Here is a 258,996-nt window from a genome sequence, read left to right as displayed (position 1 = left end):
GGGAGAAGACCCCTAACCCCAAGAGTGGGCACTCTCATTAGAGGCAGGAGACCCCAGGTTGCCAAGAGCCCAGTCTGCCCAGGACTGAGGGTTCCAGAACACAGAACCACCAGATTTAAATCCAGGGCAAGTGGAGACCCTATCCCAGCCCTCAGGGGAGGAGATAGGGAGACCCCAGGACAGCCCCTATCTCCCTTTTCACCCCAGCACAGAAGTCTCTGAGCTGGGATCACTATGCCCCCCTTACCACCAGGAAAGACAGAGTCTCTTGGTCTCTGTCCCTTGGAAATAACACCTTCATAATCCCCTGGATGTCCGTCTATATGCTCCTCAACTGGGTGTTGAGGCCCTTTCCAAGGAGGCCCTCACCTTCCTTTCCTCCTCCAGCCCCTGAGCTCCCTCCTGGACTTGACCCTCTGGGGCCACGTGTTTCCCACCCTCCTGTCTGAAGGACCTCCTTCCCAAGCTCACCCACCAGCTCTGGGCCCTCTGTGGCCTTTATCTCTTCTCACCTTGACTTAGGCGAGAGGAGTTGTCCTATCTCTCCTGGCAGACCCTTAGGTTCCCAGAAAGCTGCATCTGGCCAGAAGGATATTTTGATTCTCTCACTGGAGGCTGTCCAGGACTTATCACCAAACCAAACAGATAAAGCTACTCATCAGCCCGAATTGACAAAGTGCTACATCCAAGCACTGGGCTGGGAGGACAGGGAGAGCAAAGCTGGACACTGTCCCACAGAACTAAGGACAGTGGTACAGGCTGGATGGTAGCCCCTACGACAGAGAAGTCCAGCCTTCTTCTGGAACCTGTGAATGGGGCCTTATTTGGAAAAAGGGTCTTTGCAGATGCAATTAAGGATCCCAGGATGAGCTCACCCTAGATTTAGGGTGGGCCCTAGTCCAATGCCTTGTATCCTCGTAGGGAAAGAAGAAGCTGTGTGAAGACAGGCAGAGGCTGGAACAGTGCTGCCAGCAGCTGGTGGGGGTGGGGGGCAGGAGGACCCTTCCCTAGAGGGGTCCTCTGGGGACCTGCCAACACCTTCACTGCAGATTTCTGGCCTCCACCTGCCAGGGGACCGCACCTGTTGAGGTGATTTGTTTTAACAATTCAATGGCCCACAAGGGGAAGGCTATGCAAGAAAGTGAGGGGCTGGGAGCAGGAGACCCCTCAGGGAGCCCTGCGGGTAAAGAGATGTTACTCCCCGTAGCCGAGTTACCCAGGAGCACCTGGCAGACCCAGCTACTCCAGAGGTCAGGGCAGGAGGATTGTGTGAGCCCAGGAGTTGGAGAGCAGCCTGGGAAACATAGGAAGACCCAGTCCCTTCCAAAAAGGAAAACACCATTCTGCTTTAGTAATGGTTTCTTTTCAGAAATGAGAGCATTGGTGTAAGTTGAGCGCGTGTCTTATTTGGTCGCCACCATGTGGCCCTCGCTGGAAAACCTTGCAGAGGTCACATCAGGGGCAGAACCCCGTGCTGCCTGGGACAAGGGCCAACCCAAAAGGCTATTTCTGAAACCATCAAGTAACAGAAGAAAGCCCTGTGTTACAATTAATAAATATCATTGTTAATAGACGTGAACAAAGCCGGCCTTCATTTCTGTATGTGGTGGCCCATTTGGTGAAGCACTTAAGAAGGGCCCAGGCCAACATACACACATAATGGTTTTAATTACATCCTGCGAATTTATTTTTCCAGAGAGAAATATTTCTCAGGGAAATGTCCATAAAAGCAACTTTAGCAGAGTGTGATTGTGTGTGTGTGTTTCCTATAGGAAATCTGTTTAGTTTAAGTCCCAGCTTTGAGCTCAACCTTTTACAAAGACAGACAACCCAGAGCAGAGAGGGACCCTGAGGGCAGCTGTGCCCTCATCTCTCTGGGAACTCGCCTCTCCCTTAGAAGCCCTAAAGGACTGGGCTTTTCTATCTTTAAACTCTAGATGCTTGTCACTTCCCCGGCTGAGAGCCCTTCTGTGTGCTGGCATTTCTTGGTACTGTGAAAAGAATGTTTTTGAAAATGGAATCCTATTTTCACTGTTCTGGGGAAAGTCACCGCTTCAAATTCTTTTCCAGTGATTCTTATTGTCAACTGACACGTTTGTTTGAGAGCTAGGCCTCCTCTCCCAAATTGCTGCATTTTTATCTTAAGTTGCCAATTGATTTTTAAGGCATATAAGCCTTATGCCAGTATTATATTACCAAACTTTATTGTAGGCTACTTCTCATTTTTTACGTAATTGATATCACAAGAAAAATGACTGTCAACTGAATTCTTTCCAATTTCTTTTTCTTTCTTTTTTTTTTTTTTTTTTGCAGTTTTTGGCCAGGGCTGGGTTTGAACCCACCACCTCAGGCATATGGGACCGGTGCCCTACTCCGTTGAGCACTGCACTCTTTTTTTTTTTTTTTTGAGGCAGGATCTCACTCTGTCTCCCAGGCTCTAGCCATGGCCTCAGCCTAGCTCACAGCAACCTCAAATTCCTGGCCTCAAGTGATCCTCCTTTGTAAGCCTCCCACGTAGCTGGGACTACTGGTGCCTGTCCCTACACCCAGCTAGTTTTTCTATTTTTAATAGAAATGGAGTCTCACTTTGCTCAGGCTGGTCTCCAACTCCTAAGCTCAAGTTCTGGGATTGCACGTGTGAGCCACCGTACCCAGCCAGCTGACTGATGGAGGGATGAACTCAGGCCTCTCAGAGTGCTGGGATTGCAGGTATGAGCCAACGCGCCTGGCCAGCTGACTAACGGAGGGATGAACTCAGGCCTCTCAGAGTGCTGGGATTGCACGTGTGAGCCACCGTACCCAGCCAGCTGACTAATGGAGGGATGAGCTCAGGCCTCTCAGAGTGCTGGGATTGCACGTGTGAGCCACCGTACCCAGCCAGCTGACTAACGGAGGGATGAACTCAGGCCTCTCAGAGTGCTGGGATTGCAGGTGTGAGCCACCACACCTGGCCAGCTGACTGACGGAGGGATGAGCTCAGGCCCCCCGGAGTGCGGGGATTGCAGGTGTGAGCCACCACACCTGGCCAGCTGACTGATGGAGGGATGAGCTCTAACCAGCACATTCCCCCTGTCACACCAACCCTAAGTCACTTACTTTTCTTTTCTCCACTTGCCCTTTGTGTCCTTATTAGAAAGCACATAAAATTATAAAATCATGGTCATGCTATAGACACACATTGATACTCTGCTTTCCCTTATATCATGAACTTAACCCTACCTTTACCCATACACAATTTCTCTGGCTCTTTCAGGCTTAAGTAAATACCTCTGATGGCAGAGAAGAGAATCAAGACATGGCAAAAAAAAAAAAAAAAGAAAAATGTCCAGGAACTTGGGTTCTGCGATATGGTAGATTTGATGCTTAACTGGCCTTCTGGTGGAAACAACCAAAATGCCAGATAAAATGTAAAAAGTGCCTTGTTAAATGCATCCCCAGGCTGCCACAGAGGTCAAGGGCAAAGAGAAGGCAGAAACCCCAGCAGGTGAGTGGCCTGAGCCAGCCCTGTCCCAGGCTGCCTGCAGAGACTCCTGCTGAGAGCTGGAACTTCTTCTCCGATGGCTGCGTGGGGCACAGAAACCAGCGCAGGGCAGGAGTCTAAGACAACTTACTCACATAGAGCTGGCACCTCGCAGAATGCCATCCTCAGTGTAAGGAGTAATGAGGACAAAAACAACAAAACCCACAGATAACCTGGTTAAAAAATAGGCAAAATAGGCATTTGTCCAAAACGATACCCTGGTTACCAGTAAGCATTGGAAAAGATACCAAACATCGTTAATCTTTAGGGTAACTCAGATCACAAACACAATGGAATACCGTTTCACACCCATTAGGATGGCTACTATTGAAAAAGGAAAACCGGAAAATATGTGTGGAGAAATTGAGAAAATGGAACCTTTGTGCACTGCGGGCAGGGACTTAGAATGGTGCAGCCACTGTGAAAACAGTACATAGAATTCTCCTGTGACCCAGCAATAAGAAGAGACAATGACATCTCAGAATGCTATTTGTTAATGCCAATGAAGTGACAAGTAATGAAAAAAATTATATGAAAATGACTACCCAGGAGGCTGTGAAGGGGCATCCACGTGGTTCAGAGGATTGGTCTGAGGCAGTCACATTTCTCTCAGTCAGATGCTCTAACTGGAAATCAGTAGTAAAATGATAACCCAGGATGAAAAACGTATTTGGCAATGTGCCAGAAAAGAAGTAGCTGCACAAATGGGAAAACATTTGCAACAGAACCAGACGTGCTGCCCCCTCAGGTGACAGCATGCAACCATTAAAACTAGAGTTAAAGAACACAGTAACATGGGGAAAATGTAGTGCGTTGTTTACTGAAAATAAAAAAAAGTCGACATTAAGTAACATGGTGAGCTCCATAATCCCTACGGTGTAAACTTGAGCATGTGTGTGCACGGGAGGGCTGTGTCTGTGCTGTGTAACAACAAGAGAAAAAGAGATGAGATTTGTTTAAAAAAAAAAAAAAAGAAAGAAAGAGAAACAATGAGAAAGCAGATACACCAGTAATGAGCATGTAAACTGGTTAATTTTGGAAGGTAGGATTTACAGTGATGTTTATTTATTTCTTTGTGCTGTTTTCTAAATGAATTAAAATTAAATAATCAGAAGATAAAACAATAAAGATAAAAGCAGCAGAAGATGGAGAACCCTGAGCCTTTGACACCCACTTTTTGGTCCACTAGGTGCTGCCAGAGGCCTGATGCCCATAACGTGAACATGGTCAACCAAAGGACACTGAGTGGCCAGGGGAGGACACCAGATACCCCCACCCTGCCTTCTGGGTGAGGAATGCCACCTGGCAGGACTGTGGGTAAGGGCAGCAGGGATCTGTCCCTGGATTTGCTCAGACCAGCTCTGATGTGTCTCCTGCACCCGCCACTGGCCTGCTCCCTTCCCTAACACCCACCAGTCTTCAGGCTCCTCTCTGGCTCTGGGGCCCCCAGCTGACGGTGGCGCCCCAGAGTACCTCAGTACCCAATACTCCGGGGCCCCTTGAACAGAGGGGAGGAAGGGCACATTCAAAGCCCCTAATGCAGTTCACAAAAACAGAGCCCAAAGGAATTGTGGCCTCCACAGGCTGTTCAGGGGAGCAGGGCAGGTGTGGCCATTTGGAAAGCAGCCAGCACGCCTCCCTTTCTCACCCCACATCAGGGAGCTGGCCCTTTACAGGGGCTGGAGGACTCAGGAGAGACATAACTTGAAGAACCTGCTATGGAAGGAGATGATCTTGAAGCAGGGCAAACCCCCAGCCACCCAGCAGGGATTTTCAGGGGCTGCTCTGGTGAGGGAGGAACTCTAAGACTTTTGCAGGTGCCTGAACTCTGCCTCCCGCCGGTGGACCCACAGAGGGGCTCTCCTGTCCCAGCTCCCCCGCCCGGAAAAACAGAGAGGACTGAAACCAGAGACGGTGTCCTTCCCTACTCAGAGGACATCAGGAACACTAATATAATAAATATATTTAAAAATTTTACTGATATGAAGATGCATGGCACCAACTTTACAAATACATCACACATCGCTGGTGGTGGGGATGTTTGGACAGATGTGCTGTGAGGAGATTCCTTGTTGTGTGAACATCAGGGTTACCTACACAAACTTAAAAGGAACCACATCTTTTTATTTCCATCCATTTTTTCAGATGGAAAACCAAATATCCCAGCGCCATTCCTGAATACAGGGCCATTTTCCCTACCCAATGTGCAGCGCTACCGTAACGTGCCCTGTGTCAGGTCTATATAACCTGAGGGGCCACCATCACGTACATGGTCCTCTGCGACCAAAATGTTGTTATTCGGGGCATGCCTATAATAACATGCAATGCAACACTCTTTATCATGAATTCCACGCAGCCATCTGGTTCCTGCAGAGTGCTTTGGTGATACTCTGCTGAACTTTTGAATCTACATCCCTGGACAGTTCCCAGTGACTGACAAAAATGGGTGTGATGTGAATGTTAGTTTATATTTTTATGTCTTTTAACAAGAGTCAAGTGAAACAACAAAGGCACATGTAGGAACTGCACTTGTCGGGCAGTGACATGAGTGACTCCTCTGCCGATTGCAGGGCAGCTTCTAAAACCAGAAAAGCGTGTCCTCGGGGCTGCAGATGCGACCCCCGAGGGTGTCATGGGCAGCCAGTGGCCCACAAATATAAAACACCTGAAATAATTAACTGATGCCTTTTCAGTATTTATTAACTGTTTCTCAATATAATGGATCACAAAATTCCCCAAAGCTTAGCCCAGCCCACAATGACACCCTGCTCTGGTCTGCAGCCCTCGGTGTGTGTCAAGGACAGCTCTGCATGTATCGGGGGTGCCCCCGGCTGGGCCCTGCAGGGTGACCAGGGGCCCTTAACACAGCCCAACTCACTGCAGAGGCCACTTTGCTTCATACACTGTGAACTTTTTCATTCCATTGCTAAGAACTCCAAGTATTTTAACACTACAAATGGATGTTTTGGCAGGGAAAATAGAGAAATAGGTGTGTGGTTTCACAGACGGGGAGCGGGGAAAGAGCCCTCATGGAGGACTGACGGCCACTTCTCAAGCCTGGCCTGTGGCTTGGGCAGGGAGCAAGAGCAGCTCCCAGTGCCTAAGAGGACAGCTTCCCTCTGCTGCCCCGGTGTAAGGTCCAAGCCAACGTGCTGACGGAAGGTTTTGATTTTGCAACTATTGAACAAGTTTAATGCTTAAAACCCGTGGTTTAAGAGATTTTATTTGAAAGTTCTATTTTTAAAAGCATCCTGGTGTTTGCATTGAAACTGCCCCAAAGACGCTTTCCTTTAGAGCCATAATCCCTGGAAATGGAAAACCTGCCAGGAGAACCTGGGCTCGCTCCCCTCCCTGGGTGAGGGCCGGGTTGGAGGGTAGAGTGAGGTCGGCTTCGAGGTGGGTCTGAGCCACACTGGGGAAGAACCAGTGTGAGTCTAAGTGACCTGCCAATGCTCAGGGCTGCATTATGACTTTCCAGGGCTCTTCCTCCATAAAAATGTATTAAAATTCTATTTTACAATCGCACTGATATAAAGGCAAATATATTAATATTATATATAACGTTTAGTTTGATCTAAAAATTCATTTTTCCTCTTATTATAAAAGAAATTAAAAATACTTTCATGGGCTCTGAAAAGCACCATGGGTGCTGGCACCATGCCTGCAGGGCTTAATGGGTCTGTGGGCTCTGCTGTCACTTTCAGATTTAGTGCTGGCTCTTGGGACAGGACGTGCCAAGCAGCAAGGTTATGGTCCAGGTGCTTGGTTTGGGGAGAGAAGGGTGGCCATGCAGCCAGATGGAGGCATTCAGACCAGGACCACCCGTCTGATTCTGCCCCTTAAGTGTCCTCACTCACCTACCACCCTTGCTGTGGCCAAAACGAGTAGTCCCGTTGACCTTGAATCACTGACTTACCTTCTCTCAGCTGTGTGCTCCTCCAGATAACAAAAGAGGGCAGGAAGCCCCCAGGGACGGGGTAGGGGGAGGAGCACAACCCCCTGAACTGCTTCACGGACCAGGCCCATTTGTCCCAGAGCCGAGCCGGCAGAGGCCTGGAACTTGGTCTCTGAGCCTCAGCTTCTCCATCTGTAGACGGGTTGGTTGAAGCCTGACTCCCAGCCCTGGGGGAGGCGCATGTGAAGAGAGGAGTCAAAGGTCTTCACCCACAACTACAGGAGTGTTTCCTTTCCCTGCAGCTCCAACAGATCAGCAGGGGACTCCGTGACGGGGAAGCGCAAGCCCTAGACGTCATGGGGCAGCTTCGGCCAGCACAGGTGGCCGGCACCAGGCAGGCAGGTGATCACAGAGGACAACTTTGCCCAGGGTTTGAATGAAAATTCTGGAAAACCTCCAACCCTGAAGGAGCCTCAAATGGCCTTCTTCAAAATCAAGGAGGAAAACTGGCAAGTGCAGTTTCCCCAGAATCTGTCCCTGCGGCCGGTCCTTTCCTCAGGTGATGGAGAAGCCCCAAAGGTGGTCTCTAGTCAAGACAGATGAGGAAAGTCAAACCCCAGCTTGAGGAAGGGCCAGCTGAGGGCTACACGGGCCTTCTCAGGCAGACCTTGAGCAGTGAGAGGGGACCGGAGGCTGCAGGTGCCTTTGAGAGGGCGGGAACTACAGCACAGCTCAGCCTGCCTGAGGTCTCCAGAGACCATGTGTGCTGAGGGCTGGGCACAAGCTTTTCCTGTATGAGCAGCTGACAAGTGGATGCAGTTAGCAGGTGGCATAGTGAGTGGGGCAGAGAGCAGTGTACTTGTACGCCTCCTGTGACAAGAGGCTCACCATCCGCCTGGGCCAGCCAGAGAAAATGTCTTTGAACCACTCTGTCTGTGTGGAGACTGATTCTGCCCCTTAAGCAGAATCACCTACGAGTCCCAGGGCCACAGAGAACAGGCTCAACCCTTCTTCCATCCCAGACCTGTTTGAGGATCAGGTCATGCCCCTGCACCAGCTTTTTCTTCTGTCAGCAAAACATTCCTGTTTTTAATAATAATTATTATTTTTTTGAGACAGAGTCTCACTATGTCACCCTCAGTAGAGTGCCGTGGCATCACATCTCACAGGAACCTCAAACTCTTGGGCTTAAGCAATTCTCTTGCCTCTGCCTCCCAAGTAACTGGGACTACAAGGCGCCCAACACAATACCTGGCTATTTTTTTGTTGTAGCTGCCGCTTGTTTGGCAGGCCCAGGCTGGGCTGGAACCCGCCAGCCCCCGTGTATGTGGCCAGCACCCTGGCAGCTGAGCTACAGGCGCTGAGCCAGCTTGTTTTTCATTTTGAGAAGTACTTCCAATATGCTCTCCAACAGTCTTGACCAACTTATACCACTACATCCTCAACCACACCAAGTATTATCAATCTTTTTACTTTAGACAATTGAAAAATGCATGCCGCTGTCATAGGCACATTAACCTGCCTTCCACTGATCGTGGCACCCAGTATCTGAGGGCACAGGGTGCCCAGCGCTGACTCAGTACTTGATACCAGGAGATGGGTTTATCCTCCAACATGCGACGATGGAGCTGATGGTACCTGGATCAGCCCAAAGAGATGGGAAAGTGAGGCAAAAAGTTTAGGCAACTTGCCCACAAACAGCTAGAAAATGAACCCTGCAAAGGCCATGGGAACAGCAGGTCCTGTCCCGGGAGATCTCCTTCCTGCCCGGACCCCAACCTGCTGCCGTCATCTTGTCTGGTCAGGTTAAACCTGGCTTCCTATACTTTTTGTCCATTTACATCTTTCTCCCAGAGTCCAGTTGGGCAGTGTTTTCCTTATTAATTGAAAAGTCAATTATGAATATAACCTATTATGACTTTAACCTTTGTTAAAGGTATTGCAATTATTGCTCTATGTTGCTTTTTTACTTTTCATTGGCTACATGGACATTTTTAATGGAGCCAAGTATCAAATTTTTCTTTGCATTGTCTGTGGCTTCTGGAAATCACGTCTCTTTAAGGAAGTTCTTCTTCACCCCAAAATTGACTTGGCACTCAATATACGCTCTGCTAAGTGCTTTAATCCTATACATTAGGGGGCTACTCCTAAACAGAACTACTATAATAACATCAAAGTGTAAATAATGTAATAATATAACCTGATGAGCATTGCAAGTTACTTTCTTTTTTTTTTTTATTGTTGGGGATTCATTGAGGGTACAATAAGCCAGTTACACTGACTGCAATTGTTAGGTAAAGTCCCTCTTGCAATCATGTCTTGCCCCCATAAAGTGTGACACACACTAAGGCCCCACCCCGCCCTCCATCCCTCTTTCTGCTTCCCCCCCCATAACCTTAATTGTCATTAATTGTCCTTATATCAAGATTGAATACATAGGATTCATGCTTCTCCATTCTTGTGATGCTTTACTAAGAATAATGTCTTCCACTTCCATCCAGGTTAATACAAAGGATGTAAAGTCTCCATTTTTTTTAATGGCTGAATAGTATTCCATGGTATACATATACCACAGCTTGTTAATCCATTCCTGGGTTGGTGGGCATTTAGGCTGTTTCCACATTTTGGCGATTGTAAATTGAGCTGCAATAAACAGTCTAGTACAAGTGTCCTTATGATAAAAGGATTTTTTTCCTTCTGGGTAGATGCCCAGTAATGGGATTGCAGGATCGAATGGGAGGTCTAGGTTGAGTGCTTTGAGGTTTCTCCATACTTCCTTCCAGAAAGGTTGTACTAGTTTGCAGTCCCACCAGCAGTGTAAAAGTGTTCCCTTCTCTCCACATCCACGCCAGCATCTGCAGTTTTGAGATTTTGTGATGTGGGCCATTCTCACTGGGGTTAGATGATATCTCAGGGATGTTTTGATTTGCATTTCTCTAATATATAGAGATGATGAACATTTTTTCATGTGTTTGTTAGCCATTCGTCTGTCGTCTTTAGAGAAAGTTCTATTCATGTCTCTTGCCCATTGATATACGGGATTGTTGGCTTTTTTCATGTGGATTAATTTGAGTTCTCTAAAGATCCTTGTTATCAAGCTTTTGTCTGATTGAAAATATGCAAATATCCTTTCCCATTGTGTGGGTTGTCTCTTTGCTTTGGTTATTGTCTCCTTAGCTGTACAGAAGATTTTCAGTTTAATGAAGTCCCATTTGTTTACTTTTGTTATTGTTGCAATTGCCATGGCAGTCTTCTTCATGAAGTCTTCCCCCAGGCCAATATCTTCCAGTGTTTTTCCTATGCTTTCTTTGAGGATTTTTATTGTTTCATGCCTTAAATTTAAGTCCTTTATCCATCTTGAGTCAATTTTTGTGAGTGGAGAAAGGTGTGGGTCCAGTTTCAGTCTTTTACGTGTAGACATCCAGTTCTCCCAACACCATTTATTGAATAGGGAGTCTTTCCCCCAAGGTAAGTTCTTGTTTGGTTTATCGAAGATTAGGTGGTTGTAAGATGTTAGTTTCATTTCTTGGTGTTCAATTCGATTCCAAGTGTCTATGTCTCTGTTTTTGTGCCAGTACCATGCTGTCTTGAGCACTATGGCTTTGTAGTACAGACTAAAATCTGGTATGCTGATGCCCCCAGCTTTATTTTTGTTACTAAGAACTGCCTTAGCTATACGGGGTTTTTTCCGGTTCCATACAAAACACAGAATCATTTTTTCCAAATCTTGAAAGTACGATGTAGGTACTTTGATAGGAATGGCATTGAATAGGTAGATTGCTTTGGGAAGTATAGACATTTTAACAATGTTGATTCTTCCCATCCATGAGCATGGTATGTTCTTCCATTTGTTAATATCCTCTGCTATTTCCTTTCTGAGGAGTTCATAGTTTTCTTTATAGAGGTCCTTCACCTCCTTCGTTAGGTATATTCCTAGGTATTTCATTTTCTTTGAAACTATGGTGAAGGGAGTTGTGTCCTTAATTAGCTTCTCATCTTGACTGTTATTGGTGTATACAAAGGCTACTGACTTGTGGACATTGATTTTATATCCTGAAATATTACTGTATTTTTTGATGACTTCCAGGAGTCTTGTGGTTGAGTCCTTGGGGTTCTCTAAGTATAAGATCATGTCGTCAGCAAAGAGGGAGAGTTTGACCTCCTCTGCTCCCATTTGGATTCCCTTTATTTCCTTGTCTTGCCTAATTGTATCGGCTAGAACTTCCAGCACTATGTTGAATAGTAAAGGTGACAGAGGACAACCTTGTCTGGTTCCAGTTCTAAGAGGAAAAGCTTTCAGTTTTACTCCATTCAGTAAAATATTGGCTGTGGGTTTGTCATAGATAGCTTCAATCAGTTTTAGAAATGTGCCACCTATGCCTATACTCTTCAGTGTTCTAATTAGAAAAGGATGCTGGATTTTATCAAATGCTTTTTCTGCATCTATTGAGAGGATCATGTGATCTTTATTTTTGCCTCTGTTAATATGGTGGATAACGTTTATGGACTTGCGTATGTTAAACCAGCCTTGCATCCCTGGGATGAAGCCTACTTGATCACGATGAATGACTTTTTTGATGATAAGCTGTAATCTATTGGCTAGGATTTTGTTGAGAATTTTTCCGTCTATATTCATGAGTGAGATTGGTCTGAAATTGTCCTTTTTGTTTGGGTCTTTTCCTGGTTTTGGTATCAGGGTGATGTTTGCTTCATAGAATGTGTTGGGGAAGATTCCTTCTTCCTCAGTTTTTTGGAATAATTTCTGCAGTACAGGAATAAGCTCTTCCTTGAAGGTTTGATAGAATTCTGGAGTGAAGCCATCTGGACCAGGGCATTTTTTAGTTGGAAGCTTTTTTATTGTTTCTTTGATCTCAGTGCTTGAAATTGGTCTGTTCAGGAGGTCTATTTCTTCCTGGCTAAGTCTAGGGAGAGGGTGTGATTCCAAATATTGATCCATTTCCTTCACATTGTCAAATTTCTGGGCATAGAGTTTCTGGTAGTATTCAGAGATGATCTCTTGTATCTCTGTGGGATCAGTTGTTATTTCCCCTTTATCGTTTCTGATTGAGGTTACTAGAGATTTTACTTTTCTATTTCTAGTTAGTCTGGCCAATGGTTTATCTATTTTATTTATTTTTTCAAAAAACCAACTCCTTGTTTCATTAATTTTCTGAATGATTCTTTTGTTTTCAATTTCTTTGATCTCTGATTTGATTTTGGATATTTCTTTTCTTCTACTGAGTTTAGGCTTAGATTGTTCTTCCTTTTCCAATTCCAGAAGATTTCTTGTGAGATTGTTGATGTGCTCTCTTTCTGTTTTTCGAATGTAGGCATCTAAAGCGATGAATTTTCCTCTCAAAACTGCTTTTGCAGTATCCCACAGGTTTTGGTAGCTTGTGTCTTCATTGTTGTTATGCTCAAGGAAGTTAATGATTTCCTGTTTTATTTCTTCCTGCACCCATCTGTTATTTAACAGAAGATTGTTTAATTTCCATGCCTTTGGGTGGGGTCGAGCATTTTTGTTAGAGTTGAGTTCCACCTTTAGTGCCTTATGGTCTGAGAAGATACAAGGTAAAATTTCAATTCTTTTGATTCTGTTGATATTTGTTTTGTGTCCCAGGATATGATCAATTTTGGAGAATGTTCCATGGGGTGATGAGAAGAATGTATATTCTTTGTCTTTGGGGTGGAGTGTTCTCTATGCGTCTATCAAGCATAGTTGGTCTAAGGTCTCATTTAAATCTCTTATATCTTTGTTTAATTTCTGTTTAGAGGATCTGTCCAGCTCTGTGAGAGGTGTGTTAAAGTCCCCTGTTATGATAGTATTATCAGATATCATATTGCTCAGACTGAGTAAGGTCTGCTTCAAGAATCTGGGAGCATTTAAATTGGGTGCATAAATATTTAGAATTGAAATGTCTTCTTGTTGTATTTTTCCCGTGACCAATATAAAGTGACCATCTTTGTCTTTTTTGACTTTAGTTGCTTTAAATCCACATGTATCTGAAAATAAGATTGCAACTCCTCTTTTCTTCTGAATTCCATTTGCCTGAAAAATTGTCTTCCAACCCTTGACTCGGAGCTTTAATTTGTCTGTTGAAGCCAGGTGTGTTTCTTGCAGACAGCAAATAGATGGCTTGTTTTTTTTAATCCAGTCAGCCAATCTATGTCTCTTCAGTGGGGAATTCAAGCCATTAACATTTATTGAGATAATTGATAAGTGTGGTAGTATTCTATTCGTCTTATTTGGTGAGAGTCCATTGCTTACTTTTATCTTTTGCATCAGTGTGGAGGTTAGGTTCTGTCCTTTGATTTCTGAGTTCTTACTTTGCTGCTGATCCATTGTGGTGGTCAGTGTGCAGAACAGGTTGAAGTATTTCCTGTAGAGCTGGTCTTGTTGTGGCAAATTTCCTCAATGTTTGTATATCCGTAAATGATTTGATTTCTCCGTCAATTTTGAAGCTTAGCTTAGCAGGGTACAGAATTCTGGGCTGAAAATTGTTCTGTTTAAGTAGATTAAAGGTAGATGACCATTGTCTTCTTGCTTGGAAAGTTTCATTAGAGAAGTCTGCGGTCACTCTGATGGATTTGCCCCTGTAGGTCAACTGGCGCTTACTCCTGGCAGCTTGCAGAATCTTTTCTTTTGTCTTGACTTTGGACAGGTTCATCACAATGTGTCTTGGAGAAGCTCGGTTAGAGTTGAGGCGACCTGGGGTCCGATGTCCCTCTGAAAGCAGTGTGTCAGAATCTTTGGTGATGTTTGGGAAATTTTCATTTATAATATTCTCTAGTATGGCTTCCATTCCTCTGGGGCATTCTTCTTCCCCTTCTGGAATTCCTATAACTCGTATGTTGGAACGCTTCATAAAGTCCCATAATTCTGACAGTGAACGTTCTGCTTTCTCTCTCTTCTTTTCTGCCTCTTTTACTATCTGAGTTATCTCAAAAACTTTGTCTTCTACCTCTGAAATTCTTTCTTCTGCATGGTCTAACCTATTGCTGATACTTTCCATTGCATCTTTAAGTTCCCTGATTGACTGTTTCATTTCCTTCAGCTCTGCTATATCGTTTTTATATTCTTCATATCGTTCATCTCTGATTTGATTCTGTTTTTGGATTTCCTTTTGGTTATTTTCCACTTTATTAGCAGTTTCCTTCATTGTTTCCATCATTTCTTTCATTGCTTTCAACATGTGTATTCTAAATTCCCTTTCTGTCATTCCTAACATTTCTGTATAGGTGGAATCCTCTGCAGTAGCTACCTCATGGTCCCTTGGCGGGGTTGTTCTGGACTGGTTCTTCATGTTGTCTGGAGTTTTCTGCTGATTCTTCCTCATGAGTGATTTCTTTTATCTGTTTCCTTGCCCTAATTTTCCTTTCACTTCCTCTTGCTCTTTAAGTTCTTGTGCCTGTGGACTAAGGGTTACAGGACCAGAAGGGTGAGAAGGTTGAGGAGCAAAAAAGGGATGAAAGAAAGGAGGACCGAGTGATAAGAAAAAAAAGAAAGATAGAGAAAGGAGAGGGGGTGGGGATAAGGAATATTGACAAAAAGAAGAGAGGTACAGAAAGAGGGAGACAGGGCAATATAGGTGTACAGTAGGGTACTTTGACACAACCTTAAAAAACCCCACCTTCTGGGAGTGCCCAGTTGGGTGGTTCCCTTGAGGTCAGCAGCTCTTTGCTAATCTGATCAGACACAGTACCCCACCTCCACCAAGTAGAGAGGAAAGACAAAAATGCTATAAATCAAACCAAAACAAGCAAACAGAAAACTTTACGGGGATACAATTGGGTGAAAAACCAAATGATAGCGGTAGAAACACTAGCAAAAATGAAGTTGTAGTTATTAAAAAAGGCAGCAATGGGAAATTATAATTAAACTAGAAAAGTTGGGAAAGAAAAAGGGATCTGTATGGAAAAGATTGAAATTAAAAAACAAAAGAACATCAACAACGTCAAAATAAACAAACAAACAAAAAAAAACAACCAAACAAAAAAAAAAAGAAAAAAATACACAACCAAAAACAAAGCAGTTTGTATATGTTATTGAATATTGTCTGGGCAACACGTGGTCTTCTGGGGTATGAGATGTTAGTCACAGTTCTGATATGACTGGAGGCTGCTGATTTCTCAAACCCCAGCAGGTAGACACCCTAAATCTCTCTTCAGCCCACTTAAAAGGCACTTTGAACTTGTAAACTTGCTGAGCAGAAGCTTTCCCAGCTTTCTCGCTGGAATCACTGCTGAAGTGGCTATCTGCTTACCCAGTGTGCCAAAACCGGTCTCACTCTGCCCCTGAGGGTCAGGGCTGCAAGGCGGCTCAGACCCCACCCTTAGGCTACTTGGTTGCTGGGTTACAAGCTCCCACCCGTTTCTAGCTCTGCGACCCTGAGGGCGGAGCTTGCCGGGGCAGATCACTGACAATGGTTCCGTGTGACCCACCGCCAAACCCTATTAGCTCCGTCTGGCTCAGCGGCTCAGACTGGGGCCCTAGACAACGGCCAAAGTTCTCCGCACTCTCCGCACTCCCGCTCAGGCCTTCCCCAGGGCAGTTCAACTCAGTGCCAAGCCCAAGGACATCAAAACAGTTCACAGGTAAAGCCTTTCTGGTTTGCAGTCTCGCTGCTACTGAACTTACAGCTGTGGGCGGGTTTAGACGGATTGAACACACGCGACCACTTGCCGGTTTTCCACTGTTTTAGTCCTCCTCTTGGGGTCCAGAAGTCTCTCGCTGACTCCCTGTATCCTCATAGGAGTGATGATAGGCAGTTCCCACCAGCCAGAGATGCCTGGAATCCTATCTCCCCAGACTCACGGTGCCCAGATGCAAGGAAGCTGTTACTTGGGTGCCATCTTGCTCCGCCTCCTTGCTAAAGCTGATTCTTTCTTGAGTATCTTCTTTGCCTTAAGCATTCAGACACCAAGATGCTGGATGCTGCTTTCTGACAGAGGCTGAGGAACAACCACTCACAGTGACACACCTCGCGGACTGCACCGTGGAGCTCCCGCAACCAGCGGGCCGGGACCACGTAGCGGAGAGCGTTCTGTGCAGAGCCACCGGCCGCCTCTGCGCTCCCCATTGCAAGTTATTTTCTTCTAGCATTCTCCAATTTCCTCTTGTATTTCATACATGATGGACCTCAATCCTTGGAATTTCTTTTACATGTGATACAAGGCAAGAACTTTAGGCTCGGTGCCTGTAGCACAGTGAGGCTGGCAGGTTTGAACCCAGCCCGGGCCAGCTCAACAACAACTGCAACAAAAAATAGCCGGGTGTTGTGGCGGGCGCCTGTACTCCCAGCTACTTGGGAGGCTGAGGCAAGAGAATCACTTAAGCCCAAGAGTCTAAGTTTGCTGTGAGCTGTGATGCAACGGCACTCTACCGAGGGCGACAAAATGAGACTCTGTCTCAAAAAAAAAGAATATAACTTTATTTTTGTCATATGGATAACTATTTGTCCTAATACCATTTGTTTGGACAACAATCTGAAAATACTTCTGCCTTAAAATACTTCATCCATCAGAAACTAAAACCCCAGCTTTAGGCCTCTGCCCTGTTCCACTGACTAATGTATGCTAGCCTGCACTAGCACCACTTTCATTACTGTAGCTTTACAGTGTATTTTTATATCTGAAAAGACAAGCTAATCCTCTTTCTTCTAATTTTTCCAAGTAAACTGTAAATCAGCTTAAATGTCTCTGATAATCTCACTTTTAAAATGCTGCATTCAGTTTTCAGATTAAGCTGGGGAAATAGGGCTGGAGCCACCCTGTGGGCACTGTGCTTTGTGGGTGGGGTGGGGCCACTCTCCCCACAAGTACCCACCTGCTGCCTCTTCCCCCCAAGATGTGGTCTAGAAATGCCCCCTGAGGGCTTGGGGGCAGGCCCCGAATCTTGGGTCTGAGTCTTGTGTCTCCAGCTGGGTTGTAGGGGGCCACCCGGCAGGGAGAGCTAAGGGCCCTGAGCGGTTTTGTCAAGTGTGCCCCCGCTTTGGGGTCTCCACACCAGAATCGGACACAGGGACCACACAGGGTCCTCTCGGGAGTCCAGGCCTTTGCCACTGTCCTTCACTGTCTCATCCCCAGCCGCCTCCCCAGGCTCTAGGCATCTCCCTCCACCATGGGCCCAGGGGGTGCGCTATCCCTAAAGTCACTGGCCCTGTCTGTCCCCTTGGTTGGTCTGGCAGGTGGGTGAGCGGGCAGCCTCTCTGCCCAGGGGATCATCTGCAACAGCATTGCTGGCTTCTCAACTGCTCAAGTCAGAAGGATTTTGTGCACTTTATGAAAACAAAACGCACACTTCCCAGGACTGTCAGGCCCCATTAGCTCTAAGGGGTCACATGCCTGGCTTTGAAACCACAACTTCTGGCAAGCGCCTCCCTCATCCCAAATACCTACCGAGGAGGCCCAAGGCCCTACCCACAGGCGAGACACCACCTGGAGGACAGAGGCCAAGGCCAACACGCTTCCAGCCCCCTGTTGTTTATCTCCAGGGATGAGGCCTGGGTTGGCTTTGTGAGACTTCAGCTCAGACTCACAGGAACATGTGAGGAGCAAGCTGTCCAAGCGTGGAAGAAACATTTCTGGACTTTACTACACCTCTGTGGCACATTTCAATCATCAGCTTCTCTCAGGAGGAGACGTGAGACCCTCCACCAAATAGGGCTGTGAGCACCTGCTCCTGGAGAGTCCAGACGAGCAGCAGCCCCAGGGAGCCCATGAGCCGTATGACACCAGCGTGTTCACACATCCAGGCCTTACCAGGCACCCCGCGAGCCAGACGTTCCCCTACATTGTTAGCCCTCCAGGTCCCAAAGGAGCCATGATGACACCTGTTGGACATCTGAGGCTCAAAAGTGGGAAGGAGCCTCCCAAATTGCACAGCCACACTGACATAAAGGGCGTCCTGACTCCAACCCTGTGTTCTTTCCACACTGCCTTAAGTAAGCAGAAAAAGTGGCCGGGTGCAGTGGCTCATGCCTGTAATCCCAGCACTCTAGGAGGCTGAGGCACGTGGATGGCTTGAGCTCATGAGTTCAAGACCGGCCTGAGCGAGAGCAAGACCCCACCTCTACTAAAAATAGAAAAACTGCAGGATTGATTGCTTGAGCCCGAGAGTTGGAGGTTGCTGTCAGCTATGATGATGCCACAGCACTCTACCCAGGCTGACAACTTGAGATTGTCCCAAAAAACAAACAAAAAGGGTAAAAGTTACCCTGGAGAGGTAAGGTTTGCCACGGGAGAGGGAAGCAGTTGCAGGCCACCCAAAGCAGAGGGTGGCCTGCAGCTATGTCCACCAAGCCCTGGGGACTGTCGGGGTCGGACAGTCCTGGCTATAACCCCACCCCCACCCCACCAGTGGTAGGAGAGGCCACCTGGCTGCCTGGGCTTGTGCCACGTGAACCTAAAACTCCTATAGATGGAAGGCCTCTGGTAAGGTCTTTCCACCAGTGGCGGACCCAAGACACATCACAGCCTGTCCACAGGGGAGCAGGAGACGTGTTCTACACTTTCCTGGGAGAATCGGAGTCCGGCCATGCCTGTCACAGCCACGAGCCACCACTCAGCACAGTTCTCATCTGGCAGTGGGTCCCATCAGTTATGTCCAAACCAGGGCACTTCTGGATGTGGGTGGGGATGCTGCCATAAAAGGCCTAGCCGCACCTGGTTTGAGCAACCCAGGACTGCAACCCTCCACTGGCAGGGACTGAACACGCGCTGGTGGGGGACACAGCAACCCCAGACTGGCACTCCAGTGCCTGTGGAGAAGGAAGCCAGGCGGGGAATTTAACATGTGCAGAATACTGGCTGACTGCAATTTTAAATGGCAAAATTTAAGTGTTTTATGATGTTACATCATATTGATGACTCATGTAAAAAGCTTCTTCATAGAATGTGAGGGTGTAACGAACAACCAAATGAACGCCGTGATTTACGGAGTGCAGGCAGAGCACTGCTGGCTGGGCGAGCAGGAGACCTGGGGGCTCGCCCTCCTGTCCTCTGCACAGCAGCGGAACCTTGGAACAGGAATGCGAATTTCAATCACCTTCACTTACAAGGCCATGATTCTTCCCTGGCTGACCAGAGCGTGACCTTCTCATAACATACGCAGTTCAACTTTCTTTTGAAATCCATTTTCTTACCAGAAAAACAAATTTGCTTCATTTAAAAAATTGATAATCAGTTTGGAACTCAGCTCTGAATATGATCCTAAAAGCAAGTTTAAGTTTAAAAAGCCATTTAAAATTTTCCTCTTGCTGAAATTTAAAAAAGCCCTCCCAATCTTTCTTTATAAAAATACACATAACAAGCAATAAGGATTCACTTCTTTCTTAATGTAAAGCTAGTATAAACTATACTTACTAAAATAGCTTTTAAAAAATATAAAAGCTTTTTATATTTAAAATAAAATATTTATTTTATATTTAAAATATAAGAGCTTATTAATAGAGTGTATCAAAGGATAGAGTTAACTCAGAGCCCACATGCAACGAGCAGCTGGTCTCAGCAGCCTGGTCACAGCTGTCCTGCCCCCCGGCTCCATGGACACGTGTGTTTTTCTTGCTTCTACTTCGCTACGTAACTTTGCTGAGGAGACCCTCAGAAGCAGCTGAGGCAAACCCCTTAGAAGGTACCATGAAGACGTGGATCTACTCTCTGCACTTCCAGATGTGGACAGAAGATTAGAGACTCAGAAGCTGAGTCCAGGGTCTGTGTGTTTATTCCTAAGAAGCGACATGCCTGAGCACGTAATCTTTGTGCAGTTTTGGTTTTTTGAGACAGTCTCACTCTGACGCCCTGGCTAGAGGGCCATGGTGTCATAGTTCACTGCAACCTCAAACTCTTGGGCTCAAGCAATCCTCCTGCCTCAACCTCCCAAGTAGCTGGGACTATAGGTGCCCACCATAACGCCCAGCTAGTTTTCCTATTTTTAGTAGAGACGGGGTCTCACTCTTGTTCAGGTTGGTCTCGACCTTCTGAGCTCAAGGGAGCCTCCTGCCCCGCCTCCCAGAGTGCTGGGATCATAGGTGTGAGCCACTGTGCCAGGCTCCACAGCCTTGTTTTGAAGCAGATTCTCAGGTAGACGGGTTGTCTTAAGTCTGCTGTGTGATATCAGCTCTTTATTCAAAAACTGGGAAAAGGTCCCGACCATCTCTTACTCATGAGCCATGACCCTGTGTACATCAACAAACAGAAGAGAAACTCAGCTCACTGTAGCTTAGAAGTCCAGGAGCATCTCGGGGGCACCTGTCAATATACTGAACAGAATTTCAAACCACCCCAAATCCTAAATTGCAACTCTTGTCACCAAATGACACAATTTTTCAGTTTTTTAAAAGTTGATTGTAAAGAAACATAAGTATGAATATCAGAGTAAAAAGCTCAACTTTTTCAATTTCCTCAAGTATGACTCTAATATTCCCTGAAAATTTATAAACCAAAGTAGGGTTAGGATAGAATTTGTCTATGAGAAGATACTGTAATAATCACTTGTAGAGATCTTCTAAAATTTTACAAACGATCTTAAAGTTTCTGGCAAATGCATACCTGTCTTATAAAATTTCAATTCATACAGAAAAGGGATAAGTGTCACAATATGAATGAAAAGATAATTTCCCTGAACTTTCTTCATGAGAAAAACAAAATGCATACATTTGAAAATAAAAAATCCAAATGCTTATTTTTTCACGTGAGAACTGAATTGCACAATGCATAGACTTATAGAAAAAATATGTGATTACTTTTAATGATTTATGTATAAAAGAAAAATAAATTTTATGATACAATTTGATAGACTACTTCATACAAAATTTCACTCATACAATGTATGCAATATTTTGCAATGCAAAAAATTCTATTCATATATACAAGTTCAGAAAAGGCAGACAACTTGAAGCAAAACAGATCCATGTAGGGTATGGCTAAGTCACTGAAGTTGGTACAAAAGAAGATTATAAATATAGAAAGGACCAATTAACTGACACCCTTCACTGAGAGAAGCCGGGGCATCCAAACGCATCTGACAGCTCCGCACAACACAGGGAAAGGCTGACGCCGCAGAATGCCAGATCTTACTAACCTCCTGCCAAACTTGTTTATCTTAGAAAATTAGAACTGCCTCAGTAAAGAATTCATTTTGGAAAAACTGAATCGTGCCATTTGTGTTCATCCTTAAAGAAATACAACTACCTCAGGCAATTGTCATACTTTAAATGGCACTCCTTAGTTTACATAATAAACTCGGTGTCTGGAAAAAAAAGCGTTAGGACCCAGACTTAAGACCCTAAGCATGTCTCCAAACACAGTGAAATCCTTTATACAATAGCTTAAGATTTTACTATTTACAGTAGTACATGTAGTGAAAAACTATAAACTGGTTTAAAAAAAAAAACAAAAAACTTTGCTTAAAAACAATTTCCCCCAAAATGGTTAACATCAAAATAGTACATCTTCCGAAGTCTTCCTTAAGTATCAGGTGCACAGGCACACACACCTGTGCCAAGGGCAAGGCATAATGTCAGCACTTCGTAGAGCAAGACCCTCTTTTCAACGTGAAATGAACGAGGACTCAGAGGACGCACTAGCATCCGAGTGAGGAAACCCAGGGAAAAGGCTGTGACAATGTCATGTCCAGATGAGCTTTTTAAAGGGCTAGAAACACAAACAAAATAGGAACCAACAAGAAAATTACATAAAGAAGTATATACAAGGAGGTAAAACAAATTTTTTTAAACCAGTTGATATGTAACTTAGAAAGATACAGACTGAAATTAACCCTTTTCAAATGGAAATTAACTAAAAATACAATTTATTCATTTTCTGCCTCACTCTATTTACAAAGTGCCTGTCAGAAAGCATATCATCATCCTGCATTCAGTGTTAACCCCTGGGGACATGCTCCCACTAAACTGAAGTAAAGGACTGCTGTCCCTGGGACCGACACCACTCACCCACTGGAGAACCCAGAAACGCACGGGCTGCGGGGGCTGACACAAAGGACGAGCTTGCGAAAAGACTCACAGAGGCGTTTGGAAGAGCTGTTTATAACTAGCAAACACTCCAGCTGGAAGGAGGTAAGAAAACATGGTCTTTTTAGACACAATATGCTCAAAGCTTTAAAGCTCTGAAAATTAGTCGGATGTTAACATTGTAAACTGTTCACTTTCTCAACAAACTAGAACTCAATGAGCAATGATTTTCTTCTTCCTTTGAAAACTGATGGGTGACTTTTCATCTCCAACTTCTGAGTGTTCACCTTCTCGAAGTCAAATTGATACTATACACCATTTTCTGGATTTTCCCTTCGTTCTTCAGGATGTTGGCCTTCACAGCGCAGATCTTGTCCTGCTGGTCTTTGATCAGCTGCTCCAGTTCCACCAGCTCAACCTTTAAGGGCTCCACGGCACAGTCTGTGATACTGATGGGGAACAAAACCAGCAGCTGGTAAACACCTTGTCTCATCTCATACTTGCTTCTTAAATTAAAACGCCAAAAGACAAAAGTAAATTATTCATTTCATCCAAAGAATAAGATGTAAATGCACCTCAATGACAGAGAGACAAAACACTCACACCTGGTAAAAATTTCTTATTTTCACAACTCCTGCCACCACTAAGAGCGAAGTCAAACATGAGATTACAAAATAAAAATAAAAAAAGGCAGCAGCAGCTAATATTTCTTCAATAGTGGACTTCAAGTCCTTAAATTATACACATAACAAAGAGCCTGAGGGGACAGCAGGAGGTGTACAGGAGAGTCCCCATCAACACTGAGGGGGCGGCCACCTGGACCTGGCCCAGCCCCTTCTCACCAGGGACACCACCCTGGGGACAGGCTAGGAGGGCGCCTTCGCCCAGGTGTCTCTGGCTCACTTGTCTGTAACACTAACAGGAGAACTTTTACTTGTTGAGTAATAGGAAAGGCTACAATAAACGGGAAAGCTGAAGTCAAAGTTAACCTTTTAGGTTTCTTAAAGCATATAAATACTGTACAAACTAAAAGACAAAACAAACAAACCAAAAACAGCAACAGTTTCCAAACATCCTACCATCAAGCCAAACCTGGTTTTGTAAGGAAGAAATGTCTAGGGGGAAGATTTATTTATTTTTGAGACAGAATCTTGTTCTGTCAGCCTGGGTAGAGTGCAGTGGCATCATCACAGCTCACTGCAACCAAAATTTCAAACTCCTGGGCTGAAGCAATCCTCTTGCCTCAGCCTCCCAGGGCAGCCAGAACTAGAACAGTATCATGGCTCACACCTGTAGTCCTAGCACTCTGGGAGGTCTATGCAGGGGGACTGCTTGAGCTCACCAGCTGGAGACCAGCCTGAGCAAGAGTGAGACCCCCATCTCTACTAAAAATAGAACAAAACTGAGTCAAGAAGATCATTTGAGCCCAGGAGTTTGAGGTTGCTGTGAGCTATGATGATGCCACAGCACTCTCCCAGGGGAACCAGTTGAGACTCTGTCTCAAACAAACATACACAAAACCCCCCACAAAACAGAGTAGAACTACAGGTGCCACCACAACACCAGGCTACTTTTTCTACCCTTAGTTTGGAACTCCTGAACTCAAGCAATCCTGTCTCAGCCTCCCAGAGTGCTGGGATTACAAGGTAGGAACTATGGCTCCCGGCCTGGAATGATACCCTTTTAATACCTTAAATCAAAATGTTAAGATGTGCTGAGTGAGTATCACGCCAGAATAGCACCAAAACATTCTTGGTGATTGTCCAACTCCCTTCATGCTATACATTTTAAATTGTAAAAGACTTTTTGAAAATAAACAGACTACTAACAATGAATAGAACTTCATTACAATATACTCTTTATTACATGGACTTACATTGAGTCAAGTCATATTTTCTGGAAAAAAATATTTAACAATTGATATAGTTATGTGCATATAAACAGAGCATATCAAATACTTCCCTAAAATAAATCTCACTTTTTAGTAATATATTTCTTTTATAGTCATACTTTAAATAGGTTTACCAGTATTTCTTTTAGACTAACAAAATACCTTTAAAAATTGTAAACATTTCCAAAACATTAGGAATTTTGATAAGACACATGAAAAAATTGGTAATCAAACTGCAGAGTGCTCTAGACTCTAATGTCTAAATCTATTTGTGTATGAACATGAACTCCAAATCTTTTCTTAAGTGCTACAAAGAAATGCTTGCTCAGGTATGAATTAAGAAACACCAGTTCTCCTTGTGAGGTGATCATAAAGGGCTGAGAGGCACTGACTTCTTGGGAGACTTCAGTGCGGGGGCAGACCTAGGGGTGTCCCACACTGCTTCTGTCCCACTATGGCCATCTCCCTGTTTGCTCCCTCCTTCTGTGGGGCTCCCTTCCCTGTCGCCCCCACCTCTGCTCCTTCCGCAGGTCCCCGCCCCCCAGCTCTGCTCAGGTCCCCGCCCCACCTCTGCTCCTTCCGCAGGTCCTCTGCATGCTGCTTGTTCTCGCTGTGCCACAGCTGCAGCTCGTTCTGCATGGCGTCCACGTCCTCCTGGATGTAGTCCATGATCTTCCCCAAGGGAAGTGCGCTCTTGCACAAGGTCTGGATGGACACGCGGAGCTTCTCTATCTCCTTGGAAACAATGTCCTTCTCCTTCTTCCAAGCTGACTCAAAGACCAGCGATCTCTCCTACAGTCAGGAAACACAGGACAGGGAAGCAGCATCCTCAGCCCCTGGGTCAGCACGTGCCAAGCCCAGCGCCACAGGAGGAGCACAGGCTCGGGTGGGGACACCCACTCACTTTCTTGACAAGGGGAGCGCAATGCCCCTGGGCAGGGTAGATACCAGGTGCACAGCAGTGCTGGGGAGGGGCTGACCTTCCCTTTCCCAAGGGCACAGGGGTCTGTCTTCACCTGGAAATCTGAGGGGCAAATTTCTAGCAGTGAGACTGTAGTTCGTTCCCACTAGCCAGTAACTATTTGTTCCAAGAGTTTAGTAACATAGATGATTTTCCCAAATGGACTGGCAGAAACAGGCTGACCATAACTACTCAAATGGACCATATTTCCATCCAAATCACTCCAAAATCCAGCTGGCCACCAGGAAGGGGGAAAGAAACACAGGAGGGGAGGAAACTGGTGAGGTGAAAATGAAGGGATGAAGAGTTGGCAGGAGGGCCAGGTGGACACAGGCTGGAAGGAGCTGCTGGGCAGTACAGAGGGAGGGGATGGGCCACAGACAGCAGTGCCAGGTGGACACAGGCTGGAAGGAGCTGCTGGGCAGTACAGAGGGAGGGGATGGGCCACAGACAGCAGTGCCAGGTGGACACAGGCTGGAAGGAGCTGCTGGGCAGTACAGAGGGAGGGGATGGGCCACAGACAGCAGTGCCAGGTGGACACAGGCTGGAAGGAGCTGCTGGGCCTGGTGCAGGGGGAAGGGATGGGCCACAGACAGCAGGGCCAGGTGGACACAGGCTGGAAGGAGCTGCTGGGCCTGGTACAGGGGGAGGGGATGGGCCACAGACAGCAGGGCCAGGTGGACACAGGCTGAAAGGAGCTGCTGGGTCTGGTGCAGGGGGAAGGGATGGGCCACAGACAGCAGTGCCAGGTGGACACAGGCTGGAAGGAGCTGCTGGGCAGTACAGAGGGAGGGGATGGGCCACAGACAGCAGTGCCAGGTGGACACAGGCTGGAAGGAGCTGCTGGGCAGTACAGAGGGAGGGGATGGGCCACAGACAGCAGTGCCAGGTGGACACAGGCTGGAAGGAGCTGCTGGGCCTGGTGCAGGGGGAAGGGATGGGCCACAGACAGCAGGGCCAGGTGGACACAGGCTGGAAGGAGCTGCTGGGCCTGGTACAGGGGGAGGGGATGGGCCACAGACAGCAGTGCCAGGTGGACACAGGCTGGAAGGAGCTGCTGGGCCTGGTACAGGGGGAAGGGATGGGCCACAGACAGCAGTGCCAGGTGGACACAGGCTGGAAGGAGCTGCTGGGCCTGGTACAGGGGGAAGGGATGGGCCACAGACAGCAGTGCCAGGTGGACACAGGCTGGAAGGAGCTGCTGGGCCTGGTGCAGGGGGAGGGGATGGGCAACAGACAGCAGGGCCAGGTGGGCACAGGCTGGAAGGAGCTGCTGGGCCTGGTGCAGGGGAGGGGATGGGCCACAGACAGCAGGGCCAGGTGGACACAGGCTGGAAGGAGCTGCTGGGCCTGGTGCAGGGGGAAGGGATGGGCCACAGACAGCAGGGCCAGGTGGACACAGGCTGGAAGGAGCTGCTGGGCCTGGTGCAGGGGGAGGGGATGGGCCACAGACAGCAGGGCCAGGTGGACACAGGCTGGAAGGAGCTGCTGGGTCTGGTGCAGGGGGAAGGGATGGGCCACAGACAGCAGGGCCAGGTGGACACAGGCTGGAAGGAGCTGCTGGGCAGTACAGAGGGAGGGGATGGGCCACAGACAGCAGTGCCAGGTGGACACAGGCTGGAAGGAGCTGCTGGGCAGTACAGAGGGAGGGGATGGGCCACAGACAGCAGTGCCAGGTGGACACAGGCTGGAAGGAGCTGCTGGGCAGTACAGAGGGAGGGGATGGGCCACAGACAGCAGTGCCAGGTGGACACAGGCTGGAAGGAGCTGCTGGGCCTGGTGCAGGGGGAGGGGATGGGCAACAGACAGCAGGGCCAGGTGGGCACAGGCTGGAAGGAGCTGCTGGGCCTGGTGCAGGGGAGGGATGGGCCACAGACAGCAGGGCCAGGTGGACACAGGCTGGAAGGAGCTGCTGGGCCTGGTACAGGGGGAGGGGATGGGCCACAGACAGCAGTGCCAGGTGGACACAGGCTGGAAGGAGCTGCTGGGCCTGGTACAGGGGGAAGGGATGGGCCACAGACAGCAGTGCCAGGTGGACACAGGCTGGAAGGAGGTGCTGGGCCTGGTGCAGGAGGAGGGGATGGGCAACAGACAGCAGGGCCAGGTGGGCACAGTCTGGAAGGAGCTGCTGGGCCTGGTGCAGGGGAGGGATGGGCCACAGACAGCATGGCCAGGTGGACACAGGCTGGAAGGAGCTGCTGGGCCTGGTGCAGGGGGAGGGATGGGCCACAGACAGCAGTGCCAGGTGGACACAGGCTGGAAGGAGCTGCTGGGCCTGGTGCAGGGGGAGGGATGGGCCACAAACAGCAGTGCCAGGTGGACACAGGCTGGAAGGAGCTGCTGGGCCTGGTGCAGGGGGAGGGGATGGGCCACAAACGGCAGGGCCAGGTGGACACAGGCTGGAAGGAGCTTCTGGGCCTGGTGCAGGGGGAGGGATGGGCCACAGACAGCAGGGCCAGGTGGACACAGGCTGGAAGGAGCTGCTGGGCCTGGTGCAGGGGGGAGGGGATGGGCCATAGGCAGCAGGTCCAGGTGGACACAGGCTGGAAGGAGCTGCTGGGCCTGGAGCAAGGGGAGGGGATGGTCCACAGACAGCAGGGCCAGGTGGACACAGGCTGGAAGGAGCTGCTGGGCCTGGTGCAGGGGGAGGGGATGGTCCACAGACAGCAGGGCCAGGTGGACACAGGCTGGAAGGAGCTGCTGGGCCTGGTACAGGGGGAGGGGATGGGCCACAGACAGCAGTGCCAGGTGGACACAGGCTGGAAGGAGCTGCTGGGCCTGGTGCAGGGGGAGGGGATGGGCCACAGACAGCAGGGCCAGGTGGACACAGGCTGGAAGGAGCTGCTGGTCCTAGAGCAGGGGGAGGGGATGGGCCACAGACAGCAGTGCCAGGTGGACACAGGCTGGAAGGAGCTGCTGGGCCTGGTGCAGGGGGAGGGGATGGGCCACAGACAGCAGTGCCAGGTGGACACAGGCTGGAAGGAGCTGCTGGGCCTGGTGCAGGGGGAGGGGATGGGCCACAGACATCAGGGCCAGGTGGGCACAGGCTGGAAGGAGCTGCTGGGCCTGGTGCAGGGGGAGGGGATGGGCCACAGACAGCAGGGCCAGGTGGACACAGGCTGGAAGGAGCTGCTGGTCCTAGAGCAGGGGGAGGGGATGGGCCACAGACAGCAGCAGCTGAAAGAAGTGAGGACACAGAGAGGAGGTGAGTAGAAAACTGTATTCAGTTCTGGCCAGGGTTCCTCGAGCTCTCTAACAAGCAATGTTTAGAATTCTCATCATATGAGCTTTTATCACACATGCCTCTCAGTTTCAAAACCTGGAAGTTGATAAGAATCGATAAGCTTGGTAAACCTTTCCTGTTCTTTAGAAAGCCCTCCCTGGACCCCCTTACCCCTCATCCCCCACCACACTCCAGACTGGCTAAGATACCCTTACCCCACCCACTCACAGAATGAGCTAAATGCGCTAAAATAATAATTCACTTTTTCTTTTAGTTTTGAACTTATCATAGCTGTATAACCACTTATACAACCCAATGCTGGATCTGCTGTGGTCCACATAACTGCTCCGTAAGTATTTGAGACATGAATGAAATGTATAAATAATTTAAGTATCAGGATCCTAGCTCCACCATTTAATTGACTTGGACCAGCATATGGAAAGCCTTAGCATAATAAAGCCTGGCATACAGAGTGTTAAATAATTGGGACTAGAAATAAAAGGTAAAACCCAAAGAACTACTAAGTGAGTTCAGCAAGGTTGTGAGAAACAAGATAAACATACAAAAATCCACTGTGTTTCTATATACTAGCAGTGGACACTGAAATTTAAACTACAGTGTCATTTATAATTGCTCAATAAAAGAAATTCTTGGGCGGCGCCTGTGGCTCAGTCGGTAAGGCGCCGGCCCCATATACCGAGGGTGGCGGGTTCAAACCCGGCCTCGGCCGAACTGCAACCAAAAAATAGCCGGGCGTTGTGGCGGGCGCCTGTAGTCCCAGCTACTCGGGAGGCTGAGGCAAGAGAATCGCTTAAGCCCAGGAGTTGGAGGTTGCTGTGAGCTGTGTGAGGCCACGGCCCTCTACCGAGGGCCATAAAGTGAGACTCTGTCTCTACAAAAAAAAAAAAAAAAAAGAAATTCTTAGTTGTAAAGCTAACAAAACACGTACAAGACTTGTATATTAAAATACTACACAATGCAGATAAAAGAAATCAAAGGAACTCTACAATGAACAGACATGCTGTGTTTGTGGACTGAGAGACTCAGTAAAGACACCAATTTTCTCCAAGATAATATGTATATTTAACGCAAATCCTACTGGACAAATGTTTAGTAGATAGAGACAAGATTACCCTAAAATTTAAATGGGAAAAGCAAAGGAACTAAAATAGCTAAAACATTTTCAAAAAGAAAGACAATAACAGGGGAAACAGCTTACGGAATTCAAAGCTTTTTATAAAGCTACAGGAATCAAGACAGTGCAATATTGGCAAAGGGACAGACATTGATCAAAGGAACACAGCAGAGAATCCAGAAATAGATCCACACAAAAATACCCAACCTCTGACCAAAGTGCAAAAACAGTACAGTGGAGAAAGGAGGGCCTGTCACCATTTGGCACCAAAGCAAGTGGACATCCATAGAGACAAAAAAAAAAAAATTTAAAAACCTTGACCTTAAAATCTAACTCACAGTGGACTAAGGTCTTAGATATAAAACATAAAACTATAAAATTTTTAGCAAAATACAGGAAGAATCTCTGCCAGTCCCCTGGAATGAAAAACAAACCAGGAGGAGAAAGTCTTTAGGATGCAGAGCAAGGCACAGAGTTCTTAGAACTGACAAAAGCATGACCCACAAAAGGAAATCTGACACACTGGACTGTTTCAAAAAATGTAAAAGCTCTGCCAAAGACCCTGGTAAAAGGCCAAAAAGCTGCAAAGTGAGAGAAAATACTTGCAAATCATACATCACATAAAGGATTCTACAATAAGTAAAGAACTCTCAAAATTCAACAGCAAAAACCAGATAGCTCACTTGGAAAATAGGCAGAAGACACGAGGAGACATTTCACGGAAGAGGAAGTACAGGTGACAACAAGCACATGAAAAGATGTTCAAAATCATCAACTTTAGGAAAATGCAAACTCAGACCACACTGCAATCTCGCCACACAGCTGTCAGTACAGCTAAATTAAAACACAGACACCTGAGGCCAGGGAGGGGCAACTGGACCGCTCATGCACTGCTGGTGGGAACGTAAAAAGAGACAGCCACTCTGGAGATCTGCCGGTTTCTTAAATACGACCCAGCAGTTGTACTCACAGTGTACATCCAGAGAAATGAAGACATATTCACACAAAAATCTGCACACAATTGTTTATAGAGGCTTTACTCAACGTAGCCACAACCTGGAAACAACCCAGGATGCCTTCAATGGAGAGACAGTTAAATAAGCTGTGATACCCCAACAGCGTGGAAAACCACCCATCAGTAAAAAGGAACGAACGTACAAACACAAAACCATCTCGTGACTCTGAGAATTACGCTGAGTGAGAAAAGCAAATGCGGAGAGGTGCCGTGCTGTAGAGCACTCTGGAAAAGACAAAGGCCATAGAAATGGGGGCAGGGAGTGGGGGGCTGGTGTGGGAGGGAGAGGGGTGGGTATGGAGTGTTCTGGATCCCGACCACACTGATGTGGGCACCCTGGCAGTGGCGCTGTGCCCTGGCTCGGCAGGATATGATCACTGGGGACGGAGGCACATGGCATGCATCTATCACTCCTCATAACTGCATGTGAGTCTACCTCAAAATAAAGGGCTTACTGTTAAAAAGGCTATGTAAATGCCTTTATATTAAAATGCTAAGTGACTAAAATGAATTCCATACAATAAGCTATTTCCCAAAAGGAAAGGTGCATTACCTTCATTACACACAAATTAGTAAAGCTCTCACTGAATTTGGGAAGTTTAAATCCCACTCATAAAGATTATTAAGTAATACCTGTGCATTTGACATTGTGTTGACTCTAATAAATGCATAAAATTGTTTAGGCTACGAACTTAGGTAGGAGACAAACACAAGTAAATGTCTCATAAATCGGGAGTTAGAATGCAGAAAAAGACACTATGGAAACCTCGCTGTGCTCTACAGGCGTTTGGGCACTGTGTCAAACTCCTCCGCAGTTCTTTATCGTGGGACCAAGCAAAATTTAGAACAATCTTAAAGTCTGTTAAACCTTAAACCTTAATCTTAAAGTTTGTAATTTTATTTTTTTATTTTATTTTGTTGCTTATTTTTTATTTCTTTGCTTTTTTTCTTTTTCTTTTCTTTCCTTTTTTTGAGACAGAGTCCCACCCTCAGTCCCTAAGCAGAGTGCAGTGGGCATGGTAGCTCACTTCAACCTCAGAATCGGGCTGTGGGCATCCCGCTGCCTCAGCCTCTGGAAGCCACTGGGATTACAGGAGCTCGCCGAGCTGGGTTTTTCCATTTTTTTCATGAGTCGGGGGTCTCACTGTGGTTCAGGCAAGTCTCGAACTCCTGAGCTCAAGCAATTCTCCCTCCTCAGCCTCCCACAGTGCTGGGATTACAGGCGTGAGCCACTGTGCCCAGCTGTAATTTTATTTTTAAGAGGTTAGGAATTTAGGGGGGCTAAGATAGGCAGGACAGACATCATCCTAAAGACATGAGAACTTGCTGCAAAACACCAAAATGTGGGCGAACTTGAAGCTTTCATTTAAATTAACATGGCAGGGTGGGGGGTAGATAGGTTGAGCAATGATTATTTGCTTTAAAAAGCACACTCCTCTCACAATAGGCTTTGATGTACACTCAGCTCATACAGACACAACCTTTCCTTAAAGACTGTTAATAAAACAGCAGAATTGGAGGACGCACTGCCACGCTCATTCACCACACAGGAATCGGTCATTGTAAAATACACTTGATTTTTGGAAACAGCAAAAAATAGTGAAAATATCTCATTACACAAAATATGACCTACGACCATCTAGAACCTGGGACGACGCAGGGCCACAGGACTGACAGCCCCTACCCTGCAGTTCCAAGCCTGGTGCTCCCGGGTAGAGCCCGGCTTTGACACCTCCTAACTTTACAGCCATGGGAGCTTGGCTCAACCTTTCTGGACCTCAGCTTCCTCACATTATGATGGAAATAATATTTACCCTGCAGGTAGGATTAAGTAGGATAATGTAAAATAAGCAGCTCAGTGCCTCACACATAGTAAACCCTCAAATAGATGTTAACTATTATAGTAAATTTGTCCCCAGAAAGAACACGGTTATAGCCCTGCAGGACAATGCTCTTTTGCCAGTGAACCGACACAGCTGTTTCATCTCACGCTGACTTACGGGCTAGAAAAGATTCTTAGGCATGTTTGGAATACTTCGGAGCATACTGAAAAAAATATTTATTTATATGCATTGTTCGTACCTACTAACAAGCTGCATGTCCAGCTTGAGGTAGACAAGTAACTCATATTTACCTTCTGACACATTTGTAAGTATAAATAACCCACACCTATGAAATTAACTTTAAAACTCTCTACTGAAAGATCTGCGATTCTGAGCTCAGAAAATCTGTGAACACTGCAGAACCCACACCACCTTTTGTGACACCCTGGCTGCAGATCAGTGTGTAAAGGCAGCTTCTACAGGTTATACAAACAGCAGTGGCAGCCCATGTGTTTCATGGGGACACAAGCCCACCCCTTTCCCCTCCCGCCTGCTACCTGGCTGGCCCTCCTTTCCTGTGTGCAGGAGACTATTTACTCAGCTGCTTGCTGGCAGGAAGGCCTCTCTGGCAAAGGGTTTCAGCATTTGGCGGCCACTTCGTACATACTCAAGTGCATGCACCCACACACAAACACTTCTTAGAAAATGCTTCCCAGATTTTTCAGGTGAACAGTTACTTCTAGGATTTAATGTTATTTACATTTTACCACACGCGCACATGTCCCCAGAAATGTAGGCATTTGCATTTACAGAGATTTTAAGGTTTATAATTATTTATCATAAGTCATACAAATAAAATTATTAACCTTAGAGATTTTCTTTAAATTTTAACTGCAATGTTCCAAGAAAGCACTATTTTAAAAATAGTGTTTTAAAGGCCTAGCCCTTGTGTATTGCTGGCAGTCCCTCTCAGAAGCAGGGTCTGGGCTATTGGGGGCCTGACCCTCATATACTGCTGGCAGGCCCTCTCAGAAGCGGGGTCTGGGGTTTGGGGGGCCTGACCCTCGCATATTGCCGGTAGGCTCTCTCAGAAGCGGGATCTGGGTGACCCTCATATACTGCCGGCAGGCCTTCTCAGAAGCAGGGTCTGGGGTACGGGGTGGGGGGCCTGACCCTCATATACTGTTGGCAGGCCTTCTCAGAAGCAGGATCTGGGCTATAGGGGCTGGCAGCACCTGCCCACTGTCCCCCTCTGCTGCAGGGTCACAACACTCCTGGGCAGAGCTCTCCCTCCATTAAGCAAACCCAATAAACAAAAGCCTGATTAATTGAGGGGTGGTGAGGGAGGCAATAAATCAAAGAGTAAGTATTTGCTTTAAACAACATACTCTTCCATGACCTCAGGAGGTGATTTATATGCAACTTGTCCAAAGTTCATTTTCTTCATAAACAGAGGAAGACCTGCATTCAAGTCACAAAGAGGCCCAAACTCAGAACAGCACCCCGAGTGTCCTGCTCACCCTCAAACACTCCACCAGCAAACTCTTCACAAGCCACACAGTCATCTCTGATGGGGTCAAGTTGAACCACTTGAACACAAAAGCAAAACAGCTGGCAAACAAATATTTAAGCTTTTAATACAGAAAAGCGCAAACACAAATGTACAATTTAGCAAAAGGACGGAGTAGAGGCCTGCAGCTACCACTGAGTCATGAAAGCTCACTGCAACATCTCCGAGGCCCTCGAGTGCCCATCCTGAGGTCAGCGCCATCGCCTTCCATCACTGCACCATCTCCGAGGCCCTCAAGTGCCCCTCCTGAGGTCAGCGCCATCGCCTTCCATCACTGCAGGATCTCCGAGGCCCTCGAGTGCCCCTCCTGAGGTCAGCGCCATCGCCTTCCATCACTGCAGGATCTCCGAGGCCCTCGAGTGCCCCTCCTGAGGTCAGCGCCATCGCCTTCCATCACTGCACCATCTCCGAGGCCCTCAAGTGCCCCTCCTGAGGTCAGCGCCATCGCCTTCCATCACTGCAGGATCTCCGAGGCCCTCGAGTGCCCCTCCTGAGGTCAGCGCCATCGCCTTCCATCACTGCAGCATCTCCGAGGCCCTCGAGTGCCCCTCCTGAGGTCAGCGCCATCGCCTTCCATCACTGCAGCATCTCCGAGGCCCTCGAGTGCCCCTCCTGAGGTCAGCGCCATCGCCTTCCATCACTGCAGCATCTCCGAGGCCCTCGAGTGCCCCTCCTGAGGTCAGCGCCATCGCCTTCCATCACTGCAGGATCTCCGAGGCCCTCGAGTGCCCCTCCTGAGGTCAGCGCCATCGCCTTCCATCACTGCAGGATCTCCGAGGCCCTCGAGTGCCCCTCCTGAGGTCAGCGCCATCGCCTTCCATCACTGCAGCATCTCCGAGGTCCTCGAGTGCCCCTCCTGAGGTCAGCGCCATCGCCTTCCATCACTGCAGCATCTCCGAGGCCCTCGAGTGCCCCTCCTGAGGTCAGCGCCATCGCCTTCCATCACTGCACCATCTCCGAGGCCCTCGAGTGCCCCTCCTGAGGTCAGCGCCATCGCCTTCCATCACTGCAGGATCTCCGAGGCCCTCGAGTGCCCCTCCTGAGGTCAGCGCCATCGCCTTCCATCACTGCACCATCTCCGAGGCCCTCGAGTGCCCCTCCTGAGGTCAGCGCCATCGCCTTCCATTACTGCACCATCTCCGAGGCCCTCGAGTGCCCCTCCTGAGGTCAGCGCCATCGCCTTCCATCACTGCAAGATCTCCGAGGCCCTCGAGTGCCCCTCCTGAGGTCAGCGCCATCGCCTTCCATCACTGCAGCATCTCCGAGGCCCTCGAGTGCCCCTCCTGAGGTCAGCGCCATTGCCTTCCATGCGTCCAAGCCCTGGATCTCTGCACACCTGTCTCATTCACTTTTGTGCTTGTTCCACTTGGCACAGCACTGAGTCGTGAGGTGTTTGTCTGTGTCTGCTACCTTCACTCAACTTTATGTTTAAGAATTGACCATGTCACATGTATTTTGTTCATTTGCGTTGCTGAATACTGTTTCATTACATGAATGAAATATCATGATTTATTTATCCATTCTACTGCTGATGGACATTTGGATTATTTTTCTTCTGAGGCTATTACAAAAAATTCTGAATCGGCCAGGGGCCTAGGATATATGGCTCACCCTATATCCTAGGACTATGGGAGGCTGAGATGGAAGGATTGCTTGAACACATGAATTTGAGACTTGTCTGAATAAGAGTGAGACCCCCACTTGACCAAAAATTAAAAAAAAAAAAAAAAAACCGAGCCAGGCATAGTGGCAAGTGCCTGTAACCCCAGTGACTCAGGAAGCTGAGGCAGCAGGATGCCCATGGCCTGAGTCTGAGGTTGCAGTGAGCTACAATGACACCAATGGACTCTGCTCAGGGCACAGGGTGAGACTGTCTCAACAACAACAACAACAACAAATTCTGAATAATCTTACATATGTTCCAGTACCCACAGGTCATGGCATGGTTCTTAGGGTATGTGACAAGTGGCATTGCTGAGTCAAAGGGAATGCACCTTTTCAACCTTGAGGACATAATAACTGTTTTCCAAAATGCTTTTAGAAATTTACATCAAACCTTTCTCATGAACCAATGTTCTATTTCTAGGCATATAGAAGAACCATCAGCTCTATTCCTATGACATTTCTACCATCTGTCAACTGTGGGTAACACTTACTCAACTATTTCACACACAGCAACTGAGGAACTGCTGCTGCCAATCAGGAACATGCTGCTAAAGGAACCTTCTAGACAACAGCGCTGCTCCTGCCGGCAGCTACGGGGGAGGAGCAAGCACAAGTGCGGAGCTCTCGGCGTGGACGAAGGGGAGCGGGACAGGCTGAGGGGTAACTCCCAGACGGGGGCCAGACGGATCTGGGCAGCTCCTGTCTCAGTGACTCACTGTCTACATAATCCTGGACAAGTTAACTTTTGTGCCTCAGCTTCCTAACCTAGGAAATAAGGAAAGGATAACACCTTCCTCATAGGTTACCGTATTAAATAAAGTATGTGGTTCATCACAGTAAGGGTACTATCAATATTAGCTGTCATTAGAATCGTTCTGTTGTCTACAAGTCAGAATTGATGGTAAGCTTCTATACGAGGAGAATGCGTACAGAACAAAATATCATTAGCTGCTAGCTACTGTTACAAACATTAATGTCCTTGAAAGATGAATGAGAAACTTTCTTAGAATTATGTGTAAAGTAAATGTAAGCTTGGCAGGAGATCCGAGGGGGTCACTGTAGATGAAACAAAAAGCTCAGAACACAAAACAGAAAAGCTAACTCTTCAGACTGGCCTTTCTAACAGATGTGTAAATGGTATAAAAGTGGAATATGTGACTGTGTTATTCTGTCATACCCAACCAAACCAGGGTCAAGGGGCTGGGAGAAAAAGCACTCAGAACACATGGCACCTGCTGCAAGAATGAAGCTTTCCATGAGCCTTGCTGCTGAAATGCCTTCCGTGACCCTGACACCAGATTCCCCTAGCAGCGGCTGAAGCGACCTGCTGCGACTCTAAGACTAGGTTTACCAATCACCACTTCCCAGTGCCCAAAAGCTTCTCTAGAACCAATGAACTTTCTTTTAAAATAACATAGAACATTTCTCTAATAAAATTCCAAACCTTCTCTTTGTTCTTCAAACATACCAAAGACCACCTGATCTCTATGTCCCAAATTGCAATTCTTTTTTTAACATCTAGTTCTTTTGAGATAGTTTACTCTCGCCTCAGCCTAGCTCATGGCAACCTCAAACTCATGGGCTCAAGTGGGCCTCCTGAGTAGCTGGGATTACAGCTGCCTGCCAGCAGGTCTAGCTACTTTCTCTATTTTTAGTGGAAATGGGACGGGGGGGGGGGGTCTTGCTTTGAGGCTGGTCTCAAACTCCTGACCTAAAATAATCCTCCCACTGTGGAGGTATGAGCCACCATGCCCAACCCCAAGTTATAATTTTTGCTTCCCAAATAAAACATTTTATATTTGGAGATTCATCTCTATATTTCATTTGACTTCAACAATGGAAATATTTGTTAAAACTATCTTATCACTGAAAGGCGGCAGTTCGTCCCACCCTAAATGCCACTTTAGCATAAGGATTATTTTCAGCTAAAGACACAAGAAACAGCAGGTGCAAGGACTCCCTGATCTCTCCTTTTCTTCCTGAAAGTGAGAGATGAAATCTGTACCTGGAAGATGCCCGTTCTGTACCAAAAGGAAAGACAGTTTCTTATCCCCAGGGTGAGAAATTGAAGCCAAGAGAGACCTGCAGTGCAGACCTGGCGGCCCGGCCCCCTTGGGTCTCCACGTACACACTGGCCACTCCCTCACACTCGCCCTCCTTGGTTCACTGTAAGTTTATAAGTACGTGGCTCCAACTGCCTCTTTGGGGCTTCGTCTTCCTAGGGGGGCTCCCCAGTACGTGTAAAAAATCTGGATGTTTTTCTCTTCTTAATCTGTTTTATGTCAATTTCATTCTTGGGCCCAGCCACAGACCCTAAGAAAGCAGAGGAACATGTGTCCCCCCACCACAGAGAATTAATCACATTGACGCCAGATACGCAGGCAGCGAGGAAAAGTAAAACTCATTCTCGGCTAAAAGGAGCATCTCTACTTAAAGCAAGTTAAGAATATGAAATTATCGGAAGCAGAAAGAGAGAGGGAGGGAGTGGGGTGGGGCCTTAGTGTGTGTCACACTTTATGGGGGCAAGACATGATTGCAAGAGGGACTTTACCTAACAATTGCAATCAGTGTAACTGGCTTATTGTACCCTCAATGAATCCCCAACAATAAAAAAAAAAAGAAAAAAAAAAAAAAAAAAAGAATATGAAATTATCAGCCTAAAACCTGCTCCTTTCAAACATTTTAATGAAAGATTATTCTCATGTATTTATCCATTCGGATGAACTTTCAAATGTTCTTTACCAAGTTCCAAAATGTCCCCTAAATATTTACTAGAATTGCATTAAGTTTGTAAATTAGCAAATAATGACTTTTCTTTTAATATTGACTTTCTCTTCAAGGAACAGCATCTTTTTTGACTTTTCCAGATCTTTTTATATTTCTTGGTAAAATTCTGTCACTTCTCAATATAGTTACTATAAACTTCTTGATAAAAGCAGGGATGGTGAGTTACACTTTGTTTCCAGCTCTGGAGAGGAACCTTACATGCACTGGACACATTATTGTTTCCAACTGGTTATTGCCCACTCATAGAAAAATACTGACCTTTGTATATTGGTCACTGGCTATCTTAAGTTTTTTCTAATAGTTAATTTTTTAGTTGATTTACTTGGTAGACAGTTACTATCTTCAAACAATGAGAATCCTAACTGCTTCTTTCCAGAATTAAGCTTGCATTTCTTTTTGTACTGGCTAGAAGCTTCAGAATACCTACACGGGGTTCCGGTACTCACACCTGCTCCGTGGTTAGGGTGCTGGAAGTATCTGCAGCCGCTCACCATTACCTACAATGCAGACAGCCAGACACGGGAGAACCGGCCTCTCTCTTCCATTCTTAGTCCTCTCCAAGTTTTCAGTCATGATGGATGAATTTTATGAGTCATTTTTTGCAATAGAAAGTACACTGACTAGTGATTTTATTTGGTTTAGAAATAATTTCTTGGTTAAATGTAAGAAATAATCCATGTTTAAAAAAATACTACAACTGACTTAAATTTTTAAGACTGAAATGACAGTCTTTCCTGGACATGGAGGCTGAATAAAGAACAACACAAAGAAACAACTAAATGAGATAGACACAATGTACTAACAGGAGACAGTTTTCAATCCTAGAACACATTTTTTTTTTTAATTTTTGAGAAGAAAATAAAGGAACAGCCTTGCCCTGTTGCCCATCACAGCCTTGAGCTGGTGGTCCTCCCGGCTCGGTTTCCCCAAACATCCTAATCACACGGGTGAGCTACTGCGTCCCCTGTTCAACTCCAGCACATATTTTATTTCACTATTGGTTATGTAAGAAAATGCATGCTTTAGAGAAAAATTACCTAACTTTTGTTTGTTCTTAAATGAAATCTCTAAGGCCACTCTACCTATAGATTGTTAGGATTCTATAATCCTCTAAATATATATATTATGTTGATTCTGGCCAAAAAAAGGTTGGCCAGAACCAAAAAAAGGAAACCAAGTGTTTCCTGTTGGGGACATTGTATACCTTGTGTCAATCTCATTTAGTTGTTTCTTTGGCATTTCTTCTTTATTCAGCTGCCATGTCCAGGAAAGATTCAGTGATTGAGTTGTAAAAATTCAACTCAGTTCTAGCATCTTCTAAACATAGATTATTTATTTTGTATAAAACAGAACAAAATATTAGAGGCAACTGCACCTCCTTCACGTTCCGGGGTGTGGACGTAGGCCTCCCTGGCCCACCCCCATCCCTATGTTCTATTAGTTTCACTGGGAGTCTGAGAGGGAGGAAGTTAAACTCCTGGGCTCAAGCTACTGCAGCTGACCCAGAAGTTCTAGAGAAACAGAATTTTAAAAACACATCAAGCATCCTACTGAGTCCTGACAGTATGGCAAGAAAAATGGTTGCCACTCTGCAAATATGACAGATTCCTTTTGAGAGTGTCCTAAAAATCAAAATAGATGAGTCAGATTCAACAGAGCTTTGATAAAACTGGTATCCAGCATTCAAAAGAATTTAAGTCATTATAGAAGATATTGCCAGCAAGGACTGGTGTTTTCCACCCTGGTTTTATGGACACAGCATTCAACGTTTAAACAGCAACTAACACATGTGCATGGAAGCCAAAGTTATTTTAACATGCTTCTATCTCATTTCTTTACACCCTTCATTCCCCTCTAATATCTTTACAATAATCCATTTATTATTTTGATTTTTCAGAAGATCAAAGACTACAAGGTATGTGCAGGTATTTCTTTTAAAATATTGTCAGGATCATCTCTTCTTGTGGGGAGGGATGGGGGTGACTAATGGAGTTGGCTCAGGAAGGAGCTGGGCTCAGAGAGGAGCTGGAAGGCATCACCCACTCCTAGCTTCACATGAACACCCCCCGGGGAGCATTTTCTACAAAACCAACACCATCACTGTGCCCAAAGATCAACCTGATGGATCGGGCACGGGACCAGGCAATAGTATTTCATAAAAAATTCTCTGTATGGTTCTAATACACAGACAATTCTAGAAGATATACTTTAAGCCAATTTCAAAGGACACAAGTTTCCAAAGTTCACTTGGTCTACATTTTATAACCCTTTCCATACCATGGGCAATGGCAGCAAAACAATCTAAGTTTAAAAATATGCTTTAAAAGTGCTTTTCTCTTTTCACATCATCTCTGGAAATGACCATTAGGATTTTAAAATTATTTTGTTTTTTATTTCTACCCTCCATTAACTAAATGGATTTGGTACTATAAATACCATTTTCTATTGAACCTACTGCTATAATTTTTCCCTATCACTGTGGCTCTAGCTTAACTTTTAAATATTTAGCCTTCTAAATTCTTACCATATTTAATAGCTCTGAAAATACCAGATGAAGTAATCACACCTAAAATTAGCCATTGATCCTCAAGGGCAGTGACTGGGTGACACAAGCCCCACTGAGCTGAACAGCTGGCCTGTGAACAGATATGCAAACCCATACCAAGAAGCAGCCAAGAGATCAGATGTCCTCAGCAGAAAATAAATTTCACAAAATTATGAATACAAGTTGAGTCCAAGGACTAGATGAACAACACAGGAAAATTAAAATAATGGACCATCAGGCCCCAAACACCCACGGGTAGCAACACCATAAACAGTGATGGCAGCAACATGCCGTCCCCTGCACAGGAGATGGCCCGGAGCTGCAGCAGAACGAGGCAGCTTTGCTTAAGCTCCTCACCCCTCCAGCACTCAAACAGGCAGCCCCCAAATAAGTTGCATGGTCTCAGTTCATGACTAATGTCATGGAGAAAATAAAGCCAGAGTAGATGGCTCAGCACCCGTAGCTCAGTGGTTAGGGCGCCAGCCACATGCACCGGGGCTAGTGGATTTGAATCCAGCCCAGGCCTGCCAAACAACAATGAAAACAATAACAAAAAAATAGCCAGGCATTGTGGTGAGCACCTGCAGACCCCGCTACTTGGGAGTCTGAGGCAAGAGAATCACTTAAGCCCAAGAGTTAGAGGTTGCTGAGAGCTGTGACGCCACAGCACTCTGCCGAGGGTGACAAAGTGAGACTCTGTCTCAAAAAAAAAAAAAAAAAAGAAGAAAGAAAAGAAAGCCAGGGTGGAGACAGTGAGTGAGCAGCTGCAGGACTAACACAGCTGAGTGGACAGGGAAGGCCTCTGTGAAGAATAAACACATGAGCGGAGACTGGAGTGGAATAGGGGATGTTCCAGGACAGGTCCTGATGTGGTCGCCCAGCCAGCGTGCCCAGAAGCCAGCCTCTAGAAAACTGACTGCAGCACAAGCTTGGCCTGCAGAAAATCATGTGTGGACAACTGCTATTTCTCATGGGCAAGCAAAGAATGATTCGACTGAAAACAAACAGGAACAAGTCCGGGATTCTGACTAGCCCCTGGTGAGAGTCCCAGGCTTCCCAAGGAGTCACACAGCCAAAGACAAGCTCTCTTGGGGCCTCTCTGCTCCACACCTATGTGCTCCCAAAGCAGGACGTAAATGCAACTAGTACTAGTCAGCAGTTACTGACTGCAAGACCTCATGAGCTCAGCGTGGTTCTGGGTTTGCAAGTTTCTGGCAAGGTAAGACGTTCTAATGCAGCAGCCTTGGAAGAAACAAGCCATGGGAAGGTTCTGACTTCTGCCCAGGCTAGAGAGTAGGTATGCAGCCTCCAGATTCCATAACTCAGAGAGCCACTCCTTGGATTTAAACTGTTCTTGGGCCCAGAAAAAAATACAGGGTCCCAAATTAATTTGTAAAACAGAACCTTGATCGAAAACCTAACTACAACAATATACACACAAACATGAAAATTCCAGGCCAACGTCACTTGAGTATAAAGTTCTATTTTTAAAATATGAGCAAATTAAATATAGTTTCACATTGGATAAGTAATAGACTGTGACCAAGCAAAGGTTACTTTTAGGAATGTGAGAACTGCTCAAACTTAGGGATTCCATTAATACACAATAATCTCAACAGTTGCCAAACAGTTGCCAACATTAACATTCCTTTCTGATTGAATAACTAGAACAGAACCTAACACAGGGCAGGTGACGAGAGGTAGTGGATGGATAATGCTCACTTCTAAAACATAATCACCTGGGTTTAGGCATGACAGCTCCAGCCTGTAATCTCAGCACTTTGGGAGGCCAAGGTGGAAGGATCACTTGTGGCCAGGAGTTCAACACCAGTCTATGCAATATAGACCTTTTCTCTAGACAATTTTTTTTAATTATCCAGGCCTGTGCCCGCTTCAGCACCACGTGTACTAAACAACACAGAGGAGATTAGCACGGCCCCTGAGCAAGGACTACACACAAACTCGTGAAGCATTTCTTTTTTTTTTCAGCCCAGGATTCTGTATCCTACTAAACTAATCTTTAAATTCAATGGAGAAATCAAATCTTTTACTCACATGTGACTGATAGGCAAACATTGAGGAAATTCGCCACGAGCCTAACTCTGCAAGAAACACTCAGACCTGTTCTCCACCCTGCCCATCACAATGACCTCCAGCAAAGCAGAAACTGGAATCCAGCACCCAGAAACTAAAGAACAAAACCTAGCTTCACAGAGGCACAAGGGATAAAACCAAGCAATGAACCTTCACAAAATAAGGCAAGCAGAACTCCACCCCACTTATCAATTCTCTCAATAAATGTGAATGGCTTGAATTCCCCCTGAACAGGCACAGGCTGGGTGACTGGATAAAAGAATACAAGCCATCTTTATGCAGTGTCTTCAAGAAAACACACCCACTCTCCAAGCACAAAATAAACCTGGGGAGAAGGATTGGAAAACAGTCTTTCAGGCAAACGGACATCAGAAGAAAGGAGGGATCACAATTTCATTTTCAGATACAAGTGAATTTAAAGCAACAAAAGTTAAGACATAGATTGTCACTATATCCTGGTCAAGGGAATTATACATCAAGAGGACATTTCAATTCTAAATATCTATATCTATATATATATCTATATGCATCCAACTTAAATGTTCCCAGATTTATGAAACAAACTTTAACTGGTCTGAGCAATATAATATCCTACAACACCACAAAGGCTGAGGACTTTAACACCCCAGTGACAGAACTGGACACATCTTCTAAACAGAAACTAAACAAAAATACAAGGGCCTTAAATGCAATCCTAGAACAACTGGGCTTATTAGACATATACAGAACATACCATCCCAAAAGTAATGAGTATATGTTCTTCTCCCCATGAGCCTACAGATCATAATCCAAAATAGATCACATCCTAGGACACAAACCAAATCTCAACAAAATTAAAAGAACTAAAATTACACCTTGTACCTTTTCAGACCACAAGGGAATAAAGGTAAAACTCAGCTCCAATAAAAACCTTCATCCCCACACGAAGGCATAGAAACTAAACAACCTTATGCTGAATGACAGTAGAGGAGAAAAAGAAGGAAATTATTAGATTCCCTGAACACAACGACCATGAAGCCACATGCTACCGAAACCTCTGTGATACTGCAAAAGCAGTCCTAAGAGGGAACTTTACCTCCTTAGTTGCCCACATCCAAAAAACAGAAAGAGAGCACATCAACAACCTAAAGAATCATCTCAAGGGAACAGAAAAGAAAGAGCAACCCAATCCCAAACGTATCAGAATAACCAAAATTAATCAGAGATAAATGAAATTGAAAACAAAAGAATCATTCAGAAAATTAATGAAATAAAAAAGTTGGTTCTTTGAAAAGAAACAAAATCCATAAATCTTTGGCCACATTAATGAGAAACAGAAAAGTAAGATATCTAATAACCTCAATCAGAAACAAAAAAGGGAAACAGATACCACAGAGATACAAGAGATTATCACTGATTAATCACACAACCTCCTGAGACTTAACCGGGAAGATATACATCTCTTGAACAGACCAATATCAAGCACCAAAATCGAAGAAATAATAAAAAAGTTCCCAACAAATGAAAGCCCTGGACCAGACAGCTTCACTTCACAATTCTATCAAACCTTCAAAATGAGCTTGTACCTACATTGCAGAACTATTCCAAAACATTGAGAAGAAAGGAACCTTCCCCAACACATTCTATGAAGCAAACATCACCCTTGATACCAAAACCAGGAGAGGACCCAACTAAAAAGGAGAACTGCAGATCAATTTCACTGATGAATATTGATGCAAAAATATTCAGTAAAATCATAGCAAATAGAATAGTAGGCTTCAACCCAGGGATTCAAGGATGGTTTAACAATGTAAATAAAAAAATATCAATAGAAGAAAAACAAAGACTATATGACCCTCTCAATAGATGCAGAAAAATCATTTGACAAAATCCAGCATCCTTTTCTAATAAGAACACCTAAGAAAAGAGGCATAGACGGCACATTTCTTAAACTGATAGAAGCCATCTATGAAAAACCCACAGCCAATATCATACTAAATGGAGTAAAATTTAAAGAACTGAAGCCAGACAAGGAGGTCCTCTATCACCACTACTATTCAACATAGTCCTGGAAGTTCCAGCCAATATAATCAGGCAAGAGAAGGACCTTAAGGGCATGCAGATGGCAGAGGAGGTCGAACTCTGCTCTTTGCCAATGATATCATTTCATACTTAGAAACCCCCAGAGACTCAACCACAAGACTCCTAGAAGTGATCGAGAAATACAGTAATGTCTCAGGATATAAAATCAACGTCCACAGGCTCAGTGCCCATAGCACAGTGGTTATGGCACCAGCAACATATACCGAGGCTGGTGGGTTTGAACCTGAGCCGGGCCAGCTAAGCGACAATGACAACTGCAACAAAAACTAGCCAGGTGTTGTGGTGGGTGCCTGTAGTCCCAGCTACTTGGAAGGCTGAGGCAAGAAAACTGCTTAAGCCCAGAAGTTTGAGGTTGCCGTGAGCTGTGATGCCATAGCACTCGACCGAGGGCAACATAGTGAGACTCTGTTCTCAAAAAAAGAAATCAATGTCCACAAATCACTAGCCTTTGTATATGCCAATAACAGCCAAGATGAGAAGCAAATCAAGGACATAATTCCCTTCACAGCACCTTCAAAGAAAATGAAATATCTAGGAATATACCTAACAAAAGAGGTGAAGGACCTCTAGAAAGAGAACTATGAAACCCTAAGAAAAGAAATAGCAGACAATATTAACACATGGAAGAGCATACCATGCTCCTGGCTGGAAGAATCAACATTGTTAAAATGTCTATTTTACCCAAAGCAATCTACAGATTTAATTTAATCCCCATTAAAATACCAACAGCATACTCTGAAGAACTACAAAAAAGATAGTTCTCTGTTTTGTATGGAACCAGAAAAAAAACTATACAGCTAAGACAATACTTAGTAATAAATACAAAGCTGGAGGCATCACCCTACCAGACTTCAGGTTATATTACAAGTCCACAGTGATCAAAATAGCATCATGGTATTGGCACAAAAATAGAGACATAGACATATGGAACAGAACAGAAAACCCAGAAAGGAATCCAGCCTCTTATCGTCATCTGATCTTTGATAAACCCAACAAAAACATACACTGGAGAAAAGAATCCCTATTCAATAAATGGTGCTGGGAGAACTGGATGATCACATATAAGAGACTGAAACTGGACCCACACCTTTCACCACTCACAAAAATTGACTCAAGATGGATAAAAGATTTAAATCTAAGACCTGAAATGACAGAAATCCCAGAAGAAAAAGTATGGGAAAAACTCCTGGCAATACTGGCCTGGGAAAAATCTTAGAAGACTTCATTGGCAATCACAAAAATAACAAAAATAAACAAAAGGGATTTAATTAAGCTGAAAACCTTCTACAAAGCTAAGGATACAACAACTAAGGCAAATAGACAATGTTCCGAATGGGAGAAGATATTTGCATGTTATTAATCTGACAAAGGGTTGCTAAGTAGAATCTACAGAGAACTTAGTCAACAGCAACAACAACAACAACAACAACAACAAACAATCCCATTCACCAGGGGGCAAGAGACATGAACAGAACCTTCTCTGAAGAGGACAGACGAATGGCCAAGGAATATGAAGAAATACTCATCATTCCTAATCGGAGAAATGCAAATCAAAACCACCCTGAGATACCACCTAACCCCAGAGAGAATGGCCCACATCGCAAAGTCTCAAAGCTGCAGATGCTGGCATGGATGTGGAGAGAAGGGAGCACTTTTACATTGCTGGTGGGACTGCAAACTAAAACAGCCTCTTTGGAAAGAAGTATGGCGAACCCTCGAAGAATTCAAGCTAGACCTCCCATTTGATCCTGTAATCCCATTACCAGGCATCTACCCAGAAGTAAAAAAAATCATTTTATCCTAAGGACATTTGCACTAGACTCTTTATCACAGCTCAATTTACAATCACCAAAATGCGGAAGCAACCTAAGAGCCCATCAACCCATGAATGAATTAACAAGCTGTGGTACATGTGTCCCATAGAACACTATTCAGCAATAAAAAGGAGACTTTACATCTTTTGTATTAACCTAGCATCACAAAAATGGTAAAGTATCCATTGTACTAAATATGAAACCAGTAAACAAATACACAGCCACACAAGAGAAAAACTCAATTTCATTCCAGTTGGAAGGAAGGGGGAGAGGGGTTGGTGAGCTCCCACCTAATGGGCACAATGTGAGGGCACACGGCACATGTCCTGGGTGCAGGACACAACTACAAAAGGGATCCCACCTAACAAACGCAAACATTGTAACTTAATCAATATACCCGCATATTAATCTGAAATTAGAAAAACAATTATCCAGCCTTGATGGTATCGACCTGTAGTCTCAGATACTCGGGAGGCTGAGGTGGGCAAAGTGCTTGAGCCCTGAAGTTGGAGGTTACAGTGAACTATGATGATGACACTGCACTCCAGCCCGGGCAAGACAGTGACACCCTGTCTCTGAAAAACTAAATAGAAATAAACAATACGAGAGCTGTACAGTCACAACTGTAGGTTTATATCAGGAAGGGAAAAAACCTAAATAAACACTAATAACTTAAGTGCCCAACTTAAGAAATTAAGAAAATTAGAGAAAGAAGGAAATGAAAGAAAATTAGAGATATTAATGAAAAGAAACAAAAAGAGAGCTGACAAAGCCAAAAGCCAGTGGTTTGGAAAGACTAAAAGGAAAATTTCTGGAAAAACAGATGTTTAAAAAAAAAAAAAAGCAAAAATAATATTAGTAAGAGGACCAAGCTAAATTACTTACAGGGCAAATATTAAAGAGTTCTGTCAAGAGCTCTTTTCCAATAAGCTTGAAAATTAAAAATTGATAGTCAAAACTGACCTGAGAACAGAAAGCCTGCACATTCCCACAATACAGAAATGAGAACAGTAGTGAGTTTCACCCACACAGAGAACACCAAGTTAGAGGGTTTTACAGGTGAGACCACCAAGCTGTCAAGGAATTATTCCAATCATACCATGTCTTCCAGAAAAGATAAAAGACACTCCTCAATTCATTCTACACATTGGCACAAAAACAGTAAAGAGTGTACAAGGAAAAGAAAATTATGGGCCCATTTCAGTCACAAATAAAAAAATGACACTATAACAATACTGGCTTATCCCAGGAATAATATTAAGTCATATTAGTTAATATTAATAAAGCTACAAATGTTACTTAATTAATTAAAGAAGAAACATAACAGAACCATCTCAATCAATGCAGAAAAAGTACAGCAACAAAATCCAACACCACACATAATAAAGCCCCATAGTGGGGGAGAAACAGAACTTTCCCAATATGTTAAGTTACCAGATGCTACAGCAGTATCAGAGAACGGTAAATCTAGAGGCAGTCCATTCCCATAAAAAACCAGGAAGGAGACACAAGCCTGCCCATTGTCATCGTCACTACCCCACAGTAAAGACTGTAAAGGAGCCAAGGAAGCCATCAGGACTCCCACCTGACACACACAGTGTATGTATTCAGCTGGGCTGAATCCCAGCTCGGCCATCACCACTCTGCACGTGGTGGCGGACAGGTCCTCCTGATGCCCCAGTTTCTCACCTCACTGTCTCCTGTATTTTGTCTACGTAAGGCTTTTAGCACTGAGTACCAGGACCTGTTCTATTATGCTTATTGCTGCTACAGCATAGAAAACACAAAAGAATCAATATTTAATATAATAAGTGTATCAAGGAAGCTGGTCAGAAGTCAACAGCGTTTCCTTCTATCAGCAACGAAAAAATTAGAAAGCAACTTTAAAACATACAGTATTTACAAAAGCAGAATAATCTATATAGTAAAATCTATACAGAAAAACCTAACAAAAGGTGTAAACAACCTTACAAAGAAAATTATAAACATTCACTGAAAGACATTGAAGAAGGCCTAAATAAATGGGAAGAGGATTGTTCACGAGCACACCAACTAAGATCCCAGGAGGGGTTTCCATGGCACTCAATAAGCTGGTTATAATATTTATAAGAAGGTGGAAAGGACTGATGATTGCCACATTACAGCTGTGGAAGAGGACTAAGCAGGTGGGTGCACCTGTAGTCCCAACTACACAGAAGGCTAAGGCAGGATGATTGCTTGAGCCAGAAGTTCAAAGCCAGCCTGAGCAAAATAGCAAGACCCTGTCTCTATATAAAAAAAGTAAAAAAAAAAATGTTTTTTAAAGAAAGGGGGATGGTTTGCTACCAGATATAAGGCTTAATTATGACGCTACAGTAGTTAAAGCAGGGCGGCATTAGTGCAGGGCCAGTGTGGAACAGTGTAAGCTACAGCCTGTGGCCTGGCCCACCGCCTACATTTTATACAGCCTATAAGCTAAGAATGATTTTTACAAATAGTTGAAAATGTTTTAAGAATATTTTGTAACATTTGAAAGTTATACAGAATTCACATTTCGGTGTTCATAAATAAAGCTTTATTGGAGTCCACCACACCCCTTCACTTACACCCTGCCCACGGGTGCTTTTGCACTGTGACAGCTAAGCTCAGTAGTGCACAGCCGAATGTTCACCACCTGACTCTGTACTGGAAAGTTCTGCTAGCCTGTGGGGTAGAGAACACCAAAAGAGCCTGGCGCACATATACAACTTTCATACACAGCAGAAACAGCAGATCAATGTGGAAAAAAGGAAAAATGGTTATCCATATGGAAAAAAAAAGATTGCACTTCTCTCATAGAATACAGGAAAATCAACTCCAGGTGGATTGAGTACTTAAGTGTTAAAACTGAGCTTTAATTTTTAAAGAAGAATGAATATCTTTCTGACCTTGGACTAGAGAAGGATTTCTTAACAAGGACAGAAAGCCTTAACTACATGAAAAAAAGATGGAGAAATCTGAAAATTAAGGACTCAGTCATTAGAAGATACCATAAAGAAAGTGAAGAAAGAACCTTTTAAATAAATTTAAATTAAAAAAATTAAAAAAAGATCAATTTAAATGTCATTTCATCTCCTTTAATCCCCCCTCCCTACCGTTTATTAATAGTATGTTATCTTTACACAAAACTCACTGAGAACATGTTTAGCATTTTGCATTCAACTCTGTAGTGAAAGTTACTTTCAATTCTATTTGCTTACTAGTTACTCTCAACTTTAATTCACTTCATTTAAACCAATGATGCCCAATAGAAATATGCAAGTCACTGGCTAAGCACCTGTAGCTCAGCAGCTAGAGCACCAGCTACATGTACCAGCCCGGGCCTGCCAAACAACAATGACAGCTACAGCCAAAAAATAGCTGGGTGTTGTGGTGGGTGCCTGTAGTCCCAGCTACTTGGGGACTAAGAGTTTGAGGTTGTTGTGAGCTGTAACGCCATGGGACGCTACCAAGGGCGACACAGAGAGATTCTGTCTCAAAAAAAAAAAAAGAAATACACAACTCACAACTGTATTTAGTATTTCCTACTACCCTGTTTCCCTGAAAATAAGACATCCTCCGAAAATAAGACCTACTTACAGGAAAGATAAGACGTCCCCTGAAAATAAGACCTAGCGCATCTTTGGGAGCACACCTTAAAATAAGACACTGTCTTATTTTCAGGGAAACAGGGTAGTTTAATCTAAAGTAAAAAGAAAAAGATGAAATTCATTTCAACAAATTTTATTTAGTACAATATATCCAAAGTCATTTCAACATCTAATCAATATAAAAATTACTAAGACATTTTATATGCTTCCTTTCCTACACACTCTTGGAAATCTGGTGTGTATCTACACTTACAGACATTTCATCTGGGACCCAACACCTTTCCAGTGCCCACACCAACACAGGACGAGTGGCTACTACACTGGTGAGCCCAGGCCTATTCTCTGTCTTTGCCAAGGTGCAGGTCTGGGTCTTCTTTTTTTAATGTGTTTTTTGATTTCTTAGGAATCTAGACTATATCTTCTAAAGAACTTTTTTTCCTTGAGAAAATCCCATAACAATTTTGAGCTAATCTGGGCATGTCCTCCCTTATTTTTCTACACAGGAAATGACAACCCAGGTCAATGAGACTCAGGTCAGTATGTGTCTCTGAGTGCTGCAGCCACTGTTCTATTTTCTTTTAGCACTTAAGGCTGTAGAAAGTCTAGAGAAAATCTGACTTTGGTTATTTTGAAAAGAACCTATTTTTTCTTGCTATGGTATACTAGTAAGATTTTTTTTTTTGAGACAGTCTCATTATGTCACCCTTGGTAGAGTTCCCTGGCATCACAGCTCACAGCAACCTCAAACTCTTGAGCTCAGCAATTCTCTTGCCTCAGCCTCCCAAGTAGCTGGGACTGCAGGCACCCACCACAATGCCCGGCTATTTGTTGTTGTTGTCATAGTTGTTTAGCGGGCCAGGGCTGGGCTCGAATCTGCCAGACTCAGTGTATGTGGCCAGCACCCTACTCAGTGAGCTATGGGTGCTGAGCTGGATTGTTTTTGTTTTAAAAAAGAAAACCCTTGATTTCAACAATGTTGCCACTACTGTCAATTCCCTTTTTACCTGGAACACAAAGTCTCTTTTAAGTGAAGATTCATAGAAAGTTACACTTCTCACTGTTCATGAGAAGGACCAAAGCACTTCTAAAGAAACATACTTTTTGGCGGCGCCTGTGGCTCAGTCGGTAAGGCGCCGGCCCCATATACCGAGGGTGGCGGGTTCAAACCCGGCCCCCGCCAAATTGCAACCAAAAAATAGCCGGGCGTTGTGGAGGGCGCCTGTGGTCCCAGCTACTCAGGAGGCTGAGGCAAGAAAATCGCTTAAGCCCAGGAATTGGAGGTTGCTGTGAGCTGTGTGAGGCCACGGCACTCTACCGAGGGCCATAAAGTGAGACTCTGTCTCTAAAAAAAAAAAAAAAAAGAAACATACTTTTATTCTTAATGCCACATTAACGTAGGTCAGAAAGCTATTAAGCTTCATCTTTATCACCCTCTCCTCAGAATCTGCAGTGGTGGGAACCACACAGTGAGAGCTCTGTGCTGCTCTCCGCTCAGTGGCCCGTGCTGCAGCTGCACCAGGACCAGCTCAAGGTCTCGCCAGAGGCCACAAACCTGCGCAGGCCCACCCCTTTTCCTCTTTGAAGCACATGGCTTCATTTTTTTCTCTCTGCCATTTTTTTCTCTCTTCCTTGCATTTTATCATTCCTTCCCTTCCATTTCCCCTTCCTCCTCTACCTTCTGTTCAATTAGCTATGGAGTTCACCTTGCTAGCCATGAAAGGGAAAGACACCTGTCTTCACCTTAACAAGACCCCTGTTCCAGGAGAAAGTTAGTAAATGGTTTTCCCTCTCCAGCTTCCCTCCTATACTATTCACTCCTAAAGCCTTGAGGTGGGCAATGCAAGGCAACGTCTGAATGGGGGGAGCCCACAGGGGAGGATGTCTATGGGGGGCAGGGGGGCCCAGAGGGGAGGATGTCCATAAGGAGGAGAGCACAGAGGGCAGGATGTCCATGGGGGGGAGGCCAGAGGGGAGGACGTCCATGTGAGGGAGGCCAGAGGGGAGGATGGCCATGAGGGGGAGCCCAGAGGGGAGGATGTCCATGGGGAGGAGAGCACAGAAGAGAGGATGTCCATTGGGGGGGGGGGCCCAGAGGGCAGAATGTCTATTGGAGGGGAGAGCCTGGAGGGGAGGAAGTCCATGGAGGTGAACCCAGAGGGGAGGATGTCCATGTGGGGGAGAGCCCAGAGGGGAGGATTTCCATGGGGAGAGAAGCCCAGAGGGGAGGATGTCCATAGGGGAGGAAAGCCCAGAGGGGATTATGTCCATGGGTAGGGGGACAGCCCAGAGGGGAGGATGTCCATGGGGGTGGGATCCCAGATGGGAGGATGTCTTTGGGGGGTGGGGGGTAAGCCCACCGGGGAGGATGTCAGTGGGGGGAGCCCAGAGGGGAGAATGTCCATGGCCAAGGAGAGCCCAGAGGGGAGGATGTCCGTTGGGGGAGGGGGACCCAGAGGGGAGGATGTCGATGGCTGGAGAGCGCCCAGAGGGGAGATGTCCATGGGGGGGGGAAGCCCAGAGGACAGGATGTCCATTGAGGGGGAGAAGCTGGAAAGGAAGCACCAGCCCAGCTCAGGGCAGAGAGGGCATCCATGGGGCCACGGGGACAAGGTCAGGAAGACATCTACACAGGGAAACAGTGGCCCAAGATCCCTCCAGACGACAGGATTGGGAATGGAGCGGGTGAGGGGAGCACAGGTGGGAGACTGCCTACACACACAAGAGGGCGGGGGTAAGGATGACACCAGATTGTCAAGAAGCATGTTAAGGAGCAGTGAGAGCCACTTTTGTTTGTTTTCATTGTTAGAGATGGGAATTACAAGTACAGCAAGGGAGAGAAGCAGCATGAGCCCTGTGCACCGCACGACACTGGAGATGTGTGTCAGCGCGAGCTCACAGTCATCAACACAGTGCATGCAGAAACAGATGCAGACGATCACACGTGCACAGACGTGCACCCTTCCCCCACTCCAGTTCTGCTCCCTGAGGACCTGAGAGCTGAAACACTCCAAGGGCAGAATTCCATTCTCCACCAAAAGGAAACAGGAGGAATGGCTGACTCGGGGCAGGGAAGGCCAAGGTGACCAGGAAAGCACGGCAGAGATGGAGAGTGAGAGGCAGGGTGAGAGGACTCAGCGCCAGCTGCAAGGAGCTCTCGGAGGCAATCTGAACATGAAAATCTTGACAGTAAGAGCTTATAACCCACTGAATGAAACTGACAACCATGAACTGATATAAATGAATAAAATCAGTGATGATGTCTAAGAAATTCCCCACAAAATACCAGTCATAACTGGGAGATAAGGAGTGACTAGACAACAGAGAGGCTGGTAGGGAGCACCTGCATGGATTAAGGTGCACACTGGCAGTTATGGACACAAACCTGCACCACCCGGCAGGATGCAGGACAGGGGCTCGGTCTCATTTCTGGAAGACTCCTACCCAAGTGCAAAACCTGACTCTGATCACAAGCTAACCTCAAACTCAGACTGAGGGATATTCTGCAAAATAACCAGCTCACAGTCTTCAAAATTGCTAAGACCAGGAAAGTTAAGAGCAACAAACTATTTCAGACTAAAAGAGACTAACCAAGTACGGTAACTGAATGTCCATGCAATTCTGGACTTGGTGCTTCTGTGCCAAAGAGCAGCAGGCTAGAAAGACCCTCTGTTAAGGAGAATGAAATATGCTCCATTTTTAAGTTAAATTTGACATAAAATAATACTATCATTAATCTCAGAAGTGCCTGAAAGTTCCAAAAGTGTCTTTCACAACTTTAAATTGCCTGCTTCTAAATCTACTTTTTTAAAAAGTTGCCTTTAGGCTGGGCGTGGGGGCTCATGTTTGTAACCCTACCACTCTGTGAAGCAGAGGTGGGTGGATTACTGGAGCTCAGAAGTTCCAGACCAGCCTAAGCAAGAGTGAGACTCTGTCTCAAAAAAGAAAAAAAAAAAACTAGCCAGGTATTGTGGCAGGTGCCTGTAGTCCCAGCTACTTGGGAGGCTGAGGCAAGAGAATAGCTTGAGCCCAAAAGTTTGAGGTTGCTGTGAGCTGTGACACCACAGCACTCTATAGTGACAGAGTGAGACTCCTATAGATCCCTATAGTGACAGAGTGAGAATAGCTTGAGCTCAAAAGTTTGAGGTTGCTGTGAGCTGTGACACCACTGCACTCTATAGAGGGTGACAGAGTGAGACTCCTTCTCAAAAAAAAAAAAAAAATTGCCTTTAAAATTGTTAAAAGTATTTGCTTTGGTTCTCACTACTACAGCGTTACTTCCCATCATTTTCTACTGCAGATGAACTCGACCTGTAGTATAGTAAGAGTGTTAAGCTACCTAGAAACCTGCTGAGGACCTGAGAGCACCAAAATATAGTTATATGTGTATTAACACCAATATTAATATACAGAAATTATTGCTGAGTTTTAAAAACAAAATTTTTAAACTATATCATGTTGATAACATAGAGTATTAAGATATAGAGTATTTTATTTATAAATTATTAATTACTTAATGTATAAAATAAACACATTTCCACTTTAATATCTTTTAATTCTTTTTTTTTTTTTTATTGTTGGGGATTCATTGAGGGTACAATAAGCCAGGTTACACTGATTGCAATTGTTAGGTAAAGTCCCTCTTGCAATCATGTCTTGCCCCCATAAAGTGTGACACACACCAAGGCCCCACCCCCCTCCCTCCGTCCCTCTTTCTGCTTCCCCCCCCATAACCTTAATATATCTTTTAATTCTTTAAGGGATTTAAGAATATTCCTGAAAAAAAAAAATTTTTGTATCTTTTTTTGTTTGTTTGTTTTCATTGTTGGGGATTCATTGAGGGTATAAGAAACCAGGTCACAATGATTGCATTTGTTAGGTAAAATCCCTCTGAATATTCCTGAAAATTTAAACCTTACAAAGAGTAAACCCTGATAAAACAAGCTCTCCAGTAAGTGGGTGTCAATCCTGGATTCTGCAACAAGTACTATGAGTATTTTCAAGTCTTCAAGTGTCTCCTGGGGGGAGGGGTGGTATCCACTGTTTGTAGGAAACTGGAGATTTCAATCAGAAAAACCTTGATAATATTCCAATATGAAAAATTACACATTCATTCCTATAAATAGGATATCAAAGCATTTTAGTGCCAAGAATTTTAGTGTTTCTTTACAATATCCCTTTCTAATCCATACCCTGGAGGAAAGTAATAAAGTTATACCATTATTTTGACCATCTCAGCCCTCCTGAGCCTGTTTTACCTACACTAAATTAAAAATCCAATAAAAGCTAATTCATTCAGCCACGTCCTGTTCCTCTAGCAATAGCTCTTTCCTGGAAGCTGCTTTTCAAGGCAGAAACAGAGGAATAATAAAGAGATGGGAACTAGAAAAATAAACATCCTTCTCACTTAAGACACTGGGGCAGGATGACTATGTTTTAGAAAGGATGAAAATAACTAAGAATTTGCTTAAAGTTACCATGAATAAATTTCCAAAGAAATGTGGATTTCAGGAAAACAATTCTGGAAACAAGCTGTTCCAACGTAAGGCAGGAAGTCCACTGTGCTGCCCAGGCTGAGACAGCTGGTCACACAGTGCTGAGGGCTGCGGCGGTTCCAGCCCCGTATGCTGCGCCCTCCTACGGCCAGAGCCTGTGCTCGGAGCCCAGGTTAAGTGTTGTGTTTAGTTAGATCTGGGCTCTGGAGGGCGAGTCCTCGGGCACCATATTAGAAGCTCCTAACCCTCAATTTCCTCAGCTGTGAGTTGTGTCAAAGGTGAAGGGGACCAGGAGTGTGAAGCCTGGCACCAAGAGGGCTCAGAGCAGACTCTCAGTGTCCCACCACCTCAGCCACAGCCTGTGGTCCCTCTGGGAAAGCACAAGGGCAGAGGAGACCCAGGCCCAAGCCAACCTTGTCCCAAAGGCCCAGGCTCACGTGCTCAGCCAGGCAACTTCTAAGCCATCCCTTTTAAATCCTGATTTCTAACATATGAACTACTCTTGAAGGAGGGACAACACATCCTTAGTCTTCCATCACCGGGTGGCTGAAGCTTCTGTAACTCATGAAGTGCCTTTTCTTTCATTACTTACAGCTTCCGGACACCCTCCTGCACTTTCCTCCACTGAACTTTACCATTTATTATAGGAATTTGATTAAATTCAGTTTGAATTCTATTCCTTAAAACTAATTTCATCCTGTGGCTAATTAATATAAAATCACCCTCAACTCTTAACAGCTGCTGCAGTGTTTAAAAATCAGGGTCTAGGCCAGGTGAGGTGGCCTATAAGCCCAGCACTCTGAAAGGCCAAAGCGGGAGGATCACCTGAGCTCACAGGTTTGAGAGCAGCCTGAGCAAGAGCAAGACCCCGTCTCTTAAAACAATAGCCAGCGTTGGGCGGCGCCTATGGCTCAAAGGAGTGTGGGACGCCGGCCCCATATATTGGAGGTAGCGGGTTCAAACCTGGCCCCGGCCAAAAACTCCAAAAAAATAAATAAATAAAAAAATAATAGCCGGGGTTGTAGCGTGTGCTTATAGTCCCAGCTACTCAGGAGGCTGAGGCAAGAGGATCGCTTGAGCCAAAGAGTTTGAGGTTGCTGTGACCTATGATGCCAGGGCACTTTACCGGGGGCAAGAAAGTGAGACTCTATCTCAAAAAAAAAAAAAAAAATAAATAAATAAATAATAAATAAAATTAAAACCAGGGTCGCCACAACTTAGTAACTGAGCTGACATCCACACAGGCCATCAAGATCAGATTAAAGATATTTCGATGCAAAGCACAGAATATTGATGGGATTAAGCCCAGAAATGACCTTATTAGGCCACAACTAAAACTTACAAAACTGATGAATTTAGTCTGATATGAATTTCAATCTGTTGAGTAAAACTGAGTAAAAACTTCAACAGTTTTGAGTAAAACTTAAATGTTTATTCATCTCATTATCATTCACTGAGTAATCACAACATGACTATTCAATTTGGAAATATTTGTGACAATATAGCTAATCACATTTTTATGATCAAATTTTCTTCTCATATATATGTATACAGATTTTTTATTTTGGCAAGGTAAAGTAACCTGATATTTTATCTATATCATGAACTTTATAGAGAGAAGGCCTACATCCTTATAATTATGTGAATAATGTTCATTACATGTATATTTTAATGACTTACCATTTTTGTAGTTTAATATACCCATGGCATATATCTATAAATATTTTTAAGTGATACTGTTAGTGTCTGATTTTTACAAGATAATGTGGTAGTGACAATTTTATATCTAAGATTTAAAATCCTTACGCTGCATATTGGAAAACAGTACATTCAGAGATTTGATTTTGGAATATAAAACCACTACCTTATTTCCTCAAAAACAAAAACAAAACTCCCAAGAAACAAACAAAAACCCACCATAGCGCATCATGTTTAGAATCAATTTCAGTGGTTCCAACCTAACTTTATGTTGAAGTTTTACCTTTAGAGATAAATATCATAGTATATGTCCTCTTTTATTTCTTTCACAGCATTTTCAATGAAAACAATATTCCTAGCAAAGGAAACATCTAATCATACTAGAACCACAAATAGTCAATCTAAGAACACTTCTGTCAGGTGTACAATGTCAGTTAAGGAGAGATTCTGAATGGTTTCCTAAGAAGGTTAGAACATTTGTTATGAAATTGCATCACCTACCGACCAAAACATTAATTGCAAGATCTTTTCAGATCACCAAAGACTGAAACCCCATACAATTTAGCTAAATATTATTGGCTATGTATTTAATTAAGATATAACACGTTCATGATAAGGTTATTTTATCCATTAAGAGACATTTCTTTTTTTGTTTTCTGAAACAAGGTCTCATTTCTTTTGTCCCCGGTAGAGTGCCCTGCCATCACAGCTCACAGCAACCTCCAACTTTTGGGCTCAAGCGACCCTCTTGCCTTAGCTTCCAGAGTAGCTGGGACTACAGGTGCCTGCCACAATGCCCAGCTAGTTTTCTTTTAAGAAATGGGGTCTTGCTCAGGTTGGTCTCAAACTCCTGAGGCAATCCACCAGTCTCGGCCTCCCAGAGTACTAGGATTACAGGCATGAGCCACTGCACCCAGCCTTCTTTAAGAGGCATTTCAGGGTACAAGCTCTTATATTCCCAAATGTTTAATAAAGTTACCCATAGTCTCTATCAACATTTGCCTGCTATGACTTGTCAGGACACTGAAAACACGCATGTAGGTCAGATTCACTGTGCACCCACACCCTCATCAGGACACGCCGCCTGCACACCTCCAGAACTCCCAGAACAGGCTCCGCACCTGTGGCTCAAGTGGCTAGGGCGCCAGCCACAGACACCAAGGCTGGCAAGTTCAAATCCAGCCTGGGCCTGCCAAACAACAATGACAACTACAACCAAAAAAAAAAAAAATTGCTTGGGGGTGTAGCAGGCGCCTGTAGTCCCAGCTACTTGGAAGGCTGAGGCAAGAGAATCACTTAAGCCCAAGAGTCTGAGGTTGTTGTGAGCTGTGACACCACAGCACTCTACCAAGGGCGACATAGTAAGACTGTCTCAAAAAAAAGAAAAAAAAAACAGAACTCCCAGAACGAGGCACAGCTCACATGGCCAAGAAAGTGGAAAAGAGTAGAAAAACAGAAACTTTAAATCAGGCGTCCTCAAACTTTTTAAACAGGGGTCCAATTCACTGTCCCTCAGACCGTTGGAGGGCTGGACTATAGTTTAAAAAAAACTATGAACAAATTCCTATGCACACTGCACATATCTTATTTTGAAGCAAAAAAACAAAACGGGAACAAATACAATCACACCGCCTCATGTGGCCCGCGGGCCGCAGTTTGAGGACCCCTGCTTTAAATGAACTAAGAGAAACCGGAAAAAGCGGTACTCCAAGAGAATCTCTTACAAAATGAAGAATTTACATGAAAAGGAAAAGCCCCTGAAAATTGTGTTCAATTAAAACAGATGTAAATGAAAAAGAGAAACAGAAGGAAAGACTATGAAAAAGGAGACTGAAAAATTAGGAGTGAGAAATATTTATCAATGATTCAAAGTAAATGAACGAAGTTTGAAGAATCTTCTTGGATAGCAAGTCTTTTGAAAGCATTAAGAAACTGTAATAAAACTGCATTGATGGTGTCTTTCAAAACCTTCATAACCCTGATAAAAGGGTAAAAATGCTGGCAGGACCTAAACCTTACTATTAACAAAGTTTATATTTCCTCGTGAAAGAACAGAAAATAAGTCAGGATAATAAAAAACACTGAGAGCAATCTGATTCCCATGTTTGTTCCAGCGTGTATTCTCTGAGTCCATTACAATCTGACTCCCACATTCATTCTAGAATGTATCGTCTGAGTACATTATAATCTGACTCCCACGTCATTCTAGAGCGTATTGTCCGAGTCCATTACATTCTGACTCCCATGTTCCTTCTAGAATGTATCCTCTGAGTCCATTACAATCTGACTCCCATGTTCCTTCTTGAATGTATCGTCTGAGTCCATTACAATCTGACTCCCATGTTCCTTCTTGAATGTATCGTCTGAGTCCATTACAATCTGACTCCCATGTCATTCTAGGATGTATCCTCTGAGTCCATTACAATCTGACTCCCATGTTCTTTCTAGAATGTATCCTCTGAGTCCATTACAATCTGACTCCCATGTTCCTTCTTGAATGTATCGTCTGAGTCCATTACAATCTGACTCCCATGTCATTCTAGAGTGTATCGTCTGAGTCCATTACAATCTGACTCCCATGTTCCTTCTAGAATGTATGGTCTGAGTCCATTACAATCTGACTCCCATGTTCCTTCTAGAATGTATGGTCTGAGTCCATTACAATCTGACTCCCATGTCATTCTAGAGTGTATCGTCTGAGTCCATTACAATCTGACTCCCATGTTCCTTCTAGAATGTATCCTCTGAGTCCATTACAATCTGACTCCCATGTTCCTTCTTGAATGTATCGTCTGAGTCCATTACAATCTGACACCCATGTTCCTTCTAGAATGTATCATCTGAGTCCATTACAATCTGACTCCCATGTTCCTTCTAGAATGTATCGTCTGAGTCCATTACAATCTGACTCCCATGTTCCTTCTAGAATGTATCGTCTGAGTCCATTACAATCTGACTCCCATGTTCCTTCTTGAATGTATCGTCTGAATCCATTACAATCTGACTCCCATGTTCCTTCTTGAATGTATGGTCTGAATCCATTACAATCTGACTCCCATGTTCCTTCTAGAGTGTACCGTCTGAGTCCATTACAATGACTCCCACGTTCATTCTAGAGCATATTGTCCGAGTCCATTACAATCTGACTCCCACGTTCATTCTAGAATGTATCGTCTGAGTCCGTTACAATCTGACTCCCACGTCATTCTAGAGCCTATTGTCCGAGTCCATTACAATCTGACTCCCACGTTCATTCTAGAATGTATCGTCTGAGTCCATTACAATCTGACTCCCATGTTCCTTCTACAATGTATCATCTGAGTCCATTACAATATGACTCCCATGTTCCTTCTTGAATGTATCGTCTGAATCCATTACAATCTGACTCCCATGTTCCTTCTACAGTGTATCGTCTGAGTCCATTACAATCTGACTCCCATGTCATTCTAGAGTGTATTGTCTGAGTACATTACAATCTGACTCCCATGTCATTCTAGAGGGTATCGTCTGAGTCCATTACAATCTGACTCCCATGTTCCTTCTACAATGTATCGTCTGAGTCCATTACAATCTGACTCCCATGTTCCTTCTAGAATGTATCGCCTGAGTCCATTACAATCTGACTCCCATGTTCCTTCTTGAATGTATCATCTGAATCCATTACAATCTGACTCCCATGTTCCTTCTTGAATGTATGGTCTGAATCCATTACAATCTGACTCCCATGTTCCTTCTAGAGTGTACCGTCTGAGTCCATTACAATGACTCCCACGTTCATTCTAGAGCATATTGTCCGAGTCCATTACAATCTGACTCCCACGTTCATTCTAAATGTATCGTCTGAGTCCGTTACAATCTGACTCCCACGTCATTCTAGAGCCTATTGTCCGAGTCCATTACAATCTGACTCCCACGTTCATTCTAGAATGTATCGTCTGAGTCCATTACAATCTGACTCTCATGTTCCTTCTACAATGTATCATCTGAGTCCATTACAATCTGACTCCCATGTTCCTTCTTGAATGTATCGTCTGAATCCATTACAATCTGACTCCCATGTTCCTTCTACAGTGTATCGTCTGAGTCCATTACAATCTGACTCCCATGTCATTCTAGAGTGTACTGTCTGAGTACATTACAATCTGACTCCCATGTCATTCTAGAGGGTATCGTCTGAGTCCATTACAATCTGACTCCCATGTTCCTTCTAGAATGTATCGTCTGAGTCCATTACAATCTGACTCCCATGTTCCTTCTTGAATGTATGGTCTGAATCCATTACAATCTGACTCCCATGTTCCTTCTTGAATGTATGGTCTGAATCCATTACAATCTGACTCCCATGTTCCTTCTAGAGTGTACAGTCTGAGTCCATTACAATGACTCCCACGTTCATTCTAGAGCATATTGTCCGAGTCCATTACAATCTGACTCCCACGTTCATTCTAGAATGTATCGTCTGAGTCCGTTACAATCTGACTCCCACGTCATTCTAGAGCCTATTGTCCGAGTCCATTACAATCTGACTCCCATGTTCATTCTAGAATGTATCGTCTGAGTCCATTACAATCTGACTCCCATGTTCCTTCTACAATGTATCATCTGAGTCCATTACAATCTGACTCCCATGTTCCTTCTTGAATGTATCGTCTGAATCCATTACAATCTGACTCCCATGTTCCTTCTAGAGTGTATCGTCTGAGTCCATTACAATCTGACTCCCATGTCATTCTAGAGTGTATTGTCTGAGTACATTACAATCTGACTCCCATGTCATTCTAGAGGGTATCGTCTGAGTCCATTACAATCTGACTCCCATGTTCCTTCTTGAATGTATCGTCTGAGTCCATTACAATCTGATTCCCATGTTCGTTCTAGAGCGTATCGTCTGAGTTCATTACAATCTGACTCCCATGTCATTCTAGAATGTATCCTCTGAGTCCATTACAATCTGACTCCCATGTTCCTTCTAGAATGTATCCTCTGAGTCCATTACAATCTGACTCCCATGTTCCTTCTTGAATGTATCGTCTGAGTCCATTACAATCTGACACCCATGTTCCTTCTAGAATGTATGGTCTGAGTCCATTACAATCTGACTCCCATGTTCCTTCTTGAATGTATCGTCTGAGTCCATTACAATCTGACTCCCATGTTCCTTCTAGAATGTATCGTCTGAGTCCATTACAATCTGACTCCCATGTCATTCTAGAGCGTATCGTCTGAGTCCATTACAATCTGACTGCCATGTTCCTTCTTGAATGTATCATCTGAGTCCATTACAATCTGACTCCCATGTCATTCTAGAGCATATCGTCTGAGTCCATTACAATCTGATTCCCATATTTATTCTAGAAAGTATCACCTGAGACCATTACAATCTGATTCCCATATTTATTCTAGAGTGTACTGTCTGAGTCCATTACAATCTGACTCCCATATTCATTCCAGAACTTATTATCTGAGTCCATTACAATCTGATTCCCATATTTATTCTAGATTGTATCGTTTGAGTCCATTAGTATAATAAGAAACAGCTTTTCTTTCAATGCAACTTCAAAGACAGTCTGGAGAGGTGGTCAAAGTTCAAATACGTATTTCCTTAGCATTGAAAAAAATGCCCCCTCCAAAAAAAATGAAGAGCACCTAAGGAAAGTACTCCACAACTTACGTAATAAGCAGAGAAAACAACTATTTGAATTTTTAAAAGATAAAGGCCAGGCACAGTGGATCATACCTGTAACCCTAGCACTCTAGGAGGCTGGGGAGAGAAACTGCTTGAGGTTAGGAGTCAAGACCAGCCTGAGCAAGAACAAGACCCCATCTCTACAAAAATAAAAAAACTAGCAGGGTGTGGTGGCAGGCACCTGTAGCCCTCACTACTCAGGAGGCCAAGACAGGAGGATTGCTTGAGCCCAGGAGTTTGAGGTTGCTCTAAACTGAGCTGACACCAAGGCATTCTAGCCTGGGGCAACAGAGTGAGACTCTGTCTCAAAACACAGAGAGACAGAGAAGACAAGCAATTAATGTGATTAACACGTGTAAACCAATCATGACGACAAACAACACACATGATTTAGGGCCGGCATCTGCCTCTGTGAAATCAAAAAGTGTACTTTAAAGCCTGGATCCAAAGTATATGTAGAAAGAAGACATGTTTTCCCAACACTTTGAAATATTTATAAAACCTGATCATAAACTAGGCCACAACAAAATTCAATACCCAATAATCAATACCATTAGCTATTTAAAAGATTTAAAAAAAAAAAAAATCTTCATGCTGGTGGTGCCAGTAGCTCAGTAGGTAGGGCGCCAGCCACAAACACCAAGGCTGGCAGGTTTGAACCCAGCCTGGGCCAGCTAAACAACGATGACAACTGCAATAAAAAATAGCCAGGCTTTGTGGCGGGCCCCTGCAATCCCGTCTACTAGGGAGGCTGAGACAAGAGAATCACTTAAGCCCAAGAGTTTGAGCTTGCTGTGAATTGTGACACCACAGCACTCTACTGAGGTGACATAGTGAGACTCTGTCTAAAAAAAAAAAAAAAAAAAAATCTTTGTGCTAAACAAATTGTGGTATATGTCTACCATGGAATACTATGCAGCCATAAAAAAAATGGAGACTTCACATCTTTTATGTTTACCTGAATGAAGCTGGAACATATTCTTCTTAGTAAAGGATCTCAAGAATGGAAGAAAAAGGATCCAGTGTACTCAATACTATTAGGAAACCAATATACAATCACCTACACATTCATATGAATGATAAAACACAACTATAGTCCAGAAAGAAGGAAGGAAGAGGAGGAAGAGGGGACAGGAAGGGGGAGGCCAGGAGGAGGGAGGGTATTTGGTGGGACCTCACCTAATGTGCAAAATGCAATGGTACATTTCAAAACTATTAAGAGTAGAACATAAATATCTTACCACAACACATAAATGAGTTATATGATAGTTATGTTAATCAGTTTGATGTAAGCTTTCCACATTGTATATCAAATCAGCACATTGTACCCTATAAATGCATTAATTTATAGTTATGATTTAATTTAAAAAATTAGTTGGGGCTCAGCACCTGTAGCACAGTGGTTACGGTGCCAGCCACATACACTGAGGGTGGCAGGTTTGCACCCATCCCAGGCCAACTAAGCAACAATGACAACTGCAACAGAAAAATATCCAGGCATTGTGGTGGGCATCTGTAGTCCCAGCTACTTAGGAGGCTGAGGCAAGAGAATCGCTTGAACCCAAGAGTTTGAGGTTGCTGTGAGTTGTGACACCATGGCATTCTACTGAGGGCAACATAGTAAGACTCTGTCTCAAAAAAAAAAAAAACAATTGGGTAAACCTTTAAAAAAAAACTTTGTGCTAAAAGGCTAAAAAGAAAAAAGATCCTAATAAACCACGTGGTAAAGAAAAAATCATGCCAAAGTATTTTACATTCAAATTCAAAGAATTTTTAATATTCAATATCAATTTAATATTCAAGGAATTCAGAAGTCAAGGAAAAAGCATGCTTACAAAAAGATGTATAGTCTTAGATATACTTAGGTTTAAAATGATAAAGACTAAAAAACAAGTGTTTTACTCAAGAGGTGACAAAAAGTAAACACCCAACGAAATTCAATGGGAAAACAGAGTAGAAATAAAACAAAAGTAAACATCTACAAAACCAAAAGTGAATTATTTTCTAAAGAGTATCTATTTTAATGGTTTTTCAAAGTCTCATCAATGAATAAAAAAAATAAAAATTTTTCAAGAAAAGGGGAACTATAACTATAGATATATTTTTTAAGTCATAAAAGTAAACTTCAAACATCTTTATACCCATGACTATAAAATGTGAATGAAATAACTTCCTAAAGAAACACTGTGGTAGAGACAGCTGGTCAACTCCGTTTCTGATCTCCACTTGGGCAAAGCTTCCTGCCACCTGTGCAGACCACATGTGAGATGTGCAGGTCCAGAAACCCTCAACCCCTCGTCAGGCAGGCAGCCTCCTCCATTTACATACGTGCCTTGCAAATATTACCATTTTCTGAGCATATCAGGCACGGAGAAAATTTGGCAAATTCTAGGGTGTGGTAATGAAACCCCTGATTAGCTAAGCAAACGGTCGTCCGAAATAAAGATTTCACTTTATGGTCTCCTTTGTGACAAAGTTCTGGCCAACCTAGGAAGGAGAGGCATTCCCTCTCCTTGGTTTTTCCCTTCCTTGCTGCTGTCTGGAAGACAGTCTTGGAGGCTGCAGCTGGGACAGCCATCATGGCCCTTGAGGTGCCCAGAGCACGAGAGGTCACACTGGGGGAGGGGGGAGGCAGAAGGTGCCTGGCACTGCCACCTGGAAGCTGCCTCCAGACTCTGACCCCTGAGATAAAACACCCTCTACCTAATTTATGCCACTATTGTTTTAGATCTTTCTTTGGTCACAGGTAAATCTAAACCCTACTGCTTCAAATATTACCAAAATAAACTCAAGAATAGAAAAATGTGCAGCCAAGTTCTCTGAGGTTAAAAAAATTGAACAGAAAAATGGAATATAACCATTAAAGAAGTTAACAGTTAAAAAAATTAGTTTGAGAGAAGAGAAATGCTAACAACATTAAGACTCTAAGACTGAAGATAATGAGAAGAGTAGGAACCAGCAGGGCACAGGGGGGCCTGGCAGGGCACGGGGAGGGGGGTGCCTGGCGCGGCAGAAGCTGCCGCAGCAGCACCTGATCCTGGAAGCCATACGGAAGCAGCTCAGCAAGGGGACAGGACCAGCTGCACCAAACACAGCTGTTCATCCCAGTAAGATGAGGACCCGGACTGAACACTGCGTGTAACCTGGTCAGTGACTGTGACAAGGGCCCTGATGGGCAAACTGCAGACAGCAAGACACTCATCCTTCTGAGGCATTCTGCTACAAAGATAGGCAAGGCAATGGAGCGAGAATTAGGGGCAAAGGTCAAGAGAAAGGGAAGATTAATACAAGTCCATTCAAAATCACAACAGGGTTTCTCATGGGACTACACAAACTGATTCTAAATTTTCGTGGAACCATGGAGATGTAACGTAACAGCCAGGAGAACCTGGAGAGTAGGGACGAGTGGAGGGGACACTCAAAGTTTCTCCTGGACGTGACAATACAGCCCCTCCCAATACAACGGAGAACCCAGAAATATACCCACAAAGGACATGTGGGCTTACTAAGGGTGGTGTTACGAAGGCAGGGGGAAGGAAGGGTCAAATATCTACCACATAACATTAAGTATAAATTCCAGACTGATTAGAGACCTAAATGTGAAAAAGACATTATTAAAATAAAACTATTAAGACTACCTTCATGGCCAGGCACAGTGGCTCACGCCTGTAATCCTAGCACTCTGGGAAGCCGAGGTGGGTGGATTGCTTGAGTGCATGAGTTCCAGACCAACCTTAGCACAATAGAAAAACTGAGGCAAGGGCGGCGCCTGTGGCTTAGTCAGTAGGGCGCTGGCCCCATATACCGAGGGTGATGGGTTCAAACCCGGCCCCGGCCAAACTGCAACCAAAAAATAGCCGGGCGTTGTGGCAGGCGCCTGTAGTCCCAGCTACTTGGGAGGCTGAGGCAAGAGAATCACTGAAGCCCAGGAGTTGGAGGTTGCTGTGAGCTGTGTGAGGCCATGGCACTCTACCAAGGGCCATAAAGTGAGACTGTCTCTACAAAAAAAAAAGAAAGAAAAACTGAGGCAAGAGGATCGCTTGAGCCCAAGAGTTGGCAGTTGCCGTGAGCTATGACACCACAGCACTCTACCCACAGGGACAGCTTGAGACTGTCTCAAAAAAAACAAAAACAAAAAAACTACCTACATAACCAGGAGAGAACAGATTTCAAATAAGATTAAAAACAACATATAAAGAAAAAAGCCGTTTAATTTTTATATCAAAATAGAAAAGTTTTTAAATAAAAAGATATAGTCAGACCCTTAGGAAAGACTGGGAAGACTTACAACCTGAGACATAAGGGATTAGGCTCCTCGCGTGTATTATACAACCATAGTACACAGGGAGCCAAAGACATGTGCACAGAACTTTTTTTTTTTTTTTTTCAGACAGAGTCACACCCTGTTGCCCTGGTTAGAGTGCTGTGGCATAACTCACAGCAACCTCAAAATCCTGGTTCTAGTGATCCTCTTGCCTCAGCCTCCCAAGTAGCTAGGGCTATTACAGGTGACTGCCATGACACCAAGCTAATATTTCTATTTTTAGTAGAGACATCGTCTTACTGCTACTTAGGCTGGTCTCAAACTCCTGAGTTCAGGCAATCCACCTGTCTTGACCTCCTAGAGTGCTGGGATTACAGGTAGGAGCCACCATGCCCAGCCTTATCTTAAGCAAGGAAAAAACTGATATTAAATTTGTAATATTCAAGTCACCTTTGACTTCTCTAATTAAAAGAGGTTCTCAACATGACTTGATTCATTTTTGTCATTGGCATACACTGAGTATTACAATTCTAATCGTTTTTTCCTTCCTTAAAACGTGCATGCTTTTTCTGGCACCCTGTGTATATACACATTATGTGTACAACATGCACATCACACCTGCACGCAGGCCTCACAACAGCAGGAATACATTCTGAGAAGTGCATCACTAGGTGATCTTGAGCACCTGCACCATGAGAGGGCGCAGCGCACTGCACACCTGGGCTGCAGGTACAGCCTGCTGCTCCGGGGCCACACTCCTGCACAGTGCATTACTGGCTGAACAGTGAGCAAGGGAAACATAATGGTAAGTGTTAGTGTAATTAATAATCTCTAAACATAGAAAAGGTACAGTGAAAATAAGGCGTAAAAGATAAAAATGGTGCATCTGTACCACGGCTGGAGCTTGCAGGACTGGAAGCTGCTCGGGGTGAGTCAGTGAGAGACGGGGAATGAACGCGAAGGCCTGGGACAGCCGTGCACTGCTGTGGACTTAAACTGTACGTTAGGCTGCACTAAATTCATTCTAAAAACTCTTTATTAATAAACTGACCTTAGCTTATTATAACTTTACTTCATAAACTTAATTTTACCTTTTTGACTCCTGTAGTAACACTCAGCTCTATACACAAACATATTGCACAAAAAAATACTTCTTTCCCCACATCCTTATTCTATAGGCAGGGGGACAGCTTGAGCTCACGAGTTCAAGACCAGCCTGAGCAAAAGTGAGACCTTGTCTCTACTAAAAATAGAAAAACTGAGGCAGGAGGATTGCTTGAGCCCAAGAGGTGGGGGTTGCTGTGAACTATGACGCCCCAGCACTCTACCCAGAGTGACAGCTGGGGACTCCGTCAAAAAAAAAAAAAAAGACCTGCCTGAGGGTATTTTAATTACTATTTTAATGTAAGTAAGAGTATACTCTAAAATAATAAAAAGTATGGTAAATACACAAAAGGGTAACAGTCACTTGTCAAGTATTATGTAGTGTTCATAACTGTACATGCTACATTTTTATACAACTGGCAAGACAGGTCTGCCCACACCATCACCACCACAAACCCGTGAGTAACACATTGTGCTACGACCTCATGATGGCTACAATGCCACGAGGCCACAGGAATTTCTTGGCTCCATTATAAATCGTATGAGGTCACCATCCTACATGCAGCCTGTCGACAAGTATTTGGCAGGAGACTGTGTATTAGAGACACAAAACACAGTAACACCAAAGACAAGCAACTAAAAGAAAACTGGCAAAAAATGAACACACAGCACAAACAAAAACAAGGGTTAATTCCAAAAGCTCAAGGGCTCTGAAAATGCAAAGCTTGTTCATAAACTTAGAATTAAAATTCATTTGAGGCCATTTTTAGCATTTTCTCCACCCACTTTGTGTGACTCAATCCATCTTGTTGTACAAATGTTAATGTGTCGGTCACCTCCTCAGCTCCCTATGATCCAGATGACAGCCAGCATATGCAGGATGACATCCAGACTTCCCTAAAGTCTACCTGAAAGGCAAGAGTTTTGTGTAGAGGGTTGAGACTCAATTCCGACGTCATATGGAATTGTTAGGACAGAGGCAGTAAACACAAGGCACTTATTTAGCAAAGGAAGCCGGAAACAAATGCAAGTTCTCAGGTCAACAAGGAGGCACAGTCTCAACCATCAAACTGGCAGGAACGGCACCTCAGCACACGATGCTGCAAACATCTGAATACCATGTGCAAAAATAAGCTTCAAACCATATCCTACACGCTACCCAAAAATTAACTGAAAATGTAAAACCTAAAACTAAAAACTTCTAGAAGAAAACATGAGAAAACCTTTGTGACTAACAGTTCAGCAAAGATTTCTTAGATATAACACTAAAAGTGCAACCCATAACCCATTAAATTGATCAATTAAAATTTAAAACTTCTCTTTGACACTGTTAAGAAAAAAGTCAAGGTATATGGGCAGTGCCTGTGGCTCAAGGAGTAGGGCGCCGGTCCCATATGCCGGAGGTGGCGGGTTCAAACCCAGCCCCGGCCAAAAAACCACAAAAAAAAAAAAAAAAAAGAAATGAAAAAAAGAAAAAAGTCAAGCTATAGACTAGAAGAAAATATTTGTGAATCAAATCTGATATAGGACTTACATCTGGGATATATAGAGAATTCTTAGAACTCAGTAAGAAATAAGACCACCTTATTTTTAAAATGGGCAAAAACTTGGATACTTTACAAAAAAAGATACAAGGATGACAAATGAGCTCATGAAAAGATTTCAACATCATTAACCATTAAGGAAATGGAAACCAGACTACGAAACATTAAAAAGTTGATATGTAGCAGCCCGTATAGCCTATGGCTAGGAGGAGTGAGAGTTCTAAGAAATACCTACATAGCTCAATAATGGAACACCTTGGTGGAAAGGGCATGGAGAGGGATTTAGCTCTCCTAACAAGCATGAGAGCTTGCGAGATGAGAGCCCTGGTGAATTGGCAGTCTCTACACCTGTGGTGTTGAGAGGCACGAGATCAGCCTTGTATTAGGCTAGAGGAGCAGGCAGTCGGAAGCATGCGCATTCTATCACGGACCCGCTGACTCTGACTCTGTCTCCTCTCCTGCCTGCAGAATGCCAGCACGGCGTCTCTCTGCTGAAGATTGCCAAGCTCTACTAAAGACTAAGATCTATCTTTCTAAGGAGACTGCTTTACTCTCTCTAAGACACACTCTCTCTGTCCAGCTAAAGTAGATAGCCCTCAGGCACCTAACAGACCTGAGCAAGGTAACTTAGCAGTCCACGTCCGGAACCTAGTTAAGCCGGGCCTGGCCAGTCCTGGGCCCTGACAAGTGGTGTCAGGAATGAGATGTGACAATACTTAATGTTGATGAGGGTGTGGAGGAACCAGAATGCTTATGCACTGCTGGGAGCAATATAAAAATGGGAATATACACACACTTTGGAATATAGATGATCAGTTTCATAAAAAGTTAGACACTGACCATATTATTCAACAACCCCACTCTAAGGTACAGTGATTCCCTTATCTGTAGCTTCACCTCAGTTACTTACACTCTGAAAATATCAAAAAGGAAAGTTTCAGAGATAAACAATTCAGAGGCTGGACGTGGGGGTTCACACTTATAATCCTAGCACTTAGGTGGGTGGACTGCCTGAGCCTATGGGTTCGAGACCACCCTGAGCCAGAGTAAGACCTTGTCTCTAAAAATAGCTGAGCACTGTGGCGGGCACCTGTAGTCCCAGCTACATGGGAGGCTGAGGCAAGACAATCACTTGAGCCCAAGAGCTGGAGGTTGCTGTGAGCTGTGATGCCACAGCACTCTACCGAGGGCGACAAAATGAGATTCTATCTCAAAACAAACAAACAAACAAATCTTGGGCTGTCCCTCCCAGACATGAATCATCCCTTCGTCCAGGGTACCCAAGCCTCGCCCACATCCTGCCTGTCAGTCACTCAGCAGCCCTCTCAGTTATCAGATGGACGGCAGCAGTATCCCAGGGCTGCATTCGCCCTTACCTTAATTATGGCCCCAAAGCTCAAGAGTAAGGATGCTGACCAATTATCAAAACTGTTGTATTTTATTAATTATTATTAATGTCCTACTGTGCCTAATTTATAAATTAAACTTTATCATAGGTGTGTATATACAGGAAAAAACACAGTATATATATAGTTACTAGCCTTGGTTTTAGGTGTCCACTGGGAATGTTGGGCAAGGAGGGGAGACTGCTGTGTTTACACAACAGAAAATACACCAATATCTGCAAATCTGACACCACAGATAAGCAAAACAGTCCTCAGATGATCTGCGTTTGTCCATAACGAAGACTTTATATGCATGTTCACAACAGCTTCATTGTAATAGTTCAAGCTAAAAACAACCTAAGTGCTCATTAACCAATAAACAGATAAACATGTTAGTGTACCCATACAATAGAATATTACTCAGCAATAAAAAGGAATTAAACTTTTGATACAGGCTGCAGCATGGATTAATCACAAAGTGATTATGCTGCATAAAAGCAGCCCGATACTCCCCCAAAGAGAGTACACACTGTACAAGTCCATTCATATACAATTCTAAGAAATGCAAACTAAAGCACAGTGTCAAAAACAAATGAGTGGTGGCCAGGAGACGGCACGTGGGGGAGCATGCAGAGAGGAGGGAGGATGGAATTACCAAGGGCACAGGCACTTTTGAGGGTGACGGGTATGTTCAGCATCTTGACTGTGGCTGGTACGAATGTGTGGACGTGCAAATGTCTGTTCCACTGGAAGACTAACTGGAATAGCCACGTTGAGGGATAAAAGTGCAGTATCTGCTGAAACTAAAGACCTGTGTACACCCTTCCACATGGGCACAGCTTCTAAAGCCAGGGCTGGCAATCTACAGCCTACAGGCCAGACACTGTTTATGTAATAAAGTTTTATTGACTACAGATGTGCACATTCATTTACAATGTCTCCAACCTAGAGGTCTCCAACTATTTTCTTTTCTGCCATGTGTTGGAATAATAATAGTTGTCTTGGGTCGCACAGTAAATACACAAACACTGATAAGCAAAAGAAAAGGCCCATGCTGGGCTGTGCCTGTAGCTCAAAGGAGTAGGGCACGGGTCCCATATACCGCAGGTGCAAGGTTCAAACCCAGCCCCGGCCAAAAACTGCCAAAAAAAAAGAAAGAAAAAGCCCATGCATACTTCTTGCAATATCTGACACCACAGATAAGCAAAACAGTTCTCAGATGATCTGCATGCAGCCCACAGGTGGGACACCTCCAGATGCTGCGGCTGCTTTCATGCTGATTCAGCAGAGTTCATTAGTTGTAAGAGACCATACGGCGCAAAAGGCCTAAAATATTTACTATCTGGCCCTTTACAGAAAGTTTGCTGATTGTTGCTTCAAGAGACACTGGCTCCTGCATGCCAGGAGATAAGGAAAGGAGCCCGGGGAAACATTGTTTAGAGTAGCACATGGCTGAAAAAAACTAAATGTCCATTGGTAAAGAAATTAAATAATGGACTACAAGTTTTCAATGGAAGTGAGTAAACTAGACCTGCAAGTATCAAAACAGGGAGAGTCTGGAGCAAGCAGACTGCATGACACAGCTACCTGTCACAAAACCCAAAGCAGCAGCACACACAGGGACACGCTCGGAACTTGTCTTAGTGGCCATCCTCAGGGAATGGGATTAGGGCAGCAACGAAAAAATACTTTGACTTTTCCAGTGCATTTTTATTTACTTAAGATAAAATCTAATTAAATTATTGTAGGAAGATCAAGTTAAATTTAAATCTAATGTTTATCGGTATCCTAAAGCCAGCCATAAAGACACTTGGTGAGTTTTCCCCGCCCAACGATACTACACGTCACCCCTGACTTTGACATACTAACTATACTTTTTCAAAGCAGTAAAGGTTCAAATGAGAACATTTTTTTCTTTTTATCTTCTGAAGTCAAAAGATATCCCAGTTTGAAATTTATTCTTTAAAGGGAACTATGAGACACAGTCCTAGTATGCTTCACCTAAAAAACATAGCTATGAAATTTACACCAATCAATGCTTCCAAGGTTACCTACACTAACAGCCTGTAGGGACACGCTCAAGGTTTTCAACCGGGACTCAGAAACATCGCCAGGGACACCAGCACAACGCCACACACACTTAGAAGGACTATGACTGTCAAACTTCTGTAAGTTTATGTCTAAGTGCCACACGCACTTAGAAGGACTATGACAGTCAAACTTCTGTATCAAGAGCACTGAAAAGCACTTCCCCTTTCAGAGGAGCGAACAGTGGTACTGTAGGAAAAGCCTCGGGCACCCGCAGTCTGCGGTTACTCGTGCTGGAAGGGCTCCCTCTGATGTTAGTCTCAACTGTACGGTTCTTGGCTATTTCAGGCCATATCTTCATGAGAATAGGGCATTTTAAGCAGAATTATCTAAAACAACCTTCATTCAACTGGGGGAAAATGTGTGTGTTCGTGTGTGTACATACTCCCATATATTAACTTTTTGGAATTGTCGACTAATTAAGCTGACTATTCAAGGAACTTGTAAAATATGTGTATCTTTAATACTTAGACTGTAAGAAATCTAGCCGTGGCATTTGAGGCACACCACCTAGCCTGCAGGTACTCACCCAATGGCTGTGTACGCAAGGAAAGGGCAGGGGCTGGTGGGAGGCCAGAGGTCCCAACAAAACCGTATTATGTGTCTGCAGGGAGGACCACTAGGATTCGGGTATAACATATTTAAAACCCAGACTTGAAAATTTCTCCAGCTAATTTTGCCATCAGCTGGGCCAAGTGGCCAGCCTCCCCACTTTGCAAACAGGACTGGAGGAAGGGACAGGGGAGGCCAGAAAGGGAGCGCCATAGAGTTTGAGCAGACAAATCTTCAGGTCTCGGCTCCTGTGCTCCCCACGCAAGCTGCTGCCCCACAGGGCAGGGCTGGATGCAGGTGCAGAGAAGCCGGCTCCACAGAGAAAGGCCCACACTCTCTATCCTCTGAAGGGCTGAGTAGGAATGGCACTCAAACACGTAAGCAGATGTTACTGATAGTCACAATATTTAAAAGGTGCTTCTAACTTTTTAAAGTGAATGTGTGAAACAGATTACCAAAATACCTACGTCTATAGCAATCATTCCCTTACCTTCTCTCCCGGTCTGGATGATTGCTGCATTTTCTCATAATCTTTCTTAGTCTCCAAAATTTTTTTCACAAGTCCACCTGTTGAAAATCAGCGGTTTTATGTTAAAAGTCTACTTAGATGAACTACACATCCCACATGAGAGAAAACTACAATCACACTCAAGTCAGGGGAGGGACGAGAGGAAGGGCTCTCACCTGCTGGGTGCGCAGCACACCTCCCCTCCCGGGTGAAGGGTGAAGGCGCAGCTACAACTTGGACTTTAACAAATGCAAAACAACGTAACCTAATTGTTTGTCCCTCATATTAATCTGAATACATTTTTTTTAAAACTTTATATTCTACCCCACGAAACTATTCCTAAATGAACAGGAAGGTAGAAAAGATGCTAAGCTCTCACCCTCTCTTTTTTCTTTCTTTTTTTTTTTTTTTACTAGTATTAGATCATAGCTGTGTACAGTAATGCGATCATGGGGCACCATACACTGGTTTTATAAACAGTTCGACACATTTTCATCACACTGGTTAACATAGCATTCCTGGCATTTTCTTATTGTGTTAAGACAATCATATTCTGCATTCACTAAGTTTCACATGTACCCTTGTAAGATGCTCTTTCTATATTGAAGAAGCTTAATCTTTATTTGTTAGTAGACAGTCGCAATACAGCAATACAATAGCTGGTGGTGAAAATCACAAAATTTCTAAGTGTTTCAAGGAAATCAGCTTCTTGAAAAATAAAAAACTTTAGAATTAAAATTTATTTTCTGGCTGGGCCTGGTGGCTCATGCCTGTAATCCCAGCACTTTGGGAAGCTAAGGTAAGAGGATTGGCTGAGGCCTGTAGTTCAAGACCAGCCTGGATAACATAACTAGCTTTACAAAAGACCCCATCTCTTCAAAAAATAAAATATTTTCTTTTCTATTTTCAAACATTAAAGAGGCATGTAGATTACTTATCATCCAAAAATATAAGTAACTACTACAAATGGTATTTAGAAGCAATTCATATCAAGTACTTTTTACATAAGGACACAAGTATTCGATTTTTTTCATATGGGTAAATATATGAAAAGGTCTTTAAATATTGTTTTACCCAACCATGCATCAGTAGGAGACTGACTGAATGAATTACAGCACATCCACGTAGTGGAGGACCACGCAGCTGTGGAGAGTGAGGACTCCTCTACACTGCTGTGGTGTGAATGCAGAGCGCACCGTCAGGCTGGAGAAAGCAAGTGAGACGAAGACAAGTGTGGGCACTGGGAAGTACGCGCACACACGTACACACACAAGCACACACACACTGTTCACTGTTCCCTACGGGGGAGGGAGAGCAGAGGGTGGCAACAAGAATCAAAGCTTCACATCTGCTTATACCTTGTTTTGTACATTTGACCTTAAAATCGTGTATCTTACATAAAAAAATTTAAAACCTTAATGCCTAAAAATTTAAAGCAAATTGGCATAAACTTAATATTGAATTTGCAACCAAATTTAATAGAGATTTCATGACTTTGGCATGAATAATTGAGTATACATATACTCGAACAATAAAAAGACAAACAGACCTACCAAAACAAAATTCTGAAATACTTTCGGCGACCCCATTGTTGAGGCCTAGTGGTGGCGCTCTAAACCCGCGGCGTGTGCATGTGGCAGGGTAAAGCACACAGACAGCCGGTGTCGCTGACAGATGGATTTTGGCATGAGCTAGAGATGCGTGCGAAAGATCTAAGAACACAGGCAAAGCCCTGCAATCCTGACTCCAAACTGGAAATATTAGTGTGAACTCAGGATATAGTCTCCCGTTTACAAAGTGTGCAGTGCACTTACCTAGACACAAGGACTAACCCAGAAGCCACAGAAGCCAAGCTTCTTGGAGAAATGCGCAGACCTGGGTCAGGACATGTAAAACAAGCCTAAACCATCTTGTCCTTTCAGAAAATGAGGAGGCTACAAAGTCTACTGGGATGTGTCAAACAGCTCCCAGAAGGGGACTAGAACAGGTTCCCACTACCTAAATACTGGGAACTTTAAACCAGAAAAAAAAACAAACAAACTGAGATGCAATGAAATGAATCATCCATGTTAGAAATCCATTCCACAAGGCTGGGCACAGTGGCCACGCCTGTGATCCCAGCACTTGGGAGGCCGAGATGGGTGGACTGCCTGAGCTCATGGGTTCGAGACCAGCCTGAGCAAGAGTGAGACCCCTGTCTCTAAAAATACAGCAAGGCATAGTGGCAGGTGCCTGTAATCCCAGCTACTGAGGAGGCTGAGGCAAGAGGATCGCTTGAGCCAAGAGTTTGAGGTTGCTGTGAGCTGTGACGCCCTGGCACTCTATCAAGGGCAACAAAGTGAGACTCTGTCTCAAAAAAAAAGAAAAAAAATCCATCTTGCAACCCTCAGTGAAAAAACTAACCCAGTCTAACATCACAAACCCTGTCAACCAGACATTATAAACAGCCAACACCACCTATAAGGTATTCTTGCTAAGAAAACTCCTGAATCTGATCAAGCCTCCTAAAATAGTTTGCAGCACTCCACAGGGTGCTGCGAGACTCTGAAAGACAACACAGCCAGCTTCTTCCCCTACATATCACAAGAGGACAGGGTGACAGATTACAGGACACTTCAGAGATCAATAAATTGCTACACCGGGACCTCACGTGGATCCTGACTCAAACTAGAAAAAATATACAAGACAACTGGAAAAACCAGGCACTTTATGATATTAAGAAATGAAGTTCTTCTCTGTACAACAATGGAATTGTAGGATTTTTTTTTTTTAAAAGGAATCCTCATGTTTTAGAGACACACATGTACATATACAACATATTTCCAGATCAAACGTCATCCACAGGGATTTGAAAGTAGTCTGGGGTTAGGGGTCACACAGGGCAGGCTCAGTAGGGCAAGAAGAGCTGCGTGGGGGGCACGGAGAGCGCATCAGGCTCTTAACTTGGCCAGTGTTGGAGAGAACAGAAAACCCTAGGCCTGGGAAAGAACAGATAGAACCACAGAGTGCAAGTGGACAGGGAAGGATCTTATCTAAGGTCACCTACGTCTGCTGTGTGATCATATGGTTAGGAAAAGTCATGTGCATGACAGCTAACAGCGAATTTCCAGCGTCCCAGGTGCCCTCCCAGTCCTGAGGACGAGCAGGAGGAACCCCTGCCTGCAGGGTGCTGTGTGGTGCCTGCTGCTCCTGTGACCTGGGACGCTGCCCACGACGGCCGCTCGCGCTGGGGAGCTGCGCACACATGAGCACACTCACGCCCGGCACTCACCGTGCTTCTCCTCCTCCTCTAATTCCACCGCAGGTGCCTGCGCAGGGGGGAGAAAAGGAACATTAGCTTGTTAATGCCCCCAAATCAGGCTTTCATACATCTCAAAAAAGGAACCACAAAATTAAAGGTAGGAAACAAACTGAAAAATTAGAGGGAATTTTTGTCTACATAAACCCAAAAGCTAGAGTCTTCCTTCCAGTGTAAGTAAAATATAATTAAACATCCTGCCTCAGTTACTAACCATTTCAATTTCTGACATTTCGGAGAGCTGGGGGTCAGCTTCCACCACAAACTGATCATCCTCTTCGTTGTCAGAATTCTGTGACTCGATAATCACGTTTGAGACGGTTTTACCACTTCCTGTCCTAAATAAAAAGAAATTAGATTACGTTAGAAACGTTCCATCAGTAGGAAGTTTTCATCAGCCCTGTGCATCTGGAACTGTGGAGCACAAGAGGGACGTTCCCACTATCCACCTCCAGAACAGCATCGCCAAACATAAGCTGCACGGAGAGGGCCTGTGAGGAAACCACCTGGGCAAAGCCCTTGCCCTGAGTCCCGTGAGCCTGGCCTGCACCCAACCTCTCTGTGCCACCTGGATCTCTTGCTCCAACCGCAGCCCCCACCCCACCCTGCTGTGCCCTGGTTAACAGAGGCCTCGGGCCAGTTCTCTGTGAGGTCAGCCCTTTGCCTGCCACCCTCCACCTGGAGGGGCCTTCTCTCCCAAGTCACAAACCTCAGAGCAGGGGTACACACAGCCAGCTGGAGGCCCCCTCATTTGACTCCTAGTCTCAGCTGCTGCCTGAGCCCTGCCTGGCACCCCACATATGCTCCCACTGCACCCAGGATCTGCCATCACACTGGGCGAGTCGACATCTGACAGGCTGGCTCCTCAGCCCCAAGCTGTCCTCCCTGGCGACTGCCCTCATCTCAGGGCTCCCTTGTGCCCTCCAGAGGCCCCTGCTGGGACTGTCCCATCTACGGCCTCCCGACCCAGACTGCCATCAGTTCCCTAGGACTCAATTTCTACCACACTGGGCCTCAGCCACAGCCCCAGATCCAACACTCTTAAGGACTTCCTGTCAGCTACTCCTGCCCTTGTCCCTCCCCTACACAACTTACACAATCGTGCTTCAACTCAATTGACCTCTGCCCCCCACCAATCACACTACAGCACATATGCACGCACATCCATACACACCAAACCTTTCCCTTACTCCAGTACAACAGGTTCAGAGGGAATCCATACACTCGGAACAAACTCTTGAAGTAAGGTCCCCTCCCTGCTCATCCTCAGCCATCTGTCCAGCTCACCAGGACTGACCTCACCTCATCCCTACTCCCAGCTTCATCAGTACCACAGGAAGCTCTAGACTCCAGTCCCCTCAGCTCTTCAACACTCTGACAGCTCCCCACCATACGCTCCACCTTCAACCTGCTGTTGAACCAGGTGGCTGTTCCTGCAGCCTTCAGCTGCCGCTGGCCCCACCTCCACCCCCACCCCCACTGGCCTCCAGTCACAGGCCCAGCATTCCCTTGTGCGGACCGACGGTGGCTTCTACATCAGTCTCCCTGCAAACTGCCAACGCTGTCACATTGCCACGCTCCTGCCCTTGACCCTGTCCTGCTGCCACGAGCTGACAAGCCCTGCCATTGATCTCACCAAGGCTGCTCCTACCTTAAGTCATGGCTTCCAGTACCAAGTGGTCCTTCCCAAACCCAGGCCTCAGGTCCTTGAGCTCTCCAGCAGCAACTCCACCTCCACCACCTGCCACCCACTCCTGGGGTCCCTAACTGCAAACTCCTGAACTCAAATCCAAGCACACACCCCGACTCTGACCACCAGCCCCGTATTTCCAGCCCATGACCCTAGGACCTGACTCCAGTGATCCTTTGACCTCAGCAGTACCTCCAGCCTCTTAATCCATGAGCTTTTCATGTCCCCTAACCGCATAAATCCCACTATCGGTCATGTCCATGGCTCTTCTGCACATTCCAACTCTCCTCCTCTGAGGACACCTGCTTGGCACAACCACGGCCCTGTTGAACCCAACTTTGCACCAGCCGTGCCTGCACATGTATGGCTTACCATAGTGGCAGGACAAAGGCTATAGGCACTGCGATGTCCCCTCTTTAGGCCTACATGTGCCTCATGCTGCCCCACAGTCAAGCTCTACTTCCCTCAGCCAGGTCCTGCACCCTGGCTCTGTGGCTATGGGGTCCCCTCATCCTTGGTGGGGTGGTGTTCCGTGCACTGCACTGGAAACCCTGGACCCAATCCAACTAGATGTCAAAACCTTCTTTTCCCCCCTGCCCCCCATGTTTTCACACTAAAAAAATGTTTCCAGACATGGCCCTCTATTCCCAGGGTAGGGGGGTGTCACCAGTAGATGAAAACCTCCACCCCAGGTATTCACTGGCCCACTCTGGTGCAGACCAGCTCCACGCGTCTTCTCTCCTGACCTCCTGCTCCTCCCCAGACCCACGGTCAGCTCACAAGGGAAGCACTGTAGGAACCTGAACCGTACTCAACTCTGAGCAGCCCCCAACCCCCCCACACACACACAGCACTCCACTCCACCATCCACGTCTTACATCAATCACCCCCTCTCCATAAGTCATTCCTAGCATCAGAAAAAAGGTGTGGTTTCTTCTACCTTAAAAACAAAAAGTAATAACTTCTACAGACACCACCTTTCCCATTGGCTAGTGTCTCATCCCTTTGTTTCTCTTTGCAACAAAATCCCTACGGTCTACTCTGGCTCTTCCGTTCCCACCTCTTCTCTGAAACTCGCTGAGCCTGCTTATCTTTATATTACTTGTAACTTAACAACCTTTCATTAATTTGGGGGCAATTAAGCATTCAAACCTGTTTTTCATTGTTTTTATGCTTAGAAAGGCTTCTATCTAGAGATTAGATAAAAATAGCCCAACATGGTCCCATATATTTTAAGATTTAGTTTTATACATATATAAATGTCTCTTTCGTTCATCCTATATGTTTATTGGTCTATGGTTTGGAGGGAGGCCCTACCCTCACCTGTGTCCTCAACAGCAAATTCTCCCAGCACTGTAAGTTGCATCCCCGACCTCATCTCCCAGCAGAGGCACTAGTGCTCCCTTGTCCCACTGGCCCCACACACTCCAGAGCACACTGTGGCCAGAGCCAGCCTTACCTATCCACTGGCAATGCTTCCATGCTTTCTTGTCGTTTGACCCGAGGAGGAGCTGGTCTGGCACTCCCAGGCCGGGGTATTCTTCTAAACCCAAATATTGGAAGAACAAACGAGACATGGAACACTTACACATTTCAAAGTGGGGAAAGAAAACCCAGGTTAAAGTTAACACTAATTCCCAGGCCATGACAGTGTTAGCAGGACATGTGCAAACTACTCTGCAGAACAGAAGGAACATCCATCAACCTGCATCTCTGATGCTCATATGTTCAGCAACTTCGAGGTGCCAAAAAATAGTGTAACTATCATTAATCAAAACATGACATAATTGAGCCATAATTACAGATTTCCCTAAATCTCTAAAATAGTCTACATAGAGTTATAGAACTTGGGTAGGGAAAAGTCATATAAATAGCTTGTACTTTCTTCGTACAAGTCACTCCTCACACACAAGCTCGAGCCCTAAGTGAACAGAGAAGTGTCCCAGCAGCGTCCTGGTCAGACGCACACGGACCTCACGCTGGACGAAAGCTCACTGGGGATTTCTGAATCCTCTGACACCTCAGGCTTCTCGCGACCAGGAGGTCCAACTTCTCCTTCTAAATGAGGACGACAATCTGATCAGCAATTCACAAAGAGGAAACACAAACAAGCATTTGAAAAGACAATAATCAAATAACTGCAAATACAGATGAGCTATTTTTCATCTATCATTTTGATGAATAGAAGATATCATTTTGATATCTTGACTTGAGGAAATACAAACTGGTTCAACTACTTCAGAAAATCAAAAGACAGGTCAATCAACTCAGCATGTAACTTAAAGGAAACAAAGTGCACATGTCAAGATGCTGACCCATCCCACTGATGACAGTGACAAGCAACTGCTAACTATGGGATGGGCACATGCTAGGCCCTTTTGTGCAAAACAGTATCACTTTAACACATCATCAGTCACCCAGTATAGTAACCTGTCAAAAGGCACACAGACATACGTAGTAAAGAACACTCACGTTGTGACCAGTGGAACTACCAGGGCTTTTTTTACTGTCTTCGTATTTTTTGCATTTAAAATTTTTTCTACCTTGGGGCAGCGCCTGTGGCTCAGTCGGTAGGGCACCGGCCTCATATACCGAGGGTGGCGGGTTCAAACCCAGCCCCGGCCAAACTGCAACCAAAAAAAAAATAGCCGGGCGTTGTGGCGGGCGCCTGTAGTCCCAGCTACTCGGGAGGCTGAGGCAAGAGAATCGCTTAAGCCCAGGAGTTGGAGGTTGCTGTGAGCTGTGTGAGGCCACGGCACTCTACCGAGGGCCATAAGGTGAGACTCTGTCTCTACAAAAAAAAAAAAATTTTTTCTACCTTAGGGATGTACACTATTTTTATTATCTGAATAAGGTTTTCTTCATTTTGAGAAAAAATTTAATCAGTAAATAAGCCCAGGTTGAAACAATTAAATTTACTCCCCTGTTTAAAGTAAAAGAAAGTGAGTGACACTTCAGAAAAAAGTGAAAATAAATCAAAATTTGAATATTGGAAGTGTCATTTAATACTCTGGAAAAAATACTGGAATGTATTCATTTGAAATTTAAAACAAATTAAATCTCAAATTAAACTGGGATAGTCAAAATTCATTTCCCTCATGGAATTTGTAAGAGTACATGCTTATATTTATATACACGTACACGATTTATACCAAATGTTCACTAAAAGCCATTCCTTACCTGCATCACTGGTGGAGTCACCTAAAAAAGTTTCAAAAAAGCACATGAGACAAATAAATTCTTGTTTAAGTAACCTTCAGTACACTAAATGATCAGAACAGCATTAGAGAAAATCATAAATAATTTTGGGTGTCTATGTCGCTTCCTCATAGCCTTTTTCCAATTTCCTACTAGCACTTTGTTTTATTTTCAAAAACTGTAAAACAAGGAACAAATAAAACCATGAATCATGAAATGTTATTGTATAAAAAAGGAAACAGGGACGTGAGGTAAGTGTATCAGAGATGAATTAAACACAAGACAAAAAGTGATGAGGCCAGGAAACCAGGGAAAGACCCTTCCGAATGTGAGAGCACCTGCCAGTCTGTGCCTGGCACACCAAACGTCTGGGCCGTTTTCAGACTTCAGGTGAAACCACACTCGAGCCCATCTTGTAGAAGTAATCAGTGTTCTTCTATCAGCTCCTCAAAGCAGAAGAAAACCTCCCAGCTCAACACAGGAACACCTCTACACTTACACCCAGGATCCTTCAAGTGCTGTGTTTTGAGGACAAACATGACCTAAGCAGTCACAAGTAAATAAGCAGTGGCACCGTAAGAGTTGGGTGGACTCAACCATGAGTGGATAATCTTTGTTTCACACTTTCCTGATGTGTGAAACCATCTGCAGAAAAGCCAAGGACGCTACAGGGGGCGAGGTTGCTGGCCACAGCCCCACCCAGACAAGGATGGTCCTACTGCCTAGGCTGTGAGGATCCACACAGTAAAAAGCACCCTCAGAGCTTCCGGCTGTCTACGCACAGGGGAGTTTCTGTGAGCCCCCAGAGCGCCGCGTAAGTGCTGTTCTAAGGTGGGCAGCTCTGGGGGCAGGGCCTGCTGCCTCCAGAGATCACACCCCACAAAGTGACACAGCAGAGGATGGGCCTGAAGGGGAGAGCAATTTGGAGGGGCCTAGAGAACAGTTCCAGACAGCACCACTGGTAGGCGCATGAGAAGCAGCAGCAGGCCGGCCGTGGCCTGAGGCTACACGCAGCAGTCAGAGACCCAGGACACCGCTTTGGGGCAACTGCAGGGTGGGGACCTGGCTCCATCCTGGCAGGGGCAAGGCTGTCAGGGACCAAGAGCAGGCAGCAGCAGACCCTCTCGAGTTGGTACAGCCTAGACAGTGCTTAGAGAGCGACCTGACCCAGGCCCTTAACTTCAAACCCCAGATTTTTCTTCAAAACACATGCCTCTGGGGCTTCCTTGGGGTGTCAGGGACAGATCTGAAAGGTTGCTGAGGTAGGGTCATTAAATCATGAGGCCAAAACCCGGAGGATAAGTGAGCACAGTAACTGCACATTTTCATGGGATCCCCAAGGGACCCTCCCTGCGGCTGACTCCATCCTCCCCTGCTTCCCCAGTATCAAGGCTCCGCCTTCAGCAATCACAGGGCTGCTGCCCAGGCGACCTCACCCCCATCAGGCTCTACCATCATCCACACACCTCCCTGACCCAACTTTTCTCTCTGGTCCAGGCCTGTCCCCTAAGCTCTCAGCCTGGTCCCTGGGCACATATAATAGCCCTAGAATCCCTCTGTCCCTCGCCCCACCACAGCCCAAGCCACGCTCCCCTCTTCTCTAGACTGTTCTTCAAGCCTCCTTAATTAGCCTGGCTGCTCTCTTCAAAATCCGTACGTGACCACACCACTCCTCTCAAAAATATCATTAGACTCCTTCTGCTCTCACAATAAAGGCCAAACTCCCTAATGGGCCATAGGAGGCCTAGCAAGAAAGGTTCTGGACACTTCCACTCTGCCAAGCCAGCTGGTCTTTTGGACAAGTCCCAACTAGGGTCATGGTTTATACGGTTCCTCTGCCCAGCAAGCTCTCCCTAGCCACCCTCACCACTCCCAGGCCACCCAAGATCCCGTCCCCCCAACCACCCACAGCACCTCTTGTCAAACGGTCTCATTTTATCTTTGCAGCCTCATCTCGGCTATGCGCAAATAGTGGGACGCACTCTGGCCGGCGCACTCCCTGCCTTGCCTGACCATGCCGCATCCCAGCCCAGCTGCACAGCCTACATGAGCCCTGGTTCCCTGAAGCACATGCCGCCTGCAGGCCCAGAATGAGCCCAGCACCCTAAGTGCTGAATGCATACTTCCCCAGAATTTGAGTGCTGAGAAAAATCATGCTGAAAGCACAATCTCAGAGGTACAACTTAACACTCCATATAGAAAGAACCACAGTAGCAACAGCATTTGGGGCTGTTCAAAAGTCCTCCCTGAACATGAGGTCTAGGGGGTGCGCTGCTTGGCTTGTGAGCTCTACAAGCAGTGACCCTGACATTTGTTTCAGGGATCACTCATGACAGCCTCAGCATCATGAATGATGCCACTTTAATCTTGCTCAGGAAGCACGCTGGGCACACAGTGGGGAGTCTCATGCGGTCAAGCGAGCCTCTGCTCAATTTTAGTCCCCGCAGGAAGGTAGCAGTTGAGTCACTTGCCACATTCAGACCTAAGGGGAAACTCTTGGGCTCTGGGCTGTATGCCTCTGAGAAGAAAGATGCAGGACACAGAGCCACTCTGGGGTGCTCAAGGTCCTCCGGAGGAGAGGGGTGAAAGGGATCATTCTTACCTTTCTGCTTCACTGCTGGGTCTGGCTCAATATTCTCACGCCACAGGCTAGTTGAATTATCATCTGAAATACTAGCTGAGTTAGTGTTAGCTTCTTTTGTTCCTGACATAAAACAGTTTAAAATTGGTCATTAGGACTGTGCACTGAAGGGCTGGTGATCAACGGTGTCACTCACAGCGCACACTTACACTTTTCTCTTTCCCTACGCTGCACATTTACCAGGGACTGGCCAAAGGCAACTTTCAGAAAACATGTCTAGGAAGTCCTCTCCCCACAGTGGCTCTGGGATTAGGTGAGAGGAAGGGGCTGCCCCAGACTGAGAGCAGGAGTGGGGAGTCTCAGCCCCGGAGGAAGCATGGGGCCTCCTCACCACCAGTTTCTGGAACCACCCTCACACTGCCAGTCTACACCCACTGCCCACTACAGCCAGGCCAGGACTTAAGAGGCAATTAAGGGGCTATTTAAAGCAAAAGGCAAAGAAAAATATTTCTGACACAGTGCAGTTTGAGACATTGAAAACTCCCAGTAGTGCCAAAGGGTGAGGCCAAGGAGGTTCACGTGGGATTTGGACAGACAAGAGAAAAGCTGAGGAGCCAAGGCCAGTGACGTTGCAGGTGAGGCAGCATTAGCAGCTTCCCCATAGGAAGTCCTCCACTCCAGAAGTCCACCCACACAGGCGGAAAGCCAGAACCACCTTGGCTCCAAATTCAGCACTAATGACCACTACTTAAGATAACATGGGCACCTTTACACTAAACAATTTGGTACCTCACGGCCTTCATCTTCCCCACTTTACCCCTTTCGTGTTTTTCGCCTCCGGGAACCTGTGCAAGCAGTGTGCAGCAACGTATCCATATACCACAACAACACACACCACACCACAGCAAGGCTTGTGGGCCATACATTTCTGTCCAGCATGCGGGAGACAGAAAAGTAGCCACTGTCAATGTCCCCCAGACAGTCTCTCGCCACCAGGGAGTCTGCTCCATCACTGCCTGGATGGGCAAGTGGTGCATCACCTCACCAGGCATGCTCCCTCACCCGTTTCTGCTGTCCAGCTCCCACAGCTCTGGCCACATGGCCTGGCCCCACACTGGCCTGTGCATAACCACCAGTGGTTTAGGTGCCACATGGCTATCCACAGGGTCAACTCTGAAAGACAGCCCACCAGTCTGTACAAATCATTGGTGGCCACTAGCCACACTGCTCGGAACTCAGCCCACTGCTGCTTTGTCCTGTCCCCGCATCACACCAAACAGCTCCTGTTGGCGGGTGGAAGGCCACTGCCATCCACCTTGCAGGCTGCCCCAATCGGGTGGGACATGACCTCAGGAACAGGGCACGCGCCTTGACAGGACTAGCTTCTAGTTCACCTTCAGTGGCCTGAGTGCTCTGAGCCCCAGCATTCTTGCAAGTCATGGGACCATACTTCCTATAACTCAGCCCATGAGAGGTTGTTCTGCTGTATATATGCCCTCCCCCCACACCCCGCTCCACCAGGGTCAGCATCTGTGCTGGGCCACTGCGTAGTTCAGTGATCCAGTCCCATACCCAACCCAAAACAGGGCACATGGTATGGACAATCACAGGGGCTGTGGCAGTGAAACTTTCCACTGCCAGGAGGCCATTGAGAGCTGTGGGAGAAGAGTAAGCAGGGTCTCTCTGGTCTGTGCCTTGGTCAGACAGCTGCTTCCCTGACTCCTCTGTGGCTCAGGGGCAGTTTCTCCTTGCCTGCAGGCTCAGCAGCGGCCAGCACCTCCACAGCCTTCCAGTGCTCTTGGAGGTCACTGTTCTCCACTTTCCTCTGCTCCATGGCCTTCTGGAGCTCGGTGGCTTCTTTCTCCAGACGTGACAAGCTGGGACTCCAGTTCCTCGAGGAGGGTCTGCTGCTGGTCAACCCCTGCTTGGCTGGCCTGGGTGTTCGAGGCCCACCTGCCTCCAGCAGGGCCTTGATGGATCGGAGTCTCTCCCTGAGCTGGGAGTTCCCCATCCTGCCGCTGTGAGCTGCTGGGGAGACCTCTCAGCCCCTCATGTTTACTAACTTCCACTTTGGAAGACTGTGACTTGCTGCGCAGCTCAGCCACCTGCTGCTGCTGCTACCCCTGGGCCCTACACCCAGAGGCTGGCACAACAGTCTTTGTGCGGCAGGGATCCCGGCTGACCACATCCAAGGCTTCCACAGGGCCTCCCACTCTCCTTGGGAGCAAGCTGCAGCTGCAGGACATGCTTCTCTAAGGCTGCCTTGGCTTCCAGACCTTCTGCTGCTCCCCCTCCTACCGTGCAGCCTCAGACTTCACCAGCTCCTTGCTGGCCTTGCTGAGTTCTTGCCAGAGCCTGGCCAACTCTGCATTCTGCCCACTCTCCACCTGCCTGGTGGCCTGACTCCGGGCAGACGCACCAGCTGAGTATCTGGGCCGTTCTCCACCTGCTCCTAAAGAGTTCGGATCTTGCCCTGGTTGGGAGACCCTTCTGCCTTTCCGCCCTGGTTTGGTGTTCCCTCTGCTCTTTCCTCTTCTAGCAGAAAATCTTGTGGACGAATGGCTCACACACCGGGCCTCTTAGCCTTCCTTGATTCTGCCACTGTCATTTCAGGGGCTGGAACCACTGCTCTCGATTGAGCTGTTGCCACAATTCTAACAACAGAGTGTTGGGTTTCCCATCAGTTTTCTCTCAGTCAGGCTACCCATGCCTGGGTGCGTGTGACCACCACTGGGTCCATGGCTTCCCCACCACATCACGTTGTCTCACTAGCAGCCCGACGTCCCTTCTCTTGTGTATGGGCCCTGCCTCCCCTAGGTCAGGTATGCTGTTAGTTACTTCATTTACTGGTTGCCCAACCAGAATGCCAATATTGCCACCTCCGACAGGGCAGAGGGCACGTTCTGCAGCGAGGTGTCCCCCATACCAGCTGTAAAGCCTTCGTCATCGGCCCTCAGACCTCCAACTTAAACACGGCATCATTCCACATGTGCAGTTCCCAACAGCATTAGTGCACATGGCACAGACTGGCCAGGACCCCGTCCAGCAGGAGTGGGCACCATGGCCAGAGCTGTGACATTCTGCAAGCACTGTCCCCGGGACAGGTGCATCATGACAGAGGCACCCAGGACAACGCCCTCCACCTCTAGAGCCCATAAACATCATCCCAGCAGCCTAAACTGTTTCCCAGTTCCACCAGCTTCATCTGGGCATGTGGACAGAAGGTGGGGTATTCAGTCATTTGTGGGGTGCAGCTGCCTGCCCTCCTGGGGCTCTTGGTTGCTACCTTTTTACCTTTTCTGTTACCATCAGCTGTGCCCTAGGCAGGGGTCACTCTCTTCCAAGGAGCCTACTGCCACTGCCACACGAGAGTCCAACTGATCCAGGGTCACATTGCCACGCCTCCTCCAGGAACCCTTTCATTTCCCCCAATGCCCTGCGCCAGGAGTCACGCTGCCACCCCTCCAGGGGCCATTTTGTCTCCTCCAAGACCCTACACTGCTGCACTCTGCCTCCAGCTGGTCCAGGAGCTCCCAGACACAAGCTGCCTCGCCATAAGAAACAGCCAGCCCCCAGCCCCCACAGATGTGCACACATTTTTCTTCTCAAAGGCCTCTCCCATGGCCTGGGGGCCCTTTCAACTGTCTCCACATGGGGCCACTCCTGGGGGGACAACAGGTGAGCCACCAAGCACCACATACTGGTGGCAGCCACCCCTCCATTACCCTCCAGGGTACAGAAGGCTCTGCATAGGCCTGTGACAAAGCCTGTTCATGATGCAACTGTAGTGTTAGTGGCTGAAGCTGAGGAGGTTCACAAAGGATTCAGATTGACCAGAGAAAAACCAAGGAGCCTAAAGTTGCTGTGACATGCCCTTTATTCAGCTTGTGGTGGCCAGAGAGAAGGCCTGGGAACATCCATTGCCTTCACCAGCTGGCACAAGCAGCTTTCTCCAGTAGGAAGTCCTCCCCTGAGAAGTCCATTCAGGCAGAAAGCCTCGAGGACTTATGCAGCATCCAGAACAATACTGGCTCGGAATTAAGCATCTTAATTAAGCCATCTTATGGAATTGGAAAAAGAAAAACAATCTAAGCCTAAACCCAGTAGAAGAAAAGAAATATCCAAAATCAAATCAGAGATCAATGAAATTAAAAACAAAAGAATCATTCAGAAAATTAATGAAACAAGTATTAAAATTAATGAATCAGGGTTACTCAAAACAACAGTGAGAGGACTTCCTACTCAGAGGACTCCCAAGCCTGGTGGCCTTCAGGCAAGAAAGCCTAATTAACTCACTTCCCCACACTCCCAAATACTCATCCACTGATTCTAGCTGACTTCCAAAGATCATAAAAATAGGGGAAAAAATCAAATATCTGAGAAATAAAATAGTTTCCCTATACTCTTCAGTGTTCTAATTAGAAAAGGATGCTGGATTTTATTGAATGCTTTTTCTGCATCTATTGAGAGGATCATATGATCTTTACTTTTGCCTCTGTTAATACGGTGGATAATGTTTATGGACTTGCCTATGTTAAACCAGCCTTGCATCCCTACTTGATCATGATGTACGACTTTTTTGATGATAAGCTGTAATCTATTGGCTGGTTTGTTGAGAATTTTTGCATCTATATTCATGAGTGAAATTGGTCTGAAATTCTCCTTTTTGGTTGGGTCTTTTCCTGATTTTGGTATCAGGGTGATGTTTGCTTCATAGAATGTGTTGGGGAAGATCCCTTCCTCCTCAATTTTTTGGAATAATTTCTGCAGTACAGGAATAAGCTCTTCCTTGAAGGTTTGATAGAATTCTGGAGTGAAGCCATCTGGACCAGGGCATTTTTTGGTTGGAAGCTTTTTTACTGTTTCTTTAATCTCAGTGCTTGAAATTGGTCTGTTCAGGAGCTCTATTTCTTCCTGGCTGAGTCTAGGGAGAGGGTGTGATTCCAAATATTTATCCATTTTCTTCACATTGTGAAATTTCTGGGCATAGAGCTTCTGGTAGTATTCAGAGATGATCTCTTGTATCTATGTGGGATCAGTTGTTATTTCCCCTTTATCATTTCTGATTGAGGTTATTAGAGATTTTACTTTTCTATTCCTCGTTAGTCTGGCCAATGGTTTATCTATTTTATTAATTTTTTCAAAAAACCAACTCCTTGTTTCATTAATTTTCTGAATGATTTTTTTGTTTTCAATTTCCTTGATCTCTGATTTGATTTTGGATATTTCTTTTTTTTTTTGTAGAGACAGAGTCTCACTTTACTGCCCTAGGTAGAGTGCCGTGGCATCACACGGCTCACAGCAACCTCCAGCTCTTGGGCTTACGTGATTCTCTTGCCTCAGCCTCCCGAGTAGCTGGGTGATTTTGGATATTTCTTTTCTTCTACTGGGTTTAGGCTTAGATTGTTCTTCTTTTTCCAAATCCATAAGATGGCTTGTGAGTTTGTTGATGCGCTCTCTTTCTGTTTTTCGAATGTAGGCATCTAAAGAGATAAATTTTCCTCTCAAAACTGCTTTTGCAGTATCCCACAGGTTTTGGTAGCTTGTGTCTTCATTGTTGTTATGCTCAAGGAAGTTAATGATTTCCTGTTTTATTTCTTCCTTCACCCATCTGTTATTCAACAGAAGGTTGTTTAATTTCCATGCCTTTGTGTAGGGTCGAACGTTTTTGTTAGAGTTTATTTCCACCTTTAGTGCCTTATGGTCTGAGAAGATACAAGGTAAAATTTCAATTCTTTTGATTCTGTTGATATTTGTTTTGTGTCCCAGGATATGATCAATTTTGGAGAATGTTCCATGAGGTGATGAGAAGAATGTATATTCTTTATCTTTGGGATGTAGTGTTCTATATGTGTCTATCAAGCACAGTTGTTCTAGGGTCTCATTTAAATCTCTTATATCTTTGTTTAATTTCTGTTTAGAGGATCTGTCCAGTGGTGTAAGAGGAGTGTTTATTAAGTGTTAATAAAGTCCCCTGTTATTATGGTATTATTGGATATCATATTGCTCAGACTGAGTAAGGTCTGTGTGAAGAATCTGGGAGCACTTAAATTGGGTGCATAAATATTTAGAATTGAAATGTCTTCTTCTTGTATTTTTCCCTTGACCAATATAAAGTGACCATCTTTGTCGTTTTTGACTTTAGTTGCTTTAAATCCACATGTATCTAAAAATAAGATCGCAACTCCTCTTTTCTTCTGCATTCCATTTGCCTGAAAAATTGTCTTCCAACCCTTGACTCAGAGTTTTAATTTGTCTTTTGAAGCCAGGTGTGTTTCTTGCAGACAGCAAATGGATGGATGGCTTGTGTTTTTTAATCCAGTCAGCCAATCTATGTCTCTTCAGTGGGGAATTCAAGCCATTAATAGTTACTGAGATAATTAATAAGTGTGGTAGTATTCTGTTCATCTTGTTTGGTGAGAGTCCATTGCTTAGTTTTATCTTTTGCATCAGTGTGAAGGTTAGGTTCTGTCCTTTAATTTCTGAGTTCTCACTTTGCTGCTGATCCATTGTGATGGTCAGTGTGTAGAACAGGTTGAAGTATTTCCTGTAGAGCTGGTCTTGTGGCGAATTTCCTCAATGTTTGTATATCCGTAAATGATTTGATTTCTCTGTCAATTTTGAAGCTTAACTTAGCAGGATGTAGAATTCTGGGCTGGAAATTGTTCTGTTTAAGTAGATTAAAGGTAGACGACCATTGTCTTCTTGCTTGGAAAGTTTCATTAGAGAAGTCTGCAGTCACCCTGATGGATTTGCCCCTGTAGGTCAACTGGCACTTACTCCTGGCAGCTTGCAGAATCTTTTCTTTTGTCTTGACTTTGGACAGGTTCATCACAATGTGTCTTGGAGAAGCTCAGTTAGAGTTGAGGCGACCTGGAGTCCAATATCCCTCTGAAAGCAGTGTGTCAGAATCTTTGGTGATATTTGGGAAATTTTCATTTATAATATTCTCTAGTATGGCTTCCATTCCTCTGGGGCATTCTTCTTCCCCTTCTGGGATTCCTATAACTTGTATGTTGGAACACTTCATAAAGTCCCACAATTCTGACAGTGAACGTTCTGCTTTCTCTCTCTTCTTTTCTGCCTCTTTTACTATCTGAGTTATCTCAAGAACTTGGTCCTCTACCTCCAAAATTCTTTCTTCTGCATGGTCTAACCTGTTGCTGATACTTTCCATTGCATCTTTAAGTTCCCTAATTGACTGTTTCGGTTCCTTCAGCTCTGCTATATCCTTTCTATATTCTTCGTATCGTTCATCTCTTATTTGATTCTGTTTTTGGATTTCCTTTTGGTTATTTTTCACTTTATTAGCAGTTTCCTTCATTGTTTCCATCATTTCTTTCATTGTTTTCAACATGTGTATTCTAAATTCCCTTTCTGTCATTCCTAACATTTCTTTATAGGTGGAATCCTCTGCAGTAGCTACCTCATGGTCCCTTGGAGGGGTTGCTCGGGACTGGTTCTTCATGCTGCCAGGAGTTTTCTGCTGATTCTTCCTCATGAGTGATTTCTTTTATCTGTTTCCTTGCCCTAATTTTCCTTTCACTTCCTCTTGCTCTTTAAGTTCTCGTGCCTCTGGAAGCTGCCAGTGGGATTAGACCAATCGAACACACGCAACCACTTGCCAGTTTTCCACTGTTTTTGTCCTCCTCTTGGGGTCCAGAAGTCTCTCGTTGACTCCCTGTATCCTCAAAGAGATGATTATAGGCAGATCCCACCAGCCAGAGATGCCTGGAGTCTTATCTCCCCAGACTCACAGTGCCTACTTGCAGGGAAGCTGTTACTCGGCCGCCATCTTGCTCTCACTCCCCGAAATACCTTATTTCTTAATCTATCATTAGCAATCAAATAACTGCTTTATTTTTGTAACAGAACTACATAAAATAGACGACATAGTTTTGTAAGGAAATTTTTTCAATCTATAAAAATGATACTGACTTAGTACGATGTAAATGGTTATTTATGTCTTGGATTTTTTTTGTTTGTTTGTTTGTTTTGAGATAGAGTCAAGCTGTCACCCTGGGTAGAGTGCCATGGCATCACAGCTCACAGCAACCTCCAACTCTTATGCTTTAGCGATTCTCTTGCCTCAGCCTCCCAAGTAGCTGGGACTACAGGCACCCACCACAATGCCTAGCTATTTTTTCGCTGCCGTTGTCATTGTTGTTTAGTTGGCCTGGGCGGAGTTCCATCCCACCATCCTGGGTGTATGTGGCTGGTACCCTACCCACTCAACTATGGGCACCAAACTGAAATATTAAGTTCTTTTTTAAAAAAAATCTAAAAACAAATGTAAGCATGGCAATTACAGATTCTTGACTTTTGAAGAAAACTACCTAATAATTTCAGGATTTTATACTCAATTTGAAAGTGTCAAACATTTTCTATACCTACCAAAGCCTACCATCACAATAAGTAAATTGCAATTGCGATATCTTCTTCCTGCAGTTCAAGAAGACCAATGATGTTTGCACACTTCTATCTTTTCAAACTTCCAGTGGTATTCTTAAGTAGGCTATACTAAACCCCAAGTTCACACAAATAGAACATAAAAGCAAACTACGTATTCACAACACGACACTGTACAATCAATTCTTAATCACAGAGGACAGATTAACCAGCTTGTCAAACAAGTCTTTAAAAAAATAAGGTACTTACAAAAAAACTAAAATTACTTTGAACTGGCAAAAAAATCAAATCATTGTGCAATCAGTTCTCTGGAACTATCTGGCACCCAGTGAACCTTGTAGGTCAGAATGTGACCCCTGGCTCAAAACTTTTCAAGGTCAAACACTAACCCTTCTGCTCACCACCCCATACGCTTGGAGTAGGTTCCCTGCCCTTCCTGAGCTACAAGCTGCAGAACCTCACGGATCTGCCATCAGAGTCAAATGCGATCATGTGTCTAAAGCCAAGAGTGCTGCCGTGGCTGGGAGGACAGTTCGCAGTCAGTTATTAGCAGGAAGCTCACTCATCAGACGTGTAGCCCAGACACCACTGCAGCAGCCCATCATTCTCCCATGCTCTATACAAATTTCAGCTACAGAGTTGGTAAATGTTTAACGTGATCCAATAACCAGTGTTTTCCTTTTTTTAAATAAAAAACATTTTGGGGTGTGGTGCCTGTGGCTCAATGGGTGAGGTGCCAGCCCCATATACCAAGAGTGGCGGGTTCAAACCCATCCCTGGCCAAACTGCAACAAAAAAATAGCCAGGCGTTGTGGTGGGCGCCTGTAGTCCCAGCTACATGGGAGGCTGAGGCAAGAGAATCGCCTAAACCCAAGAGCTGGAGGTTGCTGTGAGCTGTGTTGACGCCACAGCACTCTACCAAGGGCGACAAAGTGAGACTCTGTCTCTTAAAAAAAAAGAAAAATTGGGAGACAATCAAAATACAACATGGGTTTTACACGCTATTAGGAAATTATAATTCAGCTTTAGTTCAGTCATTATTTTGTGATTAGGTAGGAGAATGTCTTCTTTTCTTAAGCTGTATGCTGAAGTATAAGTATTTAGAGAGAAAGTGTTAGGAGGTTTTTAACATTCTTTGAAGTAGATGAAGCAAATATGACAAAAAGTTAAAACTGCTGAAACGGAGTGGTATATGGATATTAATTGTACTATTCTTTCTACTTTTCTGTTATTTTTCATAATAAAAATGTTTAAATAACAAAGCAAAAATGAAATGAGAGAAACTAAACAAAATAAAGAAATGGTTAAATGTTCCAGAAAAAGTTGGAATTGTCAAGCAATTAATTGTAAACAATGGAATGTGGAAAGATATACTTTCATGTTTTAAAAAAGAAATGGACAAATGGCTTGTTGAACTCTTCAATCCACACAAACCCTACAGATTTTCTGATGACGACCCTGAGAGGGCAATGCCGATGGGGCCAGGGCAGTGCCAATGGGCCCAGTTGTCTTTGCAAACGTGGGTTTTGTTTGAAGCACTAAGAATGAAAGGTATTGTGAGGAGCAGCTCATCAACTAGACCCAAGGCCAGCGGCTATGGAAATCACACTCACCAGAGTAAAGGAACTATAAACAACCAATAACAAATGCTGAGTTCCGGTGCAAGAAAACGTGTGACTGTGATAGCCAGGACTTACAGCTTGCGCAGTGGCAGGACTCAAAGAAAGGAGGCCTTGGTGGAGGGGAAAGAGGGAAAGGGTCACTCCTGAGCCCTGATCTACTCCAGTCACGGTTTCTAACCAGAACCCAGGGATGGTGCTTGCTGGAGACTCACACAGGTGGCATTTGGCTTCAAAAAGCTCAGCTGAGAAACAATGTTTATAGTTTACACTTAACAACTGAACTCCTATTACTTTCACACTTATACACAGTATCAACAAAGTGCTCAATATATCTAAAGAATGGTTTCAATTTATTTCAAATCCATTGTACTAAGCCAGAGTTGGGACGGTCATTTACACTGGCCTGACCTATAACAAAGCACATTGTGTATGCACAGCACCCCTGTGACAAGCAGCCACTCTGCAGACATCATCCCATCCACTTGGAACGCAGGGAGGAAACTGTGGTTCAGAAACCACCCAGGCAGCTTGCTCGAGGCCACAGGGGATCCCACTGGTCTCACACCTGGCGCCCTCACTGTACAGTGGGGCCCAACAGCAGTCTGCAAGCTTCACCACTGCCCACTGCGCTTTCCTGCAGTACAGGATGCAGAGTCCTGGAAACCCACAGATGAGACTATCCCCTGCAGATATGAAATATACTACCACAAGCCAGGCGCGGTGGCTCACGCCTGTAATCCCAGCACTGTGGGAGACTGAGGAGGGAGAATTGCTTCAGCTCAGGAGTTCAAGACTAACCTGAGCGACAGTGAGACCCCGACTCATGAAAAAAATGGAAAAACCCAGCCAGGTGCCGCAGCGAGCACCTGTAATCCCAGTGGCTTCCGGAGGCTGAGGCAGCGGGGTGCCCGCAGCCCGAGTCTGAGGTTGCAGTGAGCTACCACGCCCACTGCCCTCTGCTCAGGGGCATAGGGTGGGACCCTGTCTCAATAACAACAACAAAAAAAAGTAAAGAAATAAAAAATAAGCAACGAAATAAAATAAAAAGCCAAAAAATAAAATGAAATGAAATGAAATATACTACCACAAGATGTGGCTGGATTGTAACATGCATGCCCACGGTGAAAAGAGATCATTCTGCTCTAGTTAGTAGCTTTTATCTAGTCATCCCGTAGTGCTGACGACCTAGATAAACCCCATGCAGTTGAAGGAAATCACCACAGACCACTTTCCACACCGCACCTGCTGTGCCAGTGATGGGGTGGAATACTGCAAACACACCCCTCCTAGAAATGCAAGTCCTAAAGGGGAAAGAAACACACGCACACAAATGGATGCACTTATCATTATTCCAGCTACAGCTTCGGAATTTTCAAAAGTCAGACAGATATGAGGCAAGTCGAGCCCAGACAAAAATGTTCTTTCCCTAGAGTCAAAATTTATACTATTTTTCACCAAATGCAACTCAAGAATGCTAAAATTTCTTTCTTTTTTTTTTTTTTTTTAATTGAGACAGGGTCTCACTTTGTCACCTTTGGTAGAGTGCTGTGACATCACAGCTCACAGCAACCTCAAACACGGGCTCGAGCGATTCTCTTGCCTCAGCCTCCCTACTAACTGAGACTACAGGCACCTACCACAATGCCCGGCTATTTTTGTTTAGCAGGCCCAGGCCAGGTTTGAACCCACCAGCCTGGCGTCCTAACCACTGAGCTACAGGCGCCCAGCCATAACATTTCTGAATTTAGCCTTAAGTCACAGATATTTAACTGAGGATTACCCCATCATATCAGAAGAACAACAACTGCACTACACCACAGCAGGCTGGCAAGAAACACAACAACCTGCCAAAAATGGGTTACCCTTTTTCTTAATAGAATAAAACAGAGCAGGATGAAGATGTAAAAAATAGTTTCTCTATATAATCAACCACATTATTTTGTAAAATTCCAATTGCAAAATTAACATAGCATTTTGATTTAAATGTAAAAATAAGTTATATATTAAAAGGCATGTAAAAGGGTAACTTAAAGCTGAGTTAATAAAGTTATACAACTTAGCAAATTAAAGAAAATAAAACATTGAGTCATTTCTAATCTTCGGTAAACTGTGAAAAAATCTGATGAATATTTAAGTGCTTAGACTAATAAACAATACTAACTACACTGAGATTTAAATAACTATTTCATATTAAAGTGGAGAGGAACTTAAACTAAAGAAAATATTTTTCTTACCTATTTCTGAAGTTGTAGTTTCCTGATCTGGTTCGTTATTTAATCCAGATACTATGGGGTATAAAATTTTAGCTGAAATATTATCCTCCTTCCTTCCTGACATAAAATAGTTAACAACAGATTAAAATATTGTACAGGTTTTTGTGTTTGGTTGCTTTAGGTGAGTTTTACAGGGCTTTATGCCAGGGTGCCCAACAAACTGCCTTGTCGACAAAATGTCAACTCTCAGCCTCTGTGTGCCTGCCCCTCTGAAGAGCCTGGCAAGGAGCCTGTCTCCCGCCCAGCACTTCCCTCTTCCTCTGAGCCTCCCGCTCTCCCAGGTTCCCTCCAACCTGCTGCACTTCTTGCTTTGCCCAGATCCTCCTCCTCCTCTCTCCACTTGTGGAGTTCACCGTGCCCTCTTTACCTGCACACACCCCTGGATTTTCACAGAGGGTCCTTAGCTGTAAGCAATGCCTGTCTGCTAACAGTTTCTCCAACTTTCTCCTTCATCTCTAGGTCTACACATCCAGCTGTCCACTTCACACTTCTACTTGGCTGTTTCACAGACATCTCAAACTCAAAGTGTCCAGCCAAGTAGAGGTGTCAAGTGGACAGAACTCCTAACCCTGCCCCAACCCCACTGTCCCGTTCCACCAACCAGTTTCTCCCCAAGCCCTTTCTTTCAGTAAGGCACCACCTGGGCTCCAAGGCCCCTCTCAGAATGGATCGTATCTTTGGTTCCTCTCCTTTCTAACAAATGACACCCAATCCATCAGCACAATTAACTCGATCTGCTCTCACTACTAGTATTTTGGACAGAGCCACCATTGTCTAGTATCTAGATGCCATGACAACCTCCTCGCTGCTCTCTGGCCTCCATTCTTTTCCTATAAAACGTAAGTCAGACCTTGCCTCTGTCATGCTTAAAACCGTCCAAGGTGTCCTGCTCACACTGATTGTAAGACACACACTAACGTGGCCCAGCAGCCCTGAGCCCTGCCTACAGTCACTGCCCCTCTCTCTCACCCCAGCCTCGCCCCTCACACAGGCAAGTCTTCCCCCAGCTCAAGGGCTCTGCTCAGAGGTTCTGGACACCTGCGTGTCCTCCCTCACCCTCATCAGCCCACTAGCCACATGTCTCCATCAGAGAGGTCCCCCCTGCCCACGCCCTCACCCTGCTTCCTTTATCAGCCTCATCACTAGCACACACACAAATGCTTCTGTGTGCCCTTTAGTACACGTGTCTACACAATAAGGAAAGGAAGGCTCAGCTGGGCACAGTGGCTCACAGTGGCTTCACCAAGGTGGAAGGATAGCTTCTGCCCAGGAGTTCAAGACCACCCTGAGCAAGATAGCAAGCCCCTGTTTCTATTAAAAATAAAAAAAAAATCACCCAGGGGTGGTAGCACACACTTATAGTCCCAGCCATTTAGAAGGCTGAGGCAAGAGGATACTTGAGTCCAAGAGTCTGAGGCTACGGTGAGCTAACTGCACCACTACACTCCAGCCTGGGAGATAAAGCAAGACCCTGTCTCAAAAAAAAAAAAAAAAAAGGAAGGCTCAAATGGACCATTTCTGCCCGTAACTGATATAGAGTAGAAACATCTGTGGCTGGCAGGGGGCAGCCAACCAGGCCCTGACTGGGGGTGCCCACATGTGCTTCTTCCTCTCTCTGCTCTGGCCAGGAAGTGCCCCGGCCGCAGGGCAAGCAGAGCCACCTGTGCTGACCACCCCACAGAGAGCCAACCCTTCAGTGATCAAGGAAGAAGGCAGGAAAGACTTCAATTCGCAAACACTCACACACAGCATCGCTGGGGCTCGCTCAATCTTACCGAGCTGTTTCACGGTATGTTCTTTCTTAGTTTTACAGTAGGAAGAGTTATGTTCTTTTTCAGAGGAAAGAATATGTTCACTCGTTCTAGAGTCCCTTCTTCCTGACGTGAAATTGCACAATGAAAATATGAATTAAACTTAACTTATAATGCTGCCTAGTTAACAAACAAATGAAATTAAAATGTACTCACTCCAAGTGATCAACTCTGCTATACATACGCTACTTAGAAATAAGCAAAACTATATTCTTATACAGAATTTCTTTTTCATTCTATAGAGATTCTAGATTGATTTTAAAAGTAGAAGTATGTTTAACAAACCTGATACCCTCACGTGTCCCTTGAACAGAACACAGAGGTCCTGTGTCTCACACACCCCTGGGTACTGGACATTTGCCCAAATGCCAACCCACTTAAGCAAGGCAGATGTCCAGGCAGAGTGCCAGCTTTGCCAGGGAACCCACGGTAAGGTCAGCACCCGGCTTGCAGGCAGAGAGACAAAGTCCACCGAGTTGCTGACAGCTCGGTAAAGCTAATGTCACAAAGTCTGCAAATCTCTGATAATAAATCTCTTGAAGATCACACAAAAAGAAACCCGTAACACAAGCTCACCAGTCAACACAGATGCAACTATCCTGAGTGATTAACAAAGAACAGACGGTACAACTGCTGCTTAGAAAACCCAGAAGAATCGATGGAAGAACCACTGAATTCAAGAGCAAAGCTAGATTTAAGATACAGTTAACGAAAATCAATAAATCACCCACATAACAATGACCGTAAAAAGACAACCATTTCCAAAAAATCACCCTAAAACAGTGGTTTTCAACCTTCCTAATGCAGCGAGCCTTTAATACAGTTGGCTGAGAACCGCTGCCCTAAAAACAAAACACATGACTGAGCAAGCACCTTGACTAAGTGACGCACCCAACCACATCACACACACCTTCTCAGAAGGGGGTGACCAGTTTACTAACTTGGAATTAGAAGTATCCAATCTTCCCAAACTAATGAATTCATAAACTTAATGCAAGTCCAATTAAATCCTAGGACATTAGTTCTATGGAAGGTGAGATTCTTTGAGTCATGAAGTAATTTTAAAATTCATCTGGAAGAATAAGCAAATAAAATGGCTTAAAACTCCGTGAAAAGAACAATGATAGGAAAACAGTAGTAAAACAGAAAGGTGAAAATAAAACACACAGAGAGAGAGAACTCAGATTGCAAAGGGCAACAGCAGGAGGGAAGGGTGCAAGTAATTATTAAGTGCTCCTAGAACAGTTGGTGAATTATTCTGAAAAAATAAATTCAGAGCCTCACTTTATACCATAAATTAAAAGAGGTAACTAAACAGATTAAGTGTGAAAATGTAGGATAAGATACAAATCTTCATCTCTCCAATCTCTAAACCAATTACCAAAAAAGATTAGTGGCTTCAAGTACATAAAATTTTAACACTCAGGCAAATAAGAAACCAAAGCAAACATAATCAGTGGGAAAAAAATACAAGCAGCCCTTCTGTAAAGCGAGCCATCCTGAGTGCAGGCAGCACACACTGGTGAGAATGTGACGCTGCAGGCAGAGGAGACAGCGGAAACCAACACACCTGGGAAGAGCGTGCAGTCCCACTGGTAATTAAATGTTTGTTTGTCATCCATCAACATCAACACATCTTTAAAACCCTGGAGAAGGTACAGAAGAGGGCACCAGTAGAGGCGCTGGGGCAGCTGAGACCTCACAGCACCTGTGCCCCTGCCTGCCAGTGACCACACTTCTGGGGACCCATCCCACAGCGACCACCCGCAAGAGAGAAAAGGCTTCCGGCACACAGACGTTCACTGAAGCTCTGCTAACTATCGTGAAAGACGGCAACTTACTACCCAGGTTTCATTTCCAAAGGAAAAATTCCAACCACCTCACAATTTAAGAAAGGTACCATTCTTCAGAAACTACTGCTCATTCACAGTAACTTCACACTTCCAGTAAAAGTGGCCTCCAGCAGCACCTTCCCTGCATTTGCCTGATTGTACTTGCTCCGTTTGCTGGTCTGTCTGGAGGAACCGTCCGTGACTCACAGCCATGTCCACTGGTTTTAAATGCACAAACATTATCCGCCTATATGCTCTTCACATCCAGCCTGCCTCAACCTTAAACTCAGCCTCCCCCAATGTGAAGGACAGAGCCAATGAAACACAAATGAAGCATAAGTATTTCTGGAAAATGAAAATTCAGTCACACCCTTTAGATTTCAACACAGTTTTCCAGCAAAGAGGGGCTACTCTGCCCCTGGTGTTGTGAACTCACACACATGCACACACGTGTGGCAGCCCCAAGTCTTCATTATTTCCACACAGTCACTGTTCGTTCCTAGACACAGCAGGTCTGTTTTCCAGCCACATGAGTTCTTTCCTACTAGATATTGTGATGAAAGCAAAAAAAAAAAAAAAATACCCATATTCTCAGCCACATATATGTTCATCGTACCTTCCACCGAATTTCTGGAACGCCGTTTTGAAGTTTTCGTTGTCAATGACCTGGATAATCTACTGGAAATCTCAGTCTTAAAGAAAAGAGAACAAAAAAAAATTAAGTGCCTCATCACACAGCAGCACGATTAGCACATTTATTTTCCAAGCTCTGCTGGAGGAAGAGTATGAACCCACAGCAGCATCTGCGTGCGGTGAAAGAAGCTGATGTCAGCTCAAAACAAAGCACTCCTGGCCCCACAGCGTGAGTTGGGACAAGGCAGAGTCTTGCACACTAAACTGAGGATTCCATCTTTTTGTACGGCCTTAAAAAGGTTAGGTGCTGCTGAAAAAATTATCAAAAAAAGATTAGTGGCTTCAAGTACATAGAAATGTACTGCTAGCCACACTTTGAGAGTCACTTTCATACCAGCTGTGCTAATGAGGTCTCATCTCTATTGCTATACACTTATTACAAGCATTGTAATTAACTCCGAAGGTAAAAACTTCCACATTGTGTTGAAACAGAAAACGAAGTAGAGACTTACAGCACGCCCTGTACCTGCTCCCTGGCACAGATCCAGCCTCACGTGGTCTCCTAACTGGCCTCCCAGCCTCTCCTCCAGGACCAGCCATCTCCCCAGCACTTCTGAGATGCAAACTGGGTTGTGAAAGTTGACCTGGACCTCAGCGGACCCTGCTGCTTGGGAGGACTCTCACCTCCACAGGAGGCCTGGTGGACATGTGGGCCTCCACTGTGAAACGTGGGATCCCAAACGGGCCAAGATGAGCTTAGAGGGGTCCCTTCAGCCAGCCCTCCCTTTCCCGGTCTGCCTGGTGACCTAATCTTTAATCATCTCCAAGACTCATCCTGAGTGCCACCTCCACCCTCTCCCCCAAATGACTACCCCATCCCTTTATAAATCACACATCACACTTATCAAAGTCTAAATAGACCCAGGAGTGCCCACAGAAAAGCAGAGAATAAATATACCCCATCCATTTTCCCAGGAGGTAAACCACTTAAATGATTGCTTTTACAACAAAATAAACATGGGCCTATTACGTGCTCTGCTCCCAGGCCTCAGTGGACCAGAAAAGGACACAGCATTTACTATTGCAACACAAGCATTATGTCTCTTATAGTCATTTTTTAAAGTTTACCTCTGTTTCAGCTTTGGAGTCTTTAAAAGATCCATCTGACAACTTTTTAGACATTTCTCCTGAGCTTGCCGACTATAAAAAAAAATTTACAAACTTAGAATTACTCAAATATGTAACATGTAAAACTACATTGATATTTTACGTAACACTACCAACAGCAAGGTAATCCATCCCACAAGAACACTGCATTGCCACCCCGGGTATGCTTATTTGTTGTTCTTATTTCTACTCAGATTTCCAGAATCTTCCAAGCCAACAGCAGGGAGATCTTTTCCCATAAAGGGCAGAGTAGGTGGCAAGGACTTAAAACAATCCCACCTCTCAGGAAACTACTTGGAATACCAAATCCCTCGGCCATGCCACACATCTCGGAAACATACCCAGTGAAACACAGGATCTGGAAACGAGGGTTGGAGTGAACAACCTAAACCACCAATGTCCACAGAAAAGCTGCCCTATTCCTAGTTTCTCATAAGGAGGTGACTTTAGAATGGAGTGATTCTTTTTAAGAAAAGCCTTCGATCTTTAGGTCAGGAAAGCACTTTCACAAGACAAACTATATGAAAACTGTAAATACCATCTCACACCTTAAACCAGTTCTTTCAAACATATAACTCAATGTTAGCAGAGCAGATTATCATCGAGACTTTTCTCCATGCTGATGAAAAGCAAAGGATGCTTATTCAGGATTTCAAGAATTCAATGTCCTAATAAGTTAATTATAGCTGCATCAGATTATATCAGCAGTAATTACCCCACATGCTGCTCACCCATCCTCACCACCCTCAGCTGCTGCCAGGGGCTCGGGGTTAGAAGAGGGGCCCAGGATCCCCAGCTGACTGGTCTAACCCAGCACCTGGGCTGCCACCACCTCACTATAACACACTCCTGACTGTCCAGTGTGTTTTCACAGCTACTATTTCACCTTTTCTTCCCAAAAGCCCACAAGGCAGGTTGAGAGCATCTCATCATCCTCTCTTCTACATTAAGAACAGGAGTGTATGATGCCCCATGATCATATCAGTGTATACAGTTATGATTTAATAAAAAAAATAAATAAATAAATAAAATAAAACAATAAATCACCTTTCAAAAAAAAAAAAAGAACAGGAATTTGACCAGAAGGTAAAGAGTGACTGCAGCAGCTGCATGAGAACTTGAATCTAACGTGGGGACAGGCATTCCCAGAGGTGACAAAAGGCCAGGATACGAGGGCTCCTGGGGAGCCATCTCATCTGCTTGACACTTTTTACCAGAAGACAATGCTACCACCTCCCAGATCCATGGCTAGATAAAGAAAACCCCAGATTCTGACAAAAGAGCCAGGTGAACAAAATCACCATGCTAAGATCTGCCCAAATATGACCTCAGCCACAAGAGTACCATCCTGAGTAGGAAAACAGTCACTTCACCATGCTAAGATCCCCCCAAATCTGACCTCAGCCAGAGAGTACCACCCTCAGTAGGAAAACCATCACTTCGCCATGCTAAGAACTCTCCAAATCTGACCTCAGCCAGAGAGCATCATCCTTAGTAGGAAAACAGTCACTTCACCATGCTAAGATCCCCCCAAATCTGACCTCAGCCAGAGAGTACCACCCTGAGTAGGAAAACTTCGCCATGTTCTCAGACACCTTTAATCAAAGCCATTGTTCCGCCTTGGTTCTGACGTGTTTCCAAATATTGGCCTATAAAATTTCTCTTTGAATTATCTTTCTCTCTGTCTGTAAAGACCAGTCACGTCATTAGGAGTTTGAAGAACATAACGTTGGAACACTGGATCTGAAGACCTTAAGAGCCAAGGAAATTTATCCCATTCCCAGGCTGCCTCACACAGTAAAATACAGCTCAGAAAATTCAGGTTGGTGAAAAATACTTTTTCTAAGACCTCTAAAAAGAGGCAAAAGTTGAGAAATGTTTTTTTGATTTCTAAAACTCATAAAGTAATCCAGCTTCAGACACATATCATAGGTTACACTACACCAGATGTGCACAGAGGTGGGTGAAGGGTGACATCTAAATAAATAGTCAAATGCCAAAGTTCCCAGTAGAACACTACGTGCAATTACTAACAAACCACAACAGTCTTTTTGGATACACACCCTCTTTCTCACTGTCACGCACAGATCTCAAGATGGGCTTATGCTGACTTCCACAGAAAAGACTGGTCTGCGGGACTCCTGCAGGGTCAGTCCTGCATAGCCCAATCCCCTCCCGGATAGTCACCCCGAGATGCAATGTACAAATCAACATGGCTGGGGGCCGGCTCAGGCCTTGCCCCTCACTGCCTGCTGCAGGGCTTGAGCCTTACAGACCTCTGCTTCCTCCTTTTGAGCAGGTGGAGGCCACATGATTCCCACCATTCTCCCAGGACGCTACCATCTGCTATACCCACAAGAATGGGCATCTGGAAAAACAGCCTGGACGTAAACGGAGTCCAAAAGAGAACACAGTTTGAAACCAAAAGATTGCCCGGCCAAACCTAAGTTTATCTGAAAGTTTAATTAAACAAGAACTACTATAAATGAAGGTTTCATTATACTTATCCGCTAACGCCTAAAAGACTTCGAAAGTAGCCCAGGACTATCATGCTCCAAAAGACACCACATAGGCAGCCCAGACTGCTTGTGAACGCTCCGTGCAATGCTGAGACACAGCCACCCTACTTTTCAGAAAATAGAAAAGTACCCAAATGCAAACAAACATACACATGGCAGAGAGAGGAAAAACGATGAATCTGAAGACGGCTGGCAAGATGAAGACAAGGGCAACGTGGGCAGCTCAGCTCGAACCCTGAGAATGCCGCCGTCTCTACATGCCTAGTGGGAAGCACTAACAGTGCCTCTAAAAAGAGAAACCATTTAAGGAGAAAACCTCTAAAAAGAAAAAATATTTCATGCATTTTCCTGACTTCTTCAACCAAATTATCTTCCAATATCCCAAGATCCACATCGTAAAAAAGAGATCTCATAAGCCACTCTCTATTGATCGATTCCACCCAGTGTTTCATGATCTGAAAAGTCTGTCATCGCCTCCCTGGACTCTCAATTCATTCCTCCACCAAATATTTATTGTGAATCTACCATGTGTCAGACACTCTGCTAGGTTGAGAATGCAACAGTGAACGTATGAGTAAAAAATCCAACTTACACTCTCATAGCACTTATGTTTCAGCAGAATTCTTCCTGGATACAAAGTAGGAACTGGTTGAAATCTTACTGCATAATGCCTTAATAAATGATTGAACAATAAACTGCTATTAAGGGACAAAAGAAAAAAAAAAAAAAAAACACCTGGCAGGAAACTCAAATCTCTTTGGGTTTCTACTAAATACCAAGATTGTTATTAATTTTAAATTGGTATAAAAGAAAACCAGTTTCCAGCTGGGTGCCCTAGCTCAGGCTTATAATCCGAGCATTCTGGGAGGTCAAGGCAGAGAATGGCTTGAACTCAGGAAGGAGTTGGGAGGTTGCGGTGAGCTATTACAATGCCACTGCACTTCAGCCAGGGTGACACAAAAGACTCTCACAAAAAAAAAAAAAAAAAAGGAAAAGAAAACCAGTTTCCTAATCACATTAAAAGACAAACCCATTTCAGAGAGCCGACAGACACTTGGTAAGGTAAGGCAGAAGCTTCCGGCGAGGTTTTACCTTCCTCTCCACCTTGTCGTGCTCTTTGCTCTGCTCCCTGTCAAGGTCCCGGGAGTGCTCCCCATTTCTCACTCTCCGTCTGTCCCTGTCCCTCCCTTTGTCTCGGTCCTTGTCCCGCAATCTCTCTTTCTCTTTCCCTCCCTCACTCCTCTTCTCTCTCTCCTTCTCACGGTCCGACTCTTTGCCTCTGTCTCTGTCTCGCTCCGGCCTGGCCCGAGACTTGGTTTTCTCTCGCTCCCCTTCCCTGTGTCTGTCTCTGTCGTTCTCCTTGGCCTTCTCCTTGTCTTTTTCCTTCTCTCTTGGTTTGCTTTCTTCTTTCAATTCTTCTTTCTGTTTTCGCTCTCTGCTTGTACTTCTCTCTTTTATTTCTGAGTTTTTTCTATCCTAAAAAAAAACAGTATCATTTATAAATGTTTTTACCTAAACCACAAAAAGGCTATTTCCAATATGTGCAACTTGCAATTCACCTCTTTATCTTTATGAACTCTGGACTCCTCCTCTTTCACATTCTTATTGTCCAGTTCTTGAGACTGTGAAGTCACTGAGGGCTTTCCTTTCACAGCCCCCTTCTCTCCAGCTAAGACTCTCTTCACCGCATCGTCACTGGAGAGCTTGTTATCCAAAGGTAAGGAAAGAAACACAAGGTAAAAATGAGTAGTCAGCACTCAAAGGCAGCTCATTAAACAGATCCTTTTTCTACCAATGAAATTCAAATAAAATATTAGAAGGTAATAGTTACCACACAGAAAGCACAGCATCCCTTCATAACTATTGCTCTTTGCACTTCATTCGTTAACAGCAGATCAACCAAACTAAATGAACCCATTCTAATTCTACCCAAGCTGCCAAGCACAATTGTGCATTGTTCAGGAACAGAACTGACCCACCCTCCACAAATACCTTACACTTCTAATGGGAATCCCAGAATCCCAGCTGAAAGGCCTTTAAGGGTTGATCTAACCACCTCACACTCATTAGGAGGGCAGCAGCTAAATAAACAGAAAATAATAAGTGTTGACAAGAATGTGCACAGCTGGTGGGAATATCAAGTGATGCATCTATTACAGCAAACAGTATGGCAGGTCCTCAAAAAAATTAAGCATAGAATTACTATATGATTCAGCATTTCCCCTCCTGGGTAGTATATACCCAAAAGAGCTGAAAACAGGGTCGTGAAGAGATACCTGTGCACCCATGTCCCATGTCACAACAGCTAAAATGTGGAAGCAACCCAAAGGTTTATGTGGAAGCAACCCACATAAACAAAATGTGGTATAATTAATATTATTCAACCCAGGCTTGGTGCCTGCAGCTCAGAGGCTAGGGCACCACCCACATATACCAGAGTTGGTGGGTTCAAATCTAGCCCAGGCCTGCCAAACGACAACTGTAACCAAAAAATAGCCAGGCGTGTGGTGGGTGCCTGTAGTCCCAGCTACTTGGCAGGCTGAGGCAAGAGAATCACTTAAGCCCAAGAGTTTGAGGTTGCTGTGTGTGACGCCACACACTCTACCCAGGGCAACAGCTTGGGAGAGTCAGTCTCAAAAAATAATAATAATAATAATAATATATTATTCAACCCTAAAAAGGGAGGGACTTCTGACACATGCTAGAACTTGGATGAACCTCGAGGACATTATGCTAAGTGAAATAAGCCAGTCACAAGAGGACAGATATTCTAAGACCTCACTTCCAGGAGGTGCAGAGAGTAGTCAGATTCGTGGAGAAAGCAGAACGCGGGTGCCAGGGTCTGGGGGAGGGGGATGGGATTAGAGTTTAATGGGGACAGAATTTCAGTTCTGCAAGATGAAAAGAGTCCTGGAAATGGGTGGTGGTGATAGTTTCACATTATGAATATATTTACAACCACTAAACTGTACACCTATTGGTTTTCAACCAACATCCTAAATGGTTAGGATGATAACTGTATGTTAGGTGGCCATTAACACAATTTTTAAAACCTGGGGAAAAAAGATATGATCTAATTCAAGCCCTACCAAGTGCAAAAATTCCTTCTCCAGTGACCCTGACAGCCACTCAGGGTCTGACACCTGCACTTAGACATCCTGCTCACACATGCTCCCTCCACCAGCGAGCACTGAGACTGCTGCACACCCGGCTCTACGGGCCTGGGACACACCAAGGATCGGCTCACACACGCTCCCTCACCAGCGAGCACTGAGACTGCTGCACACCCGGCTCTATGGGCTTGGGACACACTAAGGATCGGCTCACACACGCTCCCTCCACCAGCGAGCACTGAGACTGCTGCACACCCAGCTCTATGGGCTTGGGACACACTAAGGATCAGCTCACACACGCTCCCTCCACCAGCGAGCACTGAGACTGCTGCACGCCTGGCTCTACGGGCTTGGGACACACTAAGGATCGGCTCACACACGCTCCCTCCACCAGCGAGCACTGAGACTGCTGCACGCCTGGCTCTACGGGCTTGGGACACACTAAGGATCGGCTCACACACGCTCCCTCCACCAGCGAGCACTGAGACTGCTGCACACCCGGCTCTATGGGCTTGGGACACACTAAGGATCGGCTCACACACGCTCCCTCCACCAGCGAGCACTGAGACTGCTGCACGCCTGGCTCTACGGGCTTGGGACACACTAAGGATCGGCTCACACACGCTCCCTCCACCAGCGAGCACTGAGACTGCTGCACGCCTGCACATGGCCCAGGACACACCAAGGATCGGGCAGACAAATGCAACAGTTAAATGTCAACAGGCTGCAGGGACCTCATGGGGACACCTAAGTCAGTGTTGGGGAAGGAAAGTCCAGGTGTCAGGGAAGAGCTTGCAGACCCCCTGCTGCTGCCAGGAGAGGCTGGAGGAGGCAACTCAGGCTGAGACACAAGCCAGACCAAGGTAAAAGGCACAGCGAAGGAGCCTGGCCAGTGCCGACATCAGGGGCCCACAGTGGCTAGAATGGAGCACAGGGGTGGGGATGAGAAAACGGCCTGAAGGGAAAGAAGCAACAGCAGGTTTCCAGGGGCCTCATGAACCGCAAGGGACTGGCCATGCTCCAAGGCAACCAGAATACAGCAAAAGATGCAGGGGGAAGAGGGAAGTCAGAAAGATGAGCAACATGAAGGCTGTGGAAGAGGGGAGCAAGGAACCTGGGGACAGAAGCCAAGGACCAGCAAAGTCAACTTCAGGTCTCTCAGCCCAAGTGCCAGGGTCTCTTGGGGCCTCCCAGGAGACAGCCTAACTCCACTGTGCACCCCCCACCCCACTGCTGTGCCATGCACCAAACCCACCTGCTCCCATTTTGGTAACATGTCAGGTTAGCCCCCAGCCAACCATCCACTGGGTACAGGCAACTCCACTCCCCCGTTGGGGGCTACTTGGCCTGCACAAAGAAGGCAGGCCCTGGGGTGACCTCCTCCAACAACCAGGAGAACACAGCCCAGGCTCAATCCAACCAGACAGGCCTGACACCCAAGTTTCCAGCTCATAGTGAGAACCTCAGGAAGGAACAAATCTACTCCTATATAACTGATGCAGGATTCCTCGGAAGACATGGCTCTTCAAACAACAGCCAGGAGACAGAGGAGGGTGGGAGAGGGGAAGGAGGAGAAGGGAAAGAGGGAGAAAGGGACAGAAGGAAGGAAGGAGGGATGGAAGGAAGAAGGGAGGGAGGCAGACACCAAAGCTGGAAACGCAGGAAGAGAACAGAGACTCCCATAAGCCCCAGGGAAGAAGAAAAGCAGCTCCTTGGCCCTGGCTGGGCCTCCTATCCTCAAAGAAGGCCCCTAAGGAGAAGGAATGAGGGCTTGGAACCCTGGGCATGCAACCTCCAGCCACCAGGCCTGAAGCAAAGTGCCTGAAAAGTCCCCTGTTCCACACTTAAAGCTTGGAGGGCTTTATGTGTTCTATGTACGTAACATATCCTTCCTTGTTTTATTATTTGTTTTTAAATTACTCTGTAACTCTGGGGCTCCAGGATAGATGGGATCAGATTCAAAGCACAGCATTCATTAAATTTAAGACACTCACCCACCCTTCGTTGTTACTCATCAAGTTCAAAATGCCCATACCTTGTTGAGACAGCATTTTCCAATTATCTGGAGCAGCTCATTTGTTTTTTCAGGCTCATGCCCGGCCACAATTCGGGCTGGTTTTGCTGATAATGACTCTCCTGAAACCATTACAACCACATCTATGGCCTTCTGCAGGAAGCTAATTTTTGCATCTTTATCCTGAAAAATTTCCATTTAAAATATAAATATTATCTCATCGGAGTCTTGTGTGTGAAAAAAGTTTTTTAAGATACAAATATTAAAATACTTCTAAGAGTTAGTATTATCTTCAGTTTTTTCAACAAGCACAACATAGAACCTGCTTACGTAAAAAACTAGTTAAATATGTATGACAAATTTTAAAATACTGACCTTTTATAACAAAACAAAACAATTCATTAAAGCTTTTAATTTAGTGATAGGCTAGTATTAACCTTTGAAGTGTTAATTCTATTTTTCAGTGAATAAAATTAACATGACATGTAGGTGCTACAAATGAGAAAGTTACATACATCAATTCACCAGTTAATAGACTTTGTATTCCAACCATACTCCAGCAAATAAATGATACACGCTACAGTACACAGCCTAGGAAAAGTCCCCACACATCAAGGCCAGGGGTGGGGAGAGGAGGAGGAACCCCAGGCAAACCCACCTTCACATTATCAGACTTCATCTCGGTGTCTGTGTAGAGGCCCTTCATGAAACCAGTCATTCTAATCACCTTCAAAAGATAAAAGGAAGCCATCAGAAACCCGTCACAAGATAACCTCCTCTTCAGCCTCAGCCACTGTACCCCACGCTGTCAGAACCCACTGGCAGCCCCGACTCAGATCACCCACTTACTCAACAAGTCCCTAAGGGGGTGGGGGAGGGTGTCAGGCAGGTGAACATTACAAACACCCTGAGGGTGCTAAGGAAGCCTGAGGGTAGGCAGTCCTTCCCCAGAAGGAGTCAAAGACAAAGCCCAGAAGGCTTACAGAAGAGTAGGGGAGGGTGCACTTAGGAAGCACATGCCAGACAGACAAATACAAGGTTCAGGGCTCCATGGATCCTGCTTAAGGGAAAGCAGGAGACTGAAGCCCGAGATACACAAGGGGCCTAGCCTGGAAGCCCTTCATGGCCACTTAGGAATGTGAACTTAGCCTAATGACCAAGAGGAGGCCTGGGACAGTTCCAAGGCAGGGAAGGATCTAGCTGCACTTCCCTCAGGTGCAGTGGAGGGAACAGATTCCAGAAAGAAAAGGAACTTTTCAGCCTAGCTTTCTAAAACTGGGCATTCTGGAGGGTCTTTCCGCACACTGCCTGCTGTTATGCACGTTTTAGAAGAATGGGGTACTCTGTACAAGTCAGTTTTGTTTCCTGCCTCACACTCCCTAAATCTGCCCTCAGGTAACCTGTACCTCCTAATTACCCCTAAAATCAGCTTTTAGGCAGTGATTTTCTCTGTTCCTTTCCACCCTAAGCCCTGGGTTCTCTCAGGCTAAAGTTTTCTCGAAATGTGGTAGATTATGGTAAAGCCAATATAATGGGTAGCAACAAGCATTTTTTAAAAAATGAAACAGAGCAGCTGGTTCCCTTCCCCAACAGGCTGCATGGCACACAGTAAGGACAGGCAGGCCCAAACGTGCACATTGCCAGGTCATGTGTTCATTTTGCAAGATATATTTCAAAGACAACAACAAAATAGTCCCACCTAAATGCAATCTCCTTCTCTGAAATAAAACTACAACTACTTAATTTGCATCAAGTTAGCTATTAATTAAGCTAGAAGTTTTCATTCCACATCAAACTACTTCAGAGCCAGACTATTGTTTTTCTTCTGAAGACAGGTGGAACATTAAAAGCATCCTTTATTTAATATTCCCATAAGTTTTTGAGGTCTTCTCAGGATGCTGGCAGTTGTAAGCAATAATTCTGAGTGACAAGAGACATTAATGTCACAGGATCAATGCCTGGCTTAATGAAAGAATAGTCAGTTTAACTTCAGTTAAAATATAAATGGGCTATTTGAATACAATATTCAGGGACAGTAAAGAATTTTCTAGGGCTACAGCTCACACCTGTAATCCTAGCACTTTGAGAGGCCAGGGTGGGAGGATCACTAGAGCCAGGAGTTCAAGACCAGCCTCGGAAATAGCAAGACCACATCTCCACAAAACATAGAAAAATTAGCTGGTAGTGGCATATGCCTGTGCTCCCAGCTACTGAGGAGGCTGAGGCAGGAGGATCACTTGAGCCCAGGAGGTTGCAGTTGCAGAAAGCTATGACAACACCACTGCATTTCAGCCCAGGTGACAAAGTGAGACCCTGTTTCAAAAAAATTTTTTTGAAAAAAAAAAAATTCATTATGTCACTTTATGATACACGCTACAGTACACAGCCAAGGACATAATGACAGTCTCATTATGTCACCCTCAGTAGAGTGTCACGGTGTCACAGCTCACAGCAACCTCAAACTCTTGGGCTTAAGCGATTCTCTTGCCTCAGTCTCCCAAGTAGCTGGGACTACAGGCACCCGCCCACAAGGCCTAGCTATTTTTTTGCTGCAGTTGTCATTGTTGGTCAGCTGGCCCAGGCTTAGGCTTGAACCCGCCAACCTTGATGCATGTGGCTGGCACCGTAACCACTGTGCTATGAGTGCTGAGCCAAAATTTTTTTTTTCATAGAAAGCTTTCCACCTATTATCTGAAAATGCTTTCCATTACATGAGTCCTTCCAATATTTTCATCAAGTAGGTGGCAATTCAAAGTATTTACCTTTAGACAGGGAGAGAAATTAATTTTGGCATTAGATAAGAAAAAGTCTGTGGAAGAAAAGCATTCCACACGATGTGGGTACCTGACCAAGAGAGTCAATTCCCACTTCAGTGTTCCTCCTTTCCCTGACGTCACCCTCCAACCAGCTACCAGGTAGTCACCAAGCTGCCAACACGAGCTGAGTGTCACCTTAAGGTCTACAGAATGAGACGCATGTCCCACACCTCCCTCCTACAGCTCAGCACTTGTGAGGCAGACAGGACAAATACAGAAGATGAAAGGTTTTGGCAGCTACAGCTGTAGTGGACGGGGCTCACATCTGGGCTCCCAAGGTCAGAGGATGAAACCTACTTCACAGGGTGTGGGTGACACAGCACACTGTCCTGGGCCCTCCACACAGCCAGGACAGACTGTGAGTGCTGTACTGGCTGAAGGAGAAGCCCAATTCAAAAGCCCTCAGGATGTCAGTGGATTTGAAACCAAAAGTAGGGTTTGGAATTTTTGTTTGTTTTTTCAGACAGACTCTTGCTATGTCACTCCAAGTATAGGGGTAGAGTCCAGTGCCATCATCATAGCTCACTGCAACCTCCAACTCGGGGCTCAATCCACCCTCCTGCCTTAGCCTCCCCCCTTAGTAAGACTACAGAATGCGAGCCTGCCAGAACATGTGGCTAATTTTTCTCCTTTTAGTAGAGATGACGTTTCACTCTTCCTCAGGGTGGGCCTCCCAGAGTCCTAGGCTTATAAGAAGAAAAGTTTTAAACACAGAGACTCATATTCCAGGTGAGTACACACTATAACATCTTGAAGGTAAGAGGGCCAAAATGAGCAAAGCAAAGTCTATAGAACAATAAAGTGCCCTACATATGGGGAAAGTGAGGGAGTTGGAAGGCCACATTGTGCCTACCTATGAGGAAAGTGAGGGAGTTGGAAGGCCACCACTGTGCCCCCCTGTGAGGAAAGTGAGGGAGTTGGAAGGCCACACTGTGCCTACCTGTGAGGAAAGTGAGGGAGTTGGAAGGCCACCACTGTGCCCCCCTGTGAGGAAAGTGAGGGAGTTGGAAGGCCACCACTGTGCCCCCCTGTGAGGAAAGTGAGGGAGTTAGAAGGCCACCACTGTGCCCTACCTGTGAGGAAAGTGAGGGAGTTAGAAGGCCACCACTGTGCCTACCTGTGAGGAAAGTGAGGGAGTTGGAAGGCCACCACTGTGCCCTACCTGTGAGGAAAGTGAGGGAGTTGGAAGGCCACCACTGTGCCCCCCTGTGAGGAAAGTGAGGGAGTTGGAAGGCCACCACTGTGCCCTACCTGTGAGGAAAGTGAGGGAGTTGGAAGGCCACCACTGTGCCCTACCTGTGGGGAAAGTGAGGGAGTTGGAAGGCCACCACTGTGCCCCCCTGTGAGGAAAGTGAGGGAGTTGGAAGGCCACCACTGTGCCCTACCTGTGGGGAAAGTGAGGGAGTTGGAAGGCCACCACTGTGCCCTACCTGTGAGGAAAGTGAGGGAGTTGGAAGGCCACCACTGTGCCCTACCTGTGAGGAAAGTGAGGGAGTTGGAAGGCCACCACTGTGCCCTACCTGTGAGGAAAGTGAGGGAGTTGGAAGGCCACCACTGTGCCCTACCTGTGAGGAAAGTGAGGGAGTTGGAAGGCCACCACTGTGCCCTACCTGTGAGGAAAGTGAGGGAGTTGGAAGGCCACCACTGTGCCCTACCTGTGAGGAAAGTGAGGGAGTTAGAAGGCCACCACTGTGCCCCCCTGTGAGGAAAGTGAGGGAGTTGGAAGGCCACCACTGTGCCCTACCTGTGGGGAAAGTGAGGGAGTTGGAAGGCCACCACTGTGCCCTACCTGTGAGGAAAGTGAGGGAGTTGGAAGGCCACCACTGTGCCCTACCTGTGAGGAAAGTGAGGGAGTTGGAAGGCCACCACTGTGCCCTACCTGTGAGGAAAGTGAGGGAGTTAGAAGGCCACCACTGTGCCCCCCTGTGAGGAAAGTGAGGGAGTTGGAAGGCCACCACTGTGCCCTACCTGTGGGGAAAGTGAGGGAGTTGGAAGGCCACCACTGTGCCCTACCTGTGGGGAAAGTGAGGGAGTTGGAAGGCCACCACTGTGCCCTACCTGTGAGGAAAGTGAGGGAGTTGGAAGGCCACCACTGTGCCCTACCTGTGAGGAAAGTGAGGGAGTTGGAAGGCCACCACTGTGCCCCCCTGTGAGGAAAGTGAGGGAGTTGGAAGGCCACCACTGTGCCCTACCTGTGGGGAAAGTGAGGGAGTTGGAAGGCCACATTGTGCCCTATCTGTGGGGAAAGTGAGGGAGTTGGAAGGCCACCACTGTGCCCCCCTGTGAGGAAAGTGAGGGAGTTGGAAGGCCACCACTGTGCCCTATCTGTGGGGAAAGTGAGGGAGTTGGAAGGCCACCACTGTGCCCTATCTGTGGGGAAAGTGAGGGAGTTGGAAGGCCACCACTGTGCCCTATCTGTGGGGAAAGTGAGGGAGTTGGAAGGCCACCACTGTGCCCTACCTATGAGGAAAGTGAGGGAGTTGGAAGGCCACCACTGTGCCCCCCTGTGAGGAAAGTGAGGGAGTTGGAAGGCCACCACTGTGCCCTACCTGTGGGGAAAGTGAGGGAGTTGGAAGGCCACATTGTGCCCTATCTGTGGGGAAAGTGAGGGAGTTGGAAGGCCACCACTGTGCCCCCCTGTGAGGAAAGTGAGGGAGTTGGAAGGCCACCACTGTGCCCTATCTGTGGGGAAAGTGAGGGAGTTGGAAGGCCACCACTGTGCCCTATCTGTGGGGAAAGTGAGGGAGTTGGAAGGCCACCACTGTGCCCTATCTGTGGGGAAAGTGAGGGAGTTGGAAGGCCACCACTGTGCCCTATCTGTGGGGAAAGTGAGGGAGTTGGAAGGCCACCACTGTGCCCTACCTATGAGGAAAGTGAGGGAGTTGGAAGGCCACCACTGTGCCTACCTGTGAGGAAAGTGAGGGAGTTGGAAGGCCACCACTGTGCCCCCCTGTGAGGAAAGTGAGGGAGTTGGAAGGCCACCACTGTGCCCCCCTGTGAGGAAAGTGAGGGAGTTAGAAGGCCACCACTGTGCCTACCTGTGAGGAAAGTGAGGGAGTTAGAAGGCCACCACTGTGCCTACCTGTGAGGAAAGTGAGGGAGTTAGAAGGCCACCACTGTGCCTACCTGTGAGGAAAGTGAGGGAGTTGGAAGGCCACCACTGTGCCTACCTGTGAGGAAAGTGAGGGAGTTGGAAGGCCACCACTGTGCCCTATCTGTGGGGAAAGTGAGGGAGTTGGAAGGCCACCACTGTGCCCACCTGTGAGGAAAGTGAGGGAGTTGGAAGGCCACCACTGTGCCTACCTGTGAGGAAAGTGAGGGAGTTGGAAGGCCACCACTGTGCCCTACCTGTGAGGAAAGTGAGGGAGTTGGAAGGCCACCACTGTGCCTACCTGTGAGGAAAGTGAGGGAGTTGGAAGGCCACCACTGTGCCCACCTGTGAGGAAAGTGAGGGAGTTGGAAGGCCACCACTGTGCCCTACCTGTGAGGAAAGTGAGGGAGTTGGAAGGCCACCACTGTGCCCACCTGTGAGGAAAGTGAGGGAGTTGGAAGGCCACCACTGTGCCCTACCTGTGAGGAAAGTGAGGGAGTTGGAAGGCCACCACTGTGCCTACCTGTGAGGAAAGTGAGGGAGTTGGAAGGCCACCACTGTGCCCACCTGTGAGGAAAGTGAGGGAGTTGGAAGGCCACCACTGTGCCCACCTGTGAGGAAAGTGAGGGAGTTGGAAGGCCACCACTGTGCCCTACCTGTGAGGAAAGTGAGGGAGTTGGAAGGCCACCACTGTGCCTACCTGTGAGGAAAGTGAGGGAGTTGGAAGGCCACCACTGTGCCCACCTGTGAGGAAAGTGAGGGAGTTGGAAGGCCACCACTGTGCCCTACCTGTGAGGAAAGTGAGGGAGTTGGAAGGCCACCACTGTGCCCTACCTGTGAGGAAAGTGAGGGAGTTGGAAGGCCACCACTGTGCCCACCTGTGAGGAAAGTGAGGGAGTTGGAAGGCCACCACTGTGCCCTACCTGTGAGGAAAGTGAGGGAGTTGGAAGGCCACCACTGTGCCCTACCTGTGAGGAAAGTGAGGGAGTTGGAAGGCCACCACTGTGCCCTACCTGTGAGGAAAGTGAGGGAGTTGGAAGGCCACCACTGTGCCCACCTGTGAGGAAAGTGAGGGAGTTGGAAGGCCACCACTGTGCCCTACCTGTGAGGAAAGTGAGGGAGTTGGAAGGCCACCACTGTGCCCTACCTGTGAGGAAAGTGAGGGAGTTGGAAGGCCACCACTGTGCCCCCCTGTGAGGAAAGTGAGGGAGTTGGAAGGCCACCACTGTGCCCTACCTTGGGGGAAAGAAAGCCACAAGGCCACCACTGCTGAAAGCATGAGCCACTAGAAACCTGCAAGTTCCACCTCACTCCTCCAACTCTAAGAGCGCCCCTGCTGTTCCCCAGTGCTCCCCAGCTCACCATGGAAATGGGTACTGGCACCCCCTGTGGAACACACCTGAGAGTTACCAGGAGCCCTGACAGGTTCCATTCATCAGAGAATGTTTGTTGTGTCATTTCTATGTACCCTACCAGTGCCATTCACCTGAGACTCACTGGAGAATTCACCCACGTCACGTGGTGAGAAGTGGCACAAGCAATCGCAAATTACGCATGTGTAAAGTTTATCAGCAACTACTAACTTGCTCCCTTACGGTTCTTCCTGTCTTGTACCCCCACAACCGTCTCCAATAAACTCATCCAATGCTGTTCATTAATGCGGTGAGGAGGGAAATTCAGGGCTGAGGGGGCATACGGAGAAACCTAATTCCATTCTCCCAAGATTTATGGAGCACCCTCTATGCGCTGCACGCTGCAGGGTAACCGAGAGGAATGTAATGGGGTGGTGGGAGTGGGGACAGAAACAGCTCTGCAGGCAGAATGGAAGGTGTGCTCTAGAGATAAGCGGACAGGCGGGAAAGAAAGAAGAATGCTTCTTCGGGGACCTGGAGCCTCCCTGCAAGAGCCAGCCTAGGGGGCTAGTGAGAACGAGGACCTCCACGCCCAGGGCACCGAGGAACTGGGCCTACTGGTCTCCCCTCGGACTGCAGGCCGGGCTCCCGGCGCAGAGGCCGCACACAGCTCGATCCGACCCCTGCTTCTGGCCTTGACTCCGTCTCTGACCCCGACCCTGGACCGACCAGCACCCCGGCCCAGTCCCGTCCCCCTGACCCGGCCCCCGCACCCCGAGCGCGGGGACAGCCTAGCCCCGGACCTCGGACCCGCGCCGGCACCTCGGCCCGCACCCAGCCCCTTACGCGGCCCGCACCCGACCCCGACCCGACGCCCACCTCGGTGATGATGTCGTGCAGGTAGCGGAACGGGGGCTTGCTCAGCAGCTTCTCCGTCAGCGGCGGCCTCCGGATCACCTTCCCCAGCGCCTCCTGCGTCCGCCTCACCACCGCCGCGTTCATGGCGGCGTCCGCCTCCCGTCTGGCCGGCCGAGCCTAAGACCGGGTCCCTGGCCGCCGCCGGCCCGGCCGCCGCCGCCCGGTCCCGCCTTGACGCGCTGCTCGGGTTTCCATCCCACAGTGCACCGGAGCCCCGAAACAGCGCCTGCGCGGCGGCCGCAGGGCGTTCGGTCGCTAGGGCTGCGCGGCCTTAGCAACGGACGCTCTGGGCGCCCCGCCCACTGCTGGCAGGCCCCGCGCGGTGCAGGCGGGCAGGAGGTCTGGTCTGCGCAGAGGCCGCCTCCCACCCTGCGGCGCGAAAGCGGGTGTTCGCCCTGGCTCCAGGAGCGTGGGTTACCACCTGCGTGACGTCCAACCTTCCCGCTGCCTGCCTCGGGAATTTCGAGGGCTGTCGTAGGCACTGGTTCATTAGAGGGGCTGGACCGTGTTATCCCCAAAGACACGGAACAGAAAATACTGTCCTGTCTGGTACTTGATGTGGCTTCTTGGGCAAATAACTTGTTTGTTCTGAGATTCCCTTTCTTTTCCTATAAAGCACAGATAATAATGTGCCGGCCTGTCCTGTCTACTTCCCAGGAAGGCAATGATGACTGAATGACGTCTCAGGCCTTGAAACCAGGACAGAACCCTGCCCTCGCTGTCCTAGGAGGTGTCTGCGATTCTGTCCCTGCCTTCTACCTGTCATGCGCAGGTCCACTGCAGAAATCCTTCCAATAATTTGAGAGCTTTGTGGTCTGCAGTTCTTCTAAAGAATACCTTTCTAACTTTTAATTTACATTCATTTTTTACCATTTTCAATGCTTTTTAAGTGTGGGTCTCAGTCTCCATTTAGTATCAAACATGTCTTGTCTGAAGAACTTCTTTTACTATTTCTTTTACCACAGTTCAGCTGGCAATGGAAAAGTTATGCAGACAACTGATCTCAGGCCAGGCTGTGAGGTTCATCAAATACTAAATTACATTTTTTTTTTCACGGACTCTCTCGCTCATCACTCATCATAGAGTCTCATCACTATGTCACCCTGGGTAGAGTGATGTGGCGTCACAGTTCACAGCAACCTCTAGCTCTTGGACTTAAGCGATTCTCGCCTCAGGATCCTAAGTACCTGGGGCTACAGGTGTGCACCCACAATGGCCAGCTGTTTTTTTGTTGTAATTGTGTTTGTTGCTTAGTCAGCCTTGGTGTATGTGGCCGGCACCCTAACCACTGAGCGACTGGCGCTGAGTGCTAAATTGCATTTTTATAGTTTTCCTCTCATGGCCCCCTACAACCTGCTCCAATAAATTTACTCACAAGTATTTATTAGGCATAAAAGAACAGAATTCTGAGTGACTTTGCTTTTTCTTTCAGCACTTTAAGGATGTTACTCCATTGACTTCCGTTCTGCCCTGTTTCCTGGTAAAAGTCTTCTGTAATTCTTTGTTCTGCAGTCTATGATGTTTCTGGCTGTCTTCAAAATTAGTTAGAAGTTTGCACATGATCTATCTAGATGTGGGGGTCTTTTTCATCTGAAGTTTGTATTTGGTTATTATTTAATACAATAAAATCCACACATTTTAAGTGTACAGTTGGTGCATTTTGGTTAACTATATACAATTATGTTACCACTAGCACAACAAGGATACAGAACAGTCCCTGCCACCCCTGTGCCATGCTGGCCCCAGTGAGACTCTGTCCTAAAAAAAGCAATTTAGTGTTTGATGAACCTCAAAACATTCTTCCTGCTCATTTGCAGTTCTCCCTACCCCCAGACCAAAACAGCCATTTATCTGGTTTCTGAAATTATAATTTTGCCTTTTCTAGAGTTTCAGATAAATGGAATCATACGCTTAATAGCGTTGCATATTTTATTCTTTCTCTTACAATGTTTTTGAGATTTATTCATGTCATTACCTATATTAATATGACATTCCTTCTTGTGGCTGAGTGGTATTCCATAGCATAATGTGTTTATTCACTAGTTGATGGACTTTTGAGTCAGTTTAATTTTTTGATTATTTTCTCTTTTTTTTTTTTTTTTGAGATGGTGTAGCAGCCCATATAGCATATGGCAAGGAGTGAGAGTTATAAGAAACACCTGAATTAGCTTGGTAATGTAACACCTTGGTGAAAAGGGCATGGGGAGGGATTTGGCTCTCCTAACAAACATGAGAGTTGGCAAGATGAGAGCATCAGTGATTGGCAGTCTCTACACCTGTGTGTTAAGAGCCACGAGAGTGTGTCTATAAGAGGCTAGCGGAGAAGGCAGTAGAGAGCACACATTCCATCACGGACCCTCTCGCTCTGCCTCTGTGGCTTCTCCGGCCTACAGAACACGTCTCTCTCTACAAAAGACAGTTAGATGTATTCTTCTTACTAAGACTGCTTTACTCCCTCAAGTACTGTCTTTCTCTCTCCCTTCTGCTAAAGCAAATAGTCCTCAGGCACCTAACAGCAATTGTTCCTGAGAAAGTAGCCTAGCAGTCCAAGTCTGGAATCTAGATAAGTTGGGGACCAGCAACCTGGCCAGTCCTGGGCCCCAACAACAGAGTCTCACTTTGTTAGACTCTTTGTTAGGTAGAGTGCTATGGCGTCACAGCTCACAGCAACCTCAAACTCCTGGGCTCAAGAGATTCTCTTGCCTCAGACTCCCGAGTAGCTGGGACTACAGGCGCCCACAACACCTGGCAATTTTTAGAGGTGGGGTCTCACTCTTGCTCAGGCTGGTCTCGAACCTGTGAGCTCAGGCAATCCACCCTCCTCAGCCTCCCAGAGTGCCAGGATTACAGGCATGAGCCACCACACTGGATCTTTTTTGATAGTTTGTGAATAATGCAGCTATGACTGACTTTTCACATGCAAGTCTTTGTGTAAGCATAACTTTCCATTTCTCTTCAGTTAGAATTGCTGGAACATATTCTTCTTAGCAAAGTATCTCAAGAATGGAAGAAAAAGTATCCAATGTACTCAGCCCTACTATGAAACTATAGCTTTCATATGAAAGCTATAACCCAATTATAACCTAAGAATATGGGGAAAGGGGAAAGAGAGGGGAGGGGAGAGAATGGGTGGAGGGAGGGTGATTGGTGGGATTACATCTACTATGCATCTTACAAGGGTACATGTGAAACTTAATAAATGTAGAATATAAATGTTTTAACACAATAACTAAGAAAATGCCAGGAAGGCTATGTTAACCAGTTTGATGAAAATATTTCAAATTGTATATAAAACCAGTGCATGGTGCCCCATGATCGCATTAATGTACACAGTTATGATTTAATAGAAAAAAAAAAAAGTCTGCTGGAAAGACTGGCAGAATACCGCACCAATAACATTTCCGGGTCAGATCCAGGAATCAAAATGTGCTTGGGGACCTCAAGAGAAGAGGAATTTACCCAATGCATACAGGTATTTAATGGCACAGATAAAACCTGGGCTCATGAAAGGCTTTCAAGTCTAACCTGAGATTCCTTATAAAAGGTTCCAGCAAATCCTGTTTTAAAAGGAAGAAAAGCCTAGATAGCTAATAATTATTTTTTTTCTATAATTATTCTTTTTACTCTTCTCGTTCTGAGAATGTTCTTTTTCATGAAACAACAGCTAGCTGGTAAAACTTATGCTTGTAATATTCCCCTACATATGACTTCTATCATCTACATTTGACATTTATCTTCTTAAGACTTAAATGGGCTTATTTTAAATATTTTAAACACTTGTAATAAACTACAGAGATAACTCGGATTTGAGGTACACTGGTTAATGATCAAAATGGTGTGCCCAAAATAAAAGCAAGCGTTATTAAATATAAATGCAATCCTTACCAACACAAACGAACCATTTTTCCTCAATAAAAAATATAGTCCAAAAAAAAGTCTCATTCTAGAAAGATTTACCACTTCCAAATCATAGTGAAAGGAACTTGAGTAATTTGCCATTTTCTTTTCTACTGTGTCTTAGAGATACCTCGTTTACAACTGGTGTCTGAAAAACAGAATGACATGTGCAGAATGTAATTGTGTAGTGACAGGACAGAGGTTAATTGTTACAGATCACTGAACTCTCCAAGTATTAAATGCTTGCATCTTAATTATTTATATAGAACATTGGTCCAGTAACACAAAAATAGAGAACAGCATCTGGAGATTTATCTCATTCCATGTCTGGGGATAAAGGATTAACTGTTCTTTCCATTATTTTCTGCAGGTGTGATCACTGAGATTCTGGCATTTTTCCAAGCTACTGTATGACGAGGATGCTGAAGGCCACCCCATACAGCACACTGCAACATAAGGACCTTTCCATTCACCAATTCTGGCACACTTCCAAAATATACCCCACAGTCCAGTTTTATTTCTGTCCAGGAGGCTGGGTGCCAAGGATCAGATATAAACACAAGTACATATAACCAGCAAGATTACAGTCAACAGAAAATTGAAAATGGCAGACATCGTGAGACTAGCAGTACCCCACCCACCATGGCTAATAATTATTATTGCTGCACTTTATGCAAATAATCAGACCCAGTATACTGAAAATACAGTTTATTGTGGCAATTAAATTAGTTCTGCTATAATTTATTTTAGCAAAGTGATAAAAGAGAGAAAAATAGTTCAAAAGGAAAAAACTGTGTCCCACCTGTATTAGATTCCAGCCTTGTCTAAAATTCCAGTTCATAAAATGAGACAAAGATGTTTAACTACACTGATCTGTTAAACAGGACTAAGAGACTGGCCAAAGAATATAGAATTATATACAGTAGTCATATTTGCTCTGAAGCCTTAAGGTTCAACAAGGGTCACCTGCTGGCTACACTGGAAAAAACGTGTGCAGTATTAAATGCTATCTGCTGTGTCTATATAGATACCTCAGGAAAAATTGGAACCTAAATGAGAATTTCCCAGTAAATGGTGTGGCTGCAACATGGCCTCATAAGTGGCCCCATACCCAACCGATGTTCAGGAATATTCACTTGAATTGCCCAGAACTTTGGATCAGTTCTGTAGGGACTCATAAAGTTAGGTATTATCTTAAGAACTGTGCTAAGTCAGTAAATAAGAATACTAATGTTCTCATTGTGCAAACCTTAGCCTCGAAATCTAGTAGTTGTAGATACTTGTAGATGACTGCTAACTGGTTTCCTTCTCTTACCCTGGACCCAATCTCAGCTCCGTCCCTGTCATTGTAGGAAAGCCAGAAAGCCACAAACGTATGCAAGGTGACTGAGGTCATGCATAAGCCAGATGAAAACCCTGGAGATTTCTATGAAAGACTGTGTAAAACATACAGACTGGCCAAACCATTGTATGAAGCCAAAAGGGGGGAGAAAAGGAGCCAACTGTGTAGAAATCTGACCAACCAAAAGCCTTCAAGAGGCCAAAGGAAAAACTGCAGGCAGGACCTGGTGCCAGGCCTCCCTGACCTGGCCAAGCCTTTTGAATTATACGTATCAGAAAGAAATAGAGCAGCTGAAGGAATGCTCACCCAGAATGTAGCATCCCCTGGGTAAGACCAGTTGCTTATCTCTCTAAGCAACTGGACAGGGTCTCAAAATGATGGCTGGCCCACATGCCTAAGAACGCTTGCAGACACTGCCATGCTGGTGCAAGAGGCTGATAAGTTGACTTTGGGACAAAACTCAAGCGTCTGGGTACCATACACAGTGGTCACTCTGTGAGCACCAAAGGGCACCATTGGTCGACCAACTCATACCTCACCAGATATCAAAGCTTACTGTGTAAAAATCTAAGGTTGGTTATAGAAGTTGTATGCATGAGGCCATGCACTTGGAATAGAACAAAAAAGAAAATTAAGAAGCTTCTGGGGAGATAATTCTACATTCCCCTGTTGGCCACCCTTGCCAAGAAAGTCAGCCAGCATTGTGTGACATGCAACCAACACAAAGCTAAACAGAGACCATTCCTGCTGCCTGAAATTCAGTCCTACAGGGAAGCCCCTTTTGAAGATATGCAAATGGACTAGACTGAGTTATCCAGATATGGAGGAAACCAGTACTTACTAGTTCTGGTCTGCACATATTCAGGTAAATGGAAGTCTTCCCCCACCAGGATAAAGAGGGCTCATGTTGCCCAGAGAAATCATCCCATGGTTTAGGTTGCCAGTCCACATTGGATCTGATAATAGACTGGCCTTCACAACAGAGATTAGTGCAAATGACGGCCAAAGTCTTGAATATCACCTGGAAACTGGTGGCATATAGGCCTCAAAGCTCAGGAAGAGTAGAGCACATGAACAAAACCATAAAAGCAGGAATGGGTAAACTCTGCCAGGAAGCAAAGCTTAATTTGGCACTGGCCTTGCCACTGGTCTTGTTAAATGTTAAATGTACCCCTTCTAAGGGCTCAGGGTACTCCCCTTATGAGATAAGGTATAACAGGCCTCCATTGGCAGGTAGAAGCCCTGGGAAGAGCAGCAAAGAAGATCTCCACTTGGGGAATTAACTGTGTTCTGTTTAGTCTTTCATGTCTGTACACCCTCTCTCTCCAAGGAATCAAGTCTAGGTCAAGGATCAGAACCTGGTCCCCCTCAAATCAAGGTAGAAGGGACCCTACGCCGACATCCTCACCACACCCACAGCAGTGAAGGTGAAAGGGATCCTCACCTGGATCCATCACAGCAGGTTGAAGAGAGCTTCACTGCCCCTGTGGGAAGCAAAAACAGTAACTTAAGATGGTCAACGTGCCCTACTCCAGTCACATACTGGGAGCGGGCTAGTCAACACACTGCTGAAGCCTGAGGAAATTCCTAGTGTGACTTGTCTTAATTGGTCTTTGGATTAGGAAAGAGGAAAGGAAGAATGTGATCTGTGCACCCCCACCATTAAGATAGGACAAAAGCTGACTCTTTTATACCTTTTATGAATGCGAAGATACCAACAAGGGACCCTTCGCTCATAATCAGATACAAGACTCAATATGTGACACAGAGAAAGGTGAAAACCCCATATGTATACCGCCATCCCACAGTAGATTAAGGTCTGGATAGGGGACCTGAGAGAAGTCACAGTCCCTGAAATTCGAGTGCTGGTCCAGACCAGGGAAATAGGAAAGCCCAGCCAGGTGACTGGAAGTTTAATACTTGCAGCGCCACACGAGGATGCTGCATCAGAGGGAACTGGGAAGAAAACTATAGGACAGATCAGAAATACTTCTGTGCCTTAGATTTCATAGAAAAGTGGTGTGAGATGGAATGTGAAAGGTGAAAATGTACGATAGAAGGTACCTGAGACAGTGAGGACTGCAGCAAAAGAAATATCGTGCTCAAAAAAGAGCAGTGGAGACAGATTGCTCCATGGGTCAGTGTTACCCCTGGAGCTAGTCTTGCAAATTAATAACCAAATGAAAGTCATATGAGGCATAGTAAGGAAAAACCCAGACATTGACCATGTCCTGCTATAGACTTGGAATGGATAAAGCCCTCAAAACCTGTAGAGGGACTGGTTTTCAACCCTTAGAGAATTTAAAAATCTTACTAGAAGGAGTACTAGTCATCATCAGAGTTAGCTTAATTATTCCCTGTCTCCTCCCACTAGTAGTCAGGGCTATATGCTGTATAATTGAGACAGATGTCAATCAGGAAAAAAGAAAAAAACTATCACACTGTTCTATATGAAACATTACTGGCTCCTGCAGCAGCAAGCTAATATTTGAGACCTCAAATTAAAATATATATGGAGTCTTTTGGCCAGGGCTGGGCTTGAACCCACCACCTCCAGCATATAGGCCCAGTGCCCTACTCCTTTGAGCCACAGATGCCACCCAAAATATATATGGAGTCTTAAAAGGGGGGAATGAGAGAGAATACACAGAAAAAGTAAGATCTAAGAGAACAGAGGTGTTCTGAAGGAGACCCCAAGGATATACCTGCGAGGTCCTCCCCATGGTGACTCAGCTCTTAGGAATCCGTAGAAACCTAACTTCCTGGGACCTGGAAACTAATGCTTGCTTCTGCTTCTGCAAAACCAGTGTTCTGTAAAAGCCAGAGCCAGCTTCTCCAGCTTGATGCAAACTGACCAGAAAGGTATCCGTGGGCCAGAACTTTTCCACTGGAGATAAAAAGAAGACTGAGCCATTTGGGGAGTGTGGCCATTTTGAATTCTTCTGTGCCATTGCTCTGCAGCCTGAAATAAAGCCCTTACTCTTTTTTTGTTTGTTTGTTTTTGTTTTTTTGAGACAGAGTCTCACTATGTCACCCTCAATAGAGTGCTGTAGCATCACAGCTCACAGCAACCTCAAACTCTTGGGCTTCAGCAATTCTCTTGCCTCAGCCTCCCAGTAGCTGGGACTACAGGTCCTGCCACAATGCCCAGCTATTTTTTTGTTATCGTTATCATTGTTTAGCAGGCCCTGGCCAGGTTTGAACCCACCAGCCCCCAGGCATGTGGCCAGTGCCCTAACCACTGAGATATGGGTCCCAAGCCAGAGCCCTTTGTCTTTTAAACACGGTATTTGGGTGCTCTTCTCACTATTGGGCCTCATCTTCCTGCAACACTGACACGGAGAGCCCTGTGCCTCCGAGGTTCTACCAAAGACCCTGAGCCAGTGACACGCAAGGAGGAAGCCAATTCCTGTTTTTCCCACTGCCTTGGAGAAAAGGGGGCCACATGGGCCAAGGAGGCACAGGGCCTGACCACTCTCTTTGGGACTACAGGCCACTGGAGATCCACGTGACTATCAGAGTTTCTGAGAGGATCTGGGACAAGGGAGCAGAGTTACCCAACCCCACCGAAAGCCTGACTCAGGAGGTGGCAGTGGAGTGGACACAAATCCTTGTACATTGCAGCCTTTGGGAAACATGAATTCTCCACTAAGCCACTGTGTCCTGAGGCCTCAACACGCAGAAAGAGGCCTGAGGATATGCAGCTAAGGATTGCTGACTGTAGGAAAGAGACCTGGAACAAGGGGCTCCGGGTGAGGGTGGGGTCAGGATGCAGTGCAGAGGCTGCCTGGAGACTGTAGTTCTGAAGGCTCCAGGCTGAGAGGGGCCCTGCAGCCTAAATTACCCCTCAGCTGCACAGTCATGAAAGTACTAGGGCGAAAGATAGAAACATAAAAAAGAGACATTCATTAAAAAAAAAAAAAAAGATAATTGATTAAACTACTGTAGAAAATCACAACAAAGAAAGTGTTTGAAACGTAAAAGACTGCCAAGAGCGGCTTTTGAAATAGCCATTTCTGAATGAATGTTAACCAGGGCGGTGACTCACTCCAGGAGAGAGAGTGTCACACAGCAGTGTGCCTTCCAGGCCCTCCCTCCCCTCACCAGGAGGCATACATTCCCAGAGACAAAGGCCCAGGAGGCTGACTTGACCCTGCCTCATGAGCGCCACATCTGCTAGGGCCTGGATGTGGGTCAGGATGGAGAAGGGCTGGTGGGGAGGGAGGGAGGCAGAAGTTGTGCAGAGCTGGGGATGGGCTCACCAGACTTGGACCCACAAGGGCATTGAGAATCAAGGCTGGAACTATCAGATAAAATATAAGATGTCCCTTCTTTTTTCTTTTTAATTTTTTTGAGACAGAGCCTCAAGCCTTTGCCCTGGGTACAGTGCCGTGGCATCACAGCTCACAGCAACCTCCAACTCCTGGCTTAAGTGATTCTCTTGCCTCAGCCTCCCAAGTAGCTGGAACTACAGGCACCCACAACACCCAGCTATTTTTTGGTTGTAGTTGTCATTGTTGTTTGGCAGGCACGGGCTGGATTCGAACCCGCCAGCTCTGGTGTATGTGGCTGGGACCTTAGGCGCTTGAGCTACAGGCTCGGAGCCGAGGATGTCCACTTCTATTTAACTTTCAGATAGACAATAATTTTTATACTGTATGACTAGCAAGCATACAGTATAAAAATTTTAGTATGCAAGCAATATTTACAAAATTTTACAAGCAATATTTGTGATATCCTCATACTAAAATATTTTTCAGTTTTTATTTGAAATTCAAATTTAGCTAACCATCTTGCATTTTTATTTGCAATGTCTGGCAACCATAGCCTGGCAGCAAATGTCTGCCCACTGGGCAGAAGGTAGACAAACTGGGCCTGGGAAGGCCCACGAAACAGACATCACACACCGGTGGGAAAACCTCCCTGTGATTATGTTGATGGAATTTCTTTCTGCAAGGGGCCCTGGGACCACAAAGATCAGTGATAGAATAGGATCTATTAGATAGAAAGGAAAGCGGAAGGAATGAAAGGAACCAGAACCTCTAGCAGAGGGGGGAGATCTGAGTGGAAAATCGCTGGGGGGTCTTTTGTTGAAGGGGTTATATACTATTTTTAAATTGGGAGGTCTTGAGAATTACACTTGGCCAGGACTTGACAGACCAAAGACACCTTTTCTCTTTTTTTTTTTTTTTGCAGTTTTTGGCCGGGGCCAGGTTTGAACCCACCACCTCCAGTATATGGGGCCAGCACCCTACTCCTCTGAGCCACAGGTGCTGCCCCCAAAGACACCTTTTCAATGTTGATTAGCAAAGAGTGTATTAACAAATAAATGCAGTCTTTCTAGCTCTGGGCAAAAGCGGCTGGAAGTCTACTCCAGAAGAGGCCTGGTTGATAGGAAATGCTGTCAAAACTGCTTTTCTCCTCTCTTGCTTGTATCCAGAGAGTGCAGTTTGGAGAAAAAAAGTCTGTTTGCCCAGGCCTAGAAAACAGAGGTCCCCGTGCAGCCCCAAATGGGGGAACCCTGTATCAATTTCTGCTCTGTTTCCCCAGTTTAGGGTACAAAAGTAGGTCACCCACCTTTCCAAAATTCAGCTAATATGTTCTTACCCCATCACTGAGTCTTCATTTCTGTCTTGTGCAAGCTGGAGGGCACTGGGGTGCCACAAAGAATGTGGAGGGACATACACAGTGAGTAGATAGACCACAATACCAGGAGCTCTCCCCACTGCTGCATTCCTGGAGTGGGGGTCCACCAGGCCCTCCCAGGAGGCTCTTGGGATTTTGGAGAGGCCGGGGTCTGCACCCCATCACCCTGCAAAGTCCTCAGTGCCTCCTGCCAATTTTCACAACTATCTTTCAGCCCTGCTGGTCGGTAGTGTCTCTCGGGTGAGGGGTGTAAGATCTGCCTCTTCGGGCAGCCTGGGATATACTTCCTTTGCCCAAGTCAAAGTAAAGATGACACCAGGAGAGGAGAGCTGAGGGATCCTGCGTGTCATAGACCCTGCCTGCATAGGAAAACCGCGGAGCGGAGGAGGTTTTCAGATGTCTTTAGGGAGCTTCTAATGGTAACTCTTACTGGACACTCTCCATTCAGATCAGGTTACACAGAGCAAATTTTATAGTATTTATAACTTAGGTTTAGCTTTTATTTCTTTATATATTTGGAGACAGGATCTCATTCTGTCACCCAAGCTAGAGCACAGTGACACAATCGTAGCTCTTTGTTACCTCAAATTCTTGAGCACAAGTGATCCTCTTGCCTCAGTCTCCACAGTAGCTGCCTAATTTTTCTCAGTTTTTGTAGAGATAGGGTCTCACTATATTGCCCAGCCTGGTCTTAAACTCCTAGGCTCAAGCAGTCTTTCTACCTTGGCCTCCCCAAAAGCAGGGAAGGTGAGAGCCACACAGCCTAGTTCTATGTTTTTTTACCATGTTACTTATTTATTTTTCTTAGTCCCCCCCAGCGTTATTAATAATTGACAAATAAAAATTGTAGATATTGGCGCCTGTGGCTCAAGGAGTGGAGCTCCGGTCCTGTGTGCCGGAGGTGGCGGGTTCGGACCTAGCCCTGGCCAAAAACCACAAAAAAAAAAAAAAAAAAAAAAAAATTGTAGATATTTACAGCGTACAAGGTGATATTTTGATTTATGTATGTATTGTGAAATGATGAAGATCAGCTCATCAACGTAACCACTGCCTTTCATTCTTACCATCTTTCCGAAGTGGGATAATTTAAGATCTACTCTTTTAGCAAAGTTCAAGTATGTAACACAGTATTATTGACGATAGTCGCATGCGTATAAAAGCTTTCCAGAATTTACTCATCCCGGCCAAGTGAAATGTTGTGGCCCTTGACAAACTCTCCTCATTTCACTTAGGCTCCCTTCAGCCAGCTCCTGGCAACCACTATTCTATTCTCTGCTTCTGGGTTCAACTTGTTGAGATTTCAATATTTGTCTCTCTGTGCCTGGCTTATTTCACTTTAGCATCATGTCGTCCAGGTTCACCCTTATTGTCAGAAATGACGGGATTTTCTTCTTTTGTGAGGATGAATGGTATTCTGTTGTGTACATACCCCACATTTTCTTTATCCATTCATCCACCAATAGTTGCTTAAGTTCTTTCTGTATCTTGGCTATTGTTAATATTGCTGCAATGAACATGGAGTGTAGAAATCTCTTCAACATACTGATTTCACAGACTTTGGGGAGCCTGTATCTGGTTTCCCAAATGGCCGTACTCATTTACATTCCCACCAATCCGGACAAGCTTCCCTCCCTGCAACACTTGCTATCTTTTGTCTTTTTTTCCCCCAAAGATTAATATAAGGGTACATACAATTAGGTTACATTATTTTTATTTGTTAGAAAAAGTCTATTATCAAAAACACAAAAGATAGGAGTTCAGTAAACCCCACCTTTTGTCTCTCTGATAATAGCCATTCTATAGGTGTGAGTAAGATCTCACTGTGATTTTGATTTACATTTTCCTGATGATTAGTGATATTGAACATTTTTCACATGCCTATTGACCATTTTTGTATGTCTTCTTCTGAGAAATGTCCAGTCAGGCCATTTGCCTTTTTTTTGAGACAGAGTCTCAAGCTGTCATCCTGGGTAGAGGGCCATGGCGTCATCACAGCTCCTAGCAACCTCCAACTGTTGGGCTCAAACTATCCTCTTGCCTCAGTTTTTCTATTTATAGTAGAAATGGGATCTTGCTCTTGCTCAGGCTGGTCTTGAACTCGTGAGCTCAAGTAATCCACCTGCCTCGACCTCCCAGAGTGCTAGGATTATAGGCGTCAACCACCTCTCCCATTTGCCCATTTTTGAATTGGCTTATTTGTTTTTTTGCTGTTGAGTGGTTTAAGTCCATTATATATTCTCAATGTTCACTCCTTGTCAGATGTATAGTGTGCAAAGTTTTCTCCCATTCTGTAGGTTGTCTCATCACTGCTTATTGTTTCCTCTGCTGTGCAAAACCTTCTTAGTTTGATGTAATCCTGTTCGTCTACTTGTGCTTTTATAACTTGTACTTTTTGAGTCATTGCCCACACCAGTGTCAAGAAGATCTTTCCCTGTTTTCTTCTATTTTCTTTTAGTAGTTTTACAGGTTGTGGTTTTACATTAAAACTCAATCTGGAGGTGCCCATACTCAGTGGATAGGGTGCTGACCATGTACACCAAGGCTGGCAGGTTCTAACCAGCCGGGGACAGCTAAAATAACAATGACAACTACAAAAAAAAACAACAAAAAAATAGCCAAGCATTGTGGCGGGCGTCTGTAGTCGCATCTACTTTGGGAGGCTGAGGCAAGATAATCGCATAAGCCTGAGAGTTTGAGGTTGCTGTGAGCTGTAATGCCACAGCACTCTACCCAAGGCAACAGCTTAAGACTCTGTCTCAAAAAAAAAAAAAAAAAAAAGACTTGAATCTATTTTGAGTTGGTTTTTGTATATGGTATGAGATAAGGGCCAAATTTTACTGTTCTGCCTGTGAATATCCAGGACTCCCAACACCATTTACTGAGGAGACTGTCCTTTCCCCATTGTGTGATCTTGGCACCTTGAAGATCAGTTGACTGAGTTCTCCTACCTGGAACATCCCAGCCCTCACCCCTGAAATCCTGCAGGTGTCTTCCACTGGCCATTTGGGGCCCTCCTCAGATGCTCCCGTGATGCCGTGGGGCTTCCTCTGGGCTGAGGCTTCTACTGTGTCTCTTCCCGCTGGAACACAAGGTCCAGGAAGGCAGGGGCTCATTCCGGATGTCTCCTCAGAGCACTCATGAGTATTGGCGGGATGAACATGTGGGTACTTGAAGAAGAGTGGCCTTCTCAACCAGTGTGCCTTGGCCATCATAGGGGACGCTGTGGCGGGCCACGCAGATGCCCCACTCAGAACCAAGGCACTCTGCCCCAGCTGCCAGGAGTGTCAGTCTTCATGGGCTCACGGCCAAGTTCCTCTCTGGGTGACTTAGCCAAAGGGGTCTACCTCACTCACAGCTCCCTAGGGGCAGCCCACATTCAAAAACTGATTATGTACACAAACCCAATTTCCCAGGGCACTCTAATGAAGAGAGCTGCTATCAAGAAAGATCTGAAGAAGTGAAGGCTAAATTGAGATTTTGGAGCTGAATCCCCACTAACCAGAAATCCCCCATGATTGGCGTAAAAGGGAGAACTGAAAGCCACTCCCAACCACTTGCAGTCCTGGGACAACTCTGAGAAGTTTTATCAGTGGCTGCCAGCAGGGGGCGCGGTCTCAGACATCTGAAAGGACAGCGAAACCTGATGGTGGTGGTTGGGGTTACAGAGACAGTGGATAACGGCCCTTAAAGGCTGGGGCTGAGAGTCAGAGGACCGCCTTGGCACCACATAATGTCACCTGCAGCCAAAGAGCAGAAATCACCAAGGACCAGAAATCACCAAGGACCATACTCAAAATCAATTATGAGGGTAGTGGAGCTCCAGAGAAGATTTAACGCTCATCTCTGGGTAGACAGCCAAGACTCCTGATTGACAAATGGGACCAGGAGATTGGGAGGAGAACATCTGGACTGATGCACTCAAAAATCTAGAATTTCAGGCGGCGCCTGTGGCTCAAATGGGGTAGGGCGCCGGTCCCATATGCTGGAGGTGGCGGGTTCAAACCCAGCCCTGGCCTCCCCCCCCCAAAAAAAATTTAGAATTTCCATATTCCCCTGGAACACCCACCTACAAAAGAGACCCACTCTGGAGCCAGGCCTGTAAATCCCAGCTGCTAGAGTGGGAGGATGGCTTGAGCCCAGGAATTCCAGGCTGCAGTGAGCTAATGACAGAGCAAAACGCTAACTCTAAAAATAAAACATATGGCCAGGCACAGTGGCTCACACCTATAATCCCAGCACTTGGGGGGCCAAGGCTGGAAGATTGCTTGAGTGTAGGAGTTTGAGACCAGCCTGGAGAACATAGAGAGACTCTGTCTCTACAAAAAATTAAAAATTAATTGGGTGTGGCAGTGCATATGTGTAGTCCCAGCTATTCAGGAAGCTGAAGCAGGAGGATCCCTTGAGCCCAAGGAGTTTGAGGTTGCTGAGAGCTATATGACACCAGTACACTTTAGCCTGGGTGGCGGAAGGAGACCTTGTCTTCAAAAAATAATAACAAAAATTTTTAATTTAGAAGTGAATAAAGGCTCGGTGACTATAGCTCGAGTGGCTAAGGCACCAACCACATATACCAGAGCTGGCAGGTTAGAATCCAGCCTGGGCCTGCCAAACAATAATGGTAATTACAACCAAAAAAAAAAAAAAGCCAGGTGTTGTGGCGGGTGCCTGTAGTCCCAGCTACTTGAGAGGCTGAGGCAAAAAAATCACTTAAGCCCAGGAGTTGGAGTTGGAGGTTGCTGTGAGCTGTGACACTATGGCACTCCACCCAGGGTGACAGCTTGAGGCTCTGTCTCAAAAAAAAAAAAAAAGAGTGAATAAAAATTTACACTAGCCCTTGTCCCTTTCCCAAAGACCATATAGAGGCCTCCATTTTACAAGACAGCACTTGCTTCTTTCAAGACCCCAATAAGTACCTCCTGACACCAGATGAATTACAAGAGTCAAGTCATATCGTAACCTGTTTGGGACATGCTGTCCTGTTAAGAAAGGAAGGGACTGCTCTGCAAAGGACCTGTAGGATGTACCTGGCACAGACCAGCAGAACCCAGGGGAGTGCACACAGGACTGCATCTTGAGGGTGCTGGAGCCAGCACAGGATGAACATAATCTGGAGAAGAGAGAATTGATCAGTGTGGGAAGACAATCCCTGATCCAAGCCAGGACCCAAGGAGACAGAGCTTGTGTGCCGTTAGAGGGGCTCCTGGAAGCCTGCAGAAAGCCATGGACTTCACTATGTGAAGGGGCTGCAGCCCTGCCATGGAAGAAGGTCAGGGAAAGCAGGCCTGCCAGACTGGAGACATTATGTCAGGCCGGCCCTGCCAGCTGACCAGGTCCCACTGGAGGACCCAGAGGGCACTTCTTTTACCAAAGTAATAAGCTGGCGAGAAGCTTATCCACGCTGCTGAGCAACTCGGGGGTGGCTGTTCTCTGCAGGCCATGGCTCGCAGGAGATGCTGCTATAGGCCTGGGCTCCCTGATAACAACAGGGATGATATGCTGCCAAAATCAGAGAGGCTGGCAGTGCCTATGGCTCAGTGGGTAGGGCGCCAGCCCCATATATACCGAGGGTGGTGGGTTCATACTCAGCCCCAGCCGAATTGCAACAACAACAAAAAAATAGCTGGGTGTTGTGGCGGGCACCTGTAGTCCCAGCTACTCAGGAGGCTGAGGCAAGAGAATCGCCTAAGCCCAGGAGTTGGAGGTTGCTATGAGCTGTGATGCCACAGCACTCTACTGAGGGCAATAAAGTAGGACTCTGTCTCTACAAAAAAAAAAAAAATCAAAGAGGTTGACCAAGGATGCCTCAAGACCAGAAGCAGAACAAGTGCAATTATGGGAAAGACTGGTAAAGTCAGCCTGGGAGCCAGGAAGACCTGACATGTAGAGAGGTAAGTAGACGGTTAATAGAGCTATAGGGGCCAGATGGATGGGCAGTCAGTAAGGGGCCTGCCTGATTCCTACAACTCAAAGAAATCAAAGATGGGTGTGCAGGAGGCTCACCAAGTAGCTGCCCCAACATGCCGGCATGCTCTCTCACCTGCTCTCAGACCTAAGCCCAGTGACTGAAGGAAGGGCCAGGCTCTGAGCATCCCAGTCAAAATCCTCCTAGTCCTTCCCCAAAGGGACCTCAGATCACTTATTCAGGTAACTGCTAACAGAGGGGGGACATATTCAAACATTTCAAGAACTGTTGAGCACAGAAACCTGGAGATACAAAACATCTTCTCAAGCCCGGAAGAGAGAGGCAAATGAGGTCAGGTGATGAAGAGAGTCTTGGCCAAGATTTAGATTTGGAAAGGTCCACTGGGCCCATGGATCTGCCACTCAGTGGTCATTTCCCAAGTCCTCAAATACATAATTGAAATGGATGTTTGGCAGGTGGGGGGACCCCATGTTGGCCAGATACCTTGGACTGTGGAGTCAGAGCTGCGGTTATGGGGACAGCTGAGTGGGGGTCCCTGACACTGCCAAGATAGTAAAGAAAAAGCACTACTGCAGGCTGGAGAGAGCGACAGCAACTGTGGTGGACTACATCCCAGTCTTAAAGCCTGAAGAGTGCAGGTATACTTTCCCCCATCATCTAGCCATTTACTTAGTCAGTCAAACCCCTAAAAAAACCAAGTAGATCCTGAAAATTAACAGCAGATCACTGCAAACCACAGTAAGTGGTAGTATCAATCGTGGTAGCTTTGCTTGAGCAGATCAGCAGTCTCAAGTCCACAGCATGAAGCCAATACTTTCATTTCCCAAAGAAGCGCATCACAGGCAGTTCACATTCATTTGGGATGGTCAGGGTGCACACCAGTGGTCCTGCCCCAGGGCTATGCTAACTCTTCCCTCTGCTTTAACGTAGTCCAGCTGGACCGAACACTGCACAGCGCCACACTGGCCCGGGGTACTGGGATCATATTAATTCAACTGGGTGCACAGTTTAAAGGGGAAGACTATCGGTGGCCTTGGTGAGGTACATGTGTTACTGAGAGTGTGAGAGAAACCCTAGGAAGATTTGAGGGCTGTTGCATCAGTGAAGTTTTTAGGGGTCCAGTGGTTTGGGGCATGGCAGATAATCTCCAAATCAAAGGCTGAGGACTGCAGCCTGTGCTTCCTTCCACTAAATGCCCTTCCTGCCACTTTACCACAGTAGCTCTTGGTAGCCTGTTTGGGTTCTGGAGGCAGCATGAGCCACGCATGGGGATACTTCTCTGTCACAGCTGCCAGGTGGTGTGAAGGCTGCCAGCTCCGAGTGAGGCCAGAGCAAGAAGGACCTCAGGGGCAGGTGCAGGCCATGGTGCTAGCAGCCCAACCACTTAGGCCATATGATCTGAAAGGCTCTATGGTTCCAGAGGTATCTATGGGGGGGAAAGATGCCACGTTGCTTTGAACCACTAAGTTTGTGGTAACTTTATGGCAGGTCCCAGTAGGAGAATCACAAAATAGATCCCTAGGGTCCTAGAGCAAGGTCATGGTGTCTCCTGCTAAGGAAAATGGCTGTGGCCTGCCTCTGCACCTGAGACGAGTGGGAGTGCCTGATCACAAGACTCCATGTGACAATGATGCCCTGCAAGCTGCCCATCTTGAGCTGCGTTCCACCAGTCCCTCCAAGTCATAGATTGAGAATACCCAACAGAATCCAGTACAAGAGGCGAAGGGCACAGCCAGGACTGAGCATGAGCAGGGCCAGAGCCACGAGCAAACCGCACCAGCCCTCCTATCATCCACCCCACTACACCACGGCCTGTGGTTCCCTCCCCATGGCTGAGTAGGGAGGTGTCACTTATGAACAGCTGATGGAGAAGGAAATGGGCCGAGCTTGATTCATGGATGTGTGGGCTCAGTGTGGGCTGAACCTGTGCCTGGAAACAAGTGCAGCACGACTGCCCTTCACAGAGGTCTGCCACCCTGCTGGTGAGAGGATGCCTCTCCCAGCCTCTGCTGAAACAAAGTTCTGTAAACTTAGGAAGTTAAAATGACACAAATTTACTATGTTACAATTCTCAAAGTTGGAAGTCTAAAATGGGTCTCACTGGGCTAAAGCCGAAGTGTTGTCAGGGCTGTGTTCCTTCTGGAGATTCCAGAGGAGAATTTGTTTTCTTGCCTTTTCCTGATTCTAGAAACTGCCCGTGTCCCTTGCCTCTGGGGTCCTTTCTAGCAATCATATCATTTCAACATCTGCTTCCAGCATCATACCTCCTTCCCTGACTCTGGGCATTCTGCCTCCCTCTTTCACTTGTAAGGACATTTCTGGTTACATTGGGCCACCCAAACAACCCAGGGTGATCTTCCTATCTGAAGATCCTCTATGTATTTATTTATTTTAATTTTTTATTTCTTTAGAAATATAGTCTTGCCCTGTTGCCCAGGCTGGAGTACAGTGGCATCATCATAGCTCACTGTAGACTTGAACTCCTGGGCTCAAGTGATCTTCCTAAGTCAAGCTCCCAAGTAGCTGGGACTACATGCTTGCAATGCCACACCTACTTTGTTTTTTGCAGAGACAGGGGTCTCTGTATGTTGCCCAGGCTCATCTTAAACTGCTGGTCTCAAACAATCCTTCCACCTCAACCTCCCAAAGTGCTGGGATCAAAATCTTCAATTTTAGTCCCAGCTACTTGGGAGGCTGAGGCAAGAGAATCACTTAAGCCCAGCAGTTTGAGGATGCTGTGAGCTATGATGCCACAGCACTCTACTGAGGTCGACATAGTGAGACTCTGTCTCAAAAAAAAAATTTTTTTTTTCAATGTATTGACATCTGCAAAGTCCCTTTTGCCACGTACCATAACATGTTCATGAGCTCTGGGGTTGAGGACATGGCACCTTTGGGAAGGCCTTTATTCTGCCCACCACACATAGGCACACACTTGGCTATCTATTTTATGTAGAAAGAGAAGTGGTTAGAGGTAAGAATATATTCTTGGCCACTACTGGTCTTGGCCAGTACTTGGCCACTACTGGTCTGGGCCTGGGAAATTCAATGGTTGGCGGCAGGAAGTTTTGTGGGACAGTCATGCATGCAGATAGACCCAAGGGGTGGGCAAGTGTGAAGGTGTTTGTACCCCACACTAGTATCACCAGAGAGCACCCCACAGAAAAGGCACTAATGGCCAAGTAGGCTGGTGGTTTGACCAGTTGAAATTAGCCTAGCTCTGTCACTGGCCAGTCAGCGGGTAGCAGTGGCAGGAGGGATGCAGGACGGCCCGGGCTCCTCCTCACCAAGGCTGATCTACTAGAGCAACAGAAAGCAAAGCTGCGCTACCCGTGTGGAGCCATGCTCCGAGGAGCCCACCCCGCCGCTGGGCAAAAGTTGATCACATTGGACTTTTTCCATCCTAAGGGGGGCAATGCTTCATCACTGGCCCCAGTACATTTTCCAGATACGGGTTTGTCTTTCCTGCCTTTGTGGACGCTATCTGGAGGCTCATAGAATGTCTGATCTACAGATATGGGACACCACTTCACATTGCTTTGGACCAAAACACTCACTTCATAGCAGAAGAGATGGGCGTTGGGCACCCAACCATGGGATCCACTAGGTCTATTACATACCACCCCATTCAGAAGCTGCCAAAGTGAGTGATGGAGGGGGCTCCTGCAGGCTCCGCTGGGTAAGGACATATCTTAAGACAGTGACCACCACAAGTCACCATCCCTATCGGATGAAATGCACAGGTCTGGGAACCAAGGGGTAGAAGCAGGACTAGCCCCTGACCTTCCCTTCCAGGGACCCATTTGGACTTCTCATCCCTTCCATGCTGGGGCTTTGAAGTTCTAGAGGCCTGGTCCCCGTGGGGGTACATTTCTACCAGGGGACACAGAAAGGGATCCGTTGAACTGTAAGCTGTGGCTATCACTGGTCATTTGGGCTGTTTGTGCCAAAGGACCAGCAGGCAAGGAAAGGAGTTGGTGTCCTGCAGGGTAGTTGCCTCCAGCCAGCAGGAGCCCATGGGGCTCTAGAATAGGGGTGAGCAAAATAAAGATGGCACCTTGAGGCATCTCCCGGTACTGTCCTGACAAGCTTTGGTAGAAAATTGGAAAGTACCATAGTTAAGCCTGAGGAGGGTGGGGCAGCCAGGATGAGGGTCTGCGACCTCCCACCAGGTAAGTGGCCAGGGCCGGCTGAGGTATTCACAGAGGGAGTGAGGAATCTCCATTGCAAAATAGGTGGTGAGAATTATTGAGACTTCAATGCCAGCTGCCACAGCAGGCCCTGGTCCATCCCACAGGCTGTTTATGCCAAAGGACTAGAAGGATATTCTGTGACCCCACTTGGGTGACACACAGACACAAGACCAGAAAGGGATGAACCAGAATCCCAGAGGAGATGCTTCCAGATGGGAGCCTGAAAATTTTCCAGAAAGAAAGGAGGTGAGATTTCGCTGGAGAACCATGGCCGAACCGCCTTCCCACCTGCTAAGATTAAATCTGGCTGGACCGGAGACTCTTTCAGACAGCTATACAAACCAAACAAAGGCGTTGTCTGCCACACAAAGGTTGTTACTGAAAGTGGGTCAGTCTTTTGATGCCAGTGAAAGATGCCAGTCCTTGATGAGAGGCACACAACATATACACACACACCGGGCCATGCAGCTGGGGGCCCGCAGCCACCAAGGACGGACACAGCTCTCCGAGATGTCACTCGGCCATGGCCTGAGCACCCTCCCGATCTCTGGGGGAGGCCTGGGAAGCAGAGGTGCAGGGTGCACTGAAGGCAAATTTACCTCCAAGGTCACGTAAACACTGCCTGAAAACCTGATGTCCTGTATACAACAAAGAGAAGTTGGGAGAAAAGAGTAAAATACAAAACAAAACAAAACCTGGAAAAAGGAGAAATAATGCTTATTTGGGGTGAGTTCTGAACTGATTTGGAGAACGTTCCTCAACCTATATCCCAAAGTGACAAGAACTTAATTCCCAGAACAAAAAGCCTCCAATGCCCCAGGCACAGGATGTCGTCACAAGTTGCCTAAAAGGGCAGTGGCACGGTGAGTTTTGAGTTTCAGAAAAACTCACAAGTCCCAGGCGGGCAGATGGGGAGGACAAGAAAGAATAGAAACTGGAAAACCAGAGTGGGAGGCCTCGTGAGACCCAAGCTGCTGTTCTCAAGCCTGAATAGAAAGCGAAGCAGGCGCAGGGCCAGGCAAGTCCTTGCACCCTGTGCTGGCGGCCTCTCATCAGCCCCAGCCCCGCCCTCATTTCTGTGTCCACACCTGGGTGGCCCACCCTAACTGTCACACATGGGGGATCATGAGCTCTGGTGAGGGACAGGCCCATGCTCACACCTGGGCGCCTCTGGACATCAGAGGGAGAGGGCCCTGCAGAGCCTCTGGAGCACCCACTCCCCCAAGGGCACTAGGTGGGGCCCAGAGCCCTGAGCAGGAGCAGGGCCACCTCGTCACTGCCATGGCTCCCCCAGGAAGGGACTCAGAGATGCTCGGCCTTCCAGCAAACACCCTAAGAAGGTTTAACAAAACCCCAAGTGAGAAAGAGAGCACCGGAGTTGGCAACGCCCGACTGCTTGCACAAGTGAAGCAGAAAGACCACCCCAGAGCTTGGAGACCCCCACCCAGCCTGCAGGAGCACATGCTTTCCCGTGATCCCTGCAGGTGGCTCCCATCCCCTCCCGCGCTTGCTTGGCTGTGCAGTTAAGACGCAGACCAAGAAAAGCACAAATTTTGCTTTGTCTTTTGGCAATACTGTCACCTCAGCTTTCTTCTTGTTTCACAGATATGTCCATGTCCCTTGTTTTATTTTTTACCTTGCAGTAGCATTTTTACCCCCAAACACTGCACAGATCCCCTGCCATCTGAGCTGGAACCGCCTTCACCCTGTTTGTTACCCTCACAGTTGCACTGGGTCTGGGTCAAGTTGTTTTCTGTGATTTATTTCCTTGTTGGGATCATCAGGCTTTTGCTCTCCAGACACCTTATTTGTTTATAGTTTCTGCAAAGGTTTGGATGATAAATACAGTCTCGGTAAATCTCCAGCAGCAGTTGTTCAAAATAGCATTGAACGTTGGGTTTTTGTTCACAGGCCCCTCACAATATGAAGAACTCGAGGCTTTTGCTTTTTACTTCTCTGACTCTGATTCTCCACCTCTGTTCACAAAGCCTTTGAACTGATGCTAACATCCTATTCAAAATACACTTTCAAAATGCACTTTTAATCTTATATTTAATAGGTGATAACATTTAAAACCATGTTAACGTTTTCTAATTATAAAATGCTTATTGTAATATATAAATGTATACCAAGGAATTTGTAACTTATTTATATAACATATAAAAATGTTCATTATAGAATACATGAGGGATATCAAAAAAATATAAAGAAGAAAATTAATGTCACTTGTATCCCACCACCCAGAGGACAGCCCCAGGAAAGTAGGGACATTCCTTTTAGCTTTTCTTCTACAAATGCATTTACTCCAACGCACTCCTGTGAAGACACAACTATTAACTTGTGCACCTCATCTATAAGGTAAGTCCATAGATATTTTTAAAAATAAATTGCAATTTTGGGTTTCGCAGGCTAACATGCAGCCTGAAGAGCAACAGGGACTCAGGCCAGCTCAGCTGCAATGCCGACCCTCCCACACCTGTGAAATCATCCAGAAGGTGCAAATCTTGGGGATATTCCATGACCTCCTCATGGCCTTTGACCCTGAGGGCTGGAATGGGTTTAGGATTAAAATGCCGAGATCAGCTCAGACTTTGTCTCTCCACACTCTGACAGAACCTACATCATAAAGGCAGGATGTAGGGACTGGAGAAAACACCCCAGATACTGTTTCTGGAGTATGGAGGGGGCGTCTGGCAGCCCTCCCTCCCTGGCCAGAGCCCTTAGGGCTGGCATCAGCACTAGGCCCTCGCTCAGCAGCCTCTTGTATGTCAACAGGAGATTGCACGGCCAGAAAGAGGAGGAGTGGCTTGACCCAGAAAGGCCAGTTCCTGCCACAGACAGCGTCTCAAGAGCAGCTATTACAGATCTAAAATTATCATTTTGGGCATGGGCCTGAACACGAACTGACTTACAGCAAATGTACTGTATAAGAAGCAGAGGTATCAATCAATAACCTTGAGAAATATCTTACAACGAATACTTGATGGAGATTATCTGGTAACAACAGCCCCTTCTAAAATCTTCTAAACAAAGAGTTTGGAGTCTTCCAGAGGTTGAACTTTGGGACACCCATTTCTCCTCGTGACTGGCAGCTCCAAACTCTATTTTCTAAGGAAACATTTAAGTTGACCAAGCTGACTTGACCTTGGGGTGAGGACAGTGAACTTCTTCTCTTTGGGCATGTGGCCTTGGTGGCATCACCACTTTCCTAAAGGGTCATTGTGGTAGCTTAAATTGGCCACTTGGGTACTTACAACTACAAAAAACCCAAATGCCAAAAACTTTTTTTTTTCCCCAAGGAGCCAGTTGTTAAACATTTACTACAAACCACTGGAGTCAGCCCAACAGACCAATGAATCAGTTCCTGGTGTCCTTGACAAAACACTGGTGCCCCCAAGCTGCCAACAGCCTCTGAGGCCCCTCCCCCACCACCCTCTGAGACCCACCACCAGTTCCTGCTGCTCTGTCTTAGCCAGCTCTGAATATGCTTTGATGAACAGGCTGGCTCTCACCGGAGCAGACTTTATCCTCCTCCTCTGCCCCAGCTGTGCTGAGACTTGGCCCTGCTGTAGGCCTGGGAGCAGGGACGGGTAGTGAGGGCAGGTCTTGAGGAGAACAAAGAACATCTTGCAGGGAGCCCGCCCCAGGTGAAGTGTCACACAGGGACAATCAGTTCTCTGGCAAGCGGGAAGGGAGTGCCTTTGCTGCCTTGGAGGCTCCCAGGGAATTTGGGGGTTGAGACTCTCAGCTCACCTACCCAGTTGTCCACACCCAGTCTTAGGGCCATTCCCTATCTGGCTCTGGACTTTGACATGGCTGTGGTTTTGGTCTCCTCCACAGCTCCGCGACTCTGTCATGTGCTAGGCCTGATTTCCAACAGTGATTTCTCCTACCTGGTGACACAGAGACCTGACTCTGCAGACCTCCCAGTCTGGCCCTCAGGCTTTCAGACCTGTCCAAAGTTGTCATCAAACTGTCCTAAGCCCACCACTTTCTTTCTTCAAAGTGTCCAGCTCCAACTAGGGAGCCACCCTTCTCCATAATCATGATCATTGTCACCTACTCATGAAACACCCCGTGGGCTGCACCTTGTCACAGCTGACCACAGCTGGAAATTCCTTTCTGTACAAGACCAGATAGTAAGTGATTTTTGCTTTGTGGGCCTTTGTAATCTCCACGGCATATTCTTTTGACTTTGCCTCCCTCCCTGTCCCTCTATCCCATAGACCACAGGCCAGATTTGGCTTGAAGGCCATAGCATGCTGGCCTCTGATCATTACAATCCCTCGTATCTCTAGGAATGGGGACCCTGTGGCTTTGAGACAAGTGAGCAGTTCAATTCTAAAGTGAAATCCTGTGTGAGGGTCCACTTTCAAGAACTATTTCCAGTACCCAATATCTTAGTTTAGGTTCCCTAGAAACAGAGCCAGGTGTAGACTTAAGAACAAAACCTGTAGGGGATAGGGGATATAGGCAATCCCAGGACAGTAAAGTGGAGAAGAAAGAAAAAAATGCACATGAATTCTCTTGCTGGCCACACTCAGCAGGTGCACATCCTCAGCCCCATGGACTTCTCAGGACCTGCCAAGTGAAAAACCATGCCTTGGATCTTTGCCCAACCAAGGGCAAAGGGCAGGGAAGTGGCCAGCTGGCTCTCTCCTGCCCCTGCCCCCCACACTGAGGGACTTTGGGAAGAACCCCAAAAGCACCTACAATGGTGACCTTCTTGGGCTCTAAGTGACAGCCACCTGGGCTCCCATGCCTGGCAAACCCAGGACTATCTAGGACCCAGCCCCTCTCCAGGTGTGTGCACTGGAGCACAGTCTGCCACCTGCTGAAGGAGAGCTCAGGGACAGGGCTCCATTCTCATCTGCTTGTGATCTGAAAGACTCAAACAGTGAGTCTTGATCAAGACTCAGTGAGAGCTCAGATCAAGATGAGCCTCCCAGAGTGGACGCCCAGCCACCAGAGTCGTCTTCCGGAATCCTGTTTTAATATCATCTTCATCTTCACTGCATGAGTCCTTCCCAGCAGATTCACAGCACGGACTGCAGAGGTGAGAATGGAAGGCTCTATCCTCAAAGCTCCCTTGCTAGGGACCTCCTGGTTCCAGTCCTCCCCTACCCCCTCCTCCTTATGACTCCTGGGTGTCTCCCTATTCTTCCTGCCCCACATCCCCACCGCCCACACAACCACTCCCCAGCACTCCCTCACCTACAGCTGTCATGGGCCCCTTTGCCCGTCCTGGGTCCACCAGCCTGCCATCACACCCCGTTCACACACACACAGCCAGCATGTGGGTGTACGTGGGGGTCTGCATGGGAAGTACAGTCTCTGAGTGTCCCCAAGACCTGGACCACCTTCTGTAGCTCTTTATTTCTGGCTCTTCCCTTAAGGCTAGGGACACTCTAGCCTGGAAAATCTGCTCCAGCCCTGGATGGAAAAGCCAAGGATGCTGCCTACTCAGAGGGCCCAACCTTCAGTAGATCACTCAGCATCCAGAGCCCAGAGCATTGCTGGGGATTCTCCCTGGACTTTCATACAAGCTAATCCAACAAGCTCTCTCAGCGTGGCCACAGTCTTGATGGGGATACCCAGGTTTGTACCCAAGGTTGGGCCTCCCCTGGGATGGCTGTGCCATATCCTTCTGAGCACCTGCTCTGAGAGGTGGGCGGGACGTCCGCCCATCGGTGTCAGTCATCCCAGACTATTGCTCCACAGCTGGGTCCTGTGTTGATCTCCCATGCCGGCCATTGGCTTCATTCAGCAGCATCAATATCACCCTTGTGCAAACAGGCCATCCGCACTTTTGAAGAGTCCCCTGGTGCTGGTGGCAGCAGGCCAGAAGGATCCCATTTGTCCTTCTGTGCACAGAATGGTCCCACCCACCCATGATCTCCTCCCTGTAACAAGGCCTGGAGCAGGTGGGCATCTCCCATTTCCCATTCCTCCTCTTCATAGGGCTCCATCTGCTGAGGAGGAGCAGAAGGATGGGGACACCGTCTCTCATGATGGAACCTCCGCAGGCCTCAAGGCTGCTGCTGCCACAGCTGTAAGTTACCTGGGCCTTTGCCCTCAACCAGTTGACCCATCACCACCCCAGAGGGGATGCCTCCACCCTTAGGGTAGCCCAATCATACCCCTTCGTTGCTTCCAACAAGCCTTGGTCCAGGAAAAGTGGTGCTTTTTCCTCATTGGGCACCAGGAAGAAGCCAGCAGGAGAGAATAGCCAAACACCACAAGTGATACACAGCGAGGCACAGAGCAGCACTCACTGCCGGGCAGGTGTACAGTGGAGAAGCAGGCAGGGTGCACAGGTACCCCCGAGCTCTCCTCTCACAGGGAGAGTGCTGTGGTCCAGGCACAGCGAGTGGACAGTGGTCCACAAAGGGGCCTGCAGCCCAGCCATCTCCCCTTGTGAGCCTTCATGGATTTGGAGGGGAGTTAGGAGAGGGTAGGAAGCACGTGACCAACCAAGTCACACAGGAGCTTTTGGGTGGGGAGAATGTTATGGGAAACAAGAGGGACACTGGAACTTGGACTTTGGTTGTTCATGACCCCATGGCCTCCTCTGCTGAGCCAGCTCATTCCCAGGCTCTGCAGGGGTGGGGTGGATTCAGTGGCCATGAGATCATTCTGAAGACAAAGGTTGTCTCTCCTTGATGATGTAGGACGCAGACCCACATGATTCCTATTGCGTCTTAATATTGAGGGTGCCTGTTGTAAAGGGATGATAGGGACACAGGCATCTGCCTTGTGAAGTTGTGAGGATTAACTAAGAGAATGTGTGCCAGATGCTAAGTGTGACACCTACCCACAGTGAGCACGAGCTCAATGGCAGTGTGTTTGCATGGCCTCTGAGGGCCTCACCCATCTGTGAATGTGAAATCTCCTGCATTCTTATCAGTGTCACCCCAGGATCAGGGACTTTGTTGCAATTTGGCTGGGGTTGGGTTCGAACCCACCACCCTTGGTATATGGGGCCAGCACCCTACTCACTGAGCCATAGGCACCACCCAGGATCAGGGACTTTGATGGTGCCAGGCCTGTTGGTCCCCAGGGCATGCAGGCCCCTTTGTGGACCACTGCCCACCCACTGTGCCTGGCCCACAGCGCTCTCCCTGTGAGAGGAGAGCTCGGGGATCCCTGTGCACCCTGCCTGCTTCTCCACTGGATGCCTGCCCCATTTTCTGACCCTGCTCCAGGATATCCATGTTTGATTGGGTGCCAGCTGGGCTACCCCTAAATGACACCACCAGCAATGTTGGAAGAACAAGGCTGAGGTGACAGCCATGGGGGGCACATGGTAGGCAAAGAGGGATGTGGTAAGAGAGCCTGGTACAGGGGCCAGGAGACCAGCGAGACAGCAGCCTTCCATCCTGTGAAGGAAGAGGACTCCTGGACACAGGGGTCACCTTGGACATGAAGGATCACCTTGGATGGAGAGGGAGGCCTTGCTGGCAACCTGCCTTTCCTTGGGCCCCTCCAGGACAGTAAAGAATATTGGCCAGAAATCCCGAGAAAGGACTCAAGCTACCAACAACCAGAAAACCTGATCTACAAATTAGCCTACAAGTCCTCAAGGCAAAGACCAGACTTGCAACTCAGAACGGGAATGGCCTACAGCATCACTGCATACTGGCTCCCCTCCACCAAAGGCACAGCTGTCCTCTCTGTTAAATCCTTGGTTTTTCTTTTAATGGTCTCATGACCAGAACGTTTGACATTTTAATCCTTTCTCAAGTGACACAGTAGCATATAGACTTTGACTTTGGTTAAAACCATGCTTTTTACTTTCAAAACCAGTAAGGAGGAGTCAGATAGATATATATTTTTAATCTTTAGATTCCTATACCAATGAAAAGGAGATGGACAACACAAAAAAGGTAGAATCTTGGAGGCACTGATTTATTCATTTATATTTTTAAGACACAATAATGAAGTAAACAATCCCATACAGAATGTTGTACAGCACAGACAAAGCTACAGCTATTTAAATTATTTTCAATTCTGCCAGAAAATAGATTTATTTGGGACAGGTATTTTTAAAGCAATAATAATTGCTGTAGGTTAAAAGCCCACTGTGCCTATGTATGATTTTTTTTTAAAGCACAACAAGCAAACAAAAAAATTTAGCAAATTATAATAGAAGGAAACTTTATAGAACAATGTGCACCTATGAAAAAGCAAAACACCTAAAGCCCATCCTATCTGATGGTGAAATATCCAATGCTTTCTTCCTTAGGTTGGAGCAAGACAAGGATGTCCACTCTGACCACTTCTATTGACACTGGATAGTGCTCCTAGTCCTAAGACTTGCTAACCAAGTCCTCAGTTGCCCCAGATGTCCTTCGCAAAGGGGTCATGAAGACATGGACACTGACATTCCAGACCAGGTAGTTCTGAGCAAAGGTGTGCCCAGGTCCCTTTCACCCACTGTCCTCCACGGTGAGGCTGCCCATCGACACCCGTTGTCAATGGCTCAATCTTATGACTTTCTGGGGTAAGGCTGATGATCACATGCACACACAACACCCACATGTGTCTCCCCCAAACACAGGATATCCTCTTTGGATATGTATTTGGAGCCTGCATGACGAAGATGCATTCCTGGGCTCTCACCTGTAATCCCAGCACGCTGGGAGGCCCAGGTGGGTGGATTGCTTGAGCTCAGGAGTTTGGACCAGCCTAAGCAAAAGCAAGACCCTGTCTCTACTAAAAATAGAAAAACTAGCCAGGTGTGGTGGTGGGCACATGTAGTCCCAGCTACCTGGGAAGCTGAGGCAGGAGGGTCGCTTCAGTCCACAGGTTTGAGGTTGCTATGAGCTATGATTATGTCACAGCACTCTACCAGGGTGACAGAGTGAGACTCTGTCTCAAAAAGAAGTAAAAATTAAAGTATACATTTTTTTGTATTTGTCCACAAACTACCTCATGTCCACTGCCAGGTACCTGACCTCAGTCACCCACCTGGCTCACAGCCTCCCCAATCACTAGAAGCAGGTGGGCCTCACTTGCCCTGTGTAAGACACCGGGCAGCTGCCCATGCCCTTGAGCTCACCTCTGGGAGCTGGCTGAGGGTGTCCCTGTGAGGAGCTGGCAACATGCCCACCTGGGGTCACACAGAAAGCTGGGGTTAGCCGTGGGTTGGTGCGGGGTACAGGGAAGCTGAAGAGTAGGAGTCAGGCATTGCCGCCTCTACTGTCCTAGACCTAGAAGGGGGCTGTGGGGCTGGAAAGCCAGAAATGTTGATATAGTGTCCTCTCTATCTCCTTGGAGGGGACTCTCCTGGCCACACAAGCCCCACTTACAGAGACAATTCTCCTCCTGGCCCTGTCCTTTGCCTTCACAGACCATGAGATCCACAGGAAGAAAAAGCAGCAGCTGGCACGGGGCCTGGAGTGTCCTGGTTGCTCAATGAGTGAACTGGCAAGGGTGTGGGGGCCTGCCAGGTCCAGGTGGGCAGGGACAACTTGAGCCAGGCTCGGTGGTGGACACAGACTGGTAGATGGGTGGGTGGTGGCATAGCAGCCTTCAGACAGACATGGGATGGATGAAGGTTGAGACCAGACTCCATCTTCCTTCACTGACATCACCCCCGGCGGGCCTGGGGATGCTAGCTTACCACTGGACCCCAACTGAAGGGCTGTCCAGTCTCTCTCTCCCAGCGCCAAGAGTAATTTGCCTGTCCAAGAGCTCTGTACTGGAGGTGACAGCTAATCAGTGTGGGCTGGCTAGGAAAGGATTCATCCGCCCTCCTTCTCTAAACTGAACACCCCAACTCTCACTCCCCCGGCCCCCATCTTGGCTCAGTGAGCATGACAGCTGATCCTAGGAGTTCACGCCCTACAGCTCTCCCCTCTGCTGGAGCTGGGGTGGAGGCTTCTGTCCAGGTCTGCCCTTGCAGAACTTGCACCCCATCTTAAACAACATTGCCTCTGAACCTGCCTCAGCCCCTACTATATGGCCCCACAAGCAGGCCACCAATGAGGAGTATCTTTCCATGTCCCTCAGTAGTTGGGTGTTAGCGAGTATTTGTGAAATGAATGAAAATTGACAGTAACAGGAAAGAAGAAACTACCGGCAAAGCACTGAAAAAACAGATTTGGGAGAGTTCTAGAGGTTCACAGCCATGGATAATTGCTAGAAGAATTGATTTCAATATTTCTTTCTTTTTTTTTTTTTTTTTTACCAGATTTATTGGTGGAAATAGAGGACTAAATTTAGACAGGAAATGTGACAGGGGGCTGCAGATTGAATATGGACCCAGGAAAACTTGAGCATGAAGGGAGAATCTCCGTGAGGTGGAGATGAGCTGTCTGTTTACTCTTGTTTCCAGAACAGTGAAGCTCCCCATTGACGTCAATGCAAGTGAAGAAACAAAAGGAGCTTGGGTGTGTGCAGGGTGCAGCTGGATTTGCTTGGCATTTGTGTGTGTTAAGGAAAGGAGGCGGAGAGAACGCCAAGGTGTCAGTGTCAGAGACACAGAAGGAGGGGCCACCTGACTGTGAAGTGTGAGCCACCAGGCCTCCCAGGGCTTACTCCAGAGGACTGCCCTGATGAACTTGATGTTTGTCCTGGTTTGCATCGGAGAAGCTGCACACACACCTTGTCAAGTAGAGGGAAAGAAGTGGCTTACACACAGAAATTTTGGCATGTGGGTTAGCTGGCTTTGGGAGGAAACAGCTTGGCTGACTTACAGGCTACCGGTTCCCAATTTTTCCTACTGACCCATCTCTGGAAGACTGAAGGGAGAGGCTACCGGCCCGAGTTCCTTAGGAAACACAAGTGTCTCTTCAGCCCTCAGACCCTGGACAACTTTACCTTCTCCGTCAGACCCTGCACTTCCACAGCACCAGTGTCATGGCAGCCTGCAAGCTGTTCTGTGTCCTGAAAGTAAGTTTCGGGCTCCTACCCAGTCTGAGGAGAGTTGTACTCCCCCAGACACTTTATTTTTTATTTTTTTATTAATATAAATCATAGCTGTGTACGTTAATGAGATCATGAGGCACCATACACTGGTTTTATAAACAGTTTGACACATTTTCATCACACTGGTTAATATAGCCTTCCTGGCATTTTCTTAGTTATTGTGTTAAGACAATTATATTCTACATTTACTAAGTTTCACATGTACCCTTGTAAGATGCACCACAGGTGTAATCCCACCAATCACCCTCCCTCTGCCCATCCTCCCCCCTCCCTCCCAACCTCGTTCATGTTTCCATGGATGGAGCTGGAACATATTCTTCTTAGTAAAGTATCTCAAAAATGGAAGAAAAAGTATCCAATGTACTCAGCCCTAATATGAAACTAATTTTTGGCTTTCATATGAAAGCTATGAACCAGTTATAATCCCAGACACTTTAGATAGAAGTCTGGGGGCTTGACTTGCTCAAAAAAATGCTTACTGAAAGAAAAAAAAATCCCTGACAAGGCCAGGCACATGGCTCACCTGGCACAGTGGCTCACCACCTGTAATGCTAGCACTCTGGGAGGCCGAGGAGGGTGATCACCTGAGCTCAGGAGTTCAAGACCAGCCCTAGCAAGAGCTAGACCCCATCTCTACTAAAATTAGAAAAACTACTGGGGTGTTGTGGCCACCTGGGAGGCTGAGGCAAGAGGGTTGTTCAAGCTCAAGAGTTTGAGGTTGCTGTGAGCTATGAAGATGCCTCAGCACTCTACCCAAGGTGACAGAGTGCGACTCAAAACAAAAAACAACAACTAACACTCGACCAGGTGCTGCAGGGTCAAGCGCTCCCTCTGTGGCTTGCAAGCTCCGAAAGCCCTCCTTCTCCAAATGCCTGCCCCTGGAGTGCTGCCTTCACAGAGCCTACAGGGGTAACTCTGGCCCTAGTTAATTTATAACTCACACCACTCAATTTAGTATTTGCTTAAGTTCCCTTTTTTGTGGATGATCCTTTCTCACTAATGATGTGCTTAGGGGGCAGGGACACAATTTTATTTCTTTTGTCCCCCTTTGTAGTAACAATGACTCTATCTCCTGAACCGAAAATTGCAACACATGGTCTCAAAAATAAGAAAGGCCATTCGCAAGCTGATGGTGACAGGGCATCTCGGTGGCTGGTGGCCGCGCACCAAGCACTACAGAGGGAGCGTTCCGGTCTCCTCCTGGGCAGCTCCAGCGCCCAGCTATGAATGAATGAGTAAATGAACGAATGTGAATGAGTGAATGAAGGACGCCTTCAGGATGTTCATGGCGGCACTGGACGCTGCGAACGCGCCTCCGGCGGGTCGCTGAAGGTGGAAGTCCTCCGGGACCAGGGACCTGGTCTTCCGAACGCCAGGCCGCAGGTGCGGGCTCTCCCGCCCCGCAGTGGTACGCGCCACTCCGCGCAGCCCGAGCCGGCGGGTGCGAGCGGTCTTGAATGGAAGGCGCTGACGCCGGAAGTGGGAGAGACCACTTGGGAGCACGAGGGGGGGACACGAATGCGTCGCGTCTTCATTGAGGAACCGATGCGGTGAACATGGAGTTCCATGTGCGTCTTATGTAAAGAGAACGACGGGCTCCACCACCAATGGGAGCGCGGTGCTCGCAGGCCCCGCCCAGCATGTATGCAGATGAGGAGGCGCCGAGGCCAATGCGGGGCGCCCGGGGCGGGCGCGGCGCGCGCGGTCACGTTTTCCACTATGTGACAGCGGCGGGGTGGCGGCGGCGGCGCTGGGGGCTACGAGCTGCTGTGAGCCGCGGCGGGCGCGGGGCAGAGCGGACGCACCGACTGGCCGACCGAGGGACGCACCGGCCGACAGACGAGGACGCAGCTGGCGGTGAGTGGCGCGGCCGCCGGGCGGGAGCGCGGACCGGGGCCGCCCCGCTCTCGGCTTACGTAACCACTGGCGGCCTCGGGCGGCGGGGCTGGGGTCCCCGCGCGCCTGCCACTCCGGCGGGGTTGGGGGCTCAACTTAAGAGTTTTCCGGGCCACTGCACTCCCCGACTGGAAAACGGCTGGGATGGGGCGTGTTGGGAGATCGTCAGCCTTACTCTGAATGTAAACGGTGCTGTCAGGCGCTCTCGGTGTGTTAGCTCACAGGAGCCGCTCTGAAACCATTAGCCCCATTTTGTAGATCAAGAAACTGAGGTCCCTAGAACTTACGCGACTTTTGTAAGATCGCCGAGCTATTGAGTGACTACCACAGCGGACTGTCGTTCGTTCAACGATTTTCTTTTAATTTCTTTTACGAACACTCCCTCCCCTTCAAGGGAAAGGCCAAAGGAACTAGGGGTCAATGCAGCTGTCCCTGGCACACGGAAGGCCCTTTGAAGAGCCGGATTCCCTCTCTGAGGCCAGAGAGCCAAGTGTCAGGCAGCGGAAGGGCCGTGGATGGGTGCTGGTCCAGGAGCTTTTCTGGAGCCCCATGGGGCCTGGGATGGGTGAGCAAAGAAAGGAAAGTCCCAGTGCCAAGCGAGGCCTGGAAACGCACCCTGGACCATCTTGTTTTTCCCTGTTGCCAAGATGGATAAAGGGGGAGGGGGGAATCCACTTTGTGGTAGCAATCACACCATCCTCCTGGGGTGTTCCTTGGCTACCAAATTCAGATGTGGACTGGGGGGTCAGTGACGTCCTGCTTCCCCCTCCAGATGGCCAAACTAAGGGATGACAAATTGATTACCAGAGTTTCTTTAACATACACAGAAGGAATCAGTTCGGAAAGCTGATTCACACCCACAGAATGGAGCCAGAAGGAACCCTGGAAATCATCCAGGATAACCCCTGGGCTTGACAGATAAGGAAACTGAGGCCCAGATACAGGCTGGGCACAAGCATGACAGGGCCAGGCCCAGGGTATGAGCAGGGTCTTTATATCACCTGGGTCAGTGTACCTTCAGAGGTTCAACGAAGGCCTGAAATTGGGTGCTAAATCCTGAGTGGGCTAGAGATCAGAGGGAGGCGCCTCAGGTCCCCCAGATGTTAAGAATCCCAGCACTGTGGCAGAGGCCCTCCTTGGACACCTCTAACCTCCTGTATATGGCACAGCAGGCCACTGGCCTTCTGCTTGGATTTCAAGCAAGGGGAGATGCCCACCCTCTACCCCCACCTGGGGTTTCTGGTCTCAAGCTGGGTTTGACTGAGAAAAAGACAGGACTTTACCTCAAAGCTTTCATTGCAAATTGAGATTATAAATATAAGGCCAATTGTTTTTTGTAAGGTAGGTAAGTATAATGAATTGAGGGACTCTTTTTTTAAAGTGGGAACTACGTGATATGCCAGTGTAGGGATGGATCGTGGGTGTTCGCAGTTATCTGTCACTGACATCTTGGTGTGATTCATGGGTACAGAACTCACACAACCCTTGCTTTCTGTGGAATTCTAGGCAGGAAGGGGGTGCCGTGCACCAGCCAGGTGGCCCCTGCTCTGGGCCTCAGGTTCCTTTAGAGAGAAGCTGAGGCTGTGTAGAGGGGCTCTCTGAGGTCTGTGTTAGTTCCTGGGTGTTTAGACACCTAGGCAGGAAATGAGAGGTTTCTGGCATGCTCTTGCCTTGGAGTCGCATATGACCCTGTGAGTCGGGTCTGCCGTGCTTAGAGAAGGAAATAGGAATGGTGCTTCTTGTGTGCATGGGGCTTTCTGAAAGACACTGGTAGGCATGCCTCTGGCTTTAAACAGTGATGCAGCTTCACCAGGGCTCAGCAAACCACAGGCTCCATAAGGCCATTGAACAGCTGGCAGGACCACTAGCATTTAGTGAGGAGAAAGACTGACACTCTGGATGTTGCTTTTATCTTTTGAAAACTACGATATTTGGCGGGACTAACTGGAAACATATAACTCTGAGTTTTGCAGATGCTCTGTGTGCCCCCACCCTTGTGCAGAGGTAGATGGGGCCTCACTGGGCCCTGCCCCTAAGCCTGTGCTCTTCTCTGCAGAGTTAGGCTTGTTTCCACTCTGTGTGCTCATTGTCTGCACAGTTAGAACAAGTCTGTCACTGTATTTCCAAGGAGATTAGAAGCAGTAAATGAACAGTAGTGACTGGTGACAAGGTCTGGCCCCTTAGTTTTCAGAGGCTGGAAGCCTCACTCTCCTGGAACTCAGAGTAGCTGGGTCCCTGAACACTGAAGTCAGAAGGCTGACACTTTTGAATGTGTTACTGTTTTAAAATCTCATACTTCCACATATTCAAGGATTTAAAAAGCTGAGTTGAGAGCATTTGAACGTTTCCCAGGGAGGCCAGACAATGCCTCTGCCCGGCGCCTCCTTCCCCTCCTTATTTGGAAGGCTGTGGTCATATTTTCCTCAGTTACCCAACTGTTGCCATGGTGAGCATGGCTGTTTATTTAGCAGGAAAAACATTTTCTCAGGATTGCAGCAGGCCGGCCTCAGGGAGTAGGCTTCTACCAGGAAGTAGAAAACATGTTATAATGTTTGGGGCTGTAAAATCCTGCCAGGCTTGCAGAGACAGAGTACAGGCTTTATGATCCTGTTACGTAAACTTCGAAAACAGGTAGAATTAACCAGGCTGTAAGAAGCTGAGCTACTGGGGACCCCAGGGGTAGGCAGTGGCAGGGAGGGCCCCCAGCAGCCTTCAGGGGGCTGGCAGCATCTTGCCTCCAGATCCAGGAGCTTATCAGTGCTGTGCATGGACATGGTCAGTGTGTGAACACATGTCAAGTCATGACCTGCTGATGCAGGATTTTTCTGCATGTCACTGTACTTCTGTTTCAGAAAAATGACCACTTTAAGTGGTCAATCCCTATGCTGACTTCTCATTTTCACAAAGAAATGTATTTCTGCCTTAGGTGTGAGGGTACTGAGCGCTAGAATGCTTCACCTGGTGGTGGCAGTGGAAGCTGGAACTGGGACCCAGGGTGTGCTTTTGTTCCTGCTTTTAACCATTTATTATGGAAAGGATGAGTATATGTGCAAGCAGAGGCTAGTGTCACAAGCCCCTGTGAACCCATCAGCTAGGTTCAAGCACTCAGCTCCTGGCACCCTGTCCTCTCTCCCCATCCCAGACTCCATGATCTCATCCCAGACTACACTTTCTGAATGTTCCTCTGTCTGGTCAAGGTGACCTTTCCTACCAAAGATGTGACGTGGTCAGGGGTCTGAACTTAACACCTTGCCTCTGACTGTTCTCTGAGGCAGAGCCAGCGGGTGGACACATGAAGGGGGGAGAAGGGGCCCTCGAGGGCAGGCTCACCCAGCTCCCGCAGTCCCTTTCAGCCAGATGTCATTTTCCCGACTGCGCCCCAGTCCTCTGTGCTCAGGAGCACACTCCAACCCCCCCTTGGGATAAAAACAGTTTTCCTAGGACCTCTCCAGGGGGCCTGGCAGAGCTGGCATGAGCTGGAGCTGGGCAAACTTTTGTGGAAGGAAGAGGTGAAGTCTTCTTCGACGGGCACGTCAGTTTCACCAACTTGGCAAAATGAGATTGGTCCATTAGGGCCGCTGGTGCTGAGAGATACACTTTCTGGAATGATGAAGTTTCTGATGATTTGGCTTGGTTTGTCATTTCACACTGCCAAGCTTGCCTGACCCTCTGCAAAAATACTCATGATCGCATGACACCCCCAGATCACACCCAGCCAGGTTCCCGGGGCCGGACCCATCAGTTCCCCCGAGCACACTCAGACTCCACCTATGTGGTGCTCTTCCACGGACGTCCTTGTTGCCTGGGCTGGGGGTGGTGCTGGTTCTTAGTCCTTTTGATATAAGTCAGAGGTAGCACCCCTGACAGTGAAATGTCCTTCCTTTAATTGCTTTTGTTACTCCTGTCTGTTTTCCTGTGATAATAAAAGCTAAAACTACATTTCAGATATTTTGCACAGGTTATGTCGTTTAGTCCTCCAACAACCAATAGGAGGCAAGAATTGTTGTTACCCTATCTTATGGTGAGGACACAAGGCACAGGGAGCTTAAAGAGCTTGTCCAAGAGCCGACAGAAAGCAGCGAGACCCAACTGAAACCCTGGCTTTCCAGGGCCTTTTCACTTATGCACTCTGCCGCTGCCTCTGATTGCCTTAATAAGTCACCCATGGCAGAAGGGACCAGCTGCTAGTCTGGGAGAGGTGTGGGGAGGTCGGGAGTGAGAGAACGCCCTCCACACCCTGGGCAGCCCCACGGAGCTCTACTAACCCATAGCAGGAGCCCCCTAAGAGGTCTTGTTTCTTCCTTGCCCCCACCCTGCGATCCCAGTAAGGTATATAAGTCAGATTGGTTGCATAGAGCCTCCCCCACCCCCGCCCAGCTCCCTGTCTCAAGTGCTGACCCTGCCCCCGTACTACTCTGTCCTATCACCTTCATCTCCCCAAACGCGTCAGACCCTCACCCACTTCAGGGTCTTTGCTCCTGCCACCCCTGCCTGGAACTTCCATCCTCCAGTAGCCCACGCTCTCCCTCCCTTCAGGTCTGCCTGTGTTCAAGTTCTCTTGAGAGCAGAGTCCAGAGCAAGTGCTTCCGTGGGTGATATAATCCAGGTAGCAAGAGGGAAGAATGCAAGCTGACACCTTCCTGAGATGGCCCCTGCCTGGCAAAGACGCTGCCAGTCGCTGGGCCCCATAGGCCCTCATCCTAAAGGCCGTCCTAATGGGGGGGCGGCAGGTAGGAAGGCACACAGCTTCAGGACTGTCCTTTCCAGGGACATGTGGAGGGCTTTTCTGCCAGCTCCTTCTTGTCTCCTATCCCCTGTGGTCAAACTTCATGCCAGAGAGTGAGCTCCCCCTGTGTCCAGGGTCCTCGCCGGGACCTTTGGCAGCAGCTGGGATGCAAGGCCCACACTGTGGTATGGTGCTTTACCCAAGTTTTCAGGAGGCAGTGGAGCCAGAGACTGGACAGCCTCAGGTGTGAAGTGGTTGCATGCCCAGCAGTGGTGGGAAGCAGTGAGAGGCTGCAGGCCTGGGAGGTGGGGAGGCCGAGGGACTCTTGAGTGAGCACGTGTGAGGGCTTGTGCGCAAGATCCTTGTCAAATGCCCCCCACGTGTGGTCCCTCCCTCACACTTCACGCCCCCCACCTCACGTCCTGGTCTCCTGCTCTGCTTCTTATTCCTTGTTGCTTGTCTATTTTCCCAGAGAATGAAAGTTCCCTGAGGGCAGAAAAGGTGGCTGTCCCCTCCTCCACCCTCACGCCAGCCCTAGTGTGGCAGCGTCAGGGCAGGTCAACCCGTGGAAGCTGCTGGCATGTGGCCAGCCCTGTAAATGCCACTTAGCCCTTCTTACTGTTGCAGTTGGCCGTTCTGCAGCTTGTTTGTCTCTGGCCAGGAAGCCCCCGCATTGGTCCATCTGGTCCCTCCTTTTAGTGGGTGCCTAGCATTCTGTAGCACAAAGGTGTGTGCTTGGCCCTGGGGTCCCAGCAGTGGGCAGCTCACAGCCCCTACCCTGTAGAGCTGTGTCCTAGAAAGGGTAAACTGCGCAACATGTGGGCGCAAGACGGGAGAAGCAGGCAGCAAGGAGACAGTGTTGTTCCTGCAGGCAGCTCGGGGCTGAGGCACAGTCAGAGCAAAGTCCCTGAGGTCATGGACTGGACCAAGGGTAGACAGGTTACAGGACATGCCCAGGAGGTTGCAGGGACTGGACCTCGCAGAGCCCCCAGCCCCTCAAGGCAGAGCATGGGCTGGCGTGGGCTTCCTTCACAGGGATCCCTCTTGCTGCTGTGTGGACATTATGGGGCAGTGGTTCTCAATCTTCCTAATGCTGCAGAGTATTTTCATTGTTACAAAGGGGTCATGACCCACAGGTTGAGAACTGCTGTAATGGGGCCAAGTGCAGGAAGGATCCAGTTCGGAAGCTGAAGCTGGTGCCCGGGCAGGATGGTCAGCAGACAAAGTCTGTGCCCCGGAGAGGATGCAGTTAGCCTCCTGCTCACGGTTCTATCCGTGTTTCTATTACTCCGCACAAGCATTTCTGTGCAGTGCCTTCCTAGGAGTGGGAAGTGTAAGAGCGTACAGATTGTGTGTTGCTGGGCACCCAGATTTTCCTCCAGAAAAACTTTCACATTACACCGCCATGCACAAGCGCCCGCCCCCTCCACCGACCAGCACCAGATGCAGTCGGTCTGCTAATTTGGGTGACCTGATGGGCAAAGTGCCTCGTCCTTTGCATTCTCCTGATACTGATGAGGTCGAGCTTCTTTCCACCAGTTCACAGATCTTTGGTATTTCTCTTGGTCACAGACTTTGTGTTTAGTCTCTCTCTTCCCAAAAGTTACCTTTCATTTTTTCATTGAGTTAGCTAGAACTTCCATAAAGTGTTTTGAAAGCCTGAAAGCAGATTTGCCATTTTGTTCCTGACTTTAATTGGAAGGGCAGTGGCATTTTAGGTTTTGTGACTTAGGGCATCAATCCATCTGGCTGTCTAGCCCATAATAAGCAAGTATCCTCTAATTGAGATTTCTCCCCTTTGACTATAAACTTTTCCTCTCATGGCTACATGTAGACATTGGCTTCTGAAAATCTAATATTGTGGAAGAGATGTCCAAGACTAGCACGATTTTCCTCGCTTCGTAGGCAGCCTGCTTGTTTTACCCCTGGGTGTTGGTAGGATTTTCTTTATCCGTGGGAATGTCACTCTGCTCAGGATGTCCTGAGCCACTGTACTGGTCCTTTGATTGGCAGATTCAGATCGGTCTTCAGCTCAGGATGGTTTTCTTCACATGTATCTTTCTTTATGGTTTCTGTCATTGTTCTGGTGTCTTTTTCAGAAAGAAGTGTTATCTATAGGTAAAACTCTGTGTAGGGTGGGGCTCAGTGGCTCAGGCCTGTAATCCCAGCACTCAGGGAGGCAGAGGTAGGAGGATTGCTTGAGCTCAGGAGTTTGAGACCAGCCTGAAGGAGAGCGAGACCCCATCTCTACTAAACATAGAAAACTAGCCAGTTATTGTGATGGGCGCCTATAGTCCCAGCTACTCAGGAGGCTGAGGCAGGAGGCAGGAGCATGGCTTGAGCCCAGGAGTTTGAGGTTGCTGTGACTGTGATGCCACAGCACTCTACCCAGGGTGACAGAGTGAAACTCCATCTCAAAAAAAAAAAAAAATCAGCCAGGTGCAAACCTGTGCACCATAGTCCGGCTGCTCTGCTCAGGAGGCTGAGGTGGGAGGATCATTTGAGCCCAGGAGTTGGAGGTTGCTGTGAGCTATGACACCACAACACTCTATTCAGGGCTTGGCCTCGGACAAAACCCCAAACTTGGCTTCCCTCCCTCTCCCTCCCCTTCTTGTGTGTGTGCTGGTCCTTGCCCTTCTCATTTGGTAAGTTTCTCCTGCCTCTTCTCCATTCACTGAAAAGTCATTTCTTTGTTATTAACTCTGAACTTTGTCCTTTCTGATTTTCTGTTCTAATGTGGCATTTTCCTCCCATCTATGGCTTTATCTCATTCTTCGTTACTTGTTTCATTGAATCCATCTTCTCTGGAATGTTCAGGGTGCTGCCCTGAATCTGCTTGTTTCCTCTGTGCCGTGAGGGTTGTGTGTTCTCTTGTCTTTGCCATGTTACTTTTCTAAAGCCCGACGTTGGTGTTTCTGTTTATGAGCTTGTGAACAGAACAGGTAGATGAGCTCTGCTGTTTGACCCTGCATTGGTCCCACCTCTCACCTGGATGCCCCGGAGCAGTTCCCTCCTGATGGGCTGGATCTGAGGGTGAAGGGTTGTTGTAGAGCTCAGCAACCCACTGTCAGAATCTGGTTCTTGCAGTGTGGCCTTCACAGCATTGCCTGGGTGGTTTTGGCCCCTCTCTCAGAGCTGTTGGGTAGAGATGGGACCTGGCTGTTCAGGGGGAGGCATGTCCAGGAGCAGCTTCCCGCAGGCTCTCTGTTCTGTGGCCCTCCTTCCCCTGCAGCTTCCTCCTGTTCATTTTCCTGCCCACAGAGCTCCCTTGGCTCCAGCCACCTCCTTCCGCATCCAAGGATAGCAAGAGGAGACAGACTCTAGAACCTTCTTGGCTCTCCTTCCATCTGAGCTGCAACTAGAAGGAGGTGCCTTCACTTTGTGGCAGACACTTCCCAGCAGTTCTCAACCTGTGGGTTGCGACCCCTTTGTAACAATGAAAATACATCGTGGCATTAGGAAGGTTGAGAACCACTGCTTCAGACCCTTTGGGATTTCCAGGGTTGCTGACAATGGTCCCTTGCCCACCAATTTTATAACCCTTGGTGGTTTCACGTGGGTTCAAGTGAGGAGATGATGGAGGGGGATAGTGATTTATAAAATGCCGACTCCCGGGGCTGCCACCCTTTCGGTCGGCCTCCATTTTCACAAGAGCTCCCTGTGCAGGGTAGTGATTAGTGATGCTTTTGTCTGCCTTCTGGTGAGGCCCTTAGCAACCCAGCTGTCTGCCAAATCCATGGCAGGTAGGAGCTCCATAAATAAGAACACCAGTGACATGATGAAGTGACACAAGTGTGACTGATCTTGACTAGTATAGTTTGTTCAGTAAACTGCGTGGAAAGATTCAAACGGCTGGTCCATGTGGTGGGTCTGTGGTCACTTGTGTGTGCTTTTTTCAACACTTGACCACATTCTCTCATTTCTAGCTTCATTCTGAAGCCCGACATGAACAGATATGCAGAGTTTCCCTCCAGCTCCAGTAACCCCACCGAGGAGCCCATGGAGCCCAAGCCCAGCCAGGCCCCCCCACTCCAGGACGACGTGGACATGAGTGGGGGCTCCAGTGGAAATGAGGCCACTGAGAACTGCTCCACAGGGCGGGACTCCCAGGGCAGTGACTATGACGACAGCAGGAAGGAGCTGGGGATGCTGGTGGAGCCGCCGGACGTCCACCAGAGGTAGGCCCCACCTCCGGCTGGGCGAGCAGGACAGTTGGTTTGCTCAGAGCGCTCCGTCCACTTCTGCTTCAGCTTCTTCCACGGTCCTTAAATGGGCATCACTGAGTTGTTCAGAAGTTTGAAAATCTTATTAACTGAGAAAAACTAAAATTTACTTAGGGCAGTTTATAGGAAATGAACTTGTGCCTTTGTCTTGTGTTGTACCTGCCAACTCCCCTTTTCTTGTCATCTGAAGGTCCCATTTGCATCTTATCTTGTATTATTTTTTTAATTATCCTACTATGATATTATCTATTCTATTATCACTGGTGGGATGGGGCAGGAAGTGGGTGGAACAAACAATTGCTCAATGATGTTTTTATTTCTTGTTCTTACAGTCCGAATGCCTTTAGCCTGATGATGGCCACTTCTGAACACAACCCCTCTACGAGTGGGTGCAGGTGAGGCTGCCGAGTACGCCGTAGTGTCTTCTGGGAAATAGAAAGACGTTTTATTGGAGATCAGTTTTTTAGAAGTGACATGATTTCTAAGTCCTGCTGAAACTCCTTAGTGTACATGGCTGTGTTGGTGTGACCTGGCACCTCCTGGCCTCTCATTCACTGGCTGTGTCCCTGTGGCTTTTCAGAGCCCCAATGTTGCACAGAACCTGCAGCTCCACCCAGCCCTACTCTAAGCAAACCTCACCTGAGTCTTGGGCATGTTCATTTGGACCGTTCCTCACCCTTTTTAGAGTAATTTGTGACATCCTTATGTCCTCTGTCCATTTTCATGTCATCTCTGGAGCAAAATCCCCCTCCTAATTCTGGGCAGGTGGGCGCTTTGCCCTCACCTCAGAATCCTGATCCCACCATCCCTCCTGCACCATCTGCTCTAAGCAGCTCCATCTTCATCAGCCGGGGCCACTGTCCTACCTCCCTCCATCTTTGTATCCTTGGATTTGAAGATCCTTCTCAAAAATCCCCATTCCTCTTTTCACAGAAAAGCCCAGCTCATGGTTCACATTTATGTCCCAAGAAGTCACTTTGATGTCCTCTGTAATTCCATCACTCAGTCCTTTTCTGCCTGGGACAGGGGAGGCACAGCTCAGTGCACAGCCTGTTCCACCAGACTGCGGGTTGACCAGCAGCCCTTCCTAGGCCAGGCCCAGTGCTAACCCTAGGGAAAAGAGGCCAAGTGGAAGGACTTCTCCCTCATTCACTTGAGTTAAAGCTGTGATTCATTTTTTTTTTTTTTTTTTTGCAGTTTTTTTGGCCAGGGCTGGGTTTGAACCGACCACCTCTGGCATATGGGACCAGCGCCCTACTCCTTTGAGCCACAGGCGCCACCCTAAAGCTGTGATTCTTAACTGGAAACAGTTTCTGTCCTGGCAAGAGACATTTGGAAATGTCTACAGACATTTAACATTTTTGGTTGCCATAACTGGCAAGGGTGAGCCTGGGGATGGTGCTAAACATTCTGAAGAGCCCACAAAGAACTCCCCAGACCAAAATGTCTGTGTGCCCCGGGGTTGAGAAACTGGGGACTAACATGTAATTGCTTCTTTCTTTAATTCTGCAGTAGTGACCAGTCTGCCAAAGCAAACACACACAAAGAACTGATAAAAACACTGAAGGAGCTGAAGGTCCACCTCCCTGCAGATAAGAAGGCCAAGGGGAAGGCCAGCACACTGGCAACTCTGAAGTATGCCCTGAAGAGTGTGAAGCAAGTGAAAGGTACGTCTGCCCCACACCTGCTCCAAACCTATAAAAATAAATTTAAATTCTCCCAAACTGCATCTTGGATTGTGTTGTTTCTAGAACTCATTCCCAAAATGGCAGAAGGAAATGCTAAAAATCTGATGACACTGGCCTTGATTGGAAAACTCAATACACTGGAAGTTTTCTATTATAGCACTTGACTTTTAAAGGAAAAAGGAACTTTTTCTGCTCTGGGCTGGGTTACGTCATGATCAGGGAGTCCAGCATTGTTTAGGCTCTAGCAAAAACATTGGTGTTTGAGACGATGACCCCAAGTCCAGGAAGGTCATTGCACACTGCTCATATCCTGCAGCAGTGGCCTGATGGTGTGAGCAGCTCAGAGTGGAGTTAAAGGAAGGAAAACATCCTCAGCATCTAACTGGAGTCTTGTCCTGCCTTTAAAATACAACGTGAAGAGGTACAAGAGGGGAGACATTGTCAGATCTCATCCTCAGGAGACCATCGCTGTGGACCTCGTGGTTCAGGGCCTCCGGCAGCTCGTGGCGTGTGTGTCTGGAGCTTGAGTCTCTGTCCTGCCGGTCACTTTGCCTGGAAAGGAGGCGGTGAGCAGACTCCACCTTCCACCACACGTGGGCGACAGGGGGGCCTCCAAATGGTAGATCCTGCTTCCGTTTAGATATTTGGACTTTACTATTAGATGGCAGAATAGGCAAGAACTTTTAGAGCCAGTCCATGATATATAAGACTGAGGCTTTTATGTGAGAAAGTACACATGCACCTCTTCAAAGATGCCGTGTTTGGTCACAGATTCCAAAAACAATCCACAACCTCAGGCCCATTAAATATGTTCCAGTAGAATTAGTCCTCCTCTGACTGCTGCTGCAGCTAGCCCACCCCTACAGGTACCCTATCTCTGGGTCTCAGGTGGTTTCAGGGACAGGCAGGAACGCCCCCCTGTGAAGTCAGCCCCGCACTGCCCAGTGGACCTAGAGCCTGGCTTTCCGCACCCTGTCCCTAGAGTTGAGGCCAACTCCCCTGTATTGGGGTCATCAAGGATGGTCCCAAAGGCCTGAGAGGCCTGGCCTTTAGTCCAGGAGCGTTCAGAGGGACGGCAGAAATCTTGGGGGTGGTGTTTGCGTCTGCATTGCTACCCCTACAGCACTGAGAGTGTGAGCACGTCCTTTTTCTTGACAGCGGAAACCACCAGCCCCTAAACCTGAGGAATTCCTTAGTTGTCGAGAAGCCCAGAGACTGTCAGTAGCAGCCAGGGCACAGGAGGGAGGTGCCCTGTGTAGCAGCTGTCCTCCCCTACTAGTTGGGGGGGCGCTCCCTCCCCACCCTGTAAGCGTGTGCATTGGTTCACGTACTGCACAAGTGCCCTGAGATGCTGGTGGGTCCTGCACATGAAAAACACACATTAAAAAAAAAAGAAAACTCTGGCTCAGCACCCATAGCTCAGTGGTTAGGGCACCAGCCAAATACACTGGGGTTGGCAGGTTCGAACCCAGCCTGAGCCTGCAACTACAACAAACAAATAGGTGGGCATTATGGTGGGCACCTGTAGTCCCAGCTACCTTGGGAGGGTGAGGCAAGAGAATCACTTAAGCCCAGGAATTTGGGGTTGCTGTGAGCTGTGACACCACGGCACTCTACTGGGGCGACATAGTGAGACTCTGTCTTGGAAAAAAAAAAAAAAAAACAACTCTGGAAGGCTGGATCAAGGCAGCTTTGCTCCATCATCACTGGCCATTGCCCCAAGACACAACAACCAAAGAGGGCAAGGCTCATACTAGCAACGTAATGCACACAGTCATATTTTTTAATGTCTGGGCAACTTTTTATTGGTAGAGAGCAGGTCATTGGCACTCATGCCGGGGTCCCTTGAGCCAGAGGTAAAACAGCTGCTGCTCTGCTGTGTGCTGGGTCGTACCAAGGTTTGGGGTGTCCTCTTCAGCTCCAAAGCCTCTGTAGGCTCTTCCAACTAAGCCTGCTGTCCATTAGGTGAGGGTCATTGTGGTCAGAGCAGAGCACTGCTGCAGCTGGTCAGCACTGGTCAGGCCCAGAGGTGCCCAGCTGGAGTCTGGTGCCTGTGGAGGGCACCGTGCTAGAGTGTGTGCCAGGTGAGGGCCCTGCTCTGGAAGGAGGAGCTGGAGGGGAAAGGTCACTGCCTCTAGCTGCTCGGCTTTCAGGTGACTGTGTTGGTTTAGGAGTTTCATTTTTGCGTCTTCAGTAACTTCAGAACTATAAACAGCTACCATTGGAGACACTTTCTGTGCTTTCCAGCAGTTTATATCTTGATTTTAGAGCATGCTCAGAAATTTACTCATGTCCGAGGCTTTGGAAGGTGGAGAAACACAGCTCAGACAAGACACAGCTGTGGGTGCAGAGGCTCCGTGTTGGGCTGCAGGGGCCCAGGTCAGAGCCTGGAATGCAACTTGGGTTTCACGTGTCCGTGGCCTGAAAACAGGCAGCAGCCTGGAGCCAGAGTGTTTGCTCCTTTTTGGAGTGGGGGCTGCTGCAGCCTGTGCGTTTGATCACCCCCAAATCCTGCCAGATGCAGCCAGGATGATGTGTGGACTCAGATCAAGTGGCCCTCCACTTCATTTTCTAGTCTGAACAATTTCTTTCAAATGACTTTTCTTGTGCTATTTGTGTAAGCAGTGATTCTGCCTGGATGGGGGTGTCTAACAGGGCCCCCCATGCAGTCAGACGCAGGGCTGTCGCCCAAAGTCCTGTGCAAACAAATGGAAGCTGAATCATAGCTTACAACCCTGTGGAGAAGGTCAGGTCAGGCAGAACTCCATAGCCATATCCTTTAAAATAATGAGTTTATCATTTTAAAAAAATTGTAATCATCCTAACACAGATTTCCAGGTTAAAAAGAGAGAGAGAGAGAGAAATTCTGTAATCAAAGGCTGCCTGATTTTCGGGGGGAGGGGGGGAGAGTCAGATTTCTGTTCATAAGTTCGTCTTGCCTTCATATTCCGGGGTGTTCTGTGTCCTGGGAAGGCGGTGTCTGCGTTCCTCACTTTCATTTGGGAAGTACAGCCCCCAATACGCAAGAGTTGGTGACAGTTTCCAGCCACTGCCTGGGAGTCTCCCACGGAGTGTAAACGTGGTTTCTCCTGCAGCTAATGAAGAGTATTACCAGCTGCTGATGTCCAGTGAGAGCCAGCCCTGCGGAGTGGATGTGCCCTCCTACACCATGGGGGAGATGGAGAGTGTGACCTCCGAGTACATCGGGAAGAATGTGGTGAGTGGCTCAAGTGGCTTTCATGTGGCTCGAGCCCCACCTCCCCCAGAGCGCTGGCAGGGCTGCTGTGTCCAATGGCGTCACTGCAGCAGGTGGGGTTCAGGAGAGGAGTGTATACCCTTAAAGAAAAAATGTGAAGTCAGTGGTTCTGGGAGCAGAGGTCATGTTCTGGGCCTCTGTCTCATTTCCATGAGATTGTCCTTCCCATCCTGACCAACTTCACCCGACAGCTCCTGGGAGCTGGAGCGAGCCCAGCATATCCCAGCTGGGGGATATGGGTGAGGGACAGACATGGTGATAGCTCACATGTCCAGGGTTCACTGTCCACAGGGGGAGCAGATTTGAGACTCCAAAACTCAGGCATTTTTAAGTTCCCCATAAAGGTGGGCCCCTTTATGGGGGCATGGGCCACACACAGCCTTAGTGTCCCAAGTTAGTGTAAGGGCCCTCTGAGCCCAGAGGGCCAACAGCAGGGAGAGAGCCTGAGGTGAGACCTCTAGCTCCCCAGGTGGCCCCCAGATCCCTGGGAGAGGTAGGGCTGACAGAAGTGGGTGTGATAGGCCAGGTAGGTGGAGCGTTTCCCCCTTCCACCTGCCAATCACCCCAGCCTGGACGGTGTGTCCAAGACAGTGGGGTGAGTGGCACCTGCCAGGGAGTGGGAATATCTGACGTTTCTTCTGGCACTGGAACCCTGATGTGTTGTTTTGGGTAGTATCGTGCTGGACTGATGTGCATAACAGGAAGCTAGAGCTGATCCAGCCGGGCCCAAGCAAAGGGCTCAAAGTTCCCCGGGCCCTCCAGGTGGCTGGCTCCCTGCAGCCTGCCCACCCAAGTCCCATGCCCTGCCCAGACACATCCTACCACCATCACTGTAGTTATATTTTTCCTTCCAGGATATGTTTGCAGTGGCCGTGTCCCTGGTGACTGGGAAAATCCTATACATTTCTGACCAAGTCAGTTCCATATTTCACTGTAAAAGAGAAGCCTTCAGTGATGCCAAGTTTGTGGAGTTCCTGGCGCCTCACGATGTCAGTGTGTTCCACAGCTTCACCACACCTTGCAAGCTGCCCTTGTGGAGCCTGTGTGGCAGGGCAGGTGAGGTCCCTGTGGCAGCACCTTGTCCCTCCCGGGTAGACCAGGACTTCAGTGGAGGGCGGGGGCTGGGAGCTGGGCCTGACACCAGGTCACCTCTGCCAGGCTGGGGCTACTGCCCACACTGTCAGAGGTAAAAGGTAAGCAGTTGTCCCTCTCTTCAGAATAAATTCAGAGAGAAAAAGAAAGTGTTTTCATAAATCTCAGAGAAGAAAAAGCATTTTGGAAGATTTCAAGAAATACTAGGCATTTTGGAAATGAAGTTCTGAAGATCTGGAATCTTGGCACGACTGCGGAACATGGGAAGGCTGGGGGGATCTGGGTGCTCCTCTCACTGCCTGAGCAGCTGTGGTGAGCTGTGTGGCACATTCTGGGGCAGCTTACGGGGCTCTTCCCCTGGGCCAGAGGTGGCTCTGGGAAGGCAGACCCTGAGACTCCTGGGCAGACACCACCAGCCTGCCAGGCAGTGCAGGTTCAGTCTGTCCACAGGTGGGTGCGGCTCCCCCCGGCCGACTGGCCTGCCAGAGTGTCCACTGTCTGCTCTGCCTAGGTCTGGGCCTCTCACCTGGCCCTGCCCTCCTGTTCTCAGCAACCAGACAATGTCCTCCAGTCCCTGGAGCCAGCTGTGGGCATGCCTGCCTCTGGGTCTCCCATGCTGTCCAAGTGGAGGGTTAATGCTTTGGCCATCACACTCATGGCCCCTCTCCTGCCCTCTAGACACAGCTCTCTGCACTGAGCCCTGTGCATCCTTGTCCTACTTCTGCCACTTGAGAGTAGACTTTGATTCTGGGAGGGTTTGAAGGCCCCTGCCAGTCACTAGCCCCTCTCAGGGCCCTGAGTACCCAGAGCTGACAATGGCCTCAGAAGCCAGGAGAGATGAAAAGGGAAGGGCCAGGAACTGCCCAAGACAAACTTGGCCTCACTCAGCATCTTGACTAGCACCCAGCCTGGCCACATCACCTAGCGTTGTCTACAAATTTGTCTTTGGCTGCAGGTCAGCAATGTTTGCTCTTGTCGGAGGCTCCTCAGCCCTGGTTCCCCCTCTTTTCCGGGGGCTCAGAACCCCTGATTTGCAAGTTCTCACAGGCTTGAGTACCCCTGCAATTGGCCCACTCCCCACTTGCCCTGTCCCCTGTCAGTCTGCAGAGAATGTCATCATCACATCACCCCTGCTGGCTCCACAGATGTACCCTCTGCCCCAGGCAGTCTGGGGACATGTGTGCAGTTGGTTATGTTGCTCAGAAAGGGGGTGCTCGTACTCGGGTTCTCATGCAGTGCTCCCAAGGACTGTCCGGTCAGATCATCCAAGTTTTCAGGACAAGTTGTAAGGGCCAGGTCAGGATTGGGCCACCATATGAAAGGCAAGTTGTTCATGTTGAGACTTACAGCATGAGCGGCTAGCGCCATCTCCCCAGGGTAGTGCCAGCCAGACTTTTGTCTGAGTTAAAAAGGGCCAGGTAAATTCTCAGAGGCCTTTCTAAGCTGATCATTTTATATCATTTTCTGTAACATAATTTTTTCTTATTTCTTTTGAGTAAACTTTATATGAAAAATCTAAGATTTCTTTTATAAAAAAATATTTTTTGAAAATTTTCTTTTAAAAAAATTTGTTCATTCCCTCTTTTTATGAGGTTGCCCAACTGATTTCATGTTTTTACTAGACATTTAAAAAAAATTTAAGTTAATATTTCACCAAAATACTGATGTAAGCTTTGAAATGCCCTATTCAATTATTTCTATTGGAACTGATTATCCCCCAAATGTGTAACTATAACTATTAATAGGGCCAATACGTAAATATTTTGCATGTCAGCCAGTGAGATTTACAGAGTTAAAATGTTAGTGTGCCTATAGCAGCATTATATACCATGCAAAAAATAAAACTCCTGGCCCTAAAATTTCAGCACTGTATAATTTGGTCTGCATTACACTTAGAAAATGTATTTAATTTTCACCAGATATGTAATAAAAGAGTTCTAGTAACTGAGGGCCGGGCACAGTGCCTCATGCCTATAAACCTAGCACTCCGGGGACTGAGGCAAGAGGATCGCTTGAGCCCAAGAGTGTGAGGTTGCTGTGAGCTAGGACACCATAGCACTCTACCTAGATGACAAAGTGAGACTCTGTCTCAAACAAACAAAAAAAAAGATTCTGAAGGATTCACGTGGTGTGTGGGTGGATTTGGCTCTATATTTTATTGCCTCTCTAGCCTGAGAGCTGTAAGGAGCACTTCGTATTTAGCCATTAACTGGATGAACGACTTTGAGCTTTTTCTTTTAGATTCTTTTACTCAAGAATGCATGGAGGAGAAATCTTTCTTCTGCCGTGTCAGGTAAGCTCAGTTCCTAGTTTTCCTACATTAGAAAACAGCACATTGGGCCATGCACAGTGGCTCATACCTATAACCCAGCACTTTGGGAGGCTGAGACCAGAGGATTGCTTGAGGCTAAGGGTTGGAGACCAGCCTAGGCAACATAGCAAGATCGCATCTGTACAAAAGATTAAAAAACTACCCAGGCATGGGTGTGCACACCCATGGTCCCAGCTACTGGGGAGACTCAGGCGTGAAAATTACTTGAGGAGCCAGGAGTTCAAGGCTGCAGTGAACTACGATGAAGCCACTGCACTCGGGCCTAGGTAACAGAGTAAGACCCTGTCTCAAAAAAAAAGGTGGGGGGGCAGCACCTGTGGCTCAGTGAGTAGGGCACCAACCCCATATACCGAGGGTGGTGGGTTTGAACCCGGCCCTGGCCAAACTGCAACAAAAAAATAGCCAGGTGTTGTGGCGGGCACCTGTAGTCCCAGCTACTAGGGAGGCTGAGGCAGGAGAATCACCTAAACCCAAGAGCTGGAGGTTGCTGTGAGCTCTGACACCATGGCACTCTCCCGAGGGTGACAAAGTAAGACTCTGTCTCTAAAAACAAACAAAAAGCATAGCACACGCATTTCCTCCCCAGTGCCTTTTGTAGGGTTTAGGGTGCCTGCACTCCCACCCATCCTCACTATGCTCAAGGCTGAGGGGTGTGGGCCTCGTCTGCTTCCCATTCTTCAGGGGCAGAAGCTCTGCCCATGTGGACACAGCGCGTGTGTTCCTGAAAAGTGTAGATGAAAACACATTTGAGTAAGTTACATTTTAAATGTGTGTGAGGTGCTCAGACAGTGTGACCGCAGAGGGGTGCTTTAGCCCGCTCATGGAAAATGTTGGCCAAAGGACCCTGTACTTGCTGTCTGTCACCCCAGAAGGCACACTCCCCGCTCCCCAAGGTCCTTAAGGCCCTGGAAAGCACATGCACCCTTCATTTTGTGTATGCGTGGTCTGGGGAGAGTCCTACAGTTTTCCCAACAGGCTCTTGGCCTGAAAGAGAGAGACTATGATTGAGTGTCCAGTTGTGGTGTCAGGTCTCAGGGCCTAGGACCCCACAGTGGGGGAAGTATACCTTTCCTGTCCACTTTGTCCTGCTTGGAATGCAAAGTGCCCTAGAGAAGGGCTGGAAAGGCCCCTGTCCTCCAGTCAGGGTGTCCACTTTTGGATTTGGCCTTCATTGTGACGGGACTGAGGGAAAAGGCTGAAGAGAGCGGGTGGCAAGCCCAGCTCCTCCAGCAGGCACCCCGTTCCCTCCAGTGTGGCCTGGGTCCCAGGAGGACATACCTAGCAAATGAGGGACAGTTCCTGGGGCTCAGTCCCACACCTTTGGTGCTGCTCTTCTCTGCAGTGTCGGGAAGAACCACGAGAACGAGATTCGCTACCACCCGTTCCGCATGACGCCCTACCTGGCTAAGGTGTGGGACCAGCAGGGTGGGGAGAGACAGTTCTGCTGCCTCCTGCTGGCAGAGCGCGTGCACTCAGGCTATGAAGGTAACAGCCCAGCCAGACAGGGAGGGGTAACTCCCACAGTGCCAACACAATGCCTGTGAGACTGGCTGGCACTAGTTCTCCAGCCTTGGCCTCTGCCCCATCCGTGGGCACAATCTCCATCTTTGTTGGGACTCAGCACATCCCTGCTCTGACATCTGGCCCTCCAGTGGAAGTTCAGGGTTCCAGACCATTGCTGCAATCCCTTCTCTCTCTTGCCTTTCATTGGCAAGTGAGAACAGCCCTGACAGGCCTAGAGCCCCAGTCCCTCCCATCCTTGTCCCCTCCCCCACCAATGCCTCAGCCTCTTGGGCCCCTCCAAGGGTGAAGGGCAGTGATATCACTGCCTGCTCCACAACCCCAAACACCCTCACATCCAAAAATAAACTGCCAGGCACTCCTCCCTCCCTACCTTGGCCCATCCTAACTTCTTCCCTTCTTTCCACATGTGCGCTGGCTTCCCTGGATGAGTCAACTGATAAGCCATGGCCCCTGAGTACCCAGCATCTTCTCCACCCCCAGTCTTTGCTCCACTGTCTCCTTTGCCTGGCTCTGTTCCCACCAACTTCCCTTGTAGAAACCCAGTCACCGTGCAGCGCACCTGGCCAGGGACTCCTGGTCCCACTAGCCCCACAGCCTCTCACCGTCTCCAAAACAAAATCTGGAGCCAAAGGATCCCAGGCGCTGTGCCACCATGATCATGTCCTTCTTGTAATCCCCCTGAGACTGCTTTGTGACACCTCGGTCCTTGTACTAGCCACAATCCCTGGCCGGGAATCGTGGGCACTACTGAGCAAGTCACATGATTTCAGAATGATGTCTTTTTTTTTTTTAAAGCACTTCTTAAAAGTGAAGTTTTAAGTATGTGACTTCCTGTAAGATGTTTGATGGGTCCTCACGTCCAGAGTATCTGCAAATATCCAATAAGGATTTAGAAAATTATCAGTCTCCTTGAAGCATGAAATGTTTTGGAATTTCAAATGTTTTATCCATGAATTTGATAATAGAGGAACATTTGAGGCATGTGACTTCCTTTATGCAAATTACTACTTTTGCCCACTTTAAAAACTGTGAAGTTGGGCAGCACCTGTGGCTCAGTGAGTAGGGTGCCGGCCCCATATACTGAGGGTGGTGGGTTCAAACCCAGCCCCGGCCAAACTGCAACAAAAAAAATAGCCGGGCGTTGTGGCAGGCGCCTGTAGTCCCAGCTACTTGGGAGGCTGAGGCAAAAGAATTGCCTAAAACCCAGGAGTTAGAGGTTGCTGTGAGCTGTGATGCCATGGCACTCTACTGAGGGCGATAAATGAGACTCTGTCTCTTAAAAAAAAAAAAAAAACTGTGAAGTTCTTCAACACAGTGACATTTGCTGAGCATTTTGAGTATGTGACTCGTTTTTCTAAAAGTAATTTGTTCAGATTGTTCTTGTTTCATCTTAAAAATTATGAAATAGCCTTCCAGCAGGATTTTGCTAAGAGAAGTCTGTTTAGTCCTAGTTTACTAAATTAAAACTAGTCCACATGGGGGCGGCACCTGTGGCTCAGTGAGTAGGACGCCGGCCCCATATACCAAGGATGGTGGGTTCAAACCCGGCCCCGGCCAAATTGCAACCAAAAAATAGCTGGGCGTTGTGGCGGGCGCCTGTAGTCCCAGATATTCGGGAGGCTGAGGCAAGAGAATCGCTTAAGCCCAGGAGCTGGAGGTTGCTGTGAGCTGTGTGACGCCACAGCACTCTACTGAGGGCCATAAAGTGAGACTCTGTCTCTACAAAAAAAAAAACTAGTCCACACGGAAGTAGGGAGGGCTGGCTGGTGGTTACCAGTGTAGGGGCCACCTGCTCTCTATGGGTTCTTCAAAGTCCATGTTTTAATTTTTAAAAATTTTCTTCAGCTACCCATTACTCTGAATCTATATGGTGTTTTCTAGAAGTTTTAATATAATGACACTAAATATGTATTTCTTAGAATCAGAAATGTGTGCAATATTCTGTTCTTTCAGCTCCTAGAATTCCTCCTGAAAAGAGAATTTTTACAACCACCCACACACCAAATTGTTTGTTCCAGGACATAGACGAAAGGTAGGTTCTGCTGGCCGGTCCCCTCTGCCTACACGGCCTCTCTGCTGTCCCTTGTCTTGGAATCAGTTTTACATTCTTCCTATCATCAGATTCCCTTTCAAGATAATTTGATATTTTATTATCTTGGTAATTACTTCATAATAACTAAACAAAGCTCAAGCAGTTTTCATGTTTTAACATGAAAGCTATTTAGCTAAAGTCAAGGCTTCATATTGGTTTTATAATTACATGATAATGGACAAAAATGTTTAACTATTTATAAGCAATGAAATAATTATGAAGTTATGCTAAAAACTTGCTAAGACATGATCACAGTGTAATTGGGGCCTTTTGGAGGGTGGTGATTGTTCTGATTGAGTCCATTTAACTCCTTTTGAGTAAATGATGGTACAGGCAGGGGTAATGAGCCTGGGGCCAGGTTAGGATTGAAGCTGCAGGTGCCATTGACAGGACCCCAGCAGAGCTCATCTTCCAGCCTGTGGGCCAGAAGCTACTCCAGGGGACAAGGGCCTGTCTGTACCTCTGCTCAGAGCCCCACTCAGGTCCCTCTCCCTGAGTTCTCCCACCCTGAATGTCGTAGCAGTTGCGAATGACCCAGACTCAGCAGCACCAGGTCCTGAGGGTGCCCCAACTGACGTGCCTTCTCCCAGTCCCTGCACAGAGGCATGAAGACATAGGGAGTGCTGTGGGCCACTGGCAGTGGGGAGGAGGCAAGAAGCACTGGCATGCTGGGCTTCCTGAAATGGACCAGGTTGCCTCCCCACTGTCTGTACCTGGTCCGGGGACACAAGCTCCCCACCCCTGTAGTCAGGCCATGCAGCCTCCTAGGGAAATTCTGCTCTAGATAGATGGGAATCCGTCACCTCCAGGTTGCTGTGGTGTGTTCCCAGACACTTGTGGCACAATTACCAGAGAGACAGTTTCCAGATGCAAGTTCCTGCACCCTACCCTGCCCACTCAGGACCATGATGTGGGGCCTGAGAGTTGCATCTGTGAAGGTCTAAGAACTGTCTACAAACCCCTCGGGCGTCTAGCTCAGTCTGTACAGGGAGGTTGGGGGCAGGTGCACATGGCCCTGGGGGTGACGCGGTCTGTAGAGCTTTCCATGGTAAAGCCCTGCAGGCAGCTGGGCTCAGCCCCAGTGTGGCCAGGGCTCCTCCCCCACCCTCCTCTTCCTCTTCCTCCTCCTCCTCCTCCGGCCAAGCCTTGATGGGGAGAATGCCAGGAACATTCTGTACATTCTGTCTAAAGGCAAGCATGGAGCCTGGAGAAAGAGTGCCTCAGACAAGGAGAAAATCAAAGAATGAGGCCCAGCCAGTGAGAAAGGTCCGGACCACAGGGAGCAGGGGCATATTGATCTAGACCCAGAGGGAGCGTCCTACCACAGGAGCAGCAGAGTCTGAGAAAGCTTCTGTGTGGGTGTGAGGAGGAGGAGGATGGCTTTGGCTAAGGCAGGGAGTGGGCTATGCAGGGGGCCAGCAAGACCACTCGTGGGAACACAGTAACAGTTCTGCAAGCAGGCATGGGCCAGAGGGCAGAGGCCCCGCCAGTCACCACAACTCCTGGAGAAGCCACAGTAAACTGACTCCACACAGTGGCTAAAGAAATAAGTGAAGGAAAATGGCCCCAGCTGGAAAAGAGGCTCACAGCAAGAGTTTTCAAGGGCCTAGGCAAAGCTTATTAAACAGAAATCCATCCAGGCCACCTGTGGCCAAACGAATTAATGACACAAAAAAAGAAGATCTTAGAAGAAAAACAAAAACATTGTCACAATTTATTCTTTTAGGCAATAGGCACAAAGCTAAGCACTTACAGCCCTAAGGAATGGAGCTTCACTGGGTGTCTTGGACTCATGAGGACACTGGAATCTGCATTTGCTAATAAACTGAAAGACAAGCCGGTCTCTGTTAGCCCAACTCCCAGATTTTTGAACTTGGGGTCTAGCTCCTTTTTCCAATGAATAAGAAGGTTCTTAGAGGTGACTTGCTTGCTGTTTGGAAGCTGTGCCCAGCATGTGTCTGCTTGCCTTGCAGGGCAGTCCCCCTGCTGGGCTACCTACCTCAGGACCTGATCGAGACCCCTGTGCTCCTGCAGCTTCACCCCAGCGACAGGCCCTTGATGCTGGCTGTCCACAAAAAGAGTAAGTCCCCTGCTCCTGGAAACCCTCCAGCATTTGGAGGGGCTGGTGTGCAGTAGGGCCTCTTCTTGAGACCAGCCCAGCCCTGAAGGTCATGTCAGCTAAGGACAAGCGTGTGGGGTGCCCCCCTCCCATCTGGGTCCTAGCATCATCAGCACCAGGTGGAGTAAACTCCTGGGAGCCCCTTCATGGCCAGTAGTCCCTCAGCTGTGGCCTGAGTCCTTGGAGTCTCATTTTTATTGTTGGCTTCAATGGCAGAAGGAAAGGGGGAGACCTATTCACCTGTGTCTCAGAAGGTGCTAACCAGGCCACGGGAGGGACTTCATATGTCCTCAGCAGGCCCAGCCATCACGCTAGCAGACAGGAAACAACCCCTGTGGGAAGCAACCTCTTTGTTTTAATTTAAAGCAAAAATGGGGGTTTGAAAGCAGTGGCTCTGAAGAGGTATTTGCAAGTGAACCCAGACCTGAGTGTCCTGACTTGTCTTTTCTCTCTTGTGAACGCCATTTGCTCCTGTCCACACTCTGAACACTGTTGTCACCCCCCTAGTCCTGCAGTCCGGTGGGCAGCCTTTTGATTATTCCCCCATCCGCTTCCGGGCCCAGAATGGAGAGTACATCACACTGGACACCAGCTGGTCCAGCTTCATCAACCCGTGGAGCAGGAAAATCTCCTTCATCATTGGGAGGCACAAGGTCAGGGTGTAAGTACTCTGGCTCTCCTGTGGGGTCCTGGGCCATCCTCGCTTCACCCACAGATGGTGTGGGGAGGGGCTGAGAGACCAGGACCAAAGTCACCTCCTGCCACCTCCGGGTGGGGAGCCCTGGGCAGACAGGCAAGGGGTGACCTGCCCTCTGCCCCAGTGGGAGGGACCTCCTTCAGGCAGAGTGGGCAGGTGACAGCCTGGGAGCTGCAGGTGGGAGGTGGGGGGGCCTGACACACAGCACAGGGCTCATCTTAAGAAGATGAGTTGTAACCTCACAGGGGCCCTTTGAATGAGGACGTGTTCACGGCACACCCATGCACAGAGGAGAAGACCCCAAGCCCCAGCATTCAGGAGCTCACGGAGCAGATCCACCGGCTGCTGCTGCAGGTGGGTGCAGGGCCTGACGCCCTGCTTGTGACCCCCACCCCTAGGCCCCGACATATCTACTCAGCTCCATCTGTCCCTCTCTGAACATCCAAGGGCCAGTTTGGGCATGGTCTGTGCAACCCAAGACTGTCCGATGTACCCTCGGCTTTTCCCAGCCTCATATGTAGACCTCGTGTCTGAACCACAGCTACAAGGATGCACCCAGGCCCACACCCACACCCCATGCTCTGACAGGGGCTCTTCCTGTCACCCCCAAGTGACCTCCTGCTAGTGTAGAGCTTTTTCCAGTCCAGTGTGACCATAGTCAGCTCCAGGGAGCAGGTTTCTGCTTTTCAGTTGCCATAGGCTGTGGTGGGAAACTATTTGCATCAGTCTTTGTTTCTGAAACCCCTCGATGGACTGGTGAGTGTTAACAGCTATGCCTTGATGAGAGGGTTGAACCAATTCCTCTGGAGTGGAGTCTCCTCAGTGACTGCATATCTGGGGACAGGGCACTGGGGTGGAGGCCAGAAGTCCACCTCTGGAGACTTTGACCTCAGGGCTCAACCCTAAGCCCCCTTTGTTCTTGCCATGTGACCTTGGACAGGTTGGTGGCCCCTCTGTGGGGCAGGGATTGGGAGGATTACCATAAGCTGTGGCTCTATGAGAGCTTGGTGGCCCTGGCCAAGTCCACAGCACTGTCTGCTGTCTCCCCAGCCTGTCCCCCACAGCGGTTCCAGTGGCTACGGGAGTCTGGGCAGCAACGGGTCCCACGAGCACCTCATGAGCCAGACATCCTCCAGCGACAGCAACGGCCACGAGGACTCTCACCAGAGAGCCGTATGTCCCCTCCTTCTCTTCCCTGAGGAAATGAGTCTGCTAACGTGAGTTAGCAGAGACCTTGGCAGATACTGAAGCCATTACAACCTCTGCTATTCCTGCCTACTCTATAAACTTTGTCCACTTGGGCCTCATTTTAAAATCTCTTTAAGAGTCAAAGCAGCTAGAAACTAGGTGAAGATTTGCGTGAAACATATGTAAAGCAGGCAAAACAAGCAAAAGTGAAGATTAACAGTGGGTTAGAAGGGAGAAAATGTGGCGTGACATTTTACCTTGCTTTTGTTATCGCTCTTGGGAGTTGTCAGGTCAGTTTTACAGATCTGTGCATCTCTCAGACTCCTCATTCGGAATTCACTGGGGATCTGGAATTATTCCTGCCACCTTCTGCTCTCACTGTGGGGACAGACTTAAGGTGCCTCCTGGAGTAACGTGTTCATTTTGTTTTTCTTCAAGGAAACTTGTAAAAGTAGTAACAGGACCAAAACCAAAAGTCATTATTCTCATGAACCTGGAGAACAAAAGAAAAAGTCCAGTTCAGGTAAAATGTTGAATACACACACACACATATGTATATATTCATTTCCTTAACAGAGCTTACTTAGTATGGCCGTGTGAACAGAGGGGCTGGATTCGTGCTACTCTGGTGGCAGGGAATGCACCCCCGAGTGTGATCCAGTCCCTCCTGATTCGGCACAGTTCACCCTATTCAGACCCCCATGATGAGGCCAGGGAAGCATGGGCCTCACTCAGCAAATGCTGCTGCCCATAGCACCTGGCCTGGCCAGGTGCGGCCAGGTGTGGCCATGTGCTAACACTCAGCCACACATGGAGTCTGCCTGGTGTCTGGCACACCTCAGAGCAGTGTGGTGGGGCTGTCAGCCCCACTGTGCGGGGACGGCCCACCCGTGCTGCACCGTGCCCTCGGCCCTGCATGCTTTCCTCATGTGGGCAGTCCTTGGGGGGGGTGCTCTTGCTCTACCTTGCCTCCTACGGGAAGCCTCCCATGGGGACTGGGGGCCCAGAGCATACTCTGGCCTGCCCTGTGTGTGTGCTGTGTGCTGGACTTTGTGCTGGATGTTGGGACACACTAATGAGCTGGACGTGGCTGTGCATTCGAGGGCCTCTGGGGAGGAGCATGTGCTGTACGGTATGTGGTGAGGACAAGAGTCAAACCCTCATCACAGTGCACTGAACTCACTGGTGACACTGGCTCTGCCCAGGAGGAACATAAAGCACTCAGGTCTCACTGGCCCCTCGGGCTTAGGCGTCCATGCAAGAACTAACCTCTGCCACTGCTGAGTGCCTGACCTGGGGGACAGCCTGGACCCCAGTGAGAAGCAGGCCCAGGCCTGGGTCACAGCTCCCTACAATGTCCCTCCACAGATGGTACCATAGCACTCACATCAGCTGGTTGCCAGGTACTAGGCTGTCACTGAGTTTCTATGCCTGTGAAGCATATTGGTCCCCAGCCTTACCTTTAGGTAGAATTAAAGTGCTTTACAGAGTATGTCGTCTTTGGGGGAAAGTACTAAGTGAAAGAACTATTTGGTTTTTTTTTAGAAGTGCCAAGTAGTCCCTCAGCTCAGATGAAAGCTGTACCTGCTGCAGAGAAGGACAGCTCAGGAGCCAGCGTCTCCAAGGCCAGTGTGCCGGAGGACCTGGCCTGCAGGACCCAGCCCGCCTGCTCCTACCAGCAGATCAGCTGCTTGGACAGTGTCATCAGGTACCCCAGCGGTTGTGACACCCCCGTCTCACGCACCCGCTGCCTCTTGCGTTGGTGAGATGGCACTGCTCACGCCCTTCACACAGGTACTTGGAGAGCTGCAGCGAGGCCACCACTCTGAAGCGGAAGTGCGAGTTCCCAGCCAACATCCCCACGCTGAGGTCCAGCGACAAGCGGAAGGCCACAGTCAGCCCCATGCCTGCTGGAGGTATCTGTTCTTTCCTGAGCTGTTCAATGTATGATAACTGAAATCCTCCACCATGGAATGAGATGCCGTCTCCAACCCTGATGGCCTTTCTTCCCTCCCATGTCGATTCTGAGTGGCTTCTGTAGATCTAGTATGAGGGTGTAGGCTGTTTATGTCCAAAGTCAGCAACCTCCTTACAAGCTGCAGGGGATGACCATTCATCTAGGAGCCTGGGCTATGAGAACAGAAGCCCGGTGGGGCTGTCCTGAGTTACCACTTTAGGGCTTCCTTTGCCCTGAATCTCAGAGGAACCCTGGCATATAAATGGAAATGCCCCGTTAGCCTCAGGCTGCTTAGAGATTACACATGCTGTTAGAGGTCCTTCCCGGCATCAGAAATAGAGTATTGCATTGTGGAAAGGAGCACAGGAGACGGACTAGCCATGCTGAGCTCTGACAGTCCCTGCCCCGGCCCACAGGGAAGGAGAGCAGGCGGCTGGCTGACACTGCCTGGGTCACTGTTGGTCCTTCAGCGCTCTGACAGAGGCCCCTCCCCCGGGCCTCAGGGTTTACGTGTGTAACTATTCCCACCTGGAATTTCCTCTTCTCCGCTTTTCTCCTTTGAATAGACACTGAGAACAAATCATGCCCGGCCTGAGCATTTATGGGACGGGTGTGAGCAGCCTGGGAGGGACAGGTTGCAGTCACTGGGGAGTGGGGCACTGTCGGGACAGGTGGCCTTCCTTACCTGAGCGTTCGTTTTAACTGCTTTTGTGTGTGTTTCTTGTCTTATGAAGAGGCAGTGTTGCCCTCCAAAGCGAACGGCCACACGGAGGTCAGAACTCGTCTCACCTCGCTGGCTCTGCCCAGCAAGGCTGAGAGCGTGGTGTCCCTCACCAGCCAGTGCAGCTACAGCAGCACCATCGTCCACGTGGGGGACAAAAAGCCCCAGCCGGAGTTAGGTATGACTGTGGGCCCTTCCATCACAAAGCAATTTGATTTCAAAAATAGAAAGGAGACATTGGGCTGCCATCTTAAGTTTGTCTTTAAGTTATCTAAGTGCAGAAGAACCCTGCCTTCGCCCAATGAGCGGGTTCCAGGAAATGCAGTTTCGGGAAGTGCAGACAGAGGCAGGGTGCAGCCGCGGGGCCAAGCGCCTCCCGGGGCTGTCCCGCAGTGCTATGGCACCACCTGGTGGCAGCCAGCTGCTCTGCCATCGATCTGGAAGGCTGAGGGCAGGGCTGAGCCCCCTGGGTGGGCGCTGCCGGACAGCCGGCTTCTCTGGTTGAGGCTGGGGGGCCTCTCCTCTGCCCAGACTCGGTAGCCTGGGAAAAGGTGGGACCATTAGCCCTCTCTGTTTACATACAGAACCTGGAACAAGTCTTGCAGCTTAGTGGCTGAGTCGTCTTGTTCTTCAGAATTGTGTGATTAAAATGAATCCAGAATTCATTTCATTTTAGGGAGATGATGAGGAAAAAAGTGCATGTACCCAAATCCTGCCTTGAAAGATGGTCAGTGGGCCCCACTTGGCCCCTGTCCTATCTGCCCCACAGTCCCACAGGATGTGCACTGCCACTGTGCATGGTCCTGAGCCCAGAAGGACAAATAGATGTGGCCTTTGTTGTGTTCTAAGAGCTGAGGACAGCCTAGGAATGAGCCTTCAGGTTCCCTGCACTGCAGCCCGCTCAGCCGCTGGGCTTTGTGCCCGCCTGCAACAGGCCTTTCATCTGCTGTTTTTACCTTTTACTGTGAACTTTCTCAGAAAGCTAAACAGAGATATCGTGAATTTCATCCTCATGCCTTGAGCATCATTAAGTGATTTTACATGTGAGTGATTTGTCTTGTTCATAAGTAGTGGGTACATGTAGTCCCAGCTACTTGGGAGGCTGAGGTTGGGAGGATCACTTGAGCCCAGGAGTTTGAGGCTGCAGTGAGCTGTGATGGTGCCATTGCATTCCAGCCTAGACAACAGACCCGGACAGAGTGATAAGACCCATTTTCAAAAAAGGGAATAATAATTTTTTTTTTTTTTTGAGACAGAGCCTCAAGCTGTCACCCTAGGTAGAGTGCTGTGGCGTCACAGCTCACAGCAACCTCCAACTCTTGGGTTTAGCGATTCTCTTGCCTTAGCCTCCCAAGTAGCTGGGACTACAGGCGCCCGCCACAACGCCCAACTATGTTTTGGTTGTAGTTGTCGTTGTTTGGCAGGCCCAGGCTAGATTCGAACCCACCAGCTCTGGTGTATGCAGCTGACACCCTAGCCTCTTGAGATACAGGCGCCAAGGCAGGGAATAATAATTTTAAAGCAAAGGGCATGCAGCTCAGAGGCCTGTTTTGTATTACAGAGATGGTGGAAGATTCTGTGAGCGGGCCTGAGTCCCTGGACTGCCTGGTGAGCCCTGCCCTGCCTTGTGGCCTCAGCCAGGAAAAGGAGCCCTTCAAGAAGCTTGGCCTCACCAAGGAAGTGCTCGCTGCGCACACCCAGAAGGAGGAGCAGAGCTTCCTGCAAAAGTTCAAGGAAATAAGGAAACTCAATATTTTCCAATCTCACTGCCATTATTACTTACAAGAAAGATCCAAGGGGCAGTTGAGTGAACAAAGTAAGTAATGATACCTGAATTAAAGATGGGCTTTTAAAAACTTTATTCCTAATGGTACTGAATCCAGGGGGTTTTGAAATGTGAAATGTTGGGATTTTGAAGGCATTAATTTGTAAGACAGCTATTAGATCTTCACTAGCACTGCAATCTGCTGCTGTAACCTCATAGCCTGGTGAGGGCTCTCAGGATGTAACCTCATGTCCCATGGGTTATAGTAGTGTAGACACCGGCTGCTGGCCCAGGCTGGCCCCTGTGGAGTGCAGGGTCTGGGCTAGCGGCCATTGCTGCTGTGGGTCCTACATCTGCTGCCTATAGAATTGTGTTAGGCAGGGTCCCACTGCCATCTGCCCACATTGACAAGACCCTCAGAGGATAGGCACTTGGTGTTGGGCTCCTTAGGGCTGGGCTGCCAACTCCAAAATGGAGCAGAGTTCATAGCATGTGAAGCTGCTCTTTAAGCCAAGAGCATCTGGGGGGACGAAGTAGAGTAAACTAGCTTCTTCTCTCCTCTTCTGGTCCACGATCCTGGCTCCTGTGCTCTAGTACCTTCCCATACCCCACAGACCAGGCCTGTGTCGGTCAGATGGGCTATACCTTCCTTAGCTCCCTGAGTCACTGGGGCAGGGATTGGAGCTAGTGAGCCATAAGGACCCAGCTCCCCGGGTCTCTGGGCAGACACTGAAGAGAATGCCTAAGAAATTAAAGAATCCTACAACCTTATTAAGGATTAGTCTTTTCCACTCTTTTCTTTCTTTCCATCTTCTACGGACTCAGGATTACTGCCAACCTGCAGGGAATTTCCATAGAAATTAGAAAAATGTGCTCTCTCCAGCCCTGCCAGGCCTGGATGTGTTATCCCAGGAGTCAGTGCTTTAGCCACTCGTCCCAGTGGGGGACTTCTTATAGGAAGAACACCAGGTAGAGAGGCTGAATTGCGAAACTTCCAGTCACATAGCAGTTTGCCTTCAGCATGTCACAAAGGCAGGGGACTCCTTGGCACAGTTGACAGATGACCCTGCACACCTGCTACAGAGCCCCAAGTTACTCTGTGAGATGCGAGAGGAACTAAGGCTCCCTGGACCCCCCACCTTGGGAGACACCCAGAGTCCCTTATATCCTCCTGAAGAAAGAACTGAGTTACCAGTTGAGTCCCTATATGCTCCTGAAGAAAGTCTGTCGTCCCCAGCAGCACTTGTCACTGAGAGGAGAATGTGGTTCCGGAAGCAGGTGTCCCCCTGCTGCTGCACTTAGACTTGATTTGACAGGAGGGAGAGGAAGCATCTCTTCTTAGGGAGCAGTAGTGACAAAGCCTATAAAAAGAAAAATGGGGACGTTAGACCAGGCCAGTGGGTCTGCCCGACAGATTTCATAAACCAGCAGTTATTTACTCAAATATTGGTTAACTGTGGGGACTGGCCTGCTTATTCATTTATTTATGAAAGTAGAACCTTTTTATTTATGTATTTATTTATTTTTGAGACAGCTCACTCTGTCACCCTGGGTAGAGTGCCCTGGTGTCATTATAGCTCCACAGCAACCTCAAACTCTTCAGTTCAAGCAGTCCTCCTGCCTCAGCCTCCTATGTAGCTGGGACAACAGGTGCTGATCACCATGCCCAACTAGTTTTTCTATTTTTAGTAGAGATGTGTCTCATTCCTAAGCTCAGGCAATCCACCCACCTTGCCCTCCCAGAGTGCTGGGATTACAGGCATGAGCCACCATGCCTGGCCCTTTTTACCTTTTTAATACTACTTCTTATGTTAGCATTTCATAAAAGAAAAGAAATTTTAATACCAGAAGAAAAGAAAGAGTGTGATCCTATGATTAAGGGCTGTCCTTCAATTGGCTCAGTTTAGTTCCGTGGAAAGCCTAACATTTTCCCTGATTTTTCTCACTTTACCAAGGATCAGGGAAGACCATCAGGTAGACCCCTGGGCTGGCATTTGAGAACACAGGACTGTTGAACTAAGAGGTGGCTTTAGGGTTTTGAGATTTGTGTCTCTAAGATTTTAAGTCAGGTGGTTTTTCCATCTTTTAGCTGCCTCTGGACTAAGAAACACTTCCGGAATAGATTCATCTTGGAAAAAAACTGGAAAAAACAGAAAACTGAAGTCCAAACGGGTCAAGCCTCGAGACTCCTCTGACAGCACCGGGTCTGGGGGTCCCGTGCTCCCCCGGCCCCCACTCTTAGGCCTGAATGCCACTGCCTGGTCACCTTCGGACACATCCCAGGCCAGCTGCCCTGCCGTGCCCTGTCCTGCTCCAGTGCCCACTTTCTCCCTGCCTGTGTTTCCAGCAGCAGGGACGCTGGCAGCCCCACCTGCAGCTCCTCACTCCAGCTTCACGGTGCCCACTGTGCCCATGGACGCCCAGAACCAGTTTGCAGTCCAGTCCCCACCCTTCCCTGCACCCTTGGCCCCTGTTGTGGCTTTTGTGCTACCCAGCTACTCCTTCCCCCCGGGGCCCTCAAGCCTGCCACAGGCCTTCTTCCCTGGCCACCCTCACTTCCCCGGCCATCCCACGCTTGTGACCGAGATGAGCCCTCCCTCACAGCCCAAGTTCCCAGGCCAGACCTCTACTCTCAGACAACCATGCACTTGTCCAGCCACCCCAGCCACCCCACCATTGGCTGTAGGCCGGGCCTCCCCACCACTCTTCCAGTCCCGTGGCAGCTCGCCCCTGCAGCTCAACCTGCTGCAGCTAGAGGAGACTCCTGAGAGTGGCACTGGGACTGTGGGGACAGTGGGAGCCACAGGGATAGCAGCTGCGGGGCCGGACTGCAAACCTGGCACCTCTCAGAACCGACAGCCAAAGGCTTCTCTGCCTGTAAGGATTTCCTGATGCTCTTTCCCCAAAGTAGGCTGCAAATAGCACACATGACAGGCTGCATGCTCCCGTACACAGCCACGGGCTTTTATGCTGAGGTCCCCGTGACCATGTGATCTGCTTGGCCCTGTGTGTTATGTCAGGACTGAACACCTTGAAGTTTGGAGTTATATGTGCCAGAAAGTAGTGTTTCCTAGTTAAAATGATCCCATCAGATTTTTCGGAGCTTTTTACCGTCTTGCGGTAGGAATGAAAGATGACAGATGTAGATAAATGTAGAATTCTAAAAAGTGACGTGTTAAAGTACTTATGGACCTCAATTTTTTTTATTTTTGAGATGAGGGTCTTGCTATGTTGCCCAGCTGGTCTTGAACTGGTCTCAAGTGGTCCTCCTGCCTTAGCCTCCCCTGTAGCTAGGACTACAGGCACAGACCACTGCACTCACCTATGGGCCTCAACTTTTTAAATGACTCTTTAAAGATAAACCACAACCAGTTAAATGAAGGAACTAAGACTCTCCAGAGGGCAGTGCCAGCTGGCTCAGGTGCTCAGGGAATGGGTATGCTTCCATAGTCCTGAACCGGTTACCCTGGTTTCCACCCCCTGAAGCCTTAGGGACACAGGTGTGGGGTTCTTAATCAGATTATGAAATTGTAATTTCTTTTTCAATCAAGCACCTGTGTGTTTCCAAATGCGTTTGGATGTGTAGCAGCATTATCCAAAGTGCAACCCATAGGCCCTTGTGGGGGGGGTGCTGTCTGGAAGGGTCCCCTCCTTTGTCTGAGGGTTGAGGGCCCCTTGGGAAACATATTGGTTCTCCCAGCGCACCCCCCTAGCTCCTGATTCCTGTTGCTGGGGTCCTAGACCCACAGGATCAGGGATGCTCTCTAGGCCAAACCTACCCTCAGTCACAAGGCAGCCCCCATTGGGAGTACAGAGCCCCCCTCCCAAGGGGAAGGCCTGGGGTGCTATGTGAGGCACTCTCCCAATCCCACACTGCTGTGCAGGAGGAAGGCACCAAGGACGACAGGCTCCAGGGTGCCTCCTGAGATCAGACGTGACTAGATTCTATTCACAGCGCACGGCAGAGTGCTCACTGTGCAGTCTGCTCTCCTGGCCCCGTGTGCTGTGTTGTGACCGAGCACCCTGAACAGCCGTATCTTCTCCTCCCTGTCCCTGAAGCAGCACGAGTCCTCAGAGGCCCAGAACAGCGATGCCCTCTCCACGTCCAGCGACCTGCTGAACCTCCTATTGAACGAAGACCTCTGCTCAGCCTCAGGCTCAGCCCTGTCTGGAAGCGCAGCCTCAGCCACCTCCGACTCACTGGGCTCCAGCTCGCTGGGGGGCAATGCTTCCCGCAGCGCGGCAGGTATGTGGATCCCGGGGGAAGTGGGCATGTGTCTTCTCTGGGAGGAGCACTGAGCTCCCGGAACAGCCCAGAGCCCGTGAGGTCCACACACACACACTCCCGAGCAAGCTGGGAGTCCATAGCCCACCTGTTTGCTTCTGATTTCCATGTCACTGCAGGCCACACCTGCAGCCCCTTGTGGGACTGTCCCTCGGACTCTCTAGGGGGTGGTTTATCTTCCTGAGCTAGTTCCACTTGTAGGAACATAGGCTGTGGCCACCTGCAACCCGTCACTGACTGGGATCTCCCAAGTGGGGTCTGGAGCCACAGTGAGAACCAGAAATGCACACGCTGTCCAAAATCTAAGCTCCCTCCTTTCCTGGAGCAAGGCTTCCTTCCACCCACCCTCGCTGGCAGGCATCTCTGCTCAAGCAAGGCTGGCTGCAGAGTGCTCCAGGCTATCACTCTTCTCTGCTCTGAGTCTGCAGACACAGAGCTTGGGAGAGAGGGACCCAGGTTTCCAGGGCACAGCTTCACCTGAGCTTCTCGAGGCCTATGCAGGAAAGAACCACCTCTGTGATACTAACGGATATTCCGTTTTCTGATACCCAGACCACTGCAGAATTGGGAAGAGAAGGGGAAAACCCACCAACACAAGATGCTCATTACCTATTAAAGTTCTTCAGTCCTAAAATTGTCATGTTCTTTTTAAAGGCAGTAGTGACACAAGTCACACCAGCAAATATTTTGGAAGCATTGACTCTTCAGAGAATAATCACAGAGCAAAGCTGAACTCAGGTGTGGAAGGCAGCGAGCACCTCCTCAAGTGTGTCCTGCAGGATCCCATCTGGCTGCTGATGGCAGACACGGACGACAGCGTCATGATGACGTACCAGCTGCCAGCCCGGTATCCACTTGGCCTCTTCCTAGGAACCAGGGAGGATGGGCTTAGGAGCTCCCCAGAACAACAGGATAGGGTAGGACACTGCTGTGAAAGACGCAGTTGGAGCTGCATGCAGCAGAGAGAGGCAGGCTTCCATCAGGGCGACGCTAAGGTCCTGGGAGCCCAGTGGAGTGGCGTGCTGCGGCCTGCGAGGAGGGAGGGCTCAGCTCTGGTGGAGCATTTGTGCCAGAGTCATCTCTTTTGCTCCCTGGCCAGTAACCTTTTGGGGTAAATGAGGTCTCCAACTGTGTGTTGTAGAGTTGAATAAGTCAAAGGTCAAGGTAGATGACCAGCCCAAGGCTGGTGGCTGCTTGGTAGTGACCCTGGATCTGTGTCCAGGCTCTGATTCCAGGTCAGGCTGCTCTGTGGAACTAGATGTGAGCTCAGCTTGAGTGCTTGAGCAGCACTGCCTTGGAAGGGGAAGCTGGGAGAGAGGAAGGGAGGTCAGGAGGGAAGGAAGAAGAGAGGGAAGGAAGGATTAACTCCTGAGGCCTCTGGTTGGCTACGGGAGGCTGGGTCTCCATCTCTGAGGCAGCTTCAGCCCAGCCTGGTGTTGGCTGGTGGCAGAGGAAGATTGCTTTGCCTGCCCTCTGAGTGGTAAGAATTTCTCAGATCAACCACACTTGTGTAGAACCAGGGTATTCGTCCCTGCAGGTACCCAGCCCCACGTCTAAGTTAAAAGATAGTAAAATTAAGTCCAGACCCAGATTGTCATTTTAATGGAAAGACTACAGATTACTTACCAGGGAGATTAAGTTACTGTAAACAGGGTAATTGATCCTAAATGAACAAAATCATCTAAAACTACATGATTAATACTGAAAGAGTTGGTAGAAAATGAGTGTGTCTTTTAAAAAAAGAAACCCTTAAAACATTCTGAAGCTTACCTGTTTCTAAATATTTTTTGAAGGAATTTAGAAACAGTTTTGAAGGAGGACAGAGAGAAGCTGAAACTAGTGCAGAAGTTCCAGCCCCGGTTCACAGAGAGTCAGAAGCAGGAGCTGGGTGAGGTCCACCCATGGATGCGTGTGGGCGGCCTGCCCACAGCCCTCGACGTGGCGGTAAGCTCAGTGCGCTATCCTTGTGTGGCCCTGGGAGGCCCTGTGATGGGGACTCCCTGTACTATCTTTGCAACTTTTCTGTAAATCTAAAACTTCTAACATCAAAAGTTTATTTTAGAAAAAGGTACTGCAAGGCCAGGAAGTCTGCCTGGAAAAAGCCTTACTCCAATGGCTTCACACTGTTTCTGCAGAGGGTGGAAAATCTAATCTCAATCCCCTGCTGAAACCTGAATGTTTTTTCCTTTGCTCAATTCTGTTTTCTATTTTCAAAAAACTACAAGACCTCGCCTGTCATAATCTCTCAGTATGCATAGAGACCATTAAGCAATAGTGGTGACACCACATTTCTGCCATCACACTCATGGGGCTGTCCCTCTAGCTGCCCTGCAGGTCCCCAGATGGGTGCATGCCAGGCCTCCTCTCCCACTCACTTCCAGGCGGTTTTACCCTGCCACACTATGGAAGCTGTTCTTGTCAAGGTCCTCCGACAGCTGCACTGTCATTTCTCTGTCCTGTCCTGGGGGACATTTAGTAGCACACATTTAGTGGCTCACTCTTTGGAGTTCTGTCTCCCCTTGGCCTCGGGCTGCTCTCTGGGCTCTCTGCTCTGACCCCCTGGTTCCCTCCTTGGTCTGTACCTCTGTTCTGTATGCACTCCCTCCAGTTACCACCTCTTGCCTGTAGACTCGAAATGTAATAGCATCCGTGTGTGGAGATTCCCTAGCATCCACCTGCTGGCCAGCCTTCTGTCCAGCTTATTGTGTTCAGAACCGAGCTCCTCACTATCTTCAGAGAGAACCAGCTCCTCCACCTCTTGTCCACCTCACTCAAGAGTAACTGCATCCTTCTTGCTCAGGCCACAGACGCTGGAATTGTCCTGGACCCTCCTTGTCGCAGTCCCCTCCCATGCATTAATAAACTTCAGGCTCGACCTTTTAGGTGCACAGAGCAGCCACTTCTCACCTCTAGCACCACCACCCATGTCCAAATCACGAGGATGCTGGCCCAGGTATCAGTGTAGCTCAAGCTGCGTTCAGTATTCCCCACGTCCCCTGAAGTCAAACCATGTCACCCACAACTCAGACCCCTTCCAGCGCTGCCCCACTTCCTCAGAATAAATGGTCACAGGGCCATTCGGTCTGCCCTGCTCACTGCTCTCCTCCGTCTGCCTTGTCTCTGCCCCACACTCTCCTCTCCCGTTCGACAGCCTGCGGCCGCAGGATCTTTACACCTGCCCTTCCGTCTGCCTGAAACCCTCTTCTCTCAGCTGTGTGTGTAGCTCACACCAGCTCCATGCACGTCTTTCAGGTGCCGCTGACCACTGAGCCACTGCTGCACAGGCGATGCCCCAACACTTAGTGGCTTGAAACAACAAAACTTATTATCTCACAGTTCGTGGGCCCCAGGAATCTGAGGGCAGCCTAGCTGGTGGTTCTGACACAGGGTCTCCCATGAGGTTAAAGGTGAGCTATTGGCTGAGGCTTCTGTCATCTGAAGGCTGGTGGACCAGCTTCCACAGACTCTCACTGCAGGCCCATCATGCTGTGGCAAGAGGCCTCACTTCCTTGCCATGGGCACTTCTTCATAGGACAGCCTGGATGTCCTCATGACATGGCAGATGACTTCCCCAGTGAGCAAGAAGAAGCCCAGTGCCTCTTATGACCTAGGAGCAGAAAGCAGGCGCTGTTAGAGGAAATGACATCATCTTTGTGACAGACTAACTTCTAAGTCCAGCCCAGGCTTAAGGGGAGGGCAGGAGGAAGGAACAGCACATAATGTGTGGATGTGGGCCGAGCAAGGTGACTCACGCCTGTAATCATAGCACTCTGGGAGGCCAAGGCGGGTGGATTGCTTGAACTCACTAGTTCAAGACCAGCGTGAGTGAAAGCAAGACCCCATCTCTACCAAAAATAGAAAAATAGGCAAGAAGATCACTCAATCCTAAGTTGGAGGTTGCTGTGACCTATGAAGCCACGGCACTCTACTCAGGGTGACACCTTGAGACTCTTGTCTCAATAACAACAACAACAAAAAAACAAGAATGTGTGAATGTGTTTCAAAAGCACAGCATCACCTTTCCTGTGGTATATTCTGAATGTCCAGTTAAAATCACAGCTGTCCTCTGCACATAGTTGTGTGCGTGCCGTTCCACGTCAGCACAGTGCTTTTCCTTCCTGAGTATAGCACAGAACCCTTCCTATCTAGGTTATTGTCCCATCTCCTCTACTGGAACTTCATCTCCCTGCAGCGGGGCTTTTTGTCCTTGTTGGCAGCCTTATGCTGACACCTGGTCACTTACGACTTAAACATTTTTGTGATGGCAGTCTCTGATCTCATGGTTATTACTGATTTTATATTTTTTCTTTTAAGGAATGTGTTTATTGTGAAAACAAGGAAAAAGGCAATATTTGTGTGACATATGAGGAAGATATTCCTTCTCTGGGACAAAGCGAAGTTTCAGACACCAAAGAAGTGGAAAATGGACTCCCCTTGAGTCACAAGAATGAAGAACAGACATAACCCTGCCCCCACCCGACAGCCAATGATCTACATTAGATGGTGCTTAGAAGACGGGAAAGAATCTTTGTTTCTAATGAAATGGACACATACTTATGTTGCTTTTTTTGTTTTAGAAAAATATCATAGTTTTCTGAAGGGGTGACTTAAAACTGTGGAGGGTGGGAAAGGTTGGGGAAGAAGAGCCTTTTTTTTGTGAGACAGAGTCTCACTTTATCACCCTTAGTAGAGTGCCGTGGCTTCACGGCTCACAGTAACCTCCAACTCCTGGGCTTAGGCGATTCTCTTGCCTCAGCCTCCCAAGTAACTGGGACTACAGGCACCCGCCACAACACCCAGCTATTTTTTTGTTGCAGTTTGGCCAGGGCCGGGTTCAAACCCTTCACCCTTGGTATATGGGGCTGGTGCCCTACCCAGTGAGCCACAGGCACCTCCCAGAAGAAGAGCATTTTTATATTTAAAATATAAATAAGGAGTTTCATGGGATGGGGGAAGAGATTTTATTTGTTATTTAACTTGAGAAAGAGTGAAACTATTTGTGAGTGTCAGAAAAGCTGCCTGGCTCTCAGAAGTCGGTCGCCTGTGATGAGTCCCTGTCTGGTGCCCCACTGGCCACTTCTGGGTCATCCCAAGGCACCTGCCAGGCTATGACAAATGCCCAGGATGCCACATAGGACTCCAGGCTTAGGGCTGTGGCCTTCTGGAGCTTTCCCAGGATGTGTTTGATCAGATCAAATTCTGCCCTCTTTTGGGGGCTGCTTTTTATCTAAATTTTAATTTAGTTGAGCTAGATTTTCCTTTTAACATACCAAGTGGAAAATTAAGCTTCTCTTAATTTTATTTCCAAATACTTTGCATTAAATGGTATGAAGCATACTGTGGCAAACCATCAGCTTCGGGCACTGTAGTGGTGGGTATTTCAATCTGATGTCGCTTTTGTTTGTAGTGAACAAAGTTGAAGCATTTGCTTTGGACTAAAGGAGCCTGGTTGGTTTATGTGACCAGCTCCACCAGATTAACGCACACCAGACCCTCTGTGTGTTTCCATATTGTTCCTGTCTCCCCTTTTCAGGCTGTGATGGACAATATGTGTATAAAAGTATGTTACCAGTCATACGGTGACTTTCCCCTGCAAATGAGGCCTTGACCAACATGCTTAGAGCCCAGTGGTGTTAGGTTGTCTTTTGGCAGAGAGCTGCTGCCACCACCGTGAGGTGTGTCCCCACAGCTTCCAGCTGCATCTGCGCTGTTGGGGTGCAGTGCTCACTTCGCCCACTGCACCTGGGCTGGGTGCAGGCCCTCACTCTCTTCAGGAGCCCAGTCTCACTGGGTGCAGCACCACAGCTCTGCCAGCACCATACAAACTTTCACAGCTTTAGACACTTGGGGAAAAGCAAGTTCAATCTGCCTAACTTTTTACAGAACCTGATGTTGCATCATATGTCCCAAAGACTTTGGGAAATTTAATAATGATCCCTGGTGTGACTGAAATTATCACTAGTAAAACAATTGACTTAAAATTGGACCAATGCTATGAAGCTTAAAAGGAAGCAGGGTTTGCCTTGTTCTTTGATGAGGAAGTGGCTACAAGAAAGGGGAACTGTCCTTATACTCCAACTGGTTTTCATAGTAAAACCATCTTATGCTTGAATGTTAGTCTTATTAAAGGAACACTTTTATTTTTTAATTTACAAAGTAGTATCACCTTCAGATACTCAGGATAAGGTTATAATCTATATGTTTTATGGAAATTAGATGTTACAAACTGCTTTCTGCCTCTAAAGTCAGATGGTAAGAGAATAGGTGATAATCTAAGGTTACGGGTGTGTTGCCTAAGTACAGAACTGCCAAAACTCACTCTACTGCTATGAATGTTTACCCTCAGCATTATTTTATCATTTAATATATATTCTTTGGTCATTAATTGTGTAGCTTCACGCGCTGAGAAGTTGACTTGATCATTTTGTGATTTTGTTTACATGATGCCAAGCATCGAGTAATTATTTTCCTTAGTATGTGTGCTTTCACAGGTGTTATAAAAACTTTTTCTCTATTTTAAACTGAGCCTTCTTTTTAATATATTCCTGAAAGGATATGTAAATAAGCTCTCAGAGTTTGTGCAATGATTTGTTGAGCCTTGCCAAACAAGTGGTTTGTTCGTGTACAAACCAAACTTTCTTCACTCAGTGCAATATATTTGTTTGACTGCTTGTGTCTTTTTATGACCTTTTTGCCTTTTAGAAAATTGGTAAATAAAGCAAGTATATTTTTAATTTGAGTTGTATGTATTTTTAATACAGGAAAACCTGAATAGAGATCAAAGATTATCAAAAGATGTTTCTTTTTTAAAGTGAGCTGCAGAAATTCTGCATTTGGGAATCTTCACTGCCAAATGCCTCCTGATGGCCTCCCTGGTACAGTTTGCCTCCTTCTGATCCCCTTTCTGGGTGTGGGAGAGAGTGACCGTCTATAATGCAAATGTGATTGTATAACTACCCCCACAGTCTTTTCTCTTGCAAATTGAGGGATCTGCCTCCTGGCTACACCCTTAGAGCTCCGGGACTCTGACCCCAGCACCCACTCTGTTCCCTTCTCTTCCTCCTGCCCCTGCACATCTGGCTCATTCGGGCTGGCTGGCTGTGTTCTGGCCTCCAGGCTGAAGGCAGGGAGTCAGAAGGATGATCTACCAGAAAGGCCCAGTGTCCCCATCAGGGATCATACAGGCAACGTGGCACTGTCCCCCTTCTCCCTCTTCTTGCCACAGCAATGAAGTCTTGAGAGACGTAGAGAGTGGAGGCCTGAAGAGCCTGCCCCCTCCTAGTTTTCAAAGGCGGATCTTGGGAGTTGGAACAGAGAGGTGAATGGGTCCCAGACCCAATGCCCAGCCTCCTAGACGCTCTCTGTGCAGCCCCCTGGCCTGGCTCCCTAGCTCCAAGTGCTGATAGGGGACAAAAGGCATTGTCCTCCTTGGGAGGACAGGGGCCTCAGTAGTCTGCCCTAAATGGCCAGCTGTGGTTATTTCACTGGACTTCTGAGTGCCTCTGGAGACGCCTAATTGCTTTTCTACTTACCTTATAACCCCAAGAGTGGCTCCCTCCTTTATTTCCAAACCAAAAGGAGATTTTCTAAGTCTCCTGGCCAGACTGTCCACAAGGAGCCTGGATGACTTCAGGCTGGCTGCTGCTTTTGTTCCCCCAGGGATTTATGGCTTGCCACCCCTGCTGCAAACCGGTCCCTCCGTGGCAATCATGGCCCTGCCCAGCCTCTCCTGGCCTCTATTTCTGGCTCTGGGGGGATCAAAGTGCCCAAATGCTCAGGAAGTCTGTGCTCAGGCAAACTTTGAAGGCAAGATTGGCTCAAGGGACAAATGGCAGGAAGTGTCAGCTAGGGCAAGCTGTGCAAAAGAAGGCGGGAAGGCTTTGTGGCCCCAAGATATGGTGGCCAGGGACAAAAAGACCGAGTCAGTCAGCCAATGGACTACTAAGGGAAATTGAAGCTGACTTTGCAGATGGGACCTTGGGCAACTTTCACTTCATATTTATTTATTTATTTATTTTTAGAGACAGAGTTTTACTTTGTTGCCCTTGGTAGAATGCTGTAGCATCACAGCTCACAGCAACCTCCAGCTCTTGGGCTTAGGCGATTCTCTTGTCTCAGCCTCCTGAGTAGCTGGGACTACAGGTGCCCACCACAACACCCAGCAATTTTTTTTGTTGCAGTTTGGTTGGGGCTGGGTTTGAACCCACCACCCTTGGTATATGGGGCTGACGCCCTACCCACTGAGCCACAGGTGCCGCCCTTGCAACTTTCACTTCAACCAAGAAAGATTTTACTGACTCACACAGCCTTATTCTCTTTCCCCTCAAGACTATGTGGTCATAGTAAGTCATATCTCAGTACTTAATTTCTCTTTCCCTCAACTCTAGATAGCATTCCTTGCCCCTCCAGTGTGTCAGCCAAGGCTTTTGAGGTCCCTAGCCCTTCCTTCAGCCTCCTCTCTCTCCTGTCACCTGTCCTTTTGTTTTTACAAAGTTAACTTTATATCATATCCTATAACTATAAATAAGCCTTCCTTGCCTTCTCTATAGATGGATTCCAAATTTTGAAACCCTATGAACAATGTTACATTATTGTGACTGTAAAAGAACTGCTGGCTCCTAACTCAAGTAATGTGCTAAGATTACATTTCTTTTCTTAGGCAGCTTTTTGTTTTTCCTGGAGTTCCTATTTGCCTTTCATTTTTTGCTTGTACCATTTGCCTCTGTTATGTCTCCCTTCCCCCAACATACCCGGTTACCCATGAAATCCATGCTCTATTGGGCTTTTCTCAGAGGTCTTCCCCAAGGCCCTGATCATCCAGTTCCCATATGAATTCCCTTTGGTGGAGAACATCCCAAAACATCTATTTGGCCTTGTTCACTTGGATAATGGGAAGAGTATAAATTGGGTTGTGAAGTTGGGAGTACAAGAAACATCACTGAGTTTATTTCTCCCTATCTCACTTTCTCAAAGTAGTGGAAACTTACTTCTAACACATGGAGGTCTCCTTCCCTGGAATGATGTCTAAGTGATGAGGGACAGTAAAGTCACAGGCCAGCCACCAGCTCCCTTGGGACCCACCCCTCCAATCTGCCCACCAGCTCCACCAGCAGGAGTGGAGCATGGGGGAGGCAGTGGGTCTCTGAGCAGCCCCAGGAGGGTGAGCAGTAGGAGCTCCAATTGTTCCACACTCCCGGGAGTGATGGTTGGCTTCAGGAGTCTCAGGGGACAACCAAAAGGCAGAACGGGGACGTGAGAGTGGGCAGGAAGGGCTCCCAGGTGGTTATAGAGATCCATCAGGTGGCTCTGGGAACCTTCAAACTTCTCAACTTCTTCAAACTTGCCCTGCCTGCAGCCTGTGGGAGTCCCTCTGATGAGAAGCCAATGGGAAGGGGACACTGGGAAGCTGCCAGACCCATCTTCAGGAAGGCTGGGCAGGTGGTCTGCAGCTAGTCCTGACACTCTGCTCCACGTCCCCCTCCCTCTCAGCCTTCCAGTCAGGCTAGGGACAACTCTCACCTTCCCTTCTATCCCAGTGCTTCTGCAAGGCCAGGCTATGTACTGCTGGTGCCGAGGAGGTGGGGAAGGGTCTCAGGTCAGATGGTGCCATTGACCAGGGAAGCTCATAGCCCTAGAGGGGGCTCAGAAGAGCCCCTGACAATCGCAGTCTCAGTGAGCACAGAATTGCACAGGGGCTCCCGCTGCTGAAGGGCAAGCCTGTGGCCTGGCAGCCGGGTTCCTCGAAGACTTCTCAGCCTCCGCAGTCTGCCTGGCGGCAACCGGACCAACCCAGGTAAAGCTGGAGCGGGGCCAGGGTCCCCGAGGCGCAACGCGAGGGCGCTGCCCCACCGCCCACGCACCCCACCGCAGCGAGGCGGGAGGGCAGATGGGCGGCCGCGGGTGGGGTCGCGGGCGTCTGGCCAACACAAGTGCGCCCACCGCCTGCTCGCGGGACAAAGCGGGACGAGACAAAGGCGCGGCCAACACCTGTCGCTCTTGGCGCAGCCGCCGCTTTTCTCCGACGAAGCGGCTGCAGCTGCCAACTGTCACGGGCATCAAGTTACGGAGCCAGACGGCAGCCTCTGTGGGCCGGGAGGGGGTGGCGGAGGAGGGAGCCCAGGAGGAACAAGGGGGACGAGGGCACCAAGGGGACTAGGAGCGGGGGAGGCGAGGTGGGGGAGAGAAGGACGGGCTGTGTGTGATGGGGAGGATGGGCCCAGGGGAAGTGCGGTGCGGGGAGAAGCACCCCGGGTCCGCCCCGCCAGGTTTCCCGTGCTGGTGGAGGGCGACGGAGGGGCTCTAGCCTGGAGTCTGGACCGGTCCGTAAGGAACGCAAGGAGACCGTGAGACCCCCAGCACTCCCGCTGCCCATTCACTCCCACCTTTCCGGGGCTTCGCAGCCACCCCAGTCCAAACCTGAAGCCCACTCTGGGTCCAGAGATGGATGACTTAACTGTGGCTCTGGCCCCAAGACCCAGCGTCTGGGCACTGGGGCCGGAGCGTCCCTCTCTGGAGGCTTCTGGATGACGGACAGGAAGAGATAAATGAGTGGCTGGACGCGTAGATGGCCGGATGGGTAAGCCCTGCCCGCGCGCACAGCAGAGCCGGGCTTCTAACAAGCGGAGGGAAACTGGCGCACCCAGGGCCACCGCCCCTGGGCCACCGCCCCCTGGGTGCCACCCCCGCAGGGGTCGCGCGGAGGCCGGGCTGGGGGCCCGCCCCGCCAGCTGCCTGCCTGCCTGAGCCGCGGGACCGACAAAGCAAGCCGCTCCCATTGGCTGCGGCGCGCCTCGCGGTCGGCTGCTCCGGGTCCCCGCAGCCAATTGGCTCATTCAGATGCAAATAAGCTGCTATAAAAGGGGCGGGGCCGCCGCGAGCCGGAAGACACCGAGGAGCAAGAGCCGCGCCGGACGCTCCGGGTGCGGAAAGGGCGCCGGCGCTCACCGCCCCTCCGTGCTCCTGGTGGACGGGCATGGCTCCGCCCCTGGCGTCGGGCCGGGACCGTGCGGGTCGGGAAGATGGAGACCGCTGGGAGGCGCGGGGGAACCGCAAGGTGCGGGTCGGGGCCGTGGGCGGCGGGCAAGCGGGCAGGAGAGGCCGGGACTCAGTAGCCCGCTTCCCGCAGGCCCGCAAGCCCCTGGTGGAGAAGAAGCGGCGCGCGCGGATCAACGAGAGTCTACAGGAGTTGCGGCAGCTGCTGGCGGGCGCGGAGGTGCGGCGGCGGTGCCGGCGCGCGGGGTTGCAGGGTGGGCGGGGTGGGTCCCGCAGCTCACGGCCGGCTCACTGCCTTCCTTGCTGGAGCAGGTGCAGGCCAAACTGGAGAACGCCGAAGTGCTGGAGCTAACGGTGCGGCGCGTCCAGGGCGCGCTGCGGGGCCGGGCGCGCGGTGAGTGTCGGCGGGGCGGGCACGACGCGGGCTGAGGGCGCGTTCGCCCAGCCGACCCCACCCCCGACAGAGCACTTCCCCTCCCGACGCCCCTGTCCTGTCTTGTCAGAGGCCAGGGCTCCCCCTCAGAGCAGGAGGGGGAGCCCTGTGTCTCCTGGGTGAGCTCAGTCCCAGTGGGCCGTTTGGGCCGGGCCACCGCGGTTGCTCACCGCGCTCCTTCTCCCGCCCTCGTACGCAGAGCGGGAGCAGCTGCAAGCAGAAGCCAGCGAGCGCTTCGCCGCGGGCTACATCCAGTGCATGCATGAAGTGCACACGTTCGTGTCCACGTGCCAAGCCATCGATGCCACCGTCGCCGCGGAGCTCCTGAACCACCTGCTGGAGTCCATGCCACTGCGCGAGGGCAGCAGCTTCCGGGACCTGCTAGGGGACGCCCTGGCCGGGCCGCCTGGAGCACCTGGGCATAGTGGTTGGCCTGCAGGAGGGACCCCGGGGTCCCCGATGCCCAGCCCGCCAGGATCGGGAGACGAATTGTGCTCCGACCTGGAGGAGGCCCCTGAGGCTGAACTGAGTCGGGCAGCAGCTGAAGGGCGGGACTTGGTGCCTGCAGCCCTGCGAAGCCTGACCGCCTCCAGAAGAGCCCAGAGTGTCTGGAGGCCTTGGTGACCGATGCCAGCCAGGGTTCTGCGGGAGCGGCCCGGCCCTTCCATGCTCTACTCCCTTCTTCCTGGGGGTCACATGTGGTGGGGCGGGGCCCTGGGAGTCTCCCAGATCCGCCCTTCCTCCTGCTCCAGTCGATGGCTTGCAGGCAGTCTCTGATGACCAGCCGGTCAAGTCCCTAGCCCTATTTCCTGAGGAAGTGACATTTATGAGCCCTGCAGCTCTGGGGTGGGTGGAGGGGGGATACAGGCAGCAGGAAATAATCTTGCAGAGCCACCAGGGCACTACCAGGCTCAGCCTTCTCTGGCACTGTGTGGGGTCTGAGGGGAGGGGTGCTGGGTGCTGGTGTCCCAGTGAGGGGCACTCAGGCCCTAACAGCCCTGAGCTAAATAGAAATTTGAATTTGCCACTTCAGCCAGAAGACAGGAGGAGGCAGGTGGGTGTGCTTGGCAGCACTCCTCTGAGGTGCCAGAAGGAAGCCAGGCTGTTTGACTGTAGCACACTTGAGGTTGTGTATTTGGTTGCCATAAAATGTTTCAATTTTATTAAATAAAGAGTTTTGGAGTTTGTTAACCTTAAAGCATTATTACTAAATGATGTTATCATTAGTGTGTCAGATATATAAATACTAAACAAGCACATTTCCCCTGCATTTGATGCCTGTGGATGTCCTTTAAAATCTTACCGTTTCTTGGCAGAGTGAGCAGTGTAGTAGTGATTGCAGCCAAATCCCTGGGAATTTGTGTGTGGCCTGCAAAAGGATTCCATTGGTATCGGGTTTGTCTCCAGGGTAACTAAGATGGATAAATGACCTCTGTACCATTTTGTTGTTCTGAACTTCAGAAATAACATAACAATGCCTAATTGCTAGCCATTTGTGTTGAGAGTATCTTTCAAAGAGCTGTTTCTGATCCATGTAGGTGATGCAAGTGGGTGACTTGTGTTCATTGTCACTTTTCTTGACTGAAGAAAGAGCTTCCCTGGTGCCATTGACTTCAGGGACAAGGGGACCCATCCAGTTCATGACTTAAAATGAAAGTGCCAAGGACCCAGGGGGCTTGAGACTGAGGTTGAACTGGGCCCAGGAGGTCAGATCCCTCAGTGATGGGGGGGGGTGGTAGGATGGGCAGCTGGGGTGTAAGAGCCTGCCTTCTTAGGCTGGGTCAGCCCTACAGATAGCACGTGGTAAGTTGGCCGCAATCACTGCCACAGTTAGCCCAGCCCCCTGCTCCTCAGGCCCCCAGAGCAGCTTGTTTTCATTTTGGGTTGGCAGCACCCAGGCTGGAGGTAAGGTGTGACAATTCAGAAGTGAAGTCTGAGTCTCCTCCATGGTCATGCACCTTTGCTTTAAGAACATCTTTCCAAAGCTCCTAAGCAGATCCTGGCCTCCAAGGATGTTTCAGAGTTTGGGGTTCACCTTGGCTCCCCTGCAATTAGGTCACAGACCAAAGCCACTGAATTATAATCAGATGCATCTTACTGGTAATTTCAGTAAGATGGGACTGAACTGAACTGGGACTGAGATGTTGAGGGACTGGTATGTGAGGCAGGTCCATGAGGCTTGCAGAATGGAAACATCATTCCTAGGATTATTTTAATTGCCCTGGACAGACTGATGTAGGGCATGTCTACAGGGACACAGATGGATAACAGCTCATCCTGAAGTCCCTCTGGTGTGCTCCCAACAAACCCACAGGCCACTGCAATGAGCTCTGATGCCATCTGGGGAGCATCAGCAAGGGACTGCCTTGAAGGAACAGCTCTCTCACATCCGTTCTCAGCACATCTTCCCAGGAGCCCTGGAGGGGGTCACGGGGAGGCCAAGATGCAAGGTATAGGAGACTGACCTGGAGTAAATGTTGCTAGGGCCATGGACCTTCCCAGTGTCGGAAACCACTAACCCAGAACTCTAGCCCTGTGCCCCTCCAACCTAGGAGTCAGCATCACTGTAATTCTCCAGGCTGCCTCTCTTCTTTCTCAGGAATGTAAAAGGTTCCCAGAGCATCACCCACCACTGGCTTCCTCAGAGTGAGAGTTGCTCTTGCCTGCTGTGGCCTGGCACCACCAGCTTCCCACTCGGCCAGTTATTTCACACCACCGGCTCCGTCCCAAGCCTCATTCTGCTGCTCCATGGCTTTGCTTCATCCTTCTCTGAGAATTGCCTCCTTCTCGCCCTAAGTCCCAGTTTCCTAAGACTGCCAAAATAAATGGCCACAAATGTGGTGGCTTAAGCAACACGTTTATTACCTTACAGTTGCATAGGTACTGTGGAACACAGCATTCACTGGGCTGAAGTCAGGGCAGGCCTGTTTCCCTTTCTGGAAGCTTATAGGTAAAGCTTCTCCTCCTTGCCTTTTCTCCATTCAAAAGATACCCACATTCTTTGGCAGATGGCCCCTTCCTCCATCACCAGAGTTCCTTTGGTGTTGTATCATTCTGACCCTTCATCCATCCACACGTCCTCCTTCTGACCCTCTCCTGCCTTCTTCCTTCTACTTTTAAGGATGATGCTTGTGATTACACTGGGCCCACCTAGATAATCCAGGATAATCTCCCTATCTGAGGGTCCTTAATCCTTAATCACATTTTCAGAGTCTCTTTTGCCACATAAAGTAACATAGTCACAGGTTCTGGAATTGAGATGTGGTCATGGGGCGGGGGGTTATCTGCCCACCATATTCACCTGTGCCTTGGTCCAGACATTTGAGTTCCATCATGATGCTGTGAGGTCAGCTCTCACACGGGCACTGGGTCCCCTACCCTCTCATGTGCCCACTGACTCTGCTCTTTCCATGCATCCTTTGCATCCCTACCTTCTCCTCCCCTTATTTTTATTTTTTTTTTGAGACAGAGTCTCATTTTGTCATTCTTGGTAGAGTGCTATGGCATCATAGCTCACAGCAACGTCACACTCTTAGGCACAAGTGATCCTTTTGCCTCCACCTCCCGAGTAGCTGAGATTACAGGCACCTGCCCACAATGTCTATCTATTTTTAGAGATGTGTGGTCTCACTCTTGCCCAGGCTGGTCTCAAACTCCTGAGCTCTTGGGATCCTCCTGCCTCAGCCTCTCAGAGTGCTAGGATGACAGGTGTGAGCCAATGCACCCTGTGGATCATTTCTTTCTTTCTTTTGTTTTTGAGACAGAGTCTCAAGCTGTCACCCTGAGTAGAGTGCCTTGGCATAATAGCTCACAGCAAACTCCAACTCGTGGGCTCAAGTGATCCTCTTGCCTCAGTTTTTCTACTTTTAGTAGAGACAGAGTCTGGCTTTTTGATCAGGCTGGTCTCGAACCCATCAGCTTAGGCAATCCACCCACCTCTGCCTTCCAGAGTGCTTGGATTACAGGCCTGAGCCACGGCGCCTGAACTTCTGTTTTTACAAACAGGCTATAAAAACATCCCTGGACCCGACAGAGCCTATTAGCCTCTGCTGCATTTCTCTGCTTTAAAGTAAAATTCCTTGAAAGTGACATTGCCACTCCCTGTCTCTACTTCTGCACTTCTGGTTCTCCATTCCTCTCCACCACAGCACTGAAAGGCGCTGTCAAGATCTCCAGCCAACGCCATGTTTCCCAACCCCGAGTGCAGCCTCGGTTTTCAGCTTAATCTCCTGGGGTTATTGCTCCCCCACCCCCACGGAGTCCACGCCTCCAACCTCACGACCACCAGTCCCCTCGCTCCACACTCCTCTCTGCCGACCTCGATGGCCATATCCTTCCCAAGGTTTGGACTTCAACCATTCCCTGTCGCCTCTGATCTTGCCCGTTTGTTCCACACCGTGTCTGATTCAAAGCCCCTCTCCAGCCTGCTGGCTCCCCTATATCCTCCCGTCTACTCGGTGCCGCTACTTAGATGTCAGACGGGCACCACAACCTACCACGGCCCAAACAACTGATTCTCACCCCTAAAGGTACCGTCACTTTCCTAGGCGTCGGCCATTTCCTACCACCCTATCGACCAGGCAAAAGACTGAAAAGTCACGCTCATGCTCTTTCTTTTCCTGCCGTCCCACTTTAAATCATTCAACCCCACAAGCTCTACTTCTAGATCCTGTTCCGATCTGTCGCCTTCTTTGCCACCGACCGAGTTCTCTACCCCAGGCCGTGGCAGCAGGTCTTTTACTCCTCTCCCTCCTTCCTGACCACCGCCTTCAAGGCTCTGCGCCGCTCAGCCCACCCGCCCTTCTTCTGCTCTGCTCTGCTCTGGACTCAGGCCTTTGCAAGTGACCCGAGGGCCAGGATCTGGCCACTCTAGCTAGCTCAGCCCCGCGCGTCCGGCTCTGGAGCCCTTCTGGCGCTACCCGTAGGCTGCGTTGCGGAACGTGACGGATTTGGGAATCAGGCAGATACCGGAGAGACGAGTTCGCGAAGCCGAGGTGCTCGGCGAAGAGGAGGCGAGCCGCGGGGCCTCCTGGGAAGTGTAGTTCCAGGCCCTCGTCTCTTTTTTTCCGAGGCTGCCGCAGGGCGAGCCGGGACTACGATTCCCAGAGGCCTCCCCGGTTCGAAGGCCGCGCGCCACGTGGCCGCGTGTTCCGAGCCCGGCCCCCAACCGTGCCGCGTCACCCGTTAAGCGGCTTCGTGGAGTCTCTCACGTTTCAGGGGAATAAAGAAAGGACGCGAAGAAGGCGCGTCTCGTTTACGCGTGAGGAAGGGAAGGCTAGGGAGCTGCCCCTGGCCAGGGCGGCCGTCTGGACAGTGGGGTTGTGGGTTGTGGTCATCAGGAGGCCCGGGCTTCGGGAGTCCGAAAAGCTACCCACAGGGTTCGAAAGTGCAGCCAAAGTCAGCGACTGAGTCAAGGCTGAGGAATGGAAGCAGGTATCTCGAGAAGGGAAAACAAGACTGTTGACCATACCTGAGACCAAGCCTCAGCTTTGCCCATTGTCCATCCTACAAATGTGTTTCTAAGTAGGAAGGGAAGGTCTTCAGAAAGTACAGGAATTTGGTCTACTTGAAAAATCAGCCTGTTCTGCAGCCCTTAATTAAGAGGCCAGTGGCTGATCAGCTGGCTGAAACTAGTACCCGGGTGAACTTTCCTCCTTGACACGGTCAAGTCTCCACCCAAGGAGCAGCTATAGCTGTATTACCATAACTTGTGACCTGTGTAGGAGCCTGACAACTAACAACAAATGCCTACGGGAGACTACACCCCGTACCCGTGATGACACATCCTTTTGTCTACTACCCCATAAACACCCCATGCTACTTTCTCTTGGAGACACTGTTTTGGAGAATATTCCCAGTGTTCTCCTCACTTGATGGGAGTGGATAAAACTCCTACTGATCAAGATCTGAGTTCTTGTGGAGAGTTGTTACCAGGAAAAACAAACCCCAGGCCTTGGGGTAACATGCTGAGCACCTGTTACGTTCTGGGGGTAGGGATGAGAAAAGCAAAGACACCTGCTCTCATGGAACTTGGCAGTCTCAAGAGCCCCCAGAGAAACACTCCAATGCAGACTTCCTAGAGGTAGACGTTGGCATTCCTTGATAGAGGGTAGCTGGGGTAGCCCAGATTTTGTGGGATTATTAATGTCAGTACTTGGATTTTAATGCGTCTACATAGAGGAGGGGTAAGGTTTTAACCTGTGGTTTGCAAGTCTTTTAGCTCCTCGTGGAAGTTCCCAGGCTTTTTTGGTCTTGCATCCTCAAGAAAAAACACTGCCTTCCCTTGAAGATATGCACTCTGTCCCTATTCTGTTTCCATTTATTGTCATGGCACCCTTACTTGTCAGTGGATGACACTTGGGGTACTTGGGGTATTCCCTCTTCTTCAGATCCTTGCCCCACCTTAACCTCGAAAAGTCTTCAATGTTCCCTTAGACATCTGAGTCAATAACTTTACTATGGACTTTGTCATCCCTCATAGTTGAATGAGTTCCAAACCCTAAGCACCAACAAGCTTCTGTCTTGTCTCTTCTGTCCTAGGGAACTAGCACCCCACTGAGTTCTGCTGAGTTTCCTTCACTGTCAAGTTTCTTGAAAATAGTTTTCATTCTCATTCATTTCCTCACCACCTGCTTGCTCTTCACAAAAAAGAAAGGGTTTTTTTTTGAGACAGAGTCTCACTTTGTCGTCCTTGGTAGAGTGCAGTGGTGTCACAGCTGACAGCAACCTCAAACTCTTGGGCTCAAGTGATTCTCTAGCCTCAGCCTCCCAAGTACCTGTGACTACAGGCACCTGCCACAACACCCGGCTATTTTTTTTTTTTTTTTTTGGTTGCAGTTTGGCCAGGGTCAGGCTTGAACCTGCTACCCTCAGTATATGGGGCCAGCGCCCTACCCACTGAGCCACAGGTGCCATCCAACACCAGGCTATTTTTAAACACAGGGTCTCGCTCTTGCTGAGGCTGGTTTTGAACCCATGAGCTCAGGCAATCCACCTGCCTTGGGCTCCCAGAGTGCTAGGAGTATAGACCTGAGCCATCTCACCTGGCCCGCTCCATAAAATTTTAGCATAGCTACGTTTCCTGCCATTCTACTGAAAACTTCTGACAAAGTCTCCAGGGAACTCCTTATTGCCAAATAGGCTCTTCATTACTCGTCTTACCTAGGTGTTGCAGCAGTTGACACATCATGCTTAAATATTGTTGTGTTCCACATTTCTTTCCTTACCCCTCTTGTTACCTCCAGGCTGTAATCTGTATGATCTCCATGGTTCTCCTACTGTGTCACTGACTCCAAAAACTACTTCCAGCCCAGTCCTCTTTGGAACTATCATGGTGTTTATCCAAATAGTTTTTGCCACTCAGGAATCACACAGGTTCTTCAAACTCAGCTCTCCTGCACACCTGCACCTTCTTTAATGTTGTGGATCCTTGAGAGCAACATGACAATCCTCACTCAGGCCAGAAACCTGGCAGTCCACGGAGACACCTCCCTGGGTATTTCCCTCTGCCTCACCATGCAATCAGTGTCCAGGAACTTCTTACTTCCTTCACAGGTTGAATGGATGAATGAATGAGTTTTCACCTTATACCTTGTCCCTTTCCCTTTCTTTTTGCTGCATTATTAATTCATGTTCTTATTCTCGCCCCTGGAGAATGGAAACTCAATTAACACCATTAATGAGAATTCCAGTTAAGAAAACTACATCAAAGGCGGCGCCTGTGGCTCAGTGAGTAGGGCGCCGGCCCCATATACTGAAGGTGGTGGGTTCAAACCCAGCCCTGGCCAAACTGCAACAAAAAATAGCTGGGCATTGTGGCAGGCGCCTGTAGTCCCAGCTACTTGGGAGGCTGAGGCAAGAGAATCACATAAACCCAGAAGCTGGAGGTTGCTATGAGCTATGACGCCACAGCACTCTACTGAGGGCGATAAAGTGAGACTCTGTCTCTAAAAAAAAAAAAAGAAAACTACATCAAGTTTCACCACCTGAACTGCAGTTCTTTCAAAAGTACAACATCGCAAATTCAGAAAGTACAGTAGGCCCAATTGAGACTCCTGTGGGTCAACTCAGAACTTACTAGCTTTGCCTCCAAGTCTCCCCCCTGCTGTCCCCACCCCACTTGCGAGACTTTTGGTTTGCTCTGAGGGAGGCCAACCTCCTTGCTCTGCTCTGTTTGCCTTTACCATTCACTCAGATGTCACCACCCATGTGAGGCCTTTCCTTGTCTTCCTGGTTTTATGCAGTTTCCAAGGTTCCTTGTACTTCCCTGGGACATATTTCAGATGTTTATTCATTCCACAATTATTCATCAGATGCCTACTCTTTGTCAGCCATTATTTTAGATTCTGGAGATAATGTTTTGACTCAAGCTTATACAGTAATGCGAGGGAAGACAATAAATATATAATATGGTGGGCGGGTTTATATGCCAAGAAGAAAAATCAGGCCAAGGGCACAGGGGGTGATGGCAGCAGCAGGGTGTGGTTTAAGTTGATCAGGATGGCCTGTCAGACAGAGATGAGATAAATTTTTCAAAGGTTAAGGTTAGGGGCAGGATCTGAAGAAGAGAGGAATATAGGACCCCAAGTGTCATTAGAGCAGAGAATTGAATGATGTGAGGGAACGAACTAAGCGACTGTCTTGCGAAAGAATGTTCTGAAAGAACAGATACGGGGCCTGTGGGGAGGACTGTGCTGCACCTGTTCAAGGCACGCAGGAGCTGGATTCCTTAATCTTCTAAAAAAAATACTTGTTTTTTTCTCTCTGCCAATAATAGCAATAACATTTGTGCAGCATGTACCAGGTGCCAGGGGACTGCATATAAAGTGTACCATACACATGATCTTATCTCTTCTTCACATGTGATAATAACTTAAGGTAGGTTTTACTGTTCTTTATTTCCCAGATGAGGAGACTGAGGCTCCAATAGGTTAAGTCACCATTTATTAAACTACCTTTTTATTTTAAAAACAATAACACTCCCAGAAAAAGTCACGAATTATGGAAGGCACTCAGTGAAAAGGACAAATCTTCCCTCCCTCCTGTTCCCTGCTTTCATGTCTCTCCAGGAGTTTCCATGATTAGCCATTTCTTAGGTGCCCTTCTTAATGCTTTCTAGGATACATGCCCTTTTTACATAAATGGGACCATTTGTACATACTTTTCTTCAATTTTGTAAATGTAACAGTAGAACCATTTATTCAACAATAGAGACTGAGCATCTGCTATGTGCCAAGCACTGTCTCGGGCACTAGGGACACTGTGGTGAGGAAGACAAAGTCCTGTTGTGGAACTTACCTGGCCCACCTTCTGTGCTGGTATGTACAGATTCTCCTCATTCACTTTCGTCCTGGGGGTGCCTCTCACCTATGATTCAGAAGGGGGTTTTAAGGTTCTGCCAAGATAATACCCAGTGAACATCCTCGTCTACTTTGCCACTATGCCATGGACATTTCTAGAGTTAGAATGGCTGGGCAAATGGTATGTCATTGGAAAATTTGCTAAGTATTGTCGGATTGCTGACTTAAAATTGCATCACTTTATACCTCTACCTTCAGTGTATAAAGGTGGCAGTTCCCTATATCCTCTAAGCTAGCTGCAGGTGTTCCTGACTTACTATTATTAAAGTAGTTTTTTAAATTGGAAAGGACATTGTTGGGTTTCCTTTAGAAATCTTTTAAGATAACATGTTTTCTTATTTTTGTCCTTTGGCCTGTCAGTTTGTTTTGTGACTGGATTCACCAACACTGAGCTGTTGTACTTGTATTTTCATAACGAACCCCCATGGTGATGGTGGAGGTAAAGGTCCTGCTGGATTTGATTTTTGTGTGATTTTGCGTAGGATTTTTAGAAACTAGACTTTAGACCAGTTTTAATTTCACAGCAAAACTGAGCACAAATTTCCCATCTGTCCCAGCCCTGACACTTGCACAGCCTCCCCCGTATCAATCTCCCACACCAGAGGGCACGTCACAGTTGCTGAACCACACCAACACGTCATCACCAGAGGCCATAGTTCACACTAGGGTTCGCTCTCAATGTCTGTCCTGTGGCTCAGACAATGCGTGACGACACATCTCCATTCTAGTGTCATACTGGGTGTTTTCAGTGTCCTGGAAATCCTGAGCTCCATCTCCCCAACTCCTGGCAACCACTGTCTCCATAGTTTTGCCTCTTCCAAGGTGCTGTGTAGGATCTTTGCATCAGAATTTCTTGGCGATGTGGTACTGTAGTTTTCTTTCGTGTGCCAGTTTTCTTTCTTTGGTCTGTGTCAGTGTTTTGCTGTCTTTGTGAAAAGCTTGCAAGGCTCGCTTTTCTTCTTTGTGCTACAGAACCTTTAAATAGCATGAGGATGACCTACTCCTTAGAGTTCTGAGCAAGGCCTCCGTGAAGTCATCTACATCTGGACCACGGCTGTGTGGTGGGGGGTGGGGAATAGGCTTTTTAGTTTTTTGTCTTTCAATTCTTAAATAAGCAATTTCTGTCTCATTTCTCTTCCTGCCTCTTCTGTTTTCTCTCTCCTGTTGTCTGTCTTTGTTTCTTAGATCTTTGTCTCTTCCATCTGAATAATGCGAATTCCAATAGTGCCTCCTTTGCTTTGAGAATTTTTTTTTTGAGACAGAGTCCTACTTTGTTGGCCCTTAGTAGAGTGCCATGGTGTCACAGCTCACAGCAACCTCAAACTTTTGGGCTTAAGTGATTCTCTTGCCTCAGCATCCCAAGTAGCTGGGACTACAGGCGCCCACCACAACACCCAACTGTTTTTTTAGAGATGAGGTTTTGCTCTGGCTTGGACTAGTCTGGAACCTGTGAGCTCAGGCAATTGACCTGCCTTGGCCTCCCAAGTGCTGGGATTATAGGTGTGAGCCACCAAGCCTGGCCTGCTTAGAGAATTAAATGATGTAGGTAAAGCCCCCATCACAGTGCCTAGTCCTAGGCAGAATTTCCTTTCTTTTGTTCCCACCTGGTTCTCTCTTCTCCCTCGTCCTCACCTATTCTTTCTTGTGTCCTCTCCCTCTCGCTTCCTCTTTCTCTCCGCCTCTCTCGTTCCTTCCCTCTCCCCTCCTTTTGTCTCGTCCTCCACCCCAGACCCCTTGGGAGCCTCCTGCCTCTGTCTTGTGCTCCCTCACCTTCCCTGCTTCGTGCTTTTCTAGCCCTGCCATGCCATCCTGCCCTCCAGCACTGGGTGTGTAGGTGGCAGTCCCACATCTGCCTCTGCTGGGCAAGTGACTCCCTCTTCCTTATTCCCTCCCACAGGGTCTCAGCACCTCACTTCATGGCAGTGCCTTGGCCACCATAGTCACCCTGTTGAAACAGATCTATGGGCCACAACCAGGGAAGAGAGCCCAGCACTTGTTAAGGTGAGTGCTCGGGGAGAGTCAGGCTACCCATGTGGAGAAGTCTGCTGAGAATGGGGGGAGCCACATGCTGCCCCTTCCTCAGTGCTCAGAGATAGCCGCTGCTAGTCCTGACTCTCACGGCTGCAAAGGGTCTACCCAGTCCATGTAGCAGAGGACCAGCGCCTGCAGGGGCTCTTTCATGGGACTTCAGGCTTCATTGCAGACTTATTTAGGGATGCTAGGAAAAAGTTAGGCGGGATAAGTGCCATTTCCTGTACGAATTGGCATATGGAGTGGAACATAATAGCTACAGGGCAGGCCAGGAGCCCAGACTCCAGTTTTCTAGCTAAGGATCTGGTGACTCTGAGGAGCCTGGCTGCTGGCTAGTTTCTCATGTAGGAGCATCTGTAGGTTGCAAGTATCAGGTCCTTGCTTTTTGTCCTTTGGCTTTTCCTTGGCTTAAGACCCAGTTTGCACCAAAGCTCCATGTCCCTGGACTTCCTCTGGAGGATTGGCTGTCCCTCTGTGCTCCATAAGTATAGATAGGGTGTGGGATGCCTCCACTGGGCCCTGAATAGGTTCTGTGGTGCAGCAGGCCACAGATAGAAGGTGAGATGGTGCACACCCTACTTTGGGAAGGCTGAGAACAGATTCCTGGAGGCAGTCTGTGTCCCCTGTCACCAGGAAGAGTTTCAGCAGGAAGTTACACCAACTCCTAGGGCAGTTGGGCCTCTGCCTTAAGGAGAATGTAATTTCCAAGGGTTAGACCTTTCCTAATCATCAATGTATAAGAAGCAAGTCTGGCTGGCGCAGTGGCTCACACATAGAATCCTAGCACTTTGTGAGCCCAAGGTGGAGGCTCACTTGCGTCCAGGAGTTGAACACCAGCCTGGGCAGAATAGCAAGACCCCATCTCTACACAAAATTAAAAATTATCAAGGTGTGATGGTATGTGCAAATAGTCCCAGCTACTTGGGAGGCTGATGTAGGGGGATGGCTTGAGCCCAGGAGTTTAAGGCTATAGTGAACTATGATTATGTCGATGACTCCATCTCAAACAAAAAGCAAAAAGAAACATGGCTATGAGAGAACAACCATTAGGGCACAGGAGTTGAGAAAAAGGTGAGATACAAGACACAATTGTAAGAGGGACTTCACCTAACAAATGCAGTCAGTGTAACCTGGTTTCTTGTACCCTCAATGAATCCCTAACAATAAAAAAAAAGAAAAAAGAAAAAGGTGAGATGACCTCAGACAGGCAGGCTTCCAAAGGAAGACTTCCTGAAGGAGGTGGCCTGTGAGCCCTGCAGGACAGGTAGGGGTGGGAGGATGACAGAGGAGGCTTGCCTTTTGGACCCCAGAAGTCACCATGCTTCTAATTTTGACTTGAGACTTTCCAAAGGACAGGGCAGGAGTAAAGCACAGAGACCTTCTCCTTGGAGGAGTCTGGCCGCATTTGTGAGGGGTCAGCCCTGGCAAGCGTGCTGCCTTCTGTGGCGTCCCTCTGCTTCCTTTCTCGCCCCTTCTCCCCCACCTGATCCAGAACCTGCACACTGGATCTTGGTCTTCAGTGGCTTCCTGGGCAGCGGCTTCTTGGCAGTTAGCACTGGAAGGCTTATTGGATGCCACACACTCCGGCTATACTTCCTGCTTTCCCTGAGCTCAAGGGGTGGAGGTCAGGGGAGCAGAGTCAAAGTAGGGAAGAGGACTATTCCCAGTGTACCCCTCAAGGGAATGGTAGGCCCAGCTAGCAGGACCTGACCGCTCCAGACTCCTGACCCTATCCAAGAAGAGCAGAAACAGATAACAAGAAAGTTATCTATTGCATATAACAAATTTCCCCACAGCTTAGCTTAAAACACGTATTGTTGTCTCCCATCAGGGTGCCTTTGCCTCAGGCCTCCCCAAGCTGTAGTCAGGGTGTTCACCTGGGCTGCGATGAAGGCCTGGCCCAGAGAGGATCTGCTTCTCCGCTTGTTTGCAGAGATGGCTGGCAGGATTCAGTTCCTCATAGGCTACTAGACTGAGGGCCTCATTCTTTTCTGCTTTTTGGCTGGAGGCTCCCTCGGTTCTTTGCCACACAGGCTTCTCCAGCCATCAGTTCACAGCATGGCAGGTGGCTCCCATCATGCAAGATGAAAGGCCATCTCTTGGGACCTAACTTAGAAATGACGTCTCATCACTTTTGCTGTATTCTTTTGATTTGGGTTCAGCCCGCACTCCCAGGGAGGGGATTATGCAAGTTGTAGGTAGCAGGAGCTGGTGTGTTGAGGGCCGTCTCCAGCTGCCCACTTATGATGTGCCATGCGACCTCCTGTGTCTGTGCTCTTGCCCTTGTCCTTGGGCTCCAGGAGAGGGCTCGCCAGAGCACGCACCACTCTGTTCCAGTGCATTGTTACTCTGGTGTCTCATTGTTGTTTCAGAAGCTGAACCTGAATTGTCACCTCCTGAAATAGAGGTGTCCAGAGAGTCATGTACTGCAGTAACAAGAGATGCTCATTAGAGGCCTTCTGTCCACGTCTCCTTATGAAACCTTTCCATTTCCTAAGGAAATCAAGCATCTTTTCTTAAGTTTATGTCTTACTTTTATTTTTCTTAGAGCTGGATTAGCCCCCAATCTATTTATACTTCCAAAGATCCCTGATGGCATATTCTTGGGACTGGAGGAACATTAGGGAAATTCCAAAAGCCAGGTTTGGGAAAGAGCTCCACGCTGATGCCCTTGCATGTATCCACATAGGCCGCACAGACACGGCGTGGACTACAGCTGAATCTGAGTCTCAACATAGTGCCTCACTATCCTCCCACAAGGCCAGGCCCCACTCAGCTCCCTGGCTCTGTGAGCAAAGCTTCCTGCCAGGCCCACCTTGGGCACAGGCTATGAAAGAGCTTAGCGTGTGGTGGCAGCTCCTCACCGCAGGTGCCACTCACCCTTGTGTCAGTCACTTAGTCACTTTTCTCGGCATCACTCTGCTGTAGGTCCTCAGGGAGCTGGCTCCTTTTGTTACTGTTTCTTTTCTTGTCCATGAAAATAATAAAATCTGAAAAGGGCTCATATTTCTTTACTAGCAAATCTCTCTTGCCGTGTGCTTGACAGAGTGTTAGGAAAACTAGGGGAGACTCAAGAGGATGGAGAGAAAGGGCCCAGGCCTCACCCTGCTTGGGGAACAAACTTCATATGTCTCATTGCCTGATGACATTCTGCCCCTTCTGTCCTCCAGCTCTTGATCCATCTTTCCTGAGGCTTAGCCACTTCTCCTTCAGGATGTTAAATTTAACCAGATGTACCCCCTCTTCATTCCCCCTGGAGAGGCTGTGAAGTTAAAGGAAACTCTTGCTGGGCTGGCCTGCTCTCAGATGGACCAGCATTTGGAGCCAAGGGCTGGAGGACTAGAACCACTTTCTTTTCTCCTGCCAACACTTGAGCCGGAGTTTGACATTTGCAAGTATACTGGAAAGTTGAATGGACTTAGCCACCACCCGACCACACCACTCCTGCTTTATCACCTCTAATCAACCCTCATTAATCCACTTTGGTCTGGATGCATTTCAGAGTAGAGATGTCAGTCTGCCTACCCCTCATGACTTCAGCCTGCACATTGTTAACTAAAGCTCATTATTCACAGCTGGTTTGTTCCATAAGATGTAAAACTTACAATGAAATGCCCTGCTCGTAGGTGAACATTTGCTGAGTTTTTACAAATATATACACGTACCTCATCCCTCCTCAGTGTTCTGAGCATCACCACCCTCACTGCAGAAGGTTCCCTCAGACTCCTTCCTGACCAGTCCCATTCCCATGTAGGGGAGTGACTGCAGAGCCTGAAATAAAAGGAAAATGTATTTTTTCATATATTTTTTCTAAGAATGTTAAGGTAGGTGAAAAACCATTGAAAAAATTGGAAAGTAGGTGTATTAAAACTGAAAATATTTTAACTTTAAATATATTTATATAAAAACCAGTTATCAACTTCACTTGCCTGGCTTTAATAAAAACAAACTCATCATTATTTCCAAATCTACTCTTTTTAATATCTTGTTTTCACTTGAGAGAATTGATATGTGAACTTCTCTTGATCACTTGATGATCTTAAATAGTTATTAATTTTAAATTATTGAAATTTCTTTTAAATATGCCACTGTGCCTGGTATTACTAAGAGATTTCTCAAAGCTATTTCTGAAGCTGGGTAAGATTACACTAAGCAAAATTTGTGAATCAGTTTAGTTTTGGAAGATCCAAATACAATGTAAATTTTTTATTACATACTGTTGATTGCATATGGCTTAAAACTATTTCAGATGAAATTTCCATAGGACTTAAATGATCAGAAAATTTGAGTCAAATAAGTAGTTGCTTTGTGTAAATCAGATGTGTTCATAGGAAATAAGGTCTCCAGTGGAAGAAAATCATAATGTGAAGACATTTAAATTTTTTGTCTCCATTTCAAATGAAAAGTTAAGGCTTCTATAATCTCCTTACTTTCCATTTATAGGCACTTTTCCCTTAATAGTTGACACAAACATCTTGTGATTCATTTCCAATTTCTGCCCCTTCTGTCCTCTGAGCTCTTGATCCATCTTTCCTAAGGCTTAGCTACTTCTCCCTCAGGATGTTAGATTTAACCAGATGTACCCCCTGGAGAGGCTGTGTATTTTCTTTTCTTTTCTTTCTTTTTTTGCAGTTTTTGGCTGGGCCGGGTTTGAACCCTCCACCTCCAGTATATGGGGCCGATGCCCTATTGCTTTGAGCCACAGGCGCTGCCCACTTTTTAGTTAATTTTAAATTCAGTGGCTGGGCACAGTGGCTCACGCCTATAATCCTAACACTCTGGAAGCTGAGGAGTTTGAGACCTGAGCAAGAATGCGACCTCATCTCTATTAAAAATGAAAAACTAAAGCAAGAGGATTGCTTGAGCCCAAGAGTTTGAGGTTGCTGTGAGCTATGATGCCACAGCACTCTAGCTTGGGTGATAGAGTGAGACCCTGTCTCAAAAAAACGTCTGATTTCACATGAGTATTTTTACATATTAAGATTATGAATTGAGAAAGACATAAATTCAGCATAATCATTTTGGGGGGAAATAATGGCTTATACCCCCCTGTGTAGTCTGCTGTATTTGCTCCATTTTCATAGCCTCAGCCATAAACATTTTTTATGTTAGTATCTTTTTCCAACCTCTAATTTCATAAGATAGACCTTTCAGTTTTTCCCTTCATTTCAACAAAGCCATTACAATCTTCTCTCTCTCTGTCTCTTTCCTTTCTTTCTGAGACAGGATCTGGCTGTGTTGCCCAAGCTGGGATATAGTGACATGATCACAGTTCACTGGAACCTCAAACTCCTGGGCTCAGGCAATCCCCCTGAGTATCTGGGACTATAGGAGTGTACTGCCACAACTGGCTAATTTTCATAATTTTTTATAGAGACAGGGTCTCACTTTGTTTCCCAGGCTGGTCTCGAACTTTTAGCCTCAAGCAATGTTCTTGCCTCAGCCTCCCAAAGTTCTGGGATTACAGACGTGAGCCACTGCACCTGGCCTAAGTACCAGTATTTTTTAAAGGACACTTCCATTTTAGAAAGGCATCACAATGAAACATGTTTCCTGGTCAAAAATTCTGTTTAGGTAGCCAGGCGTTGTGGCGAGCGCCTGTAGTCCCAGCTGCTCGGGAGGCTGAGGCAGGAGAATCGTGAAAGCCCAAGAGCTGGAGGCTGCTGTGAGTCCTGTGACATCATGGCTGGCACTCTACTGAAGGCGGTAAAGTGAGACTCTGTCTCTACAAAAAAAAAAAAAAAATTCTGTTTAGGTCAGGCATAGTAGTTCTCATGACTGTAATCCCAGTACTTTGGGAGGCCAGTGTGGGAAGATCCCATGAGGCCAGGAGTTGGAGACCAATCTGGGCAAGATGGAGACCTCTATCTCTACAAAAAAGGAGGCTAGCCTGGTATAGTGTATAGTGGTGTTCACCTGTGGTCCCACCTGCTTGGTTGGCTGAAGCAGGAGGATGGCTTGAGCCCAGTAGTTTGAGATTACATTGAGCTATGATGATGGTAGTGCACTCTATGGCGGTGACAGAGTAATACTGTCTCAAAAAAAAAAAAAAAGCTAATTATAATGGTATAGGCCTGTTGGCCTAGCTGCTCAGATGGCTGAGGTAAGAGGATCAATTAAGCCCAGGAGTTGGAAGTTGCATCATGCCACTGTATTCCAGCCTGGGCAATAAAGTGAGACCCTGTCTTTAAAAATCAAAGCAATAAAAAAATTCTGGCTCAGCGCTTGTAGCACGGTGGTTACAGCATCAGCCACACACACTGAGCCTGGTGAGTTCGAACCTGGCCTGGGCCAGCTAAACAACAATGACAACCACAACAAAATAGCTATGCGTTGTGGCGGGCACCCACAGAGCCTCAAGCTATCGTCCTGGGTAGAGTGCTGTAATATCACAGTTCACAGCAACCTCCAACTCCTGGGCTCAGGCGAGTCTCCTGCCTCCACCTCCCAAATAGCTGGGACTACAGGCCTCCGCCACAACACCCAGCTATTTTTTGGTTGCAGCCATTATTGTTGTTTGGCAGTCCTGGGCTGGATTTGAACCCGCCAGCTTAGGTGTATGTGGCTGGCGCCTTAGCTGCTTGAGCCACAGGCGCCAAGCCTAAAATCATTTTTTTTTTTTTTTTGAGACAGAGCCTCAAGCTGTCGCCTTGGGTACAGTGCTGTGGCATCATAGCTCACAGCAACCTCCAACTCCTGGGCTCAAGTGATTCTCCTGCCTCCGCCTCCCAAGTAGCTGGGACTACAGGCACCCGCTACAATGCCCAGCTATTTTTTGGTTGCAGCCATCGTTGTTTGGCGGGCCCTGGGCTGGATTCAACCCGCCAGATCAGGTGTATGTTGCTGGCGCCTTAGCCGCTTGAGCCACAGGCACCGGGCCAAATCATTCTTATTTTATCACAAATAAGTGTGCTCCGAAACTTCACTCATCCATTAGCCCCCACTCTCCATGGGTCAGGGGTCCCAGCACCCCTAAGTCATCTGCAAGCTACAGTCCAGTGTTGGCCACAATGGGGTTTCATCTGGGAAGGATCCATTTCCAGGCTTACATAGTTATTGGCAGAATTCTGTTCCTAGTAGGCTCCTAGATTGAAGTGGATTGAAGTCCAGAGTTTCTTTTTCTCCTCCCTTCCTGTCTCCCTCTTTTCCCTTCCCTTCATTTCTTTCTGAGACAGGGTTCTACTTTGTTGCCCTAGGTTGGACTGCAGTGACATAATCATAGTATCAGACTCCTTGGGCTCCTATGATCCTCCTGCCTCAGCCTCCTGTGTAACTAGTACTTCAAGCATGCATCACTACACCCAGCTAAATTTTTTTTTCATTTTTTATAGAGACAGGGCCTTGCCATGTTATCCAGCCTGATCTCAAACTCCTGGTCTCAAGTTCCTTCCTCAGCCTCCCGGAGGGTTAGGATTACAGGTGCGATCCAATCAGTTTCCATTTCTGGCTGGCTATCAGCTGGGAGCAACAATCAGGTCCTTGCCACATGGTCCTCTCCATATTGCAGCCCACAGCATGGCAAGTTGCTTCTTCAAAACCCATTATGGGCAGTCTGCTTGCAGGATAGGTGTCAGACACCTGTGTTGAAGAATCATATAGATTTTTGAAGAATCGTATATACAGGACATCACAAACATCCTGTCTCTTTTGCTGGATTCTTTGGGCCAGAGCAAGACCACAGGTCCTGCCCACACTCAAAGGAAGGGGACCACACAAGTATTGAGTGTTAGGAGACAGGGATACTGGGGTTCATGTTAGTCTGTCTTCCCTGGAGGGGTCTGGAAGAGGAAGAGAGGGAGGTGTCAACCCTGGAAGGGGAGCAGATCGAAAGGGAGAGGATGGAAAGAAGAGAAAATTCATTCCTTTGGGGACACACTGAATTTTAGGTACTTTTGAGCCACCCAAGAAATACCATGTGGTTACTTATTTGAATATGTACATCTGGAGATGGTAGGAAATGTAAATGAACACACCAGGGGTGTGACAGGTGGTGATTCAAATCAAACGTGGATATCACCAAGAAAGGGAGTATGTAGCCGGGCATTGTGGCAGGCACCCGTAGTCCCAGCTACTTGGGAGGCTGAGGCAAGAGAATTGCTGTGAGCTGTGATGTCACAGCACTCTATTGAGGGTGACATAGTGAGACTCTGTCTCAAAAAAAAAAAAAAAAGACGAAAGGGAGTATGGAATACAGAGAGGATTTAGAAGCTATTCCTAAAAACTTGTATCAATTAATAGCTGGGCAGAAGTTGAGCCTGCAAAGGGGACACAGCTGGAGCAGCCAGAGAATAGAAGTAAAGACAAGAAAGTCATGGGTCCCATAAACCAAATAGAGAGGCTGACAGTATTCAGTATTTCTGGGAATCATGTGAGATGATGACTAAAGCTGGTTTCCTTTAGCAAGAGTAGGCACTCACTGGTGAGCTTGGCAAGACCTGTTTTGGAGGAGTCATGGTGTGAAGCTAGGTTGGGATGTGCTGAGAAGCAGGTGAGAGGTGAGGGACTGGGGATGGTTGAGTGTTGTTACTTCCAAGTATTTCTGTTGTAAGGGAGGAGACAGCAGTGGAGGTTTCAAACAGTGGTGAGTGTGGAAGAGAGGCATGGATGCTTGGTGGACCTGCCAATATCCTTCAGCTGGTCAGCACCAGAACCACATCTGGAGGTGAACAAATTGGGTTTATTAACTCACTACATCAAGGTAGACTACTGTAAACATGAGAAACTGGGGCAAGAAAGTTGTTGGAAAGGGCTTATAAGGTATGAGTCTGTATTAGTTACTTTGGGGGAACATTAATGGAAATGGGGCTTTGCTCTGGATTGGACAATGTCAGGAAGAGGAGGTAACTCCATGATTGGACATCTTGAAATAGCTTATCTAGAAAGCAAGAAGACGAGAAAAGGCTAAACTTGTAATTGGTAAAGCAGCAGCCGTCACTCTCAGTAGTGGAAGGGGGGCATGTTTGGTCATTTCTGTGGCTTGGACAATGTTCATATAGTTTGTGTTCAGATATAGTTACAGCGGGTGGTCTCATTTTTTTGTCTTGCTCTATATCACAGCCTGATGTTGATGTTTTATGAAATTATGTCCAACAAGAAAACACTAAGTGCGCTGGCCAACTCCAAGTCCTGGCTGTAGTGCTGGGCCAGCCCCCCATGTCGGCGTCTGCTTTTCTCTCAAGAGTGGGCAGGAGCATCGAGGACAAGCTCCTCTCTTCCCGCTGCCCACGTGGGACCGGCTGTGAGACGGGTCGAGGTACACCTCCTCGCTCTCTTGCATCTTTAGAGGTTTCGGTCCTAACGCACAGGGCCGCTCCATCCAAGCCTTGTTTTCTCAATTTCTAAAATGTGCCAAGAATCGAGACTTACTGTGATGATGGACAGACAGACTGAGGAAATGCCAAAAGCTCCGTGAAGCCTTCGGAGACATCAGGGGGTTGCCCTTGAACTCAGACAGTTCTCGCTGGACAGGACTTCTTGGCTAATAACTCGACAACACTGGACAGAAATCGGACGTGCCCGCCAAGGGAAAGCCGGAGAGTCTTCGCCTTTCGCCAACGCAGGAAGAACCGCGGAGGCGGGACAGCGCCACCTGCCCACCTACAGCTCGCGGCCCGGACCGGGAAAGTCTGCGCGCGTGCGCACTACTTGCCCCGCCCCCACCCGCGCGCAGCACTCTGGGCGGCCGGCCCACGCCGCGCGCGGATTGGTGACTTTTTCGAGCCCGCCCTCCGGATGACTGACGGCGCTCACCGCCCCGCCTCCGCCCGCCGCCGCCGCCCGGGTGTGGAGCCCGGCCGCTGCTCGCAGGCTGCGCGTCCACCGCCGCTGCCATCTGGCCTCCGCCATGGACCTGTTCGGGGACCTACCGGAACCCGAGCGCTCGCCGCGCCCGGCTGCCGGTAAGCGGCATCGTTGCCCGGCCGGCGAGAGGAAGGAGAGGGTGGGTTCGCGCCGGCCTGAGGCCCGCGGCGGCTGAGGCGTCGCCCGCTGGGAGGCGGCGGGCGGCGCGGGCTGCACGGGGCCTGCTCGGGCCTGCTCAGGCCTGGTCAGGCCCAGTCCGGCCGCCCGGTAACTCGTGGCGCTCCGAGACGCGCTCCGCCATTTTCGCTACGTAGGAAGGCCCGGGCCGCCGGTCTCGCGGCGCGTCTGCGTGGCGGTGGGAGGCTGCGCCGCGTGGGCGCGGGGTCCCGCCGGGTCCCTCGGGGACAGCCGGGTTCCCAGACCGGCGCGTCTTCGGGGCTCGGCTGTTTTTCTTATTTGCCCCAGAGATTGAATAAATTATTTGCTTAGCCATTCCTGTGTTTGAAACCCAGAAGCCAGGCTTACCCTGCGACTCTGTGATGAATAGTAGTGTTTTGTTCTCCGCCGGCTCTGCGGCCGCCCCGCGCTGGGGTTGTGGACCCGGCGCCGCTGGGGTCTGACTTGGCGGGATGCCCGCTGGACGTGGTCGCTTGGGCCTTACTTCCAGACCGAGCCTGGTGGCAGATACCTTCCTCAGTCCTACTAGATCCGAACGCCTGAGGATGGGGCTGTGAGTCTGTTAAATCCCCTGAGGGACAGGACGGTCAGAGGGGTCTGGAGACGAAGGTTGGGGGGCAGAGCCATCTTAGCTTTCTAAGAGCTGACCTGGGTTGTGCAGTGATTAAAACCGGCGAAAGTTAATGACTGGGAAATGCGCAGTGCCCTGCGGGGCGACGTTTGCCCTTTTGATGGGAGGTGGTAGAGGAGGCGGCCGTGTTTGAACTAGCCTTCTGGGCCCTGCCCCACCTCTGGGCGACAGGACTGCACTCAAAAGGGCAACGCTTAGGATCCTCGGATGCTGGCTTTTCACCTGTGCAGTCTTTGTGGGACTGTTGTGAAGTTTTGTCTTTTTACCCTTCTCAGTAATGGCACAGTTACTTTTCCCCACTCGCTGTGCTGATGGTACAAAGCGTCTAAGTAACTGGTCCGTAAGTCTGTGAACTTGACTAAACTGTTTATTTGCAAATAATCACAGTTCTGGTTGTGAGTAAAGACTAGCCTTGTGTTAGTCTTTTTTTTTTCTTTTCTACGTTGGGGTGTAACTTCTAAGTGAGTATGTTAGTGGGAGAGTCTGGATTCATCAATATGCCTGTAAACCTATCGTTTTTAAAATACCCATTACATTTTATCCAAAATTAATTTGGTTCTGCTCAGGGGACACCCCCCTGGACATGACATGAGGTCTGACAACTGGAAATCGCGGGAAGGGCATATTTTGCTGTTTTTCCCAAACTCAGCTTCCAATCTTGGCTGAGCTGACAGAGCAGCAGAGGGACTCCACTCTTTCTCTGAGTGGATTAGCAAACTGCTCCTTGTCTGAAGGCTCTGCCTGGCTGAGTGTGTTTTTTAAAAATAGCGTTAAAACAAAGAAGACATAGTTTTCAGAATTTGTAAATGGCAGGAGGCGCTCAGATAAGTATTAGAGTGACAGAATTGGGATCCGAAGTTACCACAACAGGCTAAAATCAACAAGATGAGATTTGATGGGTTAACAAACCATTTGAACAAGAACAGAAACTGATTTCACATTTTGTGAAAATACTGCAATTAAAAAATTAATTTGTATACCATGTTTTGTTTCAATAAATCATATTGATTGCTAAAATGGATGGGAGAATGAAGCTAAACTGCATCGTGACCTTCACACGTGATAGTGGGTACCACAGATCACTAAGCTAACGCAGTGAGCAATAAAGGACTAGTTGTCTTCACAATTCCCAGAAAGTTGTTTGGGAAATGGAACCAGACTGTTCATTTTTAAATCCAGCTCTCTCTCTGTGTGTGCCTTCTGTGGCTGGTCCTGCATCTGTAAAATGGGTGCTGTCTCCTCCTGTTACTGTAGGGATTAGAGAGTGTACTGCCTATAGTTGAGCTGCTTTGTAGATGTTAGCCATTATCATATGAGCCATCAGATGACTTTAACAGCTGTTTACAGTGGAAAAGAAATGCAGTCTTAAAAAATTTTTGAAAAAAACAGTGTCCACAGGGAGAAGATACTGTACTGCTCAGATCACATCAAATGTTCAGTTCTTTTGATTTTTGTTTTTAACATTGTATCTAATGTTTCTATCCCAAAACCTCTTAAAATGTTTTATAATCTTGAGTAAAAACTATAAAGAGTGCATTAAATGTTTTCAGGTGTTGTGCTAAATTAGTAGTTTTCATCCACGTGCTTAAGGTTTTAATTGCTGAGTGAATCCGGTTTCTTAAAAGTGGCTTATGCTTGTAATTTCATCACTCTGAGAAGCTGTGGTGGGAGGATTGTTTGAGGCCAGGAGTTCAAGACTATCCTGAGCAACATAGTGAGATGCCATCTCTTAAAAAAAAAAAAAAAAAATAGCCAATGGTGGGGTGCACTTGTCCCAGCCACTCTGGAGACTAAGGCAGGAGAATCACTTGAGTCTAGGAGATCAAGCTATGAGTTGTGTTTGAGCCGCTGCACTGCAGCCTTGGCAACAGAGTAAAACTTTGTCTCAAAATACAGAAGAGCCTCTGTAAGTCAACCACCCAAGAGACTAAAATAAGCTGGTCACATACAGAGGTGGTCAACCTAAGAAAGTGATATGTATATGTGCAAGGTCTGTGAAAATAAGGTCAGCTTAAAGAGATGAGCAGTATAGGGAGGTGATCAACTATGGAGGTTCTACTGTGTATATACCCACACACACGTTTTTTTACCTAAAAGAATTATGTTAGTTCATATCAGAGAGAAATGGGATTTTTCTGTCAGACTCATAAAAATGCTGACTCAATGTCAATTCTTTAAGATTGACAGCTTATATTTGGCAATCCATATAAGTTAAAGGTGCTTCAGCAGTAACTTGGTTTCAATTTATAGAGTGGTTCTTTTGCATGTTTGGTTGCTACACCAGTATATTTAAAACTGATAGTCAGCTGTCAAGGACTACATAAATATTTTGCTTAGCAGACCATGAGCGTTAAGGAAAGTGGACGTATACACTATTGCTGTGGTTGTGGAATGTCCTGAAGTTCCTTCCCCTCCTTGCCTTTTCTGATAAAACACCACTGTAGTGTTTGGAAACACCTGTATCAGTTTTGTAGTTGAAAAGAAAGTTCTAATGTAAAAAAACAACTTAGGCTGGGGTGGTGGCTCAAACCTGTAATCCTAGCACTTTTAGAGACTGAGGCAGGAGGATCACTCGAGCCCAAGAGTTTGAGACCAGGCAGAGTAACATATGAAGACCTTGTCTTGGGGCTGGGGGTAGGGAAAATATATATATATAAATTAGCTGAGTGTGGTGGTGCATGCCTGTAGTCCAAGCTACTCAGGAAGATCACTTGAGCCCAGGAGTTTGAGGCTGCAGTGAGCTCTGATAAGGCCACTGCACTCCAGTCTGAGTAACACCAGGGAGACCTTGTCTCTTAAAAAGAAAAATACAGGCAAAATATTATCAAACCTTTTTGTTACTTTGTCATACATAGTAACTTTTTAGCTGAGTATGAGCAACCCAAGAGTATTTTGCTCAGCTTAGTACATAATTTCTAGTAGATTTAGCTTCAGAATGTAGATAACTGAAAGAAAAATTCTAATTAAGATTAATAAAAAACATTTTCAGTCTTGTTTCATTCTTTTGTTGTTGTTTTTTTTTTTTTTTTTTTTTTTTTTAAGAAAGAGAGAGCCTCAAGCTGTCTGGGTAGGGTGCCGTGGTGTCACAGCTCCCAGCAACCTCTAACTCCTAGGCTTAAGCAGTTCTCTTGCTTTAGCCTCCCAAGTAGCTGGGACTACAGACGCCCACCACAACACCTGGCTAGTTTTTGGTTGTGGTTGTCATTGTTGTTTGGCAGACCCGGGCTGGATTCAAACCCATCAGCTCTGGTGTATGTGGCTGGCACCTTACCTGCTTGAATTATAGGCGCCAAGCCTGTTGTTTCATTCTTTTTTTTTTTTTTTTTTAATTTGGCCGGGGCTGGGTTTGAACCCACCACCTCCGGCATATGGGACTGGTGCCCTACCCGCTGAGCCATAGGCGCCGCCCCTGTTGTTTCATTCTTTATTAGGGTTCTTATATTTAGAACTTGGAGAGCCTCTCCCAACGTTTTGGGTCAAAGTCCCACTTTGTTAATGATTCCAGCCCCTAAGACTGTGGTTTCTTTGTTTTGTTTTGTTTTGTTTTTGTTTGTTTGTTGGCTAATTGGAATTTCCCTCATATAGTATAGAATCTATGATCTACAGATTTTGATTTTTAAGGAATCCAGATGCAGACTTCTAAGTTTGAGCCTTTCAAGGTTGGAAAAGGTATTCTGAAGATCTGATTAGAGCCTCGGAATCACCTTAAAATTAGGTGATTTTTGTGAAGTTTCTAAAAGGGTTTCCATGTGTAGGCAGTGTAGCACCTCTCCAAGAACATGGGGAAGGAAACCATACTTCCTGGATTTCCTGGATTTAAATCCCTACTTTACTTTTCATTGGCTCTCTGACCTTAGGCTGGTATTTAACCTTGGTGCCTCAATTTTTCCATCGGTAAATAATAATAATAGTACCTACCTGATAAGATTATTGTAATGATTAAATGAACTAAAATACATAAAATCCTTAGAATAGGGGGCCTGACAGGGTGTATTAATTACCATTTTTATAAGCCATTCTCAGTTGTGGCCAACAGAATTTAAGATGGTCTCATTGTGATTAATTGAAGTATCTCTTACAGTATTCCTGAGTTAAAAAGAAGGTGATAGGTTCATTCTGTGCAGCATGGGAGATAGGCCAATCTCTGGTGATGATACTCATTTTGGGTTACTATCTTAGATTGAACTACAGCCAAAGGAGAGGGGCCAAGCTAGTACTAAGCTGGAAATTGTATTGTGAGGAATGCTTGCAAGAACTGGAAATGGATTTATATCTCGGGGAAAAGAAGACTTACCCAATTTTGTTGTCATAGTGGCAGTGAAAGGCCTGGTTTAGATGGGCAGAATAATTCAGAAATTAAAATCTGACCTGGTACAAGTAGGGTTGGTTGCTCTTTGAAACATCCCCTCCCCTCTCCTCTCTTAGACACCTGGCTGTCCTGACTGAATGTAGTATGATTGTTCTGGATCATCCCACATGCTTTTGCATCTGTTAGGTAGGAGAATGGGCTGTTTTTTTGTTTTTTTTTTTTTTTTTTTTTGGAGACAGAGCCTCAAGCTGTCACCCTGGGTAGAGTGCTATGGCATCACAGTTCACAGCAACCTCCAACTCCTGAGCTTAAGTGATTCTCATGCCTCAGCCTCCCAAGTAGCTGGGACTACAGGTGCCTGCCACAATGCCCAGCTATTTTTTGGTTTGTAGTTGTTATTTTTGTTTGACGGGCCCAGGCTGAGATTCCAACCTGCCAGCTCTGGTGTATGTGGCTGACACATTAGCTGCTTGAGCTATAGGCGCCAAGCCAAGAATGGGCATTTTGATTATTAGAGCAACCCAATGTAGTTTGGGCTCCTCTTTAGTGACTTGCTCTAGAAAGATTCTTATAAGAGGATTAATACATTGAGTAAATTCATATTCTAAATACCTTTTAATGGCCTTCTGCTACGGTTTATAAACTTCCCGTAGAGTCTTTGTGTTGCTTGTAAGAAAATGAAAGTATTTGTAATTCCTTAATTTGCTTAAGGTCATCACGAGGGATTAGAAATACATTTTTCCATTTGCATTAGGGGTATAAAGTAAAAGGTATGTTTTGTTAATTGAGGAATTTCTTGGTACTTCTGACCTAAAGACCCCTGAAGAAATTTCCTTCCTTGGAGTTTGTAAATTTTAATTAATTTATTTATTTATTTTTTTGTAGAGACAGAGTCTTACTTTACTGCCCTGGGTAGAGTGCCATGGCGTCACATAGCTCACAGCAACCTCCAGCTCTTGGGCTTATGTGATTCTCTTGCCTCAGCCACCCAAGCAGCTGGGACTACAGGCGCCCGCCACAACGCCCGGCTATTTTTTTGTTGCAGTTCGGCCGGGGCTGGGTTTGAACCCACCACCCTCGGCATATGGAGCCAGCGCCCTACTCACTGAGCCACAGGCGCCGCCCTTAATTTATATTTTTGTTTTCAAACGAAGAAAATCGATACCTAACTTCTTTCAACATAGAGACAAAAAGATGAACCTCTTGGGGGGATATAAATTAAACTTCTTTAAGTGAATAGAATTTAAATGAGAACATTTTAATACTTGTACTCTAAGGAACAAGAGGTGGATAAAACCTGTGTGTTTGGTCAGTGTGTTGAACTTTGTAGGAGATGAACACATACTTTAACCTTTCGTCCTTTGTTTCCCCCAGATTCTTCTGTGCCAGTTCAAATAGTTAATAACTTAAATACAATTTGGGGGAAAGCTGGAGAATAATAAATGGCAATTTAATTTTATGTGGAAAGGGATGATTGGGCATATAATATTTAAAACATTATTTTGGAGTGTAAATCTTAAGATTTTTTGTAAAAAAAAGTTTTCTGGCTTCTGATTCAGTCTTTGATTATCTGATGCTCTTTGTTTTCTCCATAGATGTTTATTGAATCAGCATGTGCTGGGGCTGGGGACACCAAGTTGCAACAGATTTTCTTCCCTTACATAATATCATTGAAATAGGGTATTTTAAAACCTGTAGATCTTTGTAGATCCCTGTTCCTCAAGTTCTGTCTTGAGATACAAAAGCATTGCTTCCTTGGTCTAGAATCAGTTTTTTTTTTCTTTCTTCTTCTTCCCAGGATTTTCTCCTCTTGAGACAGGGTCTGGCTATGTTGTCCAGCTGGAGTGTAGTGGTATGATCATAGCTCACTGCAGCCTGGAACTCTTGGGCTCAGAGTATCTTCTTGCCTCAGCCTCCCAGGTAGCTAGGGCTAAACGTGCATGTCGCCATGCCTGGCTTATTTTTTAAGTTTTAGTGGAGATGGGGTTTTTCTATGTTGCCTACATTGGTCTCTAACTCTGGCCTTCAGCAATCTTGCCTCAGCCTCTCAGAATACTGGGATTATAGGTGTGAGCCACCAGTCTCAGCCACAATTCTCTTTTACAGAAAGATTTTTAAATGGTGTTTTCAATAATGAAATTATTAAGAAAAATATTTATTTTCCTCACAGTATCCAGTAGCCCTTAAAGTGCCTGTTGGGGCATCACTCGTTACTTTAAGGTTGACTATAACTATTGGAAACAAATGTCCGTTTTAAAAAGCTGTTAAGAAAATATTTTTTAAAATACGTTTTGACTGATAGGAGAAAATTTGCATGTAATGGCATATTTGTTTCGAAATACAGGAGACCACATGATTTTCCCTTTGACAGAGGGTCCTAGAGCTTCACCATATGCTCTCTGAACAGGTTTTCTGTGTTTTAGGGAAAGAAGCTCAGAAAGGATCCCTGCTCTTTGATGACCTTCCTCCAGCCAGCAGTACTGACTCAGGTACAGTCTTCAGGCTCTCCCAGGTGTGTGTCAACGTCTCTACTCATCCTGGGATTGTAGTTGTCTCAATCTTTTTCCCTTTCCCCCATTTTCAACACACAGATGTTTTAGGTGTTGGACTGTCTTAAGTTTTGAATCCATGGCATCAGGTAAGGCAGAAAGTCTGCTGGTCGCTGGCCCTGAGAAGTGCTGCGCAGAGATGTGGAGCAGTTCTCTCTGCTTCATTTCAGTATTTATTTTACTAGCAGAAATAAAATTTAACTTCTTAAGGCATATTTTTATTTCTTTTGAAATGGTAGGACTTTAAAGTAGGTTCAATATTATTCACTGCAATGTGAGTTGCCACTGGATTGACGCAAGAGTTTTGAGTTTATTTCAGTTAACCTACATAGGTGTCCTGGTGGGATGGATTCTGAAACTTAAGCTTCACACACTTCTTGTGGACTTACTAGGTGTTCTGCTATGTTTCAGGATCAGGGGGACCTTTGCTTTTTGATGATCTCCCACCTGCTAGCAGCGGTGATTCAGGTAAGTGGTAGGGAAAAAAATCCAAAGTGTTAATGGAAATAATATGTAATATTTTACTGTTACATAAAATTTATGTGTAGGTTTTAACAGGATTTTGTATATCATTAATCAGTAATTCAGTGTGAGGTTCATTAAAACTAAATAGGCACCATCAGGTAGATGCATAAAGATTAGATACTTTAGTATTGTATCACTTTTTGGTGATTCAAACTGTTAAAACTGACCTTAAGAATTAAGAGCTCAGCCAGATGCAGTGGTTTATGCCTGTAATCCCAGTACTTTGAGAGGCCAAGGTAGGAGGATTGCTTGAGGCCAGGAGTTGGAGACCAACCTGGGCAACATAACAAGACCTTGCCTGTACACAAAATAAAAATAGCCAGGTACAGTGGCATGCCTCTGTAGTCCCAGCTACTTGGGAGGCTGAGAGAAGAGAATCATGACACCAGGAATTTGAGGTTATAGTGAGGTATGATGGTACCAGTGCACTTTAACCCAGGCAGTAGAGGGGAGACCCTGTCTTTAAAAAAAAAAAGAGAGAGAGAAAAATATAGAGTTTAAGAGTTCAGTTATTTACTCTGAACTTTGGTATTAACATGTAAAAAAATGTTCTAGGGCGACGCCTATAGCTCAGTGGGTAGGGCACCGGCCCCATATACTGAGGGTGGCGGGTTCGAACCTGCCCCGGCCAAACTGCAACAAAAAATAGCTGGGAGTTGTGGCGGGTGCCTGCAGTCCCAGCTACTCTGGAGGCTGAGGCAAGAGAATCAACTAAGCACAGGAGTTGGAGGTTGCTGTGAGCTGTGACGCGATAGCACTCTACCGAGGGCGACAAAATGAGACTCTTATCTCAAAAAAAAAAAAAAAAAAAATTTTTTTTTTTTTTTAAGAGTTCTTAATCTGATTTACTTTCTTATGTTCCTGACATGCCCAGATATTCAAGCCTGTTAGCATTGGCTCCACCAGCTCCTAAAAATGTTTAACTTTTCTTTTTGTGTCCCAATTAAGTAAAAGAGAAGAATAGAGCAGATTCCTCTTGTCATAATGGCAAATATGTTATTCCATTCCATCTCACTGAGAATTTCTTATCTAGAGTTTCTTTGGTGAGGGAGTTGGGGGAAGGGTTGGGGTGGATGGTGTGGGGATAGTGGGGATGCAGGTTGTCCTGTTTCATAGGCACTTACCTGTTGCAACCTGAGAACCGAGTCTCAATGAGGCATACTGGGAGTTCCTCTTTAAATGGGAATCTTGCCTGACTGCCTGGGGTCTGGCAAAAAAAGGGAGAGGAAAGCACTGTGAAATTTATATACATACTACATACACACATACAGTGTTCTGACCGGTGAGAGACAATACCATATCAGGCACTATCTCAAGCCCAGAATCCAAAGTTATTTATTAGAAATTTGGGGAGTGTGGCTCGGTGCCTGCAGCTCAAGCAGCTAGGTGCCAGCTACATACACCGGAGCTTGTGGGTTCGAATCCAGCCCTGGCCCGCCAAACAACGACAACTGCAACCAAAAAATAGCCAGGCATTGTGGCAGGCACCTATAGTCCCAGCTACTTGGGAGGCTGAAGCAAGAGAATCACTTGAGCCCAGGAATTTGGAGGTTGCTGTGAGCTGTGACAGCACAGAACTCTACCCAGGTCGACAGCTTGAGACTCTGTCTCCAAAAAAACAAATTTGGGGAGTTTATACACAAGGCAAAAAGTAAGAAGTTAACTGTTTCAATTAAACAGGCATTTCTTTGTTCGAGGAAGAAAGATTACCAGGCTGAAGGAGGGGAGTACTAAGCTACAGATCAAAGAATACTTGGAGGAGAATTTAATGAGGGAAAGTTATAGTCTGTAGGCCATGGTGCCTGCAGCTGCAGGGGACAATTATCAGTTACTTTCTAGTTTTAGTTCTATTCTGTCTCTTTAAGTTGATGATTTTTATCTAGACATTTCCCAGACTATTTTCTCATCTACTCTGTTGGACATTCCAAACCCCCTTTGCCACCTTAGGCTGCATTGCTGCAGGGGCAGGGATAGAGCCTGAAATTCAGGGCCATAACCTGCTCAAGATTTCAGGGGGAATGCCAGTCTCCTCTACCTCTAAGCACATCTGCCTTTTGGTGTGAGACCTTTTGTTGTCAAGTAGATCACTTGGCTGCTTTTCAAGTAGTTTTTTTGTACAACAATTCATTACCATAAAAATGGTAATGAATTGTTGGATCCATACTTTTCAGTTTAGAAAGTATGGATTAAATTAATATATTTCCTGTATTTTATTTTAGTTTTTTTTTTTTTTGGATTTTGGCCGGGGCTAGGTTTGAACCCGCCACCTCTGGCATATGGGACCGGCGCCCTACTCCTTGAGCCACAGGTGCCGCCCTTATTTTAGTTTTTGAGACAGGGTCTCGCTCTGTCCAGGGTACAGTGCAGTGGCATTGTTATAGCTAACTGTATCCTCAAACTCCTGGGCTCAGCAGTTCTACCTTAGGCTCCTAAGAAGCTGTGACTATAGGCACCTGCGGGCTAATTAGTGGCGGGCTAATTTTTTAATTTTTATTTTTTGTAGAGATGGTGTCTCACTCTTGCTCAGGCTGGTCTTGAAGTCCCCAGCTCAAGCAGTTCTCCCACCTCAGCCTCCCAAATTGCTGGGATTATAGATGTGAGCCACTGTGCCTAGCATGTGTTTTAGAAAAAAGGTTACATTCATCTTACATGAGAATTCTCAAATTTTCAGGGCTGTAGACCCATACCAAAAAATTACAGCATCCTCATAGTGTACGTTGAAACCTCCCTAGTGAAGACTGTACTCTGAGTTGTAATGAAAGTTAATATTTGCCAGTAGGAAGGTTCTTATGGATTTAATGAAAGAAATTAAGATTTAACAGGGTTATCACTGATCTGTGGGGCACAGAAGACAATTAACGAGTAACAATTTAAAATGCCACTATTAGCAAGTTTGACTTTTGCATCCAATATTTTAGATTTCTTGAGAAGACAGATGATGCATTCTCCTCAAGCAGGGAGGAACCATTTACAAACATTGACTATGTAGTAGGCCGTAAAATAAGTTCCAAAAAGAATCTGTTTCATATACAGATCGGTTTCTCTGGCTGCAGTATAATTTGCTTAGAAGTCAATAATGAAGCGGTTAAGTTACTATGTTTTGAATTTAAAAGAAAGGAAGGTAATTTCAGATGCACATTAAGAAAACTGGAACCCATACAAATAAAATAGAACATTAATGGAGAAACTTTGGGGAGAGATTCTCTTGGAAATATCCATGACCTTTTCTGTTATTTTGCCTTATTATGCAGGTGGCATGTTATCTTGTTGCAGAAATATATCTTTGTGCAAATAATTTACTCTTCTTGAGGGCAAGGACTTTTTTTTATTCTTTTTCCTTAGCACTCAGAAGTGTCTGGCAAAGAATAGGTTGAATAAATACTTATACCTAAATGCGGATAATACTTAGAATCATTCATTAGAGCAACAGAAGCAATTTATTGGACACTTTATCTAATGGGCACTGTGACAAATATTTTACATACTTTGTCCCCTTCAGTTTTCAAACAGCCCTCTGTGGTAATGATATTTTCATCATGTTACAGATGAAGAAACTAAGGCTGGAAGATTAAACAACTTGCTTTAAGGACACACCTCTTTGAACCTAGAGTTTTCTCATTCTAAACACATACACTGCAGGTTGCCCTGCCTCTGACTTTGAGTACAGAGCCACCCCTCTCCAATTAGGAACAGCTGCAACAGGCCCATTTTGCCTTTTAGGATATATTACCATTCTTAAAGCTTGATGTTTATATCATTTAGAACCTTTTGGGGGCATTTGTTACTTTTTTGAACTTGTCTGGGATGTGTTTTACAGATTTTGGAAATTTATGTTTATGAATAAAGGCCTATGAAGGTAAACATCACATCTAGCTATAAGCCAAAAATATGTGCGTGTGGTTTTACAAATCCTTTCAGGGTCAGTCTGACTCAGGACCTGTATTTTAACTTGAATTCTTCCACTGTGGGTATGCAGTACTGCCTGACCCACCCCCAACCTCACCCCACACAGTTACAGCTATTGGGTATGCCAGTCTTTCCTTGAAATGTCATTATGTCTGTGAGGGCTGGAATGAACCCTAGTATGCTGGTGACTTTTTGTAACAGTCTACAGCTGTGTTTCCATCTGGCTTTATTTTATTTCCAGGTTCTCTTGCTTCATCAATATCCCAGATGGTAAAGAATGAAGGGAAAGGAACAAAGAGAAAAACCTCCAAGGAGGAGAAGAATGGCAGTGAAGAGCTTGTGGAAAAGAAAGTTTGTAAAGGTTTTCAGACAGTTTGAAAACAAATGTATTAGACTCATATTTTAAAACAACCCAGAGCAAAAACAATCTCAGCTTTCTAATTATAATACTTTCTTTTTCTTTTTATTTTTTTTAATACTTTCTTTTTATGTTTGTATTTAAGAAGGGAGTAGGATTTTCCTTCTGCAAACTAATTTCCAAATTTACCTATGCTTTCACCTTTTTAATTTTCATGCTGATCTCTAACTCTACCTTTGGTCAGGTAGGAAACCTACATTTGTTCCTCAAGCATTAAACACAGGTGGTTTTCTTTGCCTTCTGTAGTCAATGATTAGTGTATTAACCAGTCTCTCTTCCAGTCTTTGTTCACAACCTCTCAATTTTCACTTTGGACTTTATGATTCATCTTAGTAACCGGCTTCCCGAGAGAGCCTAAGTCTGGAAAAAGCTTAGGCTTCACATTGAAATTTGTAGTCACTTTTATAACTTGTCAAAGTTAGTGGAGAAGAGTATTAAAAGCACTAAAGGGAAATAGCTGTGGATTTGCACTTCCTGTACCAGACCTTTGCTACTTATTACCTCCATGAAGGCTGTAGGATGCGTGTGGAGGGAGGGGAAAGGCCTGCCAGTAGCTCTGCTGGGAAGACAGCTTAGCTCGTCCATTCCCAGAGGCCAGCCCTTGCAAGTGTTTTATTATTATACCTGGCTGTGGGTGTCAGCAAATGAGCTTAAACTAGCCTAGCCATTAAATGTAAATAGATCTCTGCGCCTGCATTGAACTCCTTTATCTTTTTCTTCCTCAGTTGAAGTAAAAGCAACTGATCTTAACGTTTGTTCAGATTCTTCGCCACCCTAGAGCCCAGAAGTGCATATTTTCAGGGAATCTTAACTGGACGTTTGGGACAACCTCTATTGACTTACTTTTATCTAAATTAGGAATCTTTGTCCTCGCTAAATTATCAAAAGACTGGATTTACAAGTGATCCCCTCCCCTGACTTGAATCCCACTTCTGTGGGGAAGAGCACTTCCCTTGCCCTGCTCCCTTGACTTGGGCCCCCATGGAGCTGTTCTGTGCTCACTGGCTATTCTCACACATCTCTGTCCTGCTGTTCAGCCTCTCAGAGCCCAGCCTGTGCAGCTGGGTTGTCAGTTTTGTTGTTGTTGCAGTTTGGCCGGGGCTGGGTTTGAACCCGCCACCCTCGGTATATGGGACCAGCGCCCTACTCACTGAGCCACAGGCACCGCCCTGTAGTCAGTTTTATAACTTGTCCAAGTTAGAGGGGAAGAGAATTAAAAGCACTAAAGGGAAACAGCAAACTTTTTTAGTTACAGACTTGCAGCTGGGGAGACTCGTTGAGGGGTATTTCTTGTTTATTTGTGCCAGTAGGACAGCTGAGTAAAGCGGCCATAGTTTGCTCTCATTTGCTCTGGGACTAGGGCTTCCAGGTGGTGGAGCACAGTTTTGTATTGGCTTCTTTGTCCTTTATTCCTTAGCTTCTTCGGTGATCTTTGGTCTGAAAGGCTATGTGGCTGAGCGGAAGGGTGAGAGAGAAGAGATGCAGGACGCCCACGTCATCTTGAACGACATTACTGAGGAGTGCCGGCCACCATCCTCCCTCATGTGAGTGGCTCCAGGAAGCTTATTGGTGTCAGACTCTCCTCTCTTTTGACTAGAGTTCTAGAGTGTGTCCAATTTGTACTTACTAGAAAGATTGACTTGTCATGTGAGTTGCTTGGTTCTACATCAGTGGTTCTTAACTGTGATTGATGTGGCCCTCCGGGGACATGACATTTGTTGGTGTCTGGGTACATTTTTGTTATCACCGTGGGGGGAGTGGGTTGTTACTGGTATGCGGTAGGGAGAGGCCAGGGATGCTGCTAAACATCTTGGGAGCACAGTAGAGCTCACAGCCAAGAACTGTCCAGCCAAAAGTGTCAGTAGTGGTGAGCTGGGAAACCTGCTGAATGGGAAATGATACCTCAAGTTGTGGCTCTTCAGGGTGTGTTACTCCTCACCAGTCACTCAGCAGCCTCTGCCAGAGAGTGTTCTTTGTCTGTGACCAAGAACATAAGGGAGTTGGGAGCCACTATCGAAGTATATGCAAATTGATCAAGGAGAGCTGGTACAGATAATCAGGGCCCAGAGAGGTGACAGAAAGCTGCAGTGACATCATGGAGAAGACAGACAAAGAAAAATACCCTGCAGTTATGCAAACCAAAGCATAGCCTTCTGGATGATCTCTTAGGCATGGAGAAAAAAAAGCCAGAAGGTAGAACATTAAGTTGATTGTTAACATACGTTATACTGGGCGGCGCCTGTGGCTCAGTGAGTAGGGCACCGGCCCCATATACCGAGGGTGGCGGGTTCAAACCCGGCCCCGGCCAAACTGCAACAAAAAAATAGCCGGGCGTTGTGGCGGGCACCTGTAGTCCCAGCTACTCGGGAGGCTGAGGCAGGAGAATCGCCTAAGCCCAGGAATTGGAGGTTGCTGTGAACTGTGACCCCACGGCACTACCGAGAGCGATAAAGTGAAACTCTGTCTCTACAAAAAAAAAAAAAAAAAAAGACAGCAACTGCTAACCACCACTCGAGGCCATGGGTCCCAGGCCCCATGATCTACCCCTTGCCAGGACACTGGACTCTGGCAATTGCCACTCACTTCAGAGAAGACCCTCAAGACCCACCCACTGGGGGGTGGCCCTGCCCCATGGCCTGCACAGGCCAGTCACAGAACACCAGAAGTAACAGCAGGACGCCCCACACCAAGTCAACGCCTGGCCATTTTGTTGTTGTAGTTGTCACTGTCGTTCAGCAGGCCCAGGCTGGGTTCCAATCTGCCCGCCCCAGTGTATGTGGCTGGTGCCCTAACCATTGACTTAAAGGCACCGAGCCTCCTGGCTCATTTTAAATCTTTTTGTAGAGACGGGGTCTTGCTATGTTGCCCTGGATGGTTTTGAACTTCTGGGCTCAAGTGATCTTCCCACCTCAGCCTCCCACGATACTGGGAATACAGCTGTGCGCCACCATGCCCATCGCCCTCTGTCTTATGTTCACTCTTTGAGATGAGATTTAAAAGCTTTAATGGAGAAGTGTGATCTTTGCTGTGAGAATCTCACAGGCTCTCAATTCATTCTTCCAGTACTCGGGTTTCATATTTTGCTGTTTTTGATGGACATGGAGGAATTCGAGCCTCAAAATTTGCTGCACAGAATTTGCATCAGAACTTAATCAGGAAATTTCCCAAAGGTGAGAGTGAGAACTGATATTCATTTTGGGTTTTGTTGTTCACGTGGCCGTCTGAATCAGATATGTCATTTTGGCTTTAACAGAGAATCACTGGTGACTCTTAAAAGAATGGGGCTGAGAGGAGTGGACTCGGAGGCTTCCAGGTGTAGCTGCCATGCGGGCATAGCTTAGTCTTACTGCTCATGTCTAAGCAGTGGGCGTCTTTTGTTAATTGTCTCTGGGTACAGCTGGTGTCTAGCTTTTACATTTGGGAAACTAGTAAAACCAAATTCAGATGATACTTGTAGGTAAGGATGTAGGGGTTATTCTTAGTCACGCTTCAGAATCAGTTGATAGGCAAAAAATACAAAAACAAAAATGATGTTGGAAGAGAATACTCTTCCCTCATTGAGAGATTGCTTTCTTTTGGCCCTTCTGTGATAGGCGATGTAATCAGTGTAGAGAAAACCGTGAAGAGATGCCTTTTGGACACTTTTAAGCATACTGATGAAGAGTTCCTTAAACAAGCTTCGAGCCAGTAAGTATAACTCCATGAAGAAGTTGGAGCGGACTGTGTACGGTGTTTCTCCTAAACACTTTTCAGGTCTTCTAATATGGGTTAACACTAGTACCTAGTACCTACTGTATGAAAAGTGCCTAGCACTGAGGAAATGCTTTTAACCATTAGCAAAACCTAAAAGAGAAAAAAGGCAAGTATCAGGGAAATGGGTTTTTTTGTTTTTTTTTTTTTTTTTTGAGACAGAGTCTTCCTCCATTGCCCTGGCTAGTATATAGTAACCCCAAATTCTTGGGCTCAAGCAATCCACTAACCTTAGCCTCCTGAGTAGCTGGGACCAGAGGCATGAGCCACAACACCCAGCTAATTTTTCTTTTCTTTCTTTCTTTCTTTTTTTTTTTTTTTTTGAGATAGAGTCTTATTGTGTCACCCTCGGTAGAGTGCCATGGTGTCACAGCTCACAGCAACCTCAAAACTCTTGGGCTTAAGCGATTTTCTTGCCTCAGCTTCCCAAGTAGCTGGGATTACAGGCGCCTGCCACAACACCCAGCTAATTTTCGGTTGTAATTGTCCTTGTTGTTTGGCAGTCCTGGGCCGGGCTCAAACCTGCTCTGGTGTATGTGGCTGGCACCCTACCTGCTGAGCTACAAGCGCCAAGCCTAATTTTTCTATTTTTAATAGAGACAGACTCTCAGTTTACTCAGGCTGGTATCAAACTCTAGCCTGAGTTCAAGCCATCCTCCAGCCTCAGCCTCCCAGAGTGCTAGGATTACAGGTGTGCGCCACTCCACCTGGCCTGAAATAGCCTATTTTAAAGTATAAGACTTAGCATTCAGCCCTGAAAATTAGTGTCAAAGTGCTAAGCTATTAGTGATGACTGTATTTTTGATGTATTTCCCTCTAGGAAGCCTGCCTGGAAAGATGGGTCCACTGCCACTTGTGTTTTGGCTGTAGACAACATTCTTTATATTGCCAACCTCGGAGATAGTCGGGTACGTGGCTCTAGAGCCAACCACTTAGATGACAATGTGTTTCATGTGGGGGAAACCTTAATAAGTACTGGTTGAATAAGTTTAAAATGATGGCTGGGTTAAAGTCTTTATTCTTGTGGAGTTGTTGTGGGTTGTCCTGTTTCAGAGTTTAACTTATGCTTAGGGAAACAGCAGCTTTTGAAACTGTTCTCTAGGAAGACATATGCCCTATATAGACTTCTTTAAAACTCATATCGTTTTTCTTTGTTTATATTTTCCTCTCACGGTTTCTTTTATATGTGTGTGATGCCATGGTATGTGCAAGTAGCTTGAGTACTATTTTACTTCATTATTTTGACCTCCGTCAGTAATGAATGAAAAATATTAACTCTGCTTCTCAAAACATTGTAATTTCAGAGTAACTCAAAAGCCATAACTAGAGAAGTGCTAGGTGAGGTGCCTTCATCCCTGAGAAAGCAAGGTGTTTCCCCCAGTGATAGTTGTGGCTAATGACAGAAAGGGGAAGGGGGTGCTCCGGAAGTCTGGCTTCCGTGCCTCCCTCCTCTGCATTAGGACCACATGTTCAAGAGCATTGCCACTTTTTCAGCCAGCCTCCGTGCTGCTTCAGCACAGAGACAGAGTGATCCTGCACACACTTCAGCAGCATCTTCAGACCCTTCACCTCTAATAATTAGGGGTTGTGTTCAGCAAACAAATGCCAAGCCCTAGGGGTACAGGAGTGAACATAATAGATGACAACCCCTGCCTGGTGGAGTTTGTACTCCAGTGATCCTTCAGTAGAGTGGCTCTAGCACATATGTGTTTAGACCAGGTGACTACAAAATTAGCAGGAGGAGAATTGTCAAAAGAAAAGAAAGGCTTTAGGAGTCAGACCCACGTTGGAATCCTGACTCTGCTGTATGACTTCAGGTGTGTCACTTGTCCTTCAGGACTTGGTGTCCTCCTCTTTGAAACAGACTCAGTGAACCTGGTGCAAGTGAGAACGCGTGGAGGCAGCAGTGCGGGTGCCTGCCCAGGGTTTGGCCAGCGTGCTGAACGCTGACCTCCTCTTGGCCTTTTTGTAGACTCATGGGGCCTCACGTCTTTGGCCTTGAAGGCTTCAGGTCAAAAGGGACTTTGATGCTTATTGAGTGCCTCCCTTTCTTGTCACAAATGTGATAACAGCCAAAGTGAGCAATTGGCTTTGGCTATCTAGCAGAGTTTGCAGCAGTTGAGATCAAAACCAGGGGTGTCGCTCCCTGACTAGTGTGTCTTTGATGATTCTTTGATGCTCGATTCTCTGAACTTGTCTTTATAACAAGAGGCTGAATGGGAAGCTCCATTGTTAACCTTCCCCTACAACTGGTGACTTCAGGCCCTGGGCTCACTGTGTTCCTGCCTATTGTGATCTCCATCTTCCTAGGCAATCCTGTGTCGTTACAATGAGGAAAGTCAGAAACACGCAGCCTTGAGCCTCAGCAAAGAGCATAATCCAACCCAGTATGAAGAACGAATGAGAATACAGAAGGCTGGAGGAAATGTCAGGTAACCAAGGCTCCTAGTAAGTTCTAGAGAAGGAGGGCTGTTGGCTATAGAAGTGGCCTTGAGACTGTCAAGAGTAGAACTTCTATGTTAACATAGTCTTTAGGGTGGTGAGACTGGTTCAGGTCAACACAGGTGACATAGGTGGGTGACTGTTGTAGGACTACGTATATGTTCAGGCGAGTGAAGTATATCCACAAGAAACATGCCTCCCTAAATTTGAAAAAGGACAAAATCTGTTTCATATTCACATTTGCAATTTATAACGTTTTCTCTGTGCCTGGGAAGTTTCTTAACCGCTGTCATTTGTCCCACTAGTAAGTTAAAAGTATTAGATGAACACTCCAGGGAGAAAATCTGAAGTAGTTAAGACAGGGTGCATTTGTAGTATGTGCTCTCCTTGGACTTCCTGAACAGCTTTTCTGGCACAGAGAAGCACGTCTTACCTGGCTCTTGACTTCAATTCCATTTCGCCTCTCTCTAAATCTTTGAAAACCGTGCATCTGCTGTGGTTTATAATCTGCTATCTCTCTGCAGCAGCTAAAGGAGGGCTTATGTTTTTATTACAGGAGAATGTCCTAAAGTAAAAGGATACTGCATTATGAATTTGACTAGAAGTATTTTCTGGTTCAGTGTACAGTTTGGCCATGAATATTTTATTTTCTGTTGGGAGATGAGAGAAGTAATCTATCAGTGTAAGACTGCAGTTACTCTTCTCAGTGTAGTTTTTCTTTTGTTGTTTATTTGGAAAAGTTTGTTCTTGCTGCAGACTAAGTCTAACCAGTGGTGCAGGAGATCTCTGGATAGGAGTCGGAGCCCTTAGAGTTTGTTTAGAAGCACCTGGATTAGTAAGAGATGATTTAATTTGTGGTAGGTGCAATTTACATAAACAGAGATGGGATGGTAGGCCTGGTTTCAGACCTCAGTTTTTGCCATCGTGACTACTGTCCTAGTGACCACTGCTGAAGGTAACACCTAAGCATGTGACCCTAACGTGTCAGCCTCACCTCGTCAGTCTTTTCTTATAGTTCTTCATAGAATTTTATAATTAATGGTCCTGTGGCTGAAAGTAAGGCCATTTGTGTTGCTGTTCCTTCCTATTTCCCAGTTGTCATTTACTTCAGAACAGTGGTTAGATGCCTTAGAGATACCACTTGATGGTGTGGACTTGGTGAGCCCTTCATGTCAGAAAAGAGGCGCTAGAGGCTGGAAGACAGACGTGGCTATCCCTGAGCAGCAGAGCACTGTTGTGATCTGCTCTCCTGTCTGAGGTCAGGACTGGGCCCCTCCCCCCCCAGCTTTTATTATTAAAGTTTTCAAATATGCAGAGAGAAATTTAAAATAGTAAAATAAATTTTGCCATATCTACCATTTAGATTCTGCAGTGAATATTTTGTTCTGTTTGCTGTGTGTGTGAGTGTGAGGCTGAACTATTTGAAAGTTAGTTGCAGACATGACATAACATCCTAGATACATAGGTGTGCATCTTCTGGGTATAGGGATGTTCTCAACATAGTCCATGACCATTTCATCAGACAGTACTACCTAGTACTCCGTAGCTTATGTTAGGTTAACTAACATCCTGTCTGTATTCATATTTCCACAGTTGTCCCTAAAATGTCTTTGTTTCAAACCAGGGTCCAGCCAGTAGCATTCATGTTTACCTTGGATTTCCTTTCTTGCTAGGCTTGGAGTCATGTTAATGTCAAGTTACCAACATTCCAAATTTGGCTGTTTCTTCATGGCATCATTTCCTTATACATCCTATAATATGGAAGTTAGGTGTAAAGCCTTCTTTAAATTCAGATTAAATGTTTGCAGCCAAAATATTCTATGGGGTTGCTATATACTTGGTAGTCTTCACCACTAGTGTACCAGGTCCCTCGGGGGGATAACAGCCACATGGCTTCCTATTAATTAGGTTATTAAGTATGAAATGTCTGGTTTCTTTAAGTGCTGAGTTTGACAGTTGATTTCTCTGACATTTCACTTTGGCACTTGTTTAATTTTTAATGTGAAGCTACATCTTCATTCTTTCAAATGCATGTTTTGGCTTGTGATTTTTTTCACCTTTTTTTTTAGAGCAATTTTTGTGACACCATGGATAAGTCAGAATTTTGTGTTATTTTCAAATATGAGTTCCAACGTGGGACCAATGCAGTATAGACAGCTCAAAGTACCAACCAAGTTGTTTGGGAAGGGTGTGGCTAATGAACACACAGTACATCAATGGTTTGAAAAGTTCCTTTCTGGTAACTTTAATCTTGAAAATGAGCCACATAGGTGACACCCGTGACCAAGGTGGATAGTGATGAGCTGAAAGCTATAGTGGAAGTGAATCTACTTCAACCTACATGCGAATTAACTGCAAGGTTTTATGTTACTGTTCCAACAATATTGGGCCATTTGAAACAAATTGGTGAAGTAAAGAAGCTTGATAGACGGGTTCTGCATGAATTGACATGAGCATCAGAAGAGAAATCACGTTAAAGCTTGCCTTTCTTTGCTGTCACAACACGAAGGAGAACCATTTGTATGCTGTGTTGTTACATGTAATGAAAATGGATTCCTTTTGACAATCCCAAGTGTTTGGCACCCTGGGTGGATAAAGATGAAATGCTGAAACATAGTCCAAACCCGAGTATTTATCCAGAAAAGCTAATGGTGTCTGTTTGGTGGTCCAGCACTGCCTGGTATTATCTACTACAGCTTCATGAAACCTGGTAGTCAACTACAGCAGATTTCTGCTGCAACCAATTGGACAGAATGATGAGGGTGTTTGTGATTAAGTAGCCAAAATTGATCTGGAGCTAGATGATAGTAGCACAGCAGTGAATGCATTTTAATATCACTGAACTGTACACTTAAAAATGGTTAAGATCGTGAATTTTATGTTTATTTTACCACAGTTAAAAATGGAACCCCCATACATGTTTAGAGATGTCATATTTTCATCTCTGGCCCTTTGCCCTATTTCCTGAATCTTTCTTGAATTTTTTTTTTTTTTTTACAAAAATAACTAAATTTGTGTGTGTGTTCTTGTATTTTCTTTATTACACTAAAGGCAGCAATGAATTTCTTTTTAGTTTTATTTTATAAGAAGGCAACTGAACAGATGAGGAGATGTGTACAGATAGCACTTAGATTTAAATATGTTCTTAAAGCTTGGTCAAGTGCACGTCTCTCAGAACTAAAAGGAAGCATTCTGGAATTGTACCTTCAGCTGTCTCAGTAGCACCCCGCATGCTACTCCACTGCATTTGGGTGTCTGACAGAGCTTCCATTTCCCAGGTTTGCAGGCATTGGTTGTGGACAGTATCTTTATTCCTGCTTTGACCTGGAGGGAGCAGAAGTCTAAGCAGTCCCCAGCATCTCATAGCAGGCGGATTCGTCTTAAACCCATAAATACAAGGTCACTACAAAAGTTTTGAGACAGACTGTTAAAGACTATTATTTCACTTCTAAGAAATAACAATCCACAGCGGTGACAGGCACATTTCAGCCTGCTCAGCTTATCAGTGTTGCTGGGAGGTGTCATTTGTTTCCCTCGCGCAGTGTTCAGTTCAATCACTGTCAGCCGTGAAGCTGGGAAGAGAGCACTGTCACATGATTTTCTGTTTTAAGTGGGTTAAATAAGTCTTTGCAGCAGGCTTTCAGGAACCTTATTCCTTCCCATGTGGCAGTTTTTTGGTGGTTTCAAGAATTTAGAAGAGGTTGAACCTCACTGAAAGATGAGAGGAGTGAGCATCTGGCAACCACGGTGACTGAGGAGAACAGTGTCGCTGTGGAAAATGGTTAGGAAAACGATGGCGTTGACACTTAAGGAAATTGAAGCAGCACTACAGATTGGCTCACCAGCAGTGACTAACATCCTGCACGATTATCTTAGATTCAGGAAGGGTTCATCCCAGTGGTGCCTCACAAGCAAAAGTGCGTCTGTGTTGAATGGTGGGCAGAAGTGCTGCCCAGATTCGACGGAGGCAAGTCTGGATGCATCTCTGATGTTGTTAGTGGTGATGACACTTGAGTTCACCAGTTTGATGAGAGAATAAATCAGTCAACAGCAAGGACTTTTCTCCATGAAAATCTACCAACCAAAGTGAAGTGTTCCTGCCGTATCAGAAAGAAAAATGGGGGCAGCTTTCTTCTCCAAAAGCGGTCATGTCACAGTTACTCTGCTGGAGAAACAAAGGACTGTTGCTGCTCAGTGGTACACAGTAGTGTCACTACCAGAAGTTTTCGGGAAGTGTTAAGGACAGGACCAAGGAGAGGACTGCAGGAGACCATCTTGCACCATGACAACACGTCTGCCCACACAGCCAACATCACCATTCAGTTCCTGGAATCCACAGAGGTTAAACTTAGGACTCATCCAACCTGTGGTCCTGACCTGGGCCTATGTGATTATTTCCTGTTCCCTACTATAAAAAATTGCATGTGCGAAAGAAGGTTCTCCAGCCCTGAAGAAGCTGTTCATGCCTACAAAAGCGAGCTTATAGTACTTGAAAAAAATGAGTGGAACGAGTGTGTTCAGAAGAATGCAAAAATGCATAGAAGCTTGGTGCCTGTAGCTCAGCAGCTAGGGCGCCAGCCACATACACCAGAGCTGGTGGGTTCGAATCCAGCCTGGCCCCGCTAAACAACAACAACTACAACCAAAAAATGGCCAGGCATTGTAGCAGGCGCCTGTAGTCCCAGCCCCTTGGGAGGCTGAAGCAAGAGAATTGCTTAAGCCCAAGAGCTTGAGGTTGCTGTGAGCTGTGACACCAAAGCACTCTACCCAGGGCAACATAGACTCTGTATCCAAAAAAAAAAGCATAGAATATTGAGGTGATTATTTTGAGAAAATATATCAAAGTAATTCTGTATTTCTTAATTTTTGTGTGTCTCAAAACTTTCATAGTGTTCTTGTAGTAGGAAGTCTAAGTGTCTCTGATGATGAAGAAAGGACTGGAACAGAAAACAGTAGCAAACATAGGTAAGGTCTGAGGACTCTGTTGAACAACTTCCCCATTAATAGGGAAAGAGTTTTCTGGTTGGCACATGGAAACAGAGAAGAGAAATAAAACAGCATAAAGCAAAAGTTGGAAGTGCTTCAGCGCAAAAGGCCAGTCCTAATAAACGCTGGCCCCAGGGGACAGGCACATTGTATTGGTAGCTTGAGACTTAACTACTCCATCCTAAGTATTGTAATTATGGTGGAAAAAACTTTGAGGGGGTAGGAGAAGGAGAGTAAACTTTTTAGCAGTCTGTTGGAGAAACTGCTATGAAACTGCTTTTTGCTGTCCAGAGTGGTACAGATACTCTGAGACACATACAGAGTACGTACTAGAAAGAGTTCTAGTACTGCTGAAGCAGACCAAGCAGTGTGAAACCTGTGGGGCTTCTGGGGCTGAATGGCCCACCCTTATGTGGTCTTACCCTCAGGCGATGGACGGTCTCAAAAGTTGGGACTCCGGTCTCTCTCAAGTTCACCATTATTATTTTACCAGAATACTTTCTGAAATAAAAGTGGCTTTTCCTGGATCCATGATTCTGTCCATTTTTACTTCTACTAGTTCCATCAGTAGTTCAGTGAGTGTAAGATTCTCATGTTGTTTGGAAATTTGTTCAGTAAACAAGAAGGAGAGGTGCAGCTTTTGTGCTGCTCACTTTTTTCTTAATCAGACTTAGGAGTTGTTCCATGTTTTCTGTACCAAGCTGTGCTGTACCGGAGTTGCTGGTAGTAACTCAGTCCCCTGGGACCTGCTTACTGCAGAGCTTGTCATTGTGCTCTTAATTTTGTTGAAATATGATGGGTTTATCACTAGGATTTGCCGGGGTGGGGGTGGGGCACACCAGGTACCCAGTTACTTGGTCACAGAAGTGGCATTTTGTGAACTGGTACCTAATCTTGAGCTGCTTCCTGAACTGGTGCTCTTTTTTTTCTTTTTATTTATTTATTTATATTTTGAGACAGAGTCTCAAGCTATCACCCTGGGTAAAGTGCTGTGGTGTCACAGCTCACAGCAACCTTAAACTCTTGGGCTTAAGCGATTCTCTTGCTTCAGCCTCCAAGTAGCTGGAACTGCAGGCTCCTGCCACAATGCCTAGCTATTTTTTGGTTGTAGTTGTCATTGTTTGGCAGGCCCAGGCTGAGTTTGAACCTGCCAGGTCCGGTGTATGTGGCTGGTGCCCTAGCTGCTGAGCTGCAGTTGCCGAGCCCGAACTGGTGTTGTTAAGGCTGAGTGCCCCACATCCCTCCATGCACAGCCACGTGCCCACAAGCTTTGTGCTGCCTCTTGCTGTTTGTATTAACAGTCTGTATCCTAGAAGATTGCTCAGTTTCTTACAGATGCCAGCAGAAGTTTGTGAGGAAGAAGAGAAAACCCACATCTGTTATGGAACCGTGAGCCACTGAGAGCATGACTGTGTGGCCAGGAAGGGCCAGGAATCCAGGCTGAATTGTACCCTTGGGACAGCAGCCCAGGCTCAGGCAGAATTACCTGCCATATGCGTCCATCTGCACGGAGGCTGTAGCAGCCTGTTCCATGATTTGGGTGCCCCATCATGCTAACCTCCATGCTTGGCTTTGGTATCTGCCGAGTGCCTTCATGCACCTTGTTAAGTGTAGATTGTCATCCCTTGCTTTACAGATGGGGCCTGAAGGCCAGGGAGCTGGCAGCTGCCTCAGGGCACACAGTGAGGAAGCACCTGAGCCTGGACAGGACTGTTAGCTCCCCACATATTTTCTCCCTGGGAAGAGAACTGTGCCTTAGGTGTCTCTTCCCAGTTCTAAGTCACCTCTTCACCTTTTCTGTATCTTTTCCAACTAAGAACAGGATGGATAAAAACACATGGCTGTGCAGAATACTACCATTTATATTCGTGTTAAATCATACCCGTACCCCAGTGTAAAGAAAATGTGCTCCACTCCTAACCATATCTTACCTACACGCCCCTCTGCCCATATTTTCTGATTTCTTCTGGGCTGGGCTTCCCCCTTGTCCACCAGCAGCTCCAGTATCCCATAACTTTGTAGTCCTGCTGATCTTCTCAGCAACAGGGGTGGAAACTGGAGGGCAGTTTCTGGTCTGTTTTCTAAGAAACTTAGGAATTCTATTATCTTTACAAATATAAGATGAGAAAATAATTTTTTCAATATTTTTTATTAATCTTTTTATAAAATGAGAAGAAACTCCTATGATCAATTAAGGAAGGTGGTTATGGCTGGGTGGTTCATGGGGTTTGGGTCTTTTTGGTTTTCTTTTTTTTCCTTTTTAACCTTAAGCTTTAATTAGAAACACTCTCAGATGTTTGGGGGGAAAACATCCTCTTAAAATGGGTCCTTGTGTTTGCCTTCGGGGAGGTGGTCCAGAGCAGGTGGATCATACGGCATTTATGCACATGTTATATGCGGACTGCACCCATCTCGCCCCCCAACCTTTGCTTCTTGGGTTGTTGTGCTACTTTCCCCTTACTTTGCTACATTTCTATAGTTAAGTTGGTTTTACTTGAATGATTCATGTTAGGGGGAAAAAATGAAAATCTCCCTTAAAATTTGTTTCAACTTCTCCTGCAAATTAAAAAAAAAAAAAAAATGAAGTGGCAGATGTAAAAAAAGAAAGAAAGAAAATGTGCTCCAGAATCTAGGAATAGTCATTTTCAGGTATTTTCTGAATCAAATTGGATTGAAGTACAAAACATCTCAGTTATTCTTAACCTTGGCTGTATTCCCAAAACATCTGAGGAGCTTTAGAGTAGAGTACAATGCCCGCCCCCTCCCCTGCCAAATCCAATCAAGTCCAGCTCTGGAGCGTGGACCACAGCATTGTGATGAGAACCACTGAATCCACTGGAGGGTTAGTCTGGGCAGTGGCTATGCGGGTGATGTTCCTGCCAGTGCGCAGCTGGGCAGAGCCCCCAGGGCAGCAGAATGTTGACAACCTAGGCATCTCTGCTATTATTTGAGATAAAGTAAGGCCAGTACTGGATAACAATATGGATTCCACAGTCTGCGTGTCTCACACTCTGGCTTTCAGTATTTAAGATCAGATCCTATGTACTGTGGACCCATAATCGGTCAGAAGGAGCCTGAAAGTGTTCTACCCCTCATTTTAGGGATGGGCGTGTCTTGGGCGTGCTGGAGGTGTCCCGCTCCATTGGGGATGGTCAGTACAAGCGCTGTGGTGTCACTTCTGTGCCAGACATCAGACGTTGCCAGCTGACCCCCAATGACAGGTAAAAAAGACCTTACCAAAGGCATAGGTATGCGTACAAAAGGCTTTGTTTCTCTTCCTGACGTCTTCCAATTTGTGGACAGGCAGCAGTGTCTTAAATGCTGTGCGAAGTCCTAAGGTACAGAGGTAGCTAGAAGGTAGTTTCTCCCGCAGTGGGTCCCTGGGGTAAGCGAGCACATGGAATGGACTATTGCTATTCAGTTTGTCCCAGGAGTGTGAAGAGCTCTGAGGACTTCGGCAGTGAGGGAAGGGTGAGGTCCCTGGTGGAGAGAGGAGAGGGGCTTTCCTGGCAGAGGGAACACACACTGAGGCATTAAACTGACTGGTGATGAAAGCATGATCAGACAGGTTCTTGGAGGACAGAGGGAGTGATGGGAAAATGATGGTACGGTATTTTGAGGATAGATTGTAAATGGCCCTCAATTCCATGCTGAGAAGTTTGAATTTTAGTTTATAGTAATTGGTGGAGAATCAGGAGGTTTTTAAGCAGAGCCAAGCTAGGATGAGAAAGAGACTGCCCATGTAGTTGTCTGTCTCCCATTCTGCATGCCTAAAGATAAGGCACCACCATGCCTTGTGCAGGGAAGTCCTCAAAAAGTAACTGTTAAAAGTTGTGTCATGGAGCCAGGGAGGCCTGTTAGGATCTGATGCGGTACCCTGGTGTGTTTGAACTAAGGCGGTGGCAGGAAGGAGACTAGTAGAAAGCCCAGGAAAGCGGGATACACGGGCTGAGTTGCTGAGGGAGGTGAGAGATTGGGGAGTGCTGCGGGTGAAGAGCATACACCTTGCTTTGCACCTGCCTCCTCGCCTGCACTTCTCAGACCACACTCCCCTGTTTTCTGCCCCTGCCTTCAGTGTGCCATGTTCTTCCCCAGCCTCGGCTCTGTGGACATGTTTCCGGCAGCCCCCTCCTCTGATTTTCCAGGTCTGCCCAAAGCACTAGAAGGGACAGGAGCCTGCTTGGATTTGTCCCTACTGTGTCTTAGCACAGACCATGCACTAAGGAAATACGGGTTGAATGAATGTCCAGTCAAAGAAGAAAACAAAGATATGTGGTATTACTGTGAGAAAAGAAAGGTGGTTATACCTTAAAGCTGTGAAGAAACACCCCCACCCTGCCCCCAACTTGTCCTGTCAAATCCACGGGCATTCAGAAAGATGTCCACAGGCCTTCTGGAGGAGGGGCGTGGATTCTGAAAGGGGGACCATGCTGTTTTCAAACAAAACAGAAGTAGACAGCTGTCCCCTCCTTGGGTCTGGGGCTCACACACTCCTCTCTGGGGCAGCATGCACTCAAGGGTGTTTCACTGAGGTCAGACCGTTCTCTGCTTGATGTCTTCAGGAAGTGGTGCAAGGCATGTGATGATAGCAGTGTGCTGTTTATTTACCATAACACCTGAGGTTTAGTTTACCTCCATCTCCAGGCCCTCTTATTTTAAAAATAGATTGCTAAAACCCATTTATATTTCTTTCTGATGTTGTAGGTTCATTTTGCTGGCCTGTGATGGGCTCTTCAAGGTCTTCACCCCAGAAGAAGCTGTGAACTTCATCTTGTCCTGCCTTGAGGTAAGAAATCTCACAAGGGGGAACCAGTTGTTCCAAATGCACCTTAGTTTTTAGAGAAATAGAAGTCTTGAGATCCTCGGTGCACCCCTTGTGTTCTTCTCCACATGGATATTCTGCTCAGGGTACTCACCTGTCATCTTGTCTTGCCAGCCCTGACCCAGACCAGAGCAGTTCTTCCTGTTGGTGATAGTGTCTTAGGAGAGTGACAGGGTACACGATCACCCCTACTCATGCCCCTTTCTTGTTTGGTAGGATGAGAAGATACAGACCCGAGAAGGGAAGCCTGCTGTGGATGCCCGCTATGAAGCAGCCTGCAACAGGCTGGCCAACAAGGCAGTGCAGCGGGGCTCAGCTGACAATGTCACCGTGATGGTGGTGCAGATAGGGCATTGAGAGACGGTGTGGGCAGGGACACCGTGGTGTTGACCCAAAGGTTCATCTTGTGTGTGCACATTCTATGTGTTTTGTGTGCTCCTATGGGACTCCCGTGGTTGTAAATAAAGGTTTCTTTTTTTTTTTTTCTTAGTCTTTTGAGTTATTTTATTACACCGTGAGCCACTCTTGACCCTTCAGAGGTTGTTTGCTTTCAAAAGTGCTCTGGGTCTGTCTTTGTTAAAACCATTAGTGGCATCTTGGACTGGCTCACATTGACCTGTAAGCTGCAGGGCATGTAATGACTTGGAATTCACAGGCATCTTAACATGTGTTCTTTCACCCTTATCAACACCCTGGTTTGGGGGCAGTGCCTGTGGTTCAGTGGGTAGGGCACCGGCCCCATATACCGAGGGTGGTGGGTTGGAATCCAGCCCTGGCCAAACTGCAACAAAAAATAGCTGGGTGTTGTGGCAGGCGCCTGTAGTACCAGCTACTCAGGAGACTGAGGCAAGAGATCGCCTAAGCCCAGGAATTGGAGGTTGCTATGAGCTGGGACACCATGGCACTCTACTGAGGGCAATAAAGTGAGACTCTCTCTTAAAAAAAAATAAAAGACCCTGGTTTGGGAAGTGGCATTTTGTAGTGAGGAGAGCAAGGTGATGACGATTGGTTAGAAACAAGGCTGGGACCAGCACCAGGGCTTTTGGATCCCACTGGCTCTTCCAATTTTCCATACAAAAGGTGTTGCACTCTACCTACCAAAAGTCCAGGCTTAGCTGGGAAATACACCCCACATGAGGTTACCCATGAGGCCATGCGCCCCTCAGACCCTCCAGAAAGCATGCAGTTGTTCTTCTGATGCTACTGGAGATAGATGCCATCTTGTGGGCCACAGTGGAGTGCTGGGTTTAATTGGTCTCCAGTCCGGATCCCCTCAGTGCAAAAGGTGCACCATACTGGTGTGAGCAGCCAAGTGCTCAGCAGAACCTCTGAAACTCAGCCTCCTGTGTCAGGAGCTGTGAGCAGTCGGCACCATGCTGGGCTGCGGCTCACCTCTATATAACACCTCAGGGGGCCTCTGTGAAAGAGGGTAATAGAATAAAAAGGATGCATGCCTGGCCCAGTCAGAGGAACAGACTTTAAAATACTTCCTAAGCACTTGTTTATATCCATATTTACAAAACGTCATAATTACTGTAATTATTTTTCAGTAAAACAGCTCTTAGATCCTTCTTTTATTGAGATGTTTGGTTCAGTAAGATTCTAAAAATGTGCCTTTTCAGATATGTTTGGTAACGTTTACTGGCTCCCATCCACACATACAGCCTTATCACCCAGGGCGCTCCTTAGCGCTACACAGACCTCAGTGGCGAATGTTTCATGCAAACATTCTGAGGGTCTGTGGTGTGGAAGCCATAAATAAAAACTGATCAAAGAAGTACTGGGGCTTCCCCCTTTCCTAGGGAGTATCCTGACAGGTTTCCATTCTATTTGAGGACTGGGACATCATGGTATAGCATCATGGAAGAAAACTTCAGCACCTCAGAATCAAGAAATAGCAATTTATTTGGTAAATACCTTCTTACAGCAAACTAGGCATCAGTCTGTAAGGGCCACTGTCCCCAGACTGGGAGAGGCGTGGCACTGTGGCTTCCCTGGCAAAGCCCACTTCCCTACCTTCAAGGGGGTCCGCCCACCCAGAGGCAGGAGGCCGTCTCTCCACCTGGCCTTCCAGAGGTCAGCCTCACTGTGCCTAGAGAACTAGACAGAAAGAGTAAGGTTTCATCTCTTAAGGCTTGCCCTTTGTTCTTACAACTCTGTAGCCGTGTCAGAGGTTCTTAAGTATTCAAACCACTCCATAAAGTAAGCTATATAAATACATTCCATCTGGTTACATCATATAATAAATACTTCAGCAGACTGCTGTATAACACCCTTATGTTGAGAAAATGAAAGAGATGTGGATATGTGACTTTATCAAGGGTAAAAGATAAATTCTCTAAAATATGTGCCCCCTAGATACAAGTGAAATCCAGAGAAGGGTGTGGCCACACAGCGCCCTTATCAGACTTCTTGGGGATGCAGCACTCAGGCCAGCCCAGCACTTCCTGGTAGGGTGGGTACAAGTCCTACTGAGAATCGGGCCAGGCCTGCTCAAGGGCACAAAGTTAAGGGCCAGTTCGTGTGTATTACTGTGCTTGGGGGGATAGCACCTGGACTCCTGTCAGTCATTCAGGCCTGGCTATGGTCACCTCATCTGGAGACCAGCTAGAAGGTTAAGGTGACTGGCTCCTGCCTCCACTCCCAGGCCTAAGCACCTGGACTCCCCAGAGGTCCTGTGTCTCTAGGTCTCTGGGTGAAATGGTGGGGGAGGCACTAGAGGTAGCTCCTAAGGCCCTTGTCCTTTGCACTACCTACCCTGGAAAAGTGTGGGAGGCCACATTTAAGCAAGCTGCAGGAGGACAGCCCTGTGTCTTCTCACAGGAACGGGCCACCCTCCTCTGTGCTCATCACTGCCACAAGTGTGGCAGGCTGGGCACCAGCCTTCCCAAGGCCACTGCCAGCACTGTCTGAGCTCAGAGCCACACTGCACCCAAGTAGGCAAGTTGCTTTGAAGGAGCATCCTAGAGCCTCTGGGCCCAGCCAGGCCGTTCATGCAGCAGGAGCAGTCGGCTGTCAGATGGGTCAGCAAGACTGGCTATCTCTAATCTGCAAAGACACTCTAGATCTTCCATTTGGTGAGTCAGAGCCTCCCGTTGGCCTCTGGGGAGGGTGAAAGGGGCCTTTGCTGTGAAGAGATTTACAGAGAGAAAAGAGCATGGCTCCCATCTGGAAAGGCCACCTGTGAGGAACTTGTGTGGTGATCTTGCATGCCTTAGAAATTCAAACAGCTCATAGAAGTTGGGCCCAGATTCACTGTCCTCCCAGTGTCCTTCTGGCCCCCAAGGCTGCTGTGCTGAGGCCCCCAGCAGGAGTCATGGGTTCTGTGGTCACTGCAACCAAGCAGTGCCTTGAGCACCAGCTGTAGAAGCACAGTGGGGCAGGAGCAGGCACAGAACCAGGGAGCCCAGGTGGCTTGGATTCCCACTAAGCAGTGTGGATTCACAGCTCACTTCCCATTGGCAGCCCTGCATAGGCTGATCCTCTCCCAGGTAGCAGCCCCACCAGTGCTCCCTGCTGTCCATGAAAATCTGAAGAAAGGTGGGGGTTGGGCCATAGGAACAAAGCTGAGGCCATCTGGGCAAGCTGACCATCTCCAGGATAACAGTGCAGCAGGACATTTCCCCCTTTGAAGGATGGCAGCCCAAGATCAGCCCTGGTTCTGGGACCAGCACCTTGCACGTTGCCTCCGCAGGCCTGCCTGTAGTGGCTGTCTCTGTGCTGAACTACAGTGGCCAGTGTGGGCAGATTTCTGGGTGGGCCACCTCTTGCATGTGGCCACTGCCACTCTGACACCATCTAGACATTGTTCAGACTCTGCTTCATTTGCTTGGCGAAAGGAAGGGCCTGTGGTGGCTACTCACACACCCAGGAGGACAGCACTGAAGTGGGAGCCGCTGCGCACCGTGAGAGAGGAGCCACTGGCGTTGTCCAGGAAGACAGAGGTGTACTGCCCCATCTGCAGTCAAGGATGCCTGTCAGGTGTCAGCCTGGTCCCTGCACTAGCAGGCTGCTGACAGCCTGCCCCACAGAGGAAGAGGGCCCGGGCCATAGAAGGATATGACCTGCCCAGGGTTGCAGAGCAACGGAATGGCAGGCCTCGACTCAACCCAACCACTCTCCAAGTGCTTCTCCCTAGCTCCCTACAGGCAGTGTGTGAAGGGTGAGGCCTTGCTCAGGCCAGAATGGGCTGCAAGAGTCCCAACAGCTCTTCTGCTGCAGGGCTTTTCTGGACCCTATGGGGGCTCTGAGACAGGTGGGAGGGCAGCCCTTGCCCCCACAGTCCTGGCCCCGTAGTCACCTGGCAGAGCCATCTGTGAGAGCAGTGGATCTTGACAAGACCCAGGTGGAGCGTGGACTGTTTGAGTTCACCAGCCACGCTGTGCGGTTCCTCATGCCAGGCCTCTAAATGCCATTTGGCAATCACAGAGCGGACTAGCTGGACATCCTGGCCCCTAGCCCTGGCTCTGCTACACAGGCAAACTGGGGGAATGACACCACCACCTTCCCTAGAGCTCTGTGGGAATTAAACAGGAGCTATATTCCATACACCTGCACTTCATTTCTTTATTTTTAAAGTAAATCTCACCTTTGTATCAATTTCTCTAAACACTTGCCCAAATCCCCACAGTGCTAGTAAGAGATGGTCACTTAAGGTTGTATGCAGGAAGTAACTACATCTCTAGCTTCCCACAGTTGATGTGGTCCCAGGTGTCAACAGTGTGGGCAGAGCTGATCTCCATTCCTTCCCTCCCCGGGGTCCCTACAGAGGCCTAATCCTAACCCTACTCCTAACCCAGCCTCAGTATGCAATTCCTAGGATGTTTGGAAACTGGAGGCTCCAGAGTGGAGTGGCTGCTCTAGAGGGTGAGTATCCCAAGGAGCGAGCAGGGCTCTGGAGGAAGGAGAGCTGGACTTGAATCCTGGTTCTGTCCGGACCAGGGTGCATGATGCTTGGGCCTGTCCCAGAGCCTTCCTAGGGCTTAGAGCCCCAGGGTGCTGTGCCCAGCGATCCAGAGCACCTGACCCACCCCATGGCTGTGCCAGCTGGTGGTCCTCCCTGCCCAAGCCTGCCCCCACACACCTGCAAATACAAGATGCCATTCACTGAGATGGTGAAGAGCTCGCTGCTGCTCTCCATGCCCATGACAGCTTCCAGGGAGCTGTTGCCAAGACAGAAAGGGTCAGCCAACATCCCACCAACTTCACTCACAACTCTCACTCACTCATGCCAGCCACCAACACCAAGCCAGCTCAGTGCCTGGTCCGGCCAGTGTCTTCTTGTGGGGGTGGTGTCTGAGGGAGAAAGACACAGGGCCGCATCGAGCAGCCAAGTCCTGGCTCTGATAGGAAAAGGACATTGGCTGCTGCGGCTGGAGACAAGGGCTATGGCCGCAGGACTAACTGTGAGCGTGTCACTGTCTTCCAGGCTAGAGTGAGGTGATAATCACAGCTCACTGCAAACTGAACTCCGGGCTGCTGAGTAGCTGGGACTACAGGCGCACTACCACACCCGCCAACTTTTTCTATTTTCTGTAGAGACGGGTCTCCCTATGTTGCCCAGCCAGCGGGCAGAGGTTTTTAATAGTTCCTGCTGTGAATGGAAGGCCTGAGGTGGGCAGGACAGGAGAGGCACGGTCACCAATGCCACTGTGGTGGTGGGGATAGACTGGACGTGGATGCCCAGAACTCCGAGCTCAGGGGGCTAAGCGGCTGGAGTGTGGGTCCGACTGAGGCCACTCACACGTTGCGCTGGCACCGGGACTGGATGCAGATGAGCACGCGCAGGCGGTCCCGGGGGCGCGGCGGCCCTCGCCTCGGCTGGTCCGCCAGAGCTGCGGCACGGGGGCGTGGTCAGGGCCGCGGGGCGTGGTCAGGGGCGGGAAGGGCGGACCCCACCCACCCCACCCGGCCCCGGGCCTCACCCACGTGCAGCGTGGCTGCAAGCGCGTAGAAGCCGGTAACAGGCGCCGTGTACTGGCCGCTGGTCAGGTTCAGGCCCAGGCCCCGGCGGAAGGCGCCGTCGGCGTCAGGCTGGGGGAGGCAGGGACAGTCACTGCGGTCCGGCCGCCCCTCCCGCCCTGGTCGCCCAGGCCCGCACTCACCAAGTAGTAGACGCCGACCTCGTGCAACGCGCGCCGCGCCACCGACGCGTCCTGGCGCAGGCGACAGTGGAAGGCGGCCTCCACGCGCGGCGCCCGCTGGCCCGGGGCCAGACGCGCAGCCAGCAGAGCCAGCATGCCGCCCGCCTCCTCGTCGTCCTCGTGGTCGTCGTCCCCGGCCGCGGGGCCCGAGACCAGGCTCGAGGCTGCCAGCCTGCCGACGCCGCAGGGCTCCGGCTCCTCGCGCTGGCGCTGCCGGACGGCGCCTGGCACAGAGCGGGCGAGACGTGGCTGCGTGCAGGGGACTACCCCACCCGCGCAGTTCGGCCCTGATTCGGCAGAAGCGGGGCAAACGGGGCAGCCGCCAGGGTGGGGATCGAGGGGGACATCCCTTAGCCTTCAGGGCCTCAGAAACTTTGCTTCATGATCCTGCAGCTGCTCCGCTTTCCGTTCTTGCTTTTGCTACCGGGAAGCTGGGACAGATATACACCCAGGGCCCTCGTGCTCCAGCCTCACCTCTCTATCCTACCCAGTATTTTGAAAGAAGCTGGGTGTCAATAGCTATTGTAGCTGGAAGATGGCTATATTGAAATGAATGGGAAGTTGAATTCAAAGGGGAAAAACAGCTCTCAGTAGCTCGTCATAATAAAATCACTTATAGTTATAATGTGAGCCATTTCTCAGGTGCCGGCCCCAGTGCAGACACAGCCACTGCAGACAGCCTCATACACTCTGGGCCTCCCTCTGCTGCCTCCAGCTGAGGCTGTCCCAGCCGGACCAGGTGGTGATTGTGGGTGCCAGGCAGGCCCCACCTGTGTTGCCCTGGTCCACCATCCTCCTGCCTTCCCACCAGGCCTGTGCCAGCCGCCAGTCTGATACCCGGCTATCACTGGGTTCACTGACTCCCAGGTTGGGCATGGGGCTGGTCCCACTGAGCAGCTGATCCCACTTTCCTCTCCTCACTGTGACCCTCTCACCTCCACCCCTGACCCTTGGGGGATATGCCCAGGGCAGGGGCTGGACCCAGGCCAGCTCCACTGTCCTTGAGCCTGGCACAGAGAGGTGCCTCCTTAGGTGCTGGGTCTGCCCCATCTCGGCTACTGCCCGCCCCCGCCAGCCCTGCTGTGCCCTACCTTTCAGCAGCAGCTGGAACTCCTTCAGTAGAGCCTCAGGTGGGATGATGGGGCCTGGGGGGCCCTGGGGGCCAGGAGGCCCAGGGGGCCCTGGCAGGCCAAACTGGAAGGGAATCTTGGCAGTGAGGACAACCCAAGGAAGCAGGCAGGGAACCATGGGCGTCCCCTCTGCAAACTGTTGTCACTCAGAGGCAGGCCGGACAGCACCCTGGCCGGCTGGCTCCCTAGGCCCTGACCTGCAGGCGGAGGTCCGCCTCGGGGCTTCAAATTCAGTGAAAGCTTCAGCCTAGTGCGCATGTAAGCTTGAGAACTGGGTTGTGCTGGGGGTGTGGAGCAGGCACGGATGGTTGGGCCCTGCCAGTCTGATATCCCGTGTGGGGTCTCTATGGGGCTCAAAGCAGGAGTCGGCCACCAGGACTGACCCAAGGTAAGCAAGAGTGGGAACGCAGCAGCTGTCAGGGCCCCCATGCCCACAACGCTAGGAACTGGACTGCTGCGTCACTGCAGCCGTCTGCAGGCTCTCCAGTGTGTGCCACAGTTACTGGGCAAAGCTCTTACTGCCTGACATGGGAGGAGGAAGAAAGAGGGAAACTCAGGGCTGCCTGGCATTCTAGGGATGTGGGGTGAATGGCTGGGCCCAAGGGGGCTCCTGGGTCCTGGCCTAGTGCTTTTGCTGTGTTCTCTGGCCCCCTCCCACTGAGGCATAAGACAATGTGCTAGTGGGAACAGTCAGTGGCTCTAAGTGGGCACAGGTGAGGAACCAGGAGGTGGAGACCTCCATTCACATGGGGCATGTGCTGGGGGACCCCCACTCACCTTCAGCTTCTTGGCCTTGGTCCTGCTCCTCCTCTTGCCATTGACACCCTTGTTGCTCTGCCTGACGAAAAGCATCCAGGCGTCCCGTGGGTCGATGCTGTGCACTTGGTCGGTGAGAGGCTCCTGTAACACAGCCAGCCGGAGGGGGTTGGGGGGTCAGTTTTTCTCACCCAGCTCCTGCCAGGAGGTAGGATGCTTCACAGGAGGTGAACGTGCAGGACTGCTTCACACCCTGGGGCCCCAGGCCTTGTCGCCAGTGTGCCCTTAAAGGCAGCACAGTCCCTGCCTGCTCTCCTCCTGGCCCACCATGGCCTGGACTTTGCACTTATTGGGAAGTAGCCCTAGGATGCAGGTGAGGGAAGACAGGACACAGAGCTCTGCAGTAGGTAAGGACCCTGGCACCACAGGGCTGTCAGACCCTGTCCAGCTTTATTCCTTGAGGTAAACGGAATGATCACACTGCCCTCCACAGTCACCCAGGAGGCTTCTATCACTGGAGCACCCATAAGTGCTCAGGGAAGCCAACTGTGATTAGGGGAGACCCCAACTACCAGCCAACCCTCCTGTCTATTCCCCCTGGTTAGATGGAGGCAATTTACCCTCGGGCCACCTCAGGGTATAGTCCAGGCGGGATAGGGGCACCAAGGGATATGTCAGGACTCAAGCCCTCTGCACAGGACACTCACTTCCTCAGCACATCTGAGACACTGGCCCAACCAAGGACAGTTCTATTTGTGTCACATAGATCCTGACACTAAGCAAAGTTTTGGGAGGAAAATTCCAGGCCCTTTGGGCAGAGGGCCTCAGGCGGTGTGGGCTCCAGGCAAGGCTGTGAGCTAGGAAGGAAACTGGCCCAATAGGGCTTAGATGAGGTCATGGGCCCCAACTCCCGTGGCTGATGGTAGGACCTGGGATTTAGAGCTGGCCAGGTCCTTTTATCAGAGACTGACCTTGTGCCAAGGGCCAGCTTTTGCGAACTGGCTGGCAATGCACAGAGGAGGGTCCTGCAATAGGAAGCTGGGATCTTCCATGCAGGAAGAGCCTCGGGATGGACAGAGAAAGGCCCAGGGGCCTCCTCTTCACCCAGCGCCTCTGCACACCTTGCTTGGCCCAAGTGGACACCAGGATGGGAGGTCTCACCTCGTGGCCACATGGTGCCCTCTCACCTCGTGGCCACATGGGCACAGGAGGACACAGGCTAGGATGGGCATGCCAAGCTGACCCTCCCAGCTGAACCTAAGGATGGACTTGGACCCCAGTATGGTTTAAGTACAAGCTAAAACAGGTGGACCAGGTCTGTCTGGAGTCCCAAGGGATGGGTCTACTGCAGTTTTTGTGAGTACTGGGCAGCCACCCTGGCCAGCCAACTTCTCCAGCCATGAGGGGCTCCTCAGAAAGGAGCCTTGGATCCTGGGGGTAAGGTCCAAGGCCAAAACTCCACCTGGGAGCATCTGAGCCCACTCTCTGCCTCCCAGAGACTGTGCCCTGACAGCTGGCTGCCTTGCCCACCAGGTGGGGGGAGGGGCCCATGCACACTTTCAGTCCATGGGAAGCAGCTGGGAGTGGTGAGGATGGGACAGAGGACTCTGGGGTATCCCCAGGCTGGCAGCCATCTCATCCTTCTTTATAGATGAATTCTGGGCTATCCCTGGCCAGAGGCCCAGTGACCTCTTCCTTCTGTTCTGCCCTTGAGTATCTTCACAATAAATGAAACCCAAACAGCCCTCCAGGAGCAGCCATCACCTCCCCAACCAAAGGGACCCTTTGAAGCACCTCTCATCCTCCCCCTCCCAGGTCTGTGGCGACCCCCTCCCCAGCCTGACTGCTCTCTGCTCAGCATTTCAGCCTCCAAGGCCCGAAGGCCATGGAAGAGAACTGGACACAGCTAAAGATCCCTTGACAGAAAGCCACAGGCTCAGGTTGTCACTCACTCCCTGAAGGCCCCTTCCCCCAGACCCAACCAGGACTGCACCACAAAGGGGTGTGTGTGTGAAGTAGTTTGTTTATACTTTTACAGACACGTCCTTCCCAACTTCATACAATCAAATAATTTATACTTACTTCCCAACTTTTTTTTGCTGACCTAGTAGAATTTTGCTTTAAGCCAAAAAACCCAAAAGCCAAGGTCAAGGCTGCACTTTGCAGCGACCCGCTCTGCAGAGGGCAAGTAATGGAGGAAGAAGGTCAGCCCCGTCGCTGCCCAAAGCAAGCGAGACCCGGACGCCCCAGGGGAGGCGCTGCCGGGGGTCCCCGGAGCGACCCAGACGTCTTACCGGCGGGCGGGCGGCCGTCCCGGCGCGGCCGTCCCCGGGGTCCACCGGCAGCTCGTTCCCGGGCGGCGGCTCCTCGCGGGCGTGGCTCCCCGTGGGCGCAGCGGGGTCCGGGAGGTCGAGGCCCGCGGCGTTGGCCAGCAGGCCCGCGTAGACAAGCAGCAGGCAGGCTCCGTTGAGGCGGCGGGCTGAGGCCATGCGGGCGGCCGGTCCCTCGCAGCTCGGAGCGTGGAGTCTCAGGAGTGTCAGGAGTCCCGGGTCCGCGCCTTATAACGCTCTTGAATCCCCCGCTGCACCCGGAGGCGGCGCGTCTCCGCCCTGCGCCCCCTCCCGGCTCCCGCGCGCGCTGCAGCCGGGGGTGGAGTTGCACGACGGTGGAGTCCACATGGGGAGGGGACGTGGAGAGGGAGTGCGGGGAGGAGAGGAGCGCGGAGAAGGGGGAGGAGTGAGGGGGCTGGGGTGGGAGCGCAGAGAGGGCTTGCTCTGGGGGCCTGAGCAGCCCCTGTGGTCCAGCCCTTTCCACTCCTATTCCGGTTCTGAGGCCCCTCCCTGGGCGCTGTCCAGCGTTTCTGCTTCGAGGGCAGCGGGCGCCCCTGTTCCCAAACTTGGAGCTCATGAGTTCGAGACAAGCCTGAGCAAGAGTGAGACCCCCGTCTCTACAAAATACAGGGAAAAAACCTTTCCAGGTGTCGTGGAGGGCGCCTGTAGTCCCGGCTACTTGGAAGGCTGAGGCAAGAGGATTGTTTGAGCCCAGGAGTTTGAGGTTGCTGTGAGCTGTGGTGAAGGTGGTGTGTGC

General features: G+C 47.5%; 5 protein-coding genes, 1 long non-coding RNA gene and 2 pseudogenes across 15 annotated transcripts; 5 read left to right on the top strand and 3 right to left on the bottom strand.

The window, feature by feature from the left end:
* Positions 1-22,443: 22,443 nt before the first annotated feature.
* TRAF3IP1 (TRAF3 interacting protein 1) lies at positions 22,444-119,443 on the bottom strand. 7 transcript variants are annotated; one of them, XM_053597559.1, is made up of 17 exons: positions 119,217-119,443; positions 111,737-111,805; positions 111,100-111,261; positions 107,511-107,654; positions 107,044-107,427; positions 103,394-103,465; positions 102,249-102,324; positions 99,765-99,866; positions 85,707-85,769; positions 83,087-83,107; positions 81,880-81,964; positions 81,366-81,449; positions 78,431-78,554; positions 78,190-78,226; positions 74,901-74,977; positions 24,844-25,067; positions 22,444-22,833 (listed from the first exon to the last, which is right to left on the bottom strand). In XM_053597559.1, the coding sequence occupies exons 1-17, from the start codon at positions 119,337-119,339 to the stop codon at positions 22,668-22,670; spliced, it is 2,013 nt and encodes a 670-aa protein (XP_053453534.1). In that variant the 5' UTR covers positions 119,340-119,443; the 3' UTR covers positions 22,444-22,667. The 7 variants fall into 7 exon arrangements, with proteins under 7 accessions (XP_053453534.1, XP_053453540.1, XP_053453536.1 ...); XM_053597565.1 differs by lacking the exon at positions 99,765-99,866 and adding an exon at positions 97,951-98,046 and having other exon boundaries at positions 85,707-85,808; XM_053597561.1 differs by lacking the exon at positions 85,707-85,769.
* LOC128591014 (uncharacterized) lies at positions 42,884-42,983 on the top strand (annotated as a pseudogene).
* Positions 119,444-123,555: 4,112 nt separating the features above from the next.
* On the bottom strand, positions 123,556-123,767 carry LOC128590820 (protein kish-A-like; annotated as a pseudogene).
* An 18,248-nt stretch (positions 123,768-142,015) lies between these two features.
* LOC128590854 (uncharacterized) lies at positions 142,016-148,635 on the top strand. The gene is made up of 3 exons (XR_008381350.1): positions 142,016-145,153; positions 145,187-146,308; positions 148,502-148,635. It is a non-coding gene; the product is annotated as an uncharacterized LOC128590854 (long non-coding RNA).
* Positions 148,636-152,885: 4,250 nt separating this feature from the next.
* On the top strand, positions 152,886-193,486 carry PER2 (period circadian regulator 2). Of its 2 annotated transcripts, none has more exons than XM_053596520.1 (23): positions 152,886-153,045; positions 161,737-161,988; positions 162,366-162,428; positions 163,546-163,700; positions 166,817-166,938; positions 167,832-168,033; positions 170,311-170,362; positions 171,744-171,886; positions 173,879-173,957; positions 175,991-176,097; positions 176,644-176,797; positions 177,079-177,187; positions 177,884-178,006; positions 178,460-178,544; positions 179,567-179,729; positions 179,816-179,937; positions 180,713-180,877; positions 182,261-182,515; positions 184,554-185,341; positions 186,527-186,710; positions 187,404-187,596; positions 188,543-188,693; positions 191,064-193,486. In XM_053596520.1, the coding sequence occupies exons 2-23, from the start codon at positions 161,756-161,758 to the stop codon at positions 191,211-191,213; spliced, it is 3,798 nt and encodes a 1,265-aa protein (XP_053452495.1). In that variant the 5' UTR covers positions 152,886-153,045; positions 161,737-161,755; the 3' UTR covers positions 191,214-193,486. The 2 variants fall into 2 exon arrangements, with proteins under 2 accessions (XP_053452495.1, XP_053452493.1); XM_053596518.1 differs by having other exon boundaries at positions 186,524-186,710.
* A 4,141-nt stretch (positions 193,487-197,627) lies between these two features.
* Positions 197,628-199,631, top strand: HES6 (hes family bHLH transcription factor 6). 2 transcript variants are annotated; one of them, XM_053596524.1, is made up of 4 exons: positions 197,628-197,802; positions 197,875-197,961; positions 198,054-198,095; positions 198,374-198,502. In XM_053596524.1, the coding sequence occupies exons 1-4, from the start codon at positions 197,722-197,724 to the stop codon at positions 198,500-198,502; spliced, it is 339 nt and encodes a 112-aa protein (XP_053452499.1). In that variant the 5' UTR covers positions 197,628-197,721. The 2 variants fall into 2 exon arrangements, with proteins under 2 accessions (XP_053452499.1, XP_053452498.1); XM_053596523.1 differs by having other exon boundaries at positions 197,629-197,802; positions 198,054-198,135; positions 198,374-199,631.
* A 19,014-nt stretch (positions 199,632-218,645) lies between these two features.
* On the top strand, positions 218,646-248,363 carry ILKAP (ILK associated serine/threonine phosphatase). 2 transcript variants are annotated; one of them, XM_053596521.1, is made up of 12 exons: positions 218,646-219,463; positions 226,906-226,971; positions 227,443-227,499; positions 231,704-231,823; positions 233,298-233,424; positions 234,944-235,050; positions 235,474-235,567; positions 236,451-236,538; positions 237,941-238,062; positions 246,160-246,279; positions 247,763-247,844; positions 248,097-248,363. In XM_053596521.1, the coding sequence occupies exons 1-12, from the start codon at positions 219,409-219,411 to the stop codon at positions 248,235-248,237; spliced, it is 1,179 nt and encodes a 392-aa protein (XP_053452496.1). In that variant the 5' UTR covers positions 218,646-219,408; the 3' UTR covers positions 248,238-248,363. The 2 variants fall into 2 exon arrangements, with proteins under 2 accessions (XP_053452496.1, XP_053452497.1); XM_053596522.1 differs by lacking the exon at positions 218,646-219,463 and having other exon boundaries at positions 226,920-226,994.
* A 1,430-nt stretch (positions 248,364-249,793) lies between these two features.
* Positions 249,794-258,478, bottom strand: ERFE (erythroferrone). The gene is made up of 8 exons (XM_053597452.1): positions 258,204-258,478; positions 255,931-256,053; positions 255,115-255,217; positions 253,985-254,247; positions 253,805-253,913; positions 253,624-253,714; positions 252,964-253,042; positions 249,794-251,838 (listed from the first exon to the last, which is right to left on the bottom strand). The coding sequence occupies exons 1-8, from the start codon at positions 258,396-258,398 to the stop codon at positions 251,740-251,742; spliced, it is 1,062 nt and encodes a 353-aa protein (XP_053453427.1). The 5' UTR covers positions 258,399-258,478; the 3' UTR covers positions 249,794-251,739.
* Positions 258,479-258,996: the final 518 nt, after the last annotated feature.

The sequence above is a fragment of the Nycticebus coucang genome, chromosome 7 (assembly GCF_027406575.1).
Source record: "Nycticebus coucang isolate mNycCou1 chromosome 7, mNycCou1.pri, whole genome shotgun sequence".
NCBI lineage: Eukaryota > Metazoa > Chordata > Mammalia > Primates > Lorisidae > Nycticebus > Nycticebus coucang.
This window is presented reverse-complemented; position numbering and strand designations above follow the sequence as displayed.

Coding starts and splice junctions, on each gene's coding strand:
- ERFE (XM_053597452.1), bottom strand. CDS start 258,398: ATGGCCTCAGCCCGCCGCCTCAACGGAGCCTGCCTGCTGCTTGTCTAC. Junction 253,715..253,804: donor TGCAGCCACGCTGCACGTGG/GTGAGGCCCGGG, acceptor CCCGTGCCGCAG/CTCTGGCGGACCAGCCGAGG. Junction 253,043..253,623: donor TCCCGGTGCCAGCGCAACGT/GTGAGTGGCCTC, acceptor TCTTGGCAACAG/CTCCCTGGAAGCTGTCATGG.
- TRAF3IP1 (XM_053597565.1), bottom strand. CDS start 119,339: ATGAACGCGGCGGTGGTGAGGCGGACGCAGGAGGCGCTGGGGAAGGTG. Junction 107,428..107,510: donor GAGTTCATAAAGATAAAGAG/GTGAATTGCAAG, acceptor GTTTTTTTTTAG/GATAGAAAAAACTCAGAAAT. Junction 81,450..81,879: donor GAGCTTTCGTCCAGCGTGAG/GTCCGTGTGCGT, acceptor ATTTGGGTTTAG/AAGAATACCCCGGCCTGGGA.
- HES6 (XM_053596523.1), top strand. CDS start 197,722: ATGGCTCCGCCCCTGGCGTCGGGCCGGGACCGTGCGGGTCGGGAAGAT. Junction 197,803..197,874: donor AGGCGCGGGGGAACCGCAAG/GTGCGGGTCGGG, acceptor CGCTTCCCGCAG/GCCCGCAAGCCCCTGGTGGA. Junction 197,962..198,053: donor AGCTGCTGGCGGGCGCGGAG/GTGCGGCGGCGG, acceptor TTGCTGGAGCAG/GTGCAGGCCAAACTGGAGAA.
- ILKAP (XM_053596521.1), top strand. CDS start 219,409: ATGGACCTGTTCGGGGACCTACCGGAACCCGAGCGCTCGCCGCGCCCG. Junction 235,051..235,473: donor AATCAGGAAATTTCCCAAAG/GTGAGAGTGAGA, acceptor CTTCTGTGATAG/GCGATGTAATCAGTGTAGAG. Junction 246,280..247,762: donor CAGCTGACCCCCAATGACAG/GTAAAAAAGACC, acceptor CTGATGTTGTAG/GTTCATTTTGCTGGCCTGTG.
- PER2 (XM_053596518.1), top strand. CDS start 161,756: ATGAACAGATATGCAGAGTTTCCCTCCAGCTCCAGTAACCCCACCGAG. Junction 170,363..171,743: donor TCTTTCTTCTGCCGTGTCAG/GTAAGCTCAGTT, acceptor TCTTCTCTGCAG/TGTCGGGAAGAACCACGAGA. Junction 187,597..188,542: donor ACGTACCAGCTGCCAGCCCG/GTATCCACTTGG, acceptor TATTTTTTGAAG/GAATTTAGAAACAGTTTTGA.